The 222,049-nt window shown below is 40.9% G+C and overlaps 7 protein-coding genes and 1 long non-coding RNA gene across 26 annotated transcripts; 4 read left to right on the top strand and 4 right to left on the bottom strand.

The window, feature by feature from the left end:
• Positions 1 to 1,383: 1,383 nt before the first annotated feature.
• dusp8a (dual specificity phosphatase 8a) lies at positions 1,384 to 44,737 on the bottom strand. Of its 3 annotated transcripts, none has more exons than XM_071503980.1 (7): positions 44,453 to 44,737; positions 38,047 to 38,463; positions 28,396 to 28,534; positions 6,249 to 6,415; positions 5,968 to 6,127; positions 5,522 to 5,645; positions 1,384 to 5,258 (listed from the first exon to the last, which is right to left on the bottom strand). In XM_071503980.1, the coding sequence occupies exons 2-7, from the start codon at positions 38,281 to 38,283 to the stop codon at positions 4,016 to 4,018; spliced, it is 2,070 nt and encodes a 689-aa protein (XP_071360081.1). In that variant the 5' UTR covers positions 38,284 to 38,463; positions 44,453 to 44,737; the 3' UTR covers positions 1,384 to 4,015. The 3 variants fall into 3 exon arrangements, with proteins under 3 accessions (XP_071360081.1, XP_071360088.1, XP_071360097.1); XM_071503987.1 differs by lacking the exon at positions 44,453 to 44,737 and adding an exon at positions 44,162 to 44,308; XM_071503996.1 differs by lacking the exons at positions 28,396 to 28,534; positions 38,047 to 38,463; positions 44,453 to 44,737 and adding an exon at positions 12,117 to 12,875.
• Positions 44,738 to 48,433: 3,696 nt separating this feature from the next.
• Positions 48,434 to 61,166, bottom strand: ptpn5 (protein tyrosine phosphatase non-receptor type 5). Of its 2 annotated transcripts, none has more exons than XM_071503954.1 (14): positions 60,830 to 61,166; positions 57,138 to 57,244; positions 55,860 to 56,136; positions 55,079 to 55,201; positions 54,826 to 54,921; positions 54,353 to 54,609; positions 54,012 to 54,204; positions 53,465 to 53,549; positions 52,950 to 53,029; positions 52,641 to 52,778; positions 52,414 to 52,524; positions 50,749 to 50,909; positions 50,467 to 50,580; positions 48,434 to 49,202 (listed from the first exon to the last, which is right to left on the bottom strand). In XM_071503954.1, the coding sequence occupies exons 3-14, from the start codon at positions 56,127 to 56,129 to the stop codon at positions 49,109 to 49,111; spliced, it is 1,722 nt and encodes a 573-aa protein (XP_071360055.1). In that variant the 5' UTR covers positions 56,130 to 56,136; positions 57,138 to 57,244; positions 60,830 to 61,166; the 3' UTR covers positions 48,434 to 49,108. The 2 variants fall into 2 exon arrangements, with proteins under 2 accessions (XP_071360055.1, XP_071360065.1); XM_071503964.1 differs by lacking the exon at positions 60,830 to 61,166 and adding an exon at positions 60,649 to 60,726 and having other exon boundaries at positions 48,974 to 49,202.
• A 14,669-nt stretch (positions 61,167 to 75,835) lies between these two features.
• Positions 75,836 to 115,097, top strand: ptprjb.2 (protein tyrosine phosphatase receptor type Jb, tandem duplicate 2). Of its 9 annotated transcripts, XM_071503942.1 has the most exons (42): positions 75,836 to 76,091; positions 88,048 to 88,069; positions 88,351 to 88,545; positions 88,783 to 89,043; positions 90,132 to 90,392; positions 90,577 to 90,837; positions 92,371 to 92,631; positions 93,239 to 93,499; positions 93,829 to 94,089; positions 94,274 to 94,534; positions 95,142 to 95,402; positions 95,732 to 95,992; positions 96,177 to 96,437; positions 98,080 to 98,340; positions 99,073 to 99,333; positions 99,662 to 99,922; positions 100,045 to 100,305; positions 102,569 to 102,823; positions 103,265 to 103,537; positions 103,779 to 104,045; positions 104,234 to 104,497; positions 105,276 to 105,539; positions 105,658 to 105,912; positions 106,422 to 106,682; positions 106,931 to 107,191; positions 107,283 to 107,546; positions 107,904 to 108,182; positions 108,291 to 108,554; positions 108,954 to 109,220; positions 109,472 to 109,615; positions 109,815 to 110,010; positions 110,552 to 110,670; positions 110,783 to 110,870; positions 110,955 to 110,999; positions 111,251 to 111,338; positions 111,711 to 111,801; positions 112,093 to 112,169; positions 112,396 to 112,530; positions 112,613 to 112,729; positions 112,855 to 113,015; positions 113,143 to 113,278; positions 113,380 to 115,097. In XM_071503942.1, the coding sequence occupies exons 1-42, from the start codon at positions 76,026 to 76,028 to the stop codon at positions 113,536 to 113,538; spliced, it is 8,667 nt and encodes a 2,888-aa protein (XP_071360043.1). In that variant the 5' UTR covers positions 75,836 to 76,025; the 3' UTR covers positions 113,539 to 115,097. The 9 variants fall into 9 exon arrangements, with proteins under 9 accessions (XP_071360043.1, XP_071360033.1, XP_071360023.1 ...); XM_071503869.1 differs by lacking the exons at positions 75,836 to 76,091; positions 88,048 to 88,069; positions 88,351 to 88,545; ... (1 more) ...; positions 90,132 to 90,392; positions 90,577 to 90,837 and adding exons at positions 91,994 to 92,186; positions 97,045 to 97,305; positions 97,635 to 97,895; XM_071503922.1 differs by lacking the exons at positions 75,836 to 76,091; positions 88,048 to 88,069; positions 88,351 to 88,545; ... (1 more) ...; positions 90,132 to 90,392; positions 90,577 to 90,837 and adding exons at positions 91,993 to 92,186; positions 97,635 to 97,895.
• A 1,794-nt stretch (positions 115,098 to 116,891) lies between these two features.
• On the top strand, positions 116,892 to 160,110 carry osbpl5 (oxysterol binding protein-like 5). 5 transcript variants are annotated; one of them, XM_071503828.1, is made up of 23 exons: positions 116,892 to 117,092; positions 129,329 to 129,390; positions 144,986 to 145,141; positions 145,384 to 145,457; positions 146,758 to 146,838; positions 147,208 to 147,309; positions 147,618 to 147,821; positions 148,417 to 148,501; positions 148,626 to 148,788; positions 152,839 to 153,052; positions 153,343 to 153,527; positions 153,712 to 153,793; positions 154,101 to 154,199; positions 154,402 to 154,498; positions 154,730 to 154,828; positions 155,284 to 155,381; positions 155,548 to 155,637; positions 156,201 to 156,337; positions 156,555 to 156,734; positions 156,934 to 157,063; positions 157,390 to 157,504; positions 157,595 to 157,697; positions 158,333 to 160,110. In XM_071503828.1, the coding sequence occupies exons 3-23, from the start codon at positions 145,006 to 145,008 to the stop codon at positions 158,466 to 158,468; spliced, it is 2,610 nt and encodes an 869-aa protein (XP_071359929.1). In that variant the 5' UTR covers positions 116,892 to 117,092; positions 129,329 to 129,390; positions 144,986 to 145,005; the 3' UTR covers positions 158,469 to 160,110. The 5 variants fall into 5 exon arrangements, with proteins under 5 accessions (XP_071359929.1, XP_071359921.1, XP_071359948.1 ...); XM_071503838.1 differs by having other exon boundaries at positions 116,975 to 117,096; positions 158,333 to 159,063; XM_071503820.1 differs by lacking the exon at positions 129,329 to 129,390 and having other exon boundaries at positions 116,898 to 117,092.
• Positions 160,111 to 168,746: 8,636 nt separating this feature from the next.
• Positions 168,747 to 171,772, top strand: LOC139627569 (uncharacterized). Its single transcript, XR_011692585.1, has 3 exons — positions 168,747 to 168,873; positions 169,176 to 169,379; positions 171,656 to 171,772. It is a non-coding gene; the product is annotated as an uncharacterized lncRNA (long non-coding RNA).
• A 7,359-nt stretch (positions 171,773 to 179,131) lies between these two features.
• phlda2 (pleckstrin homology-like domain, family A, member 2) lies at positions 179,132 to 180,241 on the bottom strand. The gene is made up of 2 exons (XM_071503807.1): positions 179,635 to 180,241; positions 179,132 to 179,496 (listed from the first exon to the last, which is right to left on the bottom strand). Exon 1 carries the CDS (start codon positions 180,090 to 180,092, stop codon positions 179,676 to 179,678), a length of 417 nt encoding a protein of 138 aa, XP_071359908.1. The 5' UTR covers positions 180,093 to 180,241; the 3' UTR covers positions 179,132 to 179,496; positions 179,635 to 179,675.
• Positions 180,242 to 190,417: 10,176 nt separating this feature from the next.
• On the bottom strand, positions 190,418 to 201,147 carry nap1l4a (nucleosome assembly protein 1-like 4a). 4 transcript variants are annotated; one of them, XM_071503786.1, is made up of 15 exons: positions 201,067 to 201,147; positions 199,994 to 200,031; positions 199,528 to 199,600; positions 198,574 to 198,718; positions 197,755 to 197,841; positions 197,160 to 197,294; positions 196,989 to 197,060; positions 196,764 to 196,903; positions 196,388 to 196,533; positions 194,283 to 194,302; positions 194,031 to 194,150; positions 193,818 to 193,853; positions 193,529 to 193,582; positions 192,516 to 192,550; positions 190,418 to 192,123 (listed from the first exon to the last, which is right to left on the bottom strand). In XM_071503786.1, exons 2-14 carry the CDS (start codon positions 200,007 to 200,009, stop codon positions 192,545 to 192,547), a joined length of 1,050 nt encoding a protein of 349 aa, XP_071359887.1. In that variant the 5' UTR covers positions 200,010 to 200,031; positions 201,067 to 201,147; the 3' UTR covers positions 190,418 to 192,123; positions 192,516 to 192,544. The 4 variants fall into 4 exon arrangements, with proteins under 4 accessions (XP_071359887.1, XP_071359895.1, XP_071359869.1 ...); XM_071503794.1 differs by having other exon boundaries at positions 201,046 to 201,071; XM_071503768.1 differs by lacking the exon at positions 192,516 to 192,550.
• A 12,731-nt stretch (positions 201,148 to 213,878) lies between these two features.
• On the top strand, positions 213,879 to 221,157 carry th (tyrosine hydroxylase). Its single transcript, XM_071503757.1, has 13 exons — positions 213,879 to 214,088; positions 214,607 to 214,810; positions 215,896 to 216,070; positions 216,183 to 216,271; positions 216,402 to 216,469; positions 216,578 to 216,628; positions 217,256 to 217,401; positions 217,545 to 217,680; positions 218,467 to 218,536; positions 218,630 to 218,686; positions 219,330 to 219,425; positions 219,526 to 219,659; positions 220,308 to 221,157. The coding sequence occupies exons 1-13, from the start codon at positions 214,005 to 214,007 to the stop codon at positions 220,465 to 220,467; spliced, it is 1,470 nt and encodes a 489-aa protein (XP_071359858.1). The 5' UTR covers positions 213,879 to 214,004; the 3' UTR covers positions 220,468 to 221,157.
• The last annotated feature ends 892 nt before the right edge of the window (positions 221,158 to 222,049 follow it).

Raw genomic sequence — 222,049 nt, 5'->3', positions numbered from 1 at the left:
GAGGCAAATACCTCTCTTTGTCTTTGTCTTTCTCACACAAACACACACACATACACGCACACCCACACCACGACCTCATCTCATTCTCTCATCCCCTGGAGGTAAGCACTGTTCAAACACATCACATCACTGGCAAACACCGCACCCTCACCAGCCGCCCTCCCGCTCCTGTGCCCACAGACTCAGTCGGATAAGGAAGAGGTGGAGCGGGGAAACCAAGGGGGTGAAGACCTGAAAACCAGTCATATGGGTGTGTGTGTGTGTGTGTGTGTGTGTGTGTGTGTGTGTGTGTGTGCTGGGAGAAAGAAGAGGAAGCAGAGGGATAATGAGTCAATCTGAGACAAGACAGGGAGCAACAGGGTGATGTTTCTTAAAGGTGTGGTTTAACAGGTCTCTTCCCAGTCTCAGACAAATACATATCCATATTCCTCCGTAACGTCTGTTGTGAAGGTGTACATTTGGTTTTATCTGATGATTCACCGTCTGAATCATGATTAACAGCCAACATTCAATTCGTGGAAGTTTTTCAGTGACCCTGCAACCGACGCAAACAAAAAGGTGTTAAGGACTGTTGCGTTTAGAGTGCAGAAGATGATTTTGAGGTGCTTTTCATTTCCTGCTACTTCGTACATGTACATTTCAGAGAATAATATTGGAGTTTTATGGGAAATACGCATATTTCCTCTCTTGCTGAGAGTCAGATTAAAAGATTGATAACTCTCTCGTGTCTCTAAGCTAAATATGAAGTTCTAGCCAGCAGCAGGTTAGTTTTGTTTAGCTTAAACACGAAGGAGGAAAGAGCTAATCGGGCTCTGTCCAACCCTCACTCAAATCACAGCTTTTATTTTTTTTTTACACATCGGTTTTTGATTAAACCAAAAACCATAAAATGTGGTTATTAGTGACCTTAAGAGGAGACGGATTTTGTTTTTGTTGCTAGCTACAGTCTCCTGGTGGTAGCTTAATTTTAAAGTACATTCAGAAAAGTATGATTTTGAATGTAGGGCTTTTATTTTTACATTTGTACTGTTCACATTTCTATTGAATTGTCTTCCAATTTGACATCATAGGCAATCATTTGGAGTAAATTTCATAATAAGGTGGGCATGTTTTTCTAAAAAGTAATTTTGAATGCATCTTCTCTAATAAATAATTCACCATCCTATCAGCATGAGGACGCATGTGGCATTGCCAGTGTGTGGGGGAAAAAAAATCAATGAAGCTGTGTTGTGCGGTCAGAGTGGAGTTTGTTAAACACAAAATCAATAGCAAGGCTCCAGGACTCCGGAAGTTGTAATGTGTTGTTCATCCGTTGGGTGGAATTCCCTTCCCATCCCTGTTCAGCCCCCATGCAAGGACACAAGAAGAAGAAGCAGAGAGGAGTTTGTATTTTGTCATGTCTGTATTTTTGTCTCATTTTCACAAAACATGTACAGGGGAAGGAAAAGCCTTTCAATAGAACCTGAGGTATTTTTGCATCAAGCAGCCTAAGGTATCAGGATTTTCTTTTAAAAACTCATCTAAATTAATCAGTGTTCTTAGATGCGTTGCTATTTACACAACATAATAATAATAATAATAATAATAATAGTAATAATAATAATAATAATAATTCAATAACAACAGTTTTAGCAAATGGGACAGCCTGCATCATCTTTGTTACATGTCATAAATAATTCTAACAATATTTCTTTAAAATATAGGGAGGAGGGTGAGGAGAGGAGAGGTTACTTCCGCCTCGGGGGAACATAGGAATCTATCTGAACTTACTGTAGCTGCAGCAGCACAAGGTCAAAGGTCAGAGATCGCCAGAGAGAAAAGCTAATCAAGGGTCAAAGGAAAAATAAACACATTTTACATTATAAATAAATAGCCATCTCGCACCAGGAGAGCAAATTTTTTTCATTTCTTTCACCTCAGGATGAAGATCCTCTTTTTTTCCTTTCCATTTTGTTATGCCGTTTTCTTTTTAAATCAAAGCTTTGGAAAATAAGAAATGGGAAAAAAAGAGAAGGAGAGAAAGCGAGGGAGCTTTACGGACATGCATTGTGCTGATGTACCAGCAGCTGTGTACCCTGTGCCGGGCTTGGCTCACTGAAAGATCCCCTGAGAATGAACAAAAGGGTGTGTGTAGGGCCTATGCTTTACATGTGTGAATATAAGTGTAAGTGCATACAGTATGAGTGCGTGTGTGTAGGTTTCAGCTTTGGTGGACATGCTATGATGATGACTGATGTACTGGTGCTGGCTCGGAGAGGACACTTGGAGCAAGTCTTTAAATCTCATACTTGTGAAAGTTTGTGTGTGTGTGTGTGTTTGCATATAGTTGTTATTATGCAAGCCCTCATGAAATTGATGGAAAATGTTTTTCTATATGAGTGATCAGAGCGTGTGTGGCAACTCTGTCTTCCTCTGCACACAGCCAAAAAAACCAAAAAAACAAAAAACAGTCTTTTTAGTCATTGCTTGAGCCCTCAGTTGTGATAAATCCATGAATTCACACTGCAGATGAGCTAGAACAGAGAACCTGTTCTTATAGATCTCATCTCGAGGATGTCTGTACCATCCTCCTAACGCCAAACAGAGGCTCTGTATTTGCATTATCAAAACTCAACACTTGGCCTTCTGAGTATCATGTTGCTAGGGTGTGGATGGAAATCGAAATTGTTAATCAGAAAGCAGAAAAGTGCATTTCAAAGTCATACATCATTCTCCCCAAAGAAGGAACAGCACATATTGCTTGCTTGAATTTGTTGAATGTGTGTATTTGTACGAGTGTGTGTTCATAAATACCATACAGCAAATAATAATAATAATAATTCAACAAAAGAAAAATTGAAATAAATCCACAAAACATTATATTATTTCTCATTACCAGAATGAACCAGTACAATAAATTAAAACTATAACTGAACAAAAAAGTCCATTAGAAGTCCATTAAAATTGCTATATATATTCATATTGTATATATAGTATTTGTCTGTCTGTAGTCAGCCTTTCTGGTGCATGCTCAGTGGTGACCATAGGTGGTGACTGGGAGCTGTGGGAGGGGGTTGGGGGTCTATTAAGGAGCTGAAGGGCCATTCAAATGAACCTTCATCGCCATCCCGAAACCTCAGTCCCATCATGCTGTTAACACTGGAAACAAAAAAGTCAGGAAAGACACACTGTGCTTTCGAGGGGTGGGGGTGAGGGGGTGGAGGCAGACTCCCTGTCACTTAGAGTCTTCAACTCAAAGTCTTTTCATCAACAAAACGCTGAGGATCCTTCATTGTTTGGATGCAGTACCGCCTTTAGATTAAGTCCTTGGGATCTCTCTGCCTTGTGCTGTGAGTGATGTGAGGAGACGCTGCTGTTAAGGAGTCCGTTATTGTTGTTGACATTGTAATGCAGTCTGTAGCAGGCAGAGCCACTGGGAAAGGACGGGTGGGGGTGGGGACGTTGCCGTGCGAGGTTCTGAGGCTTTCTGACAATGGGGTGAAGCTTTGGGGGGAAACACAGGGCTTGGTTCAAATCACAAGCTATACACCCACTGAAGCACACTACATTTGACCACAGGCAAGCAGGTTGTGTCCGAACTCTGTCAAAATAGGGATATTCTATATAATAAGGATGCAACTTGCCCTGGGTTGTTCCTTTTCATCTGTGACAGAGCTCACAAACATTAAGAGTTTCAGTACCTACAGTTCAGTCCACCCCCTGTACCCAACCCTCCCCCAGACTTTTCTTCAGATTTGTATGAGAGTTCAGGATGGTTATGGTCTGCTAAGCACCACGTCTCAGGCTCTGTCTGTCCACGTGCGAATGCTAATTCGCATGCTAACCTTTTCACATTAACTCTCTGCTTTTGTATCTATTTGTCCTTCTCTTAGATGGAGTCTTTAACACTGTCTGTCTGTGAGAGGAGCACAAAAAAATACTCTTCTGCTCCTCCTCATATGTCCTCTTCTTGAAACCCCTCTAAACAGGTCCATTTTTGCCCCCAAGGGACAGCTCTGAGCATGTCCATTATCTGTCAGGATACCTCGATAATCTCCATGCTTCCAGAGAAGCTCGACTGCTTCCCGATCTTCCCCAGTTCTTCCCGGGACCGTGTCTCAGAGATGCCCTCCTCAAACTCCATCTGACAGCTGCGCCGCTTGAACTGCTTCTCTGACGCAGGCCCGCTGTTGTTTGAGCTGTTGGACAGGGACACTGTGGACGACGACGTGGAGTCCCGGTGGTCTCTCAGTGTCTGTGGTGCTGAGGGCTTCTCCCTCTGGGATTTGTCTCGTAACCGGACACCTTCACTGCACCCAAACGCCACGTATGCTGAGCTACTCCCAAACCTCACCGAGGACTCCTCTCCCCCTCCATTCCCCCCTCCTCCAAGCTCCATTTGTCTCTTACCGCCTTCCTCTGCCCCAAAGTGCCACGGGGCATCTGTGGTGGGGGTGACGGGTGTGACGGGAGTGGTGGCCTGGACAGTGTCTCTGTGTTTGGTCCACATGGCCCCAGACCCCATGTTGGGCAGGGAGGGTAGTGAGAGGAGCAGGGAGCCCTTTAGGTTCTCGTCCAGGCTAGGGCTCTTGTGGTCCAGCGACAAGCTGAGGGACTGTGGAGGTTGGTGTGGTTGGGAGTGGACTGGTGAACTGTGCTTGGGTTTTCTCCTGGGTCTGGATGAAGAAGAACTAGACCGATAGACTCCTTCACTTCCTCCGAGCCCCAAACCTCCGATGCTGCCCCCACTGCCTGGTGAGGGGAACGGTGAATCAGAGGAGCTGGGGCTGTCTAGGACGGGAGACTGGGAGCAGACACCATTGGAGGTGCCTGTTCCTGGGCTGTCAAGCTTGCACAGCTTAGGGACGTCTTCAGAGTGTGCGGGTGCCAGGCTGGGGCAGTGGGGACTGTTGGGGGAGTAGACAGACTTAATGTCCAGGGAGAAGGAGCGTTTGAGCCGGTTAGTGTCCATGATCCTCTCTGCAGAGAGGTGCAGGCCATTGAAGCCTTGCTGGAGGGAGGTGGGTGACGGTAGCTTGGGTTCTGGTGGGATGTGTGGCTCTGCCACAGATGAGTCATAGCTGCTGTGGTGACCGTTCATCTCAAAACCTGTCTTGACTCCATTAAGCTCTGAGCTTTGCTTGCTGTTGTTTTCAGAGATCTTGTCATCAGAGGTTGAAGTTAAAGCTTGGAGTAATCGCAAGCCCTTCTCAAACTCCAGCAGCTGACCAAGGAAGTTGAAGTTGGGGGATATGGACGGTCTTCGGTCCTTTACAAACCTGTTAGGGAAAAAAAAGTTGGAATATATTAGTCACAGCAGAGCAGAATTACCCCAGATGAACTAGTTTTGTGTGTTGTCCAGGCAAATCAAAGCCTTTTGTATACGCTCTGTTCCCTAGCAGCCATCTAACAATTTCATTTCTCACGACTGGAGGGGTGGGGGTTGAGAAAATCGTCTAGCATTTCTGTCAACAGTGAGTTGCCTTTTTACTGTGGCTGACACCTTAGCTCGGTGAGGGGTGGATGGGAGGAGCAAGCGTACCTGTAGGCATCATCTGATGACAAGCCCATTGTCTTCATGATGTATGCAATGGCGATGGTTGCTGAACGCGAGATTCCAGCCAGACAGTGCACAATGACTCTGCAGTTTGACACCTTAGCTTTGTCTGTTGGGGGGGGGGGACAAACAGATATGAATACACACAACTAGACACAAATGCACACACACTGCAGATCATTGACAGGTCTCATCTTTAGCACAGTCTCTGGAGACAATCAGAACCTATTGAAAGCAAACTGACATTTCCTGGAAGAGTACAGGGGGGTCAACTAAGCGGATGTGTTATACCTGACGCTTTTGTTGCTTAAGCTGCACGTGAATGTTTAGTAACTACGACAATGAAGGATATGTCGTATTGAATATCATGGCATTCTTTAACACATAACTTGAGATGAATTTACTTCCTTGTAAAGACGCCCTCCTCTTACCTATGAATTCGTTAGTTTTGTCCAGCCAGGGAAGCAATTTCTCACAGTAGTTGTCGTTTACTGGGATGCGCATGAAGTGGCTTTCACTAATAAAGTCTGGCTTGGGGCAGGTGTTGCTGGCATTCAGCACATAGGTGATACCATTCTGGGCCATCAGATCCTGCAGAGGTAGAGATAAAAGGGGTTTAAGATCATGTTTTGTTGCCAGGTAACAATAACCAGTCAGTTATATTTCTTTGACGGTGGTGAAATGGATGAAAAGACGCAAAAATGAATTCTACCTTGTTGAGGACGTCCTTCTGTGAGCCCAGGTAGAGGTGTGGCAGGATGCGAGTGGGCCCTACATTAGCCACAGGCAAGCAGGGCTGGGACAAGCTCATAGGTAGAGCAGTGGCAGGCTTCCCTTCACACAGGCCAGGGAAACAGGAGGAGAAAGCAGCAAAACCTCCTGCAGAGAAAGTAGAGAGGGAGAGCAGTCGTTAAGTACACTAATGGTTTTCTACACTGCAGTCACAAAACATACTGAGAACTCTGCAAACACTCCCATGAGCTCATCAAGAGCACTGAAAAAAAAAAGAAAAGTTGCACCACCATTAGCAGAGCAGACAGACGCTCTATTGACTTTCAGAGGTGAATCTGGGCTACAATGTCTGGGTCCTGCTTAGTGCAACAGGAGCAAAAAAGAGGCTCTCTGAGCTTCTGTGTGAGTGTTAGGTTAAATGCTGGGCGGCCAGGAATGTGTGAGTCTGGCCCTTTAAGAGGCAGGCGGCTCCACTTTTGGCATATGTGTATAGTGTGTGTGTGTGTGTGTGTGTGTGTGTGTGTGTGTGGCTCTGTTTCCTGCATGAGCTCATGTCCTGTAGCAGTGCATTGCGTCAGGCTGGGGGAATGAGAGAGGCCACAGGTGCAGGGCCAGGACAGAGGCCCAGTAACATCCCCCTGACAACCGCACATCACACACATACACACACACAGACACACACATGCACGGAATTGCATATGCAAACCCACACATACAAGCAAGATGATACACTCCGAGACACAATCTGATGACATGATCACATAATCTTGCAGTCAACATATGCTCAATATTCACTCTCACTGTCTATAATTCTCTGTTCCCCCAACACATGCGCGCACGCACACACACACACACACACACACACACACACACACACACACACACACACTGCATACCCACACTCATCATTACTCTGCAATACAGTGGTTGTATAACTACAGGGTGGGGGCCAACGAAGGGAGATGGTGTGTGTGTGTGTGTGTGTGTTGAGGAGTGGGTAATGACCTCGCTGAGGAGTGTAGAGAGGGGAGAGAAGTGCTTCAAGGAAACCCTGAGCCCCAGAAAGCAGATTAGAACCTAATCTAGGTTCAGCCCTGCCTGACCCAATCTGGGACTAGCGTGCACAAACACACACACACATACACACACACAAACACACACACATGGTCACGGAGTGAGAGTGAGTGAGACATGACATCACTGTTCTAAAGTAGCATACACAGCACAGTGCAGGCAGGACATTGCCTTCCGTTGTAACTCACACCCAGCTGCACTACTTATGTAGCAACGGCTGGCCAACACACACACACACACACAGAGCACACAGTGTCAGCAGCATGTACTGTGTACTCAACAGATATGAGCGATGGGATGAATAATAAAAAGTGGCAAAAAAAAAAAAGAAAAAAAAAAAAGGTTGTGCAAATGGTCAGAGGATCTGAGCTTTGGTATTTGGAGCAATTTCACAACCCCACAGCTTGAGGATCCTCATGACCTAGTGCTATTCTGGGTGCACTGTCCCTTTAAGAGCAAAGTGAAGAAGGCCTGTCTGTTTCCAGCTATTAATGGCAACCAGTGGAGCAATGACATCAGCGCTCCACATGGGGGGTGGAGTGGAGGGAAAGATAGATAGCTAGATGCAGAAAGACCAATCAGATACAAGAGGGAAAGCTTAATGCAAAGAAGGAGAGGATGAGGGATAGCTGCTGTATTCAGCTCTAAAATGTAGACTAAACAGACATATGTAGTTCACAGTTAGGCTTCAGACTGTGCTGGCACTGTAAATCTCCACCAGAGCCTCTTTCTAGTGATCCTTTGGGTGGTGCAACAGCGTCACTAATTGATAAAACAGAGGGAGGAGGGGTAGTTGTTTGAAGGGTTTCTTCCTGGTTTCTCCATTCCCAAGCTGCTGGTATGGTGTGTCTGCATACACACACACACGCAAAGAAAATAAATGGTGCTACATATAACCTCCGCTACAGGCATATACTGTATCTGTGTGAGGAAGCGGTATGTTCCTGGAGACAGTTAAATCAACAGGAAAAGCCTCACGTCACACTTCAACCATTTCCCTTTCTATGCGAGGACATTGTTAGAGAGTTGTTAGAAGGACAGAAGACAGGACGTTCCAAGGCAGAGATGGTGTTTGTGTGTGGGTGTTTAACACTGAAGAGAAAGTGTGTTTGTGTGTATGAGGGGAAGTGAACACATGAATGAAAATACTCCTCTAAAAATACTCGTGCCCTTTAATCTTGAGTGCATCTGGATTATTAATTACGGACATGATTACTGTAGCTGGCCTCATCTCATGTTAAATAAACAGTAAAACGGCAGGAAGACTGGCGAGCCAGTGTGTGACTGGGAGAGTGAGTAAGGGGTTACTGGCACGAAGGGAGATTGAAGTCTGAGATAAGAGAGCAGAACTGAGTGTGCCTGCTTGGTTTTTTAAGGGCTATTACATTACTGTGACATTACGTCAACACAATTACAAACACCTTCTGTGTAGTCAAAGCTTTAGACGGCCAGCGCTAATGGATGTTAGTCACACAGGAGATAGCATGTTATTGTCACCTCGTCACCTGACCCCACTCTACTTAAGGTTGTCATGATGACGAGGAAGGGCAGTGATGTTGATGACAGTTGGCTCATCGTGTCCCCGAGTGTTGTCAGGATGGAATAGAACACACACACTATGTGTCCAAAGGGCAGATGGACACACACACACACACACACACACACACACACACACAACAGCGTGCACCAAATAACCCAAAGAGACATGGCCTCACATTCTCCAAAAGAAAACGATGACACATCCGTCCATTCCAATCTAAGCACACAAAGTGCACACATAAACACACTGTACATTCACACTGAGGTCACTGAAAATACCCTGTGACACACACCAGCCCAGCTGTCCACAAAGATGACATCAGAGAGTCAACTGGGAGAGATGAGTTCACCTTCAGCACAGCATGATAATCAACAGAGACTAACACACGGCAGCATTAAACTCAAGATATAAACTTAACTTGGAAAATCGAACCAGAAACATAAAGCTGAATCCTACAACTACAGTTGAACCTGAAAATGAACTTTCTGCAAGAACAAAGGCATCTGTGAGGAAAAAGCGTCACGCTGTAGTCATGATCTTGTGCCTCACGGAAATACTATTCAAACTTTTATTTTTGGGCGACTAGATCACCTTTTGCACTGCGTTACGTCATCTATCTTTAACTTCTGGAAAATGTACTTGGACAGGATGTGACTAACCCAATTCTGAACACATGCTCTTTTAAAAAAAAAAAAAAAAAAAAAAAAATTGGGGTAGAAAGAAAACACACAAGCGGGAAAGAGGGCACTGTGTCGCCAGCAGCAATGCTAGCCAGCGGTGACTTCCTTTTTCCGTTTTCCTCTGCCCACTTCATCACTTATGCAACTGCTTATTTTCCCCTCTCGCCCTGTCAGAGCCGAGCACTCAGGCCTCCTTTGTTTGCTGGTAGCGAGCGGTGGTCTCTCTCCTCATCAGTCATTTCCCTTAACTAACTTAATATTCACATTTCAGTTTAAAAATGCTGGTTATTATCCAACAGACATGAAAAGTGTGTGTTTAGCAGAAGAAGCTTGGATCAAATTCAGGCTTTTTGGAGCTGTGCTGCTGGGCAAATCGATGCAGAAAGCTGAGAGATAAATGGAAGTGGAATCCCGGAGATATTGACCGGACGAACAGAGACACACAACACCTGCCTGGCTGTTGTGGTTAATAGGAGCTCTGCTGTTACGTCACTGTTTATGGTACAATTGACTGCCTCGTCAATACAAGCTCACCCCCTCCCTTTGCCTCTGTGCCTGTGTGCTTCAGTCTTTGTGTAGCTTGCAGTTGTCCTCTTTAACTCGTCTTTTAATGGAGAGGACACACACACACACACACACACACACACACACACACACACACACACACACACACACACACACACACACACACACACACATACAACCCTCCAGAGCCTGGGGGCATTGATCTGCCTGAATGACTACCCCCCACCCCTCCCTCCATCATTCTCCTCTGTGGTTCATATCAGGGGAGACATGACGCCATCCTCTGTGCCCCTCCAGCTGTCCCCTCTACTATGAGGGGACATTAGCATCTCAATGTGAACCCCCCCCACCAAACCCACCTCCTAACATGACATCATTGCACACATGTCCCACTCAGCTCCACAAAGGCTGTGCAGCAGCCTGGAGAAGCAATGAGAGCGTGTCTGTTTTAGGGGGTAGAGTGGGCCACATCTGTCAGAAATTTGCAGATTGACAGGCCATAGATGAGCTAGTAGGATGAGGTCATCGCTTTTCATGCAGATTGATGACGGGCGGAAACAACAGTTTGATTAACACGTCATCCTGGCTGATGGTTAAACTGTTTATTGTTCCTTTATCTTACTGGGCAGATAGCGGGAAGATGTCACTTTGATCAATTGCTGTTTCAGCAGTACCATATTATTGCAATACAGGGCTATAAACTCTCCTGTAATTTAGCCTGCATTCACAAGTCTATCTCAAAATAACCAGTGACAGACATGATCTATTTCAAATGCTAATTGCAAAAGTGTGATTTTTTGCTAGCTTTCTGTGAGCGAGCGAGCTTAACACTTCAGGCAGCAAAACCTAGCTGTGTAGAGCTTAACTAACACACACAGAAACACACACACACACACCTAACAGTGTCAAGAGTGGCAGGTGTGGAGAGCTTCGATGCTCACTGCTTTGAACCGGCTCTCTCATATGCCCTGATATGCATATAGCATCTACATTTGCAAACTTTACACTGGTGTTCTCACATATATATGGCTCCAAGGATCCAACTCCAACACCAGCGAATTAACACTTTAATGAATGAGTGGCTGATTTGATATTTTGTGTAATATGCAGGTAATTGTGTCGGTGCATATAAAGGATTTTTCTACAGACCCATTGCTTTGCATTGCCTCATCACTCTGTGTGAAAAGGTGTTACTTTAAACACCTGCAGTGCACACTGCACACATATTGATAACATAATCTCCACAAGACACCATTCTTCAGAGAGAGTGAGCAGAGGAAAGAGAGAAAAGCCAAGAGCAGAGCAGAAGAAAGAGAAAGAGAAAGAGCCTTTGTGATAGTTTTACATCTCAATGACCACAGGCTGAGAGAGCATGAACACTATGTCATACCGCGGGTCACAGCTCTCACCCCCCCCCCCCCCCAGCTCTTTTTTTTCTCCTCTCTTTCCTCTTCATCGCTTCTCGTTTTCATGATGTCATCCTCTTAATCCCCCTTCTTCCTATTCTGTCTCTCTAGACACATTAACTGCATAAACATAAAGGTGGGGAAACAATTAGTGGCTGTGGCTGTTTCCCTGCGATGTATTCTTTTAGCCTGCTGTGGCAGTAAATCTCACTATTGATCCAGAGCACGTCCTTAAAATTCACTTCACATCTATCTTTCATTTGCACCATGCCTGGACTGGAATACCTCAATACCTGAGAGCCCACTGTGCCTTTGTACTCATCTGCAGTGCACAAACCGTTACCAGAGGCTTTCCCCTTGTTCTCATCTTCTATATCTGTATTCAACAATGGTGTATTTCATAGTCAAATCCCCAGCAAGTACAATCCCATGTGTCTACATCCCTAAAATCCATATTGAATCATCTTTCCATCTTCACTATGTATGAAGGCCCTGTAACCGCTGTTCACAAGGATCTACATCCTCAGCATGTTACTCCACAGAAATGAATGTTTTCATACTCTCGTTAACTCATTAACATACACACATCACTTCTGCTCCTCTGTGTCCAGGTGGATACACACCTCGTAGTTCTCTCCCCTCCTTCATTCTGCGGACCCTGATCTTCAGCCTCATGTCTGTGTCCTGCAGGTCCGGCCAAAAACAGTCCTCCGCTGGGGCAATCACCACATCCAGAGGCATCCCCCAGAACACAGTCTTGTCTCACACACGCATACACATAAAAACACGGCTGGAAATGTTCTGACAGAGGTGAGCCCTCAGTCTGAGTGTGAAAATCCCAAGTTGACAAAACTCCCGCTGGTGCCCAAGTCCACTCTGGTCACGTCAGCTGTTCCAGTGTCCAGTCGGGGACCCTCAGAGAATTGACCCAGTACAAGGAAAACTAGTCCAAAATGTCTATGGACACACTCCTCAAGTCCACCTATGACCAAAATCCCATGCAATCACCACAAAAATTCCTAAAATGCTCCTGTGTCAAAATTTAGAAATTCTGTGGTTTGTGAAGAATGGTCGCCACAGAGGGGAGGAGAGGAAAAAACAAAAGTGAGTAGCCTGTATTGCCTGTATGCAAACGCCAGCTGTAATGTGCCTGCAGCTGGTTTACAGAGCGTCTGTGTGTCTCTCTGAGCCCTCTCTCTGTCTCTGTGAGTCCACAGCCAGAAGAGTAGCCCACTATTGTTGTGCTGCTTCACTCTCCCCGTCTCTCATTCGCTCAGTCGCTGGCTTACACTCCTCCCTCTCCCTCCCTCCTCCCGCTCTCTCTCTCTCTCTCTCGCTGTGCAAAGAGGATGACGGAGTTGCACTCTCTCCTCGAGCTCTGGGGGTGAATGAGCTCACTTGCCGTGAGCTCAGACTCTGCCCTCCCTCCCTCCCTCCCTCCTCCCCCCCTCCTCCCCTCTGCTACCTCCCTTGCACCCTCCCTCTCTTGTGGAGCCAGAGCTCCGTCATAGCTAATGTCTAAGGCATGTAACCACATTCCTTACTCACCCAACAAATATGCGGCCACCTCAGGGGCCTAGCTGCAAAGCAGGGCTCTATCGGGGAAGGATGGAGGCTAAGACACAACTATCAGGCTGTTAAACAGATACATACATGCTGCTGCAAGACGGATTATGTCTCTGTGTTCTTAATTAGAGGGAAGTAAAATCCTTAGACTTGTGTTGCTGATATATGACACTATGTTTTTTAATATGAACAGTGATGTTTGCATGTTTTGCAAGTTTGTGAAATCGACTTTTTGAAAGCAATAATTAATACACGAGACACAGAATTATCACTTTTCAAATTGGTTATATAATGAGATATCAAAAATTATTATCTGTTATCAGTCCTCAAACTATATCTTTCATAAGGGTAAACATTATATCAGTGAGCAGAAGCTAAATAGCTACATTAGGTGGATTGCCTTAAATGTACCGTAGCCTCTAAGTACATTACATTTACTACAGGGGTGGATTAAGACTGTGGCAGTGTGTTGAAAACTGATTTGTCTCTGAGAGGGAGAGAATGTGTGTGACTTCACCACGTTTCCTGCGCTGGTTCATGTCTAACACGCCCGTGTTTGGACACTGTGTTCTCGTTGTTGAGGACGAAAAGGTAGACAGGAGAGGAGAGGAGAGAGAAAGACGGTGACAAAGTGAAAGCTGAGGAGAGGGAAAAAAAAAGATACAAAAGCAGACAAAAGTGGAAGGGAAGACTAGAGATGATGAGAAGACCAAACGAGCTCATGGTTGGCAGCCATCATCCATTTGACAGGCCACAGACTCCTGGTACTTTACTATGGAATGACAAACATGTAGGCCACAAGTCCAGCTATGGAAACAAAGCACTGGACTTAACATAACCGCTGGAGGGGACTGAATGATAACTGAACATTAACTGGTCATTATACAAGTACAGCTGCTTGAAATACATTTCAAGGCACAAATGCAAACCTACCCCTGAGAATATACGATAGGATCATTTATTTCAGTTTGTATATTTGATACATGTTTATGAAACAAGTACATTCAAAAAGAGGTCCTCATAAATCTGGCCTTTACATGGTGGTTGTTTTTAGCTGCTACTTTATGTCAATCAACTTCTGGTTAACAAAAACTAGCACAGATTTTTCTTGTACTCACTGTGAGTTGGCCAGTCAAATGTGCTGTCAGACCGTCTGCTAAGCCTCAGGTTGAGACATCACGGTACACTGATTACATTCAAACCAGGTCAGATGGGCTTCAAGTAAATTAAGTCATCGCGCAGTGAGCCCTGCTCCAAAAAAAGGCAAATAAGCTTATACAAGATGCCTGGTTAGGGGGCCAGCTGCATGCTGACTGACTGACCTCATCTCATCACTGCAGACCCCTGAACCATCACACACGGCTGAGAACAGCCTTACGTCACCCTCTGTTAAACTACGGGTCACTGAGAGAGGGGAGTGAGAGGAAATCGGTCACTTTTGTGATGATGGGCTTTTTAAAAAAAAAAAAAAAATCTGGATATTGGTCAAACTATGAGTAAACACACGCACACACACACAGTTTGTTCCTCATCTGCAGCTGGTTGGAGCAGGTGTGGCACTACACAGTGGTCAACTGGGGTCACTACACTTCAAACGCACCAATCATCGGTTTGGTTGTTCTGTCTGTGTGGCTTGAGGCCATAAAGCAGCTTTGAAACACAGGACTTCCTAACACCTGCAAAGCCACAGCAGTGGAAGCCAACAGCAACAAAACAAAGTAGCTGCTGGCTGATGTTTTAATGGTCAAACTCTTCTGAGCTAAAGTAAATACCATGCCCCCGTTCTCTTTATACCCCTCTCCTCCTCCTCTAGTCCTCGGCAGGGTAACAAGGCTCAGAATAGTAGGTGTGTTAATTAGAGGATTACAGCCAAGACACTATAAATGACAGCCAGGCCTTTTTTATTGACTGCACATGTGTGCCCTGCTGTGACAGAAATAGGTGGGACCGTCACCCCGGACACCCCCCTCCTCTGACATCTCTTGGATTTAGAGCGTGCTTTTATGGTAGAGGGCTTGTTACTGGGACAACACACGGTTTACACACACACACACACACACACACACACACACACACACACACACACACACACACACACACACACATAGAGACCAGCCAAAACAGACAGGGAGAGAAGTGGAGATGATTATGAGATAGTGGTGTAAGACAGAAAGATAGAAGGTGTGGAAAGGCCAAAGGGGCCTTGGAGACCAGAACAACATGGAACAGCCTCTCCAAACAAGGTGTGTTGTGAGTGATCCAAACAGGAATGGAGAACGAGGGTCGCGCATGTACAAGCAATGAATGTTAAGGCTTTTAGATGTTCTGCTCAGACAGCAAGGAGAAGCCATGTCTGGATTCAAACTACTGCCAAGATTATGGAGTAGTAGTTTTGTGTTTGTGAACTTGTTATACAAATATCATGAATGCAAATATACCATGTGCTGAAATAACTGTCGTGATGTGGTCTGATATATTTCTGATCTTAAACTTAATATTATGTGCTTTGTACATTATTAACCCAATAATAACCCCCTTTTAAATAAATAATTCAATTATTCAAATAAAGTTATCGGCTGATAAAAGTTTAATTTTTGACTAACTGACATTTGTAACCCATCAAACCTGATTAAACACTTTCTCAACAGTAGAGTGAGATCTTCTCCAGTCAAAGCAAAGCACCATTTTTAGTGTTTCACAACACCACCGAACAGGTGTACATGACCTATTAATTTAAAAACACTATAGATTTCAGCTTTAACAGCACCATCATGTTACATGCATATGTAGTAGGACTACATGTTCTGAGATTTTTTTCTGGTTATTGGTTTAATTGATAAAATGTCAAAAGGTGACATCTGGAATTTATTATCACAAAACACGAGTCCATCCTCACAACTAAGCAGATGGAAATACATACATGGCCTTTTTTGCTTTAAATTAAGTTGATATATCAATATATATATATATATATATATATATATATATATATATATATATATATATATATATATATATTCTAAATAATACAAATAAATAATATATATATATATATATATATATATATATATATATATATATATATATATATATATATATATATATATATATATATATTTATTTTATTTTATTTTTTCCACAAAAAAAAAGCCTATTTTCCTGATCAAGTGAATCTAAAATGACCAATGCAAACAATATTTCCTAAAAGATAAAAAAACAACAACTATAAACTAAACTATAAAGACATTTGTTAAAAGTAAACTTGTTTTGTAACTTTGCACTGGCATCATAATATAAATCAAATCTGTTTCATGTAACATATTTCTTCAGGGCCCCTCCCCACTTCCCTCCCCGGTGAGACAGGCAGCGACAGGAGTGTCATCCTACACCGAAGATCATCTGTCAGGATATCACGGGAAAGAGAGACGTCATTCTCCGGATAGGGCAGGTTAGGGTGATGAAGACTGAGAGTTAATGTGTGTGTGAGTTCATCTTTGTGTGTGTGCGTGTGTGCGCTGCAACCATGTGTGAGGAGGATGAGCAGTGGGTGAGATGAAGATAGAGAGGACATTGCTGCAGGGGGATAAGGACCTGGTAGACATTTATTTGCACCAATATGGGTAAACACAAGCATATGTGTCCGTGCACAAGTGTTTATGCCTTTGTACGTGTGTACATATTGGGGTGCGTGTGTCTGTGTGTGTTGATAGTGCTGGTTGTCAGGGGATCAGTAACAAGGCTGCTCTTGCAGTGATGTAATGCCCACAGGAGAACACAGCTGCCATGCCTGGGGGGTGAGGTAGTCACAAGGGGAGAGAGAGGGGAGGATAGATGGAGGGATGTAGCAATTGAGAGTGGGGGAGGCACTGGAGGAGAGAAGAGGAGGGGGAGAATAGGGGGGTGGGGGTGCTAGAGGGGAGAGGGGGTTGTTTTAATCCATAGGGAAATGGTAGCTGAAATGATGTGGTCATATTGTAAAGCGACATTAGTGGTGCGGTGGGAAATTGTGTGTGTGTGTGTGTGTGTGTGTGTGTGTGTGTGTGTGTGTGTGTGTGTGTGTGTGTGAGACATTATGGCTGGATATTGAACATCTATAGTTGATTTATTCTTTGATTAAATGCTTCTTATGGGTATATTTCATTAAGACAGACTCTTTAACACTGGTGCACCGAGCTGTGGTGTATTTTTTAATGGAGGGAATTTAGTTATTGTATTGCACTGATAACTGACTGATCAATCAAGTGTCAATACTGTCTCCTAATATATATATATCTTCCCTCATAGCTTCAACAGAACTTCCTTCCTCCCTTCTGACCCCAATTTCCAGACAGATAACAAGAGCTTTGACAAGAGATAAGGTCAAAGAGAAAGGCAGGGTAGGTGAAGACCAGGGAGAAACCAGAGGAACATGGAGGGAAGTGCTTCTTACATGTAAAGATCAGGCAGAAGGGTGTGTGTGTGTGTGTGTGTGTGTGTGCGCGATTTAAGGCACCACTGATGCACTACATAGTCATGTGTTGTGCTCATGCACGAGATAGTTTCGTCTCTATCTGCGCATCCTGGAGGGAGGCTTGCTCGCATCAGTCATGCAGCAGACCCCCTGCCCTCCAAACAACTTAACCCCCTGGAGGAGCTCAGCACTCGGAGCTACTGCACCGGTAAATCTGTCTCACTGGCAAGAAATTAGTTTACACTCGGAAATATATACACTCACTCAAGCACATGTGCGAGGACACCAAAGACACACACACACACACAGACGAGAGGAGAGAAGAGGGTAAGCTATCAAACACACCAAGGGGGGCTTTCAGGACCAGACGGGCCCTCATAAACCAGATGAACTACTTAAAAAATCCCAGTTGGAGATGTTCAGCAGTGTGTGTGTGTGTGTATGTGTGTATGTGTGTCTGTGGAGAATAAGGGGGACTGTAAAGCTTCAATATGAAATGCTGCTGGCCACCGTAGACATGCGCTTATAGTATGTTTGCACGCATATATGTAAAGCCTGCACATTCACTCTATGTAAAGTGTGTGCATATAAAGTGAGTGTTAATTTTAGCCCAGAGTGAGACAGCTCAAAGCTGTTTTCTGAGGTTGTATATATTTGAGTAATGCATGTATGTGTGTGTGTGTCTGTGCAAAAAAGGATAAATATTATGTGTGCAGGAATGAAGTGATGAATTATGCGTGTATGTGTGTAAAAAAGAGTGAGTGCACACTCTGCTCTCGTCTGATTTCCCCAGAGGTGAGTTTGTCTACACAGGTTTGCTTGAGCAGAACGGATGGTTATTTCATTCTGAATGCTAATGGCCCGAGCTGGGATGCATGGGGTTTCACTGCAGCACTTGAAGGCAGTAACACACTGGAAACACACCTCGCCTCTCTCACTGCCTCTCGCACGTTGGACAGTCTGACACACACAGGGAAGCAGTGTAATAACCGCGCTGCTCTGTCAGAGAGGAGCTGACAGTGGATCAGCTTGTTTTTAATGAGCTTGTACCGCTGCGACATGCAGACTGACAGGCAGGTCTCAGATCAGTTCGGTGTTAATTAGCTCCTATCAGCACAGCAGGCAGGCTGACAGACACACTGTCCTCACAACAGTGCTGGAAGCCATGCCATCTGGTCCTCTGTTACACACACACACACACACACACACACACACACTCTTCAGTGTCTACCTGTCTAACAATTAGCTCAGACAGTCTCAGACAGTACCAGGGTGTTTCTCTGTGCTGTGTGGGTTGTCTGTCTGTGCCTGTGGCTGAGCAAAATGATCAGTTTTCCCCAATATTCTTTTACACAGCAACTATTATCTCATCAGCACACACAGCATGAGTCATAACACAATTTAAGGCGTGAAATGTGTTAAAAAAAAAAAAAAAGCAAAAAAAAAAAAAAAAGTGAGTTAATTTTTCCCCTGTCCTGAAATGCATGTTATATCAGTGCTTGAGGAAAGAATTTTTATTTTCCAATCACTTTTAAAAATCTGGAAATATAATAATTCTGCTTAATTTCCAGTAAAATAACATTCAAAGTTTATGGAAAAGATACACCCTGGGGACTGTATTTGGGGCGTACAGGACATGATGACAGCGGGTATCGCAACACTGGTGGTCAGGCTTGGCCTTCCTGCCATTACAGGCAACGGACGCTGTGTGTACGTGCGCGTGTTCGTGAATGTGTCACATCCACAACCCGACGGTGACATCACTCCGACAGCTACAGAAGAACAATAGAGAAGGAATGACGTGACGCTGTGAGAGGAACTGGGCAAGCTGTTTCTGTGTGTGCCCTGCCAACGCCTTCATGATGCCTTTAAATGATTTTTAAAGCTCACTGTAGGACCTCTGAGCAATTTTGTCTTAATAATAAATCACTTTTAAAATATAAATAAACAAACACATGCTCAAGACGTGTACTTGTACAAATTCATGCTGAGATCCTTAGGCGTCTCCCTCTTTCACCCTCGGGAGCCTAGATGTCACTTCATCAGAAACAGGAAATAGTTACACAACAGAAGGGGAAGTGGCCTCTCTGTAGGCTGCCTTCATCTATGTATATGTGTATTTGGTTGTGTCTGAGAGACTCTGTGAGTGTGTTTGTGTTTATGTGTGCGAAGAGAGGACGATCTCAGGAGGACCGGGAATGATCACAAACTGCTGTATTCCTCAATCTGGGGCCTGAGGCCTGCTTGGAACTCCAAAATTAGCTTGTTGCCGTGGCGATGGAAAAATCTCCCGCCTTTATCAGGAAGCAGCAGTGGCCCCAGAGGTTCAGCCCAAAAGTCTGCGTGTGGTCAGCATGTATTTACGGTAATAAGACCTCTGTTACAAGTCTGTGTACATACCAGGAAAAGTGTTAAACCGCCAAGGATTAAAAGTCTCTGCTCTGCTACAGGCAACTAGTCCACTCCTCTGCCAGCAAGCCTGGAAAAGAAAATCCCCCCTGTCTTTTTTTGGAAAATAATTAGCAAACTGCACTTTAAAATAGATTTTCTCATACTGTAACACACTTCAAATGGCTGCCAAGAAATAAAACCTCATCCACATGGAGGTAGTGCAGTCTAAAACCTGATTAAAACAGCTATATGAAAAAAAAAAAAAAAAAAACCCAAAAAACAAAAAACATGGCAACCAAATAGGTAAATAAGGAAGCAGCGCTACAGCATGCCAGAGATAAAGTGCATCAAAGACAGCAGCGATAAACAGGAATCCACCATTGTTCCAGGGAATGACGGTATGACAGGAGTGGCAGTGGGCAGTCCGAGCATGAATGGAATCTGGTGGATGCAGGCCAGCTCTGAGTAGGATAAACTAGCATAATTGTTAGCTACTCCTTTCCCTTTTCTTCTGGCTTTGGAAATTTCCACTCCACATGTGTGTCAGAGTCATCAGGATAAATGCTGCAGCGGTAAACTGATGGCGCAGCAACCAAACTACCGTGCCCTTGGCCCAAATTCATGGTGGGGTTCGAGTTATGAGGTGCTGATGGGGGTGTAGCACAGAGAAAGAAACAAATGGCCTGGGTGAGCATGCTGCTCAACTTCAGCTCCTGTTGACCTGATGTGTTGACACTGCCTAGGTAACAGTTTAAACAAACTATTTTTATTCCATGCTGGATGCATGCAGGACAGGGGTGGGCTGGGATCATCAAAAGGCCTCTAGATAGATTTCAAATGCAGCAGGAGCCAGAAGGTATGCACTGTGAATGGACTGTATACACAAAGCAGCTTAAACAACTATGGTTGAAGTATTCAGGGCACTGTGGTACAAGCACCGTCCCACAGGATGTCTCCATGACTTTTACTTACTATAAAACAGGCAAACTGCGTCTCGGAAGAAAAGAGATAAAGGTTATTGTGGATACTTTTATTAATTAAATTAAAGTCTACACTTAAATTGGTCCACACAGCACCATTTTTGTTTGCATCCTGAAACAAACTCAAGCCTTTAACATATATCCTGGTAATGGTAATTTATGATCACTTAGGTTATGGTAAAATTTTACATCCTATGTGTTTGAGGACATAATAGTACACGTTTTTTGTTCAGTACCATAAGAAATGAACAAAAATGGAGCTCAATTTGCCCTCAAGTACATCTCTACTTAAATGTCATGTGAGTGTGCTTGCTAAAGTATGTATGTAAGGCCCTGTGCGTGTATGTGTGCACGTGTGTGACCCCTCAGAGTTAGCAAGGTACTCTGAGTGATGGAGGACAAGGGGAAGAGGAGCAGGAGGCAAGCAGAGCAGTGAGCTCACATCATGGTGGAAACATTTGGCAATGGCTCACATAAACACACACACACAGATGCATAAACACACACACACACACACACACACACACACACACACACACACCATCATACTGTGCACGCTGACACACACCACACATACACATGCACATACACACACACGCTGGCCTGTTTTTGTTCTCTGGTTTTGAGGGGAAGAAGGGGAAAATGACATCAAGCTCATCATGTGAGGCCAATGAGACGGACGGGGGAGGGGGTGAGAACACTGGCAGAAACAGAACATTGTTACATAAAACTCAACTCGGTACAGGCCTCCTCTGGGCCCTGTTACCATATTATATGTGTGTCTGCATCTGTGTGTGAGTCTGTCCATATGTGCATGCATTTACTCGATTGCTGGAATGTGTGTGTGTGTTTGTGTGTGTGTTTGTGTGTGTCCAAGTTAAGCATTTGCACAATATCTCATCAAGGTGTGAGTCTTAAGGGAAGCTCATTACATACCTGCAGAGTGACTTGTGCATTATGTCACTGTGCAGCTCCGAGCCTTCTCAAAGTGTGCAGCGACTTCTCAGAGCAGAGAGGTGATGTCATAGATATTTTTGTAGGCCATTTTCTTTGACCTTTGTGCTCCCTCAGTGCTGGCTGGGGTGGGGCCTGTATGTGTGTGTGTGTGTGTGTGTGTGTGTGAGTGTGTGTGTATGTTTGTATATCTACAAGCCAGGGTGAGAGCACTGAGGCCACTGGCGCCAGATGTGACGACCACAGGAGTCTGGGCCTAAAAATAGAGCTCTGTTCTCAGCACCGTGAAACAGAAGAGAGGAGAGAAAGAGAGACAGGAGGAGGAGGAGGACAGAGGGGGAAAAGAGAGGAAGAAATTGGGGAGGTGGGGTAAAGGGGCTGAAGGAGCGATGGAAGGAGGGATGGACAGGAAGGCGAGGTCATTGAGAGTAATGTGTCAGATCTCCCCGGGGAAGGTGAGCTCACCTCCTAATGGCACCACTGGCTCCTTCTCAATGAAATCATTGATCTGCTGGAGCTCCCCACTGCGTAATGGAGAGAGGTCAGATGGAGGAGGGGGCTGAGGAGGGAAAAGGGGCAAGGAGGTGCAGAGCAGCAGGTTAGAAGGTTAAGAGACACAGGAGGAGAAGGTGGTGGGAAAAGGAAAGATGATGGATGGAGGAAGGGCGAGCATGGACCTCAAGCACCCGATGGTAATTAATGTGCAACCTCTCTGACCTGCACTGTGGCTAATCACAACACACCTGGAGGCAGAGAGCAGTAAGCAAATAAATATCACTCAGACATTGTTTGCACAAGTCGACTGATCAAGTCAACCTGATCGCACAGGTATCTACAATTTGTATGTACGTTCCTGTCTAAACCCTAAAAGGACTTGAGATGGTGCCGTTGGCGGCAACTCAAGATGCAGATATGCAGGCGGCACCTTTGGGCATCGAACATGTGCAAGGGATTTATGTCAAAAAGGAAAGTTAAGGAAAAGCAACAAAACAATGCTTTGATCACATGTAATCAGTGATTTGTATCTGTCGAAACACTGAGTGTACACTTGCACTTTACTGCTCGGCAGGTGTGCATGCATGTGTATGTTTGTCGGACTGGTTCAGGGGATGTGGGGATGTGGACACTTCCTGCTGGGATCCACAAGGAGAAGAACCCATAAAGCAAGACTTTCAGCTCTGAGGAGGCTGCACAGGTCAGCATGACGGCCTGTCTCACTCAATGAGCTCTTAGACCACACACACGCATAGACATGAATAAAGGTAGCTAATTGAACGCTTGCGCGCGCGCACACACACGCACACACACACACACAGAATGAAATGAGGAGTATTACCTCATCTCCTCAATAGCTCTCCTCTTTCTGTTTTGTCTTTTCTCTTTTTCTCATACATGCACTCTCAAACATTGCCTCATGCGCATGCACGCATTACTTCATATGCACATATTCATGCAGACATGCGCACAGACACACAATAACATGCATACACACAAACACACACTGACACAAACAGACCTCCTTATGTAGCTCATTGGAATGTCTCTGTGAACGGCTGCATTGTGAGATTTGGCCTCCCACGATTACCTCACCTCTTCAGCCTCTCTCTGATGCACATGCACAGACCACAGACACACACACGCACACAGATGCACACACACACACACACAGACACAGGGGCCTCCGCCCCGTTGTATAACAGCACAGAAGAATGACACATAACTGAATTGACCTTTGTACCTCTGTCTGTGCAGTCACACCCTAACCTGATCTCATCAAAGCCCCGGGGTACACAGCCGCTCCTGTGTGTATTTTGAGCGTGTGTGAGAGAAAGAGAGAGCGAGCAAAAAGAAAATGAGACAGACAGAAGCAGCACCTTTCATCTCTTAAAACCTCTCATCAGTATGTCATTGTCATGTCTTGTCCTGTGTGCTTTTGCATTGAGCTGGCAGGGTGACAGCGTGGGACTCAGCATGCTAACCTGTAAAAACCAAAACTACAGCCTGTGCCGTTTACATACAACATACAAACACTACAGTACGCACCAAACTGAGACTTAAGAAAGAGAAATAAAAAGTACCGTGAAAAAATACTGCGTTCTTTAGACTACTGTCCATAAACTGTTTCTGAGCTTTAATTCTTTCCAGATGTGCACATCTGGGACAACACTGTCCATCAACACTTAAAGGTTATGTGAATTTAATATGCATGATGACTTCTTTGAATACTTTTTTTATACAGTTTTTAGTGTGAATGCACGGCATTATTCAAAATCTGGACCTAGTATGTAGAAAGGAATGTGAAACAGCTCAAATCTAACTAAGCCTATTGAAGGTCACATCTACATATCTATATCTATCTATCTGGATTACATTTTGTGGACAAATCACTGAAGTTCTGTATTATTATTATTATTATTTTCATTATCAATTAATCTGTATATTATTTGTGATTAACTGATTAATGTTCTGCATACTTTCCAAGGGCCCAAGGTTTTTTTACAATGACATGAAACAGAGAAAAGCAGATATTACTTAAACAATGAACCAATTACCAAAATCATTCTGTTGATTAAGTACACACTAATTCCACACTAATAATTAAAGATAATTGCAGGGCGTATGTGAAGTCACTTGAGTTCAGATGTCCTGTGCATGCTGCCCTCCATTTCTCCCTGGAGCAGAGAATCTAGTCACGTCCAGTACGTGTCTTCCCTCATCTCTGTCTCATTTCCTTGTGTGTCCCTTTTTTCTCCTTTCACTCTATCTCTTTGACCCAGTGGTGTGATGCTTTAGTAATCCTGCGAAAAACACTGGCAGATGGCATTGGGAAAGATTAGGGGCAGTCTTGCACATCTGCAAATTCCACGCACACATATACACACATACAGATAAAATGATTACACACCTGCATGTCCCTACACCTTCATTTCCTCTTTTTTTTTGCATTTGTTTTATTTCTAGCTTCTACCTTCCAGCTGTCAGGTTTTAAAGGTACCTAGACAAAATGTGTGTGCTATGAATAAAATGCGCTGTTATTTTTATCACCACCTCCAGTCCACTTGAAACTATGCAACTCTCTCTCTTTTCATCTGTAGAAAATGAGTACATATTCAACACTTTCCCTTCTCTCTCTTTTCCCTTTCTTATTATTATCTTTGTACTCTGTCACCACAGCTTCCTCTGCTAAAACTAGAACATGGGGTTCAGATGCCAGCATCAAAACGTTTCACCCTGGCAGGCGTATATCAAAGCCGACGTGACGCATGACAAAGCTACGCAATTGGCATCAGCTAACATACCACCTAGCTACACACTAGCAGGCAGTGTTGTCTTTGGTTTGGCTGTGTGCTGCAGCTTGGTGGGAAACACGCAAACTTTAGACCCACTGGGGAGGCAGCTGGCTCCAACCAAGTGATGTTCTGCTCCTCTACAAAACACACACACACACACACACACACACAAACTCTTAAACTCACACACAAACACTACACATAACAAAAAGTCAGAACTCTGAAAAAGGCAAGACACATCAGCCTGAGCTCCAACTGGGTGAGATCATTGCTGCAGTAAAAAAAAAAAACGGCTGTCCTCAGAGAGACATGTTTCTCACAAACTCTTTCACACAGTGGATGAAGAAATAACCCAAACACACATCTGTACAGAAGCATGCATGCATAACCCACAAGCGCATTCACATGAATGTGCGCACATGACCCTTTTTTAACTGCCACCGCCGTCACATCCGGTGTGAATATATACTTCAAACTAAACACAGGGTGAGAGGCATTTGCTGCCTGGATTACTTTTTCTCATTCACAAAAGCGATGGATCTCCATGACATCATCTACATGTAGGAAGTGGTGTGCTCTCTGTGCCTGACTTATTGATTATTAGTGAATGGAGAGAAACCTAAGAGGAGTCACCGATTGTTTTTGGATCGGTTCGTTCCCAGTACATGCAATTAGGTGGTGTAGCCTGTTATTTAAGCAGCTTATCTGCCAGTCTCGAATCAATTAGTTCTCCTAGTTTATGGAAGGTTAAAAAAATAAAATTAGCTTTAAAATATGGAAAACATAACCCCACTTTTGAAATGTGTGTCTCTGCAAGATTGTGCCCTAATCTCTCTTTGGAAAGCCTCTGCATGAGTAACAGTTAAGGCAGAAAATCCTCTTCCCCTAAGACAGCAAGCTCAGTAATTATTCTTTTATTCACCCTGTCCATCCCATTTATGGATTCTTTTCTTTTCATCTCACTATCTGACTCTCCCTCCTTACCCATCCCAAGCACATTACCCCTCACTTGATTTGCAGCAATGTTATGAAGTGTGCGTGTGTGTATGTGTGTGTGGTCTGCATACGTGAGGCTGAAAATAAGTCGTCAGTCAGATATGAGGTCATCGCAGGAATTATTAGTATCATAAATCAGAGGCTCCGTAGAGGGGCAGGCCGGGGGGGTGGGGGGGGGGGGGTGGGGGGGGTGGAAAAGAGGGCGGTAGAGTGAGGGTAGAGGATGAAGGGAAGAAGAGAGAGAGAGAGAGAGAGAGAGAGAGAGAGAGAGAGAGAGAGAGAGAGAGAGAGAGAGAGAGAGGGGAGGATTACTGTTTGCAATTTTAAAGTACCTAGAACTTTAAGAATGTAAGAAAGGGAGTAAAGCCAATTAAAGCAAGGAATGAGGGGAAAGGCAGAGAAAAGCAAGGACGGAAAAAAGAAGGGCCTTGACTGAGGGTAACTTTAATATATCCACTATCTTCTTGCCCATAAAATGTCAGAAAATAGTGAAACATGTCTGTCACTAAATTCAGATTAATTATTTTGTCCATCCAATAGTCTAAAACCCAAAGATATTCAAGGTTACAAAACCAGAGGAAAGCAGGAAATCCTCACATATGAGAAACTGGGACCAGAGAATACTTTCCAGTCATGCTTGATAGATGAGTTCAACAGTTAACTAACTGTTGTACATTCACTCATTATTTTCTAATTAGGATCACGTCCTGTTAATCAAAATAATTTAAGCAGCAACTGTTCAAAAGCCACAATAAATCCCTGCCAACTATTTCCCCTTCTCGTAGCTCACATCGTCTCGCTCATGGAAACTCTGCAGCGTCACACATGCAGATCCTGCAGCACTCATCCACATGATGTTGTCATGCACGAATGCATGCTTGCACGTACACGCAACGCCCTCCATCTGCCCACCCACATACACGCATACGCACATAAACATCAAGTATGCACAGATTCTGGCTGCTAGCTCCACTGACCCCAATAATACAACCACCCAAACAACAGCCAATGCCATTGGCTGAGTCCTTCTGGGGAATATTCTCTGCCACTGTTGTCGTGGAAACAGCAGAAAAGCAGGGACAGAAATGGAAGAAAAAAAAAAGACTCCTTTTTTTTTCTCCTGAAGAAATGTAGCGAGAGTGAGCTGAGGAGACTGATAAAGTGGAAGAGGAGGTAATCGCTGACAAGGGGTCTTTCATTAAGAAGGGTATGATGTCTGATCAAAAAAGCTGGGGAGGAAAATCCTGGCTTTCAGTGTGTGTGTGTGTGTGTGTGTGTGTGTGTGTGTGTGTGTGTGTGTGTGTGTGTGTGTGTGTGAGATACATACTGAACATGGCTGTGTGTGTGCATACAGTAGGTTCGGGTGTGCCCAGCCTGAGCATGTGTTCAGTACATCTCTGTGACTGCGACTAATTGTGGAGCCTGGGTGCTTTGAGGCAATCCTCAGCATCTATGAATGACTCAGGAAAAAGCGCTAATCTCCCAGCGGAGGGGGAGAACTGAGAGGAGGAGAAGAAGAATGGGGATGTGGGGATGTGGAGAAGAGAGCAGAGATTTGCCCGAACAGCGTGCCTCTGCCGTCTTATTTCCAATCCTGACTGAGGCAGATTACGCTCTCCTTTCTTTGCTGACACATTTGGGGTGGATTCATACGCCTCCGCTCGTGGATGTGTGTGTAATGTCATCCCTTAAAAAGCTGCAGCCACTGCAATTGAGATGTTATTAACTCAACAAGGCTATTAACAGTCTTGCTGGGGCTCAATTATAAGTCTTAGTGTGCTTAGTGGACACTATGACAGGATAATAACAGTGGTAAATAAGGCCAGAGGATTGAAGTTAAGCTTCAGCTGTATTTCAGTGATGTTGGGTAAGAGAAAGACTGTAGGGAAGCTTAAACATCAAAGAGTCATCCCAGAGGTTTTGTATCCAGGCTCTGCCTCCTGCTTCCACATTTACCTGTGAACCTGTGAAAGTCTGACTACTGCCAGTTCAGAAATGAGGAACAACTAGTATAACGTGACTGAGGAGATGTACACTTTGTTGTGCTCATTAGTGACATCTGCTGACAAAACTGTGCCATGACAAGCAACTCCACTAATAATAGGGATGTGCTGCTTAGAGCTTGCTGATCAATAAAGGAAGGGTAATAAATTCAGAAACATGAAGAAATGTAGTCAAATTTAGAAGATGTTCTTCTTGTCCACGCTGCATCAAGAAGAACATGTCCTGCTCACGCCACAATCATCACACTCCTGCTCCACACACACTTGCATACCAGTGAGCAGGGAGACTTTGTGGAAGGTGCCCTCCAACTTTCCCATGAGAATGTGAACGAAGCCATCTTTGGACAGATGCCCCGCCTCTTTGGAACTCTGGTCATAAACCACCACTTCCTGCTTCCTGCCCAGCTCCACCTGCACAAAATGATACACAACAAGGAAGAGCTCATTATTCAATAGTGCTGTGGAAAATATGTCAAGCATTCAGCACCAACAAGGAAGACAGAGTTAGTTCATATGAGTAGCATCTATCCGGCATATTGGACAATGTAAATGAGTGTATATTTCATCAGAAAGGCTCTGTCCTGAGGAACATCTTCTCTTGGCTGAGCGAGGTAGTGCAAAGACATTCTGACAATAAATGCACATGAGTTGTTGCAGGGATCAAACCTGCTGCTGTCCTTATATACGCCAGGAAGCAGCAACAAGGAAAAGAAAATGAACTCACAAACACACAACTGGGAGTTGTGACAATAAACAGTGGCTCTGTCGATGCCAGTGATGTCAACAGTAAGCAGGAGGAACTTGAGGTTATTCTAGAGTAATTTTCTGAAGATAGGATGAATAATGCATGAGGTCTGAGTGTTGCACCCTGCAACTATGACTGTTATATTTACTGCACAGGTACTGCTGAGAGGGCCATTTGTTGTAATGGGAGATAATATCAGTAAAATCATAAAAGCTGGCTACACTATAAAAGGTGTGAGTATCCATCAATGCATCAGTGTGATGCTGTTTATGTCGTTCTGTGAGAAAGAAGATATGAGCATGCGCCAGTCTGATAAAGTGTGTGTATGTGTGTGTGTTTGCATGAGAGAGTGTGAGCATGTGCTGGTGCACACACACACAGACACAGACACACACACACACACACACACACACACACACACACACACACACACACACACCAACCAGGCTGTGTGTTGTTCCCCATGTTGTCAGGCAGGCTTTGGTCACATGACCATCAGGCAGCGCCTACTGCAGCTATGAATCACTGCATCATTGAGCTGCCACTGGACAGGAGAGGAGAGAGAGGGGAGGAGGATGGAGGGTGAGCGGGAAGGAGGGAGGGAGGGACGGACAGAGAGGGTGGGGGTAGCGGGGCAGGGAAAGATGGAGAGGAGATGGGAAAAGATGCAGGAGGGAAATGAAGATGAAAAGGAGGAAGAGAAAACTGAGCGTGGAAAAAGGGTCAGGTGGTGGTGGGGAAATAGAGGATGGGTGGGGGTGGGGGTGGGGGGGTGAGGATGAGACAGGTCAAACCACTCCATTTCTATGTTTACCTCAATATACAGAACATTATCCTCATCTAAATGTGCCATGGAACAGCTGTCAACTTCAAGGCAAAATTGCACTCTCTCAAGTGCTTCCCAGCCCCTTCTTCCCTCTCTGTATGCTGAAAGGCACACTGGTGATGATAGCTCATGGTATACACAGCTACACAGTGTGCATGGAGTGTGCCTGATTATGTTTCTGCTTACAGAGCAGCTGTAGCAGGGCGCCTTGGCAGACAGCCACGCAGGTGATCTGGACAGGACAAAGTCAGTCTGGTTAGAGGTCTGGTCCAATAAAACCCAGCTTAGCCGTGCCTGCCTGCATCAAACAGCAATACTGTCATGAAAGCAAGAAAAGCTGCGGCAGAAACTCTGATCTGTAGCATCAGTCGAGAGGATGATGCATGTCATTCCACATCTCTCTATCCCATTGTTTGTAATTTCTCTACTGTTGACTATATAATGCAGAGATACAACTAAATAAAACTGTACTAGTAAGCTGAGCCTGGTGGCTGTTAGCATGCATTTGTGGGTGACAGACATCCATGCAGTGCTTATGTCAAATTGTTTACCTGATGTTTTCTTACTCTTAAATGTCTATAACACACATTTATTTGTTATTTTTCCTACTTACATAGTCCTCTTCATGCCTCTTTCTTTGTTTTAAATGCCCTACACCCTCCATCTTTACTAACCCTGGATAATTTTGGCTAATAATCCTAATGGGATCAGATCTAATTTGGGACCTTGATCTCAATGCATGAGGATTACAGGCTGCACATACATACACAAATGCCCAAACACTGCACAGCACAATCTTATGTCCTGTCCGTCATCCACACAGTGCAAAAAATAAGTTTCACTTCTAGGGTGAAAACATAAAATGAGTGCTGGAGTAAAAATAGAATAGTTAACTAGTCTGTTACCCACTGTCGGACAAGCAGTGGGTGATGCATTCAGGTTCAACAAAACAGTGAGTCATTTATCCCTGCTTAACGATTTCATAACTTACATTATATGTTATGTATTACATGTCTTCTCTGTATGCTGTCTGTAAAACTACTCTGTATAAGTATTTTTGCTCACTCTCTGGAGCTATCAACTAGCACTGCATTGAGGTTTGTGGGGTTTATAATGTGGTGTTGATGTTATGTTACAATAAAACAGATTACTTATTAAAATCCAGCTGAAAAGAACAAAGTTAACAGTTAAAATATTGTCTCATCTGGATTTTTCCCAAACTCCACGATGCCCTTGTAAGATTCATTCAATGTTTCAGCAGGATGAAATTACACCTCCTCTCTTCCCCCCTGAATGCACTCCCTGAGAGTTGAAAAGAAACAGTAGCTTATTATTAGCAGCCTATATTTAATAGAGTGTATGAATGATAGTAGAGGTAGTAGTATATCAGCTATACTTTATATTTTGTGTGAATGACAGGCTACAGCTATACAGCCTGCTCAGTATGTGATATGCATAGAGTTTGCTGCAGTGTTAGAGGTCAACGACCCAGGGGAGCACGGGGCTGGCTGTCAGACTGCAGCAGTAGTACAGATCTCTCATCCCTCTGCAGTGCTACAGCATCACCACTATTACTACTGTACTGGCCTGGGCGCTCTGACGCATGCACACTGCAGGTAAACAAGGAATGCCACTGGCAGAGAGAGAGAGAAAAGGGAGGGGAGCTGGAGAGAAATGGAGATGAACAAATGGGTAAAACGGGGGGGAGGGGGGGAAGCAAGGAGGAAGCAAGGAGAGGTAGCCCATAAAGGGGATCAAGGGGAAGGTTGAGGCAGGAGGAGGATCAGTTTTAGGGAGAGGGATAAGAGGGAGGAGGAGGGTGCAGAGAGGGACAGAAGGTGGCACTGACAGACCAAATGCTACAATCCTGCTGCACCCAAGCTTCCTGTAAAGGATCTGAAGGCTGGCATCTCAGCGGGACATAAACAAGGAGTGGTCACAGGGAGAGAGGTTATTCTTCTCCTGTCATTTGCAAAGGGAGACGGCAAGAATGTAAGAGACAGAGCAGATGAAATCCAGTAGGATAAGTGTGCACATTTGTGCTGATTGTGTGAATTTAGAAGAAGAGAAAATATGAAAAAATGAAGGTGTTGCACAAGAGACAGTCAGAAGTCTCTGCATCTTTCTAACTGACCCCTGTTATAAAATATGAGAGGAGTGGGAGGAAAAACAAGGTCTGGCACATGAAGGTTTGGCCTTACTGTCAATGCTCTTCTGTAGGGACAGTTTGTACACAAACACAAATACACACTCACACACCATGAAACATAAATGATGGGTAGCTTGGCAACAAAAGATATCTGTGGAATTGCGGGAAGACACGGCCCCGGCGTACGTTAAGTGCTTGTGCAAGAAAGTGAAACATGGTTTCCCCTGACCTCAGCAGTGCTACTGACCAGTGACAAGGTCAGTGCTGAGCAGGACAGTATGTGTGTTTGTGTGTAAACTGGCCTGTGACACAACATCAGCACAAACAGTCTAAAAATGGCCCCACATTCCTAAAGCACAGTCTGGGTCCTCTCAGTGTGTGCTCTGTGGGATGTCCCACAGAAAACAAGTCGACTGCAGCATGAACTCTCTTTGACTAACCGTGTTTTCAGCTCAGAGTGTCAATGTAAAGCTGCATGGAGCCTGAGAGTTGACACAGGAGAATAAAACACATTGTGCATTTTGATGTCGTGGTCTTTTTTAACAGGTGCACCAGGTGGCACACCTGACACTACATACACTACAGTACGTACTGCTAGTTCCAGCTTTATCCAGCCTAGCATTACAAACTGCTGCAACAGACAGTGACCTCTCCTAGCAGTTGATCTGTCAGTTTAAGACTCTGCCACACAGGGTGTGACATATACAACTCCCTGCTGTAGATATACCACTCCAGGGCCAGATGATGTCATTGACTGGCACTGGCAGCTGCCACTTCCATGTATGCTTTAGTAGGTGTGATGTGTGTGTCATGAAGTTCCTGTACTTCTATCCTCATGAGGACCAAATGCAAAATAGTGTTGGAGTTATGGGTTTAGGTGACAGATTTAGCATTATGATGTGGATTTAGATGAAGCTTATAGTGGTATCTGCGTTTTTGTGTGTGTGTGTGTGTGTGTGTGTGTGTGTGTGTGTGTGTGTGTGTGTTTGTTTCAGAGAAGGATGTGAAGATGTGGCAGGGTGGTGAAAGTCCCTGATGCCTTTCTGCATGTGCATTGTGAGGTCATCACATCCATAGATGTGTATACCTGATCTGGTCACACACTCACACTGCTGAATGTCAGAGGACCACTAAATAACATACATACTGTATACACACCAGGCCACTCACAAGTTACATGTTCAGATGCAAATGCATGCCTGTACACATTTATACACAAGTATACAATTTCTACCTCTCTGTCTGTCTCTGTCACACACACACACACAAACTAGAATGTTGTCTATGGAGAGCATGCATGCTGTTGATCCGGTAAATCCTCCTCACTTTGCATATAATGAAAACCACATTTCATATCTGCAAATCATCCCTCAATCATTCATTCATCTTTCTTTAACATCTTCAATGTAAATTTTTTTATACATGTTACTCCTAATTAAGTGGGTTGTCAGAAACTCTATACAAAATATGTGTGTGTCTATGTCAAACAGTAGGATCTTTAAAGCAAACAATGATTCATGCCATGATCTCATTAAAGCAAACACATGACATGTCTGACTCTGTAGAAAAACCACCGCTGGCTACAGTGCCTTTGTTTGAACTGAGCAAAAGGAAAAATGTGAATGAAACATTTTAAAAATTCCCTGAGTTTGCCCTCTGGGTAATCAGGGAAACAATCCATGCAGTGAGTCATCGACTAACTTCACAGTTCTGCTGGTACTGTCAAGACAGATGACACACCAAAGACTCATGTGTTGTCCTTAATTTTGAAATACTGTGCTGCAGTTACTGGAAACTTCTGTGGTCAGAACAATACTATTATGAAAACTGTATGGTGTTTTCCAAAGAATAACCAGTGTCTTTGCTTTGTGTCTGACACTTCAATATAAGGTAAAATAGTTTTCTCTTTGTTTTAGGCTTGGGCTGATTAATACGTACATACTGTATATATGCAGTATGTATATATATTTCAATACATACATTATATCTATCTATTATTATCTATATATATCTTCTTCCAATTGCTTGTTTAAACTGACCAACAGCACAACAATCAAAAGCAATTAGTTTAAATTAAAAAGCATTTACCTAAATGATTATATGTTATATGTATATATTGTTGATCAATTTTCTGTCCGTCAGCTTACTGATTTATTGATTAATAAATCAGTGTAATTGATTTACCACTCTTAGTTAATTCTTTTAGTCAATGGCCAGAGATCTAGGGAATAGCGGTGTTACTTTTCTTTTCTGATACTGTGATCAGTATTCCTGATCCAATACATGTACCTTCTGTTCCCCAAATTTAAAATTATATGTACCACATTGTGTGGAACTCTGTGTAGTCATTTACCAGTAACACTAAACTTACAAGGATACTAATGGAAAAAATGGGGGATCAGTCACATCTGGCTAATACCCAATCCACTCATTTAGGTCAGTGTGCCGATCCAGTGGATTTTTGTGTTTACATAAAATATGTCAAATCATGGTCAAACTTAATGGCTGTATTTGTGTCCTCTGAATAGGCTGCTGTATTCTCTCTAGTACTCATCCCATTCATCCCATTCAGGTCTAGCCTCCATGTCTTCATACAGGGGGAAGGGTGATTCTTAAGGCTGACTGCTGGTTGCGAAAACCTCTGGTCCATCTGTCAGGCCTGCCTGGCTGGCTGTCCCAGTCACAGCAGCAAGGATTAGTCAGACTTAAGCCAAGAAACCAGCCGCCTGCCCTCCGGCCTGTCAGAAAAGGCATGAGGAAGCCTCATTCCCAACTAAACCTGTGCCATCCCTCTCCCAGCAGAGGTCCACTACCACCTCACCTACTGTGTCTCTCTCTCTGACCTACATTAACAGAGAGCATTAATAAAGAGGTTATAAAGGGATGGGATGTGAAAGGGGGAAGAACACGGACACCATTTTGATTGTTGCTGTGCTGGTCATGGATGTCCATTCAGCTCAGTTAACAGAAGCGTTGGGAGCTTTGTTGAAAGAGGGTGAGTGCAGTGCCTTGAGGGATGCAGGCTATTAGTGCTCAATGGGATGTGAGGCGGGAGGCAGCCGGGGAGGAGGTGGAGGCAGCAGCCCATCCATGAATACCCTCAGTACTGCTCTCCCGCTTCCTGCATTCACTTCCCCAACAAAGAGCCACAATGGTGTCCTTTGCTGTCTTGGCTGGCTGAGGCAGTGCTCCTGGCGATGCTCAGAGCCATGTGGGGGGTAGAGAGGATGGTGGGTGTGTGTGTGTGTGTGTGTGTGTGTGTGTGTGTGTGTGTGTGTGTGTATGTATGTGTGTGTGAGGGGTTAGCTGGGAGCCGGCTTTAACACCACGCAGCCAGTCTGCACGTGCCCAGCCCGCGGCCTGCCAGTGGATGCACAAAAGGGATGATGTCATGCTTAGCCAATAACAAAAGAGTCTGGGTCTGTCGGGCCCTCCTCTCTTACCCGGCTAGTTCCAGCTTTATCCAGCCTAGCATTAATCGCAAGCCTTATCCTCTTTACTGGGGGTGGGGAATGGATAATAACAAACCAGCCATGGGGCAACACCAGGCACGGAGAGGAAGAGGAGAGGAAATAGGAATAAATGATCAAGGAAGAGCTGCAGGCTACAGTTGTGGGGAGACAGACAGACAGGCAGACAGAGCTGTCATGAGACTGAAAGTGAGAGAGATCAGGAGGAAGCATGGCTCTACAGGGTGCCACAGTGTGAGATCTGCCAACCACAGGGCCCTCACACAGACTTGGACCCAACAGACCCAGCATAGAAGCACATTTCTAGCTGCACTGACTGAAGTAATGAAACTCAAACTCTGACTAAATCCAAAGCTTCGCACACTTCACAGCTCCAGTTTTTTCAGCCTCTCCAGATTGTCTTTTGTTGTTGTTTTTTTTTTTCCTGTCTAAATCTGTAGACTGCGAGAGTAGGTCATGCATCGTCACAACCCAAAATAAAACCATTATCTGAGCTAAACTGGATCTTTTGGTCAGGGTGAGTCACACATTCTCAGATGCAGGATCTCCCGTGTGGCCTTCAGGGTTAGCAATTTCTTTTGTATCCAGGTACATGTTACTCAGGCTGGCAGAATGCACTAATACAAGAGGTAGTACAGCAGATCCTTGTCCAGCAAACAGTGGTAAATTTTGGGTGAGAAGAATGGCATGTGGGTTTGACTGCCAGAAGCCCTTGCAATAAAGCTGAATTAAAACTAATTGGAATAACAGAGACTCTGTGAGAAACAGCAGGCGCATGGGGACTCTCAGCCAATGCACCAATTATACAGACGCTATTAGCTGAACTGGAGGTCATTTGACTCGAGAAAGTAACAATAATCTACAGTTCTCATCCATTTTGCCGTCTGACCATGTGGAAAGTGTCAGTCACCTACATGCGTCAACTGTAATCCAACAGGAGCGGCAAAGCAATAATCTAAAGCAATAATGTATAATTATTTGCCATTTAGTGGGCAGGGTGTGTTTTTGGTGATTAAAGTTCTCCAGCCATGTAGGCTACCAGATGGAAATACAGAGTCAGTTTGTCAGCTACAACTCCAGGACTGATACAGTATCTATAAGGTGTAAAGCAGGTCATAATTCTCCTGTAAGTAGGTTTAACAGTGTGAGATGAGTGACAGGTCAGGCTCTCCGACCTGCTCCTGGCAACCAGGAAGTAAAACAACAAAAACAGAAGCAATAGCATTTAATGGGCTGCCATTTAAACCCATTCAATCATGTGTTATGTGTCACTGACTACTGTGAATCAGTGTTTTATTGCGTGGGTGTGCCGTGGTTAAAAGTTAAACAAACACCTAGAAATAACATTTGAAGAATGAGTGCAGCCAGGAAGAGGAACTTCATCTGCCACCTTCACACCTTTGTTGTTGCTTTTTTGTCCAGTCATGTAAAATTGTTGAGTGATGTATGCATGCACAAACTACATGGTGGAACAAAACACATCCCATACATAAAACATACAAACGTCACCCCCCTCAACACGCCCGCTTAGGTCTCCCATCTCAGAGTTCCTTCAGTTTCACACAGCGACTAAAAATACAGGAGTCAGCATGCCACGGGTGGACAGGCCATGGAAAAAAGGCTGTCATATTCAGAGGAGAAGTCATGGAAAACGGGAGGATCCGATTTCAGGGCCACTGATAAGCAACAAACCTACAGTAAGCTGGTCTACCCGACAAATATAGCACCGGCTGATGTGGTACAGGCACTGGCTAACACAGAGAAGCCAAATTCAGAACCACAGTGGTACATGGATCAGGCTGTTGGCTGTTGTTCTGAGAAACAGATGGAGATGTTAGGGAGTCAAGATCTTGCTCAGGGACACTTCAGCAGGATGAACACTTGCTGACATGGGAACTGGAATCTCTGGTTCAAATAAAGTCTTACTATCTCGCTAGTCTTACTATCCCAATTTGATGCATCTACTGTATATTACTGTATATGCATGATACAGTACACCCTAAACTTTAACCCTTGAGGACTGAGCAGTAGACTAACATATTTCCTGTGGCTCAAAGTCCATTTCAACAACAACGACAACAAACAAATGAAGGGAACAAACAGAATTCCTCAACAAGATATTTTGTCACAGCAGTCCCTTCTGCGTCCACGTTTGGTGTTCCCATGATGATTCTGCCTCTGCTGAAACAAGCAAGATTTCGCTGAGTTGTCCCAGCCTGCTGTACTGTAAATGCAGTATTTCCCCATCCTCATTTGCAAGAAGACTCACTAGGTTTTCCTTTGTCTGTCAGAGGAAAATCTTGTAAATCCCCAGAGTGTACTTGCCACACGTATTTTTAAAGTCACATAATCATCTTTTTAACTGAGTTTTGTTGGTCTGTGGACGAGGGAGCAAAATGAAAGACATCAAAATTTTTACTTAAAAGTTTAAATGTGAAGACCTTTAGTGCAGCTTCATAAGATCAAACTGGATTAAAAGGATCAATATTTAATTGATCAACATTCCATTCATCCCTTTATGAACATTGTCATTTTACCTGCCCCTTTCACAGGTCAGAGAGCAAAACTAACTCTAAAGCTCCAGCCATTGTCTTGCTCTTACCAGCGAAGTGAAAGCTTGCCACTCACACGCTCTGAGTTCCAGTCCTTGATAAAAAGTTTCTCTTATCGCTACCATCACATTCTACCACACCAAAAAGCATCGCCTGTCAGGTACGCTTAGGTGTTACTCACCTTCACCTTCCCATTGGGTTGCAGCAGCTCGGTGACAGACACCTTGTCCTGCTGCAGTCGCCTCTTCACCAACTTGGAGCAGCAAACGTTGACGGCACCTTGCACGTGCGATGCATTGTACTCAGAAAAGGTTCGGCTGTCAATCACCAGCAGGCGGCCTGTTCCTCTCTGGATGAGGCTGGCCAGGCGCTTGATGTCCATGGTGCTTCGCTTAGTTGGCCCTTTCTCCCCTGCCATGATGTAGGAGGAGCTGAGTGGTAACCCTGGGTCACAGACGCGGGGGTAGTAAGGGTTGAGGTGAGGAGGAAGAGGGGAAGATGAAAGAGGGAGAGGTGGAGGAAGAGATGGGGAGGAGGAGGAGGTGAGGTCAGTGGAGGAGGGCTGCCACCGGAGCAGGCGCTGAGAGATCCATGGTGCCTGCAGAAAGCGGAGGTAAAGACAGAAGAAACAGAAAAGGAAGAAAATGCAACAGTTAAAATATAGTCACATGGCATTCAGTGGTTTATTACAATGCTATTATTGGCCAGCTGTGACATTCAAAACTGCCACTGCCAGTTTTCAGATGCTCAGCTGATGATCAGACATCAAGGGCATGATCGCCCCTTGTGCCGAGCTTCGGTCCAATCATGCCAGTGCAATGAATAAAACAATTCAAATCCATCTGCTACAAAGGGACCCTGACGGATTAATTACGCATGAATTTCCGAACCAAAGTCTTGTGCACAATGTATTTTTGTGCATTTGTATCATCTTTTATTGGCAGACTTTGAGCACCTTGCATATTAAAATAGCTACAAAGCTAAACATGAATATAAAAGTTATTTAAAGACTTAAAAGCCAACTGGCTCATCCACTGGGATTTATCAGTCCTGAGATCTGAAGGAGTATCACACATCCAAATACAAAGACTTAAGTTAGACATGCACAACAACAAAACACCAGTGTGTGTGCATGTCTGCATAAGTGTGTGTGAAGGTTGGTTGTTGTTGATCAAGGGTCTCTTGCGAGGTAGCTCATGAAACAGGAAACTGAGGGCGTGAGATAAATTAAGCCAGGGGAATTCAGAGAGCAGGTCTGGACACAGGCATAACGGCCTGTGTGACATCCTGTGTATGTGTGTGAGTGCGTGAACGTGTGTGTGTGTCGCAAACAGCTGTCCATAAACTTGATGAACTGCCTCCTCCTATCTATCACTACTAATCACTGTGATCTTCTCGCTGCTCATGTTCTCCACGGCACTTGTACATCTGACATGAGACATGAGACACACACACACACACACACACACACACACACACACACAAAATCATTTATCAGGGTTGATAAATGCCAAAAAGCCAATGACTTCACATGTGACAAAAATTCTACCAGGCTACACATGACCACACATGACGTTGACCACTTCCCTGGTCAACCAGGTGTGGTGCGACAAGTGAGAAGGTCAGAGTGTGAATGCGGTTGTGTTGTTTTATTCATCTACAGGCACGCGGTGTCATGAAAAATGAATGTGCCTCCTCTCATTTACCCCAAAGCCTAAATGGCGGTTTAAACCTGGGTTGAAAAGGGAGAGTATGAGAGATAGAAGTTTAGGAACAGACAGTGGAGGGGGCTAAAAGTTGAAAAAAAGAAACAAAAAAAAGAGGAAACTTGTTTATGTAAAGCAGAACAAGAAAAACATTTTGCACACCAGAACAGTGGTGAGAAGGTGGGCGAGAAAACCGAGACAGAGAGAGAAGAAACTGTGTCTTCTGATCTGTTAGTGTCTTGGGAAGATGTCCAGGCAGCTCTGCTCTGCAAGTTTTCACCTCTGTTCTGACACCAACAACATGCAGGGTGGGAGAAGGGAGAGAAGAGAGAGCCGTGAGGGGGGGGTAGTGAAGGATGTTATTCAGCAAGGATCTCACCAGCCTAGCAACTCAGCCAGTTCAAGGTAAGGGAGGGGGCAATTGTGAAGATGGAGTGGGGAGGAAAAGAGATAAAAGAAATACACTGCCTGCAAGAGGGAGAAAAATAAAGGGAGGAGCTGAGTGACAGAGAAAGAGGGGAACAAGAAATCGCTAATATTCTCATCAACAAACTTTTAAACGACCGCAACAAACTTGAGACATACTTAAGACATGCAGAGTTGATGATATGGTTTGAAATGTGACAAATGTGTTGCAGTGACATTCAGAACAACAAAGGCTGTCCATCATTCCCCAAAGGATCGACTAAAATACTCATTTTCTGTCACATACACAGAGTGCTACCGCTGCTACCGGCTGCTGGCCAGACCTGAACATAGATGTACACATGCTGTTGCTGCCTGGCAACCTGCCTGATGCAAGAGCAGCAGCACAGGAACATTGGAAGAAAGTCTAGATAGACAGTAGCAACTGCACTGTAAGCACAGCCAAGCTGCTGCTGTAACAGAAAGTAGCTACAGTAAAGGCATGTGTGTGCACAAGACACAACTAAGCCATAACACAAACAAATCCTGGTTAAATAAAACACTGTGCACAAACACAATGCATTTTATAGTGTATCTTAAAAAAGCAACACAGACAAATAAATCTAATCCAGTTAATCCAATCCAATCTAATCTGCTCTATTATAGTGACGACTGAATGCATTCATACTTGAAGCAAAGTGCACAATTCGGTGACCTGCAGACATACAGCATGTAGCATACTGACATAGTGACATTCCCATGACGTGCACCCCAGCAGTTATTCTGCATATGTACTTAGCCTTGCTGCAATGTCAGCGCTCTCCTAACACAAACAGCGCCTGCCACATTACGACCTGTCCCATCACCTGTTATACCATACCTTATATGGTGCAGAGCCCTTTAGCCGGGTGGCTAACAACACCACTTCCAGGGGTGTGAATCAATCTCTCTCTTTTTGCTGTTTCCCTGCTGCTGAGCACAACATCTGACGCTGCATATGTCTAATGGCGACTGCTCTGCCACCCGCCCCGCCTCTCGCACGTTTTCTCCCTGAATCCCTCCTTCCCTCTCTATCACTCTCTTTCTTTGCAGTGAACAGGGATGGCTAGCGGAGGAGTGCGCAGGTTTACATGTGTGGTAGTAGTGAGAGGGACAGACTGGTGTACAATCACCCTACAGTAACCTCGCTCTCTGTGTGGACCGTGTTTGTGTGGACAAGAAGGGGAGTGAAGAGCGGGGACAGTAGGAGAAAATGAAGGGAACAAAGACAGAGACAGAGAGAGGAAAATTTAAGAATATAGAAAAGGAGAGAAATGACATGGTGCATAATATAGATAGGAAGCAGAAACGTCAGTAAGCTTGCTCAGCATAACAAGCACGACCCGTCCCCTTATGCAAAACCATCTTTCTTCCTCCATCTTGCATCCAGGCAGGAACAATACAGAGCAAAAACAAACAAGCTCCTCAAACTAAAATAGGCAGCAGCCAGGAGCTTGCTGTGAGGCTCCGGCTGAACAGAGGAAAACAAGCCCAGAGGAGAGAAAGCAGAGAGACAGAGACACTGTGTACAGGCCCGGAGCAGATTCTGTAGTTGCCATAGAAACAGCCCAGTTGGGGTGATCAGGGGGCATTGGGAGGGTGATGGTGATGGGATGCTAATGGTGCTGATGCTGGATGAGGATACAAGAGCTACGTCTGACAGTGGTACACACATTAGTAAAATAGATTCTGACAATTTGTGATAAGCTGTATAACTACACTGAAGTTATCATGTTTCCCTAATTAACAAATAGTGAGATTCTACAGTTATGTAGTCTACAAGTTGATAGGTAAAAACCTCTCTGATTTGCTCTGCTGCCTCAGTTTGACCCATCCCACTCTAGTCTGAGACAGCAAATTGAGCCTCATTTTTTTTTTTCTATATTTGTCCTGAGCTGGTTGGAAAACAACATCCTTCTGACCTCTTTTCCTAACACGTAGTCCACGTGCAAAAAGTGTACACGGTCAAAAGATGTAGGCAGACAAAGTTGTGCACTTCCTTAAAGTTCAAACGACGCAGTTACAACTTGACTACTGGGTGAAAGCAGACGAACCAGATCAACTGGTTGATTCTGCAGAATTTTTTTTTTATCTTGTTGAATTTACCTACAGTGCCTCCAAGGTACTGGAACTTTCATTTATGTGTCATTAAAACAATGAGAACCACAAATGCTAAGGTACCTGGATGATAAACCCACAATTAAGTTGAGTTCATATTTATACCAAATCATAGAATATGTATAAGACTTAACAGAATTAAAAGAAACGGAATAAAGAATTAACATGTTTAACCCTAGCTGATAAGACAGTTAATCAAAAGCTATTCAACAGATGAATTCATCAAAATAATAGAGATAATAATAGAGAGATACAGAGGTATGTGTATTGAAAAGTTGTGATACTAGCCAGAGGGGAAAGAGGAAATCCCAGAGCTACGTACTTTTTCCCCTGGCTTGTCAGATAAAATACAGTCACACAAATCATCTACAGACTGGGAGTGATGATAAAATAAGGCTTCTTTGTAATGCATCAATAAAATAAATTTAAAGAAGTGACTTCATCTCCATAAAATGGATAATCCATGCAGACATATTCACAGGCCCTTCATACAAACCCATAAGCAAAGCATAATGGGTCAGCTCAATAATGCCATATCAGACATCAGGGAGAGAGGCAAACACAAAGAGAGCAACTGGAGGGCAACCAACGCTGATGTAACACCATCCAGGTTATTCATTAACTCCCTGCATAACGTCACCTGTGGCTACAGCCTTGAGTAGACTGATATAAAGCTTAGCTTCCTACAATGAGAGACATGAGTTTTTTGTTTAGGCTGAAAACAATTACATCATCAGAGCATCTCATGGCCTTTAGTCTGTGCTACAGACTCTCTCATGAACTAAATGTTTGCATCTGCTTGTGTTTACACGCCGTCTGTCTCTTTAGAGAGTAGGTGTCATTTACACTTAAAAAAAGCCACCATAACAAGGCACAGTGCTGGAGGACTACACGGTCAACAACTGATGATCAATAACAGATAACAGTTTTCATTATATTAGCTAATCTTTAAGCGAAATCAGATCACATTCTAATTGCAACTAATATTTATTTTCACGACTGATTAATCTGCAGATTGTTTTCTCAAACAGTCAGTTAATTGTCTCCTCTATTGCCTGTGTTTGCCTGGCTAATACTGTAGTAGTAAACTGTGTCTTTACATATATATTAAATGTCTGGGTTGTAACCAGCGTTGTCACTCATCTTGCATTCACTCAAAAACAACTGCTTCTGGATGTCTACTGTATTTGATTGAAAGCAGTGTGGATAAGCTGCTGGATGTCAATAATAAATGTGTTCATTACAAATAGGGTTAGTAGAGTGACAAGCTATCATACACAAATGGTATACATGGAAATAAACAGTGCAACGTGAGTGGCGATAGTGTAGTTTTGAAAAATCAATTGCTGGTTGGCCCTGGTGGAGCAGAGGCGTCGTCACAGTGTAAACAACATAACCAGGTATAAAGCCCTCTGACGCCCTCTAATCAATACTCCCCCGGTGAGGCTGCTGCAGACTATAGGGTCAGATAACAAGCTGGGACTACCCCGGACCGTACCTTAACAATAATCACAAGATGTTTACCGAAACAAATAATACCAGGTATACCTAACACAGAATGCACCTTACAGCATATACATAATTATTACATGAGCAAAATGAGGAAAATCATTCCGAAAAAGATGCATAGCTATCGCGACCGACAAAGTGACGGGGCGCACAAAGAAATAGACGGGACACTGTGGCCTGTTTGATAACGTTAATAACAACGATGGAGGGTGAGCGGTCGCAGCGCACTATAATAAACCGACCTAGATTAGAAATAAGAATAGAACACAATGCGGGCAGCGACCATTGCCTTTACAGAAGTTGCACAATTAACATCAAGTAACGCTAAAGTACAAGTTAATGAAAGAGTTACTCCGCGATGTTCGAGTGGGAAACCTGCCCTGTGTTGTTATGACGCGGTGGAAATGACCGCATGCGAAGATGAAACTCTCCATTGATCGGACAAAGCTGTGATGATTAAAGACAGCAGCGCGCAAATTTAAAACACAAAATAAAAAGGATCGCGCGTCTTCCACCTACCTTGAAATGGTCGGACGGTAAAGGGCGATATGCTTATAAAAATAAAACAATCGATAACTTCAGCCTGGACGGGTTTAATTCCCATCATAAGACGAGTGCGCGCCGACAGAGTCGCTGCAGCAGCAGCGGCGCGCATGTGGACGAGGAAGGGGAGGGGAGGGGGGGGGGGGGGGGGGCGGCAGGAGCGCAGACGGCTAGCAACCGCTGCTAACGTAAAGCTAGCTCTATGTGTACCATAACAGCAAATCCCGTTTCTATTCAATACACACACGGAGACGCACAAACACTCACCTCGGGCTCAGCGCGGCTGCTGTGTGTTATTCAACTGGCCTCCATGTGTGAGGAGACGGCGGCGGCGTCTTCATGGGGGCTGGCCGGTGTTTACCTGGCGGTGTGGCGGGGGACAGGACAGCTGACGGAGGGTGACAGCGCCAGGAACAGACGCGACATGAAAGCGCGGTGATGAGCCACAAAAAACGGTCCCTCGGCCGTTTAACTGACCAGGATACGTGGAGGGATAGATTAGCTTTGCTAGGCTAGGTTAAAGTTAAAACGGGTAGTGCGTCTTGAGGGAGGGAGGGGGGGTGGGGGGGCAGTTACAGAAGGTGCACTTTAGCACTTTCATGAACTACAGCGATGAGGTCATGGTTCAGCGGGGGGGGGGGGGGTATGAGGTTGACGTCACCTTCAGCCAATCAGCGCAGATGGCTCAGGGGTTGGATGACGTCAGCACTCTGATCCGCAGATTAAAGGGACAGTCCGGCTTTTTAAAGGAGACGCGCTCACAAAGTGCACTGAGCCAGCGAGGCAGAGCAGAGATCACAATAATTAGACCTACACCTACTGATTTAGCAGACGCTCTTATTCCAAGCGACTTACAAAAGAGGGACAACACTGAAGCTTCAGAGCAATAAGATAAAAATTCATGAGATTTATATAAAATTTTTATGAGATCTTATCTTGTGAAAATCTTGTTTGTGAATGCCATGCATTAATGTTTTTCTTTTATTTGAATAAACACATTTTTTGACCTAAAAAAATAGAGCAATGCTGCTTCATGCTTGTAGTAATGTGCGGGTTGAAAGGAACACACAGGCAGAACTCTCATTGTTTTGTGTATGAAGCAGTGAATAGTTGTGCAGAAAAAAATGCATCTTTTTTTTTACAACTGTTGGTTAGGTGCATGGACTAATTTTGATTTTATTTTATTACATTTACACCACACGCTTTTCATCGGTGTCAGATGCACATGACATTTTAACTGAATTGCACTAGTAAGCCACTGAGGTGTCTTTTAAAGTCTCCTTCAGACACTATTATTTTAATTTGAAATATGTTCATAGAACACTCAATTATGTGGTCTACCAAAAATCACCATCCAGCTAAAACCAGCCACACAAACATAAAATCATAATAATCATATTCCGAAAAAATGTAAAATTATACATTGCAAATGCAAAATGTTTGCAGTACAGATCATTGTACATGCAGTTCAAATACAGAATGTAGAAAAACGCAAAAATAATAAATGAGCACCATAATGCCAAAATGACAATCATTGCTTGTTTCAGAGTATGAATTAGCAAGCTGAGGCACTCATGCTGACACTGATGAATATTTTTGATAATGATTTAAACCCCCCGCCCACCCCACCCACCCACCCACCCACAATGACCCTCTACGGATAGGCAGTATAGATAATGGATGGATGGATGCATTTAAAGACCCTGCACACCCACGGGCTTGTTTTCAGTTAGCCTCCCAGATTAGATCTCTAGTTAGGTGGAAGTTGGGTGAAGCTATGCTGGGAAATGCATGATGTCACCAGACTGTGTGCACCAAGAAGAATGATTAAGGTGTCGTTTAACAACATCATTAACAGGGTGGGCGAGGAAGATATCAATCAAACATAGTCTGTACAGCTCATAAAGTCCTGAGAATAGCTCTCATCAGGGAACATAAATGAAAACACTTGTGTGGATGGGCTATTTGTTTTTGCAGGCTTCAACAGAAATAGATAAAGATTATTTCAAAACATATTGTATATGTCAACCCAATAAAGAAAATGTACAGATATTAAAATTGATTTATCCCAGTATCACATTGATACTAACCACTAAATAAAACAGCTGTCGTAAGTGGGTGTTTGAATTCAATATCGTCAGAATCATTCGCTTTTGTTTGATTAAAAAGTTTAAAAATTCCTTGTATGTGAAAGCATACTTGGCAATAAAACTGATTCTGATTCTGATTCTGATTCTGATTGAAAGCCTTTGTTCTGTTGCTGTGCCACCAGTGTGTTTGTGAGTAAACAGATATGACTACAGGGTGGTAGAACGATTGGCAGCCTGTACAATTAGATTGCATACACTGACACCTAGTGGTACAGATGTTTTACTGCACTCTGTGGTGCATGGGTCAATGTCACAATAAGATGATTAAAGTGGATGTCACATCTCCAGCATGAAAAGAGTGCAACTTCACATTTCATCAATCTATCAAACATAAGAGTGTCAAAAATAAGACTTTCACACTCATCAGGTGTATGTGTTTCTAGTTAGTGAGAGAGAGATGGGGAATCAGAGAGACAGCAACACAGATTCATGAAAATCTACCTTTATTTGGATGCAAAAACTCACAACTTAAAGCAATACTGTAGCAGAGGAGAGGAATACTGATTGCTGGTTGGTTGTATGTCTGTCTGTTTGGCTATGTCGTCATCCTCATTTTGATCATCAGAAGAGGACCAGGTAAGCACTGAAAACGAGCACTCAAAATAAAAGCTTCTTAGTTAAGTACACTGGACATTATCAGAGGATTATGTCAAAAGTCAACAATAGATTGTAGCTTTTCTTCTTGATCTCTGGCCTGTGTTCCTGGAAAAGGTAATTTTGGCAGTTTAATTTGCTAGTTGATTTGATGTTTATAAATTGGTCCAAGTGCACACAGTTAATTCAGTCCTCTGATAATGTCCATGACTGTTGATCTGATGCATTCAGTCAAGATAGAACTTGTTTCATTTTTGTTTCATAGAAAACTGTCTTCACTGTTTTAGCTGCCGTACACATAGCAATTATTTCTTGTGTTGTCAACTGAGAGTGGCCTAGAGTCACAGGTGGACTAGAGTGGGGACTGCGTAAAAACTCAGTCTGAGGTAAAATTCTCCAAGAAAACGATAAAAACATACACGGAAAGCAAAGCATATTAAAGCAAAGCCTAAAGGCATAAAGTAATAATACTGAAGACTGAACATAATCTATTCATTTTCTGTACTGTAAGGTAACTTAGGTAGTTGTCACATTTTGTTCTGTCAAATCTTGCAATATAAACCGATGGTTTGATCCACAGTATGAGCTACATTCCATCATGGTGTAAACGGAAATATACACAAGGCATCTACTCGAAAGGATTGTATCAAAATGTTCTAAAAATATCTCTGGTTGGTTTCACAAAAGCAAACTGTATCAAAAGCATTGGCCGAGAGCAAGCAATATAATAGGCTTAAACCCTTATACACAACAAAAAGCAGGACAACCAATCACGTCGCTTTGATTGTGGACCTATGGAGTCCCATACAGCACATGCAATCCATTAAACTCAACACAATCAAAACACAATACAGGAAAAAAAAGAACTTTTACAGCTGAACATCAGAGAGACAACCTTAGTTGGTCTATTGTGCTTCATACAGATTAGGCCTGGCCTGTCTATACAACAATCATGGGCTTCTTACTTCACAGATGTGTTCAAGCTACTGTTGAAAGTAGAGGCGTCACAGAGCGTGTAACTTTGAGCATGGCAAGCTTCATGATGATAATGGGACATGTACAATAATATTAGCTGTATGTGAGCATCTTTCATCAATTTAGTGTGTAGCATCTTGCTGTCCTCTGCATTACACTTTCCTGCGCGTGTATGTCAAATTCTCCAGAACTCTGCATTGATTTTTTTTGATGGTCTGATATTTCTGGCCTCCGTCCTCTCAGTGTCACTAACTCTGTGACGCCTCTGAGTGTATGTCTATGTGGCCTTAATGCAGGAGTTGTTTACTGTAAACATCATGGGCCATGAGGACTGCACAGGCAGCACGGTAAAACTGTAATACTGTAGATTGCACAGAAATCCTAATTAGTTAATTAATAACCTAATTGTTATACATTCCTATGTTCCATAACATTGCACATGCCTTTAATGAACACTTAGCACCATGCAACCTGAAGATGAGGTGGCTCCTGAATGCATCAAAAGTTGAAACAGGCCGTCTGTAATGATTTTTTTATTTTTTTTATTTTTTTATTTTTTACATTTAAGTGAGAGTCAATGATAGTCAGTGAGAAAAAGCCAGATGTTAGTTAACTTATATTTAATATGACCTTTTATATCTATATAGAGTTAAATATTAGGCTGGCATTTGATCATTTCTGTAAATTTAATTTTAGGCTGGCACATGTTACAATAATCCTGTAACGCCACTGCAGGTGATCTGATAATACAGCTCAAGTTTAACCTTTTTATAACTGTACATACAGTGAGGGGAGGAGGGGTGGGGGGGGTGGGTATGCGTTTCAGACCAAGTACTAAACAAGGTCTTGATGTCTGAGACTCATGTACAGTAACGTGATAAAAACTTCAGCAGTGCAAATGAAATGATTTCGGGATTGCGGGCTGGGATTGATTTGGGCCTGACTGTTGTGACTCTCCAGGACTGTGTGGATGAATACCACATAAGTGTTATTTGTTTGTTCTGCTAACAGACACACAATAAGCACAGATTTCATGTCAGCCATTCAGTCCTGTCTGAGTGAACCTATCATGGGTGAAGAGTTTACCATGGTTTGAACTTGTTAAAGGGTGAGATTGAGATGATGCTAGGTACAGTGGTGCATACCACCAGAGGCGGTACAGTGTACAGTGGTGTGTCTCGGTCTGGCTGTAGTGCTCACTCTACTACTCCTCAGCAGTGTGAGACAGCTGCTTCTCGTACAGGCTGAGGACATGATGCACAAATTGGTACTGCTCACACGTTTGGATCATCCCACCCCTGACAAACACAGAAAAACAAGCACAGCAGTTCAGATTCAGATTCAGAGGGAAGGTTATGTCTTGCAATTTCTTTAGCCGTGCAACAAGTTTTCAGTCAGTCCAACACTTTGGTCCAGAATGAAATATCAATCATTGGATGGACTTCCATAAAAGTTTGTACAGACGTTTGTGCTCCTCAGAGGATGACTCCTGCTAGCTTTGTTGCTCTTCTGACTTTTCCTCTAGTGTCACTGCAAGGTTGATGTTTGTGGTTTTGAGTAAATGTTTGAGTAAATGTAAACTATTGGATGGCTTGCTATGACATTCATGGTCCCCATAGGTTGACTTGTACTCACTTTGGTGATCCAATTACTTTCTTATCTAGTGCCATCATCAGGTCAACATTTTATTTTGTTTAATAATTTAATTTGATGTTAGCATTTAGCTCTAAGCAGGTTAAAAAGGGTATACATTAGGTATGCTACATCTTTGGTATGACATTCATTGAAAGATATAAGTGCTGTGCAGGCAACCTGTTATTCAGTAGTCTCTCATTCTTACCAAGATGATCAACTAAAGGGTAAAATGCTCTAATATGTTGTTTTTAAAAAATATTTATTCTGAAATAAAACTGGTTCAACTTTTAACAACTTCAGCAAAGAATAAAATGTTCATCACATTTTCTCAAACAACACAAAATAGCATGATATTTTGACTTGCCAGGCACAGATGTAACTATTAACAATAATAATGGCTGCTTTCCGTGTAGGTGTGCTCATGCAAAGTAACTGTGCACACTGGCCCACTGGGACGGTCCCTTTACGTTAAATTATTAGTTACTCCTGTGCTTTTCCAACACTGACAAAATTGTGACGTGTGAATGAGAGGGGTTTTGCAGGTTCTGCAGCCAAAACACTGTGTGGGTAATATTGGCCTCATTAATACTCTCTGAAAACTGTTAACTACTACACAAAGCACTCATTCATGATTGAAAAATGAATTATGTTGCACAAGATGTCTAAATAAATAAGATGGTGTTTGTAAGTGTGAAATGATAGACTTAGTATGTGGAAGAATGTGTATTGTATTTTATTTGACTCCGGTGTTTGATGGCTGTTGGTCATATAATACATTCATTTTCACGAAATTGTCATTTTTGGGGAAACCCCGCAGTGACTTAGCTTGTGATTTGGAACTAAATCCACTCAACCTACGTCACCTGGGCTTTTACGCAAAGAGCTAAAGCTGGACATGAGCATGTGTACGGGCTAAGAATATCTCACCTGTCCAGACGGAGCTGGCAGGTGGTTCTCAGGATGTCAACCACACCTTCAGTCCTCAGCTGCTTGCACAGGATGGAGGTGGCGATGAAACAGCCAGTTCGACCAATTCCAGCACTGCGGAGAATAATTTGGAGCGGGGAAGGGATGGAGGTGGGGAGAGGGTGTAGAAGAAGAAAATGGATGGATCGGTATATTGATTAGCACTGATCCCACTGATCTGAGTGATGCCAAATATTCCCTGGGGAAACTGTTAACTACTACACAAAAAAGCTACTTTCGTACCTGCAGTGGACAATTATAGGGCCGCTGGAGGGCGGGGCTTCTTCTCGGGCCCTTTCCACTTCCTGTACCAATTCCAGCAGGGGTGGAGCCTTATCTGGGGTCTTCTGATCAGGCCATGAGGTGTACCAGTACTGCTGCAGGTTGCGCTCCTCCCCACCACACTGGTGCAAACGCACAGTCACATGGACACAAAGACAGGCGAACAGGCATGAAATATTGTTGTGATCATCTTGTGCACACATGTACATGACACAGACAGACTGAGAATGATTTTTGATCAGCCTGTTGCTCCGCATGTATATCCAAATCGTTACCTTGGTGTTAGTTGCTACGACAACAATGAATGCAGAGCAAGACAGGAAAAGAGAGTGAGAGTTATAGAAAAGAGCTCAGTCTGTTTCTCCTGTGCCTGTACTGTGCATGATCAGATCTATCAGCTGCCTCTATTCTCTGAGTGTCAGCCTGACAATAATTATGAATCCTACTGATAGACACCATAAACCAGAGGAGTTGAATAAACAACAGGCTTTTAACTCAGAGCATAGTTATGTAATGATCCCCTGGTGCTTACTAATCAGATGCAGGCTGCATTTACTGAATTATCATGTTTTGCTTACTAAGTGCCAGTGCCACTATGACCCCAAATTAAATATAAAACACTCATCATGAACACATGAATGGAACTGGAAAAGTATGGCTATATCAGAACACTGAGTAAACATTGGCCAACTCACACATCTGTGCTGAGTCTGTAAGCACCTTGACAGTCCGATGAAACAGTCTCCTAAAAACATTTACACCGGTAAAGACGAAAACTTGGGTAGTGTTTGCTTGGTATGCTGTGAACCTAAGATCACAATCTGGTGTGATGGCAGACAAGTGTACACTTTAGAACGTCATGTTTTTATTACATGGGTTCATATTAATTTTGAGATTAGACGTGTGGACACATCCAATCATCTAAAAAAAAAAAGGTGTTTCAACACACAGCAAGTTGTCAACAGATATACTGCAGCTCAGAGCAGCCAATCCACCACGTGTCAAAGGTTTGGTTCTCAAAATTGCTTAACAGTTGTTCTCCTTTTATACGTAGCCATGCATGCATATTTTGTCTGCATGATGACAATGGATCATCATGAAATTTGGTGGACACATACATGTTCCCCTCAGGACTTTTCATCTCCATCATCAGATCACCTTTTTTTTTATTTGTCCAATACTTTAATTTATGACCAAATACCTGCAAAACTACAGATGTTCTCATCAGCGTCAATCAGCCATGCTCTCTGTTTAGTGCCAATCACAATCACATGCAAATGTTAGCTTAGATGGTGAACATCGTAAACATTATACCAGCTAATTGACTGCACGTTAGCATTGTCACTGTAACCGTGTTAGCATTCTGATGTTAGCATTTAGCCCTGCAGTGCCTAAGTAGAGCTGCTGGCATGGCTGTGGCCTTAGTTACATTGATTTCTTATGTACCAGAAATTCCATTCCATTTACTTCCACTGTACTCATAAATAAAAGCAAAGCTACCTGCATAGCTAAATACCCTTAGAGGCCTTCTTTTGGACTTTTCTTTTACTCTTGAACTTGTTGATTTAAGTTATGTTGTGCACTAAATTTACCCTTATTGTGTGATATAGTAACTCTTTGTTTTACCTTCAGCGAAAACACCCTCAGACTGTAGTCATCCTCCTGAGTTACCGTGACAACGGTGATCTCGATGCCTTCATGGGTCACAGTGTCCTCGGGCCAGTACTCTGCACATTTCTGCGCACAACGGACACACAAGTGGGTATTTTTACCCATTTTATTATCAGCTTATCTGTGTATTTATCCTTTAATCATCATCATCACCATCATCATCATCTTGCATTTCACCACACCTCATTTTTCTCCTCCAGGTTGGTGATCATTACTATGATTGGGCTTCTCTCCTGCCACACCATCCTCCAGAAATCCCCCACTGTATTTACGGTGGGGCCCTGGGTTGCAATGTATGCATGCTCCACACCCCCATAACCCTGCAGAACCAGACACACATACAAAACACAGTCACATACAGTTATCTGTCTCCATGAGCAGGAAGCACTGAGAACACAGGGTCAAATCCATAAGAACAAATAAGATAATGGCACATTGCAGAGCAGTGCTGGGGCAAGATTTTGCTTATAAATCCACATATTTTCACTTACTTTGAGATAATTAGCGTTGATGTAGGTAGAGAGGAAATCATCTTCATCCTGTGATTTCAGGATCACTCTGCTGTGTGTATCTGCAGGTGCACAATATGGGATTATCATGAAAGCGGGACAGATGGGTTGTACTTTAAAGAGACAACAGCAGAGGAATACGGGAAGTAATATTTATTCATATATATTGTATTACATATTATAACTCAGTTTTTTTGTGCAGTGTCTCAGTGTGAGTATCAATAATCTGGTGCACAGGGACAGACCTTTCCCAAACACATCTGTGTTAAATAGTGGATGAGTATGTGAAATTATTAAAAGGTAGCAGCATAAAAAAGCTTAAAAAAAACTAAAAACTAAATTAAAAACCAGAAAAAATTCCTTGTATGTGAAAACATACTTGGCAATAAAACTGATTCTGATTCTGATTCTGATTCTGATTCTGATTCTTGCAAAATTTAGAAGTTTCATGATCCTGTTTTAGTGATTGCTCTAACTCATGTTGCAGCTGTACTTACTGGGTAAAATGGTTTTGTAGCGATTCTTTCTCACCAGCCCTGGGTAGTTGTACTCCTTAGGGTCCACAAAGTTCATGGGAGTTTCCTGCCGATGGACACAGAACAATGGGTGCAACAACAATCAGCCCTTGCAGAAATGTAGGGGAAGTCCTAGTCTTGCCTTCTACAAGGCAAAAAACTTTATGAAATAAGACATTAAGTCATCCAGTGCCCTTCACGCTAAACTGTTTCCGTCAGATTGTACGTAATTGAAAGGCTGTGGGCAAAATGTGTATGATCTTGAACGCACATCGTTCTGCTCAGTAGACGCTGGAATCCTCTGTAGGTTTGATTTGTATGCAAATATGCCTGTATCTCTCCTTGCTTCGCCCACTAACAGACAGTGGAAAAGCTTACGGGTGTGTGCAAAGTTCTGCTGGGTGTTTGTGTGTGCGTGCATTTGTGCCTGCATCTATGTGTGTGTGTCGGAGTACATCTTTTCTGGTGAGCCTCTATTCATCTCTGTTAATCTAAAGCACGTAGGTGGGTGAGCTGCTGCTGCACTCACATAAAACTCTGCCTGCAGGCTCTGGTCATCCATGGCCCGTGTGTGTAGCATGGCAGGGGTCAGGACATGTGTTCCCTGTCGGAGGTACTCTTGGGCCGACTGGTCTCTTGGGGAGAGCTGGGCTCCGTAGCCATAGGGCTCAGTGCAGCCTGGTGTACACATGTCCAAGGTCAGGGAAACATTGGAGCCTCTCCTGTGTGATACATACAGAATAAGACAAATACATAGAGATGTAAAGTATTTGTACCCATCTGCTATGTGACAACATGGATTTTTCAAATTCATTAATACCTGTAGATACAGATGTGGATAAAAAATGATACATCTTCTCTTATTCTAACCTCTCCTGAAGCCCCACAGGTGTGACAGTGAGGGTGGCGGCGTCTCCCTCTGTCCTGGTGTCAGTGCCCATGTCAAAGACCGGCGTCTGGGGCACAGGGTCCAGGTCCAGTAGATCCTCCTGAGCGTCTGTCCACTCTGACAGGGTGAAGGAGGGCTGGCGGCTCACTGACTGACGCCGATCACCAATGTCCCTTGCTACTGTTCCCGACGACCAGAAAACAGTGCCATAGCGCCACTTGTACACCATGTGGATGGCCTGAGGACAGGAACAGAAGAAAGTAAAAATGCGCATCTATTTTTCAGTCGATAAACAAATCAATCGACCAAGCAACTTAACCAACCAACAGTACTTGTACTGTTACAGTGACAATTAAAGCTCATCATCAACTAGTCAATTAGTCAGTCTAGGTTCTAGTTGTAATCCTTTTGTTAAAGGTTTTGCATACAAGGACTTTTGAATGGTCTGTTTTACCATGATAATACAGATGGCCACACCGATGCCCGCAGTGCCCTGGATGATCCAGTTGTACTGTTTGGTGTTTACGACCTCCCTCATCAGCACCATGGACTGGCCAGTACAGAGAGAGAGAGGGAGACAGAGAGAGGAAAAGGCATATAGACTCAGCAAACACTAGATGCATTATAGCTTCAGGGTTTATTTCCTTGAGGTCTCCACCTGAAACAAACTGAAACAGCTCAAGGTCAGAACCAGGACTGTCACTTACGTCCATTCCAAAGATCGGGTGGCATGGTAAGATGAAACCAAGGTAGAAATCGATGACCTGCAGGGCTTTGTAGATGGAAGAGAGTGGTCCGTTTCCTTCCATCACAAAAAACACCCAGTACCCCTGGGAGCAAAAAAGGAGGAAAGGCAGATTGTCACAGGTCCAGTCATTCATGCACTGGTAATCAGGCAGTGCTGTGTCTGCTCTCAGGTGAAAAGCGAACAGAGCAGAAAGAAGATGGCCTATTGCACAGGCATAAAAAATATGTAAATTGGCCACATGCAGTCTGGTGTCATAATCATGGCCGCATTTACAAGGCTCTTTTTTTTTTTTACATATGGTAATGTTGCACCTGTTCTTTTTTTTCTCGAATGAATCAAACATGAAGTCAAGGGAGGCAGTGATTGGAAGAACATATGAATACTAATAGGGTGTCCACTTTTAGACAAAAAAAGAAAAGAAAAAGTATTTTCCAACCCTGAGTAAAGCATTTTAGAGAATATGACAATGTAATGATGCACACGAAAAGAAAATCTATACGTAAAAATAAGGGTCAAGTTGAGAGAATACCCAGTGCTCAAGAGTAAAGCTGTCATTTGAATTGTTAATGTTGCAATTACACGACTGTGGATTTTTCAGTCCGCTCTACATTACTTGCTGAGCTGGAAACCAAAGCTTGTGCATGAAAAAACACATATTCTAATTTAAAGCAGAAATCTACAAATGACTAAAGATTTTGTCCAGTTTTACTTAATTTTTCTGGCTGCAACTGATCACATACCGTGACTTGGGAGATGATAAACAGTGCCGCCCAGCAGTGGATCTCGATCACCAGTGCATACACCTTGTGCATAAACACTTCCTCTCCTTGTGGGCTTTGGGCCCCTGTGGGTCCATCTTTGCATTCTGGGAGTCCATCTTTTTTAGGGGCTCCGTCGCCTATTTTCTCAGTCTTTGTGGGCTCATCCAGCCAGACGGGGTCCTCGTCAGGCCTCAAGAAGATGGAGTCCTCAGTGTGGGAACGGGTGGAGCTGCTCAGCCGGCGGGTCATGATCCCCCTGTTGAATGAAGCTCCCTTATGTTAAAGGTATTTGACGTGTCTCCCCATTGTGATCATAATTCTTCGTTTTATTATGATAGATTAAGAGACACCCTGTGTGAACAACATTTAGCATTCTGACATGCTTCATTTCGCCATTAAAATGTCTTGGCTGATATTCATATTTAATGTGTTTTTGTCTATGTTGCTATACAAATACACATTCACACGAGAGAACTCTACAAAACTACATATTGATTTCCAGCTCAGTGCTGTGCTAGCTGTGTCAGGTTGTGTGTGTGTATGATTGTGTGTTTTCAAATGAGCGTGTATATGACAGAAAGGGTTGTGTTTATTCCACAGGCCTATTCAGATGTATAGCTAAGCGGCTTGGAGTGGCTCTCATCTCCGGATCCTCTTGTCTCGCTCAGATTGGACTCTGTTGTGTGAATGTGTTTGTGTGTGTGTTTCAGAGAGAGTGAGTGTGTGTATATATATGTGTGTGTGTGTGTGTGTGTGTGTGTGAGAGGGAGGCTCTATTGTGGAGAGATGAGTCAGGGGTAGCGTGTTTACAGCCCTGTCCGTCGCCTTGGCAACAGAGTGGCTCTCATCTCTCTCATCCGTCCTGAGCATTATCATCTACTGACAACACAGACACAGACACACACACACGCACACACACACACTCACACAGCGTCTCCGTATCAGTCAGCAGTGTATTCAAAGCCCTTTTCTCTTTTGTCCTTCAACCATTAATAGAGGTGTTTTGTACATTTGGCTGATTACCGCCACGTGGTCTGTGCGGATGTGTGAATGCGGGGGCTTGTGAGAGTGGTGGTGTACTGTTTGCGCACATATCACTTTTGTATGAATGTGTTGCTGATGGCAAAATTTGTCGGGAGTGAGTTTGGGACAAGTTTTCATCAATGACTACTGACCGACATTGCTCAGGAAAATAATTTCCCAGTTGGCTTACTGGATTTCGAAAAAAAAAACGATGCAACCGGTCACATGACTCACCTATGATAGACAGCAGGGAACTGGGGAGAGTCAGATCACATGATCAAGTTAAAACCTGTATCCTGTAGCAACCAGCCGTTGTCAGCCATTGTGCGGCAGAGTGGAATCTGAAGGAGAGAAGACAAGATCCAAACAGTGCATCTGTTTAAATTACCTGGAGTTACAGGATATTTAGACGCATTCTCAATTTCCCCCCAAATGCTACAGTAGAAACATCATGTGTTTCAAAATCAACTGGCCACACTGAGACAGGGTTAGTTATCCAGTTTCATCTAAAGATGGATTAGAGTAGCACCCTTGTCAGCGCCCAGCTGCGCTTTCATGAGCGCCGGATGGTGATGTAAGGTGACACAGTAAACTGTCAATATTTCTTCCCCTTTCTTTCTTTCTCTTCATCTCACTCCCTCCCTAACAGGCAGGGATGATTTGAGCCCGACTAAGCCGACGACCCCAGAAATACGTTCAGATTGCTCCAGTCCAATCAGTATGCATAAAGTCAAACCTTCTCTGCTCTCCTCTGCTCTCTCTATCGTCTCCCCTCCTCTCCTTCTGTGCCACTGGACCCTGTTGAATGAGTGGGGTGAGCTCAGCGGAATATGAGACCACACCAGTTGTGTGTGTGTGTGTGTGTGTGTGTGTGTGTGTGTCTTTGTGTATTAGTGCAAGTGTTGAACAGGGGAGAGCTGCTTTGAGTCCTTTTCTATCTCTCTTTGCTTGCTGCGAAGGTGGTTTTGAAGTGATGACGCCAGGCCTGTAGCCATGGCAACATGCATACATACAATGTACACACATATATAAAGTATGCACACACACACACCACACACGCATGCACGCACGCACGCACACAAGCACACACACACACACACACACACACACACACATACACAGATAGTGTTTTATAAGAGAAGCTGAGAAAGTTCAACATCCATTTTCAAACAATAGATGGACAGGTAGATGAGTGGATGGAGGGATGAATGGGAGGAAAAGCAACTCTTTTTTGTTTGAAGGTTGTCTGAAGCAATGACGCAGTGAGGTTGGCGTTTTGGTAACTGTGGCAACCAACATACTGTAGCATGCACACACATACACACACACACACACACACACACACACACACACACACACACACACACACTTTTGGCAGGCACACTGCATGAAAAATGAAAAACACAAACATACATCTGCACAGGGAGCGCAGTGACAATATTCACATTTGTCTAAAAAATCCTGTCTCTCTTTGTTTTCATTCTTTGAGGTAAATATATTTGTTTTTCAGTCACTTCTGCTGCTGAGAGCTTGTTGGCAAACCGTCTGGTACATTAACCAGGGCTATAGCTAGGATTTAGAAATACTGAGGTCATGAGCCCTGGCCTCCCACCATCAGAAAATATTGACCAGACACCAAAACTGCAAAATTAAACTCTTTAAAAATATATGTTTTTTTTATTTTACTAACGGTCAACCATTCAATTATATTGTCTGTATTTGATATCCCACCATCCTGGATCAAAGCACTTTCTCACTGCCCAAAATTCTAGTGGGGAAATACTAGATCATTTTTCATAAGCACAATTTCTATATAAAGGTTTAAAACCGGAATCAGAATATAAAATGTAACATCCCTTTAAACTTCCAAAATAGTGGGAGAAAATACTGTGGACATGACCTTAGTGTCCAAATTGGCAACCACAGCCCTGTATTTAATAAACTGTTTTTCTCTTTTGTTTCCTCTTTGAGCTTTGAGATTGTTAAAACTGCCTTATTTCACAGTCACTGTGTGACAGTTTCATATATATTCAGCTTGCTCCAGATCTTTATTGAAGCTTTAAGATATTAACACTTGACAAAAACATTTAACCAACATGTCTTGTTTTTTGTGACCACACCATATTTGGTATCTTTGGATACTTTAGGGTCTCCACTAAAATTTAAAATAAAGCTCAATGATGATGGTTGTTATTAATATGCTGAAATGGGCTGTTTTTAGCCTATACATAATGCACAATGAGAGTAAATGACAAAAGAAAACTGCTTATTTTTGTAGCAGAACACCTTCAACAGTCTAATGATCAATGAACATCAATTGGCAATGACATTTCTATCATAACACAGTGTTTTCTGAATCATGTACAACCAGGACAAATGGATTTGTGGCAAATGGCTTAAGTCAAACCTGACAGCTAATTCAGCCTCATTCCTCACTGAAGGTCTACTGTCTTTGGGTCTTTACAAGCACCACCCCCTCAGTCTTCAAATAGAGTATGTGCGTAGTGTTTCCATTGATCTGCGTCCATTCAAAGCATCCAACACCCAGCTGAGTTTAAACGGAGCCATACAATAAACCTGTGGCCTCTGTCCCAGGAGACCCACAGGACCAGGAATGACTGTATACTGTAACAGTCGTGTAAAGCTCTTTCCTGCAGCCAGGGAACAAGGGGAATTAACATGGTCTCGTGTTTTATTCTTTTGTTGGGCTGGCTCACGGCTCAGCTGACTCATGTTTTAATGTATGTCCCTGATGCTTCCAGTGTCTCCGCCTGGAAAGACGATGTGTCCAAATCTGCTTTTCTACTCTGTTGCTTTGTCTGATGTGTCCTAATCATTTCACCAAAATCTCATTTATACTATAGCAGCGTTTCCTGTTTCCAGGTGAACCAAAGCGCATGATGAGTGAAGTATCGAGCGTGCTGTTGAAGTGCTCGTGTGGCAGGGAGACGAGGTAAGAGGAAGCTCTTACTGAAAGTGATGATGGGATGGTAATGTGAGATAAAGTCACGAGGGCCAACACCTGCCTCATCAACCTTTCTCTCCCATACACACACACAAACACACTTGCACTGATAAAATCTTGGTGTTAATGCACACATAAGCTCAAAATGACCTTAAAATGAAACACCCAGCAAGCCTACAGCTTCCTCCTGTATATCACACAGACAGATAATCAATCAGCTCTATTGTTTACATACACTCCTACAATCTCTTGCAGCAACTCCAGGGGCATTTCAAAGAGAAATCTCATTAACTCGCATATAAACTTCAGCCTAAGCTATACAGTGTAAATAATTGAAACATGCTGCATGGTGAATTGATTTACAGGCTGCCGGAGATAAATCTGGATTCCCTGTGACAAAGAATTGTATTACATGATTGCACTGCATCAAAACACCAGTGCAGGAATGACATTCTCTGGCAGTCATTCATACTAAGACAAAACACCATTCATATCACGTACATGACTACGGTGAGCTAGAGCGGCCACACAGTGCAGAACTAGATGGATTAGTAATGAATCACCAGGGAGGTGGACTGTTGCATCTCTCTCTGGTAACTCCCACATTGTCACACAGACATGATACAACACAGAGGAAATCAAGCTTTGAATAATAACAGATGAGAGAGGAAATACACAGTTAATAACAGCATCAAAGAGCCAACCTGTTGGCAAATGATCGGTTTGAATGATCTGAGAAAAATCACACACACATACAGAGCCCACATTACACATCCCTACCTTTTTACAGCCAGGAAAGCGCAGCAGCCATATGAACCGTGGGGGCTTTGCTGAGGAATTGGTATTCACCTCATGTCGCACAGCCACGGAGGGGGAAAGAGGGAGAGACAGAGGGAGGAGAGGAGGGCTGGAACAGTCACTCACCCAGAGCCTTAAGTCTGGTTAGGATAAGTCCTCTTACCTGGCTGAGCCCGTCTTCACATCGCCATCTGCCGTTCTGCTCCCTCTGAGCCAAAGACCAGGAGCCAAACACCAAGAACCACGCCAATCCCCTTACTGCTTCTCTGTCTGGGAGAAGAATGAGTGTGTTTGCATGGGAGAAGGAGACAGACCGACAGTGAGAGACAGAGAGAGGCAAAGGATGCGCGTGAGGCCGGGAGAGGCAGAATCTGCAAATGTGGATGTGTGTGTCTGTGCGTGGAAGAGTGATAGAGGTATGGAAGTCTGATGGGTTTTCTTTTGTTTGTATCCTGGAGGATAGAGAGATCCACAGGCGGCAGCTTCGTCTAGGTATATGCAGCAAGAGGCTGTGCGGTAGCCTTGGCAACAGAGCCAGAATGAGGGAGAGCGAGCAGGAGAGCTGGAGAGAGAGGGAGGGAGGGAGGGAGAGAGAGAGACACACACACAGAGAGACTGCGTGTGTATGCGTGTGTATTAATAACATTGTGGGGACATAAATCTATTCATTCAGTAACATTGCGGGGACCCAGCGCTAAGAGATGGTTCTTACCAGGTAAACACTAAGCTTTAGCGTTAAAAAAATAGGGCTGGTGATTTTCCATATTGTAATTAATGTCAACAAACCCTATAAAATGCCACAACCAGCACAAAATATATCACTACAATTAAAACTATTAGAGCCACAACAGTACTCCGGAAGACATTGTCCTTCATTCAGCATGGGCACTACAGTTTAGTTTGAGTCAATCCCACATTCACTGTCCTGCTGCCGTAAATACTCAGTAAGGCACTGGATGTGTATAAATCCACGACTGAAAATAGTCCTCAATTAATACACAGTTTACTCCTGTTTGAATAACATTTGTTATACAAACTACAGTGCCCTGCTGGTTTAAGAAATCATTTAGCCCTTTTCCAAACAATATATTTATTACTGGTGTTTAAAGATTTATTTCTCCACCAGGAACCAATATGTTTGAGTTTGGGAGACACAGACTGCATAGGAATGTCGCAGAGCATTGTTCTTGATCTTATCATGAGAAAAATACTGAATATTTCCAGTTTTATCCTGTGAGGTAAGTCTTTAGGAATACATACAAGTCAAATCAATGTCCTTCTAAGAGACAAAAACATGTTTGTGTGTGTGTGTGTGTGTGTGTGTGTGTGTGTGTGTGTGTGTGTAGTCGGCGGGGTTGGATCATAACACATCACTGAACAGTGAACACCCCCCACTGTCACCTCCTCTGCTTCCAAGCTGTAGGCTCTGCCACCCACCTCACTCACCCTGTATCACACTCATCTCGAACCCCCCCCCCCCCCCCCCCCCCCATCTCCATCGTTTTTGTTGTCCCCATGTTTTCACTGCTCTTATTTATCCTCTATTGCTCTCCCTCTCGCTCCCTACACACTCTCTCTTTCTCTTTCTCTTTCTCTTTCTCTCTCCTTACAAGCTCCTGTCATTTCTTGTCTCTTCCCTCTGTTGTGCTCTCTTTCTCCCTCCTTCCTGTCTTGCCATATGGCAGCCTTTCCCTGACGCTCTCTGAACTGACCAGCAGAAAACAGCCACTATTTGATCAACACAAATAGGCCTACTAGGGGAGAACAAACAGTCAACATTTTTTTTTCTTTTTTTTTTTTTCTTCAAATTCAGTTTTGCTTATTAGCATGACAATACAGAATTGCCAAAGCAGGTTGGTTACGGTTTACAGTATAAGTATAATAATTCTGAAAGTAAGAAAATAGACAAATTTCTACACCAGGCAGTATATACTATACGAAGCTAATAAGCTGTAATGACAAACACAGCATGTCATCACTTTTTAAGTTGATGTGGCTAATGTAACTTGTTACCAAACCATTGCCTATATATGCTTCCAGCAGGCTGTTACACCCCCCCCCCACCATAGGTGAATGTAATTGTAATTTCAGCTACCGGTTACTGATTTTATGATTTGATCTGCAGTTCGTAAACCTTGCTAAGAAGCCCTGTAGAGGAACGCTTTCAACCCTTTTGTCTCCTTTTTTGAATTTGTTAGGACATTTAGTATTATAACCTTTTCTTTTTGTGTCAGTTTCAACATTGTGGTCTTGTTTGAAGTTAGGGTCGTTATATTTGTAATTTTGGCCCTGGCTCCTGCTGAAGTTATATGGTGCCTCATGTTTAGGCAATAAATCTTTGAGACCTTCCACAAAATGACTCCTTGAGTTCCTCATCTAATCTTTGTGTTACTCCCCTTTCTCCAAGACCAGCTTGGGATCGTATCAAGACACATAGCACCATTATCATTCATTTGGAGTTATGTTTGTTTCCCCCTGATAAAGATAAATATTTGTTTTCTGATTCTTTAGTCTGTGAGATTCTCCACTTTGTTTAACAGCTAATTACTTTATCTGCTCTTTGGTGCTGTGCAGGGTGTGCACACTGGGTTTTTACAGCTTCAGCAAAATCAAAACAATGGGCTGAAAGACACTATAGAGCTGAGGGAAACTGCTACCTGGTTGGGAATTATCTGTGAGTCAACGTAAGCCTTAGTGCTACCTAGCACATAACAATAGCAAGTGGCAGATTATCAAGGAACCTTGAGTGATAGGAAAGTAAGAAAGACATTGATCAAATTCAGACAGTGAACATTACCTGGAAATATCCTTACCCTTTTTTGCCAAGAAACTTAGAAATAAGGAAAATAAGCTAATGTCCCAAAACTATTCCACTTAGAGTTTTATTAGTGACGTATAGATCAAATCATACATACGGATTATGTGGGTATTTGTTTGAAGAATATGCTGCGTTGAAAAAATTTCTGTTGCATTTAAGTTGGTGCTTTGGTATCTATGGGTTTGTGGACATGCACACAACTAACTGAACCTTATTTTCCAACATGAAGCTGCACTCCCTTCAAAGACATCATGATTTTTTAAATGATCTCTTTTTTCTGTAATTATGACCACTACCATTAAAGCCAATTGCTTAACTGCATCTCATGTCATTGAACACGCTTTTCTTACCCGCTCTCTCTTCCCTCTTTCTTCACTATTTATGACCCACTTCAGAGTCCTCTCCTCTCTACCCATATATCTCTCCCACACATCCTCGCCTTCCCCACCTCGCTCCAATCAACTAAATGAACTCCTCTGCCCTTGCTTATCTTCTCCTCCTCATCCCTTTTTCAAAATGATCTCACCTCTACACACAAACACACACACAAGATCATTGTCACACAGTATAAATGGTGAGTGTGAGCATCATCTAACCTAATTAATGATAAAAGAAAAGCGGCAGATATCCAGTGGCCCTGAGCTGTCTGGTTACCACTGAAATCATCAAACTGTTACATCACTTCCTCATTTTCTCTCACTGTGAGACACACTGGCACTGCATTTTACCAAAGCCAGTTTACTGTAATGTGATATTTGAATTCATTCAGTATGGGGAGGCAAATGAACAGAAGCTTAAGAATAGTTACCTCCTGGAAAATGTGGTAAATGAGAGCTACAGCCAAAACCAACCAACCAACACTGCAATTTGTCAAAATGAAACAAAACATACACAAACACACACATATATATATATCGTAGTGTAGAGCCTAGTGGCAATGGAGGAGCAGCATTCCTCCAGAAACAAACGGAGGCATCTAGTGGTCCTAATGCCTCACTGCTGGTATCTTGACTAGTACCCAGCTGAGTCTGTCTCATTATTACATGCTTGTGAAATGATATTTAGTGTGGTGAGTTTCAAAAAGTTAATTAGGCTTAAAGCCTTCCTGTCTGGTACAAAACCGATGCCAATCTCAGATTTGACTGTGACTCATCATGTATGAAGACGGCTTCCAGTCTGCCTATCTGGAGCCATAAAACACAGGCAGTCTAACACAGACAGGCAGCTAATCTTGCTGCACATTTGCATTGGGGGTAATCAGGGAGCTGTAAAGTGTTCATGTGATGACCGCAGGCTGCCGCAGTCACTTTGTTCCTTCCTGGAATGCTAAATGAAATAAAGTGCAGGGTCAAGCAAAATAAAAATCAGACATCACTAATAAAATAGTAACACACTTACCAGTTATGTACTTAAATACCTGTGCATTTGCAATCAAAAAGGAAATAATTAAAGAGGAACTTTCCTCATTTACACATAAAGATCAGTTTACCGATGTAGTCATGAGAAGTACTACCCCCCCCCCCCCCAAGGCCTTTATTTATAGGTACAGTGAGTGACCAAGGTGCCCCGCTGATTGCTTTTTTAATGAATGACCTCCAATTAACTTGACACAACACAAAATAATACGTAATATGTGATATGATGCTAATAATTAGTTATTAGTTAAAAGCTGTGTGTGCAAATTCAAATAGGCCTGTAAGTAATCATTATACACTGGTTCATTTATACGGTATCAAGAGTATCATCTGCTCATAAACAACTGTATTATCTATTATTGTATGTAGTCCTTGATTCAGTTATTCAGTAACTCTGGCACTTGTTAGCTGTTCATTAGTTCCTGATTTACTCCCCACTCACTCCTCTGTAACCCCTCTGAACTTTGTCTCTTATGTTAAAATGTTACTATAAAAAACAACTAAGACAGTCCTCAGTACTTTACCCTCACAAAATATTTGCATGAGCTTTTGCATACTTGAACTAAAATGACAGTAAATAGTCAGAAAGTAGTAGTCAGTAGGACTAGTCCTCCCATTTCCTGTGTTGTTATGTAAAATAATTTGACACTCCTCTGTCGCATGTGGACCAGAGATATGAACCTGACTGTGGTAGGAAAAAGTGATATAACTTAACCTACTGTATTATGTCATTTGTAATTACATATTAGATAATCATGGTGATGAAAGGAAGAAAATAAAACATCATCAAGTGTCTGACGCAATACGATTATGCCATCCTTTGTTGTAATTATACTGTATACAATTACAACAAAGGGTGGCTGCATGAGTGTGTGTTAGTGGATTAATACAAGGCCTCAGTTTTCCTGTGTTTATGTGATAGGCTATATTGTAAATGACTCAAAAGTCTACTGTATGTGTTTATCTGAGAGTGCCTGTATGTAAGTTGGCGTGTACTTGCTAGGCCAGGATTATTCCAAAGATAAGCAGGATTTATTTCATGTGTCCTACTGGTGACTGTGTGCGTGGTTGTGGGTGTGTTTGTGACACAGAAAGAAGAACGCGAGTCTATGTGGGACTTATCTGGGGAACAGATAATACTGACAAATCAGATGTCTTTAATAGAGTTTTTAATGGAGTGTGCAGAGATAATGTCTTTCCACTGCATCTCTGCCCTCGCTGCAGGGCTCTGTCACGGTGACCTCGCCAAGCCAACGCTGTTTGTAACCTCTTCTCAACATTGTTTGATCCTTTTGAGGGACTTCAGACTGGACAGTTTCAAATGCTAGATTGGGAGTCCCTGTTTACTCCAGTGTTCAAATCTAAACAACAAGCTCTGACAGCAAAGATGTAAACAAACATGTTCATGGGTCATAGTGGCAATTATGACCATTTACCCAACATAAACAGCAAAATGAGCGTGATGCAGATGGAGAGATGGAGAGCAGAGTTAGAGTAGAAATATTCTGCTCTGGTAGTGACTGTGACCATTTTTTTTTTTTTTTTACACAAGCATAATTAGAAACTTTCTGTTTTTCCCCAAAGACACACAAATATAAAGAGGAACAACCCTTGTCTGCTTGTTGCTGTGACAGTATACAGTTAAACAGAGTGAGTGTGATTCACACTTCTGTTATGTGTAAAGGCTCTGTAGTTCTGCAGAACGAAGAGTTAGAGTAAGTGCATTTAGCTTGTGAGTGCGACAGAGTGAGAGAGGGGGTGGGTGGTAGTGGGGGAAGTGCAGGTGGGAGAAGTAGGCCCACAGCTATACCAGGAGTAGTTTTGGTCACTGATGGGGGGCCAGCAACAAGGACAGTACTGCAGATAAGCGGTTACAAAGCAATTATTTTTTACAAAGCAGTTATATCCTCATACAATTGAACTAATATTTAGACTAACTTTTTCAGCTATTTAATACTTTTAGCTAACTATTTCAACCATTTACCTGATACATTTAGCGCTATAGCTATTTGACTTTTAATCAGTTACTTTTAGCAAACTCTTTCAGCCATTTTTCTATTACTTTTCACTGCTCGAGAAGGTTTGATTCACTGTGTTAATATCCGTGCAGTAATATTTATGAGTTGTAAAACAGGTCTGAATTTCACATTTTCTTAGTGTGCATAGGGAATAAAACTAAAAAATGGCCCCTGTTATTATAACCATGACGAACATTCTGCACCCGACAACTGAGTCTCCATGGAAGCTCCATCGCAACTCTCCATAAAACTCACAGTATGGATCCTTTCAGACTGGGTCATGACCTCTTGATGAAAATACAACCAGAGTGGCGCTCCCTCCTCCCTCTGTGACTGTTATTTAAAGTCTGAGTTGAAAGCTATGATGTTGTGGGTTGCCTTTTTTTTTTTAAATTTTATTTGGCCACCAACAGCCTAAAGTAGAAGGATGGATAAATAGATATACATGCTTTATTTTTAAATATCTAGAACTGAGGACAGAGTCGCTTGACTGTGTTGAAGTCTGCAGAGAAGTTATCCAAATGCTGTTTTGAAACAATGTGTTTTTCAACATAAAGGTATTGTCTCAATGTTTAAATTCATTTGTTTGAGTGTGTGTTTTTGCAAATCATTGTTGCACTGAGGAAATACTGAAAAGAAGTAGTGTATTGTGGAACATGAGTCTCAGTCCACGACGGTCAGCTGTGGTGTTAACTATCTGTCGATCCCACTTCATGCTACTCCACCACTCTATCTGTCCCAGTTTTGAGAGACATTGCAAGATTATTCAACAAATGTTGACATGAACAAATGGTTTCTACACATGCTGTCACCAAAGCCACAAAGGTTTAAGACTTTTAGTTGAATACCAGCAGTCTGGCATGTAGTATACATGGAAAAAGACAATTCATTGGGTATTTCCTTGGGCGTTTTCCTTGGACCCAAAGAGAAAAAAATTATCTCAACTGGCAGCTGATAGTGTGAGCAAAGGTCACGCTGCACTGAATCCATTTTTTTGTAATTCCACCATGTTTCAGGCCATTTTCAAAAATAGTGATCAAAATATCAGAGAATTATCATTTTATGGCACAGATAGCTGAGAAAGTGGATTTCTCTCGGTTTGGAACCATTCAGAAACGTGATCCCAGTTTTTCCAAATTGTCAATAAAAGTCAAGAAAATCCTGTTTGTGTACCTGATGTTATGGTGAATTTGTTTCAGCACCTTTACATGGAATAGATGACTCAAAAAGGAAAACTTAAATTAATTCTTTCTCATGTACTTAATGACCTACTGAACAGCTTTTACTGAAAACCGAGCTATCTTACATGTACAGAAAATATCTATTAGTTCAGCAAAAAGTTGTGTATGTGAGCGATATGGATTCAAACTGATATTTACATGTCCTCTTACGACTCAACAAATAAAAACCTTTTGCACATTCTTCATCTGAAACACTTTTTAAAATCTCTGTTTAACACCTCCAGTTTGCGTTTGTGGCTGATGGCCAATATACACATGTATATATTTTGGCTTAATTAGGAAATTCCTCCATTGTCTTCATTATTTGGTCTGGAACTTGAAATGCTTTGGTTTCTTTCCTGCTTATAACTTCTTTCAAGGAGAACAAACATTCAAAGCACCACCTTTTCAGAGTGATGTTTGAACTTGAACTTGGTCAGTTTGCTCTAGTCTTTTGAAGTTCTTTCCAGCTACACCGAGAAGATATGCTATCAAAACATGACACCATATAATGTTATCGGCCCAATTTTATTGTCTCTTTCTCCTTCTTTTACCTCTCTTTGTTCTTAGATTATAACAATGCAGAATCTAACATGGCAAAATGGCCATGATGGCGTCTTACATGGAAGAGGAAAACCATCAACGGGTAGTGATTTTGTTCAGGCAAATTAACAGCATTTATAAATAGACACACTCCCATATAGTGACACTGGCTTTGACGTTTACGGCACAAATCGTGTGAAATCGCACTTAACATAGAAATTGGACCTTATACTGACCGTGTGATGACTGTCTGATTTGCATGATATCTTGTTTAGAATGTGCGTCACACATGGAAAAGTTTTCACTTTCCCTTTTTTTTCCTTATATATAACAATGGAGACTCAGAGGTATACAGTACCGAAAAAGAACAAAGTCAATAGTCATTTTCATTTGGTTTGCATTATATGAGTGAATAACATGGACTGTGAGGAAATGAACGTGACAGCCATGATAAACCCATCCAAATAGTCAAAATAAAGCAAACAGCTATAAAACCTTATAGACTTATGGTGAACCAGAAGGGATAGTTAAACATTATGGTAACAATACGTGTATTTCCTTGAGAGTTAGATGAGGCAGAACCAGGCTAGGTTTTTCACCTCTTTCTAGTCTTTCCAGTAACTATTGGCTGCAGCTTCACATTTAGCTGACACATGAGACCACTATCAATCTTTTCATCTAACTCTCACAAAGAGACCAAATGGTGCATTTTCCAACATGTCAAACTTAAAGTGTTCCTGCCTTTTAAGATTAAGATTAAGAGTAATATTAAGATTAAGATAGCCTTTGTTAGTCCCACAGTGGGGAAATTTGCATTATTAAAGCAGCAAAGTGGACAGTACAAGAGAAAAAAACTGCAAATGTCAGTATCAAATACTTCAAAGATGAATAATAGCTAGTAATATATTGTGTACAATTAGATATTTACAAAATGCACAACTTTTCTGTGTTAGTGTTCCCGTTTTTTTGTTTGTTACTTAGTTCTATTGACCTTGCCTTTTGCTTAGCCTTTTTGGATTTGTTTGCCTGCACCATGTACCGGTCTTTTCACCCAAAAACTGTCTCCTGAGTCATATATTTGAGTCATTTGCAATGTGGTACAACTTTAGTCTTAGATGTACTTTGTGTTTAGTGCGGATTAGCAAATATTACAATGCTAACATGCTAAAGTAGGATAATTAATTGTAATCTTTTATAGAGTTGTTATATACGTTTTGATACTTTTTCTCAGTTAAGCTGACGACGGCCTCTTATGCAAGTTAACACGCAATCACCTCTGTAGAAGGGGAAGACCCACTACTGCAAAGTAGCAGGGATAGTCTTATCTAGCTGAGAATTGCTCTGATGCGTTCATGCAGCCTTAACACCTCTGAATACTTGTTTTGCATTGCGGAAGACGTGCTGTGTTGAGCGGGTGATTTTTTTGACCCTAAAATAGTACACAGTATGCTGAAGCTGCCATCGCTTCATGACAGACAGTTTCATAATGGCTGTTAAAAGAGGTCTGCTGATGTTGGCTAATGGAGATAGAGATGATATGAAGTGGTCACTATGACCCACCATTCCCAAGGAAATGTTATGTAATCCTCTGGGGATTGTTGCAGCATGTTTGACTGCTTTTCTGCAAGCCTGCTCTGTCCATTGGTGCTTTTGTTGCTGTGTACAGTAGAAAGTACACATTTTTTCTGTGTTCTGTGTGAAGAGGGGGTGCCATAGTGTCCTGTGTTTAATGTTTGTCTCCTGCCATCTAGATTAAGAGTGAAGAAGTTTCATGTGTGAGATGATGCTGATAGTGTGCAGGCAGATGGACTTTGGAGGAATGTTGTTATCTGCATGAATTCGTAAACATACATCATTTAAACCTTAGACCTAGACATCACAGCCTAACAAAACTGAAGTTACAGTGCGATGACTCATACAGTGTTTGCCTGAGTGTTATTACCTCAAATCCAACATAAGGTCAGGTTTTAGAGTCCATCACAGCACAGAAACAGCTCTGGTTAAGGTTACCAATGATCTCCTCATAGCCTCAGACAATGGACTTGTCTCTATACTTGTCCTACTAGATCTTAGTGCTGCATTTGACACCATCAATCATAAGATTCTATTACAGAGACTAGAGCATATGGTCGGCATTAAAGGAACCACACTAAGCTGGTTTAAGTCATATTTGTCTGATAGACTCCAATTTGTTCATGTTAATAATGATTCTTCTATCAACACTAAAGTCAGTCATGGAGTTCCACAAGGTTCTGTGCTAGGACCAATACTTTTCACTCTATATATGCTTCCTCTAGGAAACATTATTAGGAGGCACCAGATAAATTTCCATTGTTACGCAGATGACACCCAGCTGTACTTATCCATGAAGCCAGGTGAGACTAACCAGGTAGCCAGGCTTCAGGTGTGTCTTAAGGACATAAAAACCTGGATGACCAGTAATCTCTTACTCTTAAATTCAGACAAAACTGAAGTTATTGTAATTGGCCCAAAACACCTCAGAGATACACAATGTGATAATATACTGACTCTGGATGACATCACCTTGGCCTCCAGTGCTACAGTCAGAAACCTTGGTGTCATTTTTGACCAGGACTTGTCCTTTACTTCACATATAAAGCAAGTCTCTAGGACAGCCTTCTTCCACCTGCACAATATTGCAAAAATCAGACCCATTCTGTGTCTAAAGGATGCTGAAAAGCTAGTTCATGCATTTGTTACCTCAAGACTGGACTACTGTAACTCTTTATTGTCAGGATGTCCCAAAAATTCAGTAAAAAGCCTCCAATTGATCCAACTAGGAAACGAGATCACATCTCTCCTGTGTTAGCTTCTCTGCATTGGCTCCCTGTAAACTCCAGGATAGAATTTAAAATCCTCCTCCTCACCTACAAAGCCATTAATGGTCAGGCACCATCGTACCTTGGAGAGCTTATACTTCCCTATTTTCCCAATAGGACACTTCGCTCTCTAAATGCAGGTCAACTTGTGGTTCCCAGAGTTTGTAAGAGTAGAATGGGGGGCAGAGCCTTCAGCTATCAGGCTCCTCTCCTGTGGAACCAGCTCCCAGTGTGGGTTCTGGAGGCAGACCCCCTCTCTACCTTTAAGATCAGGCTTAAAACTGTCCTGTTTAGTAAAGCTTATAGTTAGGGCTGGCTCGGGTATGTCCTGACCCATCCCTTAGTTATGCTGCTATAGAGCTAGACTGCTGGGGGATTCCCATGATTCACTGGGCTCTCTCTCTCTCTCTCTCTCTCTCTCTCTCTCTCTCTCTCTCTCTCGATTACTTTATGCCATTAACTTTGTATTTTTTTTCTCTCCCGTAGTTTGTGTTTCTCCTCTCTCTCCCTCTCTCTGTCCTCATTCTGCAGGTATCTCTGCCTCGGGAGCAGCAGGATCCAGATCCACCACTACTCATCTTTACTATTAACCACTGTTACCTGTCATTATTATTGATAACACCATTACCTACACAGCTGTTCCTGGTCTCTCTCTCTCTCTTTTCTCCTCTCTCCTCCCCCCACCCCCCCTTTTTTATCTCCTCCGGTCAAGGCAGACGGCCGCCCACCCTGAGCCCGGTTCTGTTGGAGGTTTCTTCCTGTTAAAAGGGAGTTTTTCCTCCCCCCTGTCGCCAAGCACTTGCTCTTTGTGGGAACTGTTGGTTTTTTCTCTGTAACAAAGTAAGGTCTTAACCTTGCCCTGTAAAGTGCCACGAGATAATGTATATTATGATTTGGCGCTATACAAATAAAATTGAATTGAATTGAATTGAATTGAATAACATGGTAAATATGAACACATGATGACCCTGATGCTTTTAAGACTACTCTGTAAAATACTGGCATTTTGTGGAGGTGTGTGTGTTTGTAAAAGATGCAAATTTCTTTCATAGTGTACAGGTTATATCTGGTCTGTTCTTTGTCTTTACAAAACTGCTTTGATTTTGTTTCAGCTTTTAGCATGTGCAGTGTATTTAAACCAAATGACAAGACTGAACTTTACCTTCTTCCCATGGAGAGTGGCAGAATTAGTTTTGCAAGTTTCTGTGAAACTAAACAACCACTATCCATCCACTATTCACGTGATTTGCCTTTGTTGACCTGTTGAACATTTGCTGAAATAAACCCAGATATCCACTCTCCATACCCCTACACCTATCAAGCTCTGGCCACTCAACTTCCCACAGTACTCTGCAAAATGTCAATGATCTGGTTAAAAAAACTGAGAGCATCATTTGTAGCTGCCCCATCAGGAACTGGCATTTTATCATCACTGAAATCCCTCTACTGTCTTATTTTTTCTCATTGTCATTTATTCCTACTTTTATGAACATACTGTTGCACTTAGATATTCATGAAATTCTGTAAATTCATGTAAATTTCAAATTAATTAAGCTGTGCAGTCATGAATACATGAATTTATGAATTCCTTGCCATTTTTCTCTCGCTGACATGTTGAATCATAAATATAAATATGAATGCAACCACTTTAAGTTAATCAGAAATCAACATTTTTTCTCACATTAAAAAAAATAAAATCAAATCAGCCAAGTCCTGCAGTTTCTCAGTCCAGAAAGGAGTCAGGAATGACAACATCTTCTCAGTCAATGGCAAGAAAACCCTGCTTTTGGCAGACCAACCTGCGCGGAGACTTGGAAGGCTTACACGTGTTGCATCCCAGCTCTCAGACAGTCTGGGTAAGATTGACCAAAGCTTCCTACCAGGGAAATTCAAGGTCTGGTGTTACTAGTTCACCTTTACCTGGAAACTAGATCAATCTGTGAGCTAGTTTATTTGCTCTCATAGATGAGTCTGGCTTCCCTTCAGTTCAGACAGATTTGTCCTCAGACAGGTCCGGCCAGTCACAGCTATTTATTTAAAATCAGAAGGGTTTCATATGCTGATTGACAGAGGAATGCCACTGAAGTATTTTGTTAACAACCAAGATGGCTGCTGCAGATGTGGAGAGGTCTGTTGAGGCCATAATCACAACAGGATTAAACAAACTAGATGGTTTTCTCTAGAAAGAAAATACAAACAACTGCACTTACATTGTTTGTTGATAAGAAGTATGTGTTTGCTGTACTACGGATAGGATTTGGTAATTTAATTGGGAGGCGCAGGAACATGAGAGCCTGACCTGCCCTCGATCACCAGTTGAAGTTCCCACAAGAGATCATCACTGACTGTTCTATTGGAGGAATGGAGGCTCCCTTTGAGAGAAAGAGTGAAAAGTATACAGAGCTGCCAGCAGTGCGCTCAAAGGAAGGGTGGATGGCGTCAGTCTTTTCCAGTGGAAGTTGGTTGCAGAGGCTACACTGGAACATCCACCCAGCAGTTCCTGAAGGCTCCTGGCTCCACAGGCCGAGGAAGGCTCTCAAAGACCTGGCAGAGGAGGGACCTTCTGGATCTGGCTCTGAGGAAAGGACAAGGCAAGAGGGAAGCATGGATCCTAGAACTGACTACAGGAGGCAGTATGGATGATCCGGGATTAAAAGAGCAAAACATCAGTGAAGGGCGATGACCCTGCAGCCACCACAATGGCACTGCTGGAGGTGTGTATCAGGCAGAAATGCCCAGCAAGTGTACCCCCCTGTGATCACATCTGGGCACCTGCAGCTTGTTAAGAGATGGACTTGACAATGTTGAACATATCCTTTAATCTTCCCAGTGAGCTCCATATCTATTTGATATTGTATCAGGGACTCAAATGTCAAAATGCAAATGTTGAGAAGCTGGAGGGCTAGACTAAAATACTCCTGTAATAAACATGTTTTCACCATGTTAATCACTTTCTTGTTAAAGCAGTTGAGCCTTGAGAGGAGGTTAATATTCAAGTAGTCAAGTCCCTTTTAACAATGAAAAGTCACCATAATTTCTTACATTTTTTTTTTCTTCTACATAGCGTCACAAGGCGGGTTGCTGGCTGTTTTCACAGCCGTCCATGCACAAGAGTTGTCTGTTATTTGCTGTTTCCTGTACAGGGCTCTGTGACATAGCTGATAAAAATGTTCTATTAATAAACTTTTCAGGACTAGCTCTTATCATGCACACTCCTGTACTTTATTTTATTCCTTCTTTAGTGGAGAGAGAGGAGGTGTAGAAACATAACAGAGCAGATACAAATCGCAAGTGTCCTTTTATTCCTTTAGCAGTCTCTGAAGCTTTATCAGCTCTACCAGCCTGACCTCCGACTAAAATAAGTCAATTTCAACAGAATTAGTAATCACAAATAATTTATCCGACAAAAATGTGAAACCCACTCTGCTTCCAGGATGTCAGATACAAGGATTTTTCTGTATTTGGTAAATGTGCTGCACTTATATAGCAATTTACTTTACAATACATGCCACATTCACCCAGTCACACACACACACACATACATCACACCCATAAACTGATGAAATAGCCATCATGGGAATCAAAACACTGACCTTCTGATTAATGGATGACCCGCTGAGCACATTTCACTGTTATTTGAATACGTTTCAGGTTTGGATTGGTGATCAGACAAATACACAGTTTGAAAACTTTGCCTTGGGGTCTTGGAACATGCGATGAACGATTTACCATTTAAAAATTTACCTATAAATTAAAGTAATTTATAGATTAATCAGTGATTTAAAAAACACAAATTGTATCTCAATCATTTTCTTAAAGATTCACAGATGTGTTTATGCTGCCCAGAGGTTTTTCTTAGTGAAAATGGAAAATGGTCCCTGGACATAACAGGACGATCCCTAAGACACCCATGTGTCCTCCCAGAAGTCCCCTCTCAGAATTTCCTTGCTACGCCCCTGCTCATGTGAAATTACTGACATGGCTTGTTTGTAGCAGTAAAACTCAGCCAGAAACATCAGGGAAGTTTATTGAAAACATTTGCCTTGGCAGCTCAGCTTTTTGTGGCGTTAGTAAAAGGACCCCACCGCGGATACATTCCTTCACCCTGCGTGGCCAAGTTATGGCAAGAATGTGGGATGACTCTTTTTCATTTCTGCATGACCGGGAAGCCCTTTCCTCATAGTCCCCCCCAATTTCAGGCAGGCTGTGACGATTCGGCCGAAGCTGTGACACATCGGTGGGACATACTGGAGCAGAGCTGGTGAACAGATGATGAGAGGAGTGGCAGACCTCGCTTAACTTCCCCGAATGACGCGCCCGGCGGCCGCTCCTCCCCGTTAGAAAGTTTCCCCCTCTCACTTTTAGTTCTTCCGATTTTGACAGAGCGCGTTAGGAGTGAGAAATAGTCGCAGTTAAAGGTCTGAATCAAGTTTGGACATGACACAACTCAGCGGGTAGGGAAAAAAAAAAAGGCACGAAAATCTCTCCTCCAAGCGAGCGGCATCATGAAGCCGCTGCTGCGCCTCAGCGTCTCTCTGTGGACTCCTCTGGTCTTCATCGCTCTCCTCAAGGTAAGAAAGCTTCCATTCATCTGCAGTTTGAGCAAAATTAAACAGAGTGCGATTGTATTTTTTTTTTTTTTTTTTTAATTTTCCATAAAAAACGACAACGGGGCGCTTTGTTTGGCTGGTGAAGGTCAGTTGTTATCACACTGTGTGGCTGTGACTGCACCTGTTGCGCAGGTAGCTGCTCGGCTGTGAACCAAAATCACAGAGTCCACACTGTGGGCCATAATAGTAACTTTACCTCTCTGTAATCTGTAGTTGGTTCAGCACTCAAACTTACATGGAAAAAAAAAAAAAAAAAATCCCAACAGTTTCAAAGCAATTTCATCCTGGTGGCAGATAGAATGTCATGATTTATTATAAGATGAACAGTGGTCTTTTGAGAGTTTTAATTGGATTTAAATTTATGTCAGCAAGTAATTAATTAATTAATTTAACAACAGTGGGCTATTTGTTGGAAGACATGGAGAGAATATATTAGGTCTAACAATGTTGGACTTATTTATGGAAATAAAAATGGTTCATTTTGAACATTTTCCAATTCTTGATTCCTTTGTGGTGATTAAGTCAGGCGCTCTAATGAGATGCTTTCTGCTTGAAATCTCTCCATTGGTTAATTAATTACTCAGGATTGCTCAGGTCAGTGTCCAGTGTGCGAAAATGCGTCCATCTGAGCAAAGCTTACATAACACAGCCTGAGGCATCCAGCGGCCACAGACCCACCTGTCCTTGTCCCACAGGTCTTTCTGGAGAGCCAGAGAGGTTGACAGAAGTTAAGAATGGCATGTGAGGATGTGTGTGGCCAACACAAAGGGGTCAGGAATGGAATGAGGTGCAGCTCAGTGACCCTGTCAGTCCTGCAGCCTCAAATCTTCACACCAGGGAATCACAACACACACACTGGCTTAGTTGGACCTAATAAACTGCTGAGTTTATTTATGTGCAAGTTCTTTTGTAATTTGTCTGGATAGATTAACTAGTGGCGTGAATACTGAGGAGACTGTCCTCACCAGTAAAGAAATGACCAAAACTCTCTCTGAAGCGAAGGCAGAAGTGACAGAAGTGGTGTGATAGTTTTGTGCGACATAGCCTTAAAATTAGGGCGTTTGGGTGATTATTTGTACATTTGGTATATGGAATGTGTGATTTGACACCACTCGTCACTGTTCATCATCACTGTGTAATTCTCAAATCAGCAGTCAGCAGTGGCTTCCTTTAAGGACAGCCACAATATTTGCCACACCTTAACCAGAACATAACTATAGAGGCATTTGTTTAGAAAACGCTCATATTTGAATTGAATTCCAAAAACAGGTGAAAAAATCAAGTTGTCATGGGCCTCTACTCCTGCACACAATGGCCTACCTCTGCACATTACCATTTTTGCAATGTATGTTTTTTTGTTCTGTCATTGGTAAAATGAAACTGCAAAATACACAAGCAATAGTTGTGGACTATGATCCCCTTATTTATTGAGCTGGAAAGTTCATTCTTCTCCTTTAAGACTGGGAGGTACAGTTGAAACCTCCAGAAAAGGCCAGTAAGAAGACCTAGGTCAAAAAAAAATGTTCTGCTTAGTTCTGTATTTTCATGAAATACACAGCGATTCTGTATCAGATGACAAGGCAACTGCATTTGTTTCAATAGGAAGTAAAGGTCCAATGGTCCATTAAATTAGTCAACCTCTATGAAGCATACACATGTTTACTAGAGTCAACACAGGCCACATATGCAAATGTGAGTCTGCCACAGTACAGTTAGTTATTATTACTGTAGAGAAAGGCAGATTCAAAGACTGATGATGCTCATATAACATACCTGGTTATAGCTGTGTAATTCAGTCGTACAGAAGATTTACTTTGTGTTGTACATGTTTCTTAAGGCAACAAAAGGAATCTAGTGTTATTTCCCTTTAAATGTTATTTTATTGTTGTTTAAATGATATTGAGCCGAGACTTGTGATCAGGGATGATTTCTCCCAAAGTTAGACAGGACAGCCAGACGCCAGACAGTCAGGACTTTATTGCTCAAAATCTGCTATACTTCAAACATGTTGTCTTTTGATGAAATTAGAGATCAGAGGCCTGGTTGTCTCATTGCAGCTGTTGGACACCTGGAATCAGCCCTTGAGGATATTATTATTAGTTTGAGCTATCTGTTTTAATGTCATTTATGTCAAAGAATTGTTTACCACAAACAGTTTCATCGTTGTAGTCAAATCTTTTTTCTTTAACGTCATGGGGAAAAAAAAACACATTTTAAATGAGGAAAATAAAATGGAAAACTGCATTCATACACACCTTTGAAGCAGTTTATTCATGCAACATATTTTCAAGCTAGTGAGAGGCATTTTGAGGTAGGATCTTTTTTGTGGTAAGGTCTTGATGTGGATAAGATATCCAAAATCTCCCGCAGGTTTTACATTTGGGTGACTGTGAAGGCCATAAATTCACATAATTTTCATCTAACCATTCAGTGACCCCTCATGTCCTATGAATGGGGGCACTGCCATCCTGTTTCTCCGCTCATTTACAGGTTTTTCTTTTAATTTGTCGCTCCTCTGTACACACCTATGTCTGAGCGCCTTTCACACATTGACGGGAAGTTAACAGGCAACATGAGCAACACTTGCGGTACACCTTTGAGCCACACTTAAGTCATGTAAACAAGTCGGAGAGGATGGATGGACTTGCGTCACCATATGAATAATTCTCGGTAGTCTTCAGGAAGCATCAGATGTTGAATTTAGTTTCTGCCAGTGAGATGACAAAAATGTAAATTTGAAATCATAGCTTGGCTGAAAGCATAAAGGAAGTTTCAGTAGAAAAAGGGGAAATACTACATTTCCCTGAAATGAAGATTTTGCATATTGACATTTTCCAGGCTCTGACAGGCTGATTGAACAATAGAGAGTGCTGAGATGGATAACACTTAAAGACCTTACACACCCACACTGATGTTCTCGCTTGGTCAGGATGAGTACTCTCTGCTCAGGTTGTAATTGGGTGGAGCTGTGATGGACTAACAGGGAGGTCATTTAACCCCATAAACCATCAGGATCTCTGAAGAGGTCTAGTTTGGCAAAATAGCTGAACACTTTGGATCTTTGGATCTGAAGTGGTCTGCAGCACATCCGGGAACCACACAATTATATATGTTGTATTTGATCGATTCACAGGTTCATTTGATTTGTCAGGAGTCTGTCTGATTACATGTGAAATATTTTTCCATATTCTGTTCTGAATCATTCTACATTTGTTTCTGTGACAAACCTAATCTCCCAGTGGGGACCATTAAAGTTTAATATATGTTTTTAAATTTATATATAACACTAGATTAAACACACGTCTATTCAGTAGTTGATGCTCTGTATATCTTTTTCTTGTCTGAAGGAGCTTTTTATGCCATTTGTTTGGCCATCATGCAGATCAGTTTGAAATGGGATTTAAAATGGGTTTTAAAAAAAAGAGTGTGGCTTGTCAAGAGTCAGGAGAAGGGCGTGCAAAGTTTAACACTCACCCATTAATGACCCAGGAAAAGTACAACACTTTGCATGAGTTTATCATGGTACGGAGCCTCTCTCTGTTTCCATTCATTTTGTCTTTCTCTGTCTGTGGCCTCCTCACAGCTTGCAGAAATGAGAACATGATGATGCGGCTATCAGTGGGACACATCTTGGAACAAGGAAATGTTAGGTTTTCTAACATTTAAAAAGAACTGCCTGTCTGTGGCTATGGACTCTGTGTGATGAACGCTGTCTAGCTAGCTGCCGTTCTACTGTCTTACCCTGCTGTGAAATGTGGATGACGTTTGATGACTTGATGATGTCAGACACTCATCTGAAGACAAGTGTTTCTCTTCCACTGTGTTTTCTTCTCACTGTAGCTGAATTAGAAAGCACAAGCCTCCTTGTCTTGCATCACATTGTTGGTCTAAAAAGCAGAAGTCACAAACCAAGTCCCTCTTTGTGAAATACTGCACTTTCCACCCACTCGCGCCCTCCACTCAGCCATATCAAGACAGTCCAGTTTCAAATTAACATCCCCCCAAACACGCTGCCTTCGACCCAGGCTGGCTGGAAGTTCAGCATGTACAAAATGAATTACAAAGAGTCACAGTTCCCTAGTCCATGTAAATGAGACATAGGCTCCTCTCTCAGCCTCAAAGGCCTTATTGTCAGCAGATAGCTATCATTTTATCAGTGTCCTCTGAGCGAATCATGGCTAGGCAAGGCTTAGGAGGGGATGAAAATGATTAGTTTTCTCTTGTTTTACTTGTCTCTCTGTTACTTGGTCATACTGCCTTTCCAAATTGAGTGTTAGGGTGCTTTTGAGGAGGATTTTAAATGCTTCATTGGTACAGAATGACCATAATGGTTTGATAGGGTTGTTACTCAGTGCCAGTGACAGCCAGGTGCTGAAATGTCTGGTTTTAAAAAAGATCACTTGACCAGATGTACCATACCAGACGCAACACACAATGTTGGCCAGTCACCACTTTAATTAAATGGACTGCGATGAATTTCTAATAAATTCTAAATAATGAAATTCTGCTAATGTGGCTGTAGACTCTAAATCTTGTTGGCTGGATCTTTCAAAATGATTTGGGGAGAACAGCTTCTATTCCATTATCAGGGGGTGTTTACAGGCAGTGTAGACACCTTTTTTTCAAAAAAATCACCGAGCAACAAATCTAGTGACTTTTTGGACAAACATTAGCTACTTTATGTAGGAGTTGCCACTATTGCCCTGCAAATGGCTTGGAAGTGACTCCTGTTTAACATGTAGTCTTAATGGGCCCGTTTCAGTCACTACTTCATACTTGTTCCGTTGTCTGACAACAGGAACAGAAAAACATGTAAATGAGGACAGCTTTATTGGGTATTACAGTGTATTAAACTACTGTATATGTGAACACAGGGAGGAGTAGAGAAGCAAACAGATAAAGGGCTGCAACCAGCCCACACTAGGCAGAATGCAAATACAATGCCATGGTGTCTTGAATATGCTAATTGGCATATTACTTTCCATGGAAAGTAGTAGCAGTTTTCAACTACATTTCACACATTGACCATACACAGTCCAGTTATATACAATGTTTTGACCTAGTCTTGTTTATAACACTGGCCTCCTTGCATTTAAAAAAAAAAATGGGAGGACAGTGTTTTAAGTACCAGCCATCACACCCTTCCATAACAAACCATGAAAGGAAAAATCACAGGGATGTTTTACATGGTATTGAAACCTCATTTGTTTCTTGAGTACAGCTAATATTGGCTTTAATTAGCAATCACTTGATGAAGATGCAGCATATCCTTGGTTGTTGATCGTGCTTAATAGAACTACTTGCCGCTGCAGTGTATATGTTGGCACATGAGAGACAGAGGTGGTGTACTGTAGCTGTGGAGAGAGTCAAACATAACTTTTGAAACTTAAAGATTGTTAAAAAGCCTAAAATATTAAGAAGAAACATCCATGGACATGTAATTTTTCTAAACCCTTCATGTTGGTCAGGATCACATGGGGAAGCAGCCTATCCCAGTATACACTGTTCTTCAGAACAGATAAAGGATATATAATCATAGTTTTTTGGTAATTCATAGGCAGCAGTAACACCCCTAAACTGCAAAGAGGCAAGTTACTAAAGATACAAAACCTACACTTCATTTTCTCAGTTCATCCTTCTCAGATGACGAGCACACATTACACCCCACGCTCCACTTTAACACATTTTAAACATTTAACTGACTTCTATGATCAGTGTGATAACCGAGCCCTCTGTGTCCAGGGCCTGTGGGTGTGGATATGTACGCATTCATGCACATCTTCCTCCTTCTGCATGGCCAGCAGCATTAGGAGGAAGCTCTAATGGCAAGTAAATTGTACTCTGATGGGTATCTGCAGCCAGCAGCTCAGTACTCTGAACAGTGTAGCACAGTGCTGGGGACAGTAAATACTACGTCACTCATTTCCATAGCCTCTGATGTGGCCGATGATAGCAGCAGCAGCACTGTGGTGTGGGAGGCTGATACCTGGAGACAAATACACTCATAGCTAAAGCTGTCTTGTGCAGGGAGTTTTCAGCGGGCAGTGGATATTTTTAGACATGGCTTTCGGCATTGTTGTATGATTCATGTTCCTATAGCATTTCACACGAGGATGTCCATATTGGATTACTCCCATGGAGTGTTGTGCCATTTGCATTCTCACCAAAATGCTACTAGACTCAAATGCTGTACTGTATGGAATGCAAATATCACGCAAATATCTAAAGGATATGGCATGTAGAAAAAGAGAATTCCACTTTGCTTAGCAAACTGTTTTTAGGTGTTCGTGGCTTCACGTTTTTTTCGCCCATTTCCCCTCCTCTCTTCTTCTTTCCCTTGCCCCCTGTTGCTGATTGCCTAGACAAGTGGTGTCACTAGTCACTTTTTATGTTTATTATTATATGATATATTATATTTATTTATATGTTTATTTCTCATTTACCAGGCCAGGGCTGTGTAGAAACACCAGATTTTTTTTCAGCACACGTACAGAAGGGACAGCTGGCGGAGCATGAGGAGATATGAGACTGAATTTGATAAAGTGTATTAGGTTACAATTACCTACTGTACCTTTAAGCGAGGCATACGCCTGATTCAGGCATATTGCAAGTGGTAAAAAATATCTTGGGTAATGATACAAAATAAACCCAAATGTTGCATGAGAAAATTACATATGGCACACAGCAGAGGAAGGAACAGCACAACCTGTGAGATGCTTTGAGTTGACCTACAGCATTTTAAGTGAGTCAAGAGTTGATTTTTTGAAGCCAGCGTTGTGAGGCTCTTGTCTTCCTTTATTTGACCTTAATTAACTGGACATATGAAGTACAGCATAGTGCTTAACTTTAAAGTCCTTAATGTTGTCTGGAATCTGTGGGTGGGCTCAGGAAGTGCCAGAAAGTTATGGTAGCACAGAAACAATGAGTGGGCCGTTCATGAGAAACTACAGAGACAATCAACTTCAAACAAAGAACAATCTGCCAATTTATTAGAGGCTGACAGAAGAAAGTGAGAATTGCAACTTTCACTAATTTCATCTCACATGATATGGATGATGTTTTGGTGTTTTTTCATATTCTTTTATAAAATATATAGTATACTCACACTATGATCTCAGTTTTAAACATAAAGAGAAATACAATATGATTGATGAAATAGTTCAAATATTCATATGCACAGAGATTTTTTCAATTATTCTGGCTAATTAGAATTGTAGTCAGGTTGTAGTTGGATGACCTATGCTGGAAATTGACACCAAACTCTATGAACCAGTAACAGCAATACAGCAATAAATGTATCCCCAAACTTGTGGGGTCCAGCATTTTGGTTGCTAATCCTCAAGACACACACACACACACACACACACACACACACACATACAATTGTACAATGTTTCGGTTTGAGTCAGGTAACACGATTTTGCATAATTTACAGCTGCGGAGAAATCCCTTTTCTCCACTCAGCAAGTCAACACGGGCATCACCAGCAACCACTCAACCTCATGCAACTTTGCGTAATTCAAGGAGCAGAAATAAAGTACTGTGCAATTTTTTTCCGCCTGTTTTTGTTTCAAGTTATCAGATTATGAGAATCTAAGGTTAAATAGGTTGATCCTTGAGCAAACAGCTTTTAAGGTGATTTTTTGATTGTTTTTGGGTCTGAGTGTTATTATGGAGGAAGGAACTGGGGCGTTATCAGGAGGTGAGCAGCAAAGGCAGACTGTTAGGAATGAGAGGGATTCAGAGAGTGGCAGGCAGGGTTGGCTTTAGGGTTGATGTAATGTTTATATAGTGGTCAGTACAGCCATTTCCTCCTCCTCCTGCAGACGGGCCCAGTCAAAGGGCACAGATACAGTACACAGGGCAAACAGGTCATTGACTGAGGCCCAGCCAAGTATGTTTCACATTGCATATTTAATATTGCTCTTCAAGTGTCTAATGGTTACAAGAAGTGACACTAGAGAACTTCTAAGAAATGTATATCTTCAGATTTTGAGCCTTGTGTAGTAGCAACCAGAAAGTATTTTTCCTCCTTTACTTTTAGTGACTTCAATAGGATAATAAGCCCCCACTACTTGTGAATTTACATAAACACAACATATTATAACATATTTAAAGTAAAAAGATGAAAGAATAAAAATCATAATGAGCCTTTGGATAAAAATGAAGGTTAAAAGTAGGGAGGGAGGATGTATAGATGTGTTTAGCAGAGGATTCATAAGAAAAATTATGTCCATTATTTGAACTTCAGTGTTTCTAGGGCAGTATTTCCCAAATGAGACGTTGGAACTTGGGTTATTATGGCTCTCTGAGCCGGTGCCAAGTCATAATGGCTTGAGACGTTGTTTTGTTTATTTAGTCAGGAGAAAATAAGTGACTCTTAGGAAGAGGGCCAAGGAAAATGAAACATTCGGGAGTCACGGCTCAGAGAAGTCGCATCCCCAGAGGTCAGTTTAACATGAATGTTTGGATGAAAACATGAGATTGTCAGATGCTGCTTTCTCATACTGGAATGTGACCTTTAAAATATTCTTGTGGAGCTGGAGGGGGTTTAATTGATTATGATTCGGTTCAAACACAGACAGCAGTTGGTTTTGCTGTGTCCGCTAAGTTAGCACCGCTAACTTAAAATGTTTTTCACTACGATTTTAAATTAAGGTCGCTGCACACCATATACATCTGCAAACTACTAAACGTATCTGTTGTTGAGGCCTAAAGAGAACACAAAACCGTCTGCACCAACAAGGATTGAAACATTGACTCACAATGTTTTAAGGCCTGATAGGAGTCAGTAAGTTTCACTCTCTGTCAGCACCAAGATACTAATGTTAATTAACCAATAATAATACTGGTTTTGAACTAAAATCCAATTAACCTAGCCATGTTAAAAGAGAACAATACACACAAAGACTTATCTTTTTTCATGGCATCTCTACATGTGGCAAGAAAAGCACAAATGTAACAAATAACGTCACAGTAATCATGCAGCCAACTGAAGTCCTTTAGGTCCTGGGCTGTGCTATTTTGCATACAAACTTCTGATGACAAGTCAGCCCTTAAGGGAACGCTACCTTAAGGTTCTCTCATGGTTCCACAAAAATGACTTTTAACAAACGTTCCAGAAACGTTCATTACCTATACTTAATATGTGAATGGATACAATGAGAGGGTGCGTTTTGTTTAACAGTATGAGTTTCTGGACCTCTATGGCACTGAGGAATACCATAAGCTCACCATATATCTGGCTTTTTGTTGCAGAGCTAATACTTGTTATTATGATCAGTATATTGTTTGATTTATTTTTTTGACAGTGAGTAAAATGGATTGCAACAGTGGATTTGGGTGATTAGATTCTGTTCGCTTCAATATCTTCATTCACATTAGCGTTATGATGATGCAGGCATTTCTTAGCAACTTGTTTAGACTACTTGTTTACAGCAAAATGAGGAAAATGCCACAAATGCTGTACATGTGAAAATTAAGACTTTAAACACTGGAGTTGATTCCTTTTAATTCCTGTCCTGAATATATTCTACATACATATTCAGCTTTCAGCAATCTTAACTCTAACCGTTAATAAGAAAAAAAAGAAATAGGGGGAGTACTTTTTCATCACTATCATGGTGGGAAAATAAAACGTTTGAATAAGTTACAGAAAACACCCATTTCCACTCTGTCTGACAGGCCGTTAGTGTGAAGCTTAGCCACGCCAACACATTACATGAACAGCAGAAGTGTGGTCATCCAGATGAACACTTCCTCATGAGTACTGCTGTTAATGTACAAAATCCACCCAAAGTGACAGAATGTTTTTTCAACCTACCTGGTTAATGTTTGAAGTTTCCTTGAGACTTTCAAGAACTTCAAGACATTCATCAAATACAATTTTCATTAAAAGATAAAACACACATAGAAATAATAGTTTATACGGAGACTCTCCATCAGGTCCTCAAAGATTAATGAACCTTTGAACTCCTTGTGCGCCACTCTATGTGTGGCACCCTTGTACTTAAGACAGAAGAATAGAGTCTCAGAGGTCTAGGAGGAAGGGCAGGGTCAATGCTGTGAATAGAAAAGAAAAAATTAGGGAGAGGACACCGGTCTCCAGGGATGGTTGGGTAGAAGGGACGGCATTAAATACAGAATAGACCTTTTATTTCTCAGCTTCCTGGTCTGATGACTTTTGAGTTGTTAGGTCTATTTTAACTATGATGCTGTTTTCCATATAAAACAATTTACGTTTGCTTTATTAGCATTACCATAATTAAGCACAGTATTTCCAAGGCATGTGGTGCAAGATTTACAATGCAAGTATGATTCTGTACATAAGAAAAAATGTTTGCACATTGCTACACTATAATGAATGAAGGTAAAGTCTATTCTGTCATTGTTGAGCGTTAATGATTGACCCTTCACAGATTGATCTGTGTTCTTTGTTGGGGAGAGATTGATGCAGGTTTGAGCAATGATGCCATGTATTTAATGTTTAGCTGTGTGTTAAACAGATTGAAAGGCAACATGTCAGTGAGTAACTCTGGGCTGTTTAATCTTTGGCTAATAAGTAATGTGGAATCAGACCTGTGTGTTTAGTCCTGATAGCAGGATGCAGGTGATAACCACAGCAGAAATGCAGAGTCTGAGTTACTGCATGTGGACGTGATGCATGTATGTTCACATGCACAAATGTGTGATATATAGTAACCTGTGTGAAATGTTCCAGTCTGGCTTCCGATCATTCCACAGTACTGAGACAGCTCTTCACAAAGTTTGTAATGACCTTTTATTGGCTGAAGATGCAGGTGATTTTTCCATTCTACCTCTTTTAGACGTCAGTGCTGCTTTCAACACAGTGGACCAACTGACACACAATCATCAGTTGCAGTGGGACTCCACGCCACAATCCTGAGCTTTTGTGTGTGAAAATGAAAAATACCTTTCTTCTTCTCGTAGCTATATGAATTACATGAATTTGTGGGTCTTAGAGAACTGGTGGGAGCTAATATTTTCCTATTAAAAATGTAAAGATTGGGATTATTTACAGGCTGATTCCTCCTATGTTTAGATGCCATATACTTAAATTTGACTGCTTTTGGACCAGCAAATAATAAAATTGTAAGGAACTAGGGCTAGATGTCAATATCTGTGCCTGTATGAAATGACAAAATAGATTAAACTGTTTAATACATTAGTGTTAAATAAATGCCTGAGGTTTGAAAGCTTTTCTGATTTAGATTGATAAATACTTGACCAGTATATAGATAAACAATCCTGCGACTCTAACCAGGTATGTGATAGCGACTTTAATTGTCACTTGTTTTAAGGTTTGATACCCAGCCCCAAAGGATCAGTATTTATCCATCAGATTTAATTCCTGGGTGTGCAGAAAGGCTTTGAAACAGTATTTAGAGCTTCGTATTATTTACACATAAAATAAGTGAATGGTAACAGAATAAATAAAATATGAAAAATCATAATTAAGTGGCAATGAACCTGGACTCTCAGTCTTTCAAATATCTTTCTTATAACAACTCCAGCTGTGATCAGTTAGATGCTTTGTTTTTTTGGCAGCCATAAAGAGAATGAGAGCAAGGATGCGGCTGCTGTAAGGTCTGTGTCAAGAGATGATGTGGAACTCAAAGTTTGTGGTTGATCCCCCATCCAGATGTGTCACATTTCTGTTTCACAGGAAGAACGCCAGTTACTGAGAGTTACTGATGGCTGGCATTTTAGAAACTCTTATATTATTTTGATTCAACAGGCTTGTTCTGTCAGTGGTTGCTAAATTCACTGATTCCCAGTGACGTTGGACAGGTGGTTGAGTTTCTGCTTGATGCTTTAAAGCTGTTCAAAACTCAATGCTGACCTCTGCTGGTGCAAAAATGATTTACTTGGCTTCTCTCTGTCCTCATCTCCACAGAACTCCAATGCAGAATGTGTTGGTAAGTATGTACTTACTGTCTCTTTATTTTTGTTTAGTCAGTTAAACTACATGCTGTTTTGTCTCAGAATTCAAATAAATGTCACACAATATAGTGCTTTTTTTGTGTTAAACAGTCTTGTTAATTGCATCATCTGTTAATACTGTATATCTGTTGTGTAAAAAGGAACAAAGCGATTGTCACTGAAATTCAGCCTTTAAAAATCTATGTGTGCTCATATCTTGTTCTTATCTTTCCTTCTCGTTCTTGTTCTTTATTCTTCTTGTTCTTCTGTTTCTCAGAAAGGAAGTGTTACAGGAATGAAACGGCAACATTAACAACAACGACAACAACAGTCAGCCTTGTATCTAGACCAAACTGCACCTTATCCATTGGGGGTAATATCTCAGGAAATGGTTCTCTAACTGGTCTGACTCCTGGAGCTGTCTACCAAATCTCAATTAATTGCTCTCAGTGCTGTGAAAAGGTCACATTGAGTAAGTCTCTTTACTTTGGTGAATTGCTTATATTCCAGAAATTAATCTGTCAGCAAACACTTGTCTTTCAGACAGCATAGTACCTACAGCTTTGCTACAGAATCAGCAGGTCTATTGTATTCGTAAATGTGAAGAAAGGGTGCTGGGTGGGATGATGATACCATGTTATGCTGATGATAAGTAATTACAACCTTATATGTGAATTCTCTCCCCCACCCACCTGTCTCTCCCATACAGAACCTGCAATCATCACAAATCTCACTGTCACAAACGTCACCACATCCTCTGTGTCTGTGAACTGGACTGAACCAGCAGGAAACACGTCCTTCTATAGAGTACAGTGGACAGGTGGACATGTCAATAAGAGTGTAAATGTGTCTGAAACATGGAGGACCATTAGTGATCTGACTGCTGGTGTCCAGTATAATATAAGTGTTACTGCAGTGGCAGATGATAACCATACTGACGGAGAGAGCACCACTGTTGTACAATACACAAGTAAGTGAGCATTAAAATGTGGTTGATACTGTCAGGAATGGTTGACACTGTGAGGAGCCCTTTAATATATAAATGTTACTGATGTGCTTTTTGTAACAAACAGGCACATTAATTGTCACATATTTTACTCACGTCGTCTCCGCTCCTCTTTACAGCCAGGTATCATTCAGCAGTGAGGCAAAGGTTTGGATTTCTGTTGGTCCAGTTTTGTTGTTGCTCAGTAGCTCTGGCTAAAGTTTCTGGGTAGGGACTAAAAGAATGAGGTCACCTGTTAAGGATGATCCTGAGTGTCGGCCTTCAGAAGTGTGGCAACATGAAAATGCTGATGATAAAAAAGAAGCTAAATGAGCTTCAGCTACATGGAATCAGCTTGATGACGTCGCTACATGTGTCTTGTTTTGACTGTTACTACAAATTTAATAGATTTTCAAAGTGGATGCTTGATAAAATGATTCTAAAAGCTGTTTATTTGCTCATATAACACATTTTCCCTGACAGAGCCTGAAGTGGTCTCGAACCTCAGTGCCACTAACATCACAACATCCTCAGTGTACGTGATGTGGGCCGAACCAAACGGAGAGCGCTCCTTTTATAGAGTACAGTGGAGTAATGAAACAACTAACTGCACGGTCGATGTCACTGAAACAAAAATAAATATCATTGGGCTGACTGCTGGAGTGAAGTACAGTTTTACTGTCATAGCAGTGGCTGGAGATAACCAAACACAAAGTGAAATGGCACAGATTTTTAAGTATACAAGTAAGATGATGAATATGAATTTTACTGATCATGGTGCCTCTACATTGTTTTGTGTTTCACTGCTTCTTTCGTAAAAATGTGAATGTTTGCAGTTTACCTTTCTTGGTGTGACCACTTTTCTTATTTTTTTATGTTCTTGCAGTAGTTGCTTCTAATTTCATCTCTTCCTCCATAAAAACAAATGATGTAACAATTTTTTATGAGCATCAGAAAACTAAAAACCACATTTAATATATAAATGTTACTGATGTGGTTTTGTAACCAACAGGCACATCACAATTAAGTGTCACATATTTTACTCACATCCTCTCCTCTCCGCTCCTCTTTAGAGCCCGGTATCATTGGGAACCCCAGTATTGTGTCACAGAACACCTCCTCCATTTCTCTGAGCTGGACCTCACCGTCTGTTGAGGTGTTCATGTACAGGTTGGAGTGGCACAATGGTGGAGAACTGATGACTAGATACACAAACGATGTCTTTGCTGTGCTGTCAGACCTGATCCCTGGTACTAAATACACAATCACAGTCAAAGCTGTTGCTGGAGACAATGAGACAGAAGGAGACCCTTACACATTCACCTCAGTCACAAGTAACAAAATATTACTTATTTTGAATTACAGCTTTTTGTTGTATGTAGCTTGTTTGTATGGGCAGCTGTGCTCTCCTGTTTTGTTCTTGCTACAATCAGGGTTTTTATTTATTTATTTTATTTATTGGCTCTTGATTTTCTTGTGCCTCCTCTCCCTCATCGTGTGTTTATCCTGCACTCACAGAGCCTGAACTAGTCAGAAATCTCACTGTCACAAACGTCACCACATCCTCTGTGTCTGTGAACTGGACTGAACCAGCAGGAAACACGTCCTTCTATAGAGTACAGTGGACAGGTGGACATGTCAATAAGAGTGTAAATGTGTCTGAAACATGGAGGACCATTAGTGATCTGACTGCTGGTGTCCAGTATAATATAAGTGTTACTGCAGTGGCAGATGATAACCATACTGACGGAGAGAGCACCACTGTTGTACAATACACAAGTAAGTGAGCATTAAAATGTGGTTGATACTGTCAGGAATGGTTGACACTGTGAGGAGCCCTTTAATATATAAATGTTACTGATGTGCTTTTTGTAACAAACAGGCACATTAATTGTCACATATTTTACTCACGTCGTCTCCGCTCCTCTTTACAGCCAGGTATCATTCAGCAGTGAGGCAAAGGTTTGGATTTCTGTTGGTCCAGTTTTGTTGTTGCTCAGTAGCTCTGGCTAAAGTTTCTGGGTAGGGACTAAAAGAATGAGGTCACCTGTTAAGGATGATCCTGAGTGTCGGCCTTCAGAAGTGTGGCAACATGAAAATGCTGATGATAAAAAAGAAGCTAAATGAGCTTCAGCTACATGGAATCAGCTTGATGACGTCGCTACATGTGTCTTGTTTTGACTGTTACTACAAATTTAATAGATTTTCAAAGTGGATGCTTGATAAAATGATTCTAAAAGCTGTTTATTTGCTCATATAACACATTTTCCCTGACAGAGCCTGAAGTGGTCTCGAACCTCAGTGCCACTAACATCACAACATCCTCAGTGTACGTGATGTGGGCCGAACCAAACGGAGAGCGCTCCTTTTATAGAGTACAGTGGAGTAATGAAACAACTAACTGCACGGTCGATGTCACTGAAACAAAAATAAATATCATTGGGCTGACTGCTGGAGTGAAGTACAGTTTTACTGTCATAGCAGTGGCTGGAGATAACCAAACACAAAGTGAAATGGCACAGATTTTTAAGTATACAAGTAAGATGATGAATATGAATTTTACTGATCATGGTGCCTCTACATTGTTTTGTGTTTCACTGCTTCTTTCGTAAAAATGTGAATGTTTGCAGTTTACCTTTCTTGGTGTGACCACTTTTCTTATTTTTTTATGTTCTTGCAGTAGTTGCTTCTAATTTCATCTCTTCCTCCATAAAAACAAATGATGTAACAATTTTTTATGAGCATCAGAAAACTAAAAACCACATTTAATATATAAATGTTACTGATGTGGTTTTGTAACCAACAGGCACATCACAATTAAGTGTCACATATTTTACTCACATCCTCTCCTCTCCGCTCCTCTTTAGAGCCCGGTATCATTGGGAACCCCAGTATTGTGTCACAGAACACCTCCTCCATTTCTCTGAGCTGGACCTCACCGTCTGTTGAGGTGTTCATGTACAGGTTGGAGTGGCACAATGGTGGAGAACTGATGACTAGATACACAAACGATGTCTTTGCTGTGCTGTCAGACCTGATCCCTGGTACTAAATACACAATCACAGTCAAAGCTGTTGCTGGAGACAATGAGACAGAAGGAGACCCTTACACATTCACCTCAGTCACAAGTAACAAAATATTACTTATTTTGAATTACAGCTTTTTGTTGTATGTAGCTTGTTTGTATGGGCAGCTGTGCTCTCCTGTTTTGTTCTTGCTACAATCAGGGTTTTTATTTATTTATTTTATTTATTGGCCCTTGATTTTCTTGTGTCTCCTCTCCCTCATCGTGTGTTTATCCTGCACTCACAGAGCCTGAACTAGTCAGAAATCTCACTGTCACAAACGTCACCACATCCTCTGTGTCTGTGAACTGGACTGAACCAGCAGGAAACACGTCCTTCTATAGAGTACAGTGGACAGGTGGACATGTCAATAAGAGTGTAAATGTGTCTGAAACATGGAGGACCATTAGTGATCTGACTGCTGGTGTCCAGTATAATATAAGTGTTACTGCAGTGGCAGATGATAACCATACTGACGGAGAGAGCACCACTGTTGTACAATACACAAGTAAGTGAGCATTAAAATGTGGTTGATACTGTCAGGAGGTCTGCTGAGGAGACCTGGTGGAGAGGACTCTGCAGTGATAACAAGCAGGACGACATTGAGGGGTTAATATAAGACAAGTCCAGGTGTAGAATAACAAGTCCTCTCAAAGGAGAAGTGCAGGTATCTCAGGGTTGTATCCTCACAGGAGGGTGAGACAGTGAGTGGTTGCACTGATGCTGTTTTGGGATCAGCTGCAGTGAAGCTGTTGAACTGGACCACAGTGATGATGAGAGAGTTCAGCAGTGAGGCAAAGGTTTGGATTTGTGTTGGTCCAGTTTTGTTGTTGCTCAGTAGCTCTGGCTAAAGTTTCTGGGTAGGAACTGAAAGAATGAGGTCACCTGTTAAGGATGATCCTGAGTGTCGGCCTTCAGAAGTGTGGCAACATGAAAACGTTGATGATAAAAAAGAAGCTAAATGAGCTTCAGCTACATGGAATCAGCTTGATGACGTCGCTACATGTGTCTTGTTTTGACTGTTACTACAAATTTAATAGATTTTCAAAGGGGATGCTTGATAAAATGATTCTAAAAGCTGTTTATTTGCTCATATAACACATTTTCCCTGACAGAGCCTGAAGTGGTCTCGAACCTCAGTGCCACTAACATCACAACATCCTCAGTGTACGTGATGTGGGCCGAACCAAACGGAGAGCGCTCCTTTTATAGAGTACAGTGGAGTAATGAAACAACTAACTGCACGGTCGATGTCACTGAAACAAAAATAAATATCACTGGGCTGACTGCTGGAGTGAAGTACAGTTTTACTGTCATAGCAGTGGCTGGAGATAACCAAACACAAAGTGAAATGGCACAGATTTTTAAGTATACAAGTAAGATGATGAATATGAATTTTACTGATCATGGTGCCTCTACATTGTTTTGTGTTTCACTGCTTCTTTCGTAAAAATGTGAATGTTTGCAGTTTACCTTTCTTGGTGTGACTACTTTTCTTATTTTTTTATGTTCTTGCAGTAGTTGCTTCTAATTTCATCTCTTCCTCCATAAAAACAAATGATGTAACAATTTTTTATGAGCATCAGAAAACTAAAAACCACATTTAATATATAAATGTTACTGATGTGGTTTTGTAACCAACAGGCACATCACAATTAAGTGTCACATATTTTACTCACATCCTCTCCTCTCCGCTCCTCTTTAGAGCCCGGTATCATTGGGAACCCCAGTATTGTGTCACAGAACACCTCCTCCATTTCTCTGAGCTGGACCTCACCGTCTGGTGAGGTGTTCATGTACAGGTTGGAGTGGCACAATGGTGGAGAACTGATGACTAGATACACAAACGATGTCTTTGCTGTGCTGTCAGACCTGATCCCTGGTACTAAATACACAATCACAGTCAAAGCTGTTGCTGGAGACAATGAGACAGAAGGAGACCCTTACACATTCACCTCAGTCACAAGTAACAAAATATTACTTATTTTGAATTACAGCTTTTTGTTGTATGTAGCTTGTTTGTATGGGCAGCTGTGCTCTCCTGTTTTGTTCTTGCTACAATCAGGGTTTTTATTTATTTATTTTATTTATTGGCTCTTGATTTTCTTGTGCCTCCTCTCCCTCATCGTGTGTTTATCCTGCACTCACAGAGCCTGAACTAGTCAGAAATCTCACTGTCACAAACGTCACCACATCCTCTGTGTCTGTGAACTGGACTGAACCAGCAGGAAACACGTCCTTCTATAGAGTACAGTGGACAGGTGGACATGTCAATAAGAGTGTAAATGTGTCTGAAACATGGAGGACCATTAGTGATCTGACTGCTGGTGTCCAGTATAATATAAGTGTTACTGCAGTGGCAGATGATAACCATACTGACGGAGAGAGCACCACTGTTGTACAATACACAAGTAAGTGAGCATTAAAATGTGGTTGATACTGTCAGGAGGTCTGCTGAGGAGACCTGGTGGAGAGGACTCTGCAGTGATAACAAGCAGGACGACATTGAGGGGTTAATATAAGACAAGTCCAGGTGTAGAATAACAAGTCCTCTCAAAGGAGAAGTGCAGGTATCTCAGGGTTGTATCCTCACAGGAGGGTGAGACAGTGAGTGGTTGCACTGATGCTGTTTTGGGATCAGCTGCAGTGAAGCTGTTGAACTGGACCACAGTGATGATGAGAGAGTTCAGCAGTGAGGCAAAGGTTTGGATTTGTGTTGGTCCAGTTTTGTTGTTGCTCAGTAGCTCTGGCTAAAGTTTCTGGGTAGGGACTAAAAGAATGAGGTCACCTGTTAAGGATGATCCTGAGTGTCGGCCTTCAGAAGTGTGGCAACATGAAAACGTTGATGATAAAAAAGAAGCTAAATGAGCTTCAGCTACATGGAATCAGCTTGATGACGTCGCTACATGTGTCTTGTTTTGACTGTTACTACAAATTTAATAGATTTTCAAAGTGGATGCTTGATAAAATGATTCTAAAAGCTGTTTATTTGCTCATATAACACATTTTCCCTGACAGAGCCTGAAGTGGTCTCGAACCTCAGTGCCACTAACATCACAACATCCTCAGTGTACGTGATGTGGGCCGAACCAAACGGAGAGCGCTCCTTTTATAGAGTACAGTGGAGTAATGAAACAACTAACTGCACGGTCGATGTCACTGAAACAAAAATAAATATCACTGGGCTGACTGCTGGAGTGAAGTACAGTTTTACTGTCATAGCAGTGGCTGGAGATAACCAAACACAAAGTGAAATGGCACAGATTTTTAAGTATACAAGTAAGATGATGAATATGAATTTTACTGATCATGGTGCCTCTACATTGTTTTGTGTTTCACTGCTTCTTTCGTAAAAATGTGAATGTTTGCAGTTTACCTTTCTTGGTGTGACTACTTTTCTTATTTTTTTATGTTCTTGCAGTAGTTGCTTCTAATTTCATCTCTTCCTCCATAAAAACAAATGATGTAACAATTTTTTATGAGCATCAGAAAACTAAAAACCACATTTAATATATAAATGTTACTGATGTGGTTTTGTAACCAACAGGCACATCACAATTAAGTGTCACATATTTTACTCACATCCTCTCCTCTCCGCTCCTCTTTAGAGCCCGGTATCATTGGGAACCCCAGTATTGTGTCACAGAACACCTCCTCCATTTCTCTGAGCTGGACCTCACCGTCTGGTGAGGTGTTCATGTACAGGTTGGAGTGGCACAATGGTGGAGAACTGATGACTAGATACACAAACGATGTCTTTGCTGTGCTGTCAGACCTGATCCCTGGTACTAAATACACAATCACAGTCAAAGCTGTTGCTGGAGACAATGAGACAGAAGGAGACCCTTACACATTCACCTCAGTCACAAGTAACAAAATATTACTTATTTTGAATTACAGCTTTTTGTTGTATGTAGCTTGTTTGTATGGGCAGCTGTGCTCTCCTGTTTTGTTCTTGCTACAATCAGGGTTTTTATTTATTTATTTTATTTATTGGCTCTTGATTTTCTTGTGCCTCCTCTCCCTCATCGTGTGTTTATCCTGCACTCACAGAGCCTGAACTAGTCAGAAATCTCACTGTCACAAACGTCACCACATCCTCTGTGTCTGTGAACTGGACTGAACCAGCAGGAAACACGTCCTTCTATAGAGTACAGTGGACAGGTGGACATGTCAATAAGAGTGTAAATGTGTCTGAAACATGGAGGACCATTAGTGATCTGACTGCTGGTGTCCAGTATAATATAAGTGTTACTGCAGTGGCAGATGATAACCATACTGACGGAGAGAGCACCACTGTTGTACAATACACAAGTAAGTGAGCATTAAAATGTGGTTGATACTGTCAGGAGGTCTGCTGAGGAGACCTGGTGGAGAGGACTCTGCAGTGATAACAAGCAGGACGACATTGAGGGGTTAATATAAGACAAGTCCAGGTGTAGAATAACAAGTCCTCTCAAAGGAGAAGTGCAGGTATCTCAGGGTTGTATCCTCACAGGAGGGTGAGACAGTGAGTGGTTGCACTGATGCTGTTTTGGGATCAGCTGCAGTGAAGCTGTTGAACTGGACCACAGTGATGATGAGAGAGTTCAGCAGTGAGGCAAAGGTTTGGATTTGTGTTGGTCCAGTTTTGTTGTTGCTCAGTAGCTCTGGCTAAAGTTTCTGGGTAGGGACTAAAAGAATGAGGTCACCTGTTAAGGATGATCCTGAGTGTCGGCCTTCAGAAGTGTGGCAACATGAAAACGCTGATGATAAAAAAGAAGCTAAATGAGCTTCAGCTACATGGAATCAGCTTGATGACGTCGCTACATGTGTCTTGTTTTGACTGTTACTACAAATTTAATAGATTTTCAAAGTGGATGCTTGATAAAATGATTCTAAAAGCTGTTTATTTGCTCATATAACACATTTTCCCTGACAGAGCCTGAAGTGGTCTCGAACCTCAGTGCCACTAACATCACAACATCCTCAGTGTACGTGATGTGGGCCGAACCAAACGGAGAGCGCTCCTTTTATAGAGTACAGTGGAGTAATGAAACAACTAACTGCACGGTCGATGTCACTGAAACAAAAATAAATATCACTGGGCTGACTGCTGGAGTGAAGTACAGTTTTACTGTCATAGCAGTGGCTGGAGATAACCAAACACAAAGTGAAATGGCACAGATTTTTAAGTATACAAGTAAGATGATGAATATGAATTTTACTGATCATGGTGCCTCTACATTGTTTTGTGTTTCACTGCTTCTTTCGTAAAAATGTGAATGTTTGCAGTTTACCTTTCTTGGTGTGACTACTTTTCTTATTTTTTTATGTTCTTGCAGTAGTTGCTTCTAATTTCATCTCTTCCTCCATAAAAACAAATGATGTAACAATTTTTTATGAGCATCAGAAAACTAAAAACCACATTTAATATATAAATGTTACTGATGTGGTTTTGTAACCAACAGGCACATAACAATTAAGTGTCACATATTTTACTCACATCCTCTCCTCTCCGCTCCTCTTTAGAGCCCGGTATCATTGGGAACCCCCATATTGTGTCACAGAACACCTCCTCCATTTCTCTGAGCTGGACCTCACCGTCTGGTGAGGTGTTCATGTACAGGTTGGAGTGGCACAATGGTGGAGAACTGATGACTAGATACACAAACGATACCTTTGCTGTGCTGTCAGACCTGATCCCTGGTACTAAATACACAATCACAGTCAAAGCTGTTGCTGGAGACAATGAGACAGAAGGAGACCCTTACACATTCACCTCAGTCACAAGTAACAAAATATTACTTATTTTGAATTACAGCTTTTTGTTGTATGTAGCTTGTTTGTATGGGCAGCTGTGCTCTCCTGTTTTGTTCTTGCTACAATCAGGGTTTTTATTTATTTATTTTATTTATTGGCTCTTGATTTTCTTGTGTCTCCTCTCCCTCATCGTGTGTTTATCCTGCACTCACAGAGCCTGAACTAGTCAGAAATCTCACTGTCACAAACGTCACCACATCCTCTGTGTCTGTGAACTGGACTGAACCAGCAGGAAACACGTCCTTCTATAGAGTACAGTGGACAGGTGGACATGTCAATAAGAGTGTAAATGTGTCTGAAACATGGAGGACCATTAGTGATCTGACTGCTGGTGTCCAGTATAATATAAGTGTTACTGCAGTGGCAGATGATAACCATACTGACGGAGAGAGCACCACTGTTGTACAATACACAAGTAAGTGAGCATTAAAATGTGGTTGATACTGTCAGGAGGTCTGCTGAGGAGACCTGGTGGAGAGGACTCTGCAGTGATAACAAGCAGGACGACATTGAGGGGTTAATATAAGACAAGTCCAGGTGTAGAATAACAAGTCCTCTCAAAGGAGAAGTGCAGGTATCTCAGGGTTGTATCCTCACAGGAGGGTGAGACAGTGAGTGGTTGCACTGATGCTGTTTTGGGATCAGCTGCAGTGAAGCTGTTGAACTGGACCACAGTGATGATGAGAGAGTTCAGCAGTGAGGCAAAGGTTTGGATTTCTGTTGGTCCAGTTTTGTTGTTGCTCAGTAGCTCTGGCTGAAGTTTCTGGGTAGGGACTGAAAGAATGAGGTCATGGACACAACAGCTGATTTGAGTTGCCTTCACAGGGTTGATTTACTTTTCATTGTTCACTGGAAAGTCAGTCTCTATGTGAAGCTGCTGTTTCTCTGTTATAAGTCAGATGAAGTGTTTCCGTCACCTGTTAAGGATGATCCTGAGTGTCGGCCTTCAGAAGTGTGGCAACATGAAAATGCTGATGATAAAAAAGAAGCTAAATGAGCTTCAGCTACATGGAATCAGCTTGATGACGTCGCTACATGTGTCTTGTTTTGACTGTTACTACAAATTTAATAGATTTTCAAAGGGGATGCTTGATAAAATGATTCTAAAAGCTGTTTATTTGCTCATATAACACATTTTCCCTGACAGAGCCTGAAGTGGTCTCGAACCTCAGTGCCACTAACATCACAACATCCTCAGTGTACGTGATGTGGGCCGAACCAAACGGAGAGCGCTCCTTTTATAGAGTACAGTGGAGTAATGAAACAACTAACTGCACGGTCGATGTCACTGAAACAAAAATAAATATCACTGGGCTGACTGCTGGAGTGAAGTACAGTTTTACTGTCATAGCAGTGGCTGGAGATAACCAAACACAAAGTGAAATGGCACAGATTTTTAAGTATACAAGTAAGATGATGAATATGAATTTTACTGATCATGGTGCCTCTACATTGTTTTGTGTTTCACTGCTTCTTTCGTAAAAATGTTAATGTTTGCAGTTTACCTTTCTTGGTGTGACTACTTTTCTTATTTTTTTATGTTCTTGCAGTAGTTGCTTCTAATTTCATCTCTTCCTCCATAAAAACAAATGATGTAACAATTTTTATGAGCATCAGAAAACTAAAAAACACATTTAATATATAAATGTTACTGATGTGGTTTTGTAACCAACAGGCACATCACAATTAAGTGTCACATATTTTACTCACATCCTCTCCTCTCCGCTCCTCTTTAGAGCCTGGTATCATTGGGAACCCCCATATTGTGTCACAGAACACCTCCTCCATTTCTCTGAGCTGGACCTCACCGTCTGGTGAGGTGTTCATGTACAGGTTGGAGTGGCACAATGGTGGAGAACTGATGACTAGATACACAAACGATGTCTTTGCTGTGCTGTCAGACCTGATCCCTGGTACTAAATACACAATCACAGTCAAAGCTGTTGCTGGAGACAATGAGACAGAAGGAGACCCTTACACATTCACCTCAGTTACAAGTAAGCCATACTTCTGTATTAAACTCATTTCTAACGTTAGATGGCTTCATCAATCAGTGTTGTGTTTGGTTGCTCTAAATCCCTTCTTTTTTCTTCATCCTGTATTTGTCCTGCATCCACAGCACCCGAAGCAGTCAGAAATCTCACTGTCACAAATGTCACCACATCCTCTGTGTCTCTAATCTGGACTGCACCAAGGGGAAACACGTCCTTCTATAGAGTACAGTGGACAGGTGGACATGTCAATAAGAGTGTAAATGTGTCTGAAACATGGAGGACCATTAGTGATCTGACTGCTGGTGTCCAGTATAATATAAGTGTTACTGCAGTGGCAGATGATAACCATACTGACGGAGAGAGCACCACTGTTGTACAATACACAAGTAAGTAGGCATTTAAATGTTAATACTGTCAGGAAGACATTCATAGACCTCATAGAACTCATAGATTCCTTGATATTGTGATAATAGCTTTTCTTATTTTCTCTTTTACAGACCAAACAATCTGTTAATCAAGAAAATAATTTACAGGTTTATCAATAATTGGCTTGTTACAGCCGTAGATGCATGTTTTTTATTTCTAATTTAATTTAATAAATGTACTATCCCTGTCTACACACACAGTCAACGGCACAACATATTGTTTAGGAAGATTATATTATAGGCCAGCATTTTAAGTTGTTAGAATTTTTGCTGTGTTATTGTATATTGCATTTCTCTGTGTATTGGCACAATTTTAAACATTACACCTTGTTTAGAAATAGGAATTAGTAGTGAGGTGTGAGATTGTGCAGCAATTGTATCCATCTCTCCTGAGTGGGCTATGCAGGACGGGACAGTCTCTACTGCAGTTGGCACAGATGGATGAAGAGTGGCCTGGTACAGAAAAAGGGGATGCTGCTCATCGTTTTCTCTTATGTCTTATGTCTCCTCTCCTGTATTAAGGAGGTGTGCTTGTCCTAAGTGTGGCAAGTTCCTGCAGAAACAGTGTGTGTCACTGCCGTCTCTTTCTCCCAGCTGTCAGAGTAGATGCTGTCGGCTGTGTTGGCCTCAAAAAAGATAACAACAAACAACACTAAACAAGAAAATGTACAAGATATGGACAATGTTGAGATGAGGTCAAGCTTGTGCCAGCATTTGGATCTGGGTGTATCCATGAGACCCTGTGAAGAAGTCGTTCTCGTCATTCTGTCTCTGCCCATTCTTATTCAAGTTCCCCACTCTAAAGTGACCAAGGCAGTCTGGCCAGGATTCACTGTTGGCACCAACCCTGGTATTGAGGTCCCCCATAAGGGTTTTTTGGGATGGTACTGATGGCCATGTCAAGGTCCCCCTAGAACGTAGAAGGGGCACAGACACTTGGCAGGTTGACTGGTCCACTGCTGGTGGATATACAGATGACAAGGAGGCATTCAGAGCCTCCTGTCCATGGTTCAGTCATGATACGGAGAGCGTTCTTCAATGCAAAGCCCATGCCATAGTCTTAGGTCTCGTTTGTACCATTTCCATGCCAGAAGAAGGTGCAGTTTTGTTCCTTCAGTTAGCTGCAGTCAGTGAGCCATGTCTCTTGGAGAGCAGCAATGAAAATATTGAGTCTGTCAAGCTCTCAGTCGATGATGGCAATCTTGCAGGAGTCATAGAGGTTGTTGAGACTGTCTTAGAGTCCTGTGCGCATGGTCCTGACATTCCATTTAGATTTTAGAGCTGGTATCTTTGCTTTCTTGTGTTTCGGTGGTGCAGCATCAGCTTATCTTGTTTCACACTTTGTCCCAAGCACCCATTGAGGCAGGTGGACATTGGTGGGTTGGCACCTATTGGTTGGGGGCTGCCTGATTGAGGGAGGCAGTAGCCGACCAATGGAACACATTGATTCCTCCACCATCAAGGCTGACCCATGGTGCCGTATTTCCTATGCCAATAAACTGCGACTAATAACCCATAAGATTACCAGCTTCTGTGTTGTTTCCTCTGAAACAACACAAGTGGCCTCTCCAGTGCACAAGCCTGGGTAAGAAATATAAAGATCCTGGATTGAGATCCAGATCATCAGAATTCCCATCTTGGCCTTGCTGATGGGAGTCAAAGAAATGTGAGGCATGACATTTGGTATCAGTTTGGCTGCAGGAGCTGCCGGAACAGTTCTTGTAAGACACTGGACCGCAATTGGGCCACCACTCTTAACTTGTTAGGTTTACTACCTTTAACTGGGGCTTTTGGTTCAGACATGGACCTCTGCATAATGCAGCTCATCCACCCAGTGGTGCAGTGTAGGCAACACCCCCTCATGTGTGTTAACCTGCCAGCTGAGGCAGTGAGCATGTGAGAGATTTCGGAGTTGGATGAGAGCCACTGATTTGTGTCTCATCAGCCAGTTAGAGTGCAACTATCAGGCAACAAAGCTATTATTTCTATCCAGAGCCCCCTACATCCTGAAATACAGGAATATATAGATTGGAAGTATGGTGAAGGAATCACTAATATCTAATAATCACAATTCAATATTTATTTTTTAATTGATTAAATATGCATTTACAGCAAATATATATACTCTGTTTATATTCTGTCATTTCATTATGTGAACCACCACATAATATTATGTTTTCACAATGTAATGAAAAAACACCCTCTATTTCTTTTTTTTGCACAGGGCCTGCAAAGCCTGGCAACATCACAGCACAAGGAACAAAGAGCCTGTCCATCAGCTGGATTGTACCTAAAGGGATGGTTGATCACTATAAAGTGACCATCTCAAATACAATTCTGAAATATTCAAATGCCACCAAAACAACAGGCACCACAGCCATCTTTACTGATTTATATCCTGGGAGAATCTATAATATCACAGTGACTGCGGTAGCTGGAAACTTCAATAACACATCTGACCAGGCTTCATTTGCAACTTGTAAGTTCAACATCCTTTTCTGTTGCTGTTTTTGTGGGATTCTCTTGATTAGATCTTTAGAGCAGCTTAACATATGAATTAAGCTTCTAAAGCCATTAAAGCCATTCAGACATGAATATTGACAGAGCCACGAATAACATTGGCTAACTGTGTGACAGTCAACGACTTTTTATTTCAGAAGGATATGATATGATAGCTTTTCTTGTATATTAGTACTAGTACTACTACCATGTGATATTTTGTGGAAACACCATGCTAACAAATGCTCTTTACATTGTGTGTTTGATCTCACCACTTGCATGTCTCCTCTGAATCACCACACTGGAGACTGACTGCAAAAAACTTTTTTTAAACACCACAATTATAGAATATTTTTTAAACAACACAATTATATATATATAAAAAAAATATTATGTACCTTTCCTGTTATTCACACCTTAGTTCCCACGCCTCCTGGTTCCATCATCATCACTGACAGGACAAACTCTTCACTCCTTTTGAACTGGACGATACCTGTCTTGATGGAGGGTGCCCCAAACATCAGCTACCATATCACCTACCAGCCTAAGAATGACACAGTCCAAAATACAACCTCCACAGTCAATAGCGCAAAGCTGTCCCTGCTTTTCTCTGGAATGTGCTACAATATAACTGTAGAAACAGTTGGACCCCAAAATTTAAGGAGCACAGCTGTCCATAATTCTACTTTCACCTGTAAGTACAACAGGGAGACACCAAAGCACAGAGACGTGTTTCTATTGCTTGGAGTAATTAAATCTGTTTTGTATATGCAATATTTGTATAACAATCCATTGTATTGTCTCACCAGCACCTACAAACACTGCATATTACATAATATACTGTATAATGTAAATGCATCATAAGTACGTGATGGAAATCTCTTCTCTAATTACTTTTTTAACTAACATTTCCATCTTGTTTGTCATCTTTCTAGTGCCCAACCCTGTGTTGAACCTTAAAGCCTACCCTAAATCCATCACCTCAATCAAAGTGGAATGGTCCGACCCGCTGGGAGCCCAGTCGTATTACGAATATTTGATTAAAACCTACAACGACACAGAAGCACTTTTTACCAAAACAACCATTAATAACAGCATTGATTTATCTGACCTGGAGCCGGGAACTGGATATAATATCAGTGTCAGCACAATAGCAGCACCAGGAAGTGAATCCATGGAGGAACAGATATTCAGTTACACATGTAAGAACTTCTATTTAAATGCAGCCAAACTGCTGAAGCCCTAATGGGGTCTGCACTGATTCAACTTTTTAATATCCTTTTTTACATAACTTTTTATACTTAAAATGACTAAGTAAACCACAAAAATATGAAATATAAAAATGTTGAGGTTTTTGGCCTTAAATAACCCTCTGCTGTATTTGCTGCAGTGCCCAAAGCAGTGACCAACCTCACAGTGAGTGAAGTGAACACAACAGCCATCCGGCTGACGTGGCTCAAACAATGTGATTATAAGACTTCCCACTCCTACCTGGTGATAGCGCTCCAGGACGGCATAGAGGTTCAGAAAAATCAAACAGAGACAGAGACTTATACCTTCTTCGATCTGACACCTGGAGAACTGTACACTTTTAATGTGTCTACAGTTGTAGAAGGGGTCATGTCCACATGGGAAAAGACCTCAAGTTATACAAGTATGTCTTCACAGTTTCTGAAATGTGTTTATACATACAAGACAACCATAAAAGAGAATGTTCAAAATCCAAGCAGCAAAGGTGATATAAATGGATTTTAGTCTCTAGTATGGGTTAAAGTGGAAACAGACAACTTTTCAACTTCCCCCCTAGTCTTTCCAAGTGGTATTACTTGGAAACACTCCCATTCAAACAATCCCAGTAGAGAAGTACAGGGCTGAATTTCTGTCCAAGCCAAACCATGACTCTTTACTCTGAGTGAATATTTCACCTTCAATTACTCCTCTTACAACAGGGCCCTTTTCTGTCTTTTGCTGGGTAGTGTACTTTCCGGGAAATCGTACCCAGTGGCAGAAAGAATTGCGTAGTGAAAGTGAGGCTAGAGCCATTACATTGTGCAATCAATATTTAATACCTAATGATAAGTTAAAGCAAAAAAAAAAAAAAAAACTTGTCTATTGCCACTTTAATCTCCAAAAACGCTAGAGCCAACAATTTCCATAGTGTTGGTCATTAGTCTGCCCTGCCTGTTAAATGCCCACATATTTCAAATGCCACACCTCCAGTTTGTAATGTAGGTCTTCAGTTAAAAATTTTAGTCTCAAGTCCATTATAGAACATTTTAGAATACAATAACTGTGTTACAATTATTGTGTTACTATCCAACCCAATCTATTTTTTCAAGTTAACTTAATGTGTGCTCATTATTTCAGGCAGAAATCTAAAAGGAAAAATTTTCAAATGTATATTATACAAAAAAAAATTTTTCCCCCTCCAGGGCCTGAGGTCGTTTCTAACATCACAGCCATAGGAAACACAACTACCATGTCAGTGACCTGGATCCCAGCACTTGGGCGGGTGGTCTCCTACACTGTCAAGCTGTACAGAGATGAGCAGTTGGTGCAGAACAGCACGGATCTGGGCAACACCACTCTAATCAAAGTATTTGAGGGCCTGAAACCAGGAGTGCTTTACTGTGTAGAGGTGTTCGCCAAAAGCGGCTCTTTTAAGAGTGACCGTCGTAGAGTTTGCAACGCAACTTGTGAGTTACATTGAGATTGTAACCTGTTTGTACTGTACGCACAGTATTTTGCACATTCATTGTATAAACGCTTATTTGAATCAAGCTCTAATAAAACAGAATTCCCTCTCCTATTCAGTTCCCAACCCTCCTGGCCCCATCACAGTGGAGTCTCAGACTGTGGAGTCCATCAATTTTACCTGGGAATTTCCAGAGGACATGGACCATAATAATTACAGCTTCAGGGTGTCCACTGTTAATGGTTCCTTTCAGATTGAAAACAACTGGTTCCTGCTGGACAATCTGGAATCTGGAAGCCGCTACAGCATCTCTGTTGTTACTGTAGGCGTGTTTGACTATGAGAGCACAGCAGTGACAGCATATAACTATACCAGTGAGTGTGACTAATGCACACTAATCAGGGTTATTAATGTGGATGGTATACTTTAGGACATTTTTAAAGTAATTTTTCTAAAGTTAGTCTTTTTCTGTCTTTAGTCAGTTCTTAGTGTGGGTTTTGAGTTTATTCATTCATCTATTTAGACATGTGATGTTTGAGTTTTGTTGTTATTTCTTCACTGGTGTTCTTATTTTTTGCCATTTAGTGACAGTGACAGGTTCCAAAGAAATACTATACACATGTTTACAAGCAGCCGTATGTGCAATGATGATGATGATGCTTTGAAAGAATTATATATATTTACATACTATTTTTCAGTTAGTATTAAGTTAACTGCTTCTTGAGCTAGATGCATGTGTTTTATCAAATCAATGCCATTAAGAGGCACTAAATGACATACTGAGCACATAATTATTACAGTGTATTGACTCCCAAAATCCAACTTGTGAAAATGCATGCTTATTTTGTATATCCACTGTGTGTCATCTGTTTTATTTTCTCAGGACCATATCCTGTGACCAGGCTGAGACAGGCAAAAATTGCCACAAATGCAGTGACATTGGTGTGGGAACAACCTCAGAGAAAATCTGACTACTCATATGTGGTGCAAGTCACCAATGGCTCCTTTTCTCTTTCTAAAGTAATCTTAAACACCACATACAGAATCACTGGACTTTTATCTGGGAGCAACTACAGCTTCACTGTCACTACACAGACAGCAGATGACACTCAGTCATCTCCTGTGACAGTCTCCTACTTCACACGTATGTATATATCAAACACGCTGTATACCTGGACATTTACAATATCACACCAAAGCTTAATAAGCAAAACAACAAAAGAAGACAGTTAAACAATACCTAAACATATTAAGTTTATCATGATTCCTTTACCTTTTATCTGTCCCTGTAACTTTTGTACTGAGGGAAGTGCAGCTAATTTGACAGAGTATGAAAGGGAAAAGTGTGCTTTATGTTGTTTTCAAAAATAAGACTCTCTTTCCTGTTTTTAGGGCCTTATAATATTGAATCGTTAGAGGCTGACACCTTAAACACAACCACTGTACATCTGACTTGGAAAAAACCACTGGAGCACAAGAGTGAATATACATATCGGGTTCAGACAACAGGCTGTGGCTTCCAAAACGAAACAGTTGCACAAGAGGTCGCCCAGATCTCAGAGCTCACCCCTGGGACCAATTGCACGTTCTGTGTTTTTGTGAGGGCAGAGGATGTCATTGAAGGAGAAGCAGAGTGCATCTGGCAGTATACTAGTAAGATTCTCACCTGTCATTTCTCTTTCTTTCTTTGACATTGTCGAGTTGGTTGATCAGCTTTAATCTTTCCTCCTCTGCACATTAATAGAGCCTGAGGCAGTGCAACCCAGCATCTCCAGCCAAGGCTCCAATAGTTCAATCCTGGTGTCATGGACCAAACCTCTTGGGGAAATTGAATATTATAAGGTTTATCTAAACAGAACTTCTTCGACTTTAGAGGAGCGAATGCTGAACTCTACCAGTACATCCTTTCTGTTTGAAAGCCTGTCTGCAGGGATGCTTTATGAAGCCAGGGTAACCACATTTAGTGGACCCTTCAATGCATCATCTGGATTCATAACTAATGCAACTTGTAAGTATGATACATTTTTCAAACTTTAAAGTGTGGTGTCACATACTCATATTCAAAAATGCACTTGCCATTGGGAAGAGTGACATATTCTTTGACTTTATTTTTTGTATTCAATTTAACATGTGTCATCATGTAGTCCTTTCAGTTGTGAGCACAGCTGATGGCGCTTTAAAGACCATGATGCTCAATGACATGATAATGGTTACTTCTGTAGCATCACACAGGTCCTTCATTCTGAGATTACTCATATGTGGAAGAACAGTAATATGATAATATTTTTTGAGTTGAACAACTGCTGCTTGTTGAAGTGAACATGCTTTAATTCCACTCCTCACCCCCCTCCCCCCACTCCCGCAGTCCCGAACCCTCCTGGGTCAATTGAGGTCCTGTCAAAGACAAACATTTCCATTGAAATAAGGTGGGAGGAAGCTGCTCTGATGACTGGTGCATCATTTGTCTACAAATTGACCCACACACCATCCCAGGGAAGTAAGGGAAGTGAATACATCACTACCACCAAGACCAGTCACACTTTTACCTCCCTGCTCTCTGGGACTCCCTACAATATCTCCATTGTAACAGTGGGTGTCTTGAATTTTGAGAGTGAGAGGCTTCACATCAACATGGTTACTACAAGTAAGGGTTTTATTTCTGTACCAAAGCATTGTACAAGCACAAACACTCCCCTCTGCCCTATTTGCTATCTGGAGTGACATTTACATCTCTTAAATGTCTTTCAAACAGGACCATTGAGTGTGGAGTCTCTTGTGACTTATAAGGCAGAAGAGAACAACATCAAAGTCACATGGAAAAGTCCTGCAGATTACAAGAGCGGCTATCGTTACTATTTGACCTGGCAAAGCCAAGATGGGCTCAAAAGTAACATAACATCTGAAACTCAGTATACTATCTATAACCTGGACCCTGGCAGCAAGTCTTGCTTTAATGTTACCACAGAGACCTTGGACGGAACAAGGGGTGCTCCAACATCGAATTGCAGCTGCACAAGTATGATCACAACAGCTGGATTCATTTCATAATGCTATTACATGGTTTCAACTAAATTTGTCTTTCAACCACACATGCATGAAAAATGTGAAATGCAAGCTTATTTTAGGTGTGATTACACTTAAAAAGTGTTGTATTCTAGGTGTGAGATATTATGCTATGAGGACTGATTAATTCTTAGTAACTATTTAGATCGTTTTAAAGAGTCATTTTTTGTTAATCTAAAAGTGAAGTGAATGTTGTTGACAACTAGACTCAAGTAATAGAAAGGAAATCACTCAAAATAAATGATCCAGCAAATATATCTTTGGCCAGAATTAATATAAATTAATCCACTTTAATATTATTTTTTATTTGTGTTATGTTTCTCCTAACATTCATTTCTATGTGATGCTACAGAGGCAAGCCCAGTGAAAAGCTTAACATGTAAAGGTCCAAATACACCAAATGCAGAAATTATCTTGTCCTGGTCCAAACCCATTGGCCAGCACTCCGGCTTCCTGGTCACCGTAAACGACAGCGAGATCAACAACTCAACAAACACCTGTTGCAATCAGACTGTATCCAATCTTCGTCACAATACTAAATACAAACTGACTGTGGAGACACTGAGCTGTGGACCACCAAGCATTCCTGTGTCTAAAGACTGCAACACAGGCATCACAGGTAAGACATTATGCTTACTTGCTAATATGTTAAAACATATTTTAATATAAGCTTTGAAATTGTTTTGATATATACAGCAAACTTGTATATGTCTGTTGCTAGTGCTGAAAGACGTTCAGTCATTTCAGACACTAATTTTATTCACTCATCGGTGGGAGGTTTTTTTTTTGTCATCTTTTTTGTGATGTTTGATGTATGAGAACTTCTCAAAGCCAATTTTTTTTCTCTTTCATAATTTTCATTACTTGAAGATCCACCCATTCCACCTGAGTCACTGGTGGAGGTGGGTGACATAGCATACAACAGGTTCTCCCTTCAGATTAATAGACAGCTGCTGAATGACACCAATGGGCCAATCACACACGTTGGGGTGCTGGTGACAAACAGCCTCACTGGTGGGTTTCTTGTTCTTTACTTATTGTCAGGGTCTTTTATAATTATCATGTTATCATAATCCATTCATGTTTAAGTGACAATTTGCTGTGCATGACCTATATCCTGGAGATCAATTTATTAATGCTTAGTCTAAGTATTTCTAACTGTTATTTGCTTCATTTTTTAATTAAGACTCAATGGTATTTCCTGTCCTTTCAGATGACACTTTGAAAACATACTTGGAGAAAACTTACGATCAGTGGAAGGAAAAGGATGCTACAGCATACCTGGCAACAGTCAGACAGGCCATTGTCAAGTCACGCAGTGGAGAGAACAATCTGATCATAGAAGTAGGAGATGGATCCACATGGAAGGGCTACACTAATGGTCCTCTGGATGCCTCTGCAAAATACGGGTAAGAACAAAAAATATAATGTGCATAATGTAGTAACATCTCAATGATTGAATCAATATCTCCTTTATAGGCTATTGCTGTATGATGTAAAATAATGTGTATTTGAACTGCCAACTATTTCTGTTCCTCTTAGTAATGTGTAATAATGTATGTTTTTTTAATCAATAGTCATTAAAATGATGTATTTTTAACACTTGATTTTTTTTTTTTAAATATTACTGTTGCATCACATATTATAATATTGCATGGCATCAACACAAGTGTATTAAGTAATGATTTTATCTTAATCATTTGATTCATCAAATTAAGTTATGAAAGTTTTCAGCTTTCATATGACTTGATCAAAATCTGGTTAGAAGTAGATATGCTAACAGGCATTGCTTACATTTTTGATTTATACTTTGACAACACATCCTTACATTATCCAACAAATATCACAGTAGAAGTTATTTTAAGATACTTATTTCATTACATAGAAAAAAAAGAAATATATATATATATATATATATATATATATATATATAATCCTCTCATCCTGCAGATACGCCATTGTGTTGTTCACCAATCTGACTACAACAGAAACTGGCCTTGTGGATGTTCACACTTCACTGGTGTCAATAACAACATTCTACTCTCCTGTTCAACTCCCACAAAACCCAGGTACCCAGAATCACAGATTGTTTGTTTCGCCATGAAACACTCTCATAATGTGAGAAAATGCTCATTGGCCTCTTTTGTTGTCTCTCTGTCAACAAATCTTTGTCAATTCCAGCTGTCATTGGCACTGCTATCGGAGCAACACTGGGAATTTTTTTTGTTCTCTTCATCATCCTCATTGGCTTCATTATCTACTGGAAAAGGTTTGTCATCGTCATCACTGATAGAAATGACTCTTAAGTCAGTGTGTATAGGACTAAACTCCACTCACTGTTTATGAACTGCAGGTTATCCAACAAAGAATCGTCAGACATCCAGATTCATTCAATGAGGTAAGGTTTTCATTTTTACCATGTTATTATAAGATTAAAGTAAATTGACAACAATAGTTATAGCTGTTAGTCAATCTTGCTTTTTCCTCTTTCTTTTTCCAGAGCCAAAGTGTAAGTATAAATCCTATACATGCATACTATTCAGATCTATCAAATGTTACATATCATGACCGAAACAGACTGAACTGTACCAAAACTGTTTTCTGAACAAAACTCATTTCTTGTCTAATCTCTGGTGTCCATTTGAGCAGAAGCGTGGCTGTGAGGGTCGAGGACTATGAGGATTACTACAGGAAGCAGAAAGCAGACTCCAACTGTGGCTTTGCTGAAGAGTTTGAGGTGGAACATAAACTTAATATACAGGGGTTCCTGATAGAAAATGTGTCTATTCATAGCAAACAATTATGGCTAAAAAATATTTAGTGGGCATTTGGGTGGGTATTAAAATATTGTACAGTGTATTGTGCAGTTTATTCCAGATCGATTTAGTCATATAATTGAATAATTTTGACAGTATAATACATGTATATCTGACAACTACACATCACATCACCTTAATGTATAAAAAATATATAACCTAAATATATTTTTACTGACTTTTGCTATATTCCTTACTAATATTAAGTTGCTTTCTGTGATATTGCACATGCACCAGATTTGAGTAGTGAGCCATCCAATCATGAGTCATTTTTTTCCCCGTTTCTTTTAAAGGACCTGAAGCTTGTTGGTACAGGTCAGTCAAAAACAAGCGCTTTGACTTTGGAGAACAAGCCGAAGAACCGCTACAACAATGTGCTTCCCTGTGAGTCACCTTAACAAATCCACCTCCGCTGCTTTCAAGAGTAACACTCCTCACTCTTTAAAACTATATCATTGCCTGTCACAGTGTATCTACTACCATTATCCCATTTTTGTTTGGAAATCAAATCAAAGTTATCGTACATCTTTCAGTGCAATAACAGTACAGGAAAAGACACTGCAATAATTCAATTAATTTTTGTTCCTTCACATTGCAGAAAACTGAGCATCAGTGCACCCATAGCGTTTTACACATGACAATTTTTTCCTTTTACCTTCTTTTCTCACCTCCTAGATGACTCTTCTAGGGTGAAACTCTCTATTATCCATGGAAGTCCCTATGACGACTACATCAATGCTAACTACATGCCGGTGCGTACTGACACTTGTTGAGGCAGCTCTCTGCTTCAGTCATTTCTTCAGTATCAGTAAACATCCTGCTGAACAACATAACCACTCATTCTTTTGCTTAATGCAATGCTAATTAAACAATTTCACCTTCACGCACATTGATGTTTGGGACACCTGAGAATCTCAGGGAAAACTGAACAGGATGGATGTTTGTGTTCTGTGGCTGGGCTGATGTTTTATTTGGCAGGGTTACAACTCCAGGAAGGAGTTTATTGCAGCTCAGGGTCCTCTGCCCACTACAGTCAACGAGTTCTGGAGGATGATATGGGAGAAGAACGTACAGACCCTCGTCATGCTGACACGCTGTAATGAACAGGGAAGAGTGAGTGCAAACACAAACACCACGACTAGCAGCAGCATTCATGTTAATGCACATGGACGCAACGACTGTCTTCCCTTTCCAGGTAAAATGTGAGCAGTACTGGAGTTCTGGCACCAAGCACTTTGAAAACATCACTGTGACAACAACCTCTGAAATACCACTGGAAGACTGGACCATCAGAGACTTTGACATTAAAAATGTAAGTAGCGAGATGTTACATATGCCAAGAAAAACACCCTTTTAATCCACAGTGTGCATCAGTAAAAGTCATCATCACCCATCAGTGCTTATTTAACATCCGTTTGTGTGTTGTTCGTTCTCCAGGTGAAAACAGCCGAGACCCGTTCAGTACGTCACTTCCACTTCACAGCCTGGCCGGATCATGGGGTACCAGAAACCACAGAGCTCCTCATCAGCTTCAGACATCTGGTCAGAGAGCACATGGACCAATACTCCAGACACTCTCCTACTGTGGTCCACTGCAGGTCTGACTGAACACGCGCAAGCGCACGCGCATCCTTGCCCTCAGTCCTATCTGACTGTTTTAGAAATGACAAAAAATTCACCTGACGTTTTCTCTCTTGTCTGTGTGTCTACCTCGTCGATGTTCAGTGCTGGTGTTGGCCGCACAGGTACCTTCATATCCATTGATCGTCTGATCTTCCAGATTGAAAGAGAAAATATTGTGGATGTATATGGCATCGTCCATGATCTGCGTATGCACCGGCCCCTAATGGTGCAGACAGAGGTAGGTCACAGTCACATTCACTGTGGTTTTTGTCCTACTGTACGTGTTGTTTGAAATGATCAGTATGCTACAGCTCACCTTTGCATTTGGTGTCCCTGCAGGATCAGTATGTGTTCTTAAACCAGTGCGCCATGGACATCATCAGGTCAAGAACTGGAACCAATGTGGATCTAATCTACCAAAACACCGCTGCACTCTCTATTTACGAGAACGTAGAACCCAAAAAAGGTTTCCGTAAAAATGGGTACCACAATGCATAGGCCAGAGCAACTGACTCAGGTCTTCTGCTTCTCTCTTTACTCTTAGCCACAAACTGTGCAGACATTTGTAAAGGAAACGCTTTAAACAGATTGTGCTGTATTTATTTTTTATACCTGCCATGCTCTTGTGAAGGACCCTGTAGCTTCGTCTATTTCTGGTATTTATTTGTTAAAAATCTTGAATGTTTGACAATGGAGAAAACTGTATGTGGAAATATGATATGATATAATCACTGACCAAAAATATTTTTGATTTATAGGTAAAATTCTGTCTTGGATTCTCTGTCATAATTGCATACTTTTTGTTTCTATTGCTCAGTTGTTGTTTTTTTAGTTTCTGCTTGCTTACTACTGTATAGGACTTACTGATGATTACATCTTTAGCTCAGGTAATATGTTGGATGCTGTATAGGTATTATTACAGACATTTTAGACAAAAGAAAATCTTGTAATTAAATGAACATTTAGAATGGCTGCATAAAAATTGCTGGTATAAATACTATGTGCCTTTTAAAATCCTGTGTGCTATGATACCAATAGGTGGCACTCTTCTATTTTTGTTTTAATGCTTAAGCCGAAACTATACAAGACAAAGAGGGACTGTTTTGATTTTACTTTGTTATAGCAACCTTGAAATTAAGTTTTTCAATATATGATATTTAACTGACGTTTGCCAGATTGTGTAGCCAATAGTTTTTGCACCTCTTAAAGCGATTTGGACTGTGCAATGCCTTTTAATAAGGAGTTTTGTTCATTGTAGAGTATTTTGTATTTGTATGCACTGTAATGAATAATGCACTGGATGCATTTGTCGTTCTACACTGTCCACCTTTTTAAACTATGAGATGTTTGTTTTATCAGTATCTTTCATCATATATTGGCCAGTTCTTTGTGATATGGTTTGGAACCTTTTTCTTTTCACTGTGCACCTGATTGTTCAAGTCTTACTTTGATTAGTTTTTTAAGATTAAAGAGATGCATTAAACAAAAGCTCAGGAACTCAAACAATGACTAATGAACATTTGACTTGGAGGTATGGTGTTAGAAAATCAATACTGTATCAGTGTGTAATTTGAAGAACTTCCATTGTCTTCCACATCCATTGTTGTGTTGTGGTAATGTCCTTCTTTTCTACATTGTACATTCCTCATAGAAACAATAATGTTATATCACTTCCTGCTGCATATCTGGTCTATCTATGGACATTTCCTGTGATGTTAAAATCACCAGGGGAGCACAAGTTTTATTTTCAGCTTCTAAAGGGCATAGTTTTCTATGAGGCAGGTACGTTTGTTTTGTAAAGATAATTAATATGTGCAGTTAAGATGTAGATATTCTTAAGCCCATGCGTAATGTACTTAAAATGATTTAAAGCACTTGTATTTTTGAATGAAGAATAGAAAATAGTCGTAAAGTTTTAGGATGTTTTTGACATGCTTTATGAGATGCTTGCTGGTACAATGCAAAAATATAAAAGGAGCAAGATTTTTAATATTTGTATACCTTTAAATTTGTCAAACAAAATGGGATTAAAGATGTTACTACATTTTTACCCCACATATGTGCATGGCTATGCGGTGTGTGATTTGAATCTGTGTGAGTGAGTGTGGCCTTAGTCTCCTCTTTACTAGAATCCAGCATCTTCAATATAATTACAGATTTTTACTCTCACCATTATGGTATACTATATCTAAGACGATGACACTCAGAATATGCTTGTTGTATTGTGTAACATTTTACAAGCTAATATAATTGAAAAAATAGCTTGCACAATCTGTGTAACAGCCTAACTGGACAATGCACTGCTGTTAAATTCATTATGCAAATAGTTTTTGAAATGTTTCAGTCAAATGGAAAGAATAAAAAAAGGGGCAAAGCAAATGAATATGCTGTATAGTTCACAGGAGGATTGAGCTGGCACACCTCTGCATTATTCAGAGCAACTTTGAGGCTGCAGGTAGCAAAGTGCACCCTCAGAGGATAAATAAATAATACCATTTCTGTTGCTTACTTCGTGAGGAAAAACCTTACACGGCGCATCTTTCACAGACTTCAAAAAGTTCTAATTTTAAAACTCACATCGTTCTACACTTGGGGGATTTTGTACAATATGGTGGTGTTTTAAGGGTAATCATTTTCATACAGCAGCTACAGGGAATTCCTGGCATGTTCATAATATGAAATTTTGTCAGCAGGTCGGCTTCAATAAGCCTGATATTTCTCACATCTTATGCAGTACCCTTCCTCCTTTTCCCCTGTTTCTTTACCTCACCCTCCACTCCTCATCATCCTTGTTTCACGTCTCTCAGATCCACGAGTTGGATCTAAAAATAGAATTGGCATTTGAATGTCTCTTTTTAGTTCCCTATTCTGTGATTTGCAATAAAATAGCATGCAGAGAGCTAGAGCCATTATGACAGCAATCCAACCTGCAAATAGAAAATTAAAATAGGACAAAAGATAACTGGGTGATCCAAATTTAATGATGAGCTCAAATGCTTATGTGTCAGTAAATCCACCATAATGGATTACACTGGGCTATATCAGCTTCTGACTGCGGTGGTAATAGGGTTGTTTTTGGCATTCTCTGAAAATACTAAAAACAGTCATAAATGAGGAAGTGTGCAGTACTGACCTTAAGTTAAGGCCTGACATCCACACTTGTCATTGTAATGAGTTTACTGCACATGTGGATGTTGATGTCTGGCCTGCAGTCTCATATTAGCATTTTTGTGTCATTTTACAGCTCTCACTTGGCTGAACATCTTTTTAAAATATGTTTAGGTCAGTAAAGCTAGGACATGGGACATTCAGTTTAAAGACAGACACAACAAAGTCACAATGGCACAGTAAATTAAAGCAAAAAAACAAACAAAAAAACAACAACAAAAAAAAACCCAAAACAAAACAAAAAGAACAAAAAACAAGGACAAATATCCATCAACAGCTTGCTGACAACAGAGGGATTTTGCTAAATTTTGCAATGAAATACTAGTGGTAACATAAAACACCTATATCCTCACCTCAATCAGATACAACAATAAATATTTTTTATTGCACTAGTAATAATAATCTAATAAAAGTACTTTTACATTATAATTTTTTGATATTCGAAGTAAATTTTATATACTTCTGTACTTTTACTTGATAAAAAAAAAAAAAAGAATAATGTAGCCTTGAGTGCTTTCACGTTGTGTAGTGCTACATCTAATCAAGATGAACGCGTTTATATTTAATTATCTGCCGTCCAGAGAAGCGCCGTGCAGAAGATGCTGTACGCTGCTGCGGCCACAGGTGTCGCCAGAGCCGCCCCCCCCGTCCCCCGCCCCCCCTGCGGCTGGCAGCAGTCTGATGAACCCACCGCAGCAGCAGCAGCGGGAGGATCCAGTCCGCTCCAAGCTCTCCATGTTGGAACGGAGCAAGTTCTCCTCCAGCCGACTGCGACCGTCCGCCACAGCCCGCCTGCTGCTCCCCGCAGCCCCCGTGCTATGACGCTGGACTGGGAAGGACGCTCGGAAACCACTGTATGAGCGCTGCCCTGGTCGACACACAGAGTGAGTTTACACTTCGTTTTCTGTCTTACTACACCACGCCAGAAAGATAACTTGCTATTTTGAGCGAACGTTACTTGTGTTTCTTCAACTAACGTATGTTATATGTGCTAACTTACGCTAACTAGCGGAGCTCAGATAGCCACTGACTGGTAGAAAGGGGAGGATGTGATTTTTTTCCCCCACTTTCGGGTCCAGACGATAGTTTTGGGGCATATCAACGACGCAGTGGTCGGAGGAATTTGCTCAGTGGTGATAGTAACGTTACCTGTGTGTGTTTGGTTTGCCGTCTGACTGGGTAGTGGCTAACGTTACTAGCTAGCCTCCTGAAGTAAACCCTCATCTCCCCGTTAGCGGAGCACACCGTGCCCCATGCGGCTGCAGCCTGGCTGTCAGTTGTTTGCATGGCAACCATGAACCGAGCCGATGTCTGGGGTGGCTGTGACAAGCAAGGACAAGGATCTCTGTTAGATTCCCTCACATTTGTTCGGTTTACATTGCTGCTGTCTGCTGCTTCGAGCTGGATTGCCAAACTGGACCAATCATAAATAGATAACGTTACCCCCACGTTGCAGGCAGCGCTAGAACCATTGCGATTAATGGTGCCACAAAACAACCACCATTACTCATAGGAATCATAATACTCAGTACATAGTCGTTACATCATGCAGTGCACGACGTGTTACGTGCAGTTTGTAACGTTAAGACATGATGCAGTGTGGCATTGTAGATGATTTAAAGGAGAGCGGTGAGACTCGTAGACATTTAAATGTCAAATATTATGCAGTGCAGGCCAAGACATCTTCAGCATGGTTCAACTCCAGGTGTTGTTGGTTTGACCTGCCAAAGCTGTAACCTTTGTCATGTGTTTACTACTAGCACTAGCATTATGACTGTCAACAGGCTTCTCTGCAGAGACCTCTCTCAGTTTACATTTAGGGCACTAGGTGATGTTGAGTTTTTGTGATAGACTGTAAAAATATTAAGCAAACCATTTTTTCCTTTACACGACACAACATTATTACTGACTTTCTTGATAAGTAATGAACTGTTTCTGTGGACTACAGTGATAAATTGCCAATTTTTACTTTCTGCAGACATACCAATGTGTCCTGTCAGTATACATGTCAATAAGAACTTGCAGAACACTTTGCTTGAGGCTATTTTGAAACTGTTTCTCCACTACACAGGAACAAAAAAGTTGTCCTGCTAAGTGCATATCTAAGCCACAACTTTTTATAAAGACACATTTAAAGGATCCATATAAAACTGTATTTTTATGATTTGTACATTGACCTATATATTATTATCAGATTAAAAAACAACAACAAAAAAACACTCTCAAATACTGATATTGCAGGTAGCCTCAAAAATCCTGCATTGGTCAGCCTATACTCCTGATATTTGATCTTGATGAGATAATGACTAAATGTGGAGATTTTATAGTGCCACTTCACCTCATCCATCTGTCTTTTCCCAGTGCAGACAAAGATAGAAGAGCTCATCATCTTTAATCGTGTGGTATTATGTGGAGTTGAGCTTTGCTTGAGATGAGAATAACACCGAAGTGCACTTTAGTTAATAGTTAAAAAGCTTACTGGAATGTGTCGCTCAATACTGGAAAAAATAATCTCAAGTGAGGGCAATCTAAGCACAAGAGGAAATGATTACCAGACTGCTAGAAGTGAAATGTAAGGTGGAGAGAGACAGTTTCACAGGCTGTCTCTTGTTCTCCCGCTTTCTCTTTTTTGTCAAAGCTCTGCAAAGTCTTCATTTGCTCTATTGCTTCAGCCTTTCTGGGATCTTTCTGCACTTTCAATTGACTCCATCTTTCAGATTAGGTTATATGGAACAATAAAGGGCTAGTATCCGGTATTAGGATTCTCTGTCAGACCCATGTTGGACAAAAATTGATCTGTTATTGAATGACCGCAAAATGTCAGACTGCAAGTGGTATCAATAGTAGAGATGGTAACATATCAGACATTTGAAGGTCGTTAATGCTGAGTGGATATTGGAAATAGGTCATGAGATCAGTAACAACAGACACTAAACTAATTTGCTACTGGTTTTGATTAAGGCCATGTTTCTTCAAATATTCTATGTCTCATGCCCTTCATCAGAGGGGAGTCTTTAAAATGATGTCAAATTAACATCTACTTAATTTTTTTTTTAGTTTTTCAGACTTACCTTTTATAATGATGGGAGATTTTCGGTGGTGATTTACCCACATAAGTCTGGTCATGCCATGTGACAGTCTACCTTGCACTAATCAGGCAGGGATATTTAATGGTGTTGGTCCCTAAGCCTATCAACTAAAACTCTGGCTTTGCCCTGCCATGAATGACAAATGGGGAGAGAGTGGTAGTCAATGAAGGAAAAAGAAAGGGGTGGTGAGAATGTGAAGAGCTGTTTGAGTCACTGTCTGTGGGTGGTTAGTGCTATTTTATTTATTTATTTATTTTTTTTCTTCACTGCTTTTTCTAGCAGGAAGACACAGCAACAGATGTCCCAACTTCCATGCTGTGCTGTGTGGAATACTCAGAAAATACCATTTCCAACCACATACTTTAGATGTGACTCCACAGAAAATGCCACCAAAGGGAGTCCTGGTGGTGAAGGGGTTGAACACGCTGACTGTGTAGCCGAGGTCACCCCTCCTCTCATTACAGTCAAATCTGTAATATGAATGCAAGGAAAAAAAACAAAAATACTTCAAAATTCAGTTATGCACTTTGAGAATGACTTATTATTGTAAATGACCAGTTGGATGTTTTTAGCCTTTTTAAAATTTTTATTTATTTATTTTTCTTATGTCATTATAGAGAGACAGGAACATGTGAGAAGTGTTTGTAGTCATTTTGTGTATATTTTAGTGGCATTTTGCCCCACAACTTTAAAGGGCTTCATGTAAAGTGTGCTGTATAATGCCAAAAATGCATGTGTGTGCTTACAGATAAAAGGCATTGCATTAAAAGCAACAAGCTAAACTGCATTGTTGGGAAAACTGGAAGCTTAAATGCATTGCCTCAAGGGGAGAGAACACCTTGGAAGTGCCTTATGCAAAGTGTGCTTTATGCAGAAAGAAAGCAATATACATGCATGATGTTCACATGCTTTGATAGTTGGTCTGTTTTATCCCTTGAAATGGCACACAACTAGGGCGTATTATTTGCTGCAAAAGACGGTTACTTTTGTTTTCCTTTGTTCTACTCTTATTTTACTGGGCTTACTATTAGTTGAACAAGTTGAGTATCACTGCCCTCTTATCAGCTTCCATTCTCCATGGTTCACCATGGATGTATTGAACAAGGATGTCCCAATTAAGTTTTTTGCAATTTGTGTCCTTGGGTGTCACCTATGGCTGCATGATAAAACATTCTCTATAATTAATTATTTACAAAAAATTTCTCCAATAACAATGATGAATGACTAATTTTTGATAAATGTATCAATGTTCTGCATTTGGGTCAACCCTCTGCACAATCACCCCATTAGGCTGCAGGTACTGGAAGTTGTTCAGACTTTTTAAAGCTGGATTAGCAGCGGAAGGATATCAATTGGAAAATATGCAGGTGACCTGTGCTGACAAACACTGGAAACGGCACAAACATTTTCCACCATTTGAAAAGGTAACACTACCATCTCACCATCCCATTATACAGAACGCCAAAGTCTGTGCTCCTAAACTGCCAGCGCCAGCACTAGCACCCGAGCTCACAGACAAGCCTGCCTTTTCAGTCTTTACACCATATTTTCAAATGAAAAGGTTCCTTGTGGTGTTTTCTTGTAAACGCCGTTAGTATGCAGTTTTACTCATCATAACACATTGTGTGTATCCTTGAGGTCTAACACATATGCTGAATGTGTTTATTTTGCTCATTAATGGTGTTAAATCTATTTATTAACATGTGTACATAAATGTAATTATTGATTTACATGAAAAAAAAGAACATTGTGATAATGTTTTTGGCCATATTGCCCAGCCCAAGTTTCAGCTGAAAGTGTCAATCAGTGCAGGGTAACGATGAGAGAGAGATGCCACTACCTGAATGTTTTGTACACTGCTCTTTGCTAATGTCGATTAGCACTGTAGCTTAGCTTAATCCATGTATTTTGTCAGCCTGACTCTCTGAATTCAGTCTCTTGCACCAGTATGCCCAAGTAATGCAATGTGGTTGTTTTTTCGGACAAAAAATTGTCAACAGGAAAGTCGACCGTTTTGATACGTTGTTTTCATGTCGTCATGTAAATTCTACGCCATCACTGTTCAACTGTGCACACTGCGACTTCTGATATACTGCGCCATGATCATGCTTCAATAGTGGCAGACACAAGAAGAGATGAAACAATGGATAATAATTAATTTAAATGAGTGCTAAGAGATGAGGAGAGACATTTGGAAGAGACTAGAGAGCAAGGGGAACTGACAAGCAACGATAATTGAAGCTTTTGCCTGAAACTGTACAAAGTACGAAGTGGAAAAGATGTGCTGCAGCAGGTCTCGAGGCATGCTATATTGTCTAAAAGATAATGTCACCTCACACTATTAAAAAACAATCTTTACCAAAACAAAAGGAAAAAATGGTCACACTTTACTATCAGTGTATGATGTGTGAAAATCCCTCTAGTATTTTTCCAAAAGATGCCAAGACCTATAAACTGTGAGTTTGAATCTGACAGCTCTTAACAATGGAAGTGTCCTACTCCAGGGTTTGATAAGTGGCTCAGTGCTGTTCCAGTTCCCCTGAGATATAAATGCTTTCCCCGACATCTAGTGGGGGAATCTAGGCTAATACTGCTCCATATTGAATCTGTCTCTCTGCCCCCAGAGAGCAGATGCACTTTTAGCAGCCTCTATTGTGCCAAGATTCCCTTCCCCTTCTTTGGTCTTGCAGAGTTTTTTTTTTTTTTTGTCCTAAGTTACTTAACAGCTGTAAGTTGGCCTTTATGTCTAAAAACAATTCCTTTCTCACAGAATGTCACTTTTTCCCAGAAAAAACTCATCTGTTTGTACAGTACAACAGTTCTGACATTTTATGCCTCTGCGCTGGCGTCAGCTGTGGCCGAGGGTATTATGTTTTTGGGTTGTACGTCTGTCCCTGTCTCATTCTCGTGAAAGCATTATCTCAGTAACACCTTGAGGGAACATCCACTTTGACTCAACGATGAACTGACTAGATTCTGAGGGTGAAGGGTCAAAGGTTTCTGTGACGTCACAAAACATGTTTTTCAACATGTCATTAATTCATACACTAATTTTGACACAATTTAACACAAATGTCTAATATGATAAATCAATGAAGTGTTGACATTTTATATCCCAGTGGTCAAAGGGCAACTTCACTGTGACATCATGCTGTTCTTCAAAAACACCTCTAGCCATTATTGAGCACTGTAACTCAGGAATATAAGGGAATATTGTGACTTTATTTACTACAATTTCAGAAATTATCAGAAGAAAACAATCACGAGGTGGTAATTCTAGTTATTTTATGGCTTCATTATTAAATTGAGAAAAAGAACAGACAAGGTGGCATAGACTGTTTGATGTGTGGTTCCATACATAATAAGTAAGATGTTTAAAACTTTTAGCGAAATGCACACATTATTTGTAATGATATCACACTATAAAAGCTACTTTTATTGATACTATTACATCATTGTGAATTTTGTTGAGAAGCAAAACCCCTCTGGGCCAGTTTTAACTGACATCAGGATTATAACACCCTGTAATGTCTGTAGACAGTAGTCTTTTGTGTTGTTGTCACATTAATCCTGGGATGAACCTTCTCCTTTTCTCATTACAACAGTGAGACAAAGATAAGCAGTTGCTTTTAAGACCTCTGAAACCATATTTGTGACTCAGATGCAACATTTTACTCTATGACTGTAAACTGGGGTTTTCCCTAATGGGATTTTCATGCAGATTGCAGAGTGCTCATAATGTCACTTGTGTATATTTTAATAGTTGGTAACAAATAATCTTTGTCATCCATTTTATTTACTAAAAAACAAAAACACTGCCTCCCAGTGTACTTCAAGATTGACAGTCTATCTCCAGTGTTGTGACAGTCTATCTCTGCTGGGTGAGCCCATCTTGTTATTTTTCACATAATTTCCTGTCACAACCTTTGTTGCGTCTGTTCTTAAAATGGAAAAACATTTTTGTGTACCTCACGGTTTTTCATTCTTTGTCTGCTTACCATATCCATCTCTCACACACAAATTTAGGATTTGCGATTAACCTCTTGACCCCTTGACGTTTGTTCCTAGCCTGCTGGGTAGCTGGTGCGTATTTATAGAATAGGTTTAGCACCCTAGATCCACTGCTTTTCTTTTAGCAGAGGCAGTGGCTGCCGGAGCGTTCTCACGGTAGCTGGTGCCTCTGCAATCGATATCTACCCCTCACTCATCTCTAGCTTAATATAAAGAGCTGATGCTTGTGTAAATGCTGCCAACTTTACTCTGCGCCCAGTGTTTTTACTTTGTGGAAATCATAGGTACAGTTGCAAACAGAAAATACCACAAATGAAATACAACAAAGCTGTACAGTGTGAACTAGGACTAGGCCTGGAGCACTAGAGGGCCACGACTTAGTTTATGTTATTTTATCTTTAAACCTGTAAGTAAATATTATGAATATAAAATAATTTATTTAATAAATATACAAACATCAATCAGATGGTAATCTGCATGAAAAAGAAAAATTCTGTTATAACTATATATAATTATATGGTAAAATATTATTATAGTGATCAATTTGGCCCAGACAGATGTGATGATGTCACTATAAGCGGTTTCCATTGTACCTACAAGTATGAGGCTGTGGTGCTTAAGTCGTTCTTACGGTTTACATTTGCTTTATAGCTGTTTCTGAGTGGCAAGCCTTGTACAGGGACTTCGTCCAGTCCCAGAAAATGATTGGCACTGTGCACACCCCATGTCAAATGCGTATAATCTGCAGTTTCAAGGGATAAGCTGCAGCGTCTGTATTGAGTTTACAGATAGGTTGTTGTAGGTTTTTGACATACTTTTCACAGTGTTTTATTATGAAAGAGGTGTTACTGAGAGGCTTGATTACGTCATGGTTTTAACATCAGCCTGTTAAAGCCCTCTTTGGAGGGTCATCATGGTGCCCTGTGCAGACTGAGTCAGATTGGCTCAAATTTTTGGCATCTGGCTGCAGATTTTTTTCAGTGTCATAGCATTTGATTGGGTACAAATGAGTCAGTTAATAACTATCAATGTCAGAACTTTGTTGATTATTATTAATACTTATGTGTCGGTGTTTTATTTATGAGACTGTGTGTAGTCTCTGTTTTCCTAATGTAGTAGTCAGGTGAGGGGAGAAAGTGACACTGTGTTAAATTACACTAAAAGGAAACTTGTGACACTCAAGCATAGACGTCTTTGCCAAGCAGCTCTAAGAAAGCAAGCATCGACTTAACCTTTAAGAAAGACCTCGGATTTCAGAGCATGGATGGTTTCCATGACATGGGGTCATCATCTGACTTCAGTCTTAAAGTGATACTCCACCCAAATTCTGTCTTTGGGATATTTAGTACTCACCCCCGGCATATAAGAGGTAGCTGTATATGGGTTGTAGCTTTGACTTTCACCAATAATAGTGGCTATGGACAGTTTGAAATATGTTGGTTACAATGGCTTCCAACAGTGATCAGGTCTCACACAGGAAACAAATTATCGAAATGTTCATAGAAACTTCATAAACCACTGCCTCAGCATATATTTCTCTCCTCTCCTTCCCTCCAGTGTTTTTGTCTCCCTGCTTCCAGCCTTTCCCCTCTGCTTCCGCTCTTTTGTACTTAGATAAACACGTCTTCGTCTGATCTTTCTACTAAATGCATGGAGATGAAATTGATATTGATCTTCTCATCTGACTCCCGGTATGGGAGCAAACAAGAGTGTTTTTCTAAAATGTCAGAGAATTCCTTTAATGCCACATCATGTTGCTTTTGTTGATGAAGCACTGCCCAGGTTTTGGTGCTGGTTTTGACATTTAAGCTTCTTTTAGTGATTGATCAGTGTCCTCTTCCTATCATGTTTATAATTTTTACACACAGCCAACACAGCTACCCCAGCCATCACAGCTGACCATGGCTTATCGGCTGCTCCACTAACCTTTGTGTAAACCAGGAACATGACAGGTGATGTCTGTTTTTTCCCGACAAGTATATTCAATTTTGAAGCAGACATTCAAATATAAAGAATTTCTTTCCCCAAGTGCAGAGCAATAGCCACATATATGTGTATAATTGTATCTGGCCAAAAGCACAGTGGAAACCGTATGTACCCTATCCAAATTGACACACTGAAGTGGATTGGTGGTCGATCTGATTGGTTCCACAGCCTTTCTCCTGTCCTGGGTTGACACTGCCAGGCTTTGGTGAACTGGTGCCTCTTTTTGGGCTGGAAAATTAATTTGATGGTATTGATGTTAAAATGTTTAACTAACTTCCAGGAGAGAGAATGGACACGGGTGGGCAAGCATGAGAGAGCGAGTGAATGTAGCAAACTGAAACTGAAATGTATTTGGTACTTGCGTAACGTTTAGTAGACCCATACCATACCTATGTCTCCTTTATAAAAGGGTATTAAGACACCATGTCCTTTCTCTCCCTGCAGACTCTAACTATATCTATAATAAGGCTGCTTTGCTGTTATGCTTCAGTAACATTTAATGAATAACACAGTGATCACAGCATAATTTAAAATCATGGCCACCTACAGCCACAGCTCACTTATGAAGATGAATTGCCATTCACGGTTAATATTTTGGTAATTACTATGCAGAATTGTGGGCTCTACGATGAGTAGAAGACTAACATAAATGGACCTTATGTTTACAGCAAAATACTTTTGCTCAGGCTGTACTAAAACGACAATGGATACCTTATCTGTAATGGCCAGTGTGACACAGTATAGATACTTTTCACATTTACTAACTGAAGTTCCTCAGGCTACACAGGACAAATACATCCAATTATATACTAGACACTTTTGTTGTATACATATCGTTAAAGAACTTTTTCCTTCCACACTGCGATTTGCAACTCGAACCTCATAAACGTTCTTGTCTATTCTGTGCTATCATGATTATCAAGACAAGTGTAATGAGTCCCCAACAAAGTGTTGTGATGTAGATCCCAGTTGTTGTTGGCTGTTTCTCCCATTTTGCTGGATCCCAGAGAAGATTTGGTACCAGTTTGCTAAACCTAATTTCCCACATAACAGGACTGCAGGTTAGGAGGACATGTGATGAGCAATAATTAGTCTCTAGGGCATTTGAGTGCATTTAATTTTAAGTGCCCTTAGACTCAGTGCCATTCCATTAAGTCTAATCTGCCATCATTATGATAAGTGAGTGCTCACTTTGTGTCCTTGTGTCTCAGGCTTCTGATTTTTCTGCATCCATGCAGGGAGAATGGTTAAGTTTATGGTTTGTTTTTCTTTGTGGCCTGGCTCAACTGGACAAACAATCCCCTTATACTAAGGACATTTTAAATATCAGCCTCCATTATCCACTTTGCCTAGTAATCAATTAATTGAAAAGACCCGAGACATTGACTTCATTTCTGTTTCTTGACAACTGTCTACCTTCATTGTGTAGCCATGTGTGACCTGCTTCAACCTTGCTTAAAATTACGTTAAGATAAGTGGGCTGGCATGGATAGCGAGGGAAGTGGAGGTGGCTGCTGATGAGATGCTTGGCTTTTAAAGGCTCTATGATATGAAAAGAAATTAAGGTGCAAACAACATGTAGTGTATTAACCAGTTAACACACCCAAGCTTATTAGATGGCAAACAGTTACATATGTAAACTTTGATTGTGCTATGAAGCTTTATTACTTGACTGACGAGGTGAAGGATGTAAAGGCGTGATCTGAATTGTGATGTGCAGAATTTCAAACACTGTAGATAGACAGATGTGAAAATGCAAGAACTTGGTGTATAAATGGCAATTTTTTGATATGTTTTATCTTATTTTATCTTAAGATATCAGCAGTTTTGCCTCAGTTTCTCACCACTACTACAGTCTCACTTGAAACACCTACATCTTGCGCTAAGTTATTACTCACGCCCTTCCTATTGTTTTCCGTAATAGAGCCATAGACACAACTATAAATCAGTGGGCAGGATCTGGCCTTGACCACTCCTATGAGTCAGTCTTGGCTCTCTGCTGGGGAAACTGGCGAACTGACAGTGCTCTGATGTAAATGTTACTTACTTAGTTGAATGCTTGGATAGCAGCATGCAAAGCGCTGGTTATAAAGTATGCATGCAGCAGTGTTTTCACGCATTCCATAACCATTTTTAATTTATTTATTTATTTTTTTCAGGGCTAGTGTGGCTAATTGTGTCCTTGCTGAGTTTTATTTGGCCCACTTACTTGAATCTATAAGTATAATTTAAAAGTAATAGACTTAGGCAGCACCACAGGTCTCCACAGTAAGTGATAGTTTTGAACATTAGCTTTCTTGAGCCAATGCTGTGCACTTTTCTTTGGTCATACACTGAATTAAATCTCTCAATGTCACAATGTAATTTCTACATGGTGTGTAGTTTATCTGTTTAGGAGCAGATAATTAAGGTCTAGTCTGAGTCAATAAATGTAGGACAGTGCATGTATGAGAAGGTGGTGTAGCTCTGGAGTCCCTCCATCCAAACCATGCCACATTCTGGGTCACTATATCTTCCTTCACTTTTATCTCTTTGTACTTCACACTTTGTATATTTTTCATTCTTGTGCATTGTCCTTTATATGTCATACAAATCTGTCCTGTGTAAACAAGTAAGTAAACGTAAGTAAAAATCAGTGCTAAAGCCATGACCTCCATACTGTCATAAATGACACTTTCCTCCTCTATTCTCCACGTCTTTCTGTTTTCCTCTAGCTGATGTCTGTGTTTGGCTCCCATCTCCTCTGCACCCCCTTTGTCTTTGTCCCTCAAGCGCTGTCAGCTCAGGGATTCTCTCTCAGTTCACTTCTTATTTAGGTTAGACATACTCATGTGTTATGGCTTCTTCCTTTTACTCCGCAGTAAGATTTAAAGGCACAGATTCCACCCAAATGCCCAGCCAATTTTACACTTGTTGGCTTGTCATTAGATCATTAACTGAGTTCTTATCTATAGAGATCCATGTCAAGTCCTTTTTTTTCCAACTGCTAAAGTTTTTTTCATTTAATGCAGGTTTTATATAGTCACTGAAAACCTGGGTAAGGCAGTTGAAGTAGGAATTTGTTATTTCTTTTTTAGTTGGCAAAGTTCTGCTGCCTGTGAAGTGGTGATAGCCCAACAAAAATACCCGTGTTATATGGTTATTTGTTTTCTTTGGCTTGAGTGATTATAATATTGCATTTGTGGATGCAACTCTGCATTTGTTAGGACTCATATTAATGTGTTTGTCGTATATTAAGGGTTTGTGTGCATGCTGCTGTGTGAATGGATGTGTTTGTTTTGGTTTCTGGATTTGTGGCTTATCACACATCCCAGCTGTTCGAGAATGCATTGTTCTTTGCCCTGGCAGGACTACGAGGCATTTCAAGGAAAAACAAAAGACTAAAATGGGTTGTTGAAATCAAAAATATTTTAGCTGTAAACAATACAATATATGTTGAGTACAACCAATTAGAGAGAGAGACCAAATTTAAATTAGAATGAGAAGTTTGTTAATTTAAACTGCAGCAGTCAGGTACTTCAAGTCTTTCTGGATTCACATTGTACCAGGGTGTGTATTTGTCTAGTCAGGATTAGTAACAGTCCTCCATAAATGTGATAGTGTGTGCTAGTGTCTCTGTATTATAAGCTGTAACTGCTGGTGTGTTTCTGTTAACTCTGTAAACACATTGAATAGAATCCTGTTTCTCCTCTGTTCCTCTATACTTTATTAGTTTCACTTACCTTTTTTTTGTTGTTTTGGATCCATGATCAGCAGCTTGAGTGGTCACTTTGCCCCAAACCTACATAAGCTGGGGACTTGTGGTGACTGACTGACAGTGGTATGTGTGCAGGTGGCAAACAGACTGTGCACTTAGCCCAGAGTGATGTCAGCGGCTCTCTTAGGACTGGGACTGGGTGTGGCCCCGCCCTCCTTAGCACAGTGGTGTGACCAGGAGGAGCATGGGAAAGCGAGACACCGGGAGTGAGGCAGTTAGTCTGTTTGTATTGGCTGAGTAGAAGTGAAACCTTTCTCTAACTTTTGTGTCTCTGCAGGTGAGACAGGCAGCTCCCACAAAGGCTTCTGGATGCGGTGTCTCCTGCAGCTCAGGTGAAAGGTAAGCTGAGCTCTCACCTGCTGGCCCACTCTTTAATGCCTTAATAATGCATATGCTCAATTAAATTGGCTAGCTGTCTGTTTTAGCTTAAGTTAATCAAATGGTTTGTGCCATTCACATGTTACAGTTCAAGCGTAAGTTTTAATTTGTGAACATGTTTTCTCTTAGGCGTCTGTCTACTTTCAGAATTCGACACAAATACCAGCACATTTTTACCCAGTGTTGCCAGGAGGGTTAACTCACTTTTTGAGCAGAAGAAAGAATTAGGACATGTCTCTTAAGGTGTGAAACAGATGTAGTTTCTTCTTATGCCAGGTTTTATTAGATATTAAGCTATATTTCTACAGCTATTTCATTTCACTTATGCATGTCCATGCAAGCAATTGTGTGTCAGTGTTGCAAGGTTGGAGCACAGTGCAGCATTGAAAGAAAAGAAGCAGTTTGACAGCACTCAGCTGTCAACAGGGTGTGTCAGATTCATTTGGGCTAGAAGGGAGTAAATGTTTGGGGTTGCTTAAGGACAGTTGGCTACAGAATTATACTTCAGAGAAATACACAAAGCTCTAAAACAGGCAGTGTTTGGAGCACATGTTGAGTTTTCATACAGTGGCAGAAAAAGTGTAATGACTAGTTGCTGTTTCTTTTTTCAGCCTGCCATCCTCATTACTCTGTGTATTCTGGTCTCTCCTGGAAGGATAAGTGTACCAGTGTCTTTATGTATGTCGGTCAATACTAGAGGCAGTCAGCTGTTAAGCACATCTGTCCATTGGGCATAAGGATGAAAACCAGGTGTTCTTATTACACTAATAAGCAGACGCTTGCGTATGTCTCCTTTTGGTATCCTGAAATGGTGTTGTGCTTACTAAAGTTAGAAATTTGGCTTTGCTGTTCCTTATAGCTCTAAGATGGTAGCAGGCTGAACTTTGGTAGTTGTGGGGGAAATAAAGAACACTTCCTTGCCTACTTATATCAGTTAGGAAGTGTTTGGATTCAGCCTTGTCCTAGCTGTTTATCTTGGCATGCGTGTGCAGCATGAAGACGTATGAGGTTTAACTGCAAATTACACATTAACCAGGCAAAATGCCTCAACCTGCACCTATGAGCTCATAACCAGGTTACTCTCATCTCATTTTTGTCCACCTTAAAAGCCACACACATCCACATCTGATTTACTATGATAGTAAGACAATGGTCATAAATACTTGACAGTTTATTTTCACCATCGACTGAGTGAATGGCTATTTACATAGCTCCCTTATCTGTGTTCCATTTATCAGGCTTAATATTGTGCAGATACTGTTGTGTCCACCACTGGGAATGGAATTCAAAAGTTCATGTACTTTGAGTCAACAGATGGAGGATGTCTTATTCTTCTCTGCATGTCCAGTCTAGCACATCAGCAGTAAATAACTTGTGTCAGTCACCCCATGCTAAGTAGTTTGAATTTTGTACTGTGATCACACAAATGGAAAGTACAGAGGGCAGAAAATAGTCATATTCTATCTCCAGTATCTCCACCAACTCAACTGAAAGAGGTACTGCGACGTGCATGCTGAAATACCAAAACCTTTATCTGTCACTTTGTCTCATACATCTGACGAACTTCCCTTTTCCTCTACACAGAGGTCTTGTACATTACAATTGTTATCATAAAAGACTTGGCAACCTGCAATAACAGTCTGAAGACTGATTTGCTTTCATTTACTGAAAAGAAGAATAACAAGATAAATAGAAATATTCAAATAGGTTAATATCAGAACTTGAGTTCAACAGAGTGTAATGCTTATCATTTGATCAATAAATTACTTGATGTAGGGAAAACAATCCATGAGCCAGTTCATGAAAGACTAGTCATTCATTCAGGGCCTGAGTAAGTCCAAATTGGTTGTAGAATAAATTAAGGGGAGTGTTAGTAATGCTAAATATCATCTGTAATGAGTATTGTAGAACTCCATTCACAGAAAATAGAGTACCCAGCAGTCCCTTTTGATCAGCAAAGCAAAGTGTAATTTAATGAGATCAACACTGAGGGAGACATTGTGTTCCTGATGATTGCAGAGTGGCTTCGTCCATCTTTGTGTGTGATCTGAGACTCTCGCAGTGTATAAGTGATGCGTGGAAAAAACAAGCTGGACTGCCTATTCTTTCTGAAACAGCATAATGATAGTGAAATGTAGATCTTTATTTTATTAGGGAGGCAGTAGAGTCTTAGTGGTGGCGATGTTAAACCAAGGCAAATAAAACAAACTATCTGCAAAGCTAGATACCATGCAGGTAGACAGTGAGTAAAACATATTTTGTATGTAATTTGGTTGGACTGACCCTTAAAGGTAAAGCAAACTGGCATCTTTAGGAGAGCTAGCTCTATTTCCTTTCTATATACACCAGTGAGTTGTGTGTGTGTGATAAGCACTCTAATTAGTCTTTGTATCTGTCAGTAAAAAGCCTGGGAGCTGCTGCCAGCTTCTATATAAGTATCTGTCAGGGGTTGATGATGGGACAGAGAGAGGGCAGGTGGCAGACAGGGAAAGAGAGAGGGTGGACAGGCTGTGGGAAGTGTTGGCCTGTTGACCAAAATCCTAATTATCATTGCTTAATCAGCACTGGTGCATCAGCCAGACACACGCAGAGGGCCACTTCAACACTTGAGCTGCCATGGAATTGATTGTACAAATTTCACTTTCTAGATTAAAGTTTGTAATGCTCTTGAAAACAAATCATATGCTAGACCCTGTCCTTGTAAAGATTTCGTTACATCCTCAGGCATTATTATAATATATGATAATAACATATAAATAGATTAAAAAAAACACGTCAAGCATGGAACCTGCTCAGTGCTATACACATTTTGCAGCGGTGGACCACCAATGCCGATGCTACTGGAAAAAAAAAAAAATCCTAGAGGAAAAACTGTATATTAACTACAATCTGTTTCAAACGGCTAACCGACTCCTGATATCTGTCTGTGATGCAATAGCCCTGTTTAAATGATCATTTGCATGTAGTATGACTGCTTATCTACTACTTTTCAAAACCGGGTGACTTTTTCACAAACTGGCACTTTTTGGAGTATCTATATTCTGCTGGCATTCCTTGTGCTAAGGGATTGAGAGGCACTATAACTTAGCCTTCATGTAGCAAACTACATTAAACAGTTAAGCCAGTTTTGTGCATTTTTATTAATGATATTAATGGTTGTTGTACATTTTAATAAAGATTAAATGCTGGATAAGTATGGTTTCAGTTAGACAGCAATGTAAGTCATTTATAGAAAAAGTCTAACCTCAAAGTCTAACCTCACAAACAGTACGTTTGGATCCTTTGCTGGCTTGTGACACGACTGTCAAGTGTCTGTTTCGACAAAGGGCAGAACTTGCACTCTTTAGCAGGTTGACCCAATTACTTCCCATGAAATGTTGTACAAATCATGAGCAAGTCTCCCTGTGGCAGTATCCATTCATCTTGGGTGTGAGAGCACCCAGCAGTCCAATACAGAGTGCTTAGCCAACTTTTTTTTGTTTTTGAAGAGTTTCTTTTTTCCCAGATAAGAGAGGCTGGCAGTTCACAGAGGTGGTGTGAAGCTGGTTTATTCCCTCTTTCACTGTTCCTCACTGGGAACAAACCCCAAGCTGAGATCGGAGGTGGGAGGAGGGTAGCAGCTCATGGATTTCACCAGTTTTCTGAAAGTGACTCCAGCTAATGCAGTCACAAGTGTAGAGTAATGTAAGCAACTTGTCTGCTGCGTTGGCATAGTGCTAGAGCTAGAGGCTCTGTTTTGTGAAAGTTGGATTTGAAAATCATTGCTTTTTTGTTGAAAAACAAAATCTGTAAGTCAGTGGAGATTTTGAAGAGGATAATGTTTAATAGTGTGCAGTGCAAGTACAGTTTCTTTTTTTTGTAAGACTGGCTGGTCACTTTCAGGTTTTGTACAGAGGGAGATGAATTTAAAGTATTTATATTAAATTAAATTTATAGTAATTAAAGTATTTCACCTGCAGCAGGTACAGGGACTTGTTAGACTTGTAACACTTGACAGTACGTTTAAAGCATTCTGGACAAGATGCCTTGTTTGCTTGTTCATTCATAAAATTCTATAGCTTTAGTATAGGTGACATTTCTCACACAAGTTTAATACTTTTTTATAGGTATTGCAGCACAGTTAGCAGGGAAAGCTTACAGTATTTTATATACAGTATGCAATTTGCAGGACTCATGACAAATAGGCAAATTTGCTCAGAGTTGCCGGTGAAATTCAAATTCAGAAAATACATAAGCCATAATTAGTTTACCTTTGGAAACTGGTCGTCTGTTAAATTAGATATTAGTCTGAGGAGTCTGTAAAAGGCTCCAACTCTCTCTCTCCCACTGCGCTGCTTTTTGCTTTAGCATCATTAATTAAAATCATTTATCCAACACCTTGTCATCTGTTATCCTTTACTTAATGGCCCTTCTTCTGTCCAGTCAGGACAGGCAGCTTGTAGGTCTCTGCTGGCAGACATCTTCCTCCTAGCCCCTCACACCTCCTGTCTCTCTAGCAGACATACAGACAGATAGAGGAGTCCTTGAGGACCACACTTTATCCAGCCAGTAGCCTGTGTTGACTTAACCAAACACAAACTCATTTTCTCATCCTTTTGTGTATCTATTTCTTTTTCTCTGCAGCCTCCTCATTTCACATTTCTGCCACAGAGGTTTTCAGCTATATAAAAAGCCCCTGTCTGGATGTAGCAGTGTTGCAGTGACTTGAAGTGGAGCAGAGAATCCAATCCCTTACATATAATTTAAAGTGCAATGTGATAAGTAAAATTAGCTGATATGTTGGTTTTTCATGCCTTGACTTTTTCAGCTTTGGCTTTGCCTTTGCTGGACAGCCCTTTGTTAGAAAATTAATTGGGCAGAGAGAAAATTACCCTTTTACCTTTCCCAATCAGATTTTTCCAGCCAGGCAGGAGAGTCAGCGTCATAAGCGTTGATGTTACCAGCCCAAATTTCTTAGTTAGTCATGCTACTTTGAGCTATTATTTTCTATATCCCCTCTCGAGTATTATATTCACAGTCCACATCTTTTCTGTTGTATCTCACTAGTGATAGAAGAAGAATTTAAGATGGCTGAGCCAGTCCAATACACTGTTTGTATCTGATTAATATTGCATATACAAGCATATGCCACGGAATGAACATTAAAATATGTAAAAGTTAATTCATGTAGACTTGATGTTCATTGTGATGAATTTCACTCGAGGAACTCAAGCAATTTCCAAATGTCTGCTAATTGATTTTTATACCGTATGAAATTGACGATTGATGATTATGCAATTCACTGGCTGTCTGAAATGGTGGGAAAAAATGTATATTCAAAAATCTAAAATTGTGCATCATGTAAGTAAACAAATGACATTTATGCATGTTATTAGCATAAATATTTTTGCATTGTCAGTAATTGAAGTAGAAAAACAAGCCTACAAAATTTCTCCAATATTTGTTCTTAGCCTTGATACAAGTCTTTTTAAACTTTATTAATTGTAAGAGAATTGCAAAGTGGTAGAATAACTGATAACTGCAGCTCTGTCATGTTTGTCGGCTTATTGCTGGAATTGGATCACTGGAGGTCTGGATCAGTGTGTGTTTGCATCACAGTACATCAGTGTACTGTATATAGGAATCAGTGTGCAGATGCTGATTTTCATCCGGCAAGTGCTGTCATATCTGTTTCTGTGTCAGGTTCACTCCACTAACACTGAGAATATCCTTAATGGTGTTGAAGTGGTGCCGCACAGAGAGTGTCCTTGATGTTCTAAGAGAAGGAACACCATGAAAAAGAAAGCAAGGGAGGATGTGTCAGTGTAAGTCAAAGTCACGGCTGCAGACTCTCAGAGTACAGCACTGAGGTCTTCCGAGACTTTAACTGTTCAGCTTGTGTCTCTGTGTGTGTATACATGGCTGTATGCGTCCTTGTCTGTTGTTGCATTTTGATGTAAACAATGGGGCCATGCTTGGCACCACTGCTGAACCCTTTTCCATCAGCTCAGCCTGGCTAGGCCTGCCTAAAAGGCTGGTTCTCACACATAGTCACCCCTGGCCTGGATCCAACCATATAGACAGCCAGCTGGCTTGGTCTTCCAGGTCAACCATGGCTCCAGTGTGTGGCTGGGGAGATGCTCTCTAATTCAGATTTATTCCAGGAAAGCGAACGTGAATAAATGTGAAACAAATCATTCATGAGATTTATAACACAGTCTGAGGTCTTTCAAATAAATTAGACTGCTCTCTAGATCGTCCTGCCGTTCAATGTTTTTTTTTCTTTTTTCAGGGCATGATCTTGCAAAGTAAAGGATGCTCATTTATAACAATGAGTCAGAGGAAATAGATGATAGATGGTCATTTATACAGTTATGTTAGTCTGCTGTCTTAAAGCATGGACAATATGAATAAGTGTAGCTGTTTTTAAAGAATTGCTGCAACAAAGAGGTTTTTTCGTTTTATTAAGAATGGAGGAATATAACCTTTGAACATGGGTTAGCTTGACCTTTCACTAGGTGTGTGTCTATCACTTTCTAATGATTAGATATGTATCCAGATACATGTTACACAGAACAATACAAACATGATACAGATAAATTTGTAATAAAAACTAGCCTAAATTGTGCAGCGAGGTTGGTGGCACCTCCTGTGTATTTATGGTACCTTTTCATGGCTTTTGCACCAGCCCGTGTGCATGGTGAGCTCAGACATTTTGTTCGTTGTGATAATTTGTATCAGAAAGTGTAGGGCACAAAGTAGGAATGTCACTGGGGAAAGTACACACACACACACACACACACACACACACACACACACACACACGTGCATGCTAGAAGCAGAAGAGCACAAAGAGAGATACTTGAAGAGATCCTTTTTGATATGAAGGATTAGTTCTGGATCTGTGCTTCTGTTTTGATGTAGCTGTATCTCTGGTTCTGTTTTCACGTGCCCAATGGATAATCTTTGCACCCCTACTTTTCACCCTCGGCCTGAACCTGAATCTGAGCTCCTTTCCCACCCCCTTGTAGGAGAGCCAAGGTATCATTTACAGCCTATGTTTACCTTGCTCTTCCCTTCTCCCTGACTAAAGACTCTGTTCTCAGAAACTGGCTGTATGTACAGAGGGAGGTTGTTTCTCCTTCCAGTCTAACCTGAAGCTCCAGGAATAGAGAAGGCATTCTGCCTTAGTGACAAATACTTGCCCAGGGGCACTCAATTAAAATTCAACCTGGTCTTAAAACTACATTAATGCAAAGTGGAAGGAGGGGCAACTGGAGGGATGATAAATAATAACTTCTCTACAACAACTCTCTCTTCCCCTCACACTCAGGTCACATCTGGGTAAGAACTCAAATAACCTATAATAATAACCTATAATAAAAAAAACTTTTCCAGGTTACATAAGGCTGAAATGCTCCACTGGATGAGCATGACCTTGAAAACTATGAATATATGGACATATAATAGCAACATTCATTGCAATTGCTGATATTACTGCAGCATCAGGGAGGGGCATTGTTGGTAGAGCAGGGTGGATGTTGGGTTTACCAACATGTAGTGAACGTTAACCATGGTTATGGACCACCTCAGTCCCTGCAGAACAAAGGGGGTTTCCTATTTTAAGTAAGATCAAATAGGAAGTCTGGCTGGAAGGCATTTTCTCCATGTGCATGCCTTAAAATATACCTGCACCCACCGCAAGACTCAGAATAGCTCAACTACACCACACATCCTCCCACAGAGTGTCACAAAATTAGACAGTGTGTCTCCTTTTTTTTTTCTTAAGGAGTAACAGTAGACCTAGTTCTCCCTTCTGCATTTCCTCTTAGACACAGTAGTTTTAGATTTTTTATTTGTTTTTATTTAGTAGTAGATTTTTTTTTTTTTAGATGTTTTGAAAATGAAAAATGAAAGTGGATGGTGGCAGTCAGTCACAGCTTCTAAGGCTACCACTCCCATTTTTTAATCACGACAAGTGTTGTTATACAAAGTTGGTGGAGCTGTGACCGTTCCTTGAAATATTTTTGTTGCTTAAGTGTGGTCAAGGCAGATGTATGCATTTGCTGGCACTGAATGTTATAAATGTTTTATTTACTAGAGTCGGGTGAATGAACATATGTGCCACTGGGTAGCCTTGTTTGTGTCTTGACCTGAATCCTTAATGCTTTTAACCATACTGTGATAATGCTTAAACACCATGCATGGTGGTTCAAGCACGGAAATGATGCAGAGTCAACTTGTATTGAAGGATGAAAATGAAATAAATTTCCCAGTGTTTTCCCACCAATAATTTAATTTTCCTTCTCATTTTTGTGCAATATCGCATTTGGAAAGACTGAAATTACCATCTACCTCTTTGTTGATTGTTTGGGAAAATTTTTTTTAGGAAAAATTTTACAGGATGTGGCAATGTATGAGGAATTATAGGATTGTTCTTCTGGAAGAATAATGAACGACACTGAACAGGTGGACTTCGTCAGGGTGGAAAGGATGTGTCTGAACAAACTGCTGCTGCAGCAGAAGAGGCAGAGGCTGTAATGCACTGCATGTGTGCAAATGAAAGAACAGATATCTACACATCTTGCTTGTGTGTATGCTTTGCCACTCTTCCCATTTTTTTTTTTTATTTATTTTTTTTTCAAATAAGCAGTCTGTCCGCGACAGTATGTTGCTGCTTTCATTGCTGATGCACATACAGTACTTGGCGACAGCCTATTGGTGTATATCTAGGTCATATGGCCATCCTTTAGGCCTGTTGTCACTGGAGATAGGGGGTTAACAGGGTTGGGGGCGCTGAGGGGAGGAAAGATGGAGAGATGGAGGGAGTGTCTGGACTTAATCTGTGCCATCATATTAGGAACAGCTGGCTGTCAGCATTAGAAGGCTCTCACACTTTTGCACACAAGCTGAATGCCAACTGCAAGATGCACATGTACATACACATAAATTTAGTGGAGTGTTTTAGTCAAGGCTATATTTGTGCTTGTTTGTCACTTACTGTATTTGTCTGGTGTGTATTTGTGTAGCAGCAGCATTGTTTAGTTTCTCTAAACAAAATGTCCTTTCAAAATTGAGACTGATATTGGGTATTGTTCTTAAATCAGGACTGGTATATTTCTGTACCCACTATACCCCATTTATTTCTTCATTTATTGTTCTTTTTTTAATCATTTATACTCTAGTTCTTGTGGTTAGCTGTCACGAGTTAGATTGAAAGTTTGAGAGGTAAGCATTAAGAATGTATTTTTTCTAATTTTGATTTGGTATATTAATATGTTTGTTCCCGAAATTTGCCAAATGTGAAACTAAAAGTGTGTTGGTGTGTGTACTTAATTTAATTAGATGCCTTCACATAAATTTTGAGCTCAAAATCACTGGTCCATAGCCTAGGAGTTGGGAACCAGTGCTGTAGACCCATATTTATTGAAACAAATATAGCTAAGTTGTAGATGATAGTTAAAGATCACTATAGCACCTCTATATGGCTGTGATATAGTGTATGGTCTTTATTTTGTTCATTTTTGGCTGCAACAGCAGGGCCAGCTGTATTAATGCAAATGGGGGGTGTTTACAGGGAGTGTTGCCATCTTAGCACCTTTGTTGCTAGATTTAGAATTTTTTCAGACACCCTCAGCTACTTTCTTTCTAACGACCTCCTAGTGACAAATCTAGAGACTTTTTGTACAACCCTCAGCTACTTTCCATGGAGGACAGTCGCTACTAATGGCTTGAAGTGACTGCTTGTTAACATGTAGTCTTAATAGCCTGTGTCAGTAACAACTTCAAACTTGTTCTGTTGTCGGCCAACAGAAACATACAAAAACATATAAACGAGAACAGCTTTGACACTGGGCAGACTGTAAGTATGATGGACTGACACCATGAATATGAAAATTGGCGTGTTACGTCATCTAGTAACATGTAGCAACTTTTCAAGCAGACTTTCCCTACTTGTTTCCAGCAGTTTCACAACAGTTTTTAACTATGTTCTTATTTTGCACACTGACCATACACAGTCCAGCCACAGACTAGGTTTTGATGGAGTCAAAGTTTTTCAGACATCTCTTGGAAAAGTCTGCGTGTTTTTCACTATGATGTCACTAATGAAGAATACCACATTAGTGAAATACCTGTGTGTGTGTGTGTGTGTTTCTATCTGCAGTTAGACCTTAGGGAGGAATGACAGAAGGGACAGAGGGTGAAAGGTCAACATGGATGCAAAATCAGGGAACTTAAACTCCATATGGCATTTTCCACCTAAAATAGCAGATGTGTTGATAGATTTGGTGTCAGTGTATAATTTCGGAGTACTGGACATTGTGTAAACCAAAAAAGTAGCCTTTTCTGTGTGAATTTTACTACAAGAAAAACATAGACATTTGTACAGGAGTGGGACTTTGGAAAAACCTTCACTTCTTCAGATTTAAGCCTTAGAATTTTTCCAGCGGGATTATTTTTTTTTTTAAACCATGGCACAGTGTGGCTGGAAGAACATAATGGACGGGGAAAGATGTGTTTTTCAAATTTAGTAAAGCGTAACATTATACAGGTTAGAACATGTCACCATGTTTACTTCCAGACACCTCTCTCTATTTTCCCTCCCTCCAGTTAGTGTCGTGATTACTAAAATTGAGCATTTCCCACGTGACCTGCTGTCACATGGGACAAGTGCTTCTACCTTGATAAGGTAACTGTGGGTCACACACTGTTGTTGTTGTTGTTTTATCTGTCCTTCTTCTCAAAGTTCAGGGTTAATCTGTGACACAGGAATGTGTGTTATTGACTGTCCTGGTGCTGCCGTTTTACTGTTAACTTTTCCACAAGACTTTCATATCACTGGGTAAATATTGGTTTAGCACCTGTGTAGCATGGTTGAAGTTAATGTTAGCCTAGCTGGGCAAACTGTTCTGAGAGTTGAGGTGAAGCATGATTGCATGTTGTGTTTCAGTATAAATAGAAGGTCAACCATAGGGTAGAATGACCGTAAGCAATGAATTTGTCCTTGGATTCCCAATGGATAGGTTCTTCTACATTTTGTCCTTGATGTAACCCTGTGTGACCTGAAAAACCTTACATTTTCACTCAAAGAGAAAAGAATAGAGGTCCTTCGTTATCAGTGTTTCCAGTGTCCCAACCAGGTCACAAAAGTTAAACTGTCACTAACGATATAAAGCGTCACCACTGATATATGTAAATGACCTTTTGCTGTTGATGTCCAGTTATTTTTCCCCTCAAAGTGGCACCTTCTCCATTACATACACACTACATCTTCTCTTACTTCTGTAAAGACCAACACTGCACTCCTTACCCCCAGAGGATACAACAGCCAAATGTGTTGATTTATATTTGGACATCAAAGAAATTATGCTAGGTTAGTATTTGAATACATATGAGATAGAAAGTTGCACAACACACATGCAGCTTATGAAAATGTGTGGAGTTTTCATTAAAATCACTGTAACCTGTTCATCCACAGTAACTTGAACACTGAATACATCCATCACAGACATAAGTGCACAGTGTTGGAACCTCCCAAAGACTGAAGGGACTGTAATCAGTTGTTTTAGTATAATGTTGGTTCGGCTGTTGGGGAACCTGGGAACTCCACAGCACTGAGCACTTTTCAGACAGCCAGTATTTGCTATGAGATACAGTCACACCTTCATGAACAAACACACCTGCATGAACAGGCACACAAGTGAATGAATGTGGTGCATCTCTCTCATATTGATATGTTCCCATCTCCTTTGATGTACGACTGTAATTCAAGCGCAGCTTCTCATGAGTGTGTGTTCTGTGCATTTATGTACACAAGGATGGCAAATTAAAGGAAAAACCCAACATTAATTGTCTTAGGTTTTTAGCCACACAAGCCACGAAAGCCTCGAGAGCTCTGAAAGATGTTCCCTCATTATGTGTTTTTCATGACGCTGATAGAGAGCACTGCGTAATAGGGATGTCACAAGAACTGATACTTCGGAACTAAGTCAATGCCAAAATTCTGAAAAATGTGAAGGCACTTGTTTTTCTATAGTACCATAGGTATGGGAGATATGATTCTTCCAGGACTGATGAGGGTAGTATAACCCTACAAGCATTCTGATATCAAATTTAAAGGTATTTGGGGATATTTTGTATTATACATGGATCACAGCAACAAGTTATAGACAACCAGAAGCCAGAATGCAAATGCTGTCACAGAGCATTTTAAGTAAAAGGAAGAAACACCCCAAACTTATCCAAGCAGCTCAAGGACAAACATTCAGATCTCTACATTGAATTCAGGGTGAGTGAGTTGCAGTTGTTAACTTTATATTAATAACACGTTGTTAACATGTTCATGTGCTGAAATGTTACTCTTATTGTTTGTGAATTGCGGCAGCTGGCATCTGGCTCCACACATAATGTTCACAAAGGCTAACATTATCTTGTTCAGGCTAGCATAGCGACAGCTCATAATATGAGCTTGGTGCTCACAACATTAGTAGAATTACTGTCATCACTGTTCAGTCTGTCAGAATATGACACTGACTGTTTAAATAAATATTTTCACGCCATGGGTCTGTCGCCTTGTTGGTAAATTTAAGCAGCTGCTTGCACACTGACCACATGAAGGTGTGCATGTGTATGCGTGTGAGGGGGCAAACAGGCACATGTGCATGTGTGTTAGCAAACTGTGTGCAAAAGCCTCTGTCTAACCCTAACCTTACTCACCCCTCTGACCTTCATACCCTTACTTTCCACCACACTGGCTAAAGGGAACACTAGTCTCAACATTGGCTCAGACTGATGGGACTGGACATAAACCACGAGGTGCGGAATTGTTCAATATGGATGCAGTTCGAAGGGATACAGAGCTGGTCTTCATATTGGTTAAAAACTGGTGTTCAGTGAGGATGAGATCTGGTGACTGTTAAGGCCATATGATTCATGTTATTTACATACTCATCCAACATTTAGAGATCTCTTGTGACCTCTGTGGAGACATCTACATAACATTTATATTTCTCGACTCATTTATTCAGGTCCCTACTTTAATTTGTCGCCTTTCTGTGTGTGTTTGTGCGTAATGCGTACTCAGTGCGGCCTGCTCTGCCACTGCTGCTGGTATTGGCTTTCTTCTCATCCTTGGCGCTACATCATGCGCATCTTTAATCCTCCAGTTTGCAGCAATGAGGCAGGCACACACACATGGTCACGTATGCACAGAACACACACTCCTTCTCTGCACTTACGTCATACAACACACACGCACACACAAACTCTACTGGCATGTCCTCTGTAAAGGCTCAACTGACAGGCCCACACACAGCACAAGCATATTAAGTATGCAGGGATGCCACACCCATGCTCAGTCTAGACGGTGTAATGTGCTCATACACACAGTCTTTTTCCCAACAAATCCCGCCCTGCAGCTGTAAGAACCAGCTGTGATTGGTTTGTCCTGTCAGTCTGCATGTCTGCCCACATCTTGACCCGCCTTAGGGCCTTTACTGTAAGTGGTATTAATTCTTTGTGTGTGTGCGCGTGCGCATGTGTGTCCGTCAGTCCCTGTACAGTTTGGCAGCCCATTGTGCTAACTGTTCTGTAATGCTGAAGCTTCAAGCTCTTTTCCATGCAGCCTGCACCCCACTCAGGGTTCAGCACTGTGCTACACATGCACATGCACTGCAGCAGTAGAATGCTATTTATAGACATACCCCACAAGGACAAATAAGGCTCCTTTTCAGGGAAGAACAAATTTACCTTTTCACTCTAATATCTTGGTTGTTCATAGCTCGCTCTTTGAAAGGACAAAAGAACAACAGGCAGGAGGAAAAAGTGCAAAGAGGAGATTACAAGATCAAAAATGAGAAGAGAGTCAAGCAGTTGAGAGAATGAGTCACAGAAGAATAGAAAACAGAGGAAAGCAGGGAGTGGTGCGACGAGTACACGGATGTGAGTGTTCTTGTGTATTTTTAATACGCACATGTAAGTACTCGTAAAGGAAGGGTACAGTTTGTTAACCACCAAGACTCCTGCAGCATCACCACATGTGGTTTCCACTTTTCACTTCAAGCCATTGTCAACCCACAGGTTTTACTTCTGTCAGTTGCCAGTAAATACTTTGACATACTGCAATTGCCTCATACACCAACTCAACAATATGGAAGATCTGAAAGATGAATCAGTCTGTGAAAACATTCTATGAATGAATTTTATGTAACAAGCTGTTCTTGGATGTTGTAATTGAGGACTTGTGGGCGAGAATGCTTTGTAGGCTGCGAGTCAGAGGGTCTTGTCTACTGTGTGTGTTTGCGCACTGAGAGAAAATGAATAGGATTATATTGATCTGAGCAGAGCACAGTGTGGCCGTCCAGACAGTCCCAGGTGGTAACAGCTACGCTCCATTAACCTCAGTGTTTTACCGTCAGCTCTGATTTGCTATGATCAGCTCACCCCCCATTTGAACAAGCATAATGATCTGTCTGGAAACAGCCGTGACCGTTTGCAGTTAATAACATGTTAGGAATAGTTTCCAACTTGTCTGAAGTTAACAGAGCTCAGTAGAGGAGAAAACTGTCAGAGAGGCTAAGTGCCATGTCATTGCATCTCAGGTATCACAGAAGAAAAACATGTCAGTCAATAATAACACATACTCACAGAAGCTGCAGAAGACACAGCTCTGACTTCATGTGCAGACTTGCGTACAAGATTTGTATTCCTGTATGGTTTTGTGTGTGTGTGTGTGTGTGTGTGTGTGTATGTGTGTGTGTATGTGTGTGTGTGTGTGTGTGTCATTTATGTGGGCATGATGGCCTAAAAATATGACTCATCCACTCACCTCTGCAAATTACAGCACAATGACAACATTAAGTGGCAGAGCCACAGCTTGATCCTGCACATGTCTGCAGTAACTGCAATTGTCCACCTTTTGAGTGCTGAGATGTGCATCTCATTAGTAGACAGGATCTTTGTGGATATCAAGGGACTGACTGAAGAGCCAGGGTTTTCTTTCTTGTGGATGGAAGCCTGTTGATGCAGGCAGAATGGGAGGATGGAGGAGTAGTGGTAATGGTGGTGGGGGTCGTCTTGGACAGTGAGTCTCTGTGGACAGATAGGTTGGGGCTTCTGTCTTTCATATACTCTGACAATGTGCAGTCTGAACTGCTTGTCACTGCCACGCGCAGTGCCATTATGTAGACAGGCTGACATGTCCTCGTATAGTAGGTCTTTGTTAGTGTAGAGGAGGAGAGAAAGTGTGGGGGTTCAAGACAGATAGATATACACAGAGAGAAGGAATGAGGATGGCGTTTGAGAGCTCAGAGTTAGTGACAGAGGGAGAGAAAACAAGTAAGATTAGATTCAAGAGAGGGGACACAAACACAGGATGGATCACTTCATGGAAATGTTTGTAAATTCTAATACTACATTGTCTCAGGATGAATACATCATGTTGATATTTGAACTTTTAAAAATCTTTTTTTTTTTTTTAATCAGAATTTTCTTTCTCACAATCCTCTGTTTCCTTCTTTCTTTCGATGTCGTTCCTCCCCTCCCCTCCTTTCTTCCTTTTGTGCTTCTCCCTCTGCAGAGGACGAGCAGGTTGTCAGGATGAAGGAGGAGAATTTGTTCCATCGGAGGTTTTCTCTGTGCCCCAATGCCACCTCCCCACCCAAAATTGACCCCCGCACCCTCACCCGAAACCTGTCTTATGGAGGAGACAACGACCTCTACAACCTCAGCCCAGGTAAAAGTCCAAAGAGGTCATAGCTGACACATGGAATGCGAATATGACAAAATCTGATATTTCAGTGATGTGTGCTGGTGTCTGTGAAATGACATGTCATACTGTGCTGTACTGTACTTAACCCATAGAACCTCAGCTGCTGCTTATTAGCTGCTTTTGGGGCTGCCATGCTTTAATGTCTGTCAGCAGGTTTATTCACTGAGTTCATTTGTATGTGACTGTGTGTTGTGGGTTCCCACCAGGCAGTGAGACAGACAGGAACGGTCTCTCCATGCTGAGTAATGAACTTAGTCCTGCCCAATCACCAGGCAGCAAGGTAAGAACACAGTTTCCGATTGGGCAGCTCCTTAACCTTTCTCTGTAACTGACTCATTGAGTTAGGGCGCAGCCCTTGTCTTTTGTATTCTGTGATGATTTCTTTTCTTTTGACTGACTACAATATTAACAACCTGAAAAACATACAAGAAATTTAAGCAGACAAACCCACAATTGGGACATTTTACAAATGGGTCATGAAATATATTGTAAAATGGAAACTAGATGTTATTACTTTGTTAGGAATAACTAACATTTTTAACTCATGACACTGGACCAATGTAGTAAAGTTGTATAAAAATGGGATTTTATGTCAGGGCCATGGTGGGAACTGTGTCTTTAGCACCACAAGCCATTTATTTGGCATTATTTGGGACTTTTATTGTCCTGATGTTGCCCCTCTTGCTTATGCTGTATTAGTAATAAACGGTCTGTCTCCATTTCTTGGTAATACTAATTAGGAGTGGTCAATAAATGTTTCCAGTGGCAACTGGGTAATCTCATCTTGTCTTGTCTCCTCAACTCTTGTTGCTTTGCCTTGCCTCGTCTCTCAATATTGCTTATTTATATGTGGAATAATTCACAGACGCAGCTGCATCTGTGTCCTTTGCCCTCTCTTGCATCTCTAGAGTTCTTTTGGGTCAGTAGGAGACTGAGCACAGCCTAACGCTTGCATGTTGTCATTTATAGTTGGTTGTAGTTGTCTACTACGTTTAAAGAATGGCTTCTTACGACACAAATAGATAAGTCTACACGCTTGTGTGGGCTCTCCAAATAATATTGTGAGTCATTTTGGTTAAGTACATAAAGAACAAGTGGTTATGTAATTACATATTACAGGGAAATTACAGGATAACTTACTGAGATTATTATCTCTACCTACTGATCAGTGGAGACCAACAGTCAGTGCCCTTTGCTGTCTAACCAAGGAAGTCAGTGGGTTTGTGGTCGCAGCATCAGAGCTGAGAACCTACTAAGTTGCCTTGCTGGCTGAAAGGGCCACCCACCTGCTTCACACAAACTCGTGGCATAACAGATGTGCTACGTAGCAACGGGAACAATTAAATAATGTGCTGTTTTGGTAGACAAGTTTGGTAACTCTTTTTGCAGTACATAATTAATTAATCATCTTGAATCTAGATTTGATAAGAGACCAAAACTATTTATCTGTACAAGATTTAGACTAATTTTAATGTTTACAGGCCATTATTTATTAGTTTACAGTATTTGTTTTTATTTTTGAGTCTCTCTTCTTCCTTCTCTTCCTCTTCTCTGACTGTCTCCTCTCCTCTCTCCTTCAGTCTGAGTCCAGGATGTTTAATGGTGTCGAGAAGGACTGCCCCTCCCCCACAGAGAAGCTGGCCCGGAAGGAGTCTCTCAAGGTACACATCCTTTCATTACTTGAGACAACTATGAGAACTGTTGAGCACTATTATATACTGTCGTTGGATTCATCATTAAGTGTGTATAATTTAACTCTTTAGTATCTCTGTCAGTCTGCGCTCAATGTACGTGAGCCATTTGGTAACCTTTTGACATGTCTTTGAATTATATTTTAAATGTTTATCCCTTTGTAATGTATCTAAAATGGTCAACAATAAATCATGTTAATGGAAACCAGAGGCAACAGGATGCGCACATGAAGGCCATATATGTGTTTGACTCTGCTTCCACCTAGTGTTGGCTTTCAGACCAGTCCTCCAACCAGTAAGACTGATGACTCATTCATATGTGTTTTTTCTGTTTCACAGGTCCAAAAGCAGAATTACAGGCAAGAGAAGAAACGGGCAGCTAAAGAAATGTTCAGTGCACTAAAGGACCCCAGTGTTGTCATCATGTCCAACTGGCTAAAGGTGCAGGAATGTTGTCTCAACAGTATTACACAGAACTGTTGTATTAACAACAAGCTATTTAGACCTTTATATTATCTGACATATCCTTCAGTATTTATTATCCTAGCACATCATTTGTTCCAAATGTGTAACAATCTTCTAATGTTTGTATTCAGTTAACAAAACACAAAATTTGTCTTTTTTGCACCTTGTATGTTAATCCCGTTTTGTAAGATACAATTGTGAATTAATGTCATATTCCTCCGTTCCCTATACAGTATGTTCTCATACTGAAATGACCCCCCTTTATATCCATTGCTCTTCTTCAGATCCGTGGCTCCTTAAAGAGTTGGACCAAGCTGTGGTGTGCCCTGAAGCCTGGAGTTCTTTTAATCTATAAGACCCCCAAAACGGACCATTGGGTGGGCACCATCCTCCTTAGTGCATGCAAGCTGATTGAGAGACCCTCAAAGAAGGACGGTTTCTGCTTCAAGCTCTACCACCCGCTGGACAAATCCATCTGGGCTGTCAAGGTCAGACATGTTTGTAGCACACTGGCATTTTCATGGCCCCAGTAGTAACAGATGATCAAGAAGACTTCAGTGATCATGCTGAGACAGACTAAATCATAAATAAACATATGAATAAAATACAAGAATAATTCTATAATTTTTATATTGATGTTAGTGTTAGTGAAGTCTGGTTTGGTTTTTTTTGCAAGAGGGGTTTTGCTTATACAGACACTGATAATATCCCTATCATCTGACTTATGTTTTAAATAAGATTTGGTTTACACTGAATGAAAAAACAGGGTTTGCTGCACTGCAAGATAAAAACAAAAGAAATTTTGTCTTCATAAACATATATATATATATATATATATATATATATATATATATATATATATATATATATATATATATATATACACATCTTGATGTTCTGTTTTGTCAGCAGGCTTTAATTTTATCTTTATTTCACCAATAGTTTTCCTTCTTAAGTGATAATTCTCCTGTTCAGTGTTCTATTATGCTCCATTATCACCCTTGAGAGAGCCATTTATTTCTGTTGGTGCAACATAACTGAAATGGCATGTAGCATGAGTCACCGTTTCATCCATATGCTCAGGGTCCCAAAGGAGAGAACGTTGGCTCCATCACGCAGCCTCTACCCAGCAACTACCTGATCTTCAGAGCTGCCTCAGAGTCTGATGGTGAGTGGAGTGCGTGGTTGTTTCAGTTGGAAGAGTATGCTCTTGCATATTTAATTCATTATTTTCACAAGCGGAATTTATTGAAGGTATTCCTTCCGTCTCTAAAATGTGTCTGTCTCTTCAGGCCGATGCTGGATGGATGCCCTGGAGCTGGCTCTCAGCTGCTCCAGCCTCTACAAGCTGACAGCCAAAGCAGGGAGAGAAGGAGATATCAGCACGTCTTCAGAGTCCTCCCATATACTCCACCTGCTGCAGTCTACTGCACTCACTGACACAGAGCTGCTACAGTGAGTCATATACACTGAAGTACAGCTCCACACACTGAAAGCCACTCAGATATAATTTAACTCCATCTTATGTTTATTACTTGTTGTTATTGGATCGTCTACACTTCCTGTAATCACACTCTAAGTTGTTCCGTTTGCCAATTCACACATGGCTGTTGGCATTGCTAATAAACACATTTTTGCTTTCTTATTAATACAGAAGTCAGAAATTCCCAGATGGTAGGTCTAAAGCAGAGTCTCTGTGCTTTGTGGTAATCAACTTAGAATCACAGCTGAAGAAACACAGAGTCCCAGAGATTCTCTCTGCTAAATGCAAAACACCACCCCATGATGCAACAGACAAGGTCAGCTGTGCTAGCTATGTAGTTAGCTGCCACCATTCTAGTAACATTTTGATTTCATTGTTAAACAATTGCATTTGGAAGGGGTCATATCAAATGTAATTCCTACATTCTTGAAAAATCAATTCAAAATCTTGACTGCACTGAGCCACCATTGAAAGTGAAGTAACATAAAGTTAAAAGATAAAGTTTATTTGAGAAAAATACAGCTGGTCTCAGGAAGCTACTCTTTCTGTGATTTATGTATACACTAGACGGGGACGGTTTGAGTTAAAAATAGATGATCTTGCAGTAATTTAATCATATTCAAGACTTCATAATGGTTGCCCAGTTGCCCCAGGCAGCCAGTTCTGGACCTTTAAACATTTAATTCAGTCTCGAGGCCTATTTTCAAAACCATGTTTCCTGTCTTAAAAATCATTAGCAGTATTTCTCACCTTTGGTTTAAGATGGAAAGTTAAGTTTAAACTTGAGAGACTTGAGAGATAAACAGACAAAAGAAGAAAGAAGTACAATAGACTGCACACAACTGACTCCTTGTTTCAAAATAGAAACGCATCAAAATAACTTTCCAACAGCACTTAGCTGCATTATCAAAGACAAAATCAAAAGCTGATTTACCCTTAAAAATCAATTACTCTGCAAATGTAAACTACATGCATCAGGCTCTCTATAGACACATATGTGTGTGTAAACTATGTGTGTGCATGTGTTTCTGTGTGTGATGATAATGAGAGACAGTATGTCATTTTTCATTGATGAAATGCGGAATAATTGCATGGGAGCAGTGTGATTACTCTCTCGTGCTGAACAATGTGAGTATTGTGTAATATTGCCCTAGTTTGATCCTCTCATGTAATCATCTTTTTTACATTTGAAAACTGGATCCAGTAAACTTCCAGAAGTCAACTTTGCTTCACTGGGTGTATACAGTAGCACATGGTTAAAACTCTTCTTTACTGGACACTGGTAAAAAAAATGTTTTATCATACAGCGTTGTGGAGCGTTGTGGAGATGTTTTAGATGATCGATTTTGTCAAAGAATTGCTGGGTTTTTCAAAGCTTCCAAAACTTGCCAGGCCCTGATTTTCTGCTGACATTTATTTTTGTCGATAAAACATTCAGATTTATTAGTAGAGTTTTAAATTTAAATATAGATTCTGAAATAGTAGCCTAAACTGTGACAGTGCTGACTGAGCAAGTGAGTGTGTAAATAGTTTTTCTTCAGCAACTACTTTTAATTTGCTGTAAAGCGAGGCAGCTCACTCCCAATTAAGTGGTGGACAGTAGAAAACTGTGGCTGTACTGAACTCTGAACGTGACCTCAAATTAATGACCTGCTATGCAACAAGAAAGCTAGAAAGCTATCAGAAACACCATTTTTTTAAATACCAAGTGCACCCAATCAAGGTGTGGCTCTACTTATAGGAAACCCTACCCTGTTTTGGATCTGCAGTGATCGTATTATTTGTCAGAAATCTGTAGTAATATTTGTTCATGTGCTTCTGCTTTTCCTACTTGAATGCGTACATTGCTATCTTTGTACTGTTTACATCCTGCATTAGACATCCCTGTCCTCTCCACCCCCCTCTTCCCCATATTACCTTCTCCATGGCTGAAACCCCCCTCCCCCTCAGGCCATCCAGCCCAGCCCTCCCTCCTCCCCTGCTCTTATCGCAGCCAATCACAGCAGCCCGTACAATCACATGACTGACAGAGGAGCAGGAAGATGGAGTAGAATGTGAACCATACACCACCCAGAATGAGACGGCAGCAACACAGCCGTTGCCAGCCTGCACAGACACACTCACACACACACACTCACACACACACACACACACACACACACACACACACACACACACACACACACACACACACACACACACACTCTCTCTCTCTCAGATGTACACTGGCACACAGACAGAAATATACACACATTCAGGAAGCAGGTGTGCCAGAGAGAAGGAAACAGCTCTGCACCTTTAGACAGTAGATTAAAAACATTTACACCCACATCGGAGCAGAGATAAGGACAGACTGTGTCAGTTTTTGGACTTCCTGCTAACATCACTGTTGGTGTGTTGATTCCTGAGGAAGAGTTTGCCTGTATGCTGTATGTCTTTGAGGTAAGGAAAGCTGCCTCCGTTCAAGGGCGTGTTTCAGTTAATAAGTAACATCACTGGTTGGTTAGTGATTCACAGAGTGTGCAGGAATGTGATTTTTCAGGTCTGCTGAGCCCTCAGGCATTTTGAAAATTGAACTCTCTTCCATTGTTGTTTGGGCAAATAGGCTGATTCCTTGTTTGTTTGTTTTTTGAGCATAATAATCCCATACCTGGATGTGGTGTTGAAAACACATGACACAATACAATTGTCATAATGTTTAATGTATCTGTGTGGACTTAAAGTGTGGAGGATTTGTGAAATATCTGATGTAAAACCTTTGTATATGCATATGATTAAGACCTGATTTAATCTCTGCTTGTGTGTCTGTACCTTTGAATGTGTCTGAGTGTGTTTTGGGACATGTGCCACCAGAAGACACAGACATCTACTGTCTGGACTAAAATGGCTGTAGGATTGGAACTGTGATGTACCTTTTAGCTATCGATTTCACCTTCCTGCTTCTTTCCCTCTGTCATTCTCGCTTCTCCTTTCTTTGACCATCTATAAGCTGATGTGTGACTTTCTTCACTGTGTTTCTCCTTTTTTAACTTTGCACTGGTTGTTAAAGTGCTGACAGACCTGATTTCTGGGTTTCATGTCTCCAAGACTGGAAAATTCCACAGTGAGAAAATCATCAGATGCAGTTTGAATTAGTTGTCCCTCAACTTTGTTTTGTGTGTGTGCTTGTACCACATGTGTGTGTGTGTGTGTATATATATATATTTGAATATGCATGCAATTTCCTGTTTGTGCATACTACCCTGATTGTACCCAGTCATATTTAGACCAGGTGAAGGTAGGAGTGAAACATGATAGGATGAGGATGAGGTGGTGTCCTGGTTGTCCTGGCAACCAGATAGGTCAGGTTTACTAAATTCATTCAGACCCTCCAGTTCAACCAGCTTTTTATACCTCTGTACCAGCAATGGCCAGGGCTGGAGGCATTATGTTTTCAGGTTGTCTATCCCATTCTTGTGAACACAGTATCTCAGTTATGCCTTGAGGGAATTTCTTCAAATTTGGTTCACTTGGACTCAAGGATGGACTGATTATATTTTAGTGGTGAGAGGTCAAGGTCACAGTCACTGCACAAAACATGTTTTTGGCCTCCTGAATGTGATATCTCAGGACCAGATTTTTTTTTCAGATTAGCTACAAAAATTCACTTGGACTCAAGGATGAACTGATCAGATTTTGGTGGGCAAAGGTAGAAGTTCAAGGTCATGGTGACAGGTGTATTTGATTAAGCTTCTACAGTCAATTAAATTAGTCACAGTAAGGACTTATGACATTATGGGAGCCATATATGATACCAGTTCCAAATCTATTTGAATACAACCATAAGTCAAAGTTACAAAAACTGTTACGGATGAAGAACCTAATTTAGTTCTGATGTTGTTAGTCTTGATTGGTCATTTCTAACAGCATTTCCAGAATAGATATGCAGAGCTTAATTGGCGCCTGGACATGCAGTAGCAAGGAAATGGTTTAGTATCAGGGTTGCTTTATATGGTTCTAACCTTCTCCTCTGTTACCATTAGACTGAATGACGCTGTGCTGCTGGGCAATCACCACATGGAGCATGACGGCTTTTCAGACAAATCAGAGCGTGAGGGTCATGACGACTGGGACACTACGGCCAATGAGAACGGTGGAAGGTTGACAGAAGAGAGCGACATGGACCAATCAGATGAGCTGTCCCCCGGGCCACAGGCCACAGCCTATGTAGAGCAGAGCACAGAGGAGATGGCTGAGGTGAGGCACCAAGTTCATAATTATGTATGTGGAGAGCTCTACCTGTTTTTTTTGAGTTGTAAGTCCTTCACAGTGAGTTTTACCCTTTTTTATGTTAAATTAGAGAGCAAGAAAAAACTGTAGCTCAGCATAGTTTACCTCAATAAGCCGATATTGGTGTAAAATGTAATTATTACTTTTTTTTTTCTTTTTGCTTGTCTCAGTAATCTGAACCCAGGTCTCTGACTTGAGTGCCGCCACTGTTATCCTCACTGAAGTGCCCCTTCCTCTGTCTGTATGTGTTACTTCAGGCTGGTGAGGCATCCCAGGTGGAAACTGTATCAGAGGAGAACAAGGGTCTGATCTGGAGTCTGCTGAAGCAGCTGCGGCCAGGTATGGACCTGTCCAAGGTGGTGCTTCCGACCTTCATCCTGGAGCCACGCTCCTTCCTGGACAAGCTGTCAGACTACTACTACCACGCTGACTTGCTTTCACAGTTAGTAACTTAAAGTTGTATATAAAGTTAATATTGTGTGTACAAGATTTGTGTTCCTGTATGGTTGTGTGTGTGTGTGTGTGTGTGTGTGTGTGTGTGTGTTCATATTTTACTATTTTCCTTCAAAGACAGTTGAAGAATCTCTTCATTAATTGTGTCTGACTTTTCTGTTCTTACACGACAGAGCTGTGCTAGAGGAGAGTGCGTATGGTCGGATCAAGCAGGTATTGAGATGGTACTTGTCTGGTTTCTACAAGAAGCCGAAGGTAAGATTTGTTCATACCCAGATACATGCATCAGGCTGTAGCGCCCCCCCCCCCCCCCCCCACACACACACACACACACTCTTCTTGCAACTCGTGTTTTTGGATAAAGACTTCTAAAGATGATAAACAATGTGGTCCTCACCACAGCTATTGGTTAAGTGTTAAGAAACTGTTATCTTGCCCAACTTGGGTTAATAAAAACCATCAAGCTGTTTCCACATTTGACTTGAGAGAGAAAAAAAGAGAAAAACTGAGGAAGCTTATATTGATACTCATGCTGCTGTCTTTGTTTGTATTTTTCTTTCAGGGTCTGAAGAAGCCTTACAACCCAATCCTGGGGGAAACATTTCGTTGCTGCTGGCTTCACCCTCAGACTGACAGCTGCACTTTCTACATAGCTGAACAGGTTAAACCAGATTCATAGCTAGAACGAGTAACAGGACATGATTCATCACTTGTGTGAAATGTTTTGTACAAATCACCGAGCACACAGAGCACACACACCTGTGAAATGCAGCAAGTGTAAAATTTAATTCATACCATAGGGTATCTGACACCTCTCTTCCTCACTCTGCTGCTCAAATGTCTCTCTCTTTTTCCTATGCCAGGTGTCCCACCATCCGCCCATCTCTGCCTTTTATGTCTGCAATAGGAAGGACGGTTTTTCTATCAGTGGAAGCATCCTGGCCAAGTCCAAATTCTATGGTATGCAGCATACTGCAATATGTCGTCTCTTTGTCATAGCTGAAAGATGAGCATAGACCAGTACACAACAATTTTGTCAAAGATTTGAGCACCATTTTAATCCCTTCATTCATGCATGTCATGATAAATTCCCACCCTTGCTTCAGAGACACGGCGAGTGGCTGTCAGTGGAAGCTTTTTAGGGGGATCTGCTCTTAAATCATGATCTTGTCTGTCTTTCTGCTGCGGTAGGTAACTCTCTGTCAGCTATCCTGGATGGCAAAGCCAGGCTGCTGTTCCCGAGCAGGGATGAGGAGTATGTCATCACAATGCCCTACGCTCACTGCAAAGGTAACAGGTTTACCGTAGATATCGATGACCATCATTATCAACAAATCTGTTCATGTTCTTGTTGCTATGTTACCATTGGCCTTAGGTTCCCATAACTAACATAATCTCCTTCAAACTGCATCATCTCTTTGGATACAACTATCGTGTAGAGGAGACACTCTAGGGCAGGACAAAAGGTCCATTTTCTGAGTTAATGTCCCTCTCTGTTGTGTTAATGTCACACTTAAATTACCAAACATGGCTACAGCATAGTGAGTACAGGTGCTTAACATATAAACCTATCTAGCACAGATACAATGAAAATTTGCAACAAATCATGTGTGGGCTGTAAGTTTTTAATAAATTATATTCATAAACAGGGAATGGTATAATTTATCTATGCACTTGAACAAGACATTTTGCATTCTCTGTGTTGATGTGCTGTTGATCTGTTGGTGTAATACTGTGTCCTGTAGGTATCCTGTACGGCACCATGACACTCGAGCTGGGTGGGAAGGTTACCATCGAGTGTGAGAAAACAAAATGTTTCACAGAGCTGGAGTTCAAACTAAAGGTATATTTTTAATTAATTAAAGCTGTTGTTTAGACCAGTTATGCTTATGACCTTACTTTGACTAGTAACTTTCTCTTGCATTATAATAGCTGGTTGATTAGTTTGCAACTGATACTCAACAGTCAACAGCAGTTTTAGTAAAGGTGTTTGATGACTTTCACTGCAGCCTTTCCTTGGAGGCTCCTGCTCCGTGAATCAGATCAGCGGGAAGATCTTTGTGGGAGAGGAGCTGCTGGCCACTGTTGATGGACACTGGGTGAGAGCTTTATACTCTGTTTCTGCCTGTCTCCCAGCTCCAGTCTCATTTTGAAATGACTATTCAGTAATTCTCTGTAGTGATTAGAAGCAGAACTGGTAATCAGAGGTATAGGAGCAGCAGGGAGACTAGAAGACCCTGTTTAGAGGGCTCTTTAGTGCGTGTAATCATCACCTGCTTGCAGTTGTTTGTGTCCTCAGTCCCAACAGAGAGACAAACTCGACCAGCAGTGGAAAAGGGGTCAGTCGGCTTTTATTAGCGGGTTAACCTGTATTTAAAAAATCCACTTATAGTCACTAATTTTGGTGGAAAAGTGGTAATAGAGACACAGTGATTGTCTGGAAAAAGTACGGAGGTTTTGACAAAATGATCTGAAAATTCTTTTCAAATGGTTTTAGGAAGGTATTTTCAAGTTTGACCTCCCTGTGAAGGAGACAAAAGAAAAGAGGGAGAAAATTATCAATTAACATGGATAGACACATTTATTATGTGATGATGATGTCTATGTGATGAATTGGTTTGGCTGACGTGACTGAACATTTGGTTGCCTTTGTTGTAATCAGGACAGTGAGGTATTTATTCACGAGAAGCGCTCAGGCCAGCAGGAGACGCTGTGGAACCCGAGTGCAGACATCCGCAGTAGCCGCCTTAAGAGACAAGTGGTAAAGATGGAGCAGCAGGGAGAGTTTGAGTCTGAAAGGTAAACCACGCACCTATATATGTCAGTCACTGTGTAAATACTTCATTCGAAAATTGTTATTTAGACTAAATAAAAAATTACATTCTCACAGCAAACATTTTGACTATGCAGGGTAAGGATGGGTGTAACTAATAACATTAATGATGACTTCAACAGCATCTGTATGCATAAAACATTTACCTTATTTGCAGCTGATTTCACTGTCTTTCACTGGCAGACTGTGGCAGGATGTAACCAGTGCCATCATGGATCGGGACCAGGTGCGGGCCACCCAGGAGAAGTTTGTTCTGGAGGAAGCTCAACGGAGAGAGGCCAGAGAAAGAGGAGACAAACTCTGGAACCCACGACTTTTCCATCAGGACCCCGTCACCTCCGAATGGACCTACAGGCACCCAGAGTATGAACACGCGCACACACCATGCAAATAAAGCACGGACGATGGACAGCACTGTTGTGTCTTAGTTTAGACTTTAGGTCATTATAACAAGGGTTGAGCTGTAGAGTAAGGAGAGGAAAAACATGATAATAAAATAATAATGAAGTGTTGAGACTTATCTGCATAGATCCGCAGTTTAATATATCATAATGTTTGGCAGCATGCGGCCGTGGGACCCTGAGCGCTGTCTGGTGCAGTTTGAGAAGGACGGAGTGATTCAGACGCATGAGAAAAGCCAGAGACAACACAATGGACTCTCCTACAGCCACAGCTGGGCCAGCCAGCAGAAGGTTAGCCAGACCAATTGCACACCTCCAGAACTACAGCTGTGTTGCTGTATTATTGATGCTTTGTCATTGACATTTTATCAAAATGAAGGCTGCTTCTCTTCCTTTGAAGCCAGACTGCCCCTGACATTTCAGTGCTCTAAAATCACCTGCAGGCACAAGCAGCCCTTCTCTGTCTCACTTGTCATTTGCTACAGTGAGGCCAAGACGGCTAAACCCTATCATGATCCAGCTATTAGCGTGATGCATGAACCAGCAGTTCACTGTCAATTTGTCAGCAGTGAAGTTTGAGCAACATAAAAAAGTAAGCTTCTTCCGCCTCTGCCCAGGCTGAGGTGAATGGGAAGCACAGGAAGGCCAGCAGCCAGCCGTCCAGCTGCAGCCAGAACACGGAGAGCAGTAGCACCACGCCAGAACCCACACACGAGTCCTCGGACAATGAAGGTGAGGTGCACACATGCACTCACTCTCGCAAACGCACAGTCTTTTTATTGCACGACCTAACTCATATGTTCTTGCCTTTCATATGCCCAGGGTTTTCAAACCAGTGTGCACGGTGCAGTAAAGAGGTGAAGGACATTGCTCTGATAGAGGCCTCCATCACATCTATACAGAAGACGCAGCAGGATATTCAGAGGTGAAAATAAGACGTTTATACACACGCATTAGTGGAGGCAGCAAGGTAACATGAAGACTGCAGAAACTGTCCTTTCTTTGGAGGAACAAGTAAACATCATTCCAAAGCAGTGATGTACAGGAATATCTTAAAGTTTAAATGCTGCGTACATTTAGAGAATAAAATAGTGAAGATATTATAAAGAAGAGTGACCGGCTACATTTTGCATTGACTCAAGAAAAATTGACATACAATGGAAATACAGAAAACTGCTTTCAAAAGCTTTTTGTGGTGATTTTCCAGAGGTTTTTAGATTTAAGGGCAGAGCCTTAAAAATTAAAACTCCATTTACTTGTTACTCTTCATCAAAGGGTACAGCCTTAGTGTGGACAAGAACTGTGAGCTGGTCAACCAAAGGGTAGCTTTTCCTTCTCAGATCACTGTAATTGAAGGATTTTCCAAAAGTATCCATAACACAACTAAAAATCGTAAATGCCTCATCCCTTGAGTCATCTTGAGACCCCTAAATTTTATCCTGATGCCCCTCAAGGATTCCTGTCTTATTCCTTATTCTTAAACTGGATTCCAGGTTCTCATAAACTGCTGCTGAACCATGTCAGACACTTGTTCACCCTGACCTTTCTCTCTCCTTTTAGGAACCTGGTGGCCCTGAGTCGTCAACTGGCTCGTCAGAGGGCGGCGGACGACAGTGTGTCGCTAACAGGCCGTCACTGTCTCATCCTCTGTGTTCTGCTCCTCTCTCAGCTCCTCCTCAACTACGTCTTCACCTGAGCCCGCTCCTCAGGGAGGAGTTTCCCTCTGGCACTGATCTGGCATTAGATCCCTCTAAAAAGCACAGACTCTAATCAGCATAGGGGGCCAGAGAGACCTCAGATCAGTGTCAGGAGAGCAACTTGTCCCTCTGTTTCCTCTGAAAGGGGACGAGCACGGACATTATAGCAATAAACACAGCCACAGCCACCGCCTGTCAGTCATCTGCAGAGAGGAACGGCACCCCCTAGTGTAGCCAGACTGAAACAGCACCGGCACCCATGCACTTTGGACAGGAAAGGAGGGATGAGAGACAAGCACGGCTAAAAAGATTTTGAATAAAAAGATGAAATGTATGATGAAGATGAAGAATGATTTTGCAAAAAGAAATGACAGAGAGGATGTTTCACCATTCCTTAGTGTCTTTTTATATTGCCCTGCAATACTGTTTGTCTGTGAGTGTGCTTGTATGTGTGTTGTTCGTACCTAAGTAGGCCCTATGGGCGCAGGCAGATCACCGCTTGGACTTCTCCTTCTCCCCTTCCACTCCAGATTTTGGGCCTTAACGCTGAAGCCAAAAAGAAGAAGAAAAACACAACGTAAACAAAACGAAGAAGGAAAATCTTCCAACAGTGCAATTCTTTGTGTTTTGTATCGATGTACGCTCAAATATACTCTGTCTCGTCTTTTAATGATGATGATTTTACCAAAACAGTATTTATAATCAGAAAGATCAAAGAGTACTTGTTTACAGGGAGCACTGTGTGTGTGCGTAGTGACACGCAGGAAGGAAGGATCATGGGAATGAGGCAGGGCAGAGAGCCAAACAGAGTGTCTTTGAATTTGTGTGCCTGTAGTCCTGTAACTGAAGGGTTAATAGCTTAGAACTGCTTTGGTCTAGACCATGACACTAGTGTGTACAATCAGTTACATAAAGAAGCAGAATATGGAGGAAGAAAGAGAGAACAAGTGGAAAAACAAGAAAAAAAAAATTGGATACTTAGGCCTAACAGAAGGAGTTTGTGTGTGTGCATCTTGGTTCACACCATGTTCAAGTGACTGTTTTAAGATGTAAACACTTAGTAATGAGTTGCTTGTTTTTTTTTTTTTCTTTTAATCTGTTTGTATATAATTGTCTGGCGGTCATTGTTTCAAAAAGAGATTTCAGAATGTATTTATTGGGTGATTAACCTTGACTTTCCTAATCTAATTCAGCTTGGAGGACAGAGACCAGGGGTGACAATCACTCTCCTATGGTTGTGTGGGTTCATCATACTTGTGTTTGCAAGTGCGTATGTATCAGTGTGAGGGAGCACATGTGTGCGAGTAAGCCATTACAAGTTGTGCTAAACAGAGCCAGGTCTGTGATCTTGGCTTTAGCCCTAGAATTTCAGTCTCCATTGCCAGTACTGATCTACCCAACAAGAGAGGATCGGAGAGCACAAGAAGGAAGTCGACTCTTTGAATGCTTTTATTCACACTTTAATTTGTTTATTCTGTTCTTTATTTTCCTGTTTTCTACTCTACTGTCATGTTAATGGGATTCTACATGCCAGATATTTTTGTCATATGGAATGAAACTACAGAGAACATGACGTTGCCCGATGTTTTCATTCATACCTGTTGCATACTGTAGCACTACAGTAAAAACATTTTAACCCTGCCGCTGACTTGACTCTCATTCATTTCTTATAAAACAAAATTGTGTCCGCTATTCTTAAAAACTATAGCCCCTTTTCCACTGGTCAAAAAACCCACAAAGAGCCGCTAACATCGGGCTTTTGTCGGAAATGGAAAGTCATTCACACCTGGGTCAAATGACTGCAGCATGAGATGTTTGTTATCTGCATTGGGGGGAAAAAAAAAAATACTAATTTTGGTGGAAATGGGTATTTGAGAACTCTTTAACTGTACACAACATATTCTCCACTAGAGGGAGATGTTTACAAAGGGTGTTGAAGTGGTATTCATATCTAGACTGCAGCAGTCAGGCTGATAATTCCAGCCATTGGGTTCAGATGAAAGACAATGTTAGACTATTAGACTAGACAAAACTAGAGGGCTACAACAAAGATCCTACAACCCCCAGATAACATCAATACAGCAGCCCACACACAAGACTCAACAATGTTGGGGGGCAACATTTTTTTTTTTTTTTTTTGCACAAATGACATGAGAACCGTGATGAGAAGTTGACTGATGTGGTTACTGTGTAGAGCCCTGAGCCCAGGCCTGAGAGTTGAATGTGAGCAGGTGAAAATCTCTTGGTAGACGCCACATGGATCAACAGATCTGCCACACACAGATTTAAGCCCCAGTGAGGGGAGCCGGATTGTGTTTAGGAGCCTCCCCACAGTGCAGGAGGCCTGTAGAGTGACTGATGTTCAGGTTCTATCAACAAACAACTCACTCGGACAAGAGACAAACAAGAACAACGGTTGGCACAGTTTTGGTAAATTGCATTAACAGCGCAGAGATGTCACTTTTCCTTTTAAATCATAAGCAGTGACACAGATGAGATGGCATAGTGTGTGTTCATGGAATGACAAATTAAAAACGGGTCTGTTTTCCGTCGCTCACATTTGAGTCTGATTTGTGTCACATTCTCATGTGAAACTGTCCTTCATTTCCTCTTATGTCTACATGTGGTGATGTGATTGATGGCACAACAGAGTCTCATTACTGCACTCTGCTTTCTAGAGAAAAATGTCTTTGAAGTGTGATGAGGTGAATCAAAGTGTCAGGTCTATCCAAACAGAGATTAAATTACTGAAGTGGAATGTGTTTGTGGTTTAGTGCATACTGTGACTACTTTGAGCGTTTGGTATGGCTCAACCTGATCTGAACTCCCCTTCTGTCACTAAAAAACATTTAATCGTTAGAATAGATGATTATGACTTCCAGTTTGGCTCTGACTCGTTTAGCCCTTGTAGATGTATTCTTTCTTCTTTCTCCACTTTACAGTAAGGTCAGAGCAGTGGGTCGGCAAACAAAACAAAGTGTTGGATATGCTTGGGATTCAGTGTCTTGCACAAAGACATTTAAGCAGGACAGATACCGTCTGAAACAAAGGGTTTGTATCCAACTTTTAACGTGCCACTGAATTGCAGCTGGTCAGATTCAACTGTCCTCACAAATTCCTGTTTGTACCACCTCTTACACAGGTCTTTGGAAGCCATGTGTTTTGTCTTCTGTCTAAAAAAGGAGGTAAACAGGGTGAAGACAGGGGGAGAAGCAGGAGTGTGGGCAGTATGGTAGCAGGGTAAAGATCAAGGGGTGATCTCCTCCTCCATAGCTTGTTCCCATTCTCCAGAGTGAGCTGGATGTTTGAGTGGGAGCACACTGGACCATTGTGTTATCCGCCAGTATGTGTGGGGCTGATGGAAGGAGTGACAAATTAGGCCATTGGAGAGAGTGTGTGTGTGTGTGTGTGTGTGTGTGTGTGTGTGTGTGTTTATTTTCCTGGCAGTAAGCACTCCATCAAAGGATATTCCTTCAGCTTGTGTGACATACTGAGTTTGTAACACTTTTCCTCCAGTGGATCCACTCTTTGTCTGTGTCCATGTGTGTTGGTGTGTGTTTACATCTCCTGGTACTGGATGAATGAGGGGTGTTAACTGCTCTCTGGTCAAATACACCATCCCACTCACAGCCAGCATCAACAGACCCAGTGCAAGGAACGTTCAAACATAACTGAGTCAGACGGAAGTGGAGGAATGTGAATCAACCAGACTTCACAAATTTTTTTTTTATTGTTTGTTACTTGTTGACAGAGCTGGTGCTGACCTCCATAGGACCCTAAGCAAAATTCTTCTAAGAGGCCCTCCTGTCTCACCTGTGATCCATGTAAACGATTTTCAAATATAAAATACTCTTTTTCTATTTAATATTTAATCAATAGTCAATGTCAATCCATGACTTTCCATCTTGCATTAGTCCACAGTTGTAAGTAAGCTTTGACTGAGGGACTAGATAATCATTGTCTTGTACCAGCCGTGACAGCATGGCTGGAGTTGCTGCTTTCAGCATGTGAGTCTGTTTTTGTGTCTGTGTGTGTCATCATGGCATCATGGTCATCATGGTTGCTCGAGGTGGGAATTATCGGGCCTGTGTAATTAGAGTAGGGTCTAGATCTGCTCTATATGAAAAGTGCCTGAGATAACTTTGGTTATTTTTTTATAAATAACATTGACTTGGCTTGACCCACCCCTACCTCTATCCCCCACTTCCTTTACCCCTTAACCCCTGCCCCATTTATCCTCCACTCCAACAGTCTAATATCTCCTCACTTCTCCACCTACCATCACAAACCCACTGTCTTTTCTCCTTTCTTGTGAATATTAAAGAAAGAAAAAAGACAGCTGTGATATCTTTGGATAACATTTATCAGATGCAGGTTTCATCCTCATTTGACTTGACTTCATTGCAGATAGCACCACTACAACATGACCAGCACTGAAATACAGCCTCCTCTGGCTGCATAAGACCCCGTATAACCCAAGAGAGACTATACATCAACAGCATGAACTGTTAATGTTCACGTTGTCTCGTTAAGATCCAAATATCTTAATTTAACCAAATAAACAAAGCATGTAATAAATGCAAAATGAATGTATTCATGATAATCATCAAATTTACTGTGAGTTTAGTTTGTTATCAGAAGACTAATGGAACCTACTGCAATTTTACTGCAAGTATTCAAAAGCTTGAAACATACAAAGGTGGGTTGTTTAAGTATTATGAAACCTGTATTACAACATGTCACAGCTTCAAATTTAGCATGTAGTAATGAGAGTGGTGTCAATCTGCTCATCTGACTCTTGGCAAGAAAGTGAACAAGCATATTTAACAAAATATTGACCTATTAAATTAAACATAAATCTGATCATATTATTTACAGTAATAAAAGGGACTTTTATTCCACATTACTAAGCCATTTCCCTGCCTTATTCTTTTTCTATGAGCTATGTCCTCCCCACCCTCTTCTCCTCTGTATTTTATCCCCAGGTAAACTGAGTGAGCGGCCAGCTGCAAAAGGGTGTGTCTTGCGTGTTTTGGCTGAAGTGCAGCAGGAGTCAGGTTGGATGTTTGCTCTGTCGGGTGCCACCGCTCTGTTGCAGCTCGGGCCTGTCCCAAATGAGCTGAACCACGTTGAGGAGGGAGGCAGAAACAGAGAACTTGTCCAGACTTGCCTTTCAGAGGACAGAAGGGAGGATGCCGAGGGAGGGAGTCTGGCATTCTGGTGCAGTCTGGGGCACCCTGAGGCGATGTCTGTTGTGCCCATTTCTTTATCTTCGCTGCACAAGATCAGATTGTGTCAGCTTAACTCTACTAAGTAAACAAGTAAATCACTACGCTCTTCTCGTCTGACTCTGACAGCGGTCCATTGTGACTAAGTACAGTAACTAAAGTACTGCACTTAATTAGAATATTTACAGTAAGTGCATGTATTTTGCTTGAATAATTCTTTTTATACTTTTTACAAAACAGTATCCTCTCAAAGTCCAGTTGTTATGGAGCTTTTGACAATAACACATGGCCATCATCAGCAAATTAAGTGTTCTCTGTTGCCATGAAACCACAGATGTTTAAACCATCCATTATTCTGAGTAATTAGGGAGCCTCTCGTCACTATTCGCTTAAAACATACACTTTTAAACTTGACTGTTCAACTTCCAGACAAAACAGTCATTTCTGTGATGTAAATTTGGGTGTTTTCCTGTATTTGATTGCAGATCCTGATGTGGGTATCTGTGAGATAATCTGTCTAACTTTGTATATTTCATCAGTTTTTACCAGCTCTGTTTCCTTGAGGAGGTTATGAAACCAAAGTCATTAAACTTGGTCTTTGATGATTCAAAGGATGAATCATTAAGATTCACTATAAAAAACTCTTCTAGACAAGTACTGATTTGTTAGGGTGGCTGTAGCAATGCCCTGCCTGTCTGTTGCCTTGCCATCCACCCACATCATGTGATGTAATTGTAACAAAAAGGGATGCGGGGTGGTCTTCTTGTGCAGACAGGTAGACATGACCTGTTAAAACACAGACAGAATCCTCCTCATATTTGCATTCATGGTAGAAACATTGCATCCACAGTGGAGGTGAGAAGTGTCAAAAATAGTGAGGTGTGATAATGGACATCCATCCATCAGTTCATTAGCTATACAGATTATCTTTATAGCGTCACACGGGGGCTGTAGCCAATCCCAGCGGACATTGGGATGAGGGCAGGGTAAACCCTCGAGAGGTCGCCAGCCTATCACTGGGCTGACAAACAGCCAATCACTCATTTACGGGCACTTCAGAATCATGATAATGAACAGTCTCTCACTGAGCTAGAATACAGGTAGTGATTTACCCGTATTGTAACTTAGTGAACGACAAACCATCCATTATAAAACCTGCAAATACAGTTATTACAAGCTGGACAGTATCACGCTTTGGTTTGTTGCCATTTTGGCAGCACTGCCGGCGTGTGGGGTTTCCATGTGGAGCTGTTGCTTTTGTCGAGTCTTGCCCCTGAGCACTTATCCTGTCCTGCAGTTTAACGAGACAATCACACACTTGCTCAGAGGGGATTTATCACTACACACCCATCAACATCACACTTAAATCCTTCTTGGAAAAATAAGGCCATCATGTTCTGTCTGTTCAAACAAAAAGAGAGCACATTTTACTCAGAGAAGAGAGAAGAAATATATCATTTTTTATCACATCTCTTAATTTTTCATAAACAGAGGAATGACCTTTGACCTTTACACCATGCCTGCAGTTTAATGAAATTTACATAGTTCCTAAAGAAAGCATGAAACTGATATGTTGCACAAAGAGTTTATAGCTATTGCTAATTTTCAACCCTTGTCCCTAGGTCGGCTTTTACATTTATAGTGTGAGGTTGTATGGTGTATAAATAAAGTCTATGTATGGAGCCACACTTCTCTTCTCTTCTCTTCTCTTCTCTTCTCTTCTCTTCTCTTCTCTTCTCTTCTCTTCTCTTCTCTTCTCTTCTCTTCTCTTCTCTTCTCTTCTCTTCTCTTCTCGTCTCTTCTCTTCTCTGTCTGTAAGTCAAACAGTTGCTGGTGATCTAATAAACAGGCAAGTGAAAGCTGTGACATGAGGTCACAGCTGGTGTGTCTGTGTGTTTGAAATCCTATACAGACGTCATACTTGCTACCAGGATCAACATCAGCATTAACACAGGGATGTGACACAAGGGATTTTGTTGCCAGCAGGTTGTTGTGTTTATGAATGAACACACTTGTGTCTCTAAGTCGAATTTTCACATTGAAAGACATTACATGACACACACACAGTTTCACGGTGTGTGTACCAGCTCAGTATGGAAAGATAATAAATTGCATTGCACTTATACAAAGTACAGACAAGCACACACTGTACATGCACCCTTCAGATTTTCTACAGTAGGAGCCTTTGTTACAGGGGCCATGTCCTCTGCGGCGAGATTCTGACCCCAGTTAGAGACACAAGAAGTGTATGTATGGGTGTGAGAGTGTGTGTGTGTGCGTCTGTCATCCATGTATATACACACTGTATGCGGCCTGCCCACTCAGCTCATCCACCCATAGGCCCAGATTCCAGTGGACCTCCCTGCTCGGGTGTTCGAGGGGGTGTTGGGGTTGGAGAGCAGACTTTGAAGGAGGCTCCAGTGACTCATTACCCAACAATCCACCCACCCTTCATGTCCTCTACACCCCCCAAACATCTCCATCCTCGTCCCTGCCCCTGCCCCTTGTCCTTTGGCTCAGATAGCTCACACACACACACACACACACACACACACACACACACACACACACACACACACTATGCGATAACTGGCTGAAAAAGGGATATTCTGTTTCAGGATTGTGTGGACCAAACTGTTGTAAAAGACTCCTCTGTGTGTGTGTAGATGTGTGCACGTTGACATTCACACATGAAAAGCCACTCCATTAAGTCATCTAATATCTCTCAGTGTTAGCAGCATGTAGAACTAGTTCTTGCCAAGATATCATCTTTCATATTTAATGTTCCAACTTTTCATGTAAAAAAAACCTGAAATCCTAATCTCTGGCTCCGTGTCTCCTGCTGGAGTAATTTCTGTGGGGAATATGTAAACCTACACCACAAACTCCTGTTCCCACAGCTCACATGGGTCATACACCCACCTTTAACTGTGAACACAGAGCTGAACACCTCATGGGGACAAAACTAGACATCTGCGTCCATGTTTTTGCAATTGGTTCAGTAGATGTGTATGTTTTTAACATACTGCAGGATGTCGGTATACAGTGAGCTCATTAAAGATGACATCCATAGTAGATGACATCATCTGGACTTCTTGTCTGGAGCACAAGGAGCAAAATTACATTTTCAAATACATACTGATTCACAAAACAGAATAATTTGCTTCTGACTTCATGGGAAAATGTTTCCACAAACTCACACATAATGAAAATTGAAATTGAAATTAGTATGGAGAGTAATGCAAAGCTCACAGCCTGTGCCCAGTTAGAGTCAGTGAGGCCGCTGGCACAGAGAGGGGAAATGCTCTGATCACTTTTTGTGACTTGCCTTGCTTTTAAAGCTCTTTGGATGCAGGTTTCTCCTAAATCAAAACTAACACCAGTTTTGATTTTGACTTGTTTGCCAAAACGTGGATTTACATAGCCCATAGTTTTTTTTTCTTTTTGCTAAGTTAAAATGTTGTAAAGCACTATTCAAGTTGTATCCCATAATTCTATAGGTACCGGTTCACACACGTAATAATGTATCTGTGAGTACATAGTCGAAGTGTGTTTGCACTGCATTTTAAGTGTGCTGTCTAATTTGATTAATGCTGAGCTCCGATACAACCGCAGCCTATTTGGCAAAAGGTTGCCACAATGCTCAGTCTCAGGGCAGCATGAGGACAGAGAGGACCATTGTGGATTTCCCTGCTTCTTTGGAAAGACCCTCGAGCCATGAAATACAGGATTTCCTCTTATTTTAGGCTTTAGTCTTCCCATTTCCTTCTTCTATAGGGGATTCATAAGAAGCAGCCACCCAAAACTCTGTTATGTTAGATACATTCAGCTTCTGGCCGGTTTGAGTTTTTATTAGAATATCCATCAACATTTCAGATTCTTAAACATATAAGAGACTTTTTCACTGCTGACATTTGACTTGTGAAATCAGAAGCACAGGTTTTATTAATGACATAAATGATGACTCTGCTCCATTTAGATGTTCCAGTTCAAAGGCCCTGATGTTGAACATGTTTGCTCAACTGAGCCATCAGTATGGTAATTCATTCCTCCTGTGCCTTTTCTGCTATGATGCACCACGATGTCATGGTGCCACTAAAAAGGCCTTTTAAAAGCAAACTCAAACCTTCTACACTCTTTCATGTTACTACTCAAATTATCAACTGATTGGCAGCTTAATTTCACAATTTAGCTTGTTGTGCTAAATGTTCATTTTCCACATTAACAGCTACAGTTTGTGTAGCTTTGCCAAGTATTAACATTTTCTCAGTGGTGAAGTCGACGTGACACACAGGTATATGCAGTACACCCACTAAGAAAGCTCCAGGATTTCCGTATAACCTCTTAAAAATGCAGAGGGATACGTAACAACATAATTTTGTGGCGGATCATCCACTCTACAAGCAGATTGGGGACATTTATCAATTAGCAGTAGACTGACAAGCTCTGTGGGCTCTGAGAAAATACATGTCAGTGCCAGCCTTCTACACATATGGATTACGGTATGTTGTCACGGTGGCTGACCAAGTAGAGCGCATATCATTAGAGCTCCATCCTAACCACATCGGCGTGGGTTTGAGGTTGACCTGTGGCCTTTTGCTGAATGCCATCCCCTCTCTCTCACTGACTGTTATGTCTCTCTCTTATTGTGGCTATCAGAATAAACAGGCCGTCAGATATAGAGCTGAATGGGAGACAGACTATCGGTTACTCAAAGCTGTCCTGGCGACAGCTTTTTCAGTTGCCCATGGAAGTCAATCCACAGTATTTTCTTACATGTAGAAATTAAGTTAAAAATCAATTCAGTATTTAAACCTGGTCTAATCAGTGTTTTTCTGTTGTCAGTGGCTCAAATGACTGCATAATGTGAAAAGAGTTGCTTAATGCACTAATGAACCCTCAGAGAGTCGTCAAAAACAACAGTTCTCTTCAGCTCTATTTGTTTTTTTGGTCTTTAAGCTCATAATTATAGAATCTGTTTTTAGCTAAAAAAATCCACTGTACAGTACCTGCCCCGCACGAAAAAGAAACACAAAGACACAAAGTTAGCGACTGGATAGTCAACACAGAGGAGCACAAACTACTACAGTCAGTTGGTGGAGACCAGAGTTGTCAGTTGGAAGGAGACTCAGCTCCAAATGAATAATGTTGCTTCATATCTGCTGAATGTGCTTAGGTAACTGTTGGCTAACATGTTAGCTGTATCAACTTTATATAGTGAGAAGATGTCAGTGTTTGTTTTTAGGTCATTGTGCCGCCTTTGCTATTATTGCTGCCAACGTACTGATAGGGCTGCTGGTAGCATACTGCCATCACTACTGCTAAAGCTAATGCTATGACTGCACCATCGCTACTACTATTTCTAATAATTTTAAAGGAAAACTATGGTTTATTACATTTTATTATTACATTTAATATAATAATGTCTATAATTTTTGACTCAAAATTCGACCGCTACATGTTTACCTATGTTTTTAGCCATGTTTGCTGCAGTTGGGGGATCTCAGCTTTGATTGGACAGTGTCATCATCACAGGTAGGATGAACGAAAAATAATTAGAAAAAACAATGAAATTTGGTGTCACATGTATCGTCCTGTAACTTTCCTGTGTGTCAGACCGTGTGTCAATCCGTAGATCAAGCTCCTGGATGGCTGCTAAGAGATCATATCCCCACAGCGAAGGTATGCAGACTCGGAAACACAAGCCTACACCTAAGCAGCAGTGATTAAACACCCTCCAGTGTTTATGAGCAATACACCTCTGCTGTGCGGTGCTATGATTGATGGAGGCATTTGTAACTGGGTCAATAGCACACTGCTGAAGTGATCAGGGGGCCAGAGTCAAGCAGCAAAACATGTAGGATTTGAGACTGCAAGATTGCATTATGTGAGATTCTGTACAATTATAGAGAGACTGTTCAGCCTCCCTGTCCTGTTCTTTGTTATCCTATCACCCTGAGAAAGACATTATCAGATGAACAGTTTCAATTTCCCTGTTCAACAGCTCTGACTACCAAGTAAAATATATGTTTATTTTCCAAATATTTCCCAAATTTTTACAAAGTGTACCTATTGTTGACATTCTTTGAATGATAATATATTTTCATTTATTCATTTATCAAAATACAAATACCATATAATCCTGTAAAAATATACTATGAAATGAAAAGCTACTAAGTTTGGCCATTACACATACATGTTCTATTAAAATCAAGATTTTTCAATTGCTTTAGCTGCATTGTTTGGCTATGAAACATGCTTGTCCTATTAAAAATAAACCATTTCAATAGATAGGATATTAATAGATATTAATTAGATATGTTAAGAGGTTTGGCCTCCAAAAATCTAATTGTAAGTAACATTAGCTGCTAATTCTGGCCATCACAAATTATAAACAAAATACAGTGGTTGTTGGTATTTTATATTAACTAGCTGACAGGAAATGACAAGCACACTGCAAGAGAAAGAAGGAATAAGAAGTGAAATAAAGATAAAATATTAAGGGAATCAGAGTTATGGTAACAGGGAAACATAATCTATCCATGGATGAAATACAATAACAGGATTATTATTAAGACAAAACCCTTTTAAATAAGTTTTGAAGTCATTTGTTTTTATCAAATGAACAATATTCCAGCCTGTAAGTTAATGTAATATAATCATTCTTTACAGTTTCATAAACATTTTCATCTAACTATTATAAAATATTCACAAAGGATCATATCTTATAACTAGGTGTGCTTCTCTTTAGCATAAAATGACTCCCTGTTTCCTTCACTTGCATCCTGTCCTTGTGTCTCAGTCCCTGCAAACAATTAGTACAGCCAGTGCAGCAGTGTAGTGACATCCACCAACATGAGGAAAGTGACTGTGAAATATCATAGATAAACTGTTTGACAGCAGCTGCACATTCATTAAAAGCCTGTATTTTATATTTCTATTGTAAACATACCCATCACAGTTTGTAAAGTTAATACTCGGACAACCAATAAGACAACAAAGCTTTAGCTGTTATGCATTATGTAATTATCCAAGTTATGATGAGAATGTTTCCTAAAATCTAGTCATTATCTGTTTTAGTGACAGTGGAATATAAGTAAATATCTTGAGTCATTATCTCAAGGTATGACAACCTGATAGAAACCAAAAGTTCTTCAGCTTAAAGATAAAGATTGTTTTATGCTTCTCTTCTTAACCAGACCGACAGTTAACATGGATCCAGTCATATGAACTAAATGGCGAATGAGTACACAAATAAAATCTAAACCTGGTGGTGCTATTACAGTTGAATGAGACTAGTGAGACTTACTTCACTAAGGCAACACAGTTTACACATAAAATGTTAGCCTACTCAGAGATGAACTTTTGTAAACTTACCATGGAGCAAAACAGTTTGACTGAATGTTAAATGGTGCTATTCGTGCCTTTAGAGACAACAAGTCTGTTGCATTTGATGACTTATGATAATTGATACCATTAACCTCAAAAATCTCTCTTTGTAGTCTAGAGAGTTACTGATCAAGACCCATATACAATAAGGTTTGTTGGGAGATTTAAAATAAGATTATACATGAGTGTGATATGATCACATGTTATTGAAGGAGATGGAGCTGGCAGAATTTCAGAATTTAAAAACCTGGCACATGGGTATTTATTCTCAGTTATTTACCATATTTACCACGATAAAATTTGAAGAAAAACACTAAAATGTCTCTCTGATGTGTTGTCTCACTCAGCATCAAATGTTACTTTTTAAATTATACACAGAATTTAGTCAATTGTAGATGTTACAACGCTTCTCATCATTATAATAGGCTACAGAACCAACACACTTATAGGTATCAATCAGTAGGCAGAAAAGTCAAAAACACTGCTTTAGAAATATAATTTGTCATATAGCATACTATTTAAATGTTAATGCAACACTATGTATTGTGCTTTTTGTTCCGTTGTTAAAGGAGACACACACTGAGGGTTCTGCCAACTCTGCTTGCCCCATCCATTCACAAGAGAGGAGGCATGTTCTTCAGACAGACCACTGAGGATTCCCGGAGGTCAGTTACTGACACGCAGCCTGTAAGTTCCGCTTTGGTTTTTCTACTTCAGTCAGGGTGGATGTTTGTACTGCTTGACATGTTTAACAACTATGAAGGTAATTTAGGACCAGAATGTTTGAAAGCTAAAAAATAACTGTAAATGTAAAACAAAGCTAATAGATGACCAAATTAAACTGTAAAAACCAAACTGTAGACTGTTGAAATCAGTCGTTGTCCTGTTTTGATTATGTAACACGATCATGGTCTTGTCATTCTCAGATCCTTCTTTGCTTTCAGGGTTTAGGTATTTCATTCTAAGTTCAACCATTCTGCTGTTGTTATAATAATAATAATAATAATATTAATAATAATAATGATAAGAAGAAGAAGAAGAAGAAGAAGAAGAAGAAGAAGAAGAATTTTAAAATGGTATAACCCACCATTTGGGTCAAATCAACACAAGGCATGTTCCCATAGTCACCCAGGGTCAAGGTCAGGTTATTTTTTTCACCCAGCAGTTTTTGAGCATACAATTGTGTAAAATGTTTAATGTGCTACAGACAATGTACAACTTTTTAACTGCAAAAACTGTCATGAAAATGGTTCATCATTTCTCATTAAGGATGTTGTTCCATTTCTTTGCTCATATCAAACCATTTCCTAGAAGTAAAAAGAGAGCAAGATAAATTGAAAATCATTTAGTAGAGTGTTTGTGCAGGGTGTAGTATCCCTGTTGAAATATCAGTTGATTAGGTTGTGCCGCGTATGTTGTTGGCTTTGGTGTGGCACAGGGGAATTCCTGAACCATTTTTTTCCCCTTAGCAAACTCGTCTTCTATTACTTGTAATATTCTCTAAGCTGAAATTTCCCCTCCTTCCCTTTATGTGCTCATTTATCTTTCTTTCTCTTTCACTGGCTTTCCTCTTGTGCAATATCTATGGTGAACTAATTTCCTCTCGCCCTGATAATGGCTCTGGACCCAGGGTCATGATTAAAGGTTATTACAGCCATTCATTCCACCTTCAGTTTCTTGTCAGGCAAAGTTGATCATGTTGCTGCTGCTGTACCAACAATCTGATGTAACTTACTGTAACTCCTGTGAGTGACAATCAGCTGGGGTGTTATTCAGTGGCACTTTGAACAGATCACATGGCGTCACTGTTTCCTGGTTCATATAATTAGGAGGAGAGGTGATAGGAAATATTGAGAATTGAAAACCTCCTTTGGTGACTATATTCATCTTTGCAAATGAACGTTTTGCTGAAAAATGCAGAAATGACCAGTGATCAAAACCCTGCTTGATATTATAGTTTCGGAATAATTAATCTTCTAAATAGAATAATTTTTGGTGCCTCGATAGATAAAACCTTCAGAATCAGTTTTAACCACGAGTAACTAAAATGGCACAGATTGAGTCGTTGCTTTGTTTAGAAGCACTTGTTAATTTTGACTAATTTGTATCCTGAGAAAGAGCTTAACGTCTTCAACACTTTCAGAACCTCAGAAACTGATGTCATGATACAAAAAAGTAAAATATCATGTCAGATTTCAGAATTTTAGTCTGTGCTATTGGTTCTACTGATAAAGACAGAGAGAGGTCTGGCTTTCTTCTGTCCCTCTATTAATTATTTACAGAGGTGGGATTGGATTAGCACTTAAGCTAATGGTTAGCACACCAATCATGCTCAGAAAATGTCTGTTTACTTCAATATGAAGTGACGTCACACATTATTGGAAGTCATTATGAAGTAGACGTCATACATTATTGGAGGCCAGCCTGCCTTTAATGAACCCAATCTTCTCTAGATGTACCAGTTTGTTCATATATATTTCTCCATCTTCACTGCTAATGACTTGGAATAGATCTTGATGTCTGAATTCAATAGAGTTATGAGTCTATAACCTGTATCCATCTTGAAATTTCATTTTAATGTCTGTATGAACTCAGCAGCTACTGTGTACTTTCAGCTCAGCTCAGTAAATGGATTATCTAATTATTTTCCCCTCTTTAATGATAAGGGGGACAAGTTAAGTGCATTGAGATACTGTATTGGTTGTATAAGGTTGTGTGACTCAGATGTTAATTCAGATGTTAATAGGAGTTCAGTAGATACTGTATTTACTTAAATAGAAGTTTAGGAGATTTTCCCATCTGGCCGTCTAATCGTAAATGTAACAGTAAGTTTCATCTAATGATTTGGGTTCAACAGACATTTCTAAAGGTTTGAATGATGCCTCACATGGGACTTCTTTGGACATGTAATGTTATTGTAATCTGTTCTTGCTCATCTCTTCACACACCCACTCAGGCAGGTGCTGGTAACTAAACCTCCCCTCAGGAGCCCAGTTAGACTGTGATCAGACTCCTGAACCCCAGCTGCTCTGCTCTTCTGCCCACAGTCTCACCATCAATTGTTATCCACATCTTTCTGTTACTGACATGTTAAAAGATTAGTTCTGGTTGTATCTAGCTACATACATAGTTTTGGTTTGTCTGGGTTTTAAATAAGACTAATCTCAAGTCTTGTGCCTCCATCCCAACTGAATGGAAGTTAATGGTATTAAATCTGTTTTGATCACAATACTGACTTCAATTTTGGAAGCAATATTCCTTTCCTGGTTGCTCTGGGTAATCCCCAGAATACACTGCCGTAAGTGTTGGTGAGGACTATTTTGACTTTTTTTTTCTTTTGGACTGTGGAGTCAAAGGGATATTTGTTGTGGAAAAATTTGTACCTATTGTGTTTTTAGCCATGTTAGCAATGTGTCTTGAGGAATGGCAATGTCAGTCGTTCAGTCAGATTACCAATTAGGTCCACAATTAAGTATCTCATCAGTTACTGCATGGATTATCAAGAATCATGACTATCTTACTGGTTTAAGTGATCCTGAGGTTTTCTGTAGCACCACCATAAGGTTCACATTTATGATTCGGGTAAAACTTCTCAACAACTAATTGAACATTCATCATTAAGTTAACGTTAAGTCAAACTCAAGTCTAAAGTTTTAAGTCTACTCTGTCTGATGCTTGTTTTGTATTGTCTTCTTTCTCAAACCACAGAGTGTTCATGGAGCTCTCATCCTCAGCCGTCCGCCCCCTCAGTGCCTTGTAGACATTCCTGACAGCGTCTCCTCAGCGTCTGAAGCTTCTCTCTGGACAGCTGGGTCTTAAGCAACATGATCCCTGCTCTGCTCTGCAGCCCTGCCGACACTTTGTGTGTATATATACAACATGTGTGTGTGTGGTTTTGTACATCCAATACACACGTATGTCTTAGATATCAGAGGTGCCACATTCATAAGATTCTATGTGAAAAACCGGCCCACGAAGAGACATACTCTGTCTATATTTGGGAAAATATCACCTTACTTTGACATAGTGTGCTTGTTATTGTAGACTTTTTTCTATATTTACTGTGTAGCGGAAGTGGTCTGGACGTAGAAAGCTATTAGGTTGCTATTAGGAATGTCTCACAAACAGAAAACAATAAATCATCACTTCCTTGGGAGGTTTTGGTGATGAAATCTCCAAAAAGTGCTTCATGAGTCCCGTGAACAGGTTTTAAAAAATTGAGATTGTGACACAACAATACTTCTTGCAAATCCATATTTTGTTTCTACATTCAGTGTTGTTCCCTAGCCTCTGAAGTTATTTGAGGTACAGGTTTGTGACAGTCGGATCACAGCCAGTGAGTGGACAGACAGAGCTGAAGATGCAGATCTGGGGAGTTCTTTCCCTGTTACTCAGCAGACAGAAATGGATGTCCGATATAAAAACAAAAATGGCTGTCATGGCTACAGACGATTAGGAGAATGACGCCTTTGTGGATAAGATGAGGGGGGAAGTTTGTCCAATTTATCCAGAATACCAGCTCTGGGAATCAGATGACCTTTATTTGGATGAAGGAATGATAAATGGGAAACAGCAGTGAACCATGAAGAGCTGGATTCTGGTCAAGCATTCAGATTTCTCCCTCTTCAGCCCAATGTTAACTCTCACAAAAGTTCAGTTTCCTATAGAGACCTGCTGATTTTACACTGTCTTAGCGATGGCCTCAGGGCGTGTCTGTCTTGCTTAGGTATGTATTCTGGTATGCGCTCACCTGAGCTATGCGTCACAAAGTGAAATACCTACAGAGATTCTTCCCGTAAAAGGAACCTGTGAATAGCACTTCACTGAGATAATCCATTCCTATGGTGTAAAAAAAAAACAAAAAAAAAAACACATGACATGGTACATCACTGCCAGCATTTTTAGACAGCTATAATGTTTCAAGCTTATCAGAAAACAATAACTACTAAGCCATGATGATACACAATTAGTAGACACTAGATCACAGAGGTTGTTAGTCATCAAACTCTCACGAGGCCTTGCCTAATATCCTGGTGGTCTCTGCTGTTTGGGTGTTAGGACGTTTTTATTTACATGAAGCACTAGCGTTGTGTCCCGCTGGCGTCAGATTGGAATAGAAGTTACAGCAGGTTTACAGGAAGCAGAGTGATACCCTCATTCAGCGTGGGAAGCTGTACTGAGTCATGACACATACCTGAGTGAACCCGTGAGTTTACGCTGTGAAGTGGCCGTGTCGTGTCATTAAGCTGTGCTACCAAATGCCCTGACAAGCTCTTCATGAGACCACATTAGGTAAGATTTTATGTAAAAACAGACTTGTCGTCACAGCCGGAATTTATTTAGCATCTGAACTTTCATCCACTTTTCACATTTAACTAAATAATCCAAGCTCACTTATTAGCTTTTTAGCCCTTTCACAGCCTTGCTCAACAATTGGAACCGAGACAGGTGTCATCCTGTAAGCTAAGCTCTTCAGGTCATTGAAACCCCAAAATTTTCAGACACAGTGCTGAGACTGTGACCCCAGGGTCCCCTGCTTTAGCTGTGGCCCTGCACGTGAGGAAAAGATATATTTACACCATAGTGAGCATGATGTTTTATGTTTATTCTAACCTTAACAAGCCGAAAATTGCACCACATTTCCTCAGATCTGATGTAATTCTTATTCTGTCCTGTAATTTTTCTTTTCAGGCAATGTGCTGGTCTCACTACATCACAGTGCTCTGAGGGCCTGAATAGTTTTTCTTGTTGAGGCAAATGGCTTCTGTAAGGCGACAGTATAAAAGATTTCCATCTGCATGTCAATACAGATTTATGTCTTGAGATGTTGTGCTGCTGAGAGAAGAACTTAAGGGGAGTGTGCGTGGGAGTGCTGTAGATGATGAAACAGAGTGAGATATGTTTCTCCTGGCCACCAACCTTCACCTCACAACACCCCGCTCAGCTGTTACTCCATACACACCAGCTCATCGTGTCAGCACTGTGTCTCATGTTTATAATAAATGCCTGTGAATCACTATTTTTTCGTCCTGCTCAGTTTTTAAATCCGAAGATAAATTCAAGATGTGTATACAGGTCATGGCCACGCACACCCTAACATCCTCTCCATATATTGCATTTATCTTTTCCTGAAGAATGTAACAATGTACTCACTGTTGCGCAGCTATGCGCCATCCACATAATGACGGCCTATGGAGTGATGACGCCAAGGCTACAAGTATGGCCAGAGTGTGTGCCAGTGCTGCGTCAGAGGATGTTTATACAGCCTGAGCTCAGAGAGGAAGACATTGTGTGTACGTCCCTTTAGTTGGTGTGAGTGCAGACCACTGAGGAAATAAGGAAGACAATTTTACATTCTATGGCCAGATGTATAGTAGATTATGATGCTGGGTATCAACGTCTGAAATCACTGCTAAGCCTCTTGGGGGTCTTTCAGGAGCTACTTGAAAAAGACATTTCTGCTTCAAAAAAGAAAAAACAGGATGTTATTGTCTAAAAAAAAGTTCTCCTGATAGCAATGGCAACAAGAGCCCCTGTGTGGGCTTTGGCTCAGGGACCAAAGGTGTGCATGTGTGCGTGAGATTATAGTGGTGCCAATTTGTGAAGGAATATTTTTAGAAAGGAGGCCCATCCGCTCCAGTAATACTCCTCAGATCAGTCTAACCCTTTGATGCATTCATTGTAGTGTGATCCCACTTCAAAGCTGCACACAGGGACGGGATGGGACAGGGAGGGGTGTGACTTCGCTACACACTTCATTACTGCTGGCCAGATATTCTGCTTTCTGTCACCTCTGACCTGCGGGCATTTGTGCTCATAACACACTTCCACTCCATAAGACCCACAGCCGGGGATATTTATGTGGTGGAGGGCTCAAGGCAGCGCCGACAAGTTTTTTTGTTTCTTTTGTAGCTTGAACACTGCAAACCCGTAAACCACCTTGAAATAAAGTTAACTCGGACTTAACTTTCTAAACTGGATATTTTTTATTTTGAATAAAGCCAGTTGGAGTCATTATGAACACGACAGCTGAATATCATGTGTAGTGCTTCCTTTTTCATTGACTGTCTGTGAATGTATAAACATACACTGCCCCAAGTTTACAAGTGTGTCTATTGCACGTGAAACAAGACAGCTGAATAAAACAAGACAGAAATTACACCATATCCTGCAATTTATTTACATAAAAAGCTTCTGACTTATGGGCCTAACCAACACTGGGCTAAGATCAATAGCTCATTATAACAATGTTATAATAATATAACAAGTAATTGTTTCATATAAACTTTTTTTAACAACTTGTTAATCTGTATTTTATGATATGTCTTTTGTAGGTCTAAGGTTTTTGGAATATGACTAAGGCCTTGCTCACTGGTTTTATAACTGTAATTAAATGGGTGTGTGCCCATGGTGTCACATTATATCCACTGACACAGCCCTTATTTTATAACAGGGCAGTAAAGCGGTGTATTTCCCCTGCATTGTAAAGAACTTAGGCACCTGATAAGGAGTCGGCAGAGGAGTGTGTCATCTGAACACCTGTTTGAAAATCTGCTTAAATATAATTTAAAACCAACACACAAAACAGGTAACAAGCCACAAGTAGCCTATACCAAATTAAACTGTATTTCTAAATGCAAGTTTTTGGTTTTTTTTAGTATTTACTTTTCAGCTGTGGCTTTCTATAAATCTACCACACCGCAGAAACAGTTGAGGTGTGTTCAAAGGCACCACTGAGTCTTTCAAGTGTCCCGTGCTGGTGACTAAATCTGCTCCCTTATCAGTTATGACTCAGGCCTGAAAGCCTCCATACAGTGTCACATTCCACCTGACAGCAGACAGGAAAGTCCCTTTCCTGTCCTCCACTCCCTTTTTACTTTTGCATGTCTGGCATTTACTAAGACATACTTTTGTTGGAAAGTGTCCCTGACTGTCAATTATACTGTTTCTGACCCTATAATCTTGTAATGAGATACTTACAGACCTTCACAGCAAGTGGAAAAATATCTCTAGGTTACAAAAAGAAAAGTAGTGGACAGCATGGATTTATGTCAAAAATGCGGGAATATTTATTCAAATAAATACACTGACACACTCAACACACATTGAAATAGTAAATAATTTAAACAACACAAGCTGTTTGCCAGTAACACCATATTCTGGAAACAAATAAATTAACATCATGGTTTTAGGAGTCATTCCTCCCAGGAGAGCAAACTTGAAATAGTTTTGACAATTCAAGGGTTCAGTCCTGCATATGGAGCTTCTGAAAAATCACTCTGTCTGTCGATTTAGATCAGTTATCCCGTCTCTCCGAGAGCTCAGTCCTGAACAATCCTTCATCTCCGGACCGGATGACCTCGTCTTCCTTTTTGGTCCGCTTATTATTTCTTTATGGTCCACATTGACACTGGAGAAAGAAAAAAAAAAACAACATGTCGTTAGTTTCGAAAATACTCCCACTGTGTCCAGCTGAAGTCAATGTTTATTTTTTTACTCATTTATATTCATATATAATGTCAGCTATATGTCATGGTTGGTCTCTCACCATATTAGGAGTGGTTAAGTGCCAGGGTTCCCCTCTGCGGCTCAGGGCGCCCTCGCCATGCGTCTCTCCTGCTGTCCGGGCGACGCGCTCTCATTGTCCTGCCGCGTTTTAAAGTCCTGGATGGCCTTTCTGTTCTGGTAATCAATCAGGGCCATTGTGATCACTGCGTTCCAGCAGTTCTCCTCTCCAGAGCACCGGAAATCGATCTCCTTATTGTCTGTGGTTACGATGGTGAAATAGACGAACTTGCCGGTGCGCTCAACGCAGTCCACCTTCTTGATGGACTGCAGCTTCAGCTCCTTGCCCTTGGTGCGCTTCTGCGTGTCCGCGTAAATGTTGAGGCTGTCCGTGGTCAGGACGCACGTCTTCCTCTTCCAGAACTGGAGCAGGTTGTCGCTCCTCTTCTCCAGCTCTCCCTCCTTGAGGACCTGGCAGATCTCCGCTGCTGACATTTTCATGGTTTATCTCGGACAGGTTCGTGAACCCCCTACTACCCTGCTGTGTCGTCCGAAGACCCCAAGGAAGGAGCTTCTCTACAGGCGCTTTGATAATCCAGAGTGGCTTTGTGAATGAACGGTGGTACCGGAGGACTCTTATAGTGTACTCTGGTCTGAGCCCTTCCCACTTGACGTCATATGGTTTGGGAATGCATCAACAGTTGCCAGTGGAGTAATTCAAGGCTGTGTGGGCGGAAGCTGTGGCGCAGGAGGGGGCGAGGGCAGAGGAAGTCCTAACGTGGACCTAATTACACTGCCAACTTGTTAATTAGTAATCCACATCCTACTGCGGAGATTAGTCTAAATATTTGCCCATTCTGCAGTAAGTGATTGACTAATATGGTTAATTACCAGATTCGCACAGTGAACACAGCTGAGGACATGGGAAAAAGTCACCCTGACCCTATAAACCATTAACATCAACAATAATTTCAGGAGGATTTTAATAAGAATTCCATGTTTTGTTTTTTTTGTTTTTTTCATGCCCTGTAATTCATTCTCTTTATATGCCTCACCCGTGCCACCCAGCTCTCTAGTGATTCTTTTAAAAGGTAACCTTTCAGACTAAACATGTTTCACATCGGTGGCGTTTTACATAAACTCTGCTATTCCTGTCTGTTGATGTCAAGCCACTGAAACGCACCCAAACAGCCCACAAGCTGCTGTTTCCATCCAGTGAGCAGAGGGTTCATCAGACTGTACGTCAGTAGCTACCCAAAGAGAAGAGGTTTGGAAAGCACAGGCTGCTGTGCAGTGCTGCAGCAGGTACAGAGCTGAAACCTTTTCAGATTCAGCTTTAAAAAGATGAGTCAACTTGTTAAGTGAAGTAATTAGTTGAAAGTCATCTCAGGAGTTTACATGGAAGCCTAATTATTGTGTTAAATTAAATCAGTATATGGGGGTAAGGGCTTAACTAATGAATACATATAATAATGCTTGCCTTGTTTATTATTATGAAAACAAGGCTTATTATGAGATGAAACAACCATGACTTAGCTTAACGTGTAAAAACCCCACATTTCTACAATGTCTGTTTTCTTCAAACTATAAAAGAAGCCTCTTGGATAGTTTTAAATATATATCATCTCAACTTCAAACTCAACTTCAGGTAAAAAGTGTGGTTAAAGAATGTAAAAAGAAAGGTCAACTATAATTATGTCCTGACTTTACAAGTGTCACATGATGTTGGTGCAGTCTCAGGGAGCAGTGACCAAAAATGAAAGCTATATTGAAAGACTTTGATATCGCTGTATAGGTGTGTCCACTCTGTTATCATCCTCAAATATGTCACTCCCACGCTGAGTCCATCCGCAAACAACTGAGCAAAGTATCAGCCTGTCAGTCGCCTCACCGATTTAGTCCTGGTTAATCGTGGCAGACTGACACGAGCAGACTGTATCACAGATCTCCCGGAGCATGTGTGAATCAGCAGGAGGCGGTTGTAAGAAGCCAGATGTCATCGAGTCTTCCCCTGCAGCCCGTCCTGTCCTGACCATCAGCCACACAAACACCACCCGCACCCCAGTGTCTGGTTCAGATACACACACACGCGTCACTTGTGTGCACAGTGGCAAACGTGCATCAAGCACCCACTCCAGGCTCTTCTGTCTGCCTCTCTATCAGTCTCCCCACACAGATGATTTGGACAACCCCCCTCCCCCCCAGTTTCCTTCAGGAAGTGAAATGTCATTGCGGACTTCCACCCTCCCCAACACACATGCAACAGTTCTCCAGCAATTATACAAATTACTGGATGACCTTGTGTGCTGTGGAGTTAAAAGACCACCCATAAAACTTCACACATCGACACCACTATGATCTTACAGACACAGGAAGCACTAAAGGCCAGGGTGAATCAGCTTGACAGCCAGTCTACTGAGTAACCCCTTCATGAGTACTGACACTGGGGTGGGATGTGGCATCCTGTTTAATCCTCTCATCTCAAAGAAAAGGAAACCACATGTGTGGACTGAGTTCAAATAGCGTATCAGCTTCTGTTGAAGAGGTACACCACCGCCTCTTCACCTCCTTCCCCCTTTGTATTATGGGCTTTTCTTTTGTTGCCTGGCAGTGTGTGTGGTGTGTGTGTGTGTGTGTGTGATGTGCACATATGTGGGTTTTTTGTTTGAGTACTGTGGTGGAGCCTCGCAGACATGCCCAGGCAGTGACTCAGCATGTGGCGAAGCGCCTTACTTTGGAGGAGTTTGCTTGCCAAAGGAGAGCCAGGTGTGTGAGTCGGAGGGTTGTCCATGTGTGTGTACACAGGTTGAATACGTTGTATCTATCTCCATGTGTGTGTGAGTAAGGATCATTATTTACTTTTCCTGAGCATAAGTTTGGGGGATAATTAATCACATGCAGAAGTATTAGTGTAGAAGCAGACATCACGAGTTACTCTTCAGATATGACCCATATTCAAGCAGCACAGTCAGTTGTCTTTACATTGAGTGTTGTGGATCTTCTATCTCTTTAGTAATCCCTCTACACATTGTATATTGCAAACAGTGAGAGTGGTAACTGAGCTGATGTTCTCAAAACACCACAACCACATAGTGTGACTGCTGAGTTACAGCAGCAGTAAAACTTGCATGTGTCACTGTTTTCCTTATTTCGCAGGCGTATGGGAAAGTACATGTATTTTTGGAGGGAATCAGACTGTGTGATCTCTGGGGGTGTGTTGTGACAACCCTGGCTTCATATCAGCGCCCTCCGGTCCACACTGTCTCTGCATAGACGAAACAAAACCCCCGGGGAGGAAATGAGATAATGTGTCAGCTGCATCAAGTGAGGAGTGTTTTGATCACAAAAATGAACAGATAAACTGTGAGTTACTGACCACAGGGATTAAAAGAACTTTATGTCTGCTGTTCTTTTTTACCTTGTTTAATGTAGTGCGATGGTGCTTCACAGCCATGGGCACATAGGTGTGACAAGGCAGCAGGTGGAAGGACCAGAAAGGCCCAGAGTTTAGTAGTCTTGTCGAGGCTTGAAGCTGCCGAGGGTTTACTGTGAGTCACAGTATGTAAAAGAAACTACTATAAAACAGCAGATTGCAACTCACTGAACCCTGCTGGAATTCATTTTTTTTATTCTGAGAAAAGTCAGTGTTTCTAAGAAATTGGTATTCTATTTATGTCAATGCAAGATTCAGGGGTTATGTGCTGTATCACAAGACTGCAGATCTCTGATAATAAAAAGCAATAAATACAGCAACTGACAACAAGCTACATGAAATTATGCAGGTGTACCTTTTTAGGAAATTCATTATTGATATACCAATCATCCAGGCAAACTTAGACTTTTTTTCCCCTTCTCGTTTTTATTTAAACTACTGTATTTTCATTTAATTACAATTAATGTAGTAAAGATCTTTGATGAAAGAGAGACCAGGCCAGGACAGCAGCAATAAAGTGTGAATAAAAGTGTGGACTCTGTAAACTGCCGCACCCAGCAATTACTCTTACAACACACAGAAATCAGTGATTGTAATAGACTGCAATATCCTGGGCACAAATGTTTGCCATGACCCATCAATAAGACCAGAGAAAATATTGTGAAAGAGAAGGCGTTTTGTTAGCCAGGCTTTTATATTTGTGTGTATATTAGTACAGGTAAATGGATGTGATATTTAGTGTTGTGTGTGTTTATATGCGTTGTGTTATCCGGTGGAAGCCTCCCTCAGACAGTGAACTATACATAGTTGGCCTAACAATGGGGAGCAGTATGGATGAGCTGCCTGTGATGAGCTGCTGACAAGTACAGCAGAGCCCGCAGGTAACAGCTGCATACTGTGACACGTTTACGACTTTGGCCTGTCTCTCACACACACACACACACACACACACACACCCTCTTCAGCTCTTCTGCTCTTTGGTGACATGCCCTTGTGATGAGACTCCGCAGCTATTTGAGGCATTGTTCTGATAAGCCCTGTGTGTGTGTGTGTCTGTGGCATTCAGCAGCGTGGGAAAAAGAACAAATGGCTGATGAGGGCAGCGTGCACAGTCAAACACAGCGCTGCAAGAGGAACCGTTGGAGAACAATGAAAACAGAAATGACTGCTGCCACACACCCTGCACTCCTAGGAACTGAGCAACCCTGTCGGATGACAGAGATAAACATGGCAGAGAATCTACATCACGTCCCTCATAATCAATCAGCCAGTTTCCTCGTTACATTACAGCCAGATACTTATTTAGTGATGGAAGAACAATTAAGATCCTTTAACTTAAATAAAAGTCGCAATATTACATATTTGTGTTTTTTAATATCAAAAATAAAAATGCTTGTTGTGTAGAGTGGCCACTGTTACAATATTTTAATGAATTATTACTTTAGCATTGACATATTCATTGTAACTACCTTATTTACTTTTGATAGCTTAATCTATAAAAATTGATCACATTTTATAAGACGATCATATATTTATTTGAAATATTAACCTGCAAAAGAAATAGTTAATGGCCAGGTCAGATCAATGCAGTGGAGTAAACAGAAAAACATTTCTCTCTAAAATGTAGTGAAGTTGAAGCACCTCAAACTTGTGGCATATTAAACACAAACTAATTGTTGTGTCCCACTATCCGTAACACATACTTCAAGGCAAAGGTATGTGAACTATGCACTCTGTGATAACCACACTTCCTTCACACGCCCCACGGGCCATGTGAGAGTTAAGAGATGTGATCTAGCGAGTTGCCCGGAGAGACCAGCACCTTACACTTACCAATTTGACTCTGCAAAGAACGGCAGGCATGCAGGTCTGCAATCCTTCTCCTTCAGGAATGTAGCATTCACTTGGCCGTCTGCATAGCTTCACTACGACTTACGTGATAAACTTAGAGTCTCTCCATGGAACTAAAACTACTCTGTGGTGGGAGCAGGACCATGGTACAGACTTTTAGGCTTGATTGTCTTGTGCTGTTCACCTCTAAGCCATGACAAAAATGTTCATTCAAATGATGGTTCATCCATTATTGTGTCCAGTAACAATGTGGACTTATAGTAGAACGTTAAGCTAATGCCTCATTGTCAGGTAATCCACATAAAACCAACAGAGGGAGAGATAAGATGATAAATTAGTCAGAAAATTGTCCTGAATGTCTGCTCATTTTGGCAGCAGCAGTAATTGAACAAGTTTAAATTTGACTGGAAGTCATCAATCAAGATCACACTATTACATTTTTGTAACGATTACCTTATATAACCTCATGCTCCCATGAACTGTACAACCTTTAAATAAAGCAGAGCATGGTGCAGCAGGCAAAAGTGACAGACTTAAACCCGCCTTGGATCAGATTTTCTTTTCTTTGCTCTCCTTTATGCCATAATACCTGTTCATGCAGTCCAGCTCTGACTGGCAGCTTCATCTGTACTCGGAAGTCAAGGAGCGTGATTCAGGTTAAACATGCCACACCTAGTTCTCGGTTCATTCACTGATCCATTCATAAATCCAGAAAGAGGTGTGCTGCCTGTCGGTGCGCTGCGATTGAAGCTTGCTTTCCCACACATACCAGACAGAAAGGTAACATGATAATGCAGTAAATCAAATAAGATTAGCTTGGTTATAGTGACCATTGTTTTCAATCTTACATGTTAAGCGCCCAAAGATAAACTTAAAAGAACAAAGCGTGTCTGGTTGACAAGTTTAATGTAACAGATGACGGCAAAACTTTCTGATAACTCGGACACATTCAATTTTTTTCATACTTCAAAATCCATTTGGCACTGAGCGCCTTTTGAATTAAATTTTTTTTCCCCACAGTGACAACCTGAGCTCTTTCTAATGTTTCCTCAAATGTAGTTTTAGTTAAACACTTACTAAGTGGTCAGCTTAGGTTTGATCACACGCCCTTGCCTTTTTTTTTTTTTTACAAGAACCTTACACATTCTTCTCATTCTGTCATACTGTTTTTCCTCCCACAATCCAGAGAGACATGCCAGTCACGTAGATTGCATGCTGGGATAGAGTCCAGACTGAAATAATACATGATTGTATTTTTGCCAACAGCTGTCAAAATCTATATTTCTAACAGACGCCCACGTAAAACAATCAAACACTCCAGAACAAGATGAGCGGAGGGACCTGAAGGAACAGGTTGGCCTGAGAAAATGGAAAAGGTTTATTGTGAAACCCAGTGTTAGTCACAGCCATGTTTGGTCTAGCTGTTGGAGGAAATTGTGCACCGCTCTCCCCAAGGATGCTGCCCTTCCACAGTTTCCCATGAAATCTTGTTTATGTACACCAGGTGCCATCAGGAATGGTTATACTGACAGCCAAACTACCCCTTTGCATGTTTATTCATGCATTTGCCAATTTTTTTGAACTGCATAAATAATTTCCGCTCAAGTTTTGTCTTGTTTTCTGTTTTCTTTTCTTGTTTTTTTTTTGACTCAAAGGAATCTTTCACTTACAAATGAAATTGTAGTCATCTCCTGCTCTGCCCCATATAAGCAAAAACTACGCTTAAGTTTGAAGGACTACCAAACATATATCAAAGTAGCCTTCTCTCTAATGATTGGCTGAACAGGGTGGTCTTTTGACTCCAAACATATATGCAAATTGTCCATTGAACATTTCTGTAAAAACTTCAATGGAGGTTCACAATAAGTAGATCATTGGGTTTCCAATTCAGAGTGACTTACATAAACAAAACTAAGAATCTACAGTAATGCTAGAAATGATATTATAATTATTATTATATTATAATTCATCCTAAGAAAACATGAATATCCTATAGAAATCCATTCAACCAAGACATTTTCCTCAAAACCACAAAGAACGTTATGAGATTAGAATAGCCGTTAGGATTCGTCCTCTGGGGATCCCAAATATCACAAATAATTTAATGGCAATTTCGGTTGTTGTCGAGATATTTTAATCTGGGCCAAAGTGGTGGGCTGAGTGGCCAAGTTGCCATCCACAGAGCAATGCTGCTAACATGAGAGACAAAAACTTCAGCTTTGCACTTCATGCAGCAGCTGATAAACTGAAAGAAAGATCAAAAATTAGACATGCCCATAATCGAGCTGTAGTCAGGGAGAGCGGAGACTTCTTGTGTCAGCAGCACCAGTAACGTTATCAGATCTAGGAGGTAATGGGCTCTTTATCACACTGCCAGTTCAGCTCATTCAGTTCTGAGCACCAAACCGCCATCAGCAGCATAAAGCTCCTCTCTATTCCCTTCTCTCTGTGGAACTCTATCTGGCTCACATCACTTCCGACCGGGAGGGGACGACACAAAAGACCCCACACAGACAAACTCATTCAAACACACACTCATATGTGTGCTCCCGTAGAAGAGCTGCCAAAAGCACCTTAGGGCCAAGAGTGGGACGGTGGGTGCAGCTGCATTTGGGAGGAAGGTCGGAAGAAGACTGCGCCCTTTACACTTCTGCTGGATGAGGATGAGACGATGGCGGACAGCGTTATTTAGGGTTAATCCCAACAGTCTGAATACTTTCCTTTGTTCTGCTGCTCTGAACATGTGCGCAGTGTAAAGCTCATCTCCTAACTGATTTCTTATATATGTGTTGTTGATATAGTTAAATATCCTCTTTGTCCATCCATCTACGCACCTCCACACTTGTCAAAACATCGAACATTTGAGGAGGAGTGTGCAGAGGATGCCACAGAGCGCAGAAGATAAAGCCTGACTGTATTCTTTTCATTCTCCTGTCTTTCAACAGGATCAAATGAGTTGATTTCACTTATGTGTGGGTTGTTCAGTTCCAGAGATCCTTCTCACTCTCTGGATCTCAAGGTCTCTGGTCTGGTGCTGCACCTGTGTCTGCTTTTGGTCTAAATTTCTAAATAACGAAAATATTTCTCATAATACAGACAGAAGCTCTTCTATTGTAGCACTTAAGGGACTCTGAGAGCCTGAGGATAATTATCATTTGGTCCCTAAGACAGAACTCCAAGCAAAAGTGTTTGGCATACACCAGGCACTGCCCATCACCTGGTTAATACCATTGCTATGGTGGTGGCAGCACCACACTGTGAGTGGGGCTTGTCTTTAGCAGGGATACAGAGACTGGTAAGAACTGACGAAAGGGTGAAAGGAGTCAAATACAGAGAGGTCCTCAAAGAAAACCTGCTCCAGGCTGCGTGTGACCCAAGACTGGAGCAACAGTTCACCTTTCAGCATGACAAGGCAAACACATCCCTGACTGAGCTTCAGGGATCCTGATAGTCCTGACTGACTGTGGGGGGACCTGAAGATGGCAGTTCACAGATGCTTCCCATCCAATCTGATGCAGTTTGAGAAGATCTGTCAGGAGGAATGGGATAAACTGGCCAAATCCAGGTGTGCAAACCCTGTAGAGACTTACCCAGGAAGACTGGAAGCTGAGGTTACTTTCAAATGGGGCTTCTACAAAGTACTGAATTTATTATCTGAATACATTCAGGGAATGCATGATTTCAGTTTTGATTTTTAATAAATTTGCAAAAATTTCTACAAACATGTTTTCACTTTGGTATTACGAGTTGAGTATCTGTCGATTGATGGGCAAAAGTATTATCCTTTTAAAATTAAATCTACGACACAATAAAGTGAGCAAAAAGTGAAGGGGTCTGAATACTTTCTGAGGCCACTGTATGTATGTTTTATTGGGGTTATACATAACAAATTTAGCTGACAGACACTGTAGATTTCAATTTTCAGTTTAAACCAAAAGCAAGTAAATGTAAAATTTCATTTCCCTGGCCTTGTTACTAAAAGCACAGAAATGAGAGGTCAGACACAATTGGACTCCTTGTTACAGTGATGCAATCCTCAAAACCCCCACACAGCAGCCACAGCATGAATGAGGTCTTGTTCAGAAGTCTGTAGAGCAAAATCCCCAAAATTAAAGAAACCGGAGAGATTTCAGTCTGTGGTTTCTCTGTGTAGGACAGAAGGATCAGAATTGGCTGCCGAAAACTCGTTCCCTCCAAACATCAAAACCCCTCATACATTTTATTTCCTTACCACCATTTGTCATTTTTTTATTTATCAGTATTGTTGAACCTAGTGTTGACAGCTGGGTCATGATCTTGATCAAATCCAGTCATATGGATTGGTCTCATGTTGTCGCCTCTGTTCCCATGAAGATAGAAGTATAAACGTACACAGATGCAAGTGTTGCTGGACAAGGTGACAGGATAAGAAAGCACCCGTCTTTCAGCACTTAGCCGAAAACTTGGGTTGCTAGGACACAGTGTCGCCTTCCTCCTCCAAAAACTTCAGCAGACTCGGCCACTATCTCCTGCAATGTATTACAAGGGTCTCACAGAGGGGCGTACATGCTTCCTTTATCTGCAAGACAGGATTCCAGACATTCTGGTTGCCTTGCCTGACGTTGGGCTGAGCGTGAGCAAATTCCTCCAGCCTGGATACCACCCTGCTACAGCAGTCACCATGCTGATAGTGAGGCAGAGTCCTCTGTGCTCAGGTAAGCACACTGAGGCCATGACTGCAGGCTTTGGTCTAAGCTCTTGCCAATCATTTGCAGATCGTCATCTGCCTCATAGTAAAGTCAATATGTGTGACTATTCAGTGTTGTGTCAACAGCATATGCATTAACCCGAGGAAACATATTTTGCACACACAGTCTCTCGACAGCAATAGAAATATCATGAGATGGTCAGAGAAGTCGGTTACTGTGCCTTGCTCAGTAGGACACTGAGCGGTTTGTTGTAGCAGACATGTTGAAATGTCCCAGTTGGAAAAGCACAGGTGCAAATAATATAATGAATGATGGCTAAATTTCATTTAGCTGCTTCAGTTTCAGAATCTTAGTATTGTTCATGCTGGCTCACTGGATTACTCAAATTCAACAGAGCCATTGTTGTTATTAACACCTGTGCTTTTACTGTCATACTGCTGTAAAAACGGCCTACAGGTCATTAAGAGTTACCCAAGAACTTCACTTAATTACTTCCACAGCCCTCTACCTCTTTATTAGGGCTTTAAAATCCTTGGGCAAATCTCCAATGTGTCACATGATTAATGTGAGAGGAAGGAAGACAAATATTGTTCTGCTCAACAAACTTAAATTTTTCTCAGACCTCTCTCCAATCTTTGCTTATGTCTCTGAATTTCTCTTTAAAATAAAAAATACAAAAGTCTTTAGTGGAACGGCTCATACACTATATAACCTGTGATGAGGGGTTACAAGTAAACACTGCTTAATTTAAAGGGATCATAAACCCAAAAGTTCGTACAACTATTCTAAACTACTAGTGAACCCACAGATGGGACACAAACATACAACTAGGGACAAAGAACACAGAAAAGACATTTCCATGTCACACAACTTTAATAGAATATTTTAACTAACTCTGTACAAATTGAAAAGAAATATTGCGCAAGTAACAAATTGTGAATAAGAACCAGTTAAGGCCATTGCTAGCACACGGTCCAAGGTGGTAGATTTGAAGATGTCAACCGTGGCTCTGAAAGATCTGTCCAACAAGATCTACAATCGTTCTTTTTAAAAAGAGAGGAAGGGTGGGTTATTATTTCGCTTTTGCTGCTATTGATGACCAGCCACCAGGCAAAGGGGTCCAACCAAATGGCCGAAATCCAAGAGCAGTCTATAAAATACATTGGCAACCTCTTCCATTTGTTTCCACAGACATTCTACAGAATCATCCAACAATAACAGAAATATTTATATATTCTTAAACAACTTTAAATGCTGAATTAGATTACATTGTGTTAATGACAATTGGCAGACAATTTCATAAAAGAGGACGGTGTGTTTTGTCTTTCATTTTGGCTTCTTGGCAACAGAATTTACATTTATTCCAAACATCCTGCACCCTGTCCCATCACTAAATGAAATTTGTTAAGAACTAAATACATACCAGTAGAGATCTCTTATAAACCACAAAAGGTGGAGTGTCAGCCAGTGTGTCTGCCTAAATCTGACCTCTCATTTACCAGACTACATAAGATGCTTTGGAAAATTTTGCCTTAATTTCATTATTTGTTCTTTGTAGCACAAATTAAAAGAGCATTTTACAGGTGATGGGGAAAACGGGGACAAGTAATATGAGGTTATACCTGAGGTATAACCACATGCCCGTAACATGATCTTAATTAGTGTTACACATCTACTCTACTGCTCAGTTTAAATGCTTGTTAAACCCAGTACACCTGGGCAGAAGTGAGCAGTATTTATGGAGAGCACAGTTCCTCAATGTTTCAAATGCATTTTGATCATAAAAAACAACTTGGCAGTATTCATGTTTTGTTGACCTACTAAGCCCAAATAATGTTTGAGCTAATGAGAAGGGGCTTATAACTGTGGCTGGGCCTTAAAGAGATCTCAAAATGCACCACTTCATACAGCTGCATGACACCAGAATAAATAGTCCAATGACATGACAATGAACATTTAAAAAACTGTAAATTAAATTCAAAATGATACATTGTATGTCTCTTAAAAAAAACACCATAACAAAAGAAAAACACTTCAGCAACCCCAGTGAAAGATTAAGTCAAACTTGTTCAGCAGTTTCCTGGTTAACTATCACTTCTCTTGTTGGCATTAAAAAACCCTGAGTAACTGATTTATTTCCATGAAACTAAAGTTGGGATCCATTCCTTTCCTATCTTTTTTTTTTTTCCTAGATGATGATGTTCTGACTTTTTTGGCAGTAGTAACCTACTCCACCTTACCGAGGGAAAAGAAGACTATCCCTTAATGATTCCATGGTATTTCAATTTAAGTCAAGTCACTTCCTGCTTTGAGTTTGAATGAAGCCAAATAAAAAGGGGTGAGATGGGCGCAAGACAAAAGAAAAAGAAGTCATGCACATAATAAAAACGCAGTTTGGTTTGCGTTCTATTGCGTTCAGGTGAGAGTTTGTAAAAGGAGCCTGTAAGAGTAGGAGGATTTGCTGATTGGCTAAGATCTGAACTGACTGACAGCAGGTCTCCACCTCCCCTGATCACCACGGTTACTGCTGTTTGCATTCGGCAGGCTGGGGCTGTTCTTTCTGTGGGGAGCAGAAAGAGAAACCAGATTAGAAAATAAGGAGACAGAGAGGTAATGAAGCCACTGGTCATTAACAAGCAAGTAGAGGATGCTAAAAAGAAAGGAGATGCTAGAGAATGAAAGAACCTGATTTGGTACAGCAAAGGGACCAATGTTAGAAACCTGGGATGGGACAATAGGAGGAAACACAAATAGATGAAAAGAGGACTAACAGGACAAGAAGAATAGAAGCTTTATCTACCCAAGCTGTGAGTTAAGGATCCTAAACACCTCGGAGTACTGGGAGAATCAAGGATGTAGTGAAAGAGAGAGGCAGCCAGAATAATAAACCAAAGCCAATGGACGAAGACAGTGTACAATTTATGTGGGACGCCTTCCTTATTTCGCCCTTACCTAGAAATGCATGGGATGAGAATGATTGATTATGCCTGTAATGGAGGGGAATCCAGGGGAGGGAAAGACAACAATATGCACAAGTTTAATTACACTGAGAAATGACATAGTGAGCACAGTGAAACATTGGTGAAGTTGGTGAATTAGTACCCTGGATTCCTGAGGCTAACTGATAAACTGACAGCAGGTACCACGAGAGAACAACTCAACACAACAAGCTACTATAGAAACTCATTCACAGACACAGCAGCAATGTTGTTCACTCCCGAAAAACTGCTTACAGGACATGTGATGCACACTTACTCACTTTCAGTCTGGAAAAGCTCATAATGGAGCATAGTCGCTGCAACTTAACTTAAACTGAACCACAAAATAAAGGGCTTTCTCTCTGGCTGTCATTACATAATATTTTGTAACATGGGAAAATGAAAGCAGAAAAAGCAAACAGCTCTTTAAAACTCTACTATATGCAGAATGAATTGCATGTCTGAGCTGGTGGTGATAAGTGGAGGTACATGAAGGAACACACATTCTTACCATGCTGCTATAGTGACTTTACCAAAATTATACTCTGTAATTTGAGTTTAACACAGTTCATATTACCTCTTAGATTTATTCAAGATAACATTAGTTCAACATGATGGTAGGAGTTGAAACTTTGTTATGAGTGGCCAGTGAGGGCAGTCCTAGAACACACACACAGCACACTCTCATACACACCTGGTATGACAGGCACACAGAGAGGGCTGGTAAAAACTTAATGGATATTTTAAGGTCCACCGAGATTTGTCTCAATATACCTGATGGCCGGTATGACTATGGTGCAGGGGAAGGGGAGGGGGGAGGAGGGACCAAAGAGTGCGTTCCTTGTTTTTTAACACATACACAGCCCTTTCAACATGAAGAGAACTGTCTCGATAACACTGTTTGTTTTGTGACTTTAAAATGAAGGAAATTACCTAATATTTAAGTAAAATATTAATATTTTTAAAAAGTGCGGGTTGCAAGCTGACCTTGGGGTCAAAGTCTCCCTCATCATCGTCATCATCACCCTCCTCGTCTTGCTCCTGAGACACAAAAATGGTAATCATAAGAGATGCAAACAACTGTTTAATAATAATAATAATGATGATAATAATAAGATAAGAGGGACCGGTATAATTCTAAGGTTTAGCAGTGATGTGTATGGCAGTACAGTTGCCAAACCAAGTCCTGTGTGAGCAGTGGTGACCAGATGTCTGGCATTTCAGATCAAATACACAGGGTTTGTAAGTGGAAGTGGTATTACTGAGTATTACCAACCTCTTCATCTCCCTCTTCCATCTCCTCCTCTTCAAACTGCAATAAAATCAAGAGTGACAATAAATCTAACAGCAATGACAAGTTTAGCTTATATATCCTCAAACATGTCAGTTTACAAACATCTCATCTTGTGGCTAGAGAACAGGAGCTTTTGTGTGTTCATGTGCAACTCTGCGTGCACATGAACACATGTGTTGGAGGAAAATCACTCACGCTCTCGTCATCTTCCAGGGCCTCTCCAGTGAAATACAGCACTGCTCTGGGAACTATTCTCTCACGGAAGAAATGACCAATCTCAAAGTCTGTGGCTAGAGTGAACTCAGAGTCTTCGTCCTATTAAAAAAAAAAAGAACACAGGCTTTTTTTTTTTTTTAAACACAGCTACAAATGCAATATATTGATGGTAAGAGAATAAGCAATAAAATGGATGGTGATTTTATGAAGAATAAGCTACAATTTACTCACCATTTCTCCATCTGGTGAAGCTGTAAAGGAAAGGAGAAAGAATGTAAGCAATAAGCACCTTAATGCACTGGTTTAAAAGGAATTTTAAGGTGTGATGTAAAGTGTTAAAAATAGAATTTGAATTGGCACAATTATTGTATTTTTAATCACCAATTAGGCCAACAGTTACAGTTGGACATTTTATAATTTAGACAGCTTTTGCATTAGCCAAGACAAGTCAAGACAACAAGCCCATTTATGGTAAAGACTATACTTATTACAAATGAGGTCACACCACAGTGACAGGCTATTAACAAGCAGCTGTGTTTCACCAGCCCATCATTAACATGACTAAAGGTGACATCACCCTGTCCTTCTTACTCTGTCAATACTATTGTATGTAACTACTTTGTTTCACTTGCATTAATCTGTGCTCACATGAATATCATAGTTTCATCATGTTGGTCCACTACAGTAACATCATTAACATCAATTTAAAAAACAGGCTCATGCTTTCGTGAGTAACTGCAAAAACTTGCCCTGTTTTGCTGACATTACCCTACACAGTGGTCTCCATTGAGTGGCACTGAGTTTGGTCTTAAAAAAATTAGATAATGATGTATTGCCTGACATTCTTCTGTTTTTTTAACATCGAGTAAACTTATCAGGGCTGTGTGGTGGATTAACCATTTATCGGAGACAACATTTCTAAATTACCTCAAATATATATTTGCCATTTCTGTACCAACACATCTGATGTTATATATATGATAACAACCTGCTGATTTTTTTTTTCCTGTTCAGGATTGAACACAAAATTCCAATGAGTTTGTACAATGAAAGAATCTATGTTTTTTAAAGTTGTTTCACAAAAGCATTCTCACAATACTTTCTCTTATATCCTGATAAAAGATAAGATTGATGACAAAAAAAATGAACGTTCTCTGAGGGTATATGCAGATATGAAAAGAGTTCATCTTGTTTGGTTACCGTTGCCATGGTGAAAAAACCAAAAATAACAAAACAATTTTCTTCAATAATTTTGACCCATCAAAAGAAATATACAATAAATCTTGCTCATATCTGTGGTTAGTTAGTCACACATGTTCTTGTGCCTGTTCACATGCTCAGCATGTGATGACTTATTCACTGATGGACATCCCAGCCCTGGAGCTGCACACCTTCATAAACTTCACAAAAAGCTATTTATATTCACCAGTCATGAACCAAGGATATGATTGAACCATTATGACAAACATATGCTCAGCCAATGAGTGTTTAGGTGAACTTCTCAAAGTCAGAATAAGTCTGGGCATGTCTGACAGGTAAGTTGACTATACAGGAAAGACAATACAGTCATTAAGTAAAGGTGTATTCTGCCTAACGTACTGATCCTTTGAGAAAGAATTACTCATTTGAAGATATCTGATTTAATGGATCCGTCACTGTATTATTCACCTACTGTTTATTCAAATGAAAAAAAGCAGTCAAATTGAAACAAAAGATTGACTTCTATACTGACCTTCTTCACCTTTATTGAGGGCAACTCAAAGCTGAGAGAGTAATAAGGTTTTGGTTCTATCATTTAAATAGATTAACATAAAAGTTTTTGTTTTTTTTTTAATCAAACTTTAGGATTTCCTCCACTGTTATTCAATCTGTGATTTGACTTCTTCAAGTACTTTCTCTTTATTTATCCTTTCAAAGCTCTTTGAGATGTTTACTCTTGAAAGGTTAGCTATTAGTAATAGTAAAATGATTTAAAAATGATTTATATGGAGATCAGTAATTTGTACAATGTTTTCAGGTAGTGGTTAGAAGTTGCTGTAAAGGTTATAAAGTTGGTTGAACACAGCTTCACGTAAAAAGTCTCAGTGAGCATCAGACATGCTGTCCATTCCACTGCAGGGTGACTGCATTATTTGACGCAGTAAAAGAGTCTGGCGCCACCTGGTGCTGAATTCAGTTCAATGCAGTGATAGTAAAACCACATAACACGCATGTTAACATGTTGCCACACTGCCTGCAGGTTAATGTGTGTCTGCATGTTTCTGGGTCCCCTTTCAGAGTTTTCAATAGGTTTCAGAGTTTGCTCTACACTTGTGTTTATTTATGTGTGTTCTCACCTTTGACAGGATTAAAGAAGTTGAAGAAAGAGTCGTTGGGGACCTGTTTGGTAACAGTGCGAACAGTGCCACGGCCTTTATGCTTTTGCTTCTTCTTAATTGTTTTCACTGTCACATCCTTCCCCTTGTGCCAATCTATTTGACAGCTAGAGAGAGGAGGTGTGGAAAGAAGTGAGAGGCTGCAGGAAGTAAGGACGCAAAAAGGTAAAAGCTAGAAGAGGTGCCAAGAGGAGGCTGATATGTGGGATGTAAATATAGACAGAGTGAACAGAAATGTTTTACAAACCACACAGTATCTATTTGTTAACTTTACCACTCAACATCATGTATGTTAAAACCACAGCTTTACAAGAATTTTGTGTGCTGTGGCTCTCACCCTTCACAGTCAATGATCTCTGGCCCCTCGAATGAGAAAGGGTCTGAGGCATCAGGCTCTGACTTCATCTTGTAGACTTTAGTAAGGACTGCATTGTTGAAGTAACCATTGGGCTCAAAGTGGAACTCTAATGTGAAACTCTGTGACAGGAAAAAAAAGATAATAATTTCACTCAGCATTTAAAATCTATTTAGTTTGGAATGATAACACCATGTAGATACTGACCATTGGCTGTCCTGGCTCAGAAAACTTGACTTGAATATCTTTCAGGTGTTTAAGGATGGGCTCATCATGCTCCTGGTGGGAGATTAACAGACAGGTGAGAGACTTAGGACACTTTTCCGAAATGTGACATGTCTATGAGGCACAAGTGACAGATGAATCATTGAAATTAACCTGTAGCATGTCACTGAGCATGTCCACACTCTTGAATATAGTGAGCCAGAACTCAGGAATGCCTTTTGGGTCTTCCTCTGGCGTGGCTTCCTCTTTCTTTGCATCTTCAATTGCAGCTTTTTCCTTTACTTCCTCCTGCAAGCAGTGACCAGAGCACTTATCAAAATCCACTGTGTACAAATCTAAACAATTTAGTTTGTTAAGCTTTTGTGATGTCTCATTGAGATCAAGACCCTTTACAAACACAAATGTTGTGTGTACAAAGAATTAAGACTCACACAAGATAACAGCAACACTTGTTAGTCACACAAACAGTCATCCCAGTTTGTTAGTCCCTGTAATTCTCATTAAAACCACATCTCCCATAAACCTCTTCTTTCTTCTTGGATACTACTGTCGGCTTTGCCCAAGTGTGCATTTTCTCAGTTGCTTTATGTAAGGGGTCAAAGATGTTGAAAATGTCTTGTTTTGTTTTTGGTACATTCCTGTGTGTGGTGTGGTATAAAAAAATCTATTTTCCTTTGCTGTGGAAAACCAGAAGCAAAAGCATTTGGAAAAGTGAGCTGGCTCTAAAAGCAAACAAAGTTGTACTTACAGCTAGCGCCTCTTCTTCCTCTCTGTCACTGTGCCACTCACACTCCTCATCTGTGGGTTCCACTGTTCCCGTGACAATATCTCGTCTCTGTGACAGACACATATTATAACAAAGTTGAAAACATTTTAGAAAGGGATTTGGCAATATTAGCATGAAATATCTATATCTGACCAAGCATTCATTTGACAAGGCTGAATTATTTTCAGCTAGCATGCTGAAATATAAACCATTTGAGAGTGAGATGGACACACAGACACAGACACACACAGACACACACAGACACACAGACACACACACACACACACACACACACAGACAGACAGACAGACAGACAGACAGACAGACAGACAGACAGACAGACAGACAGACAGACAGACAGACACACACACACACACACACACACACACACACAGAGTGCAAACAGGTGCAGCAGGATTACAGCTGCCAGTCTTCAGGGCGACTAAGAATGGCTCAGTTTTTGTCACTGGCTCTGGAAATAGCCTTTACTGACAAAAGAACAGTTGACTACTCGTTGTGGCAGTTTTCAATTTAGCACCAAGGATGTGTCCCTACTGACTTAGGTCAGACCAGAGAGACATATTTCACCACCCATTAGTGCAGGAAACGATCAGTGATTCTTCAATATTTTCTCTCTTAATAAATAACGGACCTTTTTTTGCTAATGGTCTTTGTTCTAGTCTTTGTTGTGCTTCCATGAACATAAACTGAGCAAAGAACACTGTGTACATCTAGTGTTACAATCAAGTACAGCAAAGCAGCATTAAGAAAAAGTTCTGTTATAAAAAATATCAACTGTACCTTGTCGAACAGTGGCTGATAGAGGGCAGCATACTTCCTCTCTAGCTCATGGACTTCCTCGTAGAACTCAGCCTCTATGTTAGCACACTGCGCCTGTAGCCTTTTCAAGGCATGCACTCGCCTCTTCACTGCTTTGGGAAGCATGCTAAGAAAGAGGAGAGACATGAGAACTGATCTCAATTTAAACCATATGTAGTAAAAATATGATTGTTAAGTGGGTTTTCTTTTTTACTCTGAGGTAAAACTGTAATCCTCTATCAACTTGTACACAATTTTTAATCTGCTAAACTAGTGACTCCTAAAGAGTTAGGAAGCACCAAAGGGTCACAAGATGATTTTATAAGATTGAAAGATGAATTTGTGTTTGGGTGTCAACTGAGATGCCGTCAATTACCTACACTTCTTCAGCTTTGTCTATCGATTTGAGAAAATTTTGGGCAATTTGATGTAAGCAGTAGAATAGTTCACTGTACTTCACTGCAATTAGATATTTTTTATGTGATTTTTGCGTATGTATTAAGTATTTCAAATAAAGTAACACAAAAACCCCCAGATGATATCAAGGTCAAAGTACACCTCACCACAATCCCCACCTTGGGTAATACAGTACCATGTTTACATTATGTGGAAGTTGCTGGTTGACTGTAAGTGCCAAGTCACTACACATTAACTTCATCCCTTACAGCTGTTGTTTAGATACAATAGGTTTTTAAAAATGGTTACAGTAGTGAATAGGATGAGAAGCAAAAGCAGTCACTATTTTGCACTATTGCCACCTGAAGTTGTCCGACAACTAATGTGAATGCTAGTATGTTGTAACCATCAGAATCAGAATCAGAATCAATTTTATTGCCAAGTATGTTTCACATACAAGGAATTTGTTCTGGTGATTGGTACAGTTGGCAATCTTTCCATTTTTTTACCCCCCATCGGCCATAAATCATCTACACTGACCTTTCCAAGAAGTGGAAGCTGACAGGTCTGTCCATTTGCCCACCTGGATTTGGCATCCCTTGATCCCCTTTACCTGCCAAACCAACAAAGAACACTGAAGCAGGTGTATGTTTCACATTATCATTAGACAGAGTTCTGATTAAAATTGCAACACTGTGGGTTGTACCATTCTTTTCATCCACATTTAGAATTGAAAGCCCAGCAGTGCTTTTTTTAATTGTGTCTCACCATACACTAAATACTGCAACAAAATGAATTGTGTAATCTTGTGACAACTATAGTGTTGAGTTTATGTGTAGACTCAGAAGAAGTCAGAGTTGCTGATGATTGGTAATTTTTAGGTTATATTCGACAACACAAGTTAGCCATTCTACTATGCTCTTTATTACATGCATGTAAACTTGAATATATGACAGTTAAATACTGAGTCAACTCAGATGTACCAACATTTGTACAAAGCTTTTACCTTTACTGGCGTCCATTATCGAATGGCAACTCCTTCCTCTGTTAGAAGCAGATCAGTTATATTAGACATATGCTAATGTAGGGTTATGGCACAGTACTGACAGAGGAAGCTGCCTACAACGTGAATGACGAACACAATCGGTATCGATTGTATTTCATCAGGGAGCCGGGGTTTGCATTTAATCGAACTTCTACATGTGAGACGGTTTACATCATTACATAGCTTTAAATCATCAGATAGATACTTAATCAGTCCGAAGGGAAATTCTTTCTTTGAAATGTAAAACACATGATTTTACTTGAGGCACAAGCTGAGACAAGTGTCAACTATGAAAAAAAAAGAGTGGGAAACAAGTTGAGTTTTCTCCAACTGATCAACAGCAACACTGGTGTTGAGCAAGCGCAGGCCGATGACGCACTGACATGCTAATGGCAGCTGGGCTCGGCTATGACAGTCAGAGTTAGCACGTCTCCATTTATATAAAGTAAAATGGTCATCGCTGCCTCTGACAGTCGCAGGGAACCACTGAGAAAACAATGTGCCATGAAACTACATGCTAACATCAGCTGTCCAACACGCGGATACTGATAACTACCCAGTATGGGCGGTGCCAAAGATCTGACAGCAGCCAACCTGGATAGCTAGCTAGCTAGCTAGCAAGTAACTACGAGACAACGTGCTATGAACAATGCTTTAGCTAACAGCAAATACCAAGGTTAACACTTATCATCAACCCTTTTTCTCACATTCGCCCCAGACATTTGGAATAAATTATTCTAGTAAATGAATGAAGGAACAACGCTACGCCCTCAGATTATGTAGATAAAACTGGCCGTTAGCGTTACGGTTGCTAGCTTACTGCTAGCCGCATTCGCAAGGTAGCCACCGTTAGCTCGCTGGTTAATAAAAAGCTCCAGAGTCAGAGAGGAAAGTGTCGGAAAGACAGTTCGCCAGCGGTCTATCAAATTAGTGCGATAACTCGTAACGTTAATGTTAAACGGCTTAACGTGCGAGCAAAATGGTAAAAAAATCAATGAAACATCTGCGCTTACTTGCTGTTTTAGCTGACTTACCTCTAGCCGAGCGGAATTCTTGCTGGTCGCCTCGCTCACGCGCGTCAGCATTCTGGATTCTAATTGGACAACCGGCGAAGGGGGGGGGGGACACGGTGCTGCGTTCAAGTGCAACTGAGAAAATCTTCTTCTTGGGAAAAATGTACTGGCTTTGCTCAATTGCCTCTGCTCTCTCAAATAAAACATACAAACAAATAAAGAATGAGAAAAGTCTGCTATTGCACAAATCCAATCTAATTATAATCTCAAAGATATTTAAGATTCATCTACAGGCATGTTTTAAATTATGTAAAAACTCTGCAATGAGTAATATTTTGTTTAATATGTTTTTACCACATAGAAAGTGGAAAAATATTTGGAAAACTGGGGCTGGAAACACATTTATGTTTAATTCCTCATTCAGAAATTATGAATGAGTCTGTTGTGCACCAAAATTGGCAACTAGCAGACGTATCAGAATGGTAAGTGTAGTTAGCATCTTTTATTTGTTCTTGTTGTTTATTAGCTTGTAGCTGGCAGTGGCTGACACAGTGTTAGTGGATGTGCTAATGCAAACTCTTGCTCTCTGTACTGACAAGGTTTTGGGTTTATCTTGCCCTCCCCTCGTTTGCTCCATATGTATTTGACTTATGAAACCCTGGCTGTCTGAATCTGGGTCGCTGCAGTTCCAAGGTGAAAATATGCAGTCATAGTGTTCACTGCTAATTTTGCTCATGATACGTCTTGTATTATATAAGGTATACGCAAGGTTAAAAACTTGATTTTCATTGGAGGGGGTCTTTAAAGCATCCCTTACTGAATCTATCTCACATAAAACTTGTTGGATGTTGGATAACTTGGATGTGAAATAAGAGCACAAACCGAAATGATGTTAGCTGGCAGCTCAAAGCAAGAGAGTAAGATGTCTGCTTATGAAGACTCATGAGCCGAGTCTGTTCAGGTGAACTGCATCACTGACAATTGTTCATCTTCACCCTCTGACTTCCTGGCAAAAGAATGACTGACAAATATAGAGCCAAGCCTGGGGCTGTCACACTCTCTCCCATATTTGAAATGCTTGATCTAGTATCTGCTATAATGTTTCAAGGGAAGTCAACATAAGTGCAACTCAAATGCCAATGGGGTCTACCCCAGTGGCCCTTGTACTATAATATTATAAGCTCTCTAAGTTCTCTGTCTATCTGCTAAATATACTATGTCTACAATAATGATTACTATATTTACTATACTCATCACAAAAATAATTGAAGTGTGAAGAATAATGTCACAATATATGTAAACTGTGTGTATCACTGATTATGTGCACATGTGTTAAACTCAAGTAAATATATCATTTTTAAAAAATGCAGTATGAAAAAGTCAGAACATAATGGTGTATGTGTGGTGGACGAGAACATGGTTTTTAAAAAAATGTAGTTAAAGAGAATCAGAATATAATGGTGTCTATTGGGCATGGATTTAATTAAAGAAAAAAAAGATAAGCCTCATGAATGTAATATAGAAGATTTATGTCTTGTCGAGAAATAACGAGCTATGTCCCACAGTTTCGATAGATAATGAGGTATTCATCCAATTCAGGTGTTCTACTGAAAATGGTTTTAACTGTAAGACAATAGACATGACCTGGGAGGGGTCAGGTTTGATGGGCACGACTGTTTCGGTAGACATACAGTTCCGATGGATCCTGGTGAAATATGATAGGAGGCATGGTCAGTTTTTGGATTATAAAAGAAGATGTCACGTATCATGTATTCAGATCAACTTTTTGTTGAAAGTCTTGAAATAAAAGAAACAGTCTTTTCATGTGGGTTTCAGACCACAGCTTGAAATAGATTTTTATCTATGGATGTATGTTGTGAGTGCTCCAGATTATGTTTGTACCACAAGAGGGCTTCATACACCTGTGCTTCATAGGAGACACTGTCTCTATTAGTGTCTGCACACTGACAGAGGCTCTCATATTTTTTATGAATGTATTTATCAGTCAACACCTTTGTGTTTTTCATATTTTGTAGCACATGTGGAAGATTCAAATCTGCTTGTTTTCATTCTGCAAGACAAGCCCTTGGGATGTTTGCCACATACGAAAAAAAAAAATAAAAATCAAAGAAAAAAAAAGCACAAAACGAAACAAAAAACCCCCATTATTAAACAGGAACAAATAAGATATATACAGTACATTCACAGTAGCTGACCTAGCTCTTTGTACATTAACATGGCTGTTAGAGATGACTGGATGACCTGGTTTATGACTGGAATGGGTAAAATCTAATTCTCTTTGCAAAATTTGAAAATACAGAAAAGAATGGTTAAAGCGAAATATTTTGTGGTTTTACCGGTCAATAACTAGTTGGGAATGATTCTGATGGCATGAACTGAAGATGATGATAATTATTGTTGATGACACAAATGCTACATTTTATTCTTACACCGGAAAATAGCTGAAATAGCCTTTCTGTATTATAAAACAACACATCATCGTTGAACAGAAAGCCATATTTGAGAAAAGGCATCATTGAGCACCGGTAGTTAGTGTTTGCATGAATGATGCAGTAGGACAGAGCTATCAATTACCTGCTTTGTCAGATAACATCAGTGTTTTATTGGATCCAAGAGATGACATAGAGGGAGATTTTAAATGTGTGTGACAGAAAGGTTTCAAAGTGGGAAGTGGTAATAGCTTTGAGTCATTTTCTGTCACTATCCACAAATGGATAGACCCATTTGCTTTTCTTCTCTCGTCATTAGGAATTACATCTAAAATTAGAAATTCCACTGCCTTTTCACATATTATTTATTTAGAAATACTGTGTGTATTTGAAAATGTTCTGTCACAAGGGCACAGAGCATTTCACAAGACTAAATCAGTAGTGATCATCTGTTCATATGCAGCATCCTACTGATCCTCCCATTAACTTTTTTTTCAGTTGTACATGTTCTTTTTGCGGAAATAGCCCATTGAGGAACAAACATAAAAAACACTAAAATTCTGTTTGCTATCAACCATTATGGAGTCTACACACTTGAGAGGAAGTGACAGCACTGGGGCCCCTCAGGGTACGATTGTGGTGACCAGGCTTTGTGCCTGTCACAGTGTGACATTTACCAGCAGGGTCTGTACTCACAGAGGAAATCAAATGTGATTGTGTAGCATTTGGGATGAGCCAGAGATTTAGAAACGTAGAAAGTAATGTACAGTAATCGCTAATTTTGGAAATGTAGCATGGTGGGAGTATAATTTGAAGCAGAATCTGTCGCTAAATGTACAGAGGAGCTCATTGTGGATCTGGATCTGGATCTTTGAGTTAAAATTAATAAAACAAAGCATAAAAATGACTTTGAATTCAGGTATTTGAAAGCCTTTTATAGTTTAGCAACCCTCTGCATAGTCTTTGTTGAAGTGGCTGTCAAGACAATTGTTACACCTGCAGCTCTCACACAAAGCTGTACTTTACATCCTCAGCAAGTCCACTCCACGATTACACCCGCGCTCAGTCTTTTGTACTCACCCCTCCTCTTGAGTGGGTAGCACACACCTGGCTGTACAAATGTTATCTATGCTGGTGCATCTTCACTTTTCTAGTCAAAGGTCCTTCCCAGCTGTGTTTGCTCATGATAGTGCAAGTGTTTGCTCTGCACACATAGACGATGCAAGATTAATTCTTATCACACCCCTGTGCATTCTGTCAGGTTGGCAACTGAGATCATGTCTGTGAATTACTGAAGAAGCACCCTAGAGTGGGTGTTAAGAAGTGAAATTCACAGATCCATGTGTTCATCATACATCACTGTTGGTCTTGAATAGCAGGTTGTTAGAGCTGGAGAAAACACAGAGAACATCACAGCAAACCTCAATTGGTCAAATGCATTTTATCCGTCACTATCAGTATGGTCAGATTTTCAGTGTGGTCAGATTTTTCTGTCATACATACAACACCTACAGCATGTCTGTACGTCCTTTTCTTCAGTTAAAAGTTTCTTGATAAAGGTTTCCGGAGCCAATTACATGGTATTAAGATAGAGGTTGATATACTGTGTGTTACTCAAAAGAAAAATAAGACAAATTTGTGATTTCTTGGCTAAACCAAATGTTGTTTATTTGAATATATGGGCTGTATTATCCAGCGTTTCCAGTTGTTTTACCAGTTTTTAGGTATGACTGTGTTTGTCATTTTCTATCTTAGCAATGTAACCATTTGTTGACATGTTGATGAAGTTGTCCCCTTGCCTTCTGCCAGATGCATGCTTGGACGGGCCCTCGTGACAATATATAGAAATAAATGGGTAAAAACAGTGAATGGGTGATTGGACCTTTGCATGTAATCGTCTTCACATTTTCATGCATTGATTAGTGGATTCCTCAGCATTGATTGCTTGATTGTGGAAATGTATGGTACAGACAGATCTGGAGACTGGAGCTTTAAAATCTCTCTGATCAATATTTTTGCCTTTGGAAAGAAAAATACGCACTTATTGGTATATTGGTCATGGGCTGGAATCAGAATGGTCTAGACTCAAGTCAACACCCCTGTTGTAATTTATTGTTCACAGATTTTTTTTTTTTTTGTGTCCTTGTTTCTCACTTGTGTTACTTGTACAAACACATGCACACACGCACACTGAAAAAAAAAGAGAAAAGAATCGACTTCTTCCTGAAAGTGGATATCATGATAGCTCTTGTCTCTTCTCGTTGATTGAACATGTAGCAACATTGTCTCCGTTGGCCCTTCTCATCCCACCAGGGTATTGGTTTTGTGAATGAAGTGTCCAAACTCCCAGATGGCAATATTGATATGGCCGGGGGGACAGGGCAGTGTTTACGAGCCATCCTGCCCCTGCATCCTCTGTCGTCCATTAAGCCCCTCTCCTCCTAACGCATGGGTAATGGCCTATCTGTACACCATAATCAGACAGACACACACATACACACTGACTGTAAAAAGCCATCAAAATAAGACACACAAACAAGCACACACACAGTTAGCAGCCACATTGACACAGCTGCAGTCATTATTCACAGGAGGAGGTCTTGGGTTTGGGGGGGGTGAGGGATGAAAAATGGCAAGCGGAAATACTAGATCTCGTCTGAGGTGGCTACGACAGACGCCCCTGCATGCGTAACAAATTCAGCAGAGCCATCGATCCAACTTGTGGCAGGCTGAGTTCTCTGCTCACACTTTACGCAATGTGAGTGCAGTTTAGTTTAATCTGCACCGATAAGCAATTTCAATCATGACATCTTGTTTGTTTGTTTTTGTCTGTTGGTTGTCCTCTGCAGTCGCCCTCATCCTGATTCTGCAACGACAGCTAAACCTTTTAGCCACCAACAAAAACAACCCATAACACCTCCTATCACACATGCACACACACACAAAATGACAGATTTGTGTGTTGAAAAAATATAATTGACTAGTGACTGTTTTTTTCCCTATAATTTCAGTATCAAAAATTTGACAACAAAACAGTGTTTATTCAAATCCTGACAGTTAAGGATTTTTTGCCAAGGGCACACTTACTTTCATGTTTTATTATATTTATTATGAATAGAACGAGTCTGCCAATGTAACAATTATTTTTTACGGGAAAACGAGTTATATTTTATTGGGTTTTGTGTCCATACTTAGCTGATACAGCAGTGGTTTGGCTGCAAGTGCTCTCAGTTAGGATTTCCTCTCTGCTAAATTTATGCAGCAGTGGTGGTGTACGCTTTTCTGAAGCCCCCGAGGTCCCAAAAGATGACACTTTTTAATCATGTGCTTGCAAGATCTGTATATTGGGAACACAAGTTGTTATCTTAGGAACAGGATAATTAAATATAATTTGATGTGCTTACCCACTCACCTCAAAATGGAGAGCTAATCAAGTTGTATTTTCACCTACAGATGTCGTGACTAAATTCTTGCTGCTCTGGCACAATAACACAGGAGTGTTCTAAATAGAAATCATATGCTGCATATTTTAAAGGACAATGGGCTTAGCTGTTGGAAGGACTACACAGATTCTGATTACACACAGACTTCAACTATGATCAGTTACACAGTCTAGGGTGATGCATATATCCAGATGGATGTTTATAAACTGCTAAGAAAATTGCCATATTAGGTGAACTGGCTCCTGAGCATTCAGCAGAGACAACAACTTCAACAAAGATAGAATTTCTCAAAAGAGCCAAATTGTATCTGGTGCACTGACCAATGTTAACACACAGTCTTTCGGTGTATTTGTTATGTACATGTGCATGGTGTATGTATTGACAGCTTCTCATAAAAAAATCATATGCCTCAAAGACAAACAGTAACCTGAAAGGTTTTGGGTTTATTTTACAAAAGTATTAGAGATGTTGTCCCAAACTTAGGGACACATTAAATACCTTGCTACCACAAGACTAGAAAAACATAATGGGCTTTGGGGCCTTTGTAGTTCTACAATAAAAACATAATATATTCATACAACATAAAATATTCTATCAAATTCTGGGAGAGAACAACAATGACTAAGGCAGTCTGCACCCTCTTATAGGGCCTTTAGTTTAATGCTGGCATGAAAACAATCTTTTTTGACGAGCAGTGACATATCATGCACTTTGACCATTTGGCATTTTGTATTTTGTACAGCTCTCATGATGTAAAGGTGCATAGGTGAACTGAAAATGCTGTATTTTGGTGGAAATAGGTTCTTTGACAGCACGTTGACAACTGATGTCCAACCATGTCTATTTAAATCACACACAGCCAACAACAGACTGCTGCAGAACAACTGAACACACTTCTGTGGCACATCAAACTGGTGGGGATTACAAAATTGTCATAATTTATGTACGTGTCCTATTGATACAAGATGCAACAGTGTCATGCAAAATGTCTTCATTTCGAAAATACTGTTCCTTTTAAATACTTGTTGATTTTAAATGTTTTTTTTTTTTATGGGGAAAAAAGTGTCTAATAAAGCAGAATAATGATTGCGGTTGTTTTGCCTAACCTTGAAAAAGAAGCTCCACATCTTGCTTTGGATAATCATGTGAACATGCTCACTATGAACAAGCTGTCATTTTTTGCACACATGTAAATCATTTAAACAAGCAGAATACATGACTGGCAGAACAAGCAGTAACACCGCAGGTGGGGTTTATCTGAGGTTCCAGCTGCTTGATTTTTTTTGTCATGGGCTGCAGTAGCTTGGCCCTCCAGGCTGCTGGATGACAGGGACCCATTAAGGAAAGGTAAATCTAATTAGGAGTCTCTCCAGCCGTGTGTCATTGCTGGAGGGGGAATGGGCAATGTTACAGCGTCATTATGCTGCTTCTGTGACTCCAACATGGGACAAATGATTGGATAAGACTTTAACATGGTGCTTAGACTACTTATCTACGAGCAGAATTATGTTTCTGGACACACAGGAAGGACGTCAGAGATGAGAAGTGCTGAGTCGTAAGAGTGGTTTCTCTGGATGTGTGGTAGTTTTAAGGGAATGCTACAAGTCTGTACAATCAACAAAATCAGTGTGTGTTTTCGTGTGTATGTGCGCATATGTAAGGGAGTGCATCCTGTTCTCAAAGGAAACACACAAATAGTTTAATATTTGAATAGATCCTGATGTCATTCCTTGCAGCACTTGCAGAAATAAACCAATTTGTGCTATTTGTGACCAGTTAGTTCTCAGACCACTTATGGAAATCATTGTTGAATGACATATAACTTCCCAAGTGAATTTCTATCCTGCTGGGCATATCCAACATGACACGCACAGTAAATATGTAGATGCATCCGGACCACAATCAAACTTATCAGATATGACATTTAGAAAAGCAGAGACTGCTCGAGAAACAAAGAGCAAGTGAAACGCGTGACACATGTAGCCTAAAGCACTGATAATGTGTGGTAGAAAAGTGTCAAGTTAATGCTTGAAAAGTTTAAACCACTTATTTCCTTTATCTGTTCTTGAAGTGATGGGAAATTTTAAATACATATATTTGTTTTTCTCAAGAGGAAACAAGGATCAGTTCAGTCATTGTGCTCAATTTAGAAATCTTCAATCAACTTTCCCCGTTCAGTCATAATGAGATAACATCAAATTACCTTTGCACTCGGTGTGAATGTTTGTTCCCTTGGATGTGAGGACATACTCGCACCAAAAAAACAGGTTTTATTAGAAGGTACGAATGGGAAAACTCTGGTGGTGACTTTGTTGTGTCACATACACAGCTGTACTTACCATGTAAACTGACGACAGTTTACATTGAGCATCAGTTCCACAACCACTGGCCCACCCCAGCAACACTTTATGCCACCATTGTCAAATTACACATGCAGAGAGAGACACTGAAGGAGCACTCTGTGTGATTAGTCATTCCACTTGGCAGCTGTATTTTGACACATGCAAAAACAATCACAGTCATCGCCAGTCACAGATTCCCAGATGCTCTGTTAAAAAGAAAAAGAAAAAACAGAAAAAAAAATACTTCAAACAAACAGTCAAGTTGTACTGTGTACTTCTTAAACAAACTGATCACATTTTGATTTTGCATTACTGTGACCTAATGTGATCACCTTTTGCTTGTTGAGCCATAAATATGTATCCTTCTGGTTTTACTGACACTAACCAGCTTCACAAAGCTGATAAATGAAAGGAAAAACCAACATCAAGGGTGTTAGTAAGGAGTCGGGGACACCAAGTCTCTGCTTCTCTGCTCCTTGTTCACCAAATTCTAAAACTCTGCTGGAAGGATGAACACGATTCTTTCAAAAAGGTATTCTCTTATTTGTGTGTGTTGATGATGGTGTTGTAGAACATTGTCACACACATACAGTAAGTCCAAAATCTCCCATTGATGTTCACTTGGGTTGGGTTCTGGTGACTTTGTAGGCCACAACATAAACTGAATAATTTTCTGTGACCCCTCACGCCCTGTATGGAGGCATCTGCAATAATTCTTTCACCAATTTGTATATTGTTCATTTACAAGAGTACAGAATTTAAAGGTACCCTGAAGTGTTTTTGACCACTTCTATGGGGCAGTTTTTTGTTAGAGTGTGTCCTGTGCATGTGCGTGTAATGCAGTACACATTCCTGCCAACGGTTTCATACTATTCTATTGATAAACAAGAAGTGGTGATGTGCAGGGATCTTCAAGTCTGTAAACATGAGTGTAAACAATACAATGTTAAAAATATGGCTTTACACATGTTTTATGAAAATGGAAACGCAATATGTTTTGTTGCTTGTCATCATTAGTGTCTTTGTGTTTTTATTTTTATGTGATCTTAAACTGAGCTTTAATCTGAGATTTTATTTTCAAATTCCAAATAAACCAGAAATCATGTTTGTGACTTGCAATGAAAACCTTCAATCAGTCTTACTATTGCTGTATATCTACAGTGTGTACAAGCTGAGGTACAAATATTAGAGCAATGCAATTTGATTGTAATCGCAAGAGACAATCAATCACACTCAATCAGACATCATACAGATGGCTCAAGCATCGCAGTTGCCAAGCTTTGTTTTCTTTATAAGTGGTCTTTGAGCTCCCCTGAATGTAATTTTTCCAATGATGTTTGTATATCAAACATCATCAAAGTAAACATCTTGAGAGAGTTGTGTGCAGGTTGCTGTGTGGAGAATATGTGACAGGTGGGCATTCACTCACTCCACGATACACATGTATGCATACTTCTAGACATATACACACTCACAAGTTTGTGAGGGTACCACTAGTCACGCACCAAGCACTACAAGATGATATCTTCATTTTTAGGCTGTTTACCCAACATTATTGAGATTAATAGGACATTTATTTTGTGTTGCCTCTTCTCTTCATCAACTGGATGAGTCTAATGACCCCCACAAAGGTGACCAGCATTGTTCGGCAGCGAGAGAAAGAAAAGAAATGTGGGGGATGATGAATAATAGCCCAGCTGGTCGTGTTAGCTGCAATTAGCCCATCTGAAGTCCCACAATTATGCAGGGAAAAGCTGACACTCACAATGCCACAATGCTGCCGCTGAATCAATACATAATTGTAATAATTATCATCCTGGTGTCATTTGTGGACATGTCCGACACTTCCAGAAAAGAAGATGGAATTGGATAAACATTGGATGTATTGCAAAGAGATATATTGCCTCTTCAAGTGCAACATTTCTAACAGAAGGTAGCCTCTATACCTGGTATGAGCAATGATGGTGTGTGTGTGTGTGTGTGTGTGTGTGTGTGTGTGTGTGTGTGTGTGTGTGTGTGTTTGTGGGGGGAGTCAAACTAACTACATACCATACCTCAGTACAAAGCCAACAGGATTTTCTGAATGGCTCAACACTTCTGACACTGCTCTTAAGAGAATTTAAGGCCAAGGCTTAAACACTAAACTTAACCACACTCAAGATCATTCAGGCACTTGAACTAAGATTACATCATCTATTATTCACATATATACAGCATTTTTGATAATAGTGTGATTTACTTTTCAAGCAGAAATGTTAAGGATGTTACATATCACTGTCATGGGACTGTTGATCAAACAAAAAAAAGACATCACCTTGAGCTATGAAAAACTGAGCTACGCTTTTTCTTTTTTTTTCTTTTTACAATTTTCAAGTATGTTAAATACAAAATGATTAATAAGATAACTGAGAAAATAGTAGGCATTCGTTGCAGTGTTATAAAACATCCATGTGTCAAAGTGATAATATATGTGTTAAAAGGAGCTGAAGCAGCCTGGCAGCAGATAACTAAAGCAGATATGGGATCAGCATTCTCACTGAGGTTTGAAAATTAATTATTAGTTCTCTTTATGATTTTAATTAAAACCAGAAACACACACACCGGCAGGTTGGACACAGTCATTGTTGAAATCACAATAACTCCAGAAAAACTTTTGCTCTACAAGTTTTAGATTATATAAACTGCAGGTTTCATTGACTTGCATTTATGTGTAGCGTTATGCACAGTGTTTTAGTGAGGAGACGGGAAGATGCAGGAAAGCTTTTTCTCCAGGAGATTTTAAATAACCAGTAATAGGCTGGTCTTGATAAACTGGGCTGACACAGGAAAGCAGACATTTGGAGGGAGGGATAGCAGTTTATCTTGATCCTGATTCAGCCTGTAGCTCCACAGTAACAAAATCTGGTGCACTGTTGTACAATCATTGAATCTCTTGGGGTTTGGAATAGAATTGTTTTATATCAATTTTCTTTTTTTACTAGACCCACTTAGCAAAGATATACAATTATGTAAAAAATTAAGTAATTTTTTTAGTCAGAGATGTTTTTTTTTTTTTGAATGGCTAATGTTTTCTGGCTGTTTTAACATGTCTCTCTTATTGAGGAAAACCTCAATAACTTGTGAATTATTATTGCAGCAAGTAATCTAAATTTTCTGTCTCTTATCATCTACATCGACCCCGGGAGTCATTTGTTGGATTTCTAATTGCTTAAAAAAATAATAATAATAATAAAGTGCCTTCAAGACTCGGATGGAACCAACCATGAAACTGATAATGGTTCCTATTTCTGAATAAATGTCAAGCTTCTGCCTGTTGCTCAGTCTTTTATGTCATACCACTTTCAAAAAAGGTCAAAATAAAGAAAAAAAAACACAACAAAGCTTAATTTCTAAAGGAAATGTGTCCTGTTTCCGTGCAGAGAAGAGGCCTAACGAGGTGGAAAGGTGGTTTCTATCTTATTGTCTGTTTGCTTTATCTTTCTTTCTTCATACTCACTCCTTCATCCCCCAATAAATGAAGGGACTGCCGCTGTCTGTGCCTGGGGCTACATCAGTGCTCTTTAGCATTTTCAGCCTGTGTGTTCAGGTTGGAGGAAGAGTCACACTGGGGTCCGTTTGTCTTCTCTGCACTCTTGTAAGGTTGCTGCTGTGGCAGCATGTGGCCAGAGGTCCAAAGATAATCCTTTTACCTCTGCTCGCCTGTGGGTACCACACATTTGTGGGCACCATACATCACTACACAATCTTGTGATTGTGGACGATAACCACCAAAGTCCTCAGCCAAAAGCGATGCACATTCACTTGATGTGGTTGTTGCTGAGGTAAGAGTCAGGCACAGTGGCCAAAACAGGAAAACAATGTGTTGTTCTCACTTCCCTCATTATGTGTGTGTGCGTGTGTGTGTGCGTGTGTGTGTGTGTGTTTCCACAATCAAATCTAATTTTGTGAGGATCTGTGGAGATTGGATTGAACTGATAAAGTGACTTAATTTTCCACAGTTGACTTTTCTCAGGTCTAACCTTTATGTAAAGCCCTGAGGTCAAAGCTTTGATTATTGTCGAAAGCTGACTACAGTGTATCCATCCAGTTTTTGTAACCACAAAATTAGTTACTCACTTATGTAAAAACTAAACATTAATAAACATTAACTGAGAAAAAAAACTTGAAAAAACATTTTATATGAAATTAACATTAATTATTTATACATGGAAGGCCATTGAGAGTAAGCTTTCAAGGACCACCCTCAAGAAATATTTTAGACAGAGATTAAAGTATCAGTAAAATAAATATAAATATACTAATAACTTGAAATGCATTTAAAATGTTTATTAAGTTGTAAATTCAACATCTATTGTATTTTTGATTATTTCGATGAAAATGTGCCAAACGTTAGAAATATGTTCTGTTTAAAACTTAAACTATCTGTATCTGTATGGAATTTGCAAAAGGTCATATATACTGTAAATAGACCGCTTCAAGTTAGGTTGTGACTGATAGATTCTGCGCATTGATTGATTAGAGAGAGATTAGCGTGTTTGACGTCAGAAACTGCAAACAAATGACCCCATAAAAAGAGGGACCCTGTCTGAACAAAAAAAAAAAAAGAAAAGCTCTGGGCACACAGCACAGCTTGAGAGGTCTAGAGAGCGCCACAGCTACACTGTCACTTCAGTCACACTTTGACTCGCAAACAAACATAATAAAGAAGACTTGTGAGCCTAAAGATGCCCCTTTCAAGCAGCTCCACATCCTCCACAAAGAGCATCCGCAGAGCAGCGTCTGAGCTAGAGAGGTCTGACTCCATCACGGTAAGTAATATCAACAGCATCAAGTTTACATCAGCAAGTTCGTTTTTCTGGAAAAAAATGAGTTATAATCTTCAGTCTGTAAATGTGTGCCAGTTATATGTCCAAATTATATTCAAAGCATCGCTAAAAACTGTTTGCGTTTTTGCGCGCAGAGTTTGGCGAGGTGACCACATTACGCAGCGACGGTGCCTGATGTGCACAAGATCATATCCGCATAGAAAAAAAGAATTGAACAATTTACAGAAACACCAGCTTAAACGTATGCTGTGGCAGCTACTCAGTCTTAGCTATGTCGTAGGTTTACCTTGACTGCATTGCTGTTCTAATGCGCATTTGGAGATGTAAAGCGCTTCCATCAAATATCCAAAAAGATATCGAAAAGGTAAGAAAAGCCCAGCAGTTTACCTTGCTCTCTTGTTGTGCCCTTGTTTTCTGTCAGTCATTAAATTAAAATGTTTGCAGCACGCCAGAGTTTGATATATCTGTTGTTTGTTTGTTTTTTTTGTTTTTTTTAATAGTCCCCAAGATTCCTCGGTAGGCGGCAAAGCTTGATCGAGGACGCGCGCAAGGAGAGGGAAGCCGCCGCTGCAGCGGCAGAGGCTGCAGAGGCCAGTGAGCAGATAGTGTTTGAGGAAGACGATGGAAAAGCACTTCTCAACCTCTTTTTCACGTTAAGGAACTCCAAGACACCTGCGCTGTCGCGAACACTGAAAGTTTTCGAGGTATCGCAATAGACAAACAGAGTTTTCACTTATGACTACTAGTGTGTTAGTTTACAGCGAATTACAAATCTGTGTATTTGACAGAGAAAAATGGTTTAAAAAAAACTCCTTATGAAAGGTTTATAAGTTGTAAATAAAAACATTATTAGTGGTCTTTACAGATCAGTTATAAGCCACTAACAAGGCTAAGTTTGGGGTTGCCTGGTTGTTCAAAATTCCTTCTGTTTGGTGTATTATTCTGTATTTGGGAATAATATAGTTATACATGTTGGTAGGCCTAATTAATGGGCTCATGAGCTTCTCACTTTCTGATACGCCATCAGGTGTGTAGTTTTTAGTGAAATATCAAATTATGGATTATGTTCCAGATCATCTGAAGCCCTTTTGCATGAGGTAAGTAGTCAAAGGGATTTTTCTGGCAACCCAAAGGATGCTCTATTAGTGTCTTATAACTGACCTTGAGATCCTGAGAATTGGTAAATCATTTCTTAACATAAAAAACTAGTTAACTAAAAACTGAAATTAGAGTCCCATATAAAGGGTGCCTTATCAGATGCGGTACCAAAAAAGGTCATCATATCATATCCCGTATACAGGCTCACTAATGGATATACTGTGGACAAGCGCATCTCATTTACTGCACAGTGAAATCTTGATCATCTGTGAGAGATTAATTAAATTGAATGTGGAAGCTAACTTGGTCTCTTTGGATACAATACAGAAAGTGTAATATAACCTCTTTTGGGGACATTTACCATATTAGGGCGCTTAGCCAAATTATAAAAGATATTTTAAATGTAAGGTATTGCAGTACTGTACTGTTTTATGTCTTATAACACTCTAGTGTATAGTTTGCTACAAACTTTATATATTTTTCTGTCACCCAATTCATGCACTTTCCTATTTTTCTGTCACAGAAACTGCTCCACGTTTTCTTTGGGTTTGCTTGTGTCAAAAATGAAGATCTTAGTGACATTCAGGATGTACTCCTCTCCATTTCAAATACTGTGCTCCATAACTGTATCCCACCTTTGTCATGCTTTGAATGTGATCCAGCACATTTCATTGTGTTGGTTGTATTTCAGACATTTGAAGCTAAGATTCACCATTTGGAGACACGGCCTTGCCGGAAGCTAAAGGACAGCCTGGAAGGCCTGGAGTACTTTGTCCGCTGTGAGGTGCACCTCTCGGACGTCAGTGCTCTCATTGGTTCCATCAAGAGGAATGCCGAGGATGTTAAAACCACCAAAGAAGTCAAATGTAACACCCTTTACCTGCTTTTACGAAATAGATTCAAAATATTATGTGTTGCAGAAGTAACCACAAAACAGAACAACTTGAACTGAGCCATTTCCCCCCTTTTCTCTATTAGTTCATTGGTTCCCAAAGAAAATAGCAGATTTGGACAGATGTCATCATCTGGTCACAAAATTTGATCCAGACTTAGATCAAGACCATCCTGTAAGTATCAACTCTGCCAGTTGCGAAGACAAAGAGAGACAATTGTTGTTACTTAGCTGGTTATATTGTTGGACCAATATGTCATTACACAGAAAATGTGATCACTGTTTGATATATTTGATTTGAATAGGGCTACACAGACCCTGCCTACAGACAGAGGAGGAAGATGATTGGTGACATCGCCTTCAGATACAGACAGTGAGATACAGTCATTTGCCTTAATACTGCACTTACATCCATATGAAAAAAAAAACAGAAAACTAAAACTTGATTATCACTGATACATTTGTACATGTTTGTCCTCAGTGGAGAGACAATTCCCAAAGTGGAATACATGGAGGAGGAGATTGGCACATGGTAAGGGCTGATGCATGCTCATTTACAATGCTGTTGATATATGTTGTGCATGTGAAGGCTGATGGCTTATACCACCAAGCATAAAATCAAAATTGTTTCTCAAACAAGCAGTTTGGCCTTCCTGCTGTAAAATGTCTCACCACTCACTGAGTCGGTTTCATCTAATTTCTGGCACTGCTGGATTTGGTTTGTCTTTCATGGGTATTTTGGCACATTAGTTACAGATGAGGGGTGGGGGTCAAAACAGCTATCAAAGCAGCTTGAGCTCATCTGAGCACAAAATATGGATTTTCACTTGACAGTTCCAGCAAATAGTCATTATTTATGAATTATGTTTCCATCAAAGCAGTTACTGAAGCTCCTTTTCAGACAGTTAGTCCATGCCTTTATCAGGTACAGCAAGGAATATTTATTTGCATAGCAGTTTTCAGTAAGAAGGCAAACCAAAGTGCAGTGCAAAATATAAAAAAAAAATAGTCCCAAATTTAATTTCAAGATATTTTATCATTAATTGTTCAGTAGTTTCCATAATTCTTTATGCTGTAGAAGGAGACAAGACATATTTTGTTTGAAAAAATAGATTAGATAGATAGAATAGACTTTTTATGTAATTGTATCTCTAATCAGGCGCAAAGTCTACTCAACCCTGAGGGACTTGTATGCCACCCATGCCTGCAATGAATACCTTGAGGCCTTCCGTCTGCTGGAAAGGCATTGTGGGTACAGTCCAGACAACATCCCCCAGTTGGAAGACGTGTCACGCTTCCTCAAAGGTAAAGACGGGATAAGAAACGATGTTAGGCATGATAAGTAAACACCCACAGTGGAACAAATGTTTAGTGCCCATCTGCCCAAAGTTTTATGCTCCTCCTTTGTCCCTTTATCTCCCTTTTCCTTAACACACACACAACCCCAGAGCGTACAGGGTTCATACTGCGTCCAGTGGCAGGTCTGCTCTCAGCCAGAGATTTCCTGGCCAGTTTGGCATTCCGGGTGTTCCAGTGCACCCAGTACATCCGACATGCCTCCTCTCCTATGCACTCCCCAGAACCGTGAGTACATCCGTGACTCCTCTTGCTTTGCTCCTCACATAAATTTCTATGCTGTTGGTGTCTCTGCAATAATGTTCAGTAAACCTCCACAAGCCTCCCATCTTTTAATATGGGATATGTGTGTACCTCATACACACAAACAAAAAGATAACAGAACGTAAATAAATGCAATAAATATATGAAAAAAAGCAAAAATACAAAGCACACAGAATGAAACAAACAGGTACTGACAAGAAATGAGGTGCAGTGAGGAATAATATCTTATTTAGAAAAAAAAATTACAGGAAAATGAATTTATTGCAATATATTAAAGTTAGAATTAGAATTACTGCCTCACTGTTGTATGCCTCTACCAACCAGTCTATACAGTTATATACAGACTCATATGATATTACATTTAACAAAAGGTATTAAGTGTATTACATCATAATTAGTGAATGAATACTTGAGTTATGGTCAAAAACTTGTTTTGTGAGATCACAGTGGCCTTTGACCTTTGATCACCAAAATCTAATCAGTTCATCTTTGCGTCCAAGTGGACCTTTGTATCAGATGAGTCTGGCTTTTCTCTTTTCTTCTTGGTTTTTGTTTCCATTTTCTTCTGTTTCACACTGAGCAAAGAATTGTTTTTCACTCTGAAACCACTGCTTTGTAATGCAAGCAGACTAAAGTGGCAGTTTGTGATCCCAAAGTCTGTATTTAGTTAAACTGATCTGTGTAGAAATTTTAGTTTGGATTAAATCTGGTCACAGCTGAATTTCTCTGTCTCTCTCTCATTCTCTTCAGTGACTGTGTCCATGAACTTTTGGGCCATGTCCCCATGTTGGCCGACCGCACCTTTGCCCAGTTTTCACAGGTTAATGTTAAAGGATCTTGCAGACTTATAGAATATTTATTCCCATGTTCTGCTATTACGTTCTGATGACAATTTATTGCTTATTTGTTGCAGAACCTTGGCCTGGCATCACTTGGAGCTTCAGATGAAGATATCGAGAAACTGTCCACAGTAAGACTTGTCCTCCAATACCAGAAATACTTAGGAACGGTGCAAAAATTATTGAGGTGGAGAGAGGGGCTTAACTATATATTTGACTTTAAAAATCAAGACCCTCCTCAGGGTTATTAAAATTAGCTTTTAACACTCCTCTTGACTGAGAATGAAATTAGAAATGGTGCGTTCTTTAGAGAGAAAATCTCTAATGTTTCACAATACATTATGAAATTATGGTTCAAGAAAATTAAAATGAGATGCAAGATAAATCAGAGACACGACTGTTGTCCACCCTGTACAGTAAAACAAACCCTTTGGTCTATGGACTACACATTTTTTTGACATGAATATTTTGTCCAAACTATTCAGTCTTTTGTATTTGGTGAATCTCAAAAGAAAATGAAGAAAAAAAGCATATAAATCTGAAGCGAAAAACAAAGAAAACTAAAGACTGTCCCCCGTTCTCCCAAAACAATCAGACTATCCTCGCTTCTGCCAAAAGAAGAAATATACAGCCCTCCCCTTTTCTGACCCCACCTCCCCTCCTTGATCATTTTCAAGTCCCTTATCAAAAATGTGACATATGGATAATGAACTGATTGTCCACAGCAGTTTTCTTTTTCTCAGTCACTTTCTTTATGTTTTTTCCTCCTACCAGCTGTATTGGTTCACCGTCGAGTACGGCTTATGTAAACAGAACGGTGAGGTGAAGGCTTATGGCGCTGGACTGCTCTCCTCCTATGGAGAGCTTGTGGTGCGTTCCTGATACTATTCTCTGGATAAGAAAAGGTAACAATCTTAGTCAACTGAGCCGTGAGCTAATTCTCCATCTTTTTCTTCTAACTTCAATCCAGCACTCTCTGTCTGACGAACCAGAGACCAGGCAATTTGAACCAGAGGCTGCAGCAATGCAGCCCTATCAAGACCAGACATACCAGCCTGTTTACTTTGTTTCTGAGAGTTTTTCAGATGCCAAGGAAAAATTCAGGTATTTTCTTTTTGGACCAACACATGCAAATACACAAGAACATACAGAGGCAGAAAGAGAAAAGAAGAAAAAAACAAAAAAGGAGAAGGGTTATGTAAGGACAAGGTCAGAGAACAGCCAGCCAACCCCTAAGGCCACAAACTTTTGTAGGTCAGCCATAGCAGCCAGATGACAGCTGTTACTAATGTAGTGTTTCTTACCAAGGCAAAATGCTGGAGTTTTATTTGGCAAACACATCAAATGTTGCCCTGCAAAACAAGTAGCTTTAGTGAGTGTTTTGACAGTATCTGGTCTCTAGTAGAATATAGCACATGACATCCCTGCCACACTGGGTGAGAAAATATCAGCCTGGGATTGTTTGTGCAGCCCTAGCGTAGCATAGTAAATATAAAACAGAGGACATTATGAATGTTATATTATAGGAGTATATTCTTATCTGGTGCTGATATCCCAATTTCTATATAGAGCAGGCTAAACTAAAACTCGGGTAACTTTTTCTTGTCAGTTAAAAGGAAGTTTCTTACAGCCAAGTGACATATTTTGGTTTACAATTCTTAGACAGGATAACTTCAGTACATACATCCATGAAGAGCTCAAAGACGATCTTTTTTTTTTTTTTTTTTCAAATTTCTGACCTCTTCATACCAGGACGTACGTGGCCGGTATCAAGCGTCCCTTCTCAGTGAGGTTTGATCCCTTCACCAGCAGCATTGAGGTCCTGGACAACCCACTGAAGATCCAGGGAGGCCTGGAGGGAGTGAAGGATGAGCTAAAGATGCTGACAGATGCCCTCAGTGTTTTGTCATGATGATGCCCCCTGGTCTGTGACCATCCCGCTGTTGTTTGCTTCCTCTCCACTGTGCTCTGAGACGTCTGACGTGTAAACAAGACCAATGTGTCCATCTTTCTGTGCTGTACCTCCAGTATGATGCTGTTTCTGATGAGCTGTCGCTTGCTGTGGCTGGCTGTTTGGCCGACAAGGTTGCAACCATTAAAACCTCAATACATGGCGCAGGCAACGTTTCCAAAGATGTTTAATGCCTCGCTGAGTGTGGATCCTTTTGTGAAATTATGGGGTTTTACTGACTGGGCCATTCATGCTTTTAAAGCAATTTTGTGTTGTTTGAAAATTATGTCAAAGTTTGAACCAAAATCAAAGGGAACTGTGATAATGAATGTATTAAATTAAACTAGATGAGTATGGTATAATTATTTTAAAATCAAAGAAAAATAATGGTATAACATTGCGTATATTCAAATCATATTTATTTAGAAACAAGAACTATTTCTGCTGTGTTAAAGGCTTTATTTTCCATATGTGAATTCAGTATTTGAGTATTATCTCTAAATTTGCAGTTTTATTTGGTTTTATGTTGTTTTTGTCTTGCAGTGGAAATGCATAAAAAAAGAAATGATGAAACATATGTTCAATGTTACGAACTGTGGATTACTGCTTCAGTAAAAAGAATCTGTCAAATATTAAATAATTGCAAATTAACATTCTCTTTTGCTGTCGTGTTTACAATCTGTGAACTTTTTTAGTTCTGCAACTCCTGAGAAACACATCCAATTACATATCATTCTTTATGATAATCTCCTCTCAGGTCTGTTAAGAGAAACAGAAATCCCTCATATGCTTGTCTACATAACAATTTACATTTGTCTGCCACAAGAGGGGGCTGTCCAGCAGTTTACCTAATCTAACCATCACATCAGATTCTTATTGAGCATATTAGGGAAGTAAATCTTCTTAATTCTCACCTCCTGCCTTTAACCACATTGGGCTGTTTTGCAAGATTCTTTGATGTTTTTAGAACAAGCTTATGAAATGTGAACGACATAATAAACTAAAAACATGGATGTAAAAGCTTTAGAAAGTATATATATTAACACTGAAAAAAAAGTGTGCTATAGGCTATGGCCACTATCTACATTAATAGCACAGATTCCTGAATTAAGATAGGAACGCACCTCCACCAAATTGATCTACTTGATACATGCTATTTGGAACAGCTTACTGTCCATGAGTCATGACACAATGAAAAAATGTTAAATTCCATAGGAAAGAAGAAACGCCTGTCCGGACAAACCTCCTGCTGGTCAGGTAAGAGGTTGTGATCCTGAACCAGCAGCCAAACTCACACATCTGAGACAAACAAATAGAGGTTCACTACCCGGACCACTAGGTGTCAGTCTGAGTCTGAAGACAAGCCCAGATCCTTACCTTCTGCAGGGGCCACACTTACATAAAGGAACCATCAGACTGTTTTAGAAGGAAAGAAAGTGCATATGTCTTGCTTACATGTAAAATCACATTGCCAGATCGATGTATGCAGACGCTTTTTTTTGTTTTAAAGCTGCCTATGCAACACCTGGATGAGGTGTCACTT

The sequence above is a fragment of the Trachinotus anak genome, unplaced genomic scaffold, assembly GCF_046630095.1.
Source record: "Trachinotus anak isolate AG129_WGS33_773 ecotype Australia unplaced genomic scaffold, CSIRO_AGI_Tana_v1 ptg000002l, whole genome shotgun sequence".
In the NCBI taxonomy this organism is placed as follows: Eukaryota; Metazoa; Chordata; class Actinopteri; order Carangiformes; family Carangidae; genus Trachinotus; species Trachinotus anak.
Note: the sequence above shows the minus strand (reverse complement) of the source record. Positions and strands in the feature narration are given on the sequence as shown.

What these genes read in the sequence shown, in the direction of transcription:
- nap1l4a (XM_071503768.1), bottom strand. An exon ending in CTGAGCCAGGACAGCCAATG is followed by an intron (nt 196,904 to 196,988) that starts GTCAGTATCTAC and finishes TTCCTGTCACAG; the next exon opens with AGTTTCACATTAGAGTTCCA. An exon ending in GAGATCATTGACTGTGAAGG is followed by an intron (nt 196,534 to 196,763) that starts GTGAGAGCCACA and finishes TCCTCTCTCTAG; the next exon opens with CTGTCAAATAGATTGGCACA.
- th (XM_071503757.1), top strand. Translation starts at nt 214,005, where the DNA reads ATGCCCCTTTCAAGCAGCTCCACATCCTCCACAAAGAGCATCCGCAGA. An exon ending in GAACACTGAAAGTTTTCGAG is followed by an intron (nt 214,811 to 215,895) that starts GTATCGCAATAG and finishes GTTGTATTTCAG; the next exon opens with ACATTTGAAGCTAAGATTCA. An exon ending in AACCACCAAAGAAGTCAAAT is followed by an intron (nt 216,071 to 216,182) that starts GTAACACCCTTT and finishes TTTCTCTATTAG; the next exon opens with TTCATTGGTTCCCAAAGAAA.
- phlda2 (XM_071503807.1), bottom strand. Translation starts at nt 180,092, where the DNA reads ATGAAAATGTCAGCAGCGGAGATCTGCCAGGTCCTCAAGGAGGGAGAG.
- osbpl5 (XM_071503820.1), top strand. Translation starts at nt 117,065, where the DNA reads ATGAGCGCTGCCCTGGTCGACACACAGA. An exon ending in ACTGACACAGAGCTGCTACA is followed by an intron (nt 148,789 to 152,838) that starts GTGAGTCATATA and finishes TGTTACCATTAG; the next exon opens with ACTGAATGACGCTGTGCTGC. An exon ending in CGAGTCCTCGGACAATGAAG is followed by an intron (nt 157,505 to 157,594) that starts GTGAGGTGCACA and finishes TCATATGCCCAG; the next exon opens with GGTTTTCAAACCAGTGTGCA.
- ptprjb.2 (XM_071503942.1), top strand. Translation starts at nt 76,026, where the DNA reads ATGAAGCCGCTGCTGCGCCTCAGCGTCTCTCTGTGGACTCCTCTGGTC. An exon ending in CACTGTTGTACAATACACAA is followed by an intron (nt 90,838 to 92,370) that starts GTAAGTGAGCAT and finishes CTGCACTCACAG; the next exon opens with AGCCTGAACTAGTCAGAAAT. An exon ending in CATCAACATGGTTACTACAA is followed by an intron (nt 108,183 to 108,290) that starts GTAAGGGTTTTA and finishes TCTTTCAAACAG; the next exon opens with GACCATTGAGTGTGGAGTCT.
- dusp8a (XM_071503980.1), bottom strand. Translation starts at nt 38,283, where the DNA reads ATGGCAGGGGAGAAAGGGCCAACTAAGCGAAGCACCATGGACATCAAG. An exon ending in AACCCAATGGGAAGGTGAAG is followed by an intron (nt 28,535 to 38,046) that starts GTGAGTAACACC and finishes CATTTTGTGCAG; the next exon opens with GTGGAGCTGGGCAGGAAGCA. An exon ending in CAAAGTCTCCCTGCTCACTG is followed by an intron (nt 6,416 to 28,395) that starts GTATGCAAGTGT and finishes CTTTCTCTGCAG; the next exon opens with GAGGTTTTGCTGCTTTCTCC.
- ptpn5 (XM_071503954.1), bottom strand. Translation starts at nt 56,129, where the DNA reads ATGACCCGCCGGCTGAGCAGCTCCACCCGTTCCCACACTGAGGACTCC. An exon ending in ACCCGATCTTTGGAATGGAC is followed by an intron (nt 54,922 to 55,078) that starts GTAAGTGACAGT and finishes TGTACTGGCCAG; the next exon opens with TCCATGGTGCTGATGAGGGA. An exon ending in CCTATAATTGTCCACTGCAG is followed by an intron (nt 50,581 to 50,748) that starts GTACGAAAGTAG and finishes TATTCTCCGCAG; the next exon opens with TGCTGGAATTGGTCGAACTG.